The sequence below is a fragment of the Columba livia genome, chromosome 2 (genome assembly GCF_036013475.1).
Source record: "Columba livia isolate bColLiv1 breed racing homer chromosome 2, bColLiv1.pat.W.v2, whole genome shotgun sequence".
NCBI classification, from domain to species: Eukaryota; Metazoa; Chordata; class Aves; order Columbiformes; family Columbidae; genus Columba; species Columba livia.
This window is the reverse complement of record NC_088603.1, coordinates 114844596-115132953: the sequence shown is the minus strand read 5'-3', so window position 1 is coordinate 115132953 and position 288358 is coordinate 114844596. Positions and strand designations below refer to the sequence as shown.

The window sequence follows — 288358 nt, the reverse complement described above, 5'->3', positions numbered from 1 at the left end:
ATGATGCAGCTGCACATCTTCGAAACCAGACAGCTAAGAGAGCTATCAGACCAGTTCTCCTTTGTTTTTCTTGGCTCTTATATGCAGTTCCTGCTTGGACTGAAAGTGGTTTTATTTACTTTTAAATCCTTGAACTGCATAGATCCTGGTTATGTCGTGTCCACCTGTTTACCTGTGGACTGTGGTGTCAGTGACGAGCAGCGAGACTGGATTCACTGATTCTCAATGTCTGCGGATGAATCTGAATTTGTCTTTAAAGACTGAAATTGACAGTTAACACTAGGGGCAGAATTTGGCATTCATCTCTTTATGTCAGCATCAGTTCACCAACATGTATGCCAATGACTTTAAATTAAAATCACCTATTTAACTCCTATGTAAGGTAGTGTAAAATAACTAGAGGAGTTCAATGAGGTTGTAAATTTAGGGCAAGCATAGACAGTTTGAGTTATGCACAGTGCCTGAGCAGCCTGCATGCAGCTTGTATGCCTTGTCCTATGGCAAACAACAAACTATTCTGGTCCAGGAGCTCAAGACCCTTCACCAGATTCATTGCCCTTCTCTAAACTCTCTCCAGCACCTCAGTGTCTTTCTTGTAGTGAGTGGCCCAAAACTGAACACAGGATTTGATGTGTGGCCTCATCAGTGCCAAGTATCACTTCCCTTAGTCCTGCTGGCCACACTATTTCTGATACATGCCAGGATGCTGTTGGCCTTTTTGGCCACCTGGGCACACTGCTGGCTCATATTCAGTCAGCTGTCAATCAAAGCCTACAGGTCCTTTTCCTCCAGGAAGCTTTCCAGCCACTCTTCCCCAAGCTTGTAAGAGTTGCATGGGGTTGTTGTGACACAAGTGCAGGACCCGGCACTTGGCCTTGTTGACAATTGGCCTCAGTCCAATGATCCAGCTGGTCCAGATGCATCCATAGACCCTTCCTACCCTTGAGCAGATTAACACTCCCATCCAGCTTGGTGTTGTCTGCAAACTTATGAAGGAAACAAGGCACTAGTGAGTCACCTGCATCATCCCAGCCCACCCCATCCTGGAAGGGCACTGCAGAACTGCAGGCAGCCAGCAAAATTTTCTTGTCTAAGAGCCACTGCTGGTTCTTCCCCACCCTACTGTTCTGCAAATCCTGGTGTCTTAGGAGAAACTGCAGGGAGATGGCAAGAACCCCGTCATCCCTGTGCATATTTATAAAGCCAGAGTCCCTGCCTGGAGAACCCTGAAAGATGATAGAAAAGATCTGACAGATGCTTTCCATTAACACCACCTTTAATAACATTTCCAACAATTGTAACAGCAATTCATTGAAATGAATGTGTGCAAATACTGACTGCAGCCTTCAAAATTTATAATTAATTGGCTGAAATGTTTGCTTTTGGCCAAATCTGAAGACTTGGATTCAGATTTTTTTTTTTCCTCATTATAGTGTGCTTGTGTTTCCTTTGTGGTTTAGAAATCCCATCTGAACATCTTCTGTTACAACTCCTCATGGGCAGGGATTTCACAGAGGAAAATACGACATATGATCACAGGTGTAGTTCCAATAAGAAGTTAGTTGTATAAAGGAAAGCAGCTAGCTGACTCTGTCTATGAAGCTTCATTGCAAGACTCCTGGATAAAAATGTCTGAGTTCTTTATGACCTTTTTTAGACCAAAATCTGACTTGCTGGCAGATCATGCATCATAAACACGTTTTGTTAAGAGGTGGGAAAACATTTTCCAGACAGTTAACATTTTCCAGACCTTTGCTGCTTTGGGTGAAGAGTGACAAATAACACTGCACATCAAAAGACTACTGTCATTTCAGTCCCCATTCTTTCTGGCTTTTTTCTCTCTCTGTCCAAAAAATAAAATACCTGAAAAAAAAGAAAACCCAAGTGCTATCCCAAACACTAGACAGTGGAAGAAGAAAGGCTATCAAACAAAGTCTTTATAAGGAGACAGTTTCAGAGGCAGGCTATAGCAGTGGTATAGAAAATACTTTTCCTTATGAAAGATTCATTCTTTGCATCCATGGGCTCCTCACTGTATTAGCCACAGTACCTGCCTGTTCTCAGGCATTAATGAGTGCTGTAAAGTTGTGAGGAGCTCAGACCTTGAACTACAGAGAGGGAGCAAGTCCTACGTCCACGCTCACATTCTGTCAGTGCCATTCTTCACTATGAACATAGATGTTTTCAGTTTCTACCTGATTAGTCCACAGAGGGATACTATTTCTACGCACAGAATTTTCTTGTTTTGTAAGAAAATAGTAGGAATTCTCCATGTGAGTAACAGTGTATTTTGTTGTGCAATCTTCTAGGCCATCCATGAGGAATCTTTCTTTCATATACTGTTCTTCAGTGTTGTTATTCTTCAGAGGAAAGAAGGAAATACCAAATTTGAAAACACAGTACTGAAATTGTGATTTGATAGGACAGAAAACATCATTTTTTGGTTTTTGGTTGGTTGGTTTTGTTTTGGTGGTTTTGGTTTTTGTGTTTGTTTTTTTTGGGGGGGGGACGGGTGTTTGTTTTAGTTTGATTTGGTTTGGTTTGGAGTTTTGTTTTGTTTCATTTTAAATGCATATTTTAAATATATTCATTTAGCGTTACTTCTTTTTAGCACTTGAGAGAGTTAACCTTAGCTGTCAGTTTCATTGTAAAGAGACCATTTTTCTTCTGACAAGCTTGTGAGCATCCTAACCTACAATTCACCCAAATTTGTGAGGCATTAATTCTCTCTGGTATCTCAATCCATTAAAGACAGTAAAGAATTTGGATCAATTAATACATTATTTTGACAGATGCAGTAATGAAATTGCTACTTCCATTTTCTGTGCCCTTTGACGTATGAGCCCGGATTAATCCCAAACAGTTATGAGGGACCATTTTTATGTCTGATATCCAGCAGTGACTAGCTATTCACTGTGCATTTTTTAATTATGTCCCTGGGACTATTTATATAATATATATCACAGTAACATTTTAATATTTCCAGAACTGTTCCTTATTTTTACTTTCAAAAATGTAACATTTCACATCTCCTGGATATGAAAATGGTACCAGCCTCAAGGCAGGGAGCGCTGCATTGTAGAACTGTCCACTCTTGGTGTCAATCAGAGATCTTCTCTGTACTCTCTGGGGTACAAGACTGTGACAGGAACTGCTTACTCATGTCTGAGTAACCCACGTGTTCCCCCAATACTCAGTACCCATCAACTGATTTTCTTAGAATGGAGAAATAGAGAAGTCCAGCAGGCAGGATGTAGAAACATTTGGCATTGCAGCTGGCTTGCTGGACCTCCCTGGCCTCCACCTCTGCTCCTTTGTTTTCACAGCCATTGGTCATAGTCGGATGCAACAGCAGAACAGATCCCCAATAGCACTCAGATGCATTTTTTACAGTTAATCGACACATATGAACATTTTTAGTGCTGTATTTTTACCTCTTTCATAATCTCTTATAACCATAGGTTTTATAGAGCTGAATTAAAATGGCCTTTAAACTCAAGTCATAGGGGACCAGGGGTGTTGTAGACCTTGCTAATGATTTATAAACATGTACATTTGGCTTTGCTGAGATACACAGCATGTTTATTATGTTTCTCTCCTTCCCAAACCCCCTGAACTTCTGCATCTCATATGCTGTAATTTGATTTTAGAAGAGTGCAGGGGTTTTTTCTGTTTTGTTTTGTTTTCTTTTGTTTTGTTTTATTATAGATATAAAGTATTGAATGCCTTGTTTTGTCTTGGATTTTTGTCAAGCCCAATGAAAGTTTATGGCTAAATTGGTTGTTGAGAAGAAGAAAGGGTTCAAGTGAATACATATTCTTTTCAACTAATGTCATTACCAGCAATTTGGAAGTTCCTCAATTTTTCTTTTAATTTAAGTAGTTATCCTGTTCAGTTCATCCTGATACTGATGTAGTGACACACTGCCTGTATAGAAACGGCCATCATGGTAACTAAATGTAGGATGGCTTTTTAACTTCTACAGTTACACTGGCAAACACTCTGAAAGGGAAATTATCATGAAGAAGTCATTTGTGGTCTACCTCAAAGCTAGATTTCAGTAGCTTGAAGCAGGAAAAGGTAAATGTACTGGTATTGAGTACATATGTGGATGACACAATGCAGGGAGCCACAGGCATCAACAGCACTGCATTGGGGGATCAGAATCATATGCACAAAACCAAAAAAAAAACTCGAGAAATAAAGTAACATAAGTAAAATAAGGAGATCATAGGTAACAGTAAAGAATGCACAACTAATGGTTGCAACAACATCTAAGCTCAAAGTCTTATCAGGTAGTGATGACAGATGAGAATCTGCTATGGAGATATAGCTGTGAAGAGAGCATGCATGAAGTATACGTATTTAGCACATTATTTCTAGCAGAGAGAATACAAAACATGATACTGTTGTGCAAGACATTGTCACGGTTCATCTGAAAAGCTGCATACAGTAGTGGTTTCCTACATAAAGTATGAAAAATAGAACATGTTCAGAGAACAGCTACCAGCATGAGCTAAGATCTCGATCCTATTTCACACGACCTTATTTTGCAAGAGGACCATGTCAGATACAGGCAAAGCTGAAAAGGGGTATCACTATTGATGTACCACAGAAGTGAACTGAGAAGAAAGAAAAGTTATTTAAGCTAGCAGAGAATTTGGGCACAGTTTCTCAGAGACAGAGAAATCAGAATGGAAACTAGAATCAGCTGTCTTCTGGTAAGAGAAATAAGGTCTGGTATGGTCTTGCATTAAGTATAGGGATTAAAAATAATAGTTTTTCTTAGATTTAGGAAAAGCATATGATGAAAGCAGAGTATTGGATCTAACAGACTAGATCTAGTAAATCCCATTTTCTGTGTTCACAGAAGTTCCTTACATTTAGATAAGTTACTCTGGTTCTTGAATACAATCAATTGACTGATTTACCTCTGCATATATACTAAAAGTGAACTGTAATCATACTTGAAATTAAGGTACAGATGCTTTAAACACAGCAATCACTACTTTGTGGAGCTAACCCTCAGGAATTGTTAAAGATTGTTTAAAGATTTTTTTTCAGCAGCAGAGGTCTCCCATTCTTTTCTGTTTTCTAAGAGTACATAATATTTACTGATCATAGCAGGCGAAAAAAAAACCACACATCTCTACACACATTCTATATTTGCTTTTAGTCTTCAGGCTCATTCAGAATTTTTCTGTAGGTATGTGTGATTTACTCTACATGGAAACCGACAGTTAGAAATGTTGAAGTGAAATCAAAATAAGCTTTTAAAATTCTTATTTATTCTTCCTGGTTTGTATTTTTCTCAAAGCATAAGTGAAATGACATTCTGAATGAGACTGCATAATGCTGCTCTTTGTCTATTGAAAAGACACTCCTCATGTTTTGTACATCGTCTCAGAAAGTCTGATACCTAATGCATTTTCCTCATTTTGATATGGGGATGTGCTTTATAAAGTGGTTATAGCTTCATCTTCAGAATAATTCTATTCAGAAACAGCATTAATGAATTGCCTACCATCTTTATTACTCATTGTTAATCTTTTTCCCACTAAACTCTTAACCTATCTGGCATTTCAGTGTCATAGATATACTTTTCTCTTTATAATCTTGCTTGCATACATTTATGTAAGTTGTGTACTTCAAATAAAAGAATACTTACACTTTCCTCCTGAAAGAGATTTTAATAGGTTACAGAAAGTCTCTCAAAGCTACTGGAGTCCTGACAGCATCTTATAATGAATCAAAGGTGCTATCTCACAGTCTACTGGACTTCTGGAAACATCTGCATTTTTACATTTTACACTCAGCAGAGACAGCTGAGTATGTTAGCAGTGCAGTATTTTCAGTAAGAAATCCCAAATGTGTCAGTATGCTGGTACTGCTAGCTGGATTTAGACAATGGCCCAGTACGAATGGGTTTAAGAGACAGGAGAAGAAATCCTTCATTTTTGTGCATTTGTTAACTGGCTGCTTGACTGCAGTTCAAGGCATGAATTTCAACTTGGAGTGAAAATTTAAAATATCTTGTTTGTGTTTGTCCTGAAAATGCCATTTTCTTTCCTTTCATGCTTCTTTGTTTAGTACCAGTGTAAAACTTGAAACAAGAGTCTTTCCACAGGTGTAAATATATCTCTGGAATGGAAATAAGTGTGGAAATAATCACATACTTTGGAATGTATGGATGAACTTAGCATAAATATTACTTATAGATGTGTGTACATTTGGAAAATTGTCTTATTTCAGTATTAAGAAAAACTGTGAGTGTCTTTTAGGAGAATGTGTAATGAATACGAATGGATAACTGCACTTTCTAGGACTGGGCCTTAAAAACCTCAGCTTGCGATACTAGAATGAGTGATGCTGAAGATGAGATACAGTTTTAATGTTGGTTTTTGTTGTACACCACTGTCTGAAGAGAAAGCACTGTCATTTTTCTCACTGAAAACTGGTGTGCCAGGTAGACAAGCCTTGCCATATTGTACCTCCCGTGGTTTTGTAAGATGAGGCGAGATAGAGAAAACACTTGAGGAACTGGTTAACAAAGGCAAGGGAGTGGATGGTAAAGATGGGATCTTGAGAATGATTTTGACCTGGTATGGGCATGAATTTTGAGTTGTAGGGGAAAGGAGATCAATTAAGGGAAAAATACCTGGGGAAAAATCAGCCTCTGAAGAAGCAGGCACTTCTGCTGGAGTATCAGAGCAGCAGGCTCTGGTGGGACCCAGCCTGCAGCTCTGACCTGACTGGGAACTGAATAAACTGATTGACCAGGCTGGTCTGACAGTTTTATGAAGTGTGTGGTGGCCTCTGCTGGTGAATCGAAATGTTACAGGGACATTTGCGCCTTCTCAGAGTCCTTAAAAACTCTGGATATTCACAAGGTAAAGCTAAGAGAAGTTTAATATTCGCAGACCAGCCAGTTTGGGGTTCTGTCATGGCTGGTATTTCTCCCGTAATGTAAATGTGGTGGTCCATTAGGTTATGTCATCTAGTCTCTCCACAATTTGATACACCTTTCCCATGTATTTGAGCAAGAAGATGCGTGCTCTCTTTTTGGATAGTACAAGGAAGAATCCTTGAATTGTTGCTGATCACATTTGACATGCTCATGCTTAGCACTGAATATCACACTGCTGCATTTTTATGTCTTTTGATGGATCATGAAGATAATGCAGTAGAAACTGATTTCAGATTGTTTTCTGTATCATTATTTTATTGCAAATGCTTTGTGTCTTGCGAGTATGAATTCATTTTGTTCTTACCTGTGCACCCCCCAAAAGATCACTTGATATTCAGGTAGTTCTTACATGGTCTATCATAAATGAAGCAATAGTTAATGGGTGTTTAAGAGGAGGTTACTGCTTTGTGTTCAAACTCTGCCAACACTTTATTTGCTCCTTCCTTGCTAATGAATTTGCTATATCTTCACAGAAATCTACTGTACTACAATAGAAGTTCAGTCATAACATTTGATTTAAATAATGGGAGCCTAAATAAGCTGTTGATTTTTTCTTCTCTGATGTGGCTAACTTGCCATGAAATAGTAGCTTTTCATTTCATTCTAGAATAACAAAGGAAACAGTATAACTGAAGGGCTTGCAAAATGAATGAAGACTGGGACATGAGACAGGGAAACAGGACTAGAGCTTGTTAACTCCAGGATCTACCCTTGCAGAACTGGTTGAAGTAAGGGAGTTTTCTAAGAGATTTCCTTCAGTCTTTCAAGTGCTCAGATTTCAGAGTTCATTCTCTGTTAGCACTAGTCTCAGGAAAGACATAGATGTCTGGGTCACGGTTTCTTCTTAAGCAAAACAAAAAGTGGAGCTAATAATAAATACTTCTTTGTAAAACTTTTTGATATTTATGAATAACATTCCAATATAACAGACTATTATTAGATGAAAATTGACCCATATTCTATCATCTACATTTACACTTAAAAACACCTTTTGTTATCAACTTTAGCATATAAGCCTGTCTCTATATTCTCATTGCTCTTACTTTCTATCATGCGTATGTTTATTTGTTTACCTGCATACTGTGTTCACATTATTTTGAATTGCCCTTATCTGTAGAAGTGTGAGAGCCTCAATTCAGTTATTAACTTTTCAGAGTTGTGGGAGGAAGAGAAAGCGTAGAGGAAGACTTGACTTGGTTTTCACTGAAAGCTTAACAGGAACACTGAGCGTCAGCCACTTCTTTAATTGGAACTGCTTGGGTATGTGGGAGTTCTGATAAACCAGTTGAAGGCCATTTTTTGAATTCCAGTTATTTGCATTAATGGGTTTGGCTTCAAGGTTGGCTAATATATGAGGTGGGGAAGGGATGTCCAGCTGGCTGTCCATCGACACCCCCAGATCCTTTTCCCCCAGGCAGCTTTCCAGCCACTCTTCCCAAGCCTGTAGCGCTGCCTGGGGTTGTTGTGTCCCAAGTACAGGAACTGGCACTTGGACTTGTTAAACCTCATATAGTTGACCTCAGTCCAATGATCCAGCCAGTCCAGATCCCTCTGTAGAACATTCCTACCCTCCAGCAGATCAGCACTCCTGCCCAACTTGGTCATGTCTGCAAACTTACTGAAAAAGCACTTCAAAGAAACTTCAAACATTTATTTCACATTCTACAGCCTGTGTGATTTCTAAGGATAATGGAGGTTTCTGTTGCAACCTGGCCTATGTTTCAGCATGAGGAATAACAGGTAGCAATCAAACAACTCTATTATTTCATGCAGGAAAAGCCTGGTAAGCCCTGCAGAGCTGAATTTCTCCTCCATTTTTTTTGTATTCCTACATTGCTCCTTCTCAAGAGGATGTGATAGAAAACAATGTTTAGCTCGATTTCCTCTGAAGAAAATGAAACCGAACCTGTCACAGAAGAATAACTCAGTGCAAAACTGATAATAATGAGGATGGTCTGATGAGCAGAAGTCTCTCAATCATAACATGCTCCCCACAGGACAGCATTTTAACAGATACTGCATTGTGAATTGTCTTGAGAAAAGGCTTCTGGCCAAAACATTGACATTCACAAGCAGCTACTGCACTCAGAGAATGTAGGTTTTAATTATCTTGGGTAAAACAATCAATTTGGAGTGCAAGACAAGTTAGACTCCTGAATATTACTGATCACCTGGAAAATCACAATGAATGTATGCTTTTTCTCCTCAATCTACCTTTCAACCTGCGGCTGATTCCCTGGGCTGTAACAAACGCATTAGGTTTTGCTTAGCAAAGCAGTACCACTGAAGAAAATCCATGAAATCAAACTTGAAAGAAAGTGGATTACCTAAATTTAAAACGGTATACTGTTGTTAGTAACTTTCTCCTCATTCATTTCATGGGGATTAAATATACTTGTATGCGATTCCCAATTAAATAAAATAGCCTGTCTACTGATACCTTCTCATCAACAACAATTGAACAACCAGAGTTATTTCCTTTTGTTTCCTGTGATTTTTTGAATACCAACACGAATCCTTCGAACACTGTAGTCATACACGGTAACACTAAATATGTACACACATTGATTTTTTCTCTCTTGCTAGAAACCACAAACACCTTTCCTGAAACTCCTAGTGTTGCATGCAAAGTCCAGTGCCTGCTCCCAGTAAACGCAGACTGATGCTGGCACAGCAACACCGGGTGGCAGCAGCGGGTTTTCAGCCAACAAGTTGAGCCGTAGCGAGGCTGTTGACAGGAGTAATGAAGACAATAGAAATTAATTTTGCTTTGATTTCCGAGTAGAGTGTTTTGCATGTTATCCAACCCCAGATTTCTTCAGTTTGTCATTTGTTCATGCCTCACAGTCCTAGATTCCTTCTTTTAACTTAACCTAACATTGTAATTGCTGTAAGAATGACAGACAGGTTGGGTTTTAGGATACAAGAGGATGTGTCACACTTGTATCATCTGCTGAGAATTTGGAATTGTTGCCAGTGCTTTGCAGCTGGAGGAAAATTGGGCAATGATTTGTCTTTAGGGTACACGTCATGTTTGTCCTGTTTTTGTCCCTACTTAACATGTCAGAGTTGTCACAAGCATAATAGAAGAAACCCTTTCCGAAACATATTTTGCAATTACTGCAAACTTTGCTGGTCAGACGACAGACCTGGGGAGCAAGCTGCCCATTAACTGTAGTCTAATGACATGGGGTTTCCTTCACTTGACAGGTCCTGTCTGAGTAGGAATCACCTGGTACTTGGGAGCACATCCCTGGGCAAAGACAAATTGTTGAGTTGTTTTCTTCCTTCTTGGGGAGATCAGGGTGAGGTCAGGCTCCAAAGCCAACATCCTCTAACTTTATCAGACATACACTATGCCTGTTGCTCTGATAAGTCCCAGATGCAGCTGGTTTATGGCAATATAGAGACTGAAATATACTTCTTGTGGGGAGACATATGGGGGTTATAGAGTTTTGAGACCCTACACCTCAGAATACATCTTGCCATTGGCTTTGGCCATTAGTAAAATGCTCTCACCACAAAGTTGAGGTACAAACAGGACTAACTTTGTTTCGTAACATCAGTGGTGCAGTAGCATAACTCAAGATAGTATTTTGGTTTTTTTTTACATTCCCAGGAGTAGGCAAAGGTTTTCCAAGTGTCTCACACTCCTCTAGTTGCCCAGACTTCCCTATTTTAGTGATTTAGCTGAGCTGGCTTGAAGGAGTAGCACGTTATGTCTTGCTTGCTTTCACTGCTGATTAATGTCCAAAACCCACCAGTCCCAGAAAGCAGTTATGACAAAGACATCTACAAAACCAAAATATTTTCATTGCAGCAGAATCCTGTTCATGCTATCACTTTCTCTTTCAAATTCTGGTCTTTTAATGTGGCTAGACCATAGTTCAAAATCCAATTAATACTTTTTTACAAAGGTTGGTAATGTGGCTGTCTGCAGTGAAAAACTCATTTGTTCAACAGCTAATGTCTTGAAAGTCATATACTGCCTTCCAATTATTTCTTCTTCACTTTTCTTTCTTCCCAAAAGTCACTGGAACAAAATCTAGGAGAGCTGAGTTCATGGCAGGGCTGATAATCCTAAATCATACATGCCTTGAAGCTACACATAATGAGGTGCAATATGCATAAGGGTACCATTGGTAAACTCAGTGATTTGGCTACTTGTGTTCAAGTGACCAGTGGTCACAAGCACAAACACCCAATTTCCTGCATCATTTGTTGGGTCTTAATGAATAAAAATGAAGATGAACTCTGTTGTTTGTTTTGTCAAGTGGAGAGTATGTTTAGAAGACCAAACTAGACATGAATAAATTGAATTTACTTATGTTTTACTGCCAGCTACACTGCAAGTACATGTACTGTGAAAGCCGGATGCAGCATTGCATGGGTAAACTGATCCTGCAGATCATGGCAAAACAAGATATGAGGATGGATTTCCATTCCTAAAATAACATGAATATAAATATTATGTATAATATAATAGGATATATGACATACATATAAGATATATGTCAGCTATATAGCTGACAATAAATGAGAGACAAGATTTCTCCCAAGAAACAATTGCAAACCTTACAAAATGCATGCTAGACTGTGCTAAAACAGGGCAAAAGGGGCTCAGAAATGTCCCCTCTTTTCCACAGTGTTTTCTGCCCCATTTGCAACCCTTAATAGCAGATGCACACTGTTCTTCTATGCCACTTCCATCCCACCACCATGCCACATGCTTCTGCTATCACATAAATCCTCCCTTTTGAGTCCCCCAGGAGGACCCCAGAAGCATCCTCCAGTGCTCCAGACTGGTACCTGGTCCATTTTTCTGGCAGTACCACCAACCCTAGCCATCTCTCCCAGAATCTTCTTTCTTTTTAATATGTCTCTGGATTTCCTTACTTGGGTTTTGCCCTACTCTACCTTACTCCTAAGGTGCTTTCCTGCCTGTCCCTACACATGGTGACATCTGTAGTGTGAGTTATTCTGTGGCCACAGGTCCAGGCACCACTGGTGCCAGGGTCATCATTGCCATAAGAGGTGGGGGGGGACGTTCAGAGACTTGTCATGGAGGCACCCCAAGGTTAGTTTAAGGGACAACAGGGTCCAAAACAGCTTTTATCAAACCAGTGAGAAATGGGGTTTTAGCACTCCAAAAGTGACTTAAATACAGGTTCGGATATCAGTTGAGGAAAATTATTAAGGGGCAGCAACTAACACAACAGGCGGTCCACAGAGTGCATGCACATGGCTTCAGTCAAAACAACACCGGAGCCATCCCTGAGTCCCGGAGGAGTACACACTTGCCTGAACACGGCGCGGGATTATTTTAAAGAGATACACGTACCCGTAATGAGTATGGGAAGTGTACACTCGCAATTCTGTGAGGGTAAATTTGTAATACACTCGCAATCCTGTGAGGGTTAATACACGTGCAAATGTGCACGGAATATTACACGTGCTTATGTAGAAGCACAGGAGGAAAATACACTCACGATTGTGCGAGGAAATAATTTATACACGTGCTCGTATTGAGCACGGAAAGTTACACGTGCAAATGTGCATGGAAAACACACGTGCTTGTATTAAGCACGGAAAGTAATCGTGCAAATGTGGACGGAAAGTTACACGTGCTTACGTGGGAGCACGGGAGGAAAATACACCTGCGATTACGTGAGGATTAATTTTGCACGTGCTCATATTGAGCACGGAAAGTTACACGTGCATATGTGCACGGAAAGTATAAATATACTCGCAATCCTGCGAGAAGTTTTACTCACACATGTGGCGGCAAGGCAAGCGGAGTCTCCATCCCGGAGGGGCTCTCGGCGGCAGCATCTTGCTCGTGCTCCAAGAGACCCACGACAATGGGCAGAGTCTCGACGAGAGTCCCGTTTTTTATAGGCTGATCAGATCTGACTGTAGGCATTCTAGAAGCTTCTTTGCACCCCCACACTGGCTGTGGGTGCCCCTGAAGCCTCCAAACATCCCCCACACTGGCCACAGGTGCCCAGCAGCTCAGTGGCGCCTCAGCACTCCCTTCTCCTAATGGCCCCGGCCAGGGTGCTCTGGGGCCAAACAAAAGGAGCTGTTAGCCTCAAACAGCAGAGAGAGAGGGAGATGTGCCTACTCCTTCTGTACTGAAGGAGAGAGGGGGGTTTGCATCCTGCCACAGCCTCACTGGTGGCTGAAGAGAGAAGGAGGTGATAAAGGATAGCTGGAGGGATGGGAAGAGCAGGTCTGTAGCAAGCCAAGCTTAAATCAATACAAACTGCTTCAGAATCTGCTCTAAATCTCTGTCTTCTTACAACACCCTCAAGCACATCATGCAGTCAAAACTGCTGACTGTTTTCAGCACTGGGGAAGCCACATTGATCATCCGTAATGCATGTTTACACAAAAGTTATTTACACAGATGCAAAATGCAGCAGCTCATTAAATATTTTTTCATCACATGTCACTTACGAAGCAGAAGAAAATTTGGCTGCTGCATAGCAGTTTCTACTGAACTGACTAGTACATAATGCATTGACATTCAGCTGAAGCAATCAGCTTGAGAAATTCTGTATTGAATGTATTCTGAAGAGTAATTAAGCTTCCTACAGTAAGCGATTCTTGTAAATTGGGTGTTACTACTCGTTACTTAAAGCAGATAATGCTACATTGTTTTAAACAGCCTGTCTTATCTTCTCTGAAGAATGAGATTATCTCCTCGGTCTTGTTCTTCCCAATCTCTCATGAAATACACTTGTGTGTGTGTCCCTCAATCTGTTTCTCACATGGCCTTCCATAGTAGTGCTTGGATCTGTAGTTGTCAGAGCAGCAGCATGCCAATAAGCTGTAATGATATTCTTCCATTACTCATGGACCATTCTGCCATTCTTGCTCACATAGAATAGTATGTCTTGTTATTGCAAATTATGGGACTGCTGGCTTGCCAGGGACTACTCAAAGGAGAAAAGAAGCAGAGGCACTGAGACAAGGATAAGATATCGCCGCTGCTATAAAAGTAAGAGGACAGAGTCCTGCATAATTTACATTACTAACTTGGCTAGTAAGGGCAGAGAGAATAAAAACTCCAGTCCCTTGATTTAGCAGCAACTTGCTGTAACCTCCAAATCTCTTGATTTATTTATATAACTGCAATGTCCCAGACTTATTCTCATGGTTCAGGACCAGAGCGTGTATAAACACCAAACAAAATGATGTTCACTGCTTCTCCTCTAAAACAGTTACTGCTTTGGTATAATGCTATGTTAATATGATTAGAATTTTCTCCATAATGAGAGTCTACGTTATGGAACACCTCAAAGCATAAATGACACTGTTCTTGATACCATGCAAATACGTATCACTGAAACATGCATTATTTGCAAGTCCTGAAGGAGCAATTGAGTCAAGTAAGCTAATTCTTCTGAGCAGGATTAGTATATCCCATGAGAAGCCATGTCACATTACAAGTGATCTCTTATTTTTTTTCTGAAAATGCTGTCGCTGTGGTTTCTAGGTACCGTATATGATCCATTTTCCTACATTTCAGCTCTGGGATAACAGTCACTAGGGAGGATTTTTAATCTCATGGCTTTTATTAGAACACAAGAGCAGAAGCATAAACCGCATTATTGCTGAAGGAAGTTGGTCTGAGAAGCTGTATTCCCACATGCATCGGTAAGTGAATTACAAGTTAATCTATGTGCAAAGGAGTTTTAGTGATGTCTGTCTGCCTTCTGTGATTTCAGCTCTCCCTGGAAAAATGAACCAAACATCACTACAAACACATATTTTTCGACTGTCAAATATTCCTCATTTCTACACAGAGTCCCTTGGCACCTCAGTAACTTCTTTTTCATTCTTGAAGTGGATTACTGGTCACTTAGGCAACAGGCACAATTTCCAATGAGTGAGCAGCCTTGCCATGAAAACCTGCCAGTTAGTCAGTGAACAAGTAACATCTCCATGACTGGTAGAAGAAATCTCCACATGATCTCCTTTGTTTACAGCTTGACAGAAGCCACTAAACCAGGGAAGATCTGAAAAGTAATCCAAGATTATCATCAGATTAAGGCAGGCACCGTGTGCAGCAGTTCTTGGTTTGAGTGTTCATCATTATGCCAAGCTTTTCCAAAGTGTAAAAGCGACTGGAGGTCAAACTGACATCCTCTTTTGGCAATTTGTGTGCTTGTCCCAGAAAACATGCATAATGCTTGTTTTTCTATAAACCATTTGAGCAAATAACACAGCATATCCCCTATTTCTGCACTCTTGTGCAGTCACTGATATTTTGGTCACAATGACATGTTTGCATATGACGTAGGATTTTCTCTGCAGGTTCCCCATTTTCAAAGGAAAGACTAAACTATTTAAGACAGTGTGAGCAAAAGCTCCTTGAGGGAGAAAGTGGTTTCAATTTTTTCTGGTTGGGTTTTCAGCACGATTTCCTACCTGATGGTATAATCTGTTCCCTGTTGGAAAGTGGAGTATTCCAGACTCTCGTGACATAACTTTGGTGAATGAACTGGGAGTACAGCTTCAGCACACTCTTACACTTTCTCACTGTGTTTACCAGCAAATATTCATTTCATAACATTTAAACTACAGTTCTACAAATGGCCAAGATGTTTCAGCAAAATGTCTGTTTCTGGAACTCTGAAATTTAGCTATGGTCTGTGCAAAACTGAGTCTTGTAAACTTTTGTACAGTTGCCTGTTACATACCTTCACCTGTTACTGCTGCTTTCAGGAGAAAACATTTGATATCAAAGTGGTGTTTGGTCTGCAAGGATCACAATATTTCTTGTACTTGTCTTTCCTTCTGTCAACAAATAGGGTCAATACTATCAGTGACTGTTCCAGATGATCTGCAGCCTAGCTTTTGCTTTTTCTGTGACCTTTCACCTGTTCCTTGGACACAATGTCGACACTGTGACTGCAAATGTCCCCAGTCTGAAAATTTAGAAGTGGTCATGAAGAATGCACAGCCACTGTTTTGTTTGTTGTTGATTTTGTTTGTTTGTTATCATTTTTAAGCTGTGTAACTATGGCCAAATTTTTTCATTGATTTTTTTGTTTGTTTTTCTTCCTATCCTTTACTGTGAAGGCAGTGAATGAGATTTTCATTTCTCTTTAGAAGAAAAATGATACACAGTCAGTTGTTTTGCAGCCCTTGTAAGACTCACACTTGTGTGGATTGGATGAATTTAAGTCAAATGTTCAGAGGGAGGAGGATGGTCTCCAGCCATTTCCACAGAGGAGCCTGAGACACTGGCTGTAAACCTAATGCAAAGGCTGTGGTCTTGGCTAGCTGTGTTGCTTAGTAAGTAAATTGTCTCTCTTTAAGCTATTATTAGTATCAATGGTTTCCTTTCAATGTTTTAAAACATGTAACCATTTGAATACATGGATTCATGTAACCCAGTCAGAGTTCTGAGCTCAGAGAAAAGATTTTATTAAATGAGAGGTCATCAAGAACTATTAAGAAGCCAGTGGCAGCTGCTAAAGCTTTGAGCCATCTCAATTTATGAGGTTCCAAAACTACAAATGTTGAGACCTCCCTGTAGAAATTCCCATCGTCTACAGCCTCGGGGTAATTGTCTGAGTTCTGTTTTGTCTTTAAGAATCTCTCCTCATACTGAAATATGTTTCTTCTTAACCTTCACTGGAAGCCAATGTGCAGCAAACACCTCTGAAAGCACCAACATTTGATCCAAGATTCTCGAAACAACTAAATGCCTAAATTCACTTTAATTCTTTGAGAGAGATATAGATTCCCAAATACCTTTAAAAAATTGTTCCTTATACTGAGGAAAGGCTGAGAGAGCTGGGTCTCTTTAGCCCGGAGGAGACTGAGGGGTGACCTCATTAATGTTTACAGATATATAAAGGGTGAGTGTCACGAGGATGGAGCCAGGCTCTTCTCGGTGACAACCAATGATAGGGCAAGGGGCAATTGGTACAAACTGGAACACAAAAGGTTCCACTTAAATTTGAGAAGAAACAACTTCTCATTGAGGGTGACAGAACACTGGAACAGGCTGCCCAGGGGGGTTGTGGAGTCTCCTACTCCGGAGGCATTCAAGACCTGCCTGAACACCTTCCTTTGTAACCTCACCTAGGTGATCCTGCTCTGACAGGGGTATTGGACTAGATGATCTTTCGAGGTCCCTTCCAATCCCTAACATTCTGTGATTCTGTGATTCTGTGATTTTTGACAAGGCTAGAGAAGTCCTGTATAGGACTGGTCCATGCAGATGATAGCTTTATGTATTTTTGCAGGAGTCAGGAAAAAAATTACAGGAAATCTTTGAGGAATATTGGGCAGGAGTTCAGAAAATGTGAAGTGCAATAAGAAAAGTCAAAAACGTATTATTACATGAGTAAAGGCTTGTGATGTCTGAGCCATAACTTATATAGACAGACATAAAAACCTCTTAAGTATTTTCCATCCATATATTCCAGTGGCTTTGCACCAAGACCTGCCCAAATATCTAAAAAAATGAGGTTATAATTGCTCCTAGGGTCCCTTACAGTCCTCAGGGCCTGACAGAAATATTTCAAAAACTGGAATTCTGTAAGAAAAAAAGAAAAAAAAAACCACCACAGAAAATGTGATGTGAAAGTTTTACATTAAAAGGATAATAATTATGTTGAGTAATAACAACTATGTACTAAACACTTCACTAGATACTTCATAAGGAGGAAAGCCTTTGCTCCAAGGAGCTCACAATATCATGAGTGCATATTCAACCTTAATGTTTTATTTATGTCCTTTGTTTTGAGTCTTACTGTGACTTTAAATGTTTTCACAGCATACTTGGAGGTTTGGGGTTTGGGGATTGAAGTATATAAATATGCATTTGAACGATAACAGTGCTTTTAGTCTAAAGGCTTTTATCTCAGACATTTGATAATAATTACTTTATAAATAAATATCACAGTGCTAGATAGATACAACCAATTTAATCTGAATGATTAATTTGTGAGCTTAGCTAATTAAGCTTCCCTGGCCAAACTATGCCTTGCATATATTCAAATCTGGAAAAGAAAAGGATATCAGGACAGAATAACAATAATTTTGGTGCCTGTTTTCTCAAGACAGTGACTCAGAGCAGCTGACCATACTGGAAAATCAGGGCCAGAATGGACTTATAAGGAACTCTGTAATGCTAAAGGGGAAAAGCATCTGTTATGCTGGTATTTCTTAGTGTTGAACGTAAAACTGTCCTCTGGGACATTGGTAAGTTGAAGACAAACACATCCACATCCTTGCTATATCTCTCATAAAGCAGGAAGCATACATTTTGGTTCAGGACTGTCTGCCTTTTTGTGTTTGCTGTTTAGACCAGGGATGACAGCATGTGTTGAAGTATTAAAATAATTTGGATCGTGCTGTCTCCTTCTGCTAATGTAAGTCTTATTTCTTGCTTTACCTGCTTTCAAGTCTGCATGTGAGAATCAGGTCAGTGCACACAGCCCATGATGAGAAAGGTGTGCCACCATAATGAGGGAGGAGGACCACAATGTTGAGCACTGTCAGTCAACAGCAGCTACAGCTGTGCTTTTAACACAGTGGCTGGAAGTGTACAAAGTAAGCTCTTGGGAATGACAACCTTGTCACTGTTTGTGGCACTCCACACAAAGTGTGGTCCCCAGCTCTGATGGGTTTTTTTGTCCCCTAACAAGGACTTTACAATAGATTGAGATGGTTCTGGCATCGATTCTGAACAAGTTCCCCAGTTGAGAGTTTTCTTCTTGTGTGTGTATTCTGGTCAAATCCACAGATTTAAAAGGTATGTCTGAACTGCAGGTGTGGCATTAGGCTTCAGGAGAATGGCAAAAAATCTCAGCAAATCCTCATGCAAAGCCCCACATTGCCTTAGCCAGACTGCAAGTCAGATTCATGTTGCCAGTTTGGGTGCTGCCCAGTTGCACTGTAGCGGAGAGACCTGTCAGGCCAGGAGCTGAGTTAGGCAGTAAATAAAAAATCGAATGCATCAAGTTTCAATATTGGCACTGTCACATTTCAGAGTCATGATGCAGCTAAAAAGCTTTCTTTGGAGACTTTATTATCTGAATTGTAGCTGAGAGTAGGAGAACCGATTTTTGTCCAGCACTCAAGTAGGTGCTGTTCCTCTGCACAGTTCATCTCGTGCTCGTGGTGCAGGTTTCTCCTCTGCCAGCCAGAGTGAAACATTCTGAACTCTGGAGTGCATCAGAAAAGCCCTTACCATTCCCTGGAGAGTAGGAGACCCAATGGCAGCAGATAGAGAGCACTTGAAACTCTGCTAATTGTTTTTGCCTAGTTCTATCTTCCTGTTCTATGGGTTTCAAGTATAAAAAGCAAGTTCTGTTTTACATATTCCTTTGTTTTGTAAGTAAAACCAGGCAGCTGGCTCTTCCATCTTTCCAGGGCTAACTCCCCAGTTCCCTCTGATGCACCTGTTGGTGAGTGGCACAGCTTTGCAGTTCTGGTATCAGAGCTCTGCTTTCTGGTCTGTATATGGGACAGGCACTGAACATCCAATTGCTGCACTTTGACTTTTGTGCCTTAGATTCATTTGAACTAATGAGAGGGCTAGGAGATCTTTGAATGCAGGGTTTTGAGTGCAGTCTTGCTTGCATTAGTATGGTCCCTCTTTCAAAAACTTTTTTATTCCTTTGTATGCTCTGTCTAACAAACTTAATACCAAAGCACAATATCAACCTGAATCCACCTTGTAAAAGGAACAATTTCAAAGGTGGAAATGATCAAGTAATTGTCAGGCTCTGAAATACATCATCTGACATTTAAACAGTTAAGGAAGAAGAAACCCCTAGTTGCTGACCATTAGGTCAGGGGTGTTTGCCAAAGGGCAGGAAATTTCTGGAAAAGGTGATGCAACTCCCTGGGAGGTTCCCAAAAATACCTCCTTGATTGTTGATATTAATGACTAAAAATGTAGGTTACTGAGAAGCTATGGCAGAACCAGAAATAGGCTGCTGAATATTTGGGTTATCATAACACAACCCAGAATACAACATACTACAGAACTATATTAGAAAGAGCTCAGAAAAATACTATTCAGGTTCCCTTGGACTAACAAATTTCATAGTTCATTATTTCTATTGCAGCCCTTTTTCTGGTAAGATTAACTGCCTTTTAATTTAACTTAATTTGCCTTAGTGCAGTGTTCTCTCTTCCATGCTTAGCTGATTTAGAAGGTAGATTGCCTCCTGCCTTAAATGATACTCCTCTTACACAGTGTTTAAACAAATCAGCTTACCGTAGCTGAAAAATAGGGATAAGCATTCTTTCCTGTATTGACAAGTAACATACTTTGAACAAGATGATGGAAAAGATTCCATAGGAGGTGAAAAGCTCCTGCCTTCAAGAAATTGTGACTCAGAGAGTTGTATAATGCTTGGGATATTGAACTTGTAGATGTGTGACAACTGTTTTATTTGTTTGTTTGTTTGTTTGTTGTGCAGTATATTTCCAAATGTTACATTGCAAACTGTATTTAACACATAGCATATTTTAAGTTAATTACATTTCCTCCAAAATTCATGATTTAAAGGATGACAAAAACCTCACAAATGCTAAAATAGAAAAATATTGGACAAAAATAAGCCTGAGAACTGATGTGATTTGTCTGATACATTTGCCATAAAATAAAAAAAATAATAAAAGCATGGGACTGAAAAGTACAGGATATCATAAATCATACCTGCCTACATAATAAACAGTGGTCTCTAATACTGCATATCTTTGTCACAGCATGACCCTGTTAATCTGGGCCAGAGTACAATCTTGGGAGCTTAATACACAGTGTATAGAGAAATTGATATGCTTATCAACCTTGCACAAAGATCTGTGTAGGATCTCATTTTTTCCAGAAACTGATAGAGCACATCTTCTTTCTGAGGTGTTTAAAGTAGTATTTGAATATGTTTTTATACGAATTGTGCTGTCAGTTGAGGAATTAGTTACTACATATTCCCGAACCAAAGTGCATTACGAGGGATTATTTTGTGTCCTACGCTGAAAAAAAGCATCACAGTATTTCAGTACAGTATTTTAAGAATCACATCTATGTTGTACATGTATCAAAAAATTCAATAACAATAGATGATAATTTATAACAATTTGTTTAACTGTTCATTTCATTGCTATTAATTGCTCAAATGTTGCATATTATGTCAGGAAATGTCTTAAAAACAAGTTATATTCACTAACTGTAGGTTTTTGAAAGAGTACACTATATTCTCATGCTGATTCAATGCTGTTTCATGAAGGAAATGTGACTGCACTGGGAGCAAAGCTTGTGTTTTTTTATAAGGGAAACTAATATTTAAATTAGTTCATAAGCTCAGCATCAAAGAAAAAAATGTTGAATATAATTAATTGCACACTATCCTGCGTATGCATGCTAGCAATTGGAAGAACACTTCAAACAAAGTAACTGTAAAATACAGGGATGTAGGGTATAATCTCTTGATATAGGTGTTTAAAGGAAAGGGGGGGTTTTCAAAACCTACCACTGATTTATAAAACCAACACTAGAAAACAGAATGTGAGTGGGTGACAAGCATTACAGAGACTGAGAAACATAAAGCTGCTTTAAACAGAAAATGATACTTGTGGGGATGCTGTTGTCTAAAATAGAGCCCCATAGTTTCGTTAAATTCTTTTGTTTATTTGAAGATTCCCCAGTGTTATGTATGTTGCAATTTAGGAACTATTGAAGAATTTACACACAACCCAATGAGAAAAATCTGCTAAGAACTCATATGTGCATGTCAGTTTAGACTGAAGATGTAAATTGATATTTGCTGTCTCATTTTGTTAAGACTATTATGATAACTTATTTAAAATAGGGAAAACATTATTAGAGATTATATTATGAAGGCTAAAATTATTTATATTACATCATATTGCATGTCAAAAGTTGCCTAGGAGGATTTAATTAAATACTTACCAATATTAAATTAAAGAAAAATTCAGTTCATAACAATCTAAAATTTGTCTCATAAGGGTGTCAAAAATATTTAGAATATGTTTTATTTTTAGGATTCCAGAATATCTCATCAGAGAAATCTCTTGGTTTTGCTTGTGTGACTCCTGTCTCATGGGATGCATCCGGTATCCAGTGAGACCATGAAATATCCTCTTTCTTTCATCCCACGGGCAAACAGATCGAGATTGTAAAAGGAAAACCTGGCAACAGAGAGCCAAGTTTACTTCCTTCTCCATATTGACTACCTTAAGGCTGCCACTGCAATCTTTTACTAGTCTCAGAATTCAGCTTTATTACATACCCTTTCTTACCCATGTAACTCAGCTGTTTTGTGCCAGTCCCTCAGCTGAAAACACTGGACATTTAGAAGCCTTTGCTAGTGCTTGTGGCATTGCAAGCTACAGGCTGGCATTAATCCCTTTCACATTTTTAGTGTAATTTACTGAAGAGATAACTGGAGCCAGTAAGTGAATATATTTTAAAAGATTAATTGAGCCAGAAATAGCAATTTTCTAACTTGTGATGTGAGCCCCAACATGGGGTGATCTGGGCTCTGCCCCCACTCCTGGGGGCAATTTCTGGTGGATAAAACACACAAGCAATCTGAAAAATACATGGGTCTATTGAGTGAAGGCAACTAACTTTCATATCAGTCTCTTTTGGGTGGATATTCTTTTGTAGGTAAGATCCCTAGGACTAAGTCTTGTCTCAGCTGACACACTGATTTAGTAATACTGTATAAAAAATAAAGTAGCTCACAGTTCGGGCTATGATACCCATTCATTCATTTGCACAGATAGGAAAACACCAGTAGTTTCCCACTGGCCATTGGAGATGCTGGTTTTTGTGTTCCAGCAGTGACAGTTTTGGTCAGTTTGAGGAGGAGGGAAAAGAGGAGGGATATTGGTTTTATTGATGATATTTTTTCTTATTGAAGGAAATCCTTAATATTTCTGGTAATATTTTTCCTCTTTCAGGCTTTTACTTACCATATACAAAAAGCAACGTTCTGGACAAATAGTGGGGTCTATATTTGCATTGTTTTAATTAGTATAACTTTTACGGAAATTAAGTATAAACTGGCAAATACCAAATGGTTCGACTTTCTTAAAGAGGAGCATAGGCATTTTTGGTTAATGGGAGGATAGAAGATTTCATTGTCATACATTTCATATTTAATATAATATTTTAGATATCTTACTTTATATGATAAAATTTTCATAATTATCCAGAGTACAATAAAATATATTTCCATTGGTCTGAAAAGTATGATTATTCTCTAAGCCATCCTTGTCCTAGGTACACATGTGCACAATTCCTGAAATTAATGTCAGTGTATCTCCAGTGGCATCACAGGAAATTTGAAAGCATCATCCCTATGGAGAAGTTTACTTTCTTACTTTTTGTTGACAATGAGTTTGTGCAGTCTAGCTTATTGAAACCTAGAAGAGCAGAAAGGTATTTCAAATCCCAGGCACTCGATGAATGAGATGTGAAATGAATTTCATGTGGATCAGCCCCCCGGAGGCTTGTCACAATAGATAAGGCAAAGTGGATAGATGCTGCATTAGTTCATGTATGCTTCTGAGTAGCAGAGCTAATAACTGAATCATAATTTCACTTCAGGACACAAGGCAACTATATACTGTCCTCCTTTGATCTCTTCACCCATTGCAGCAAACTAGAAAATATAATAATAAATCTTTCTAAATACATGCAGGAAGAAAACCAGTAAAACCTCGTAAAACATCCAAAATATTCCACAACCAGTACCTATTATTAACCCCTTGAAAGAAAAAGGTGCCAGACATACTTTTTATTTCTAGTCCTCAAGATATGTATGCTTATTTTCAATTATTTGTCCATGGGACAGCAGTAAAAACTTCATGCGTGACAGACTATGCTTATGTTTTACAGATCCTTCCATTTTACTTTTGTCGAGAAGATGACATGGCTACACTTGAGCTGATACTGCAGTAGAAGAGTGTGTTTTGCTCAAGCTACGTTGACTCGTTTACTCTTCCTCCATGAGAGATTAAGGACATACTAAATAGTATAGCACTGAGGTGTTGATTTTCCCCAGCTCTCAGTAGCTGAGTACTACAGAAGTCTTGTGGGAACAAGAAGGACAAGATATACTATGCTAAGACATTAATTTGGGAGTCTGAGTGTGGAAAGGTGAATTAGTGTGGGTCTTGTTAGCAGTTGTGCCAATATCAGCTCTTCCAAGCATCCACCTCCTGCCCACCAAGTCACCAGGGAGGACATACCACTACTGGGAGCAAAGACTAGCTCTGTGCTGACCAAAACACTTGGTTTAATACAGGAGAATGCTGGGGAGTACCAGATGGTTTGGTTACTTCTTCTCCTCCCTTTACTCCAGAAGTTGTCTCCAAATTGTGCTGACTTACTGTAACCCCAGGAAACAACCAGGAGTAGATCTACCTGAGGGATGATGCTCCCCCAGGTTTCTTGGGCTATTACTGCTACTTTTGTGTAAGTCATGCACTGTATGGCTACACAGAGAGACCCATCACCTTTTTGAAGGGAAAAATATACAACTGCTTATTCCTGTAGTTTTGGATTTAAAAAGCCTGGTGCTTTTATTTTCTGAGGTATGCATATGCAAGAATTTCCTACATTATTAATTTTCCACATGTTCTATGTGAATTATGGACTGAAACATTTCATTTTATGACTCTGTGATTTTTCTAAAGTTCTTTGTTTTTGTGTTTATTCCAGTTGTTTTGGTACACTTCTGTATCACATAGAAAAGGTTGGCACAGAGTACATTGACAGTGATTTTAGATTGTGGGGCATTTCTTAGCTCAGCATTTGGATGAGCAAAAAACAGAGACATAGTGCATCTGTTATTATTGCCTCTAATCTGAACTCCTAACAAGTGACTACTACTGTCTTTGCAGTTAAATATAAAATTGTAAGCTATTACCACTTTGGACTGCCTTCCTGCTCTGGTTAAGTAAGTAAGGGAGGGACAACAAGAAAGCTTAGAATCTCAATGTAATTTTTATTTAATATAAAATTTACAACGAGTGGATTCTGAAATAACCATGATCTATGAATCACAATGTAGATACAAATAAAATTACTTTTCAAACTATTTGCATCCAGACGAGTTAATGGAGTTGTACTTGAACCTCTTTTCGTGAACACTCCGTGAAAGAGGTATAGCGTATTCCTTAACTTTGAATAAAAGCACAATGAAAGATGATTAAACATTGATTTTTAGGTAAAAGAAAATAATACGTAAATGAAATCCTCATTGCTCTTAAGGGAAATGAGGTCTGAAATGCTTTTGAAATCAAGTTTTGAAATCAGGATGCTGCAGTAAGTCATAATTTGAAAGATGAACAAATTGTTCCCTATCATCAGCCCATTTTATTGATAATAAGATGATGACATTACAGTAGCTATTGCTTGCAATGGTTCTTCACTATTACAATGTTCTCTTTACAACAGGATGAGAATTCTTGTTTCAGAAGCAATCCTCAAATCTATCTCAATTCTTGTTCTGTTAATCATTATTTGTTTTCTGTTTTGTGTTAAAGGACAAATTTCTTCTGCTACTAACTCAATTTTTGAGTTTTTTCTCTGAGATTTCATACCTCTGATTTTCACTGAGTCAGAGAACAGGCAGGTTTTTGCTTGTCAGTTTCACAAGTCATATGAGTTTGTTTGTTCTAGCACAAAAACACAATTCTGGCTCCCATACCTGTTTCTCATATAATTAGATAACTTCAATGAACTATTTCTCTGGGTAATTAACTGCTGCATGGAGAATCCATACACGTCTCAGATGACACAGTTTCTACAGTGTTCTGTTTTAACAGTGCATAAAAAAAACCCGAAGACTTGTGAGTGACAGCTGTAAGAGAGGCTTTTGTCTGTGGTTATGCAAATAGAATTTTAATATATATGAAATTTGCTATAAAGTTGCTGTTTTCATTTCTTTAATCATTACTTAGGCTCTACAAAGTGGGCGTGCAGATTGGTGGCAGAAGAGTCATTCCTGCTTGGAGAGCAGTGTGGCCATTACTTCATTTTTTTGCACCCCAACATTGATAGTCCATTACACACAGAGCCACAGGAAACTCTGTTCTGTTAATCCCACAGGTGTTTAGCACCCCCAGACTAGTGCCATTCATGATGGAGGAACCCTAAGGTTGAAGAACAGTGTTATTCCCTTTTGTTCAAGGAGCAGTCCCACCCAATGGGCAGTGACAGGCCTCTGCTAGCCCATTGTCCCTCAGGAAGACGAACACTGTGATGAGGATTTGGTCCTCTATTTTTAAAATGTAGATTTTTTTGCCCTATTATCAGAAGTCCTGGCTTCATAGGCCACAACTGTACAAGCTTGCTTACCCATTTTTTACTGATCTAGTAGACACATTGAAATTAGCTCACCAATAACTGTCTGTCAGTTCTCTGGTGGCTTTGCGTGTCAACAGTGACTATCTTAAGATGCTGACATGGCTCAGCTTGATAGGTTGAAGAAATTTAACTGCTTTGATAAGGTTAAAGGGGAAATCCAGGCAAGAATATAAAGCAAAACAAGACTCTATAAACAGCCTTTAACTAATATGCACACTAACAGGAAGGCATATAAACACATAAACACAGACCCTTTGGAAAACAAAGTGATTCTTTGTTCTAAGAGAATTTTCTTCTGTTTCACTGCTTAGGAGATAGGAATAGCATTGAGGAATGAAGAAGAAGTAGTTAAGATTGTTGTCCTAGGGCTGAGCTCACTTCGTGACCTTGGTGACTTGGTTCTGAAGTCCTTTGTTTTTCAAAATCCAGGCTTTTTGTGCTCACGTATTAAGGACAGGATTCTTGTGATTCGTGGATTACTGTCACTGTGTGTGTCTGCTAATGGAAAACATACAAGATACAAGCAAATGTGCAGTAACTTAAGTGCCTAACAGCTTGGAAAATAGCCATTCACTTGTCAAGTTCTTCATGGAGAGAAGCTGAAAGCCTTATCAGCCACACTTTGTTCTCTAATGTAACTAATCTTGTTTTATTGCTGCTTTCTCAAATAGACAGGTGCAGCTCAACTTTAATCATGTTTTTGTTGTTGTTGTTTTTTTCAGGTTGTTTTTGTTGTTGGTGGTGGTGTTTTGCCTTTAGTGCAAACAAACACGTCATCACTGTCGCCCTGTTCCATGTCCAGCATGCAGTCTAAGGTTATCAGGATAGCATTTGTGGCAACAGAAAGATCTTAAATAACATTGGTGGTACAAAGCATTTTACCTTGCCAACAAGGAGTTAGAAAGGTCTGGACTTTAAATCAGGCATGTGGTGGTAGTACAGAGCACACATGCTGTGCAGGATGACCTGAGGGCTGTAAGATCAACTCAGCTTTGCGTGTCAGCAGTGACTATCTTAAGATGCTGACATGGCTCAGCTTGATAGGTTGAAGAAATTTAACTGCTTTGATAAGGTTAAAGGGGGAATCCAGGCAAGAATATAAAGCAAAACAAAACACTGCTTAGAAGCTTGACTGCACACCATAGCAACCCATTGATAACTGACAACACAACCAGTGCAAATTACCTTTCCTCGAGAAAAAAAAAATAAAAAAATAACAAGCCCTTTGTTAAAACAGAATCAGTTGGTCTCTACAATCTTTCCTTCTCTATCTAGTGTCAGGCAATGACACCAACAAAACCAATTACATTGCTGTTCCTTTCTGTATCATAAGGCCTGTCAGCGTTACGGGGCTGAGAGCTTCAGAAGAAGAGACTGCTGCAAAAGTGCAGAATTGTATCCTGAATTTAAGCCTTTCTACTGGACAAGAACTCAGCAAGTAGATACAAAGGCTTTAAAAATGTTTTTGTGGAGGAAACAAGACAGTAACTTGTTTAAAAAAAGTTAGTAGAGCCTTAGGGTAAAATTGGAAGCCCAATTAAATCAGTGCAAAGGTGTTCATGATAAGCCCTTAGACAAATTGGTTTCAAATACCTTATAGTATGCAAAGAGTTCAAGTCTGCTCTTAAATGTTTTGAAGACTGTATCAGTTTGTCAGTCTATTTACTCTTGTTTTCTACATGAAAGCTAGTTATTTTCTGAATAACTTATTAATAAAATATTGCTCTTGAAATGACTTTTGTCTACTTTACTACCTTAAGCAAACAAACAAACAATAAAACCTTCCAAATTTGTAATCAGTTGCCATCCACCACACAATGCAACATATAACCAACAGGCACAGGCTTTATTAGGCATCTGCAATTACCAGTGATGGGAACAAAACCTGTCCGGGATGTTTCCTTACTTTCTGTTTTCACCAAAGCTTGTGTCCTTTGGGTTATTTCTAGGTTTTGTGGTCAGCAAAAAATCACAAAGAAACCTTGAAGTATTTGATCCCTGGCACAGGCCAAGTTGATCTTTGTGAGACCTGACCCTTATTCCTTGTCTGACGAAATACAGTACATGGAGAAATTATAACCAAAAGTACATTGCTGAGAATTACAAACTTCCTGATTATGTGGGAAACAAAGTCAGGCATCTAATCAGTTTTAAAGAATAATTGAATGTTTAATGGTGTGGGATTTGGAGAAAAAGTATGCAGAAGGGCTAGGAGTACCTCAAGATAGACAAGAAGTCATTTTTAGGTAGCTGCAGGTAAGGTCAAGCGGGTATAATCTGGCTTGGAATAACTAATACAGAGCTGTGGGCAATGCAATATCTTCTGGAGACCAAAGTGTTGAAAACCTGCAATCTTAGGACTGGACTGGACAAAATTATGTGGAAGAATTATTGTATTGGCAGAGAATGAGGGATACATATTAACCTATTTCAAATATGTCTACGATGTGAAAATCCTTATGAATCTAATGACCCTAAGGAACTAAAAATGTAGGTGATTAAGTCCTATAAAAAAATGCATGTCAGAAACATAAGTAAAAACTAGGGATCGGTCCTAAAAGGCATGGGATCGTACAGTACTCTATTCTGTTTGGTATTATGTTTCTAGAAGCAGCCAAATCACTGACATTTCAGAGTTATGATAAGATGTCATTAGTCTTGCTGATGTATAATTTAGGAAAGCAGTTCTTATTCTAATATAAGAATTTCATGCAGTGTTTTGATACTGAACTATCAGACTAAATTCAGAAGAAATGATGCATACAGCCAACCTGTTCAGGTTAACTTTGATGAAAAGGTTTGTGGGTTTGGTTGGTTGTTTTCTGGTTTTTGTTTGTCTGTTTTCTTAAAAAATACTGTTTATTTTCTTCTTCCAGTAGGCATTGTGGTGCAGGAGAGAATGCAAAGATTAGTCTTTTTACTTAAATTTGATAAATCTTAATTTTGGCTTTTTTTTTTCTGCTGGAAACTCTGAAGCAAAACAGGTGGCATTGTACTCCAGAGATCCAAGAGAACCACAAACTACAGCAGAGTAGGAATTAGATTTGTTATAACAAGTCTGGGGGAACATGATCCAGAAGGAAATTACTCTTGTTTAGGCTTCAGTCTAAAAGTTACAATAATTCATTTATTACATTAAATAATTCTATCTCTCAAATTCAATAACTTTTTTTTTTTTTTTTTTTAATTTGCTGACAGCCAGAGCATCATGCTGGCATTCATAAAGCAGATAAGGCATTTAGAAACAGGTGCCTTGATAATTTGAATGTCAACCTTGTCACTACCTCAAGCAAAGAAAGAATAAAGCCTACACCAATGTTTTGGGGTTTATAGCCATTTCAGGGAGAGCATCCTATAGGAAAGCCTGGCTGAGATGCCACATCTAATTTTGTCAGGTAATGTTCTAGGCAGCAGGAGAGTTACAAGACAAGACAGAATGATGTGACCTTGTCCACTGAGGTTCTTAAACTGGTTTTCTAGCATTTTCCTATAATGCAATGGCTCTTCTAATGTTATGTTTAAATGCCCTGAAGATCGGTCAGTTTTCTCACTCAATAAAATGCTGTTGGGGCCTACATAATTTTTATTAAAATGCTTAAGTTTCATGTGGTCTTTAATTTCTTGCTCTTGATTGAGAAAGTGGTCATTAGTTCAAGTTTAATTTGTTTCTTTTGTTGAAGTTCTTACTTTTTCAATGCCAAAACACTGTGTTTATATATTGGTGTCATTATTTTTTTTTGTTATTGTTTCTTATTCTCATGTTGACTTCCTATAATGTTAACTATTAAAATAACCATATAATTATGATTAAGTGTGAACTCTCCAAAAATGTTTCAGTACGGAAATTTTGTACAGGCCAGTGTTACCCAGCACTCCTGGATTCCATTACAATGTTGCCACTGTTTTTGTGAATAAACCTGGTTAAATAACTTAATTGCCCTGCATGTGTTTTTTCTCTTGCAAAATGCAGGTCATTATATTTGTTCCTTTTGCTGATGCAAAGCCCTATATTGGAGCAGGATAGTGTATATACATATATACACAATGGTAAAGGCTTGACATTTTCACAGTTGAGGGATTCAAGGAGAAAGTAAATTTTAAAATGAAAAAATGAATGTGGAAATATGGATAGTAACTTATATAAACACCCTTATCAAAAATATGAGACACAAAAATGCCATGTTTTATTATATGAGAATTTTACCTGGGACTCTGGAGATATGCAATGGGAATTCCTGTTTCTGAAAAGAATTACATTCTAGAAGTAATAAAAATTTCCTTGTCTTGATTTGTGTAATTTTATAGATGCATAAATACAGATACAGACATCAAACTTTACAAAAGTAACTGTCAGGAGAAGGGGGTGCTAGTCACACCAATACATTTTTATTTGTTTTTATAATCCTTTAGACATTCCTGATTTATTTTCCCAGTCCTGTGCCTTGTAGGACTTGTATAGCACCTCTTGCTGTAGCAGAACTGCAGTATCACTGCACTTACACTTGCCAGTAATTTTAATGGAGCAGATGTATTAGCGTTTTTGAAAATTTGTTCAATTTGCAGAAACCTAGCTTGGGCTTCTTTTCAATTTCATTTATTTAGCCAGGATGAAGAGGTTTCTGTACCTCTTGCTTTTAAAATCTGCCAACATTTTTTGTCTAAGTCCAGATTTGTTTATTTTAAATTTATCAGTTTCTAGGTTCCTGTTGATTTGATATATAACCAAATCGATTGTGTATTTTCGGAATTAAGTCCAGAGTATTTAATTTGACATTGCACTTTGCCTAGATTCTAGCTCTCCTCCCAAGTTATGTCACTGTTTTGAATAGATGATTTTAAGAGTGTCTTGATCTTTCTGTTGCAGCAATTGTTCTTTCAGATGATGCAGCATACCACCGAAGGCTGTGAAACTGCCATTTAAACAGGCGTCAGCTACATGTGTACCCACAGGCACCAAAGAGCTCTATGAAAACTGTGGTTGTTACATGTCAGATAATATATCCAGGAGGAAAACAACATTAAAAGATTGCTTAAATGATCAAAACAGAAACGATGAATAATGACATGACACTGAGAATTTCTGAGCATTGAACCAGTAACAAAGCACACTTCATAGTTCTCCTCAAACAGAACCTGTCAGGAAAACAAAGCAAGTCAAAACCAAGTATCACAGACAGGTCTTCTTCCTCACAGTTTGGATCCTCTGCCTGCTTCTTTGAAGAGCGAGTTGCATAATAGCTTGCATGAAGAGTTTGCATTTTAATTATGTAAAAGGTCATCAATGGGTGGGGAACCACACTAAAAGCTAGAAAAGATTTTTGAAATCTAATAGAAAAGACAGGAACAAACCACAAGGCAAACCTATAAAGTGCAGCTGAAGTGGAGGAACACACCTTACAGGAAAGACTGCAGGGAGACCATTGCCTTTGGCTCATTTACTCGCCTGTAGCATTGAAGAACTAAATTGGATCTAACCAGGTTTTCAGGCTCATCACTCCCATCTCCTCATTTAATTGAATATCACTTGTTTTTATTTTGTCTATCCATCTGCTGAGCCATTGATTATTAAATCCAGTTACCTCTGGTAATTTTAGAAGCCATATCGTAAAGTTTTTTTCTGATGAGGGATGTTGACCCACAATTTTGACTTGTGAGAAAGCAAGTGCCACTTTGCATCAGAAATTGGGACTTAATTCTGAAACCAAAGTATTTTGTGCTTTCAACAAAAAAATAAAATGAATATAAACAAAATAGTCATTTTTTTGTAACTAAATGGTTTGGGACTAGTGCTGGCACAAAAAAGTTCAATAGCTGTAGAACTGATTTTTCATATTGCCATATAGTACAAGGCATTCCTTTTCTGTAACTAGGCTGTCTCCAAGAACAAGATACTGTTTTATGATAAAAGTAGTGCAACCTGATACCCTGAAATAATTTAAGACTACAAAGAGACGGAAATGTATGTAGTGCTTGAAAGGGCTTGCTGAACACAGCACAAGCAGAGAAATATTAGAAACTCCCTTAAAATATTCAAATAGAAGTGTGGTATGACAGACACAGTATCAGAGCACTGGTAGCTGAGTATGCATATCTTTGGGACTCCAAGATTTTCCTTTCTTACCAATCCCTGGAAACTAAGTTTGAAAGTTTGCTTGGTTTCCCCAAACATCCTTTTACTGGAAAAGATGCACAAAACTTACCTATATTTTCCTAAAGTTTTCATTCCCTTGTAGACATTTAAGCAGCCAGTATCAGGCTGAACTAATTCCTGGAGCTCTTTCAGAAACCTGAATGTTTAGTGCCATTGCTTTGGGTCTGGCCCATCTAACAGCCACTTTCGGTTTTGTTTCAAGGATATGTTTCTGAAAAAGGCAATGGCTAGTGGAGAAATGTTTCCCATAAGAATTAATGTACTAGCCAGGCGGGTGCATAGAGGTACTTGAAAATGCATATTGTTTAAGGTAATCAGCTGGAGGCAATGCTGGCTTCACATTACTTCTCTGGAAGATCTCAGGTGCTTCAGCTGTAAGACTGAACACACAGTGTAACTCTTTCAGTAGGGGAATTCTTGGTGTCTCCAACTGCATGGATGCATTTCCAGAGTTGTCATCATCTTCTTTAGACAAACCATAAGTAAGGGTGGAGGACAGAAAAACAGGGTAATGATGCAGAGCACAGCATTAAACAATTAGTAGAAAACTCTACAACAACACCAAGAGAGGTAACTGGCAGTGGAATGCTCTTGTAATGCAATCACTTGTCTGTGCTCCTCTCTTCAGATGAAAGCATATTTAAAGTAGTATTTTCTATTGTGTTTGCATTGCAGAAAACTAACTATATCTTCTCAGAGAAGAAAAACAGTTTTCCATCCTTTAAAGTCAGAGAACTACACACAAGTAGCTTTTGTAGTCTTTCCATGTAGATTCTTCAGAATGATATACTACCATGTCTTCCCTAGGGTTTTGTTTTGAAGAAGTACCCGGATCCTTCCTTTGCAGACATGCAGGTCACTAGAGAATCTTTGTAATGGGTCTGGACACACAGATCCTACCAAGTCTTTCAGGGAGTGAGTTGACTTCTCCAGCTGTTAGGTCCTGGATAGTACCTCAGGTAGAGGTTTCATGGGAGGTAATCACAGTATTTGCACAAGAATTTTTGGACGTAGGGTTGAAGAGCAGGTTGGTGTGAGTATTGTAGAGAAACAAAGTGGTATGTGGTAAATGGAGAGGGTAAGGAAAGGCTGCATATGTCACCAGAATGGAAGTATGAGGTGTGAAGTGCTGGAATTTGGGGGAGACTTGAGAGAGATATAAGAAGAAAATAGGTTTGTTTGTTACATACCTTTGGGTTGATACTATGTTGATCATCCACATCTAATACTCCAAAAACCTGTCTTGCTATTTAACTAAAAAAATGCATAGAAGGCCAAAGAGATTTTGCTCTTTCACTCTTACTGTTTCCCATTAAGTGGCTCATTGAAAGCTACAAGAGGAGTAAAGAGGCATTTATCTCCTTACAACTCATATATGTCTTGATCCTTCTGTCATAGACTATTGTAGCTAGGGCCTTATGAATTTCTTTTTCAAGGTAAAGCTGCCTTTCTTACAATGAAATTTAAAAATAGTCATGAACTCCTTCCATTTCCCCTCTGCTAAGCAATCTTACACAGCTCAACAGGGTCAGTGTGGTCATATTCTACAGGCTGTAAAAGGAAGCTTACTGTGCATAGATTTGCTGCTGTCAAAGTAAAAAACCTTACCCCTACATCTAGATTGTGGAGTGAGCACTTTACGCAGCTCAACCTGTACCCTCCCCAGCACCCCGTCAATGTATAAAGAGGGAGTGAACCACAACTCCTTCCCAGCTGCTGCATTCTTCCCCAGGGATATCAGGGCAGGGAAAACAGTGCACACCTGGGATTCTTCCTGACGTGGGGACAGCATGTGGCCAGCATATACCACACATCCCGTGGAACAGACACAGCAGAGAGTGAGTGCATCCTGCTCTCTGGTTGTGCCCCTGTGGCTTTGGAAGATTCCAGACTTCTGCTGATGCAGATCAATGAACTTGATCTTCAGCTGAAGCAACTGTCCCAACAGTTAAATCAGAAATCCCCTATTATAGCCTGTGATCCATGCCCTATGCCTGCACAGAGTTGTGTGTATAATATCTTGCCCACAACTGCCTTCCATCCCTGGAAGCTGAGCCATCTCTGCTGTCAGGCACACAGCTCGTTTACCTCCTTACGCTCCAACCTAATGCTACTTATAGACAAGGGTAGTCCCCACAAGCACTTTGTCTCCTGCAACTCACAGCCCACCAGCATCAGATAATAAATAAAGGATAGGACATGCATCCTAGCATGTACTGATAACAACAGGATTTAGGGCAGAAACACACATTGGAATAGGAAGACTTGCCCATTTGCAAAGTACCAGAGCAGAACAATGCCTGCGTGTGCCATTTGACCCCTGCTGCCACTGCACAGTTTTGTGATAAACATTTCTGCCAGAAAAATATTCTCTTCACTAGCTTTGCTTTTCAGACTTAAAAAAGGAACAGGAACATTTGAATCTGTGTTTTCCCCTGATTGTCTCCATGTAACTGAATTTTTACAGGAAAAGCTACCAGGTCTGGAAAAAGGTATTCGTTTCTTGAAATTTCTGTCAACACTTGAATCCATGCTGGACTGTATATGGCCAGTATTTCTCATGGGAACAGAGGTTAACTATTGTCTAGAAGAGTTCAGAAATGGAATATGCTGCACCAAAGGGGATGCTGAGAGATGGAATGACATTGAATAATTGCACATATGTTGTACTTTTGCAAAAAGCAATAAAAAGTAGGCATACTCACCAAGGATCATGCCTTGCAGACCTTCTATGTAATGGAGATAATTAGGAAAACCTATGAAGCAAGAAAATTAATGACTGATCAATTAACCTACACATTGTTACCAATATGAATTATTTAAACCAAAGTAATACTCAGTGCAGAAGCTGCTGGTAATAACTATTTCATGCTCAGTGTGCTGAAGACCTGGGAGGGCTGGGAGGTTCAGAGGCATCTCTGGAGCTCTGACCAGCCAGAGGAGTGTGGTGGAAAGGCCAGGAGCTGTGTGGCAGAGGCAGAGATGACCCTGGCCAGCAGCTTGGGACATGGTGCTCACTGCTGCGTCACCTGGCTTCTAGAACACAGTGTGCTGCAGCTCTGTTTGCTGCCCGTGAACTAACTCTGCTGTCATACTTCAGGGAAAACATGTTCTCAAGGCACTGTTTTGGTTTCCGAGTCACCTTGGGAGGGAAATTTAGGGACCTTTGGTTTTTGTTTTTGTTTCTAAGCGATGCCTTTGTCCACAAAGCACTTCAGTACTTCACAGGCTGGGAAGGTCTGAGAGCTAAAAAACTATTTGTACCCCCATCATACATAAAATAAACTGGAAAAACAGGGGTTTGCTTAAGAACATGAGAAATTTAGGGGAGAAATCAAAATTTTCAGGATTCCAACATTCTTATATTATCACAGAACCTTTTCCTTAAAAGTTATATCTGGGTGCATATTTTAACAATTCACATCTTGGTGCAGTAGGAGCTGAACCAATCAGTATAAAATGGGGGTGTTGTAGCTTTGGGAGGATTTCTGGTGAACAAGACACTGGGTTCTGCTCCTCGTGGCTTAGCCATGTACTGGCAGGGCTGGGAGACTTTGTTTTCCACCTTTATGAATAACCAGGATTTCAGAGACATTTTGCTGTTTAATAATGCTTTGAGTCCTACTGATGAAATGTTACAAAGCCATGGTACATTCGTACAAAACTTCCTTTAACCTTGTAGTTTTAGCAGCACAACATATTTATGAAGGCAGATTTACACATTGTACTTAGAAACTTTTGATGTACAAAGCTTGGGTCTCTGGAGAGAAGAAATGCAGACCACAAGTATGTACACAACTGAGGGTCAAAGACACCATCTCTAGTTGTCGGCTGTCCTAGGGGTCAGCTCCTTTGTCTGTCCTGGGACATGTCTGCTCGTAAATTTGATAAAAAATATGGTACAGAGAGACCTATAATTCTCTTTTGGACTATTTTTCACCTTTCCCCTTGGTTAAAATAATTTTCTTTGACTAACAGAGCAGGCAATGACTCATACAGTGCAAGTGAATAATACACTGTGCAGTCAGCCTTCTGGTATGTATGCCAGAGAGGAAAGTCAGCTTTTCTTTACCTTCAGCAAGTACAGGAGCCTAAAGGGTTTATACTACACACACACCATCTCTAGAGTAAGAGAGAAAGAAATATAGATCAGTTTGCTTCTTTCCCCCAACCGCCTTAATTTAATTTTCCTTATTTTTCAGCTGCTCCAGGAAAATTTTCTCTCTCTTCTTATTCAAAAGACTCCAGGGTGCTCTCACATATGTCTCTGTGAATGATTCAGGCCAGTAAGAGAAATTAAATTTAAACATAGAAAACTGACCTTTGGTAATGCCCGCCAAATGTGGTAGTGACTGTTTAGCTGACACCTCCTGCATAGTGTGAAGGGGTGTAGAAGGACCATTCCTTTACATCAACCATCACCTGTCACAGTGGGAGCCAGCATGCCCTTTCTTATCTGGAATTTCATGCAATAACCAAGATTTTAAGAAACCTCTTTATTTCAGCTCTCCAAATTTATTCCAAACTTTTATAAATAAATAACTGTGCAAACGTGGTCAAAATTGAGCCATTTCTGCCAAGCACTTTTATTTTGCCAGATTCCAGGGGAAGAAATGTGTCATCACAGTTTTCCCAGCCAGTTCTGTTCCCTAGTGGTGTGTTTCTGCTCTTTCAAAAGCAATGTGACAAGAGTCCTGAAAAATACTTCTCAGGATGGAACCATTGATAAACATGGCAATGTGTGTGGAAGAGGTGATCTGAGGATACTGTAAGCTTGAAAACTTAAACTACACTATTCATTCCAGTGCTGCACTCAGAGCGCAGAGCTAAATTATGGGCACATACTTGGTCATTTCTAAACACAGCATCACTAATGGGCTGATGCCCCTGACATTTCTGTCTGTAAGCATTGCTGACATGGCTAGTCTGCAGCAATCTGTAACAGCAGAGGGTTTTTGGCCTGTCTTCAGTTCATAAACCTTTTGCTATATGTCGCTTGTCACTAGAGTTCCATTAATTTAGTCTGCTGTTAGTAACGTGTGATTTGTTTTTCCTCCTTTTCCACTGGTAGCTGGAGTACCTAGTACAGAAGGGTTACTTTCATCTCTATTCTGTAACTTTATAGCTGTTCATTTTAGAGAAGACTGGTGATATGTTAAGCTAACCATAGTGTCGGCTTTTAGAGACCTGTAGACAAAATCCATCACAAGCCACTCTTAAAAGAAATCTTCAAGCATGAAAATTCACTGCAACACTGTTTAGCCTGTAGCCAGAAGAAGCTTACACTTTAACAGTCCTAATTTGATTTTGCCCTAACATGCTTATCCCTGTCTGCCTTTCTCAATAAATTCCTAACTGCTTCAAGTACACAAATTTATCTTCCAGTGATGGACACAGGTTACCCTGGCCAAGGAAAATGTTTCTAAAAAGAGTACAGAAAAGTGCTGCTATTCAGATAGATACTTATTACCGATGGAAGTGGCTTGGGTAAAATAAGAATCTGCCTGATTTTTTTCCCCAGGTACTTTCATTGCAAGTACTTAATCCTGAACCTACCTTCAGGCATATAGGAAGTCTTGCTGGAGTCTGGCTCATTTGAGACTTCTGTTTCCTGTTCAATCTTGCAGAATGTAATTAATTTCTCTTATGCTATTTTTTCATTTCCCCTTTATCTGAAAACTCTGAATCCATTTATGATTCCTTATGTCTCTCTGCCTCCCTGATAACTACCTCCTTTAGCTTTCTATATAATTGATAGCCTTCCTGTTGACCTTATACGTATACTTCTTTTTGTTATCAGTTAATTTAGACTTCGAGAAAGATCTGAGTCTGCTGCCACCTAGTTGACTCACTTCAGTTGAGCTAATATGTTGGAAATCATTCCAAATAAGAGTTTAACTGACCTTAACTTCAGCAAGTAAAGGAGCCTAAAAGGATTTACACATACACACACAAACACACACCCATCTCCAGGGTAAGAAAGAAGGAAATGTAGAGCAGTTTAAGTAGTGTTTCTTAAATAGTTACCTAAGCAAACAAACAAATGTTTTAGCCTATTGAAAGGATTTCTACCGAGGTTTCCAAAGTCAAATACTTTAAAGAAACATCAGACTTGATGACTATACAGGAAACTTCTGTATACATGTTGTCACGACCACAATTGTCTGATGATACAGGTAATATATAAACTATACAATCCAAGGCTTGGCTCAATGAATGGGTGGACTATGTTCAGGTACATCTACTGGAACACCTACTGAAAATAGCTCTTATCTATATAAGATGTCTGCTGATGTATAGGGTCTACCAGAAGTCCCAGAGTGATGAGGAGCAAATCACACCAAACTTCCCACAACTGTCTGAAATCCAGAGCCCAAATTCTCTGTGCAGTCAGTGGAGAGGGGTGATGACTGACAGCTCAAAGGCAGATGTCTGAATGTATGAATAATTGTCAGTATGTGTTTCTCACTTCCTGGGTGCACAAATTTAGCCTTTGAGACTATTCCTGGCCCCAAATAAAAACTTTAGAGAATTTTTATCTGAAAGCATAATGTGCTACATAAAGCCAAATCCTGTGAATAATCAGACTTACACATTTTAAACATAACTTGAAATCGGCAGAGACAAATTCCACATCAGAACAGTTCCACATCCACCACCTTACCTCTCCTGGAGGCTACAGAGATTAAAGCATTGTTACTCGCATGTGACAGAAATGAGCTCCACATAAAAGCCTATGCTGAAAAACTCAGATCTCTAATCAACAAAAGTGAATAGAATACAATAAATGACCCACAAGACCGCGTACTGCACAATTAAAAAAAAAAAAATGTTTATTTGCTATGAGAAAGGCCATGCAGCACAAGTGAGGAACAGTGCTGGTGTTCATAAGTGAGCCACAGGCAGGAGGCATTCTGGCAGGCTTTTAGTCTTGCAGGAAGGGATGCCGTGGAGAGGGGCACTCATCCAGTAGTGGCAAATGCCTTTGACCAGCATCCATTTGCTGTGAAGCTGGTGATGGCAGCATCCACAGGCCATTATGAGTTCACAACTAGATGGCTAAAATCTTGTTGTAGGATGAGTCATACAAGGTAGGTTCTAACAGATTCTCTCTACTGGTGTGCCTATAACTATTAGAGTATTGTAGGGATCTATCCTGTGAATCTTTATTGATGTTCTAGAGGATATGACTAAGTGTGCTCTCCTCAAGTTTGCAGATCACACCAGATTGGAAGTGCCTTGTTGACACACTTAAGGGCAGAGCTGCCATCCATAGGGACCTAAATAGGCTGACAGGAATCTGATAAAATTCAGCTAGAACAAAATGCAAAGCTCTTCACCTGTGAAGGAAGAACCCTGTGCAGCCTGGGGACTGACTCCCTGAGAAACATCTCTGCAGGAAAGGACCTGGGAGTCCTGGGGGACAGTAGGCTGAGTATGAGCCAGCAGTGTGCACTGGCAGCAAAGAAGGGCAAAAGTATCCTCGGTTGTATTCACCAGATCATAGGCAGTAGATCCAGGGAAGTGATTATCCATCTCTACTGAACAGTCATTAAACCATTTTACATTTAGAGTATTGTGTCCTTTTCTCCTCCCTTCCACCCTACACCCTGAGTACAGGAAAGACAATAAAGTGGAAGGATTTCAGCAGAGGGTCACCAGGACACTTGGGACTTGAGCACTCACCCTATGAGAAGAAGCTGAGGAACCAGGACTGGCTCAGCCTGCAGAAGGGGCAGCTCCAGGAGCACCTAACAGCACCCTTCCAGCACCTTTGGGGAGATTACAAAAGAGCCAGTGCCAGGCTCTTCACAGCATGATGGAAAGGGAAGAGCCAATGGGGAATCAGGAGAGGTTGAGACTGGTTTTAGGGAAAACCTGTTTTACAAAGAGTATAACCAGGCAGTGGAACAGGTTGCCCAGAGAGATTTTGAGCAACCACATCATATCTTGCAGCTGACCCTGCTTTCAGTTGGATGGGAGACCTCCTGCGGTCCCTTCCAGCCAGATTTATCCCACCAACTTATGACATGACATAAGAGTGCTACTATGAAGTAGCACTGAATAACATGTACATAAGTATGTGAACAAAAAAATAAAAGCTCACTGAATAATGAGGGTAAACCAAAATACTGAATAGTTTCTCATTCACTGAGCAGCAACAATGCTCTGGTCTGTGGAAGGCCTGAGTCTTATGCAAAGATACAGCATGCAGTTGTCTAATTACTACGTGAAAATTAATATTCCCAAAAGAACAAAATTTTGGTTTCACAGGCAGTCTGACTTCCATTATTTCCTGACTTGAGAAGCTTGACTTTTCAGCCTTAATGTCCTTTTAACACAATTTTCATGTAATACTCTATAAACAACACAAGAGATTTTACACTGAAAATGTGTTTAGATGTTTGTTTTATCATTGTGTAAAAGATTCCTCTCCTTGACAGACTGTCGCACCGATATGACTTGCTTTCTTTGCACTTAATCATGCATGAAGCATAAACAGGGTGAAGGGTGTTTCATTTCAAAATCTATGAATGGTAATCTTGCTGGCTGCTGCACTGGCCAAGTACATTAGGATGTCATGCAGCCTGTTGGTTCAAGTGGCAGGCTTGTAAGTCCCAGGAGACAAATGCCCATATTTTTGTATCCTCATGTTGGTCTCTGCCAACTGAACCTGTGTCAGACTGTTTCTGGACAGATCAACAGATCAATGCATCTGTATTCATACTCACATCAATCATCTTTTCTATTATGAGCTGACTCCTGAAATCTCTGTCTACACAAAACTCTCATTGACATCAACAGGAGCTCTCAGGTCTGCAGAATTTGATAAAACAGTAACTGTTAAAAACAGGGGACACTTCAAAAAGTCATGAAATACAACTCTATATTTAAAAATATAAAGTCTCCCAGGACACTAGTAGGAAACTGACCTGGCCTATATCTCTTCGATACTTCTGCAAAGTCCATGCCGCTGGTAACCCCTGCTCATCTGGGCCAAATGTTGTGCATGGAACTGACATAACACATTCCTTTGGTGAAGAAGGTAGATAAACAGCATGGCTGTGAATTTTACATTTCATATGACTACTTCTTAATACAGTAAATAAGGGTTATTTGTGTGTGTGTGTGTGTGTACATATATGTAAAATTTAGGAGGAAGAAAATTTTGACTCATAAAAGGATGAAGATGCTAATGTAATCCATTTTCTGGTGTGCAATATGCTCCCAACCTTCCGGTATACATCTACTAAAATGAAACTACTGCATCTTTACTGTCATTACCATTTTTTGTCTGCTATCACAAAGCAACAGCAATGACAGGACCAAGATATGCAGAGCTGATTATTATACATTATTTTCCTTTTAGAGGGCAGAATTTTTTTACCAATAATTATGTACCCCAGAAAATATTATTTGTATCATGTCCATTCATCTATCCTCTTACTTTACCATGCCAGAAAGATACAGCTATCACAATAAAACCTTTTTGTCTTTTAAAGAGATTTTTTCATAATGAAAGCATTAGAATTTTGTCACAGTCTGCTGCCACTGATATTGGACAGAAACACTGACAGGGAACCAGCCTGCACTTGGGGGGCCTAAAGCAGCAGAATATGTCTCATGCAACTGGTGTCAGAAGTCACAGAACTGTTGTCACTGAAACTGCTGATGTTCTGGTTCAAATCGAACTTAAAAATAATGTACAGAAGGCTTTTTCTATCTGCTTGTTTGTTTTCAATTGCTAAGATTTTCAAAATCATAGTATCAAAAGAATTGCAGTAGGTCCTTCTTATCCAGTATCTGTCTGCTTTTTGACAAGGCCAGAAGAAGGAAGAAAGTTGGAATTTAAGAACTGAGTTGCATTTTTCTAATCTAATTGCTAATGACAGTAGATTTCTCTCATTGGTAGAAAAGTTTGGTGCAGTAGTTGTTCAGTATCATTAACAATGAACCCTTTTCACTTTAGACTACATTTTAAAATATGACATACTTTTGCCAGCTGGGACCAGTGGTTGAGGAGGTTTAAGTGTTGCAGTGATATGACCATACATTTTAATGGTTTAAGTCATATGCAGGTGTAACAACTGACATCTTAACTGCTAGAAGGAAGTGAAGCAGCCATTTCCAACCCTAAAAATATAAGTCTCTGTAGCTTGAGCAGAAGGGCTGCATTTGGAGGCTGGAGAATGTAGCAGCCATATAATCTAGAGATCAAGAAAAGAACAGGAATTAAAAATCCATTAGATGGTATGTAATATATGGACCCTTTAGTAGTCGTGCTTAGAATACTGGAATTGAATTATGACTTAGCAACATTATTTTTAAGACACATGCAATTTATTATAAAAATATTGCAGCAGAATACAAAATTATAATTCAGGAATTAAACATCTTCTTGACTTGTTCTGAACACAAGACACATTATTTATTGGGTTTGCTCAGAAGTATAGATATTTTACTGCTTATCCCTCTTGAATAACATGTCTCATTTAGTACTTAAAGAGCCTACATGCATGCAAAATAGATAACTACAACTGGGCTCATAAGCTGCTCAGAATGCAAAGATACTCATTTTTCATGTTCAAATGCCAAGTAGAAGCCAAAAAGATGCATTTTATGTATAACAGGTTCTCACACTCAGATTTTACAGATGCACCTAAGGTATCCTGCTTTCAATAATTCGGCATCTTTTCTGCAGTAGATACAAAACAGATCAAAGCATCAAAGGTATCAAATATTGCAGGGCACTGAAATACTATCTAGTAGTTTCCAGTGCTATAAATACTCTCTTGATGTATGTGTACATCCTGTAAAAGAAGTTGTTTGCCTTGACATGAGTTCAGTTGACACCACCACTTTACGTCAAAGGTATGACTTAAGTGCAACACTATTTCTTCTCATAATGCTTTTAATGATTTTTAAATGTCCTTGGACTGTTAGGTATTTTACAAAGCTACAATATACATAACACGATCTTCTGTGATGAGTGAGAAAGCATGTTTTTCAGTATTAGATCAAAAAGCACCTTCAGAGCTTTGGTGTAAGATCACTTATTCTATTGTTAGTGTTTCTTGCTATTTGTATGTCATCAGGGATTCATGTCAAAGAATAAAGGAAAACCGTTTCTGACGCTGGGTGTTCTTTTTGGTTTTCTTTACCAATAGGAAAGCTCAGGTAAATCCCTGGCAGTGCAGTAGTCCCAGCACCATCCAGGAGTTCTTAAGGCAGGTCAGGTTGGTTGCAGCAGGATCTGGATCCATCAGGTAGTCCTCTCCTACTAAGTTCAGTCACTCCAAACTTCAAGATTTCATGGAGAAATAAGATAATTTCTGAGCTGTGCAGGTGTATGAAAGAGCCTATGAATAATGCTTCATTAGTTTGTTTTGCTACATGAGGATTTACAGTTCCTCAATTTAAAAAAAGAAAAAGCTGAATGAAAGCAAGTCAGGCACACCTTGACCAAAAACATCTCTGGCTCCTTTTCCTATGTTGAATGGCAATGGTAGGGACAGAGTGGGAAGGCCCAGTCTGCACAGAGGTGGAAAGCAGTAAGAGGTCCTATATTTTGTATTCCACACCAGACAAAGTCATAGTAACACTGTACCCTCCTAATCAGGTGACTTATTTTGGTGAATTCTCTCCAGGTAAATGGACCAAATAAGCCTCAATATTCTCATACTGCCCTGCACAGTCCTCTGCAAGGTGGCACTGAGCAGAGTTGCATGCAAGACATTTTAACCCTTAGAGCAATTGCTTCATATTCTCTGCACTCTCAGGTGAGCGACAGCATTACAGTGCATTGGTCCCATTTCCTAGTTGTCCTTTGTTCTCTTTTTTTCAAACAGAAACATGGATTGTTGGATCAATCTACATCATAGTTATATCACTCCAGAGCCTTGGTGTTGATGTTAAATTCTGCATACTCTATCTGGCACTGATCACACACTCTGCCCAGGAATAAATAAGTCTCAAATGTGGTGTTTTCATTATAATACTATTTCGAAGGGGAAGTGTTTTTCTGACTGATAATAATAAAGGTCAGAAGTTGTGTGAAAATATGGTAGATTCCAAATGTGGGACTCAGCTAAATCTGGGCCAGACGTATAATACTAAATTCACTCTATAGACTTCTGTTTCATATCATGAGTTGAACTTGCAGATTGCATTTCCCTCTTTACTTCAGGGCTTGTTTTTTAAGGTCTTTTAAAAATAAAGTGAAAAAGCTACCAGGTTTATTGGAGAATTTTCTGTGCAAACCTCTCTGTTGTGCAGGAGGTCAAGCCAGATGAATGCAATGGTTCTTTTTGGCTTTAAAATCAATAACTCTTTGGAATTACTGCAAAAACTTGGTGTGCTACTGCCAAGTCCTCAAAAGAAAAAAATCTGTTTTCTGTGTCCTTATACTCACCCTGTCCACTTTGAAATTATACTGCTCATTGACAGAATTAATACAAGTGCAGTTTCCGATTTAATTGATTCAGCATATTTTCAGCATAGAAAACGCAGTTCTTTGTAGTAACTGATTTGTTACAAGTAAATAAAGGGTAATTATGTAGCCTGCTGTTCATTATATTACACAATCCATTTAAACTCCTGCTCTACAGATGTTTAAGTCTATACAGATGCTTGGCAGCAGACTAAGGGCATATTTACTGCATATCTGCAGCGAGCAGAGACCCAAGTCACTAAATCTGCAAAATGTTGTAAGAGATCATACAGATTTTCTAGCAGCTGTCCAGCATTGCATAGATACTTTGTCATGGAGCTGCACACGTTACTTAGTCCTGCTTGTAAAAGCATTAATTTGTTGAGAGCAAGTAACCCACCAAGGCAGCAAGTCTTGCTTTCAGAGGTACACTGTGTGTCTGCAGCTTGTTTGTGTGCCCCAGCATTACTGTCCCCTGCAGTTTCATTTTTAAGGCTAGTCTTTTTGTTAAACAAGTGTCAACTGTTTGAAGGTCAGATTTAGAAAAGCAAGCAAGCAATATAAAAGAAAATTCACTTTTTTAAAGTTTATCCTGCATTAAAAGCAAGGCTACATACAATGAACTGTGAAAATATGGCAAGAAATGACAGTGTCTCAACTGATAATATCTACAGGAAATACAACCCTGCAGAAATCTCAACTTGCTGTCAAAACCAGCTCAAACATTATACACATGGCTCATAGTGCTAAGAACCTGGAACTAGAGTGTACTGAAGTGCTAAACTGGCTTTTGACAGCACTAGCCTCTTGCAGGACAGAAAGGATGATTTTTTTGCATTTCACTGAATTTCCTTAGTTCCATTCAGTGATTAATTCAAACCTGAGAAACCAACTGGGAGTTGAACAAGCAAAGATGCTGTTATTGCTTCTCAGACCTCTCAAAAAGATGGGAGGGGAAGAGGTGGAGATCTGCTACCACTTAGAGAGAAGAAACAGATGCTGTTCAATTCACTAGCAGATATTGTTCGCCTTCTTTGAAAAGTCAGCTTGTTTTAAATGTGAGGCTATATTTCCTTGTTTGAAAAATGTTCTCAGTACATTTCAGGTGTTTTTTTCTTTCTGTGAATGGTAATTGCACTCCAGTTGCTGCCCATAAGCAGCTTGGTCCAAATCATAAGTAAGAAACAACCTAGTACCTGGTAAATAAGCAATGAAGCGACTTCGTAGTTTATAAGATGATAGAGGATAAGAATAAATGAAATTTATTGTTTCATGGTTCGAATCGGGAGTGTTCGACTTGTGACCTGCAGGGTTTGTGCAGTCTGCCAAGACACTTCCTCTGGCTCACAACCCATTCCTCATTGCTGTCTTTCCTAGTGATTTCTCGGGAGTAAATTGTGATGCAGATGAAACGCTCTGTCGGCAGAATCCTCATCCAAGCTGCTCTCTTTCTTAGGGATGCTGCCACCAGGCAGGTGCATGTGCAGGTATGTGGCAGGATAAGGACCGAAGGAACTGTCAGAGATCCTGCACTGCCCAGGCACTGTGAGTGTGGTCACATATTAATGGATCAGCCTTCCTCTGACACTAGAAGAAGGTCTGGGGCCCCGTGTATATAACTTGCTCAAACAAATGTGAGGAGATTACAATGTGCAGTAGCAAAAGGAATCAATATTTCCTATGCAAAAAGGCTTATGCAAAACAAGAAGAAAAAAAAACATCTTTTTAAGCCGAGTTATTCAAATTGCTGGTTTAAAATGATTATATTTAAATCTCTTCTCTTTAACCAATGCACTAGCAGTAACTATATGAGTATTTAGAAGTTATCTGTAGCCTCATGTTTAGGTCAGCAAACCAGCCCATTCCCGAGCAGAGAATAAATTAATTCAAAATTGTTGAGTTCCTTTAGGGTGGTTTTGTGTGTGTGTGTGTGTGTGTGTGTGTGTGTGTGAAAAGATTCATTAGGAGGTTGTGTTACTTTTAGCATATCTGAATGAAAATTTAGATTCTTGCAGCTGAAGTGTCAGCCATGAAGTGGAATGAGACATGTTGATTAAAAGGAAGAAAAAGAAAAAAGAGAATTGCTTTCTCAGAGGTGCAAATTGGAAGCCAGGCCATGGCGAAAAGCTGCTTGTCTGCACTGTTTGTCTCATAACCTTTAGCTATGAAAGTTCTTTGAAGAAAACTGACATGTTACTGGAGCTCTGCTAATACTTTGGATTTCTCAGTTCTTATTCATTTCTAGCTGTTTCTTCTCCCTATTAAAAAGGTTTTCTGTATTCCAAGAACATAGCAATAGTATGACTATATTGACAACACTTCTTACACAATAGACAATACAGTGTTTCCACTGGAAAAATACAATCTTCTGAATTTTAGTAGACCCAAGTAGGGTTTTTCTGTATAAGACTAACAAGAAAGTTTTGAAAAACGTTTCTTGCTGTGGGACAAATTAAAAACAAACAAACAAACAAACAAAAACAACAGCAAACAGAGTTTGATGTGTAAGAACAAAAATATAATACTGATTATATGTAGTTTCTCATTATGATTGTATAAAAGCTTCTTTTACAATGTATGATGGGCAACTTATCTGTAAATTAGACAGGCTGGCTTAAGAATCATGGCTTTATATCCTCACATTTCCTTAGTCACACAAAAATAGGCTTTTGGGCTGAGTGAAAGGGAAATGCCTCTGTCGGCATGATAAAATAAGCAGCCAGTTACTGGTGAAGTGGAACAGTGATCTGCAGCTGCAGAAATGCTTCTATTTCCTAGTAGCAAACCAGCACCAAATGAGGGAAATTGCTAGAAAAATAACATTAAGTGTTCACTGAATATTGATGAGTTAGGGCTGAGTTTTGCCAAGCTGTTGGTCATCTTCAGCAAACTTTGTAGATTTTCATTATGGCTTTAAACTGAAAGAGGCTAGATTTAGATTAGATATAAGGAAGAAATTTTTCACCATGAGGGTGGCAAGGCACTGCACCAGGCTGCCCAGAGAAGCTGTGGATACCTCATCCCTGGAAGTGTTCCAGGTCAGGTTGGATGGGGCTTTGAGCAACCTGGTCTAGTAGAAGGTGTCCCTGTCCATGTCAGGGGGGTTGGAACCAGAGGACCTTTAAGGTCCCTTCCAACCCAAACAATTCTATTATTATATTATGGTGAAGGTAGTTTAGTCGTCCATCACCCCGTCATTAAAAACATCTTCATGTTGTATACAAGATAGATAACTCCTGCTAACTTCGATTTCTGAAAGTTCAGGAGACTCTCTTCCTTTTTAAACAAACAAACAAACAAACAAAAAAGCCCAACCAACCAACCAAAAAAAAGACACCATAAACAATCCTCTTGCGTCAGGAAACCTAACTTGTCCCAGGGTTGTTTAGTGCCATGTGTCTTGTGGTCCTTCCATGACTGTTCATATTTCATCCGTATTCTGTTGCATTTATTTGAAATGTTGCTAAAGCAACAAAGATTTGCCGCAGAGCACTCTTTCTGTGTCAGGAACTTCTTTTGGGATTCTGTGGGATCAAGGAACAGTTGTTTTCTCTTGCACATATGAACTTCCACAACCCAAACTTTGGAGCAGGCTCTGAATGGCAGCTGGAAGACAGTAACAGTGAAAGCTACAGCAGTGCCTGCACCTGGCCGGCGTATACTGTGTGCTGTGCCCCCTGAAACTGCTGGATGTTTCCTGCTATTTTTGATTTACAAGTGAATTACCAAAAGGATGTATATACTCTCTAACTAACTGCATTGCTCCATTTTTCTTTCCAAACTTTGGCAAGTTTTGCTGACATAGTGGAGTTTTTACATTTCAGTGAAAAAAGTATTGGTTCCTCCTGACATCAAAAAGAGGTACAGATTTCCTCCGTGAGGTAGGGAATGGTTATATAATAAGGTTGCAAAGACACATATAATAGTGATAAAGACATGATCAGAAATTTCAGCTGATGGCTTAAGAAGATGTGACTCACAAATAATATGACAGAAGCAGTGCTGCTGTGAACAAATCCACAAGAATAAGACACATGGAAAAAAGACTTGAGATAATGGATAATGTCAACATATGGGCAGAAGAAAAGTAAAAGGATCAATTTATCTAAGAAACTTATATATATTTAGGCACAGACATCCACTTCTGATTTCAGACAGACATGAATATTGATAGTTTCTGCCTTATGTTTTTTTCTTTGTCAATTTTTGGCATCAGTCACTAATACTACAAGAATTACACCATTCAGCTACTATTATTCTGACCCCATACTATCTACAGCAACCTGATTTATTTTTATGCCAAATTTAACACTTACTTAATTGACATTTTTTAATATGTACTTTCAACTGGTCGTTACAAACACAGAAAAGGTATCAAGTGAGTTATGGATTGCACCAGTGGATGACTTGACATTGCAATATTTCAAGAACATCAAGTTATTAATTTTTTTTTTTAAATGATGAGAAAAAAATCAATATTTATTACTTCAGAACTTAGGTATAATAACTGAACTACATGAAGGGTTTTGTAATTAGGCAATGACTAAGGAATAGAAAGACTTCCCATATAGAAATATTTTCCCAACTTTTGCAAACCAAATAATAGAATGGCAGATGCTATTATTGTCTGAGGTGTTCAGAGCACTGAGGTAATCTTTTTGGGGTATGACACCACTGCAGTGGAAGGGTTGGCACATCCTCTCTCTTTGTCACAGCAGAGGCTGTTAGAGTGTGAGAGTAAGCAACCTCGTTCTTAATTTCCTCCTAACTCAAACTAACTGATCCAAGAACCATTCCTCACATGAAATTCTAAGTATACATACTGTTTGCTAGCTCATGGCCATGCCAACGGTAACAGAAAGTAGAAGCAAAAGGCAGAGCACCTGTGGGATGTTGCTCTACCACCCAGCCCTGTTGCAGGACCTGGAGGTGCTCCCAGGGAGGTTGAGCTCTGGAGAACACAGGATAAGTCACTGCCTTGTCATCTGTGGTGAACACCACACCTGTGTAGCAGATGGAGTTAAAACAGGAGTAAACCTCTTGCATGCCTTGTCTGGGCATGCATGTCATCTCCCAGTACTCACTGGAGAAGAAAGAGATGGCAGCTGTGGGAGAACAGCACCATCAATCTCTTTATCTGTCTGTGTTTGCAGTCACTTATCTATTAGAGGATGAAGTTTATGGTGGCTATAAAACCCCACCCAGAGCTAAAAGGCAGAGCACTTATGGTAGGCTGGAAGCTGTTCATGGAGCTGTGTACCACACGCATAAATCGTTACTCAAAATTGAAATTCTCTTTCCAGATGCGTCTGCTTTTTTGTGGCAAGAATGTGCAATTTTTATAGACAACTATGCTATGACCTTGTCAGAAAAAGGGGCATTATGTAAGTAGGATGTTTCATAAACAGTCATTAAGTTCCAGCATTCACTAAAAAAAGTACCAATATTGACAAGGATATGAACAACTTCAAAAATTAAATGTAGATGATGATAGCCTTAGAACACAATAATATACAGCTCTTCCAAAAGCCATATGATGGAATAATTCTCTCAAATGTGTTACCCAGTCATCTGGACATGCTGCTAAGTATAAAATACAACACAATTACAGATCTTCATCTCTCAAATCAAGATCATTCCCCTTATGATTTTTCCCCAGCTATATAACAAAGTAATTATTTTGCTTATATTAATATTTCTTGCTGAAAATTGTCTTCTCACACTGCAACTATTTCAAATCACATGGTGAGATTTAATCTTCTCTTTAAAATAATTCAAGGAGGATAGAAATTACTTATAAATTAGTTTCCAAGTTTGTTTTTATTTTTTTCTGAGGTGTAAACAAAGATTTGTTCAGCAAAAAACATGGTCTGAAAGTTGCATTTACCTGGGAGAGGAAAACACTTTAAATAAAAGAGAAAATATAATTCTGATTTCAGCACATTCTTGAAAAATGAAACTAAGGAAAACACATTTCCTTATTTTTCTTGAATTTTTGATCCCTATTTTACAGAAATAGAACTTATTTCTAAAAATGTGAAGGTAAAAAATAATCAATGGGGAAGGCAGCAAGACCCTGACAAAGAAGAAGTGAAAAGAGTTTTCCAAAAATAGATTCTGCAGCCTTTTCAGATCAATTTTCCAGTTTCCAGAATGTTTGCAGATGGGAATATGCAATAGTTTCCCTGGAATTTTATTTTCTGTAGTTATGGCATTTTGTGAGTGAGTACCTATTTCTATTTTTCATGAAAGCCTTTGTGAACGATGTATTTTGAGATCCAAGGGGCTGTATATGCCTCACTGCACTGTCAACTACCTCCCCGACAAAAGAGAATTCTGGTATATTGTAGTGGCCCATTGTCCTCTAGAATTAAGAGCTAAGAAAAATGGTTTTCACTCTATCAACTGTGCTAAACCTACATCCATATTGGTATACCAGACATGACTCACAAGCCCTGGCCCATGAGGGGCCTTGTTCATGTACTCTTGATGTATATTTTTGAGCAGTTCTAACTAGTGCTTTCCCAGGCAATGGCCATCCAGGGTGAGAAGATAGCGTGGGCTGGGGACTGTCACAGTGGTTTTCAATGGGGTCCAAGCAGTGTAGTGGAAGACAATTTAACTATCGAGGCACAAATTATGCAGTGACGCTGCCTGAAAGGCTAGAGAACAGGTCCCAGCCCATTTTCTTTACTGGCACTTCCTACTAGGTTACCATAGCTTAGGTGTTTAACAGTATATTAACCAGGATGTGCTAGGATCTTTCTGTCACAAAAAGGTATGTGAGCCAACAGGTTTTGAAGGACATGTTTAAACTTGCACTGCTGAGAAAGTTGTTCTTTATCATGGCTTGGCCTGTTGACGTGCCCAAGGCTGAAGTATACCTACCCCATGTACACAGGGGCTTGACAATGCAGTAATTATTTGTAAAACATAGTTACTGTTTTGGGGTGTGGTTTATGAGAATGTCATTGATGTTTATTAGAGAAAAATGCTTATTTTTTTATAACTTCCTTTGCTTTTGATTTTTCCCATCTGTTCTAACATACAGTCTACATGCTATCTGCTGTGTCAGAAAGTAATTAGCATTTGGGGTTGTTAACACAAGGGCAGAGCAGGATAAAACTTACTCCAAGACATCACTGCTCCTCAGCTTCCTGTTCAGGTCTCTGTGTACCCTCCCATTCAAGACTTTTTGGTCAGAATTTCCAAACTCTATTATCCCTTTGTTACCCTCCCCATTTTAAAAGCCCTCCTTTAAATGTGGCTATTACGTGGCTCCATGACACATGGCCCAAATCATCTGCCCCCAGAACCTCTCAGAGTGATGTTTCTCTCTTTCCCCACAGGGAGACCTTCAGTGTTTTAAACCCCAAAATACATGTATGCGGTCGACTGGAACCCAGATTCCTCCAAAGAGCCACCCAGAGGAACACAAGGTGGCAAGGAGAAGGAAAGACAACCATCATCCCCTTTCTCAACGTGGCGTGGAGCAGCATCCTGCCAGGCAGGCATCAAGCTGCCATCAGCCGCCCATTCTCCCCTTCTCGCTGCTGCTGCGGAGACCTCGTGCCAAATGTCTGCAAATCAAAAAACATTTGTTTTGCACTATAAAAACCAGTGGCTAACAGCTGCACATGTTGTCTTCAGTGTTGTAAACCTGTCATCGGCACAGTATTGTTTACGTATGGCTACAAGGTCCCCACAGCTGAGAATCCCTGCACGGTGGCAGCTAACGCTTTCCTGACAGCTGTGTCAACTGGAAGCAGCACAGCCAGATTATTTGTTTCAACAGAAGCCTCAGTAACCCCCACGCCAAAGACACAAATCACATTCTTTCATTTTTTTAATGAGCTCAATGTTAATAATAGATCAACTGCAATGCAGATGCTGGAATGGAAATAGCTGGCGTTTTCCTAACAAGGCACGTAATTCTCCTAGAAATAATGGATCTCAACTGAAATAGTTACAGCCAGCCAGGCAGCACTTACAATGCATGACCAAGTGTCCTAAATGAAATCAAAATCTGGGAAACATGCAATGGTGCTAATTTTCTACATCAGTGGGATTTATCAAGTTCCTACTGATTAATATGAAAAGTTGTTTGGTTGTTCAGTTGATAGGGCTTTGTTTTGCTTGCACAGATATTTGAAAGGCATTAATTTAGATATTACAGGAACTTCAAGATTGGCAGAATGCTTTTAAACCAGTAAATCAATTCTCTCTGCATTATAAATGACAGTTATTAAATAGGGGAATTTTTTTTTAATCTCTATCTTGGTGGCAAGGTTCCTATCTATTGAGAGAAATAGTTACAATTTTTTTAAATATACACGTACCAAGGCTTTTCTTGACAAATCAGAGTTTAATTCATTGTTTCTCCCACCATCTTCTACAACTTTAAAAATATTTATTAACTTCTGCCGTTCAAAAGGGGTCATATACCCATGATTCTTCACTTAGTACGGTCTGAAGTCACTTGGCAAGATGGAAAGATAAAAGAGAAATCCATAAATCAGCATTTGCTTTAGAACACATACTATCTCACAGAACACTGTCCCCAGATCATTAAAACTGATGTTAACTTGCTTACCTTCATGATGGGGATTATTCCATAGTTACTCCTTAGTTGTGAAAAAGAGAAGTGCAGGAACACATTCTCCAACTTGGACAGTGTACCTTTGCTGCAAATTTCAACCTAAAAAAAAAAGTCTCCATTACTCTTATGACAGAGTAGATGGAGCCCTGTCACATAGCAACCCAGTTTCAGACTGAGAGTAACTATCCTCACTAGTTTTTGGACTGAGATAATCTCTCTCTACTTTCCACAGGATTTTATTTAGTACACCTTTAGGACTTTGAGACATGTTGACAACCTCTAATAAAATGCTGCAGAATTCTGGAGTCCTTGTCAAGAAGAGCTAGTGCCAGCACTCAGCACAGAACAGCACAGCATGGTGGGTGCACAACTGGGTTTTGAAAGGGTTGTATTCTTCTAATGATTTGCCAATGTGATTATTTTTGAGTTGGTTTCTGGAACAGATTTGGCCAGCAGGTACAGGTTTGCTCTGCTGCATAGTGTGGATATTATCCCTGAGCACTGGTCTTTGGGAAAGGTAAGACTTGATCCTACAGTGTGCTAGAAACCTCTGAGTGAAACACAAACTATTCCACACCTCAGAGGTTTGCGGCATTTTACAGCATTATCTCTTACATTTCAGTTCCCCAGGCATTGCTAATCTTACCCTTCAGCATTACTAATGCTACAGTTATTAGGGGAGGAACACTTAATCATGACAATAATAGTCCTGTTTTGCTGGTCTCTGTCAATATGGGCTGTAAAAACGACAACATGTCAAGGCTCTTAGAGTCTTATCAGAAAAACATAGACTGAAATGTTGTAATGGTGCTAGAGAACTTCACTGATAGGAATAACTGGGAGTGTGGTCTGCATCCAGAGTCACTGCATGACATTACTCTGTTCAAAAAGGGTGTCCAGAGCCAGTCCTTCTGCTCTAAGGACACACCTTGGAGGATGTCAAATCCTTGTTGAGACACCTCTCCCCTGCAGCAGACATTCCACCAGTGAACATCCATACCCTGTGGCTGGGGGCTCGTTGTCCTGGTGGCCAGTCAGTGCTCATGGTCATCCTGGTGACACACTCCTCATACTTAACGATCGTAATTTTGGGGGCTGCTTTGATTAGCAGTCCCTGGTTCGATGGGTGGTCACCAAGCTACTAACTACTCATTAGTCTTTGTTCTACCCAAAGGGCATTGATCCTAGTTTATCTAAAATATTTTCTTTAAAAGTTTTTTCTTTGAACAAAGATTGAAAGCACCAGCCTGAAGTAACTTTTAATCTTATGTATTATAGATTTTTCTAAATTAGATAGGATTTGAAAAATTACCTCTACATGTCTTGTAATTATTAATCATCATCCAGAGTCTGCCAGCCCCCACAGGATGATGAAAGAACATTTTTTGTCTTTGTGGTGTTTTGCTACACGCTGGTAAAGGTTATGACATTCTCATTCAATACTTCTTACTTCCTTAACATTAATGACAAAAACAGACAGTGGAAATGTAACACTCTTAGAATAGATTAATTTCAGCCCCCTATTTATATTCATTGTTTTTATTACCAACATCACATGTTATCTGATAGGGTCTGGCATTTTAAAAGGGAGGATGACTTTATGCAGTAAGGGCAATAACTAATAAAATAGTAAAATAGCATTATATTCCAGATGATAAATACATATTAGCCTTTATTAGAACTAGCCTTACTGGCCAGCCAACAAAAAAAGAATTAATCTGATTTACAGTTTTATCATTTTTATCTAGAAATGTGTACATTAGCCTTTATGTGATTAATATACATGAGTGCTAGAGCACCCTTTTCATGCCCTTAGTAATAATCTGTTGCTTGATGTGAGGCCATAACACTGTCTACTTAAAAGCAATTATAATTTATCATGTATTGGTCTATTCAGACTTTTAAGTTTGGGGCTTTTTCTCAAGAGGACTATAGGTTTTTTTATTTGATCGTACTGTGGCTGTTCCATATGGGAAGCCTAAAAATTTTCATGAATACCTGTGGTTGGAAGAAGAGCATGAAATCTGCATTAACAACAACAATAGTTGTGAAAAAGACATTCGGTTTGATTGAAGTTTTGGATACTGTTGAAATAACATCAATATTTTTTCTCCAGAAAGAACATATGGATTGCAATATATGTCACCTATTTCAGATGTTAAGTTTAACACGTAGGGAACTGTGTTTTAAGATGTCTTCTACACTTGAATTTTTTACTATTCCTCTAATTCTTTATTTCTTTCCTTGTCCAAACCATTTTTATTGAGAATCTGAAGGTGCCCTTCAATAACACGCTACATTGCATGTTTAGCAGTTATAATAGTTGTATGTAACTCTGAAGCCTCAAAATTTGAACCAGAGTTCCAAATTCTGAAATGTTATTAAAACTTTTTATATTCAGATAAGGTGAAATAGATAAATTTTTGCAAAAATGATTACATATACTTTTTGTGCATCTGTGTTTGAAGCATAAGTATACATTAAGCTAAGTACATTCGTTGCTTTAACCAAATTCAGTCTTCACGAAATTGCAAAAGGAAGGTGAGCAGTGGAAAATTAAAGATAAAACCTAATGTGTCCTAAAAGGGATGTGAATAAATCGATGAATCAGGAGTAGCTGAGGATGATTTCTAAACAGTTTTGCCTATTTTCAGATGGCAGAGCTGCAAAATACAGATAGCTTTTTTTTTTTTTTTAAGGTTTTGCATAATTAAAAGATCTTATAGCAAAACTGGGACCCTCTAAAGCCAAAGTGCTACCATGGCTGAGCTAGTGAGCAGAAACCTGTTGAAATGCTGCAGTGATTTACTTGCCCCTGGTCCAGTGCTAAAGTGATACGTATCTCTCTACTACCAAGAAGTTACTGTTACAGTCACTGAAAGAAATCTTGATACTCATGCACCTTTTCTGGTGAAGAAAGGAGAATAAGCTGCCCAGGTATGAAATATCATTCTACTGTTACCACTAGGGTTCGAACTACAGCTGCATCTGTCGGACTATTTATTTTAAAATAATGCATCTTTTAATGTCAGTGGTACAAAGTTCCACATAGTCCAGCTTTCTGCCTTCTGTGTGAATTGTATGAGCTAACTCCTGATTTGCTCTGTTGCTTTGGCTTGAGTGGGTGCTGCTCTGAAAAAGGACCGCTTGTGATTGCTCACCTTAAAACCACTGAAAAATCATGTAGGGTTTTTGTTCTCCAATTAAGCCAGGCTCTCATGAATCAGAGAAAGTAGAGCTTTTGATTTTTCATTTTTTAGTAGATACAGCCTTGTTTCTGACATCTGCATCTTCTGTGGCCTGCTGATCTTGTTTTATCTTTCTCGTCTGAATTGCACCATTGCTTTTGTTGTAACTTAACTGACTTAAGGATCTGATTTGCTGGACATGATGAAACTGACTGAAGTCTCCAGTTCCCAGGGAATGCAGTTGTGCCGTACAAAGATCCTATGTCTATATTGGTAATTCTAACAACAGAGTATTTTCCCAGACCAGTGATGCTAGAGATGACAAAAAATTTGGTATAGTCAAATCCATAATAGGTACAATCTAGTGGATTCTTTGAATATTATGATTTCTGTTTTTCTGAAATTTGCCACTAATATTAGTGCAACTGATTTCTTAACTTATGGAGACAGGGCTGGAATTTAGGAAGGTCAAGTAAATTATATGCATGGTACTTCTGTTAGCCTTCATGGCAGCATACATATTTTAAAAGCATTGCACAATAGTGTCAGAAACACTAGTCTTGAAATGGCTCTCCATCTTGAGAAGTCTTGTTACAGGAGCTGTCTACTGCCTATACCAACAGATGTGTGAAATCGTGTTATGCTTGGCTGTGGTTACAAGCTGTGTGTTGCTTTTCTTGGCATGCTGAAAATCTCCCCTCTGGAATGTCACTGCTTGCCTGCACACCATTCTCTGCTAATCTCTTGTGGGTCCCCTGGAGATCTACTGGCTTAAAACACAGCAGGGGAAAAGATGGAGCAAGCACAGAAGATTTAGGCAAAATAAACCTAAAATCTTAAGAGTCTAAAATCAGCACAACACTTATGAGAGTCCAGCACTGTCTGAAACCTGCACTCATAGAGCTGGGTATCTCAGAAAGCTGAGAACTGATAATACACAGATGTCCTGTTATGGCACAAAATTGTGGCTTTGACAGTAAAGAAAATTCAACTCTCTCTTAAAAGGCTGTGCAGGTGCAGGTTTCATGGGAAGGCTTACTCAGAGTAAATTTTAGTTCAAGTTTCTCTCTCAGCTGATCAATCATATATGAATACCTGTATGAAAAGATCTTCTAAACCATAATGGAAAAACATCTGCTTAATATGTCATCACAAGCACAAGTAAACTGAGAAGGAATGTATTCAGAGCAGAAATGAGAAGGTTTCTAAAGGGCAGAGAACTGAACTTCACATGTAGCCTTCTAGGAGGGGCACTGCAGATGAAAAAGTTGAACAAGTTTTATGATGAGGCTCGTGAAAAGTATTTAAGGCAAACAATGTCCATGATAACAAGGACATACAGACACAATGACCAGAATGTCCCATCCCTCGAGTTTTCAAACCACATTTTTAAATATGTATTCTCACCTTGAAGTAGTTCTGGAGCAGAGACTGGGAAGCCTGGCAGACTCCTTTGTTTAAAACTGATAATATTCTGTGTGCCCATAGGCATAACCAAAAAAAAGTTATGAATACACATTTTCAGAGGTCTTAAGTAAGAAGAATGGCAGCTGAAAAGGATGTGATAAAGTCCTTTACTCTTTGTGTAAATCTCAGCAACACTGTTTGTGGTAATTTATTTAGGTTGTGTCGTTATGGGATCCAAGTTAAACACAGAACTTTTGACAAGGCTGAGCAGCTCTTATGCTCCCCAGGATGTCTGCTGTTTCTAATCCAGCTGCTGCCATCTGGGCACGAACAAACAAATGCACAGGCTGAGGCAGGTGGGTCTTACTCAATTTCCACCAACAAAACACCTCTAAAGTGAAACTTGGTAAAATATACAGTTTCTTTTTCGTTAAATTTGGATGGATGCATACAGCTATGGGCCATACCCTGAAGTCTTATAATAGCAAAATCGCCTTTGAAGTTGTCCAGCAGCAATTTACACTGTCAGAATTTTTCGCAGATTCTTAGTCACTCTTTCCTCAGGTCTTGGCTTAGATGAGAGCTTGCCTGAGGAGACATCTGAATGTGGTCTTTGCTCATTAGATGAGAGGTCAATATTACTGTAAGCCATGAAGTGAACAGTTCTCACCAGCCTGATTTCCTTAGAACTTACACAGCCGTTCCCTCTCCACATATTTTTATATACGTACATATAAAAATAAGCATTTGTCAGAGTCCTGCTCTATAGCAAGGAGCTGACAAAGCAAGACTCCATGATGTTTAGAGTACTACTGGCTTTCATAATGGGATCTCCCTGAGTCCTAAGGAAAACTGTTATGGACCAGTTCATCTCACCCTTGAAAACCACGCCTTATATTCTGGTCAAGATTGGGGACATGTTGATAAAAGGGACACCAAGGTGAACACATTTGGGAAAGATGTGATGATTCTGCTTTTATTTAACCTCATCTGTGTTTTGGATGTCTTTCTGTCCTGCTTTTTTTTTTCATTTACTTGATGGCTTATAAGATACACTCAAGATTATAGCTTGATATAATTCCTCTGTGTAATTTACAGTAAAGTAATTACATGTTTTTATTGTGTCCTGTAAAAAAAAATCAATAACAAAATGTTTTCAATGTATCATTAATCCAGTTTATTATAACTGTAAAATGTATGGACTAGGAGTAGCATTAAGTCTGTGTTTTCAACCCATTTTTCTTGTTACTGCAATAATACTTCAGCAAAACTACTTCTTTTTCTACTTCATGCTGCATACTTCCTAAACATTAATTCTTCTGTTAATATAAGGGGGGGAGTTATGATGCTGAAAGGAAAACTTTAGCCCTCTGATTTTTCATACTGAAAAGATTGTGTGATTTAGTTGCTGTCTTTATTAGTGTAACTGAAAAAGGATTAAAAATGTGCAAGTTGCTAGCAAAGGGCAAAAGCAAGAACGATCCATAAATCAGTAAAGGCTTGAAGACCTTTAAATTATTTAATTTTAATTATTATAGTTAATAATAATTTAATGTGGCCTAGAATAAATGAATTGATTATCATTGATTTTTGTGATGACTTCAGAACAGAGAACTCTCACCCTGGCTTAACAAATTGACTGATAAACTGACTACATTGTTAACCATTAGCCTGGAAATAAAAGATAAGAAAGCACATGCTTTGTCCTTTGATCAAGAAAATTGTCAGTCAAAGCTGCAGAAATATAGCTAAGGATTTTAATAAGTGAAGGAACATAAGTTCAAGACCCAGGAGGGGAAACATAAGACCAGACAATATGCCAATTAATGGAATTAAACCAAAAAGATTTAAAAGGGGCTTCCCTCAGGAGACAGCATGAAAGAAAAGACAACAGTTAATTCAATAAGGACAAATGCACGAATGAGCTAACTATGAAAGGATCGGAATATTTACAGATTATGGTGTCTGAAGAATCAAGGAACACTAGTTTGCAATTACTGTGAATTTATTATGCCCCAGTAGCATGTTCTAATTTGGTCATGTCTATCCTCTGAACAAATATGCTCATCCTTAAATTCCAGAGCAAAAGAAATAATCCCTTTCTTGTTGCAGTCATACTATGAAACTGATTATGATCAGCAAAAATTCAAAGACTATAACAAACAAAGGCAACTTCACTGAAGTTTCCTGTCCATCATCGGTATCAGTGCTTGCAGACTTCACAGAAGTTTAAGGTTTATTTTAGCAATTCTGTGATCATAAAGTCCGTGAGTGGTATAGGTCGTCATGTTCCCCTTCCCATGCAATGCAAGGCAGAGAAGGATAAGATGGAGAGAACAGCACAGAAAGTCCCCTTTCACATGCTGGACTTGATCAGGTGTGGGCATGTAGGTGTCTGTGCAGACAGTTGTCCCTTGTGCTGGATCTCTTGCTGAGAAAGCCAGGACCTCTCCTGGAAAGGACACCTTGCCACCCAACAAGAGGTGTCTTTCAGAGGAGCTTCACAAACTTTGTGAGGATCATCCCTGCTTTTAATAAATATATGAGACTCACAAATCATATTTTATCCTACACTACTATAGAGATCTTTTAAACTAGAAGAGAGATAATAAAAGGAAAGTAGGAGAAATTTTTAGAATCTCTCTGACTGAGATTTAAAGGGCTTCAAGTCTTACAACTTTACAGAACTGTGTGTTCAGAAACCTGCATGAACCAGCATCCTTCCCAAGGTGAAAAATGATGATGAGGTACTCAGAAGGTCCCACAAATATAACACCTTGGTGAGCAGCCACATCGCCATTCCCATAGGAGGGAAAGTGTTAGTGGGCAGGACTGTCAGCTCCAGTGAAGCCTGTGTGTCCCATTTTGAAGGGAAGAACAGGGGAGTTTGATACAGGGGAGTTTGATACCACAGAGATGACTTTCTGCTCTCTACTGCCGCAGCCTTGTCCCAGCTACCAACAAAGACCAGGGGACCAGCAACTGAGTGTTTCCAAGCCTGTCTTTGTTTTGTGAGCTCCTGTTGTCATTCAGTTTTCAGTTTTGTAATACAGAGCTTCTCCCTTTTCTTGTTGGAATGCAGCTTGTTTTGTATACAATGTTTGAAGAAAAGGCAGGAAAATGTAAGCTGCCTGAGGTAATTCTGCTCCTCTGAAGTTAACAAATCCAAATATGCTGGAACAGCAAATTCTGACAAGTTTGTAAATGCAAGGAGTGGGAAATTCCACATTGTTGGGGTCAGTTTGCTACCATGACATTCAAAGGACCTGGGGAGAATTTCCCTGGCAGTAATTAATCTGTACCTCTCTGTACAGGGACAAGCAAACTGGAGATCACGCAATTTTAGGAAACTCTGTCCTGTTATAAGCAGGTATTCTGCCCTCATATTAAGTATTTCTCTTTTCTAACAACTATACTTTTACCACTTCCCCAAAAAGAATTGCAAAGCCATTACTCTATGTTATGAACTAATCATTTGCCAAATTAATTCCAATAAATCAAACCCCTACTGAGTCATGTGCAGACCAGTGTGGATGGATGGTAGAAGAGGGGAACAGGAAATATTGGCACTCATAAATTTTAAAAAGAGCAAATTGATATTTTTTAATTTGTTTAAACAAAAACTGCTCCCTAGATGGAACACTGTGTGCTGTGTTTTGCCTGGAGCAAATGTTTATGGCTGAGTTATAAAACAGAAGTTTGTGACATCTTATAGCACTGCACATGCACACACAGACACACGCACAATCCAGTTTCTGTTAAATTACTTTACGTCAGATTAAATCCCTGCTGTCTCATCTATTAGTGAGTGCCTTGGGAAGCATCAGGTTTAGAAAGGTCCTTCATCTAATGATATCTTGTGTCAGCTTGTTATGATGATGTGGGGTCTGCTTTTGTTATGCCCTCCATGGTATTCATCAGTACTGCAGGTAACAGTACAGGGAACCAAAACCACAGTAGTCATGTCCAGAGGAGGTATTTTAATGGCAACTCTAAAAGCAGAAAGAGTGTTTTGTTTTATCAGAAGAAGATTCAAACAAGTGCTGAAACTTATTTTAGCTGTGTATTTTTATAGGCAATGCTAACTGAAAGAATTCAATGATCACTAGTATCATTCTGCAGAAACATGAAAGGTATAAGCATCACCAAATATTCACCTTATTTATTTTTCCTTTTTTACATCACCTATGGAGAAAATGAAGACTTCCTGCTTTTGCAATTTTTTCCTACTGTATACTGTATAGTAAACGATCATTACATGGAGCAGTGCCAGCTTGTGGTTCTGCAAATTGCAAATGTTGCAGAAGAGTAGTTCATCAGTTGTCTTGGTCAGTGTTGCAAAACTAATTTTCTTTTTACATTGAGGGAAGTGCTAGCTGCTTTGACACAGTATAAGCTGTTTTGCCTGCACTGTATAATAATGACTTTAGTCACTAAGGTATAATCTTAATAAGCAAAACAGTCGGAATAATAATTCAGAGATTGTGCTGACTGTGGTCTCCATATAGATTTTGAAGTGCCTTTAAGGCTGTTGTGTACATAAAAACCTATGCTATAAAAGTATGTAGGGTGGAGATTGTGTCTTGCTCTAAAATTGTCTCCTGGAGGTCACAAAATTCACCTTTTGCTCAGGGCTGTCCCCTCATGGTAAGTGGAATCTGGTTCCATTCTGCCTAAAGTCACATGTGACAACTGGATGCCAAGAAATGAGTGAGAGCCTAGCAGTGGGGAAAGGCTCTTCCAAGAGTTTTGAGGTCACAAAGTGGGCTGAATGCAAAGTGCCTCTGACTGGAAGATCCAGGAGGTCAATAAAAATTCTCAAGTTAGAGCACTGAAAGGTATTTATTTCCCTTTACCTTTCCCTCTCATACTCATGCACACACATTCTGTTAATAACCAGAATCAGCAAGGCACCCCTCTGCAGTTGTGTCTTTGAGAGTGAGAATCAAAACATCTTGTTTCTTCTCTTTTTTTTTTTTTTTTAATTTTCTTTCTTTTAACACCATAATGACATTATTTACTTAATATTGATAGGATAACATAGGCAGCATCAGACAAGACAAACCTAGAAAAATCCCTGGTGCAAATGAATGCTGCCAAAAAGATGAAAAGGCACTGCGTGAGTGATGAAAGTGGATGTCCTTTATGTCCTTTATGTGTAGGACATAAGTTTCACTCTGTGAGAATTTTGAAAATGTGATTTTTCCCCTGAAAGCAGAAAACTTCAAAATACTTTACGAAGGAGATGCTCTTTTTTGAAGTGAAGTGTATGAGTCACATGAGACTGAAAATAAAAGTTTCTCCCATCCATTACTGCTTCTTAGGGGGAACCCACAAAGCCATCCCTCCCCTTGAACAATATAAACAGCATGTGAAATTTCCTCAAGCTGCTACTTTACAGAACTCCCCTCTGGCTCAAATAGCTGTACTCTTCCTCCTGCTCACCAAAGGCAGTGATTGATGTTCTCCAAAATGCAATGGCTGGAGACTGAGAAACCTCGCAAATAGGTTCCAGCACAAGGCATGCCCAAGAAACCATGTTTCCTGGAAGCATTTCTCTGCAGTGGCAACAAGTAACCTGAGGTAGGAGGCTAGTTCTTGTAAACAGTCTTCAAGGTACATTAGTCAAACTCATTCTGCTGAGTTCAGAAGGTAATGGTCTTTTGCATACTGAACTATTTGTTCGGTTGCTGTAGGTCACTATATAGAGTGACTTTCTTAACTGGGTCTTCAAGGATTCAGATCATTACCTGATACAGGTCTGATTCTCAATTGTCTTCCATTTTATGTTAGAATAAGTCACAATTAAGTCTAAACTCCTTGGTGTGGTAAAAAGCAAAGCAAGTTCAGCATCTGAAGCATTCTGCAAGCATTGTCCCAACTGCAAATCAGTTCTGGTTCATGAAGGTCTCTCTGGAATAGTAGCTGAATTACAAATCTTTGTATGTAGAATAGTGATCAGCACATGCTCACAGGCATAGCAGTTGCCAATGGAGTCTTTCTGTTCTACAAATCACAATGCATACTCATAAATGCATTTTCTCCTCTCCCTGTTGTTGAAGGCAATGAGAAAATGAAAAGCAGTGAATTTCCATCAGTCACTTCCATTTCGATGTCTGTTGCCAAATGTTTGCCAGTCAGTTCTGGGGTAAAGGCAAGAAAGAGAAGCCATCTGGCAGATGGGGGAGAGTGGGAGAGGAGCTACCCACTCCACCAAACTGCAGGCAGCAGCCACAGCCGCAGCAGGACTGCTGCCTTCTGGAGGCAGGATGGTTTGTTGTGCTTTTTAGGGTTTTGGATTTTTTTAACAGATACTGGCCTCATCGCCTCCGGCACAGTTTGGCCTGTATTTTTTGATGCTGGATTTCCCAGAGTATCCTTCAGTGCATGGTAACTGAAGTCATGGCTTTCAGCTGCCACTTCAGGAGACCAGAAAGAAATAGGACATGCATGGAGTCAGGACTTTGAGAAAGATCACCTAATTGCTTTCCTTCCTACAGCCTCATTTATCTGGCCACAGCAAAATTGTCTCTCCTCTGTCAGGTTAAACCCTTCAAAAGCCTTTCTCTAATTATCATTATTTTGAGTTAAAGGGGACAGTAAGACTGATGGATAGCTGACAAATCAGAAGACAAAACAGTGAACAAATTTAACACAAGCCTTTAAAATCCAGTGTTCATTTCTGCATCAAACAGATCATGAGAAGATTGTAGCTACCTTCCATATCTGGACCCAGATATGGGTCCCTTCATGAAGAACCCAGAGGTTCTTCATGAAGCTTGTTCATGCCTTGTGATCAGAAGTAGCAGTCTCAAACCCTAGGCATTTTATTCTCTGAAAGGATGAGGTTGTCGTATGATTCAGACTTCTAGTGTAAATTGCATTTCTTGTGAATTTTTCTCTTCACTCTGAAGGTGTATTTGTGCGTAACAGCTTTAAAGTGTTTTCTCAGCACTTGTGGTTAATAGAATTTGATCACAGCAATCTGTAAAAATCAAATCAAACACAGAAGAGAGTGTCAACACAGCAATGTTTTAAAATGTGCATGCATACTCAGCGAGATTTGGGGAGGGAATTACTTTGCGGATGGTTGAGGGGAAGAGGGGGAGGAGTGCTGTTCATCTGCTTTTCCAGTGTCTCTTTAGCTCCAGTGTTTTGTAACCAGACTCATAAATGATAGAACACATTCCAGAAGGGAACTCAGATGATCTTCATCTCCAGCTCTTAATTTCAAAGAGTAATCTAATCCAGACAGATGTTCTTCTGTTCTGCTTTTAAGATACTCCAAGAGATTCTGCAACCTAGAATCTATTTCAGTCGCATATTCCTTTAGACCCTTACTTCCTTAATTAGAATGTATTTCCTAATGTCTAAACTAAATCTCTTCAATTAAATGACTGCAATTAAATTGCTGCAAGTTAAGCTTATTCCATTTTATCCTACCCACAGTGAACCCAGAGGACAGTTATTAACTTTTGCTTTGTTGACACATCCTTGTCCCTCTATTTTCTGTTCTGTAGACTAACCAACCCCAAATCTTTTCTAAATACACCATGTTTCTTAGTCATCTGGTCAATACCTCTTTTATCTCACGAACAGTTCCACTTGTGTCTTTATCCCTTGTAATCGTGGTACTCAAACTGGATATAGTGCTCTAGCTGAAGCCTTGCCAAAAAATTTATGTCGTAATTTGTTTAGGAGAAATTACATCTCTAATCTTAATCATTCTCATCTAATGGGATTTATTTCCATCATTACTAGTGAGCTACTGAAACATTGCAAAACCACTTGAAACCCTTAAGAAACCAAATATTTTGAGTAAGTTTTATATCATATCTTCCATGTGAGGTGGTCATAATGCATTAAAACCAGTCAGGATCATGTACACCATTGTACTTGTATTAGTAACACTATGGCAGTTGAGAAAGAGCTTCGTATTAAGTTTCCTTTAAGACCTTGTTTCAAATTACACATCAAGAGGGCAGTCTTGGACTCTCTGAAGTCAAATTTACGTGAATTTAATTCTAAGTAAAGAAGAAATCACAAGTTACTTCAGTCTCTGTCCTGTGCTTTGACTCAGTATATATACTTGCAGGTTTCTGACTGTGGATTGTATCTGTCTATATGTTAATGCTATTCCAGAAATAGGCACTTTGAGCAGTTCTTAAGAGGCTGTGCATCAAAACCAAATATTTCTTGAAGGTAGGCCAGTGCTGTATATACAAAACAAAACCAAAAACAAACAAAATCCCACAGCACAGAAATAAATCACAGTGTCGTATTATCATGGCTTCACAACAAAAGATTTCATTATTTTACTTTTAAAATAACTCTTTTTTTTTTCCATTACAGAATAATGCTAAAACTAGATGAAATGTTTAATATGTGAAAATAAAATAAAATAACATCTCTTTAATGGTGATCTGCAATTATTTTTCTTCAAAGTAGATATAAAATGAGACTTATTTCTGAAATGCTTCATGGCATGAGACTGTCATCCCAATAACTCTATTGACTACTCATGCAAAGATAACAGCTCAAATCAGCCTACCTTCATAATTAAATTTGTAGCCAGTAATGTAGTGTGGTGGGTTTCTTTATCAACTGCATCCTAATAAATGTGATGTATGTATACAGTAATGACAGCAGTAAATGCTAATATGCAGGACCATCTTAATCTGATGGTCAAAGTTACCAAAGCTGGTACCTTCTTGAACTACACCGTTTACCTCTCCAGTTTGCAGTCTGGCATTCCAGTTTACACCTATCTACTGAACTGTTTATTTTGGCTAAGACATGAGCATTTGGGAGCATCTGAGGTGTTGGCAGCAGCTCGTTTCTTCCAGACTCATCCCTCTGGTGGTATCCTTCATCAGAAAAGTGACATCAGTATCTAGGGAGGTATATACTGCAGCAAAATTTGTCAAGGGATATCTGTCAAAGCCCATTAGAAACATGCTTTAATACCTCACCAAACTACATTCAGAATAATAAGTGAACATGAACTACTATAAAATTGCTGCCTCTGTAGAGTTCTGTTGTTTCTTACTTTTGCTTGTCAAAAAAAAGATCAGGAACATCCTAAGGCTTCATACAGTATTTATATTTTTCTGCCCTCAGCCCAAGGCTGGAACATAAAATGAAAGACCAACAGCAAGAAACAACTGTTCTTGAATGGCTGAAGAGATCCATGTTGAATATACGGCTTTCAACTTATCTTCTTTTACAGATTGGTTCATCTCTGTCTCTATTCTGTATAACAAAAAAATGTGCATGCATGCACATGTATAAGTAATTATATAAAATTATACATAATTACAATGTTAGTGTTGCCTGGAAATCAGAAGCCTGTAATGACCATCTTGTTTCACTCTCTCTGTTTTTCCTTCCCAAATGTTAAATGTTTTCCAAAATAAGGATAAGAACAACTTGATTTTCTACATTATTGCTGCACCATTAATTCTGATGTTGACACCTTTCTACATTTATCACCTTCTTTCCACATTTTCCATTTAACAGTTCACATCATAAGACTTCGTACAAAAGCACAAGGACAAATAAATGTTTTAAATTTAGTGCTCTCCTGAGTGAGCTTTATGATAGCATTTTTGAATGACTTTTTCTATTAAAAGTCTTTCTAGCACCCCATCTTATTCATTACAGATGTAAATTCAGATATCATTTTTTTTTTTACATTAATTCTGTTATGATTACAAATATGTCTATTTGGATATGGGAAAAACCCTCTGTTTTTTGTTATAGCACAGTTCCATACTAGCAAACACAATACCAGAATACACAGTGCTACACGGTTAGTACTGTAGCTACAGGCTGGTTCTGAGTACCTCAGAGATCTATGCTGGGACCTCTCCTGTTTGATATCTTTATCAATGACCCAGAGGAGGAGATGGAGTGCACCCTCACCAAGTTTCTAGATGACAGTAAACAGGATCTGAAGAGGATCTGGAGGTGCTGGTGGATAGTGGGCTAAACTGGAGCCAGCAGTATGCCCTGACAGCAAGGCAGGCTAGCAGCATCCTAGGCTGTGTTAAGAGGACCATAGCAAGGGTTTTACTAAAAGCACTCAGCACTTGGTTAGACCATATCAGGAACACTGTAACCAATTTTGTCCCCCTCCCAAGAAAAAAAGGTTGTTAATAAGTGAAGTTCAATGGAAAGCCATGGGGGTGGGCAGGGACTCGAGTACTTGCCCTCTGAGGAAAGCCTAAGGGATCAAGTATTGTTCAGCTTGGAGTCAGGATGCCTTTGGGGGCACTTAGCAGTTTCTTCCCAGTACCTGCAGGGAGGTTACAAAAATAACAGAGTGGTAGTTCATCATGGGAGGATGAGAGGCAATGCACATAAATTAAGAGACTTTGAGAGCTGATTTAAGGAAAAAAAAAAAAACTTAATGAGCAAAGTCAGGAAACAGAATAGGTTGTGTAGGGAGACTGTGCAGTCTCCACCTTTGGAGATCTTCAAGATCCACCATGCTAAAGCCCTGAGCAACCTGGTCTGACCTCACAGCTGATCCTACTTTGAGCAGGAGACTGGGGTTAGAGACCTCTCAGGGCCTTTCCAGACTCCATAATTAAATATTTCTAGTACATGTACATACTGATCCCTGCATCATATTCCCATTAAGGTAGAAGGTATGTCTTGAAGTCGCATTTTAAGTGATCAAAACAGGTCAGCATGTGATAGTGTGCCATACCAATAATTTTCAGAATATTGAATGTGTATCAGCACTTTCAGAAATGATAGCAAATATGAACACAACTCAGGCCATTAGTAGATAAGCTATTATTTATCAATAATGTGTCCTAGATTATTCTTGTTTGGCTGTTATTCACCCACTCCATGCCAAACACAATGCCACAGCAAATAATACATCCAGCCGAAAATCAACATGCATGAGAGGGATAGAAGGGGCTTTAGCACACCTGGTCAGATACATAGAATCATGGACTGGGTTACAATCTAGAGTAAGATAATGAGAAACATCTACTCTGTTTCTACTTCTATTTTTAGGTCTTGTGTACAACGCACGTAAAAATAGCTGCTACTTATGAAAGTTTCGAAGTAGGACAGGTTTAAGGTACTCAGACAATGTGTCATTAGTGACATGGATCAACATGCTGTGAGAGAACAAAAAGACTAGCCCAACAGAGTTAATGTGAAGTTGTCAGACTAACAGCTGAAACTGTCATATTTGAGTATGACTCATAGCCTAAACAATTTTAATTCCAAGAGGGTTAGGAGATAAAACTGACTCACCCATCAAAAGAGTCTGCTTTTCAGGAGTTATGTGTTATCTTGAGGTGAGTATTGGAGTACCATCTCAAATTCAATCTATTTACAAATAACATTGAAAACAGAGTGATCAGTGAAGTATAAAGTTGGCTGATGCTAAGAAGTTATTCAGTGTCATAGGGAGAGAAGTTATTGGGGGACTGTCCACATTAGCATTTCAGTTTTTATTGGGACCATGATGTTGAAGCAAATTTCGTCATTGTCAATTACTGCACTTTATTTCACATTGTCAAAAAGTCTTTGAGTGCACAGTCTGGACAGCAGCTTAGGAGACACCAACCTGAAAAATATATTCTGACTAATAAACATTAATACTTCTTAGTCTGTGTGCTCCATCTAATCCCAATTGACCTCCACACACAAACCCTTAAAACACATATATTGTGGATGTTCACTTCTTAGCATCAAGTGTTTCCCTCTAAAACTGGTTGACTTTAACATCTGTTTTTACTGAGCTGTAATACTTGCTAACAACAAAATAGAGCTGAAATTCACTTTAGGTAAATATAAAACAGCACACCTGGGGGGAGGTGGGGAGAACTGTCAGCCAAAAAACTTGTCAGAGCCAGGTCCAAAACCAAAAAAGTGATTCTTTGATCATAGCATGTTTTATTTAAGTTTTTGTTTGTTTTGTTTGTTTTGATGGTCTTTGTTGTTGCTTTAACCATGTATTCTTGTTTGATTTGCTGTGAGTCAGCAAAAGACAAGTTAAATTTAAGGCAGTAAACCTTTTAGAGCAATATTTCCCAACCTGTATTCCAAGTTCAAGAAAGCCTGATATTAGCAGAAGCTTAAATCACTGGACAGGAATGTCCTCACCTTTACTGGAATGCTTTTAGGGTACCTTGGTTTGAAAATTACCCTCTCCAAGTTTAAAAGGGAGATCTGTTTCTTTTCATTTGGGGCCCTTGAGTGCAGCTGTTGAGTAGTAATAGCCAGCTTCAAGAATAGCTGTCAGTCTATCAGATCAAACTGGGAGCTGGAGGTGATGAGAAAACAAGAAAAATCTGTGTAACTCGGAAAGAGACAGAATTATATTTAAAGACACCTTCCCCTGAGCAAAGCGGTGTCCCTTCCTGAGCACTATTTTGGATACGCTGTTGGGATTTGTCTTGGAGGGTGTGTCAGACAGGCAAGGCAAATTTAAAAGAATTAGTATAATTGGAAGATGCATTTTGCCAGACACAAAGAACTGGGGTTTGTGCTGGCTGAGAGCACCAATTCTCTGCTTGTTTCTTTACTACATTGTTCTTTCTGCTGCTTGTTACAATTTTGAATATATGCTTCCTGGCCTTGGAATTAATGTACCATCTGAGGCATGGCAGCTCTTTAAAGTGGAGGACCTCCAACTACTGTGACAGCATAACTAATTGTCTTGGTTCCTATCATCCTGATGGGAGACAATCAAACATAATTGAGCTACCCCAGGGAAGAATCTGGCCTATTAAGTCTAGCAAGACCTTATGGTCCATCAAACACAGCCTTATAAACCTAAAAGATAAAAATTTACCTATATTTTATCTTCCCTTTTTAAGTCTTATAATACAGGTAGCTGTCATTTTCCAGCTGCCTATTCAGTTGATTTATACTGCTTATATTGATGACTTTAGCACTTTGTTCCTTTTGTGTGAGGAATTGGTCTGAAACGCTTATTGTCTACAGACTGTTTTAACAACTTCAGTGCCATAGATAAAGTATGTGCAGGGGCTTTGCAGAGAGCCTGGCATTTTATTTGCTTCCAACTGAGTGCCGCAACTTGTGCTGCATTTTCTCAGCAGTTTGAACAGCCTTGACACCTAATACACGGACACAGAGAGATTCAAAAGGGTCCTGAATGGAGAAGTTGGGACTCTGGCAGCTTCTGAACAAGAGCCATGGCAGATTGAGCTCCACTGCAGTGACCATAAGAGCAGTGACAATGTGACAGACATGATTCTAGACTGACAACTTTATAACTGCAAACAGATGTACCTGTTGAAATAGAAGACAAAATAAGTAAGCTGGGAATGTTCTCAGTACTTATCAGGTTCCAAGCAATATTTTTGAAAATCCACTAGTTGCTTTTTTTCTGAAGTGATTATGAATTCTGTGGTCATATTGTTGCATATAGACTGTCTTCTTATTTATATTTTTTGCAAGTGCTTGTGCCATACCAAATTCAGAAAAATTGTCATGTTATAAAATGGAGGATTGCTTGCACACATCCAAATGGAAATTTAGAAGCTCCAGTATAAGGATTACTTGTATGAGTGTGTGTGATGTTCAGAAACGTGCTGAGATAACAACTACTATATAGTGACTATCCAGCCACCACTGTAGAGAATTAGCTGGACTTTGTCATTTTACTCAGTACTGCAATGACAAATTTCTGTGAGAACCTGGACTTGTGCAAAAGATAAAGACTGAGCTATGTGAAGGTAATTTATTGCAGGGGGTGATCTGGAGTCTGACAGATGGTCTCCTTTCTTCCTCACATCTGCTCTGTAAATTCTAATGGTGAATCAATCAGTTAACTGCTAGATATGACTTGAAACTATACCTTGTCCCCATACCAAGGACATTGCAGTAGCATGTTTTCTCATTACTCAGAGAAATCTGCAGAGAAATAGGTACTACATAAAAGTTGCAAGGGGCCCTGAGGTCACTGCCATGGCACAGTGAGGGCCATTAGCTCCTGTGAGAAGGATTCGTCATGGAGGATCTGCCTATAGGGCATCTGGGGGTGCTTCCTCACTGCTCTGCACAGTCTGAGAGCCAGCACCAATGCCCAAAGTGGGATGGTCTCAGGGCCTTGATAACAGGAGTGTTCGCATAATTGTATAATTTATTTTAGGAGCTATTTTTCTCCTGATGACTCAAATTTGGATATTGCAGTAGCACAAAGATATCAGCCACATAAAAAACCCTCCCTCTGCAGTGAGGCATAAAAACACAGAGATTATGTGAGATAATGTGCTAACAATAAAGCTCATATTGGTCAGTTTTCTGCTGGAAGCTGACACATAAGAAAAGCTTCTTACCATGTAAAAACAGTCTTTTTGTTAAGGTTAGTAATGACTTCAAATTGATATCTGGCTATGTAGTTGTACAAATTTATGGCAAGAATGTGTGGTTCCATTATGAGAAATGAATATTGATGTCTGTAGTATATAGAGACAAATTGAGCTTTAATGATTTCCTAATAAAGTAATTTGTTCATAGATCCCAAGGGTACACAAGCAAAAAATTTTTAATGGTAAGGCCAAGGTAATTATTTTTCAGCATCTAATTACACCTATACAACTGATCTGGGCTACATTTTCTGAACTAAATGATGATATACAATGTCCCACCGAGGTTCACATTCATCATTAAAAACCAGTTCCCAGCCTTTGATAAGAGGGCAGAGCAGCTCCTGAGAGGTAATTTAATATAATTAGGAGGATATTATGTTTACTATCTGCACACTGTGCTTGCTTTAGATTAAATCCGACAACTGGAGAAGTAGAGGGACATTTTTCCCAAAATTAGCCTTGTCATCTCAGATCAAACTTTGCCTGTTGTTTATTCTCTTCCCATCTCTAAATTGCAGCTAATGAGATGAAAAAAGCCCATCACAAAAGTCACAATAACAGTATATGCTTGATGTTGTCAGAGCTATAAAGAGACTTGTATAAGATCTATAGAGACACCCAGAGAAGGACCAGGCAAGGACTTTACTTCACTGGGCACTGCATGTAAGACATCAATATATTTAAGCACCGGGTTGGTACTTTTTAGTACACACTGCATGTTTCACAGAAAACTTACAGAGTTTAAATTTTTGTGCTATGTTTTCATTTTACAGGATATTGACTGACAGATTTTTTTCTGTAAATTTGTTCATGCAAATTAATCCTACTTATGTTTTGCAGTAAAAACACTTTTTTAAGACTTGTTGGATGTTTTCGCTGCCTTGGCAGTCTACGCACTCCCGTGGAGCAGGTTTTCTTTTCCATGAAGGAGCTCCTACACCTGCCAAAGTGATGGGGAAGTTGTTGTGCACATGAGGGTAAGAGTAGTTTAACAATACTGAGTTTATCTACTTGTTGCTCTCCAGCCTGGAACACCAGTGTGACAAATTCAGTCACACTCTTCTTTACTGCAATGGACAGAATGTGGGACAGAATGGAACTTTACTTTGGAGTGGAACTTTTCCAGAAAAAATTAACATCAAGAGATGGAAAATTCAAGATAGTTTAATGACACTCATTAAAAGGATTTTCAGTAGACATTTGTGTAGATTTTCACAGCATCTTAAACACATGAAACTTTCTAGAAGCCAAGGCAGCAAGACTCCCACAGGCCAAGAAACTAACACAGAAGATTAAAAGGCTGAGGTGTGGTGGGAAATTATTTAAAGGAAAATAATTCTTATTTCAGTAAACCATCACTTGTTGTGTTCCCTCCTTCCACTCTTGAGGGAACTATTTCCCACAAGGCTCCCTGGTCATTTTCTAGATGCAGACGTCCTCTGTGCAGGAAACAGATCCAGACTCCTGCCATAGATTGGAGTAATGGGACTGGTGCTTCAGGGATGAGGTCCTGCAGGTGAAGATCTGCAAGTCTTCTCTCCCCTGCTGCTCTTCTTCTTCAGAACCCCATCGCAGTTGTTGGCCAGGAGAAGAAAGGGGTGTTTTTCTTTCAGGTATTCCATTCAGCGAGTGGGTAGGATAGTCCAGGCTTGTTTTGGCACATGTGCTCTTTTACCTTCCACCTACTCTGGTGGAAGCTCGATGCAGGTATAGAGCAGATCTTCCTCTTAGCACAATGTACAAGTAGGTCTTCCTCCCAGTGTGTTGCACAAATCTCTGTCTTCTCCTCAGACCCACCAGTTCATCTCTTCATTCCAGACAGTGCAGAATATTCCCAAATAGTTCCTGCTCTGCTGCTTCTTCACAATCAAATTCAGCTCCAGCCTGTCAGTCTTGTTTCCCTCAACTAACTCTGTGAACCTTATCTGAAGAAATGTGTTCAGCATCCGTTAGAAATTTGATTTATAATTTACTTAGATTTTTAAAACACTTCTTTCCATTACTAAGTTGAGTGTAATAAGAAAGGTCTATCAACAACGAGGGACAATTATAAGTTAGATATTAAAAAGATAGGGATCTTTTTCTGTTCTTTATATAACTGGTGCTGCAGTGCTGCATAGGACATTGTCACTCTGTGAAACATTTTATCCCTGTAATGCTATTAAGAACAGTATCAAAATACCTTATTTGCTTTGCCAGTAGCAGTCACATAAATTAAAGGTGCCCAGAAGCAGCTTACATTTATTTCTAGCAGCTTTGAAAAATGATCTAATTTTGATTGCAAGTAATACAACAATCTCCTTTGTGATATAACTCTTTCTTTTTTTCTTTTCTTTATTCTCTAGCCTCAACTTTTGTCAGCTGCAAACAGTAACAATCAGTTTCTATTTACCACCCAGATCGTCTCCAGCAAATCAGAGCACGGAAATCTTTATTTTCCTGTATTTTCAATGAAATTCTGGATCTGTTCACTTAAAGGGAACGTGGAATTGACTTCACTTGATGTTAACATCTCTCTCCATACAAGACAATCTCTTCCTGTTTTTAAAGACAAAATTCCCACTCCATATTTGCAAACTGTGACTAGATATATTACTTCGGTGATGAGTCTGCTATGAGTTTTTCAGTGAGGTGATCATCTTTGCAAGTGACCTGAAAGAAAGAATTCTTTTTTTCTCCTTCATGTTAATTAGACTCTCTGGTCAGGTCTTTTTAATTTTTTTTTTTGCATGCTCTTTTTCCCTGAGTAGCAGGAAGAAGTTTGCACGTGTCTCCAAATTCTCTGGTTAAACAGGTGTAAATCTATGACATATTACTGATATGAAATCTGTATAAATATATGAGGCATCTCAAAATTAAAATAAACAAACAAACCAAGAATCTACAAAGAGTAATATATTTCAGTCATCATTGAAATGTTGAGTCAAGGGCCAGAATATTTCTCTTTGTCAGAGAATCCATACGATTTAGTGCTACAGCAGTTATCAGACTTCTTAGAATTCTGATTTATTTGCTGCATAAAATAAGAATTTTCTATTTTGACTTTGAAAATGCTTTTACTGGATATATTTTTTGAGCAGTACACCACAAACTTGCCATGCAGATGGTATTCAGTCGTTCATCCAGGACACATCCAAACAATTGCTCCTGCCTTGTCCTGCTCACAGTGGAGGGTACCTGTAGTGGCTCTTTTGGTTCATCAGGTGGATTTAGTAGTACACTGGAAGATGACTGTCCTACATGATGGCGCATTCCAAAGAGTCAAAATGAGTCTGTATTTCATGTCAACCACTAGAACTGAGTAGTCTGTGCTGTGGGTAACTTAAATACAAGGCTGTTAGCAAAACACAATCCCGTAGCCAGTTAATTAGTTCAACAAACAGAAGCTCTGGGCCAAATCTCCATCCACCCCCCGTCTTTCCACAACCTCACTCCTCCTCTCTGTTCACAGGAGCAGCATTGGGCCAGTGGCCACCACCTTCCCACCACAGCTGCAGGCTGACAGGACTGACCCCCATTGTGGACAGAAATCTGCTGTTCTTCTCTCAAGCCCTTTTCCCTGGCACTGACAAACCACGGGAGCAAGCATACATTGGTGGTTCCCAGATGCATCTTTAAAGCAGACAAAACAAAAGGCTCAGACACGCTGCTCAGAGAACAACTGATATAAATCGATGCACTTTGATTTATAGTAGCTGGGGATTTGGCTCAGGAAGGCAAGCAGTCTGATGGCATTGTAGAGGTGAAAATGCAGACAGAGTGAGGATCACCATGTTTATTATGTACAGTTCTGGGATGCAAGAACTGCTCTCCTGAGAGGGAAGCATCCTGGTCTGCCAGGTGCAAGTGCTGTCTGGAATTCATCAGCATCTGAGTGCTTACAGCCCCCTACTCCAGTGCTGTAAATCAAAGAGATGCACAGTAATGCTGAAGAACATTGTGTGTGTCAATTCATTAGTCAATGGAGTGGGACAGATCAACATATCAGTCATGAAGATATATGAAGTTTGCCTCTTAATGGTGTTAGCTCGTAGGCAGATTGTGATGGAACCTTTGTGGCCTGATGACTGTTTTTAATATGGATAATCCATACCCCAATAAATCTGTGGCTGGCAAGAGAGCACAGCTGCTTTGTTCATTTTATGGAGGGAAGCACAGCAAGCATTGTAGGCAGCATTAATGTTTAACAATGTTAAGGCAGAATGCAGAGAAGCTATATATTGGATCCAAATTAAAAAAAAAAAAAAAAAAAACTCATGAAAACAGGTAGCGTGGGGTATGATACTTTTCAGGGCAGGATGGACACCCAGCAGATCCTACTATTTTTGCAGTCACGTAGGTGTCCATAGGAATTGGATGTTCCATGGACTGTGTACAGCATTAGTCAGTCTAGAATTTGTCCCCATTCAAGGTGCATCAGCTCCAAGTGCAGGCAAGAACTGACTTGCATCAAAAATGTCATACTGACACATTGATGAACACAAGAACAAAACAACAAACAAAGAAAATAATAAGGATTTGAAACAGTGTTCATTCTTGAAATATATGCTAGAGAAAAAAATCCTCATCAAAAGGAAAAGAGCTTGCAGCAAATCTACTTATTTATAAAGAACTAATCTTCAAAACTGTAAGGACCTGACAAGGGCCACATCCTCAGCTCAAGTGAATGGACTCTTCCAAAGTAAATGAAGCAACATGAATGTGTATCAAAGAAAGACCTATCCCTACATAGTTCTCCGGTTTCTTTCTGCTATGGTTTGCCATTGTTACAATGTGGGAAGTTCTGATTTACCTCTGTTTCATTCTGCTCCCACATGAAAAAAAATGGGAAGCTTGTTCCAGTTTGTAGAAGGCATTAGTTTTCAGACATGCCTCTCTGATAGAGCAGCGGTAGCAGGTGGTAGCAGTGTTTCCACCCATACAAACTCTCTTCAGTGACTGCAGAGCCACACCAGCTACAGCACAGCTAGGACAACAGTGGCAGGTATAGAAGTAACACTGGATGCAGCAATGAATTGCAAGTGTTCTTTTAATCACTGTATCATAAACTGTGAACCCTGGTTCTGCTTTGCAAACAAACACCGGTGAGGTAGCTGGAGTAGCTGGACCTCAGAATGAATGGTCTATTGAGATCAACTGAGAAGACCATATACCTCTGAAAAGACCTTGTGAATTGCTTGTAGCCTTGACATTTGTTTCATATTTATTAAAAAAAAAAAAAAAAAATCAAATCCTTATAGATGTGAGCTTTTTTTCAAAAAATAGAGATTAAAGCAATCAGACCACCAGAAAGACTAATTCAGTGCACTACTGAGCACTGGCTTAATCCTGCCCCAGGACACACATCGATTCTGAAAGATTTTTCTTGGTCGAACTGCAGAAAATGTTGAAATATCTCTGTGAATGTGAAGTAAGCAGTCACTGAACTTCATACCATATGAAAACTCCAGATAAAGGTATAGGGACTTAGCTGACAGCACTGAAACAAGCTTATCAGCTTCTGAAGGTGTTAGCAGTGATTTTAAATGCTGCCATCTGAGTGACATAGAACATAGAGCTGTACTTTAAAATCTGGATAAGAAATTCAGTAAGCAAACATGCTTATAGAACAGGACTTTTAAAATTTGTCTTGTGTGTCCTGTATGACATTCAAATACTATAATTTTTCCTGTACATTTTTTTATATATATCCATGACAAAGAAAAGTGAATCCCAAAACTTCTCAAATGTTTAACAGTATGCATAGAAAAATTAATCCCCTCTGGAAAAAATACCTGCTCTTTATCAATATTTTGCCTGGTAGTTGCCATTTATGATTCTTACCCTTTATTTCCTGATATAAACTGCAAGACAGATAACATTCATCCAGCATTTGACACATTTCATTTTACAAGTATTTACCTTTATTCAGGTGACTTAAGTCCTTTAAATCACATATATATCAGTGTGAGGAATTAAGCTTACAGATAACTGTATGTCTTCTTTATGTCCAAGCAGTCTTGTTGATCATCCATTCGGAGGAAAGCACTGTCAGAGAGAAGAGTGGCCACTGCTGATTTTATGTCTGGTCTTCAGGATGGGTGGATTAGAAGAAAACTGACCCATGGCTGTACGACTTCATTCGGCTTACATTGATGTGGTGTTGAAGAGGAAGGTTTCATCCTGGCAAAAGACTAAGGTATATACAAAGAAGCCTCTCTTAGCTACCATTTTGAGAAGAAAAAGGCAGAAAGCTTAGACAAAATCAATCCTTCTTCTTTCTCTGCAACAGAGAAGATATTTGCATCTGGGAAGAAACAAAGACACTCATTTACATAGATGTATTTATTATTTTCTAGGTCTTTATGTTACTAGTGTTGTTTGAAGCAGAAAAAAATGTTTTAAATACTTCTCTGCAAAATCCCTGCTGTCTTATACCATAAGTACATAGTTATTCTCTGTCAGAATGAAAGACAACCCAGCCCAGCATCCTGCTTTGACAGATGACAATACTGGATACTCAGGAAAAAGTTTCAGAGCATACAGTGATGCTTATTATGACAATGTCCAACGATCTGAAACTCAGAGACTGCATCAACCACGGTTTTCTGCTTGTTTTTGAAGACCATGGAGCCCTCACTCTTCTATTCAAAGAGAGCCAAAATCACATTAATTTGGTGTCTGCACCAACTGTTCAAATGTAGAGCATGCTTGGGAGGTGGGAGTTTGACCAGGGCTGTGATAAATGGTGACAGCACTTTGGAAGACTTCCAAGGGAAATATAAGTACAGGATTAATATATACTTATTTAAGATGTACTCCCAGGTTTTGGGCAAAACTCTTTTTGCTGCAGGTGCATGGTTGGTGATCAGAAAGTTAATGCAGCAAAGCACCTCATATTATCTTTGGCTCTCTTATTCTAACTGGCTGTCATTCAGAGAATAGGAAGCTCAACACTGCGTGGAGAATTGTCCTCTCCATTTGTCAGTGATTAATTTCACACATTCAGCCATCAGGGACTCTGTAGGAGATTCTAGTTATTTTTCTTTCCTGTCTCAAAGCTGAATTCACTGTCTGTACTTTTTATTCATTTCTAAATGAATTTTCATAGTTTGGGGAAAAAAGCTTCATTATTTTTCTACTGTTTTAATAATGCTTTGGAATTAAAACAATATTTGCATTTGTTGCATTTGAACCAGTTTATAGACATAATTTTTCAAATGTATTATTAATCATATTAAAACAAATAATCCTTGAGCAAGGTAATGAGTCTTTTTTTTTTTTTTTTCCTAAATGAAAAATAATAAATGGGGTTTTTTTTGCTTCCCTCCCCAGTGCTCCAAATCCGTGTTCTCTGTTATTTGACTGGCCAAGGGAAGACAGGTTTAAGGCTCAAATTGATGATGTCCTTCCTCTTACTCACTGTATAAGATGCCCGGAACACTTCTTCTGACAAATCTCAGATGTCCCAGGCACCAAGGGGAACAACGGTTGACCTTAGTACAACTTCAGTCATCAGGACATCCCACTTTTGAGAAACCATGAGGCCTTCCAGCCACTGTGTGCTGCAGGTAAACAAATCTTTCTGCTACTTCCAGCCCCTCCTGAAATTGTATTTGTCAAGCAGAGGTTTAGTTTAACTTGTTTTCTGAGAGACTGTGGCTCCAGTGGGATCTGTAACACATCAAGGTAAAGGGGAACAAGGGAACATGGAAATGTGACAAAGGTTGCTGAGATCCAAATGAAAGGGACAATGTTAGTGGTGAGAAAGTAGCTGGAGAGGCAGAGCAAGAGGTAAGTCACATGCTAATTGTGAGCTGAGCAGGAGGAGGGAAGAGTAGGAATTTTGATGGGGAAACTGGTGGGAGAAACAGCATCTAAATAGTGTATGAGGAAGAAGAAGTGGAGGTGACGAAACATGAGGGACTCAGTATTTCGAAAGTAGATTTATTGCTAGTGCATCAGGGACTTGGATGAACAATGTGGAGTGTGAGTAGGAGTGGACAAAGGGCAGAAAGGAGCAGAGAAGGGTGTGAAAAGGAAAGTCTGTCTTTGAAGGAACAAGGAAGAAAAGCAAGGAAATGTAACATCCAGGAACGGGTGGTAGAAGATGCAGAAATGCAGAGACTTTGACATTTTATGCAGAGCCGAAGTTTAATTGGAAGGGGGATGGTGCTCAAAGCTTTGGCAACATAAAAGCCAAATGCCCATGAATGTATTGGTGCCCTAACAGAAAAAGCTCAAGACAACGTCTGCCACAGACAACGTAATTGATATCTTAAATGCCTATTTATAAAGTGTGGAAAAAGCAGTGGTTTATCTTGGGAAACTTCCATCTGAGTATCTTGTACTTCTAGTCTTATTCTGCCAATAATAAAATGTCCTTGGAATTTTTAAATGTTCTAGATGACAGTTTCTTAAATCAAAAAGTGCTGTGTCCAGCTCAGGGGACTTCCATGTTAAACTTCATCTTGAAATATAAAAAGGAAGTCATTGGTAGACCAAGTTTGGTGTTAAAAATAAGAGCAAAGTGATCTCTAACTTTTTAAAATTTGTTGCAAAAAACACAACAAAGCTCATGCTGGTAATAAACAATTTTGAACTTTAGACTTTCAAAAAAAGATGAAAATGAAATTAAAAGTTACAAAATGTTCAGAGAAAAACATTATTATTAACTCAGAACATTCAAGTACATTCTAATACACATAGAAAAAACACAGTCCTGTAAGTAAGGAAGGAGAGAATGCTGTTTAGAAGGAAGAAAATAAAATAAAGCAATGCAACACTGTCAAAATTGTCTTTTCTATTTACGTAGAATTCTGGACACACCAGAAATGGGGTAATATAGAAAACTGGTAAGGAAAGTTAAATGAAAAAATCACAGCAACAGAATGAAGAAGAAGAAATTCCTCTACATGATTGTTCGTGAGCTTTGTGATAAAGGCATGATCTCATTACCAGAAGCATTTGTTAAAATTTGAACAGTGTAAAAAAAACTAAAAATAATTACATTTCTCTGCATTTGGGGATATATCCTGTTAATGTAATCACATATGACCAGGAAAACCTTTCCATTCCAACAGGAACTAAGATTCAACAGCAGATCGAAATAATTAATCAACAGGATTAAGTATCTTGTACCTGACAGTGTAAAAAGAGATGGTCAGGAAATCCTCTGAGCCTCTAGAGTTGAATTGTCAATATTTTTCCATGTGGAAAGCTCTGGAAATTTTGGTGGAAGCTTTAGGAAATACTATATTAAATAATTTACCATTTAATTTTGCACTTTGTAACTTCTCTTCAAGCAGTTAACTGCGTGATACAGTATTGTTCAGGTTTTCATCTGTTCCGTACTTCCAGTAAGAAGCTCTGAAAAGAAATTGAGGGAAAGAATTATCAGGAACCAACTGAAGATGTCTGCGAATGTGATAGTAGCCCTATGCTAATGAATGCTGGAGCAAAAGACTTGATTTTACCCATGAGGCTGGTAAACTGGCTATCTGAAGAGCAGTTTTGATGACCTAACAGTCTGTAGAGGCCACCCAGGATAGGTGACAACCTGAAAGGAGTTCTCCACTGGTTCCAGCGGCCATTTCCATTGATCACAGAGTTTGGAAATTTTGTATGAGCCAGAAAACAAACCATACATGGGTCAAGGGAGAGACTGGATTTGTAAAAACATATTCACCAATTCTTTTGAAAGTATTCATGTAAAAAGGAAATTAAGTGAGGGAATAATGTCAGTATCTTTCCAGGAAAAATTACTTATTTAAGTATTAGAATCCCAGTGGAGAGCCATAAGTTGTTTCTGTCCACAGAAACAGGACTCTCAGCATGTTTATGTAATACTGGAAGGTTTTGGGGTCCTGGTACTTAAATTTCAGTACCAGTGACATGGATAGAGTGTGAGTGGGGAAAGATCTGGCTTTTGGTACCTTGCAACCTATGTTAGAAAATGGTGTCTGTGACCAGTCAGTCGTGGTTTCCACAAGCAAAGAAAGATTTTGAAAAAAATGGGAGAAGGTTCTGAGGATTATTAAAGGTCTGGAAAGCATGACAGTCAGTTTAGTGTTCTCAGCCGATTTATTTTAATGAAAGACCAATGTGAGATTTGTTCTGCTTGGAGGACAGAAGGTTATTTGCTCTCCAGCAAAAAGCATGACAAGGTCCAGTGGATGAAAACTGGAAGTAAAGCTCTGGAAAATTTGGTGGAAGCTTTAGGAAATACTATATTAAATAATTTACCTATTTAATTTTGCACTTCGTAGCTTCTCTTCAAGCAGTTAACTGGAAGTAAAAACACTCCCAAAGTTACAGTGAATCAATTTATCAATATTTAGTTGTGGATCATCAATAGAAAGATTTAAAACTAAACCTGGATCTACTTCTAATGGATCTGTTCTGAAATACAAGCATATTTCATGGTCTTTTCACGTACCAGAGGTTACAGTAGGTACACATTGTGGCCCCTTTTGTCTTGCAACTGGTGAAAGCAAGTTCTTAGAAACTGGAATGCTGTGACTGAAGAAGCAGAACAGGAAGACATCACCCCTCCTTTCCAGTGGATGGATTTTATTTACCCAAAAAGATTATTTGAAAGAATGGAAAAGCACGTGTTTTGCAGGTTAAGAAAGAAGAAACATGATTTGAAGAAGGCAGAAAAGGGTGTGAGGTTAAGGACAGAGAGAAGCAACACTAAGCTTTTGGGCTCATATGGTAAACAGAAGTGTGAAGTGTTTGACTGGGTATAGAAAATGAAATCTTGATAAAGCCAATGTTTGTTATTAAATTCTAAAAAGCAAGTAGGACAGAAGACATTATGGCAGCTCTGGACAGGACACCAAGCAAAGGGCTGTAGACTGAAAGTTAAGGGAAAGAGATTTGGCAGTTTCCACATTCACAGGCCAGGAGTGGTATTTAAATGGGTATGAGCAGATCTGACTGACCACCTGAAAGTAACAGGAGAAGGAGGCAGTGCCCTGTGAGCTCAGAGCTGAGCACTTGCCTGGAGCACTGGGAACAAGAAGAGAGGGATTCCCCAGAGAAGAGAGACTTTGGACACGAAGGCGATGTGACTCTTTCTGCAGCAGATTAGAGGTTCTAAAAAAGATGTCAGAGATAATGGCAAGAAGAAAGACAGATCTACAGTTTGAAAAGGTTGCTATTTTTAGGGCAAGTAATGCAAAACCTTGTCTGAGGCTGATGGGAAATGGCTAGATCGAAGAGAGGAGTTGAGAAGAAGTGAAAGTGAGGAAATGTGACAAGGAACGGGGGAAATCAGATCTCTCTGAGGGAATGAGAGTTGTGGATGTGTTTCTCCTAGGTGGTGATTAATGAGGACTTTGGGTTTGAGTTTGAAACTATTACAAGTGACTAAGAAACAGCAGAGGTAAGAGTTTGAAAGGGAGGATGATTTGTGTCTCAGGCAGGCGAGCTGATAGCACATTTTTACAAATGATACCTGCTTGAGCAAGAAGGTTCCAGGGGGGTTACATTTCAGCCCAAACCATTTTTTAAAAATACATAATTTATTCCTATAAAGGGGACACACTGATCTAATTTAATTAGGCTAATTAGAGGTCTGTGTCAAATACAGGAGTGAAGTATGTGGAGGTGAGTAGAAGGCGTAAGTGTGGAAAGATACTGAAAAAAGTCCTCATAGGGTGCATCAGTTTTCACTCAGAATAAAGTGACAGGAATCCAGGCAGTACAGAATCAGAAAATGCTACAGAAGTCTTGCATGGCTGGATGCTAAGGTGCTCGGTATTGAAGCCTGAGGTAGACTGAACCATGGAAGAATAATGGTTTTGCTCCAATTTAAGACTGCAGGTGTACATGGGAGCAGATGGATTTTCAGATAGGGGCATTTCTTTGTATTATTCAAAGTCTTTTGGAATTTTTTTTCAATGTTTTTTGGAGTTGAGGACAGCGGAGCAAGGAAAGGGAAATGATGGTACAGAAATTGGAAGGGGAAGCCAAAAAAGGATTCAGGGGCACTGGCCATGTGACAGGGATGATGGAGTTGTAAACCAAGGTGAAATTAAATGAAGTGTAAGAATGCAGATTGAGAGACTGAAAGCCATGAGGAGATGGTAAAACAGAAATTACTGGATTATCTGTGGAGTATGACGGACGAGACCAATGCTAGGGAAACAGAAGACCAAAGGAGATCTGGCAGGAAGGCAACAAAGCAGGATTTCTTATTCTCAGTGGCTCCAAACAGGGGATATGTCCTTTGGAGAAGGGAGAGGGAGACAGTGGAACAAGCTGAGTGTCTCAAGTACATGACAGAAGTGATTTAAGTTAAGTTCCTATCACAACTGAAAATAACAATTGAACTAGATCCAAGAAACTGACCTCTGCAAAGGTATTTACTGCATCCTGATGAAGACTGATATTGTAGCCATAAATATAGCAAGTAGCTGGAAATTCACAGTTGAGAAATACCAAGAGCCCTTGAGGTTTTTCCTCCCCTCACAGTGTGTAACATATTTCAATGAAATGTGAGACAAAAAGATGATAGCCCAGAAAAGATTTATCTTCTTACTAAGGCTCTGGATTCACTTCAGCCAATGTTTTTGTGATCTAGTGCTGTTTTATCAAATAGCTTCAAATAGCAAGGAGCTTTACCAAGGAGATTCAAATAGAAAATAATGCAATCGATATATTTTACTTTAAAATGCAATTAAATAGTTAACTTGCTTATAACAAATGATATTTTGTATCTGTCCTGGAGAATAAAGGGAAAGGAAAATCTGTATCATTTGCATGACATAATTTCCAAACTAAAAGAGTGGAAGCTGGTACCTGATGTGAACACTTCGCTGTTGTGAGAAATGCAAGATTTTGTCACATTTAACAAGCAGGGAAGCTCAGTTAACACTAAGTCCTGAGAGGGACCGAAAAAAGGGAGATGGGTTTGGAGCACAAGACATTTTGCACACGGAAAATACTGTTTGTGCCTAGGACATTGTAACTGGAATACAAGATAACTGTGAAATGCCACCAGTCGCTCCCTTTCATTTCGTGGAAGACTTGAATAAGCAGCCACAGAAATGTGTCCTGGATCCTATTGCACCACAACCCTTTTTTACACACTTCCCAAGAGTATTTAGGCACTTGGACTTTCTTCAAGAAAAAGGTCATCTGAAACATATTTTTAACATTAAAAAAAAAAAAAAAAAACTTAACAGAAATGTATTTTGAGTTATATTATTTTCCTGAAAGGTGTTAATAGCCATAGTCAAGTGGGACTTTGATCTGCAGCTGGTCAACAGATTTGAAGCAGATGGATGTGCTAATCACACAGGCTGACACACCACACAGATGAGTCTGCTAAGAACCTGGGCTGTAAGGACTATGAAATAAGTTTTGTAGTTTAGTAACTGGAAATAATAGAAGCCTTTGTCTACTAGCTTGCATGATGAAGAAACTAAATCATCTCAGCTGCTATAAATGTGAAGGCTAAAAGATTTACTTTGCAGGTGATGGGAAGGACATAAAAAGCTGCAATACCTTCCAGAGAACCAACATGAAAAATTTTGATTAAGGAATTTTATTAAAGGAGTAGCATTATCCTTGGCCCACAGAAAGAAAGGGAGAGAGATTAAATGCTGGTTTTGTTAAAATCAGTTGTATAGTTCCTAGTGATTTCAGTGGAACCAAGATTTAATGGATAATGTTGAAGTATATCAAGTCAAATAAAATAATGGTTAATTGTTTTTCATAATTTGTCTTTGCACTTCAGCTGAAACTTCAAAGTTGAAATATTCAGGACAAAAATAATTATGTGCTTACTAGAGTTAATATAAAAACAATGCTAACAGTATTCTTCTGATTTTGCAACTTCTAAAACTGAACATTTGAAAGCTCTTGAATCAAATTTAAGGCAATATGAGGACACGGAATTAGGAAAGATATTCATACTTTGAAACTTTTTTGCCATTGGGAATTTAATGGAAATTTTCTCTCCGCCAATTTAGGCTAATATCTCTTTCTTGTGTAAGAAGGACATCAGTGTTGCTGAGTGTGTGTGGCACAGTGCCATGAGGACCAGATAAGCTCTTCAAGACAAGTAAACAAATGGTTTTCTGATGTATGTACACATGAGCATTAGCATCCTTGGAAGCTGAATTAGATTTTCAAATGTATGACTTTGGTAGCTATATCAGTGTTTGTCAGTCTGAAAAAGCTACTAGTGAGAATCTCTACACTAGGAAGGAGAAACAAAGAGATTGGCAAAACTTTGAATAACAGTGTATTCCCTTTGATCAGAAAGACGAGCTGCTTCTGGGGAAAAAAAAATAAAATAAAATAAATAAAAAATAAAAAAAACAACCCACAAACCTTAGTTTGCTTTCTGTATGAAACATATTTTTGAATATACAAAATTGATTTAATTTGTAGAAAATAAATTGTCTATACCAATCCACTATATGAATGTGTTAAATGTATTAAATATGCAATTTTATTTGGTTGATTGCTATGTAAATCAACTCTGCTTTTTATATGGAATCTTTATTCACAATGAAAGGATAAAAGAAGAGTGAACTATTAAAAAATAGGGCTTCATTACAGATTTCATCCTTCAATGGCTTTATCTGGAATGGCATCATTTGTTTTTTACTCATTTTCATTTCATGCCTAGCCAGTATAAGACAGCTTGGGCTCTGCCTTTATGCTTTTACTGACAGTCCCAAGTCTGCAACAGAGACAGACTGCTGGTCCCTGGGTAACGAGTATTTACGTTGGGGCCACAGGTGGTGGGTCTCTAGAGCATAACACAAAACCCAGCTCTGTACTCAGAATTTGAAGTGCAGAGCAGGTGGAGACAGAGTAAACAGGAGACGTGGATGTATTTTTATTTCTGGAAGGAAGTAATTCTTGAGTTTTTAATTATTGCCGTCCAGAATAATTGTCTCTGATCCTTACTGAGATTCTAGTTGTGCTGCTTAAGGTAAAGGAGTTGGTGATGCTTTAAGAGATTATATTCAAATTATTTCTTTCCTGCCCTGCTTCAGATCTCCAAAATTATCTTGAATGATCAGGAAACTTCCACCGGATGACTGTGTGAGGATGAAGAGGAGCCTCAAGGCTTTATGTCTGCATAGAAGTTTCTTGTGGAGATGGACTTGGGACATGTCTTGAATCAAAGCCGGGTGTGGTCAGCTCTGTACAGGCCTAAAGAGCACCTTAGTGCTGATCTTAGCATTTAAAATTGCTTTTCAGACTTTCCAAGGTCATTAAATTAGTTAATCATTAGCACAATATATGTTACCTAACTCACATACAGTAAGTCAGACCTCTGAGCTCAGACATTTGCCCACCTTTTTGTACACTTTGAAAAACTGGGGGCAACTCTCCATCTGTCTGGTCACAAAAGAAAACAGCAGGCAGAGAATGTCTTTGCCAGTTCTTAGCTCGGTTGTCATCTGTGCCAGGCCACTTTCAGCTCTCCTTGACATTTGGACAGAGGGACGGCTGCTGTGCTCCCTGTAGCCAGTCTGTACTTCACCCTGCACATTTTCCTGTGCCTAAGAAAAGGATGCCTCAATTATTTCCAAAAACTATCACAAAAGCTGAAAGGTACCTTCCAGTGTGCCATCAGTCACTGTGTTTCCCTCGCCCATGCCAAGACTCCTCGCTGCTGTTACCTGACACAGACTTGCTGAAGACCAGGTAAAAAACTGTGCAGAAGTTGAACTTGCATCATGACACAGGAGTGTGTTGTATAAACTTTGGAACAAAGAACTTGTTAAAATATGCCCAAAGGATGGAAAAATAACCAAGATCATTTATTCAGACATTATTTCCCGATCAAGGTAATTTCTGTTGTAAACCTCTGGCAATATTTGAATTTGATTACACTAGAGCAAAATGTCATTCGTGTTTATGGCTCTTCCAAAGCAAAATTCTGCTTTGTGCTGTCCACAGCATGGATAAACGGGTATCACCTGATGACTGTGCTGGATAGCCATTCTCCTTCAGAGAAGGCCCAGGACAGTGTGTATTAGTCTTTTCCCTAATGCTGTGATAGCTGGTACTTAATTCTTTTTCCCTGGGTAAGCAATATTGTTTTCTGTAATCATGTGGTTGCCTGAAACCAAGGAGAATACACAAAAGCGGCAAAAATTATGTTTGTGAAAGTATTTTATCTTGCTGCTTCCCACGTAAATACTTTGGGCAGTAACCCTACACTGTGGGTGTTCTGTAAACACCTTCATACCTGAACCAAGTAGGATTTGTGGGGTTTCTGCCAGCAAAGTGCAGGCACTGAAGAAAGCCACCTGCACTTGGATACCGGGCTGAACAGCACCTTGCAGCCAAAATTCAACAGACTGCGTTAAGAGTATGCTAGTGACACCTAGTGTTTAATATAAAAATGCTATAAAACTCGGTGGATTTGCTTTGTAAAGCTGTTTGCAGCAGCTAGTGAGGCAGGTGCTGTCGAGGTGCCTGCTGCAAGGCACCCTTGGCAGGGCTCAAAGAGATCTGGGGCTATTGTGCTGTGGCCAAGAAGTCTCACAGCCCTTCTTCAAGAGCAGTTTGTTCAAGAGTTAATCACCCTCAATAGCAAATGAGCAATGTTGCAGGGGTGCTCCCAAGGTGACAGTAACAACGTGGCCTGTCCTTTACGTCCTCCACATTCTTCTATGCAACATACACCTTCCTATCTAATAAACTGGCAGAATGCTAGACTTAGTTTTATTTCATATGTGCTGGAACGTGTTCTGGTCACTGATACGCTTTCCGAGCAATATATATATATACAAAACTTGCAGTGGGAACTGCTGAACTACCTACAAGTTGTGGAGTATCATAGTCTAATTTTAAAAGGAAAAAAGACTGTCTCAAATCAGGATTGCAATAACTTCTGAAATAAAATTCCAGCACAGCAGGGAGCTCAAAGCTGGTGACACATCGCCTAGATTACAGGCAAAGGAGAATAATATTCCAAGGACATTTGATTTCACATAGCAACAACAGTTATAAGTTGCTGAATTCAATATTCCTACAAGTAACACTCACAGTCAAGGAGCTCTTGAAGCTTTTTTTGATATTTGGTTTTTTAAAATTACTGTTTCTAAAAATAAGGACAAAATGGGTTGTGAGATCATAAACTGTATAAAAACAGATGTATGCTTAATGTTGTACAACACAGTTAAAGAAGTTAGCATATGAATAACTAATCATCATTGCAAGTATCTCAAGCCATGATTAATGTAAAAATACTATAATGTTGCTAGTAGAAATAGAATATCAGCTTGAACTATATACAGATGTATGACATTTTTATCCCTTTTGATATCTACTATATACAAGAAAAATGTAGTAATAAAATTAGATCAAGTGAAAAAGTTACTGTAAAAGTAATGAAAAAGACAAGATCACAGGCTGATTCATCATGAAGAATCCAGACCAAAGTTTAAGATCATTGTGGCTCCTACAGACTTGCACACATCCATACATGATTAAATTACTTGAAGGGCTTCAAAGATGCAAAGCATTTCTTAATCAGAGGCAAGCTGTAGGTCTGGTGTCTTACATTAGGTCTAGTCTAGTATGTTTGGAGCTTTGAAAGTCATATAAAGTCACTAGAGACTTCCTGAATACCATTTGGAATGAATTCAGCTTCTGTGTTGTTTGATAGAAGTGTGGCACAGATATCTGAACCTTCTGAAGGTGGGAAGCATCAGTGGGAGTCATTTGAAGAAGATCGTGGGACACACAGAATCACAGAAAAGGACTAAAGTGATCCTAAGCCATACACTGGGACTGGAGGAGAACTTTGTTGTTGGGGCGTAATTTGCCGTATTCTGTTCCTGAACTAGAGTCATGTTACTGTATGAGTGTAGTATTTTAGTTTAGACTGCTGCTGGAAAAGCATTCATCATGAACTAAGACAAGTTTAATGCAGGAGTGTACGTGACATTGGAAGAGGGCATAAGTAAAACACATTCCAGCAATACTGTTCAGTCAGATGGAGAGGAAAGCAAGCTGCTACTGGAATTTACTTATAGTATGGAGACACAATTAACTAATGTTATCTGTTCTGAATGGGTGAAGGCACTTAGTGTGGCTGAGTGTTATGCGCTGAACTTCTGCAACAGCATAAGGAAAGACAAAATACATCCATAAATCCAGGCCATAAAACCAAGTGATATTTTTTAAAACTCTTATTTTTTAATGACTCTGTATTCTGTGGATGAGGTTAGGTACTCCCAGGTGAGTGAAAGACTTCAAATAAGTAAAAAGTCTCACACAGACTGTGCTTGATACTTGTAGTGGATTCTTATTCAGTACCCTCTTCTTTAGGATCAACTGGAGGAGGGGAAAAGATGCTGACAGCTCTATAGTCATTGCATTTCTGTAGGGTTCATTCATTTTGATTACTGCTGTTACTCTGATAATTTTCTTGATATCTGAAACAAAACTGCAGTTCTCTACAGTTCAGCTCACTTTAAGACACCATCAAACTGGTGTAACTCTCACAAGCTTTTGCTAAAATGATGGTGACAGCTACTGAGTTCTAACTAGCACTGTTTTTATGCTCGCTATAAATAATTACTTTCATCAGGCACTTTCTCGACCATATATCACTGGAGAAAGATGCAGCACATTCCAGATCTCCACATGTACTAGCGCTGATTTATTGTCTCCCATTCTTCATCTGAATATAACAATAGTACAGGAAGAGTTATCCATCCAGACTCTGATTTTCTAACATTTTCTATGTAGTTTCAGAGTTTGACTCTAGTGACTTTGAGGATGGCTTTTTTGTTGTCTTCATGTGAGTGACATTTTATTAAGGGTCCCTTGTGCAGCATAGCTTTTTGCACTACTAAGGCAGCAACAAGAAGCTCTAATAGGGCCAAAAAGTGCTAGAAGAGAATCCCCTAGGATGAGAAACTGCACAGCTTGAGTCTACGAGTGCATATCTGCCTGCCTCCATGTGAGCAGGGGAGAGAATACACTTCAATGACAAGGGAGGACATGATGGAGATGTGGTAGAGAAGGCTGCTTCTCTTAAGAAACTCCGCTGAGGGTGATGCAATAGAACAATTTTCCAGCAAAGGGAATAATGCAGTTTTTAAGAGTTAGATAGCTGAGAGAGCTTTAACTGCATCAGACTTCATCTTGGAGTTATTCTTGTCCTTGCACATATGTTGTGGAGCCACATCTTAAGTTGAGCATGCTGTTCTAGGCAACATACTGTCCCAATTGCCATGCAGTGGGACTGGTGCTTATCTGACCAGGTTCAGGAAGAAAATGAAAGCAGTCAGTATTGCTCCTTCACATCACTGGGAGATCCAATTTGTACCTATGGCAGTGGAAGGGAGCAAGCAGGGATGCAGCTGAAGAGAGGATGGCAAGAGAGAGCAAGCAGGGACATAGGACCTCTAATGATGCTGTAAAACCACACCCTTGGAGAAGCTACTGACAAGTCTCCTGACTATTTGAGGTAGAGTGTAGAACAAGTATGGCATAATGTGCCATAATGGTGCTGTCGTGCCATATAAAAAGGTTGGCATTCAGACCTAGACGGAGTCTATTGCTCCTATGCAAGGACTAGAAAAGAACCCAAGAAAAGTATAATGAAGCATTTCTATTAAATGCACTTGTAAAGCCACTTGTAATCCATTGTATATAAGTCATACGAAAGCATAGACTCCACATAGCTTTTTCTTGGTTTGTGTATTCATGGAATAGCTTCCGTCTTTAATTTTTTCCAAAAAGATGAATGCAAATAGGATTCTTAAGAATTAAAAATATTTTGGGATTATTTTTTTTTTTGTGAAACGGGTAAGAAATTAAATTCTAACATGTGCCAATTTTGACAATGTCATTTTCTTTTGCTCTTAATTGGTTGGCTGAATGACCGTTTCCATGACAGCACAGCAAATGTACAGCATGGATACTTGTAAACAGTGATGAATAACAGATCATTAGAATTTACGGAGAATTCTTCGCTAGTCTGTTGCTGCTTTTTACACTCATCAGGTGGAGGCAACATATTTCAGCATCATCCATGACAGCAAGATAAAAGCTGTCCAACTTCTGAAGGCCCTGTGTGCTAAAAAACAAGTTACTACCTTTGAAGGCAAACCAAATACCTGCTTTAAACATTTTTCAAGTACCTCTTCTAGCAATTAACTTCTTAACCACAATGACGCACAATACTGAATGTCTTTACTATCCTTGTCAGACTATTCGTAAACTCTTACCAAGCAAGAGTGCTTTCAGGATGGAAGTGGCTTCTCCTGACCTACTGTCTCAGATTTTTCCAGCTGTGATCTCTGACAGAAGGAAACTCTTACAGAAAGTAAATTTGTCCTCTACTTCACTGCTCTGGGGTTCACTGTGCAATCTGTGTGGAAAGGTGTTGGGATAACTCATTATACTGAAAGCCATCAAAGAGGACAGTCTCAGAGGGAGATGAATGTGGAGGTGAGAGCTGTTGCATGTGAGGTAACCCTGATGCCACAAATGGTGTTTAACCAAGATGTACTTTATTTCAGCCTGAAAACATACACAGATGTCAGAAACAAGCCTGGAATAATAGCAGCTGAAATACTGCTGTTTCGAAGGAGACTTGATAGTCTTAGACTTATCCTAGTGCAAAATTTAAAAACTTCTGTTTTGCAAGGATTCAGATAAGCACTGCAGAAAAAGATCAAATCACTTTCCTCTTGAAACCAATGACAGTTTTGTCAAGAACTTAAGGGGAATCAGAGTTTTTTTCCTTTTTCTCTTGATTTTAATGATAATTCCCTGTTTTAATGAAACCAGAAGAGGTAGTATTGAATAAAATATTAAAAGAAGAATAATTATCTGCTTCTTTAGACAATCTGCAGGTTTAAATAGTAAGGTCATCTGCATCCTCCCAACTTTTGTGGAAAGTTTTTCTAAACTTCCCTGTATTCAAACTATAAACAATACATTTAAATTTGCTAAAAAGCAAGTTCTCACTGCAAAGACAGATTAGTACCCAATCTGAGGCAGCCAAAGCTTTGCTATAGCTCTTCCTGAAACAAAATAACTGATCTTAAATGAGTCCTCTGGTTTACCTAGATTGCGTCCATCAGATTTTAAGGGTGTAATTTAACAAACGTTTATTTTGGTTGCAGTCCTGGCTCAAGCAACCTTCACAGTTTTGCACCTGTTACCAATCCCTATTCCTCCTTCTCTTACCTATTCCCCAAAGCACAAGTTCTGCGGTTAGTGAGACTGCATGGTTAACAAAATCAGAGATGTAAACATAGCTTTTTTTTTTTTAATTTATTTTTTTCTTTTTAAATACACATAGTTTCTCATCTCAGCAACTGCTAGCCATTGCAAATCACAAAAATTTCAAAACATGTCTAGTCATCATTTAAGAAACTTGTTTCCTTTAAAGATAACTTAAGTTGGACTAAAGGTATAAGCGCAACTGAACACTATTCACTTTTTCAGGTCAGGCTATTGTTCAACCCAGTGCCTTCAGAGTTCACTGTTAATTTTTCTGCTTCCTTAGAAAGAATTTTTTTCTAATAGTAATGCTCAGTAAGAACTTCTGCTTGGCTTCATATGGTTTTGGGGCAACCTGTGACTCCCAGATCAAGGATCACTTCTGTCTTGTTATAAACTACTCAGCAGTTGTTATAAATCAACAAGGCTTTTCCTCTGCAGTTGAAATGTGAATGATAACTCTGGCACTAGAACTTTAGTGGTACACTGTGGTGGCACCCAGGATAATATTGTGTAATAGAGATGTGTGGCATTTCTCAATCATTCCCATTACATAAGGCAGAGTGGAGCACCACTATGGTGAGCCATCTGTGCTAATGCCAGTGATGTTATTAAATCATTCATTAGATTCCACAATTTCATATTAGATCATTTAAATTCTTATTTTGGCACAGTGCATAGATTTCTTCCTCTAGAAATACGAACTCACTATGCAAATGTGTTTGCCCTGTTTTCTAATAAATTCATGTCTGGGTTGAACACCCTTACAAGCGCTGCGGCTCATGTAATTATGCCCTCAGATCTTGACAGCAGAAATAGAGGCCTGGTTCATGCCAGATTAATTGACCAGTTTTAGCACAAGTAAATTTGATGCATTCTTTTCTGCCAACTTGTTCTGTCTACTATATATTGCCATCCAGATCTGTACCCCACCCCACCTTGCTGCCTTTCTTTCCCAGCAAGGAAAAGTACTTTCCTCTCACATTTGATGTTGCTTAATAGTAGGAATATTGCCCTAAAATCAGATTATAGCACTAAAATAACATCGCAGTTTCACTGGTCACTATCCTGGTATGCATATAACATGCTAACTAACCTATTTATTCTAAGTGAGAACTAAGATATTGAAAAGTAGATATTGCACTAGGCAGTGTGCACACACAGAGTCTGCCCTAGAGACCTCACAGCTCAGGTGAGAGTGTACCCCAGCAGGGCAGACTGGACAAATGAACGGACAAATAGGCAAAGAATATTATAAACTCACAGGAAAATTATTTTAGTGGAAATTTTCGTTGACTACTGCTTACATATCGGAGAATTGCCATGGAGATACAAATTATCACTATGAGACTGTTATTATGGTTTTCATTTAACACAGAACAAAAAATCCTTTCCCATGCAATTTAGTAATGAGGTCCTAAAATAGTACAGTAAATCACCACAGGATAATCAAAATTTTCTTGTTTTTAAAGACTGAATAACCTTGCAGATGAGACAGGAAAGAATATATGTGTGTAACTCCCTTATGGAAGGATATAATATTCAACATGAAGACATGACATTTAGCTATCTAATGAAGAAAAATACTTCACTGTCACAAACAATTTGCTAGAAGAAATACTAACTGTAGGTGTTTTACATGATTGAACCTTTCATGAAAGAACTTTATATGACCTGCAAGTGCACAAACCTTTATTCTGTTTTGCTTTCATGCAGTCACCTTCAGTCTTTTGTAGTGTCTATAAATAACAAACGTAACCATGAAGTGGGACGGGATGGGATGGGATGGGATGGGATGGGATGGGATGGGATGGGATGGGATGGGACGGAGAATCTTCACTATGTAGATTTTACACTTGTTTTCCAAAGAATACGTGTGCTAAAAGACAAGGGACTGTAAGATGCCCTAAGTCTGGTAGCTTCCTGATGGACAGTAGGCCACAAATCCCATAGGAGCAAATATTCAGACATTCTAATCTCTGGACAGAGGTGATTTTTCCAACCAATCATCTTTGCACTTTTTACTCTTATTTTACAGATTAACTTCCTACTTCTCAGATCCATAGCCATCTCATGGAGTCCACTTTCAGGACGAGCTCTGTTTCCAGAAATAAGGAGGGGAAAGAGAGAAGGGATGTCAGAAAGGCAGGAGGACAAGGGGACCTTCAGTGAGATGGGACACAATCTGTGTGTGATTGTTCTCCACACCATGATGTGAACAATGTCAGCTTCTGGGGTTTGCCTTGACATCACCTCCTCAGTGAGAGGAGCTGTGCAGCTATGGATGCCTCAGCTCAGCAAAATGAATTCAACTCTTACATGGAAGCATTTTCTTGTCTTCCAGCTAGGAAATCGTCAGTAAGCTTCTGGGGTAATTTTTGCTTTTCAACACCTCTGTTCTGAAAGGCTCCTGTTGTGCATGCTTGGAGATACAGAAAAGCTAGAGAGTGTATTTTTTTCATCTTGCATAAACTGAAACATCTGGAAGCATACAATACAGCTGAGAAGACAATGCTGTTTGAAAAGCATTATTCTTTTGACCCATTTTCATCCGGATATTGCCAAGCACAGAAAATTCTTCATTTTCACTTTGTCCACTATCGTTAACAATGCCTCATGATGTTAATTAATACTGCAAGAGGCTAAACCTCAGGCTGACTGTCTCACATGTGGGAATTAGTTGTGTGGGTTTGCAGAGCAACATCTGCCTGTGAATAGTTTTCTTAAAAATAATAATTAAATCAAACAAAAGAGAAGCTCTAAGCTGAATCTGTGGCTAAATGATTAATATTGCTTTATGTTTAAGATTTTTTTTCCCAGCCTATTTTGTTTAATGATTTTCAGCTATGAATATTACATGTTCTTCTGCAGTTAATTATTTATGCTGATGAAACATGGCACTCTCTGTACCCTTTTTGGATTCTAAACGGAAAGGAACATATTTTCTAGACAGTTCTTTCTGAATAGTGATGGCTCAGAGTGGCTTCTTTCATCAAAGGCAGAATCATCCACAAGCCAGTTTAAGAAGGCTTGGAGTTCACTGGGAGAAATTGTTTTTGGAGTAGAGTCCTCACCGCTGGCCACCAGCTGTGCACACCAGGCTGGCAGCTCTGGGCTTCAAAAAGCGTGGCCTTAGAAATCCTTTCCTTCCTGGTGGGAAAACATTTCACATGAAAGATTAATTAATCAGCAGGGTTTATATTTAAGAATTTTTGGTGCTTCAGGAAGAGTTTGCATCTGCCCAGGATTTTAAACTGAGCTTGGAGTCTGGCTAAGCAGAACTCTGACATTTTGAGCTTTCATTTTAAATCGGCATGAAAGCAGTCATCAAATATTGAAATCCTCCCGGAGCTGGAATTATCTTTTTCCACCCAGCTCTGATAATTACTGTTTATGGATCTCTTTGCAGCCAGATATCCCTCATTCTGTGAGCTGATCTAGGCAAGAGATTTGGCTGAAAAAAAAATCTGCAGATATTATCTCTGCTATTGTGTCATTTTGGTCATAGAAATGTGTGGCTTTCCTGCTTCATAAGTCCCTGTGAATTACTAAATCCCTAACACCACTTTTGGATGAGTCAGGTCTTCAGAATTTGACCTTCATAATAAATTGATGGCACTCAAATAGCCTGCATGGTGAGGAATCCAATGAAATATAAGCCCCAAAGAAATTAAGCCTGTATTAACCAGCGTGACCACAAGATATTGTGGTAAGCCAATCCCACTTAGAAAATCAGTGTACCTTGGCATTCAGGGAAGCAGAGCAAGGTGTTACAAGCTTTACAAACCCCAGCTATTAACTACACATGTACTGTTATTAAGTTAAGGAGGATTCTTCTCTGGGGATAACAAAGCGCTGTTATAAGGATCAAGAGGAAAATGTCTTTTACTCAACTCAGCAGTAGGCTGTAAAAATAACATTTGGTGGGACTTCTCTAAATTACTATGGCTGGTGCATCAACTGTGTTTTATACCTCTTCAATTAATCCTTTCTGGTGGTGAATTTGGAAACTCTCCTGAGCAGCCACAGAACCCAGGTGCTGCAAAACTCGCACTGTTACTGTCAGCACAGGCAGCTGGGAGCAGACCCGGAATAGCATCAGGATCTTAAACACCCCTTTGCCCTCCAGACACAGAGATAATGGAAATGATTCAGCCATGGCAGGGCTCCATCGCTGCTCCTGCCCTTTCAGGGTCCCCACTGCCATGTTTGGCTCTCTCTCTTCGCTTTCCTTGTCCCATCAACCTTCCATCAAGAGAAAAATGAGACTGATCTGGCACCTGTTTCTGGGAATCTGGATCTCAGTGCTGTGCCCATCATGAGGAGCTTCTGCTGCAATATAGGGAAGATTCTTGTCTATCTGAGAAGAGTGAAGGAGTTCACAACTGCATTCATGTGGCAACTAGATTTTCAGGTACTTGTTCCCTAAACAACTCATTCAGTGCTACCTGATATAAGCACAAGCTATTGATAGGAGCATCTTAGATGTCCATTTAGGATATGGGCTGAGAGAAGTGAGAGAGAAAGAAAGAGAGAGGCTTCTCAAGTTGAGGTCCTGCACTCTACCTATAACCGCCTTGCATGTATTCAGGCTTGAACTCCCAAGGATTCAGCTAAAATAGTGCCTGTAAAACAAACTCCAAAACTTATGTTATTCTACAGACATCAGCTGTTCATAAATAAGTTTTCTGATGTTTTTGGCAATGTTGTTTGATCTTTTTATCCTGTACAAAAATTGTCACTATTAAACAATTAAAGAAAGAAACTACGACAGCTCATGACAATGGATCCTGCTCAGATGAAATTCTCAAAAGCACCTTAGAGTGTTTTCAAATAGCACTTTATAACCCACTGCTTTGTAACAGGACTGCTCAGGCTGTGAAAGTCTATGCTAATGCAAGCTGTACCATTGCCAGTACACCAAGCTAGACCATCCTCAGTTAACTCCAACAGCAGCTAGTGCCATGTAAACATATTTTCAGTTGCTTTTATACATTTCCCCAAAGTCCCTTTTGCCTTGAAATCGTGTTCTTCTCAGGATCATCTACATTTAAAAAAAAAAATACATTTCCTGACTCTTAACAATGACATCTTAAATAAAATAACTTACTATAATTCTAATAGAAGCTACCATCCTTATTTCCATAGCTTTCATCATTCACCTCTAATCCTCTTTCTTTCTTGCTTGTCATTATTTGTCTTTGCCTTTATTCTTTCAGATCACTATTGTTATCCAATTTCCTTCCTTCTTTCATCTTTCCCTAACTCCCACTGCATTCGTGTCCTGTCATTTTATGATTCTGTTTTCACTCCCCATGTAGCTTTCTATCAAATACACAACTTTGTAACTGAATTTACCTTCATCTTCCTACCTTTTTTCCCTTTTTCTTAGTCATGCTCTGGGGATCAGACAAAGGCCAGCAACGCAGGCAGTCACAGACTCTTCTCACACAAAATGTACCGAACACAACCACTTAGTCTGCTTCCTTGATGAATGGCAGAAAAACCTTTGGCTTTGTTTGTTATTCATATTAGTCTGAAGGCTCTGGGTGATAACAAATATCTCTTACCATGTAGTGTGCAGCACCTGGAACATGGGGGCTCTTATCCTAATTGGGGTAGATGCTACTGGAGTCATAATAATAATCTCAGGGACTGAGATCTGACCTCACTATCAGGCTTTGGCTCACTTGAGTGATGCAGGAAGAGCTCAGAGGAGCCCCTCTGTCGCATGGGCGACATGGGCTAATCAAACTTTTATTTACTCATTTGCTTAGACTGTGGAAAAGAAAAAAAAGAAAAAGAAAAAAGAAAAAAGAAAAAAGAAAAAAAAAAGAAAAAAGAAAAAAGAAAAAGAAAGAAAAAGAAAAAGAAAAAGAAAAAGAAAAAGAAAAAGAAAAATAAAAAGAAAAAGAAAAAGAAAAAGAAAAAGAAAAAGAAAAAGAAAAAGAAAAAGAAAAAGAAAAAGAAAAAGAAAAGAAGAAAAAGAAAAAGAAGGAAAAAAGAAAGAAAAAAAGAAAGAGAAACAAAGAAAAAGAAAAGAAAAAGAAAAAGAAAAAGAAAAAGAAAAAGAAAAAGAAAAAGAAAAAGAAAAAGAAAAAGAAAAAGAAAAAGAAAAAGAAAAAGAAAAAGAAAAAGAAAAAGAAAAAGAAAAAGAAAAAGAAAAAGAAAAAGAAAAAGAAAAAGAAAAAGAAAAAGAAACCATTAATGTATTCAAAATTCTTTGCCATGTATTTCATTAGTAGCAAAGTAATGATCAGTAGTAAATGTTTCCACCACCACCACAGTTAAAACAGAACCAAGGAAAATCAAAATCTCTTCAGAGATTATTGCATCCCAATAACCAGTGTTAGCCTGACATGAGGTTCATTGCATGGCTCCATGTCATGTAAGATTAAAGGGGCAGATGTGAACAAGCAGATGTTTCATCAGTTTCTCCCACAAAATTTCCATGCCTAGGCCATATCTGTCTTGCTCAGTTGAATTTAGTATTTTAGACCTCTTGGCTACATATGACATGAAGCCGTTTCTGAGGGGAAGGATTGCTCCCATGCCAGCAATCACACAAAACAGTATAAATCTTCTTCTGAATATATGAGGGAATTCCCCTTTCTCCTTTTTCTTCTCTCCAAAAGGAATGGTCTTCATAGTTCAGAGATACACTTTCAAACAGATAGAAAATAAATATTTAATGTGCCTTATTTGGGATTTAAGAGAATGGAAAATGGTTCATCAGTTTCAACCGCATGCCTAAAAATTTCTGCAATACTGAGATACTTAAACGAAGTTCTCAAATACAGCTGTATTTGTTTTAGTTGTCAAAAATGGCCATACTGAATGATTTCTTATGTGGTTCCAGGAGAAATATATTACATCCTTCTCTTGAGAAAAACATGTCCTGACAGAGGTGTCACAAACAATCTACTTCACTCAGTTCAAGATTCAGCTCTTTGTCCCTGAAGCCGTTTGCTCAGCAGAGACAGACAACTCCAAGATGTTTCTTTAAAAAAGATGAGCTCACAGACTATGAGATTGGCAACAGACCTGTCCTAGAGTAGTTACATTTGGGATGAAAACCTGCTCACCTTTACATGAATAGTTTTGGGGGTTTAAAATAGGTAATGTGAGCAAGGCTTAGACCTAGAAGTTATTGCCTGAATGAAGGGCCCATGCTGGATTGTTTTTGCAGACCGAGTGTGTTTTCCAAACACATGGGAGCAGAGGATCCCACATACTTGTAATCACCAGTCGTGATTCTGTCATCTTCGTTCTTGCTCTTGCTGCAACTCTATCTCTTTCCTCCATGTCACTGTCTTAAAAGGAAAGAGGAGTGTTTGCTTTCAGGCAGATCAAGTTTCAGAGGTTCAGGTTGTTTAATTGTTCTGGATATTACACCGTCTGCAGAAATTCTCTCTTCCTGCCAGCAAACATTCTGCTGTGTAACACTCACTGGTGTATTTTCATGAGTTATACAAGAACTGAAAGACTATGGATAACTACATGTGCATATGGTTGTATGGGTGTATAAATCCACCACCCAAAGGCAGGTACTCACCTAATGCCAGGGCTGAGCAGGTAAGACCTTGAAAGTTATGGTTTGATTCTGACCCAATAGTCATCTTGAAACATTTAAAGAGTTTCAGGATAACAACTTCAAGCACCTGACTTAACTGAGTCAGCTAGGCAGTATCCTTCTGTAGCCACTGAAAATGAGAAGCCGTGCCCATGAGAAGCCATCGTCGTCCTTAACATCACTGTTTGCAATAACCCTACAGACAAGAACTATCCTTACACTACCTTCCCTACATTAAAAAAGATTTATGGAGACCAGCTCTACAGGCTGGTGGGGGAGTAACACAGAGTGATTACCCCCAACAGCGAGGAGGAGCAGCCAGTGCCACACTACGGAGGGCTCAGCGCAAACACGCCATGGCCCCTGGTGTCCCTGGGTCAGAGCTGGTGAGCTCTTGTCTTGGAAAAGGGCAGGTTGCAAGCGCAGCGAGGACGGTGAGGCTGTGAAGTGAAACAGATGCTCGCCTGTCATTTGACCCAGAGAACACGCTTCACTTTACAGTGCTCATTAGAGGGAACTACAGTTTCCTCTGCCAGCTTGGTAAATATACTTTCACTCGGACTGCCCGCTTGATAAAGTTATTTGTCCTGTAATGAATACCAATTCAAACTTCTCATGCAAACTTTTGTATTGTGAACACATCCTGCTGCATGGCTTTTTTTGTGTGTCTGCATGAAAAACAACTCTTTGCATTTGTGTTTGTGCAGCACCAAGAGCAAAAGTGTTCTCAGGCTGGAAGCAGGGTTCTTGGCCTTGCAATATTGAAAACAAAATTGACATTATTTCCGTTGTGGTAGTGCCTCTAGGCCTCAGTCAAAAATGACACAAGGCAACAGATGGATGCAAGTATATGGGGGAAACACAAGACAAAACATTTATTCATTTAGTAAGCATCAGTCACAGTGCACCAGCTGCTTAGGTATTAAATATTTTGTAGGCAGCATTGTATAGATAGAAAAATCATTAAAATTGTTGTTATAACCTAGCACATACAAGAGAAAGAAATATTTTTTTTAGACTTGTATCACGGGATTGGAAAATGTGGCTATTAAAAGCAAACACCTCTATAAGTGTAAGCATTCAGTCATTCTTCAGCTGTAAACATTACATTATCCTAGATTGTGTCTAAGCTAATAGTTGTGTTCTCATTTAAAAGCTGACAAATGTCATATCAGAATTTTCTGACAAGTGTGACTGCAGTATACAACTGCTTATACTGTGCAGCATTGGCTAATTTTACATCTGTTCAGATATTTAAACCATTCTGAAAAGAAAACTAACCCCTTCCAAAAATGCCCCAAAGCACATTAAAGTTGCACTGGTACATGAAACACTAAAAAGGAAAAAGTGGATAATGAATTTCATTGTAGACATTAGAACAATATTTTAAATATAAGCTTATGGAAATATAGAAATCATAACCCTAGATTTTATGCTTTCAAGAAATATATTTATTGACTGGTTTTGAAGCCCGACTCAAATAGGAAAATATTTCTGTCATCTACTTTTTGAATGGCTTGGTTGTTTTGCTGAATACATGGAACCACTGGGAAATTTCCAATAAAATATTTTTTTCAATTAGAAAAATCAAAACTTCAATTTTTCAGGGTAATGTGCCAAGACTGATTAAACTTTGCACAGGATGACTTTCTCAGATTTTAATCTTATTTATGCTACAAGCTGGGGGAAGAATTAGGCTTGCCTAATCTCCCTGTTTCTTTTGGTGTCAAACTTCATGCTTCATGCTGTGGATGGCCTATCAGGCATGACTATCATGTACTATTCCCATGTACAGAAGTTAAGCTGAAAGATGCTTCTCAAGAGTGCATTCTTTAATAGGGAAAGACAGAGAGATTTAGTTCAGGCCAGATTCATTTAGATTTAAAGTAAATACATTTTCCTAGGTGCTTTTACTGCCCAAATACTTTATTTGAAGCTTAAAAGCTCCATTTACCTACTCTTAAATTTTAAAACCAACTTTTTTTCACGTAAGGTAGTTTTGATGTTTTGTTTTTGTTTTTTTGATTTTTTTTCCCCAGTTTTAAGAGATCCAAAATATTCATGGAAATTCTTCCCCTTACTTTTCAAGGACAATCTAAAGCAATTTTACAAGAAGCACACAAAACAAGTAAAAACACATGGAGAAATGAGTTTATGTATATAGTACCCTGTATGCTTAGCCAACGTACATAAAATTTATTCCTGGTTCAAACTGTTCTGTTGGTTTGTTTTTTCATAAGAAGGGGAAGCATGACAGCAATATTGACTAAGTCCATTGAATTGCTTCCATATGTGTTAAATAGGCTGGAACAGATTCTCAACTAAGATAACTAAATACCAGCTCTAGTGAAGGCATGTCAGATAAGGCAGCAGCTTTCTAATTTTTGCAAAACGTAGCATGTTTATGGTGCTGGCTTTTTTTGCCTCTTTTTTTTCTCTCATCAACAAACAATAACTATCTTTCAACTATTCATTATGTGTTCTGACAGCTGACAAAATCTGTAAAGTACAATTCCTAGGTATATTGATTGTGCAATATTTAGATGTACCTTGTCCATGTAAAAATCAAATTGGACCCTTTGCTACACACTCTTTAATATTCCCATTAACTCTTTTTTTCTTCTGCAAGTCGTTCTATTGCTAGGACAAATGGAAGTAGCAAGAACCTTGGCTTGTTCCCAATTGAAGGAATGTTTGTGTAGTGAGTATGCAATTTATAAAGCACATATAAGTACTTGAGAGTGAGAACGTATTATAATTTTTTTTCCTAGTAGATCTTTTTTAAAATTCTTGTCTTACAGTTGAATTTAATATGTATTTTAGAAAAGCTGGAAGTTGTAATATCTGAAACCATCCTCCATATCTTTTCTTGTCTTTCTTCCGGGTGAAATCTAAACTAAATTACTCAACACACTGGTAATGTCCTTGTTTGAGTAGTTGTCCAACTTAGCTCTGAATTTAGTGTGGAAAGACATTTACATAGACAATTGTATTCTCAGCTAGTGCAAACGAAAAGTTACATAAATTAGCCTCTAATTTCATCCTATGTTTTTGGTGCCTGGAGTGAATTAATTGAATTTCAGTGTTACAGTTTAGGATGTCTCTACAACATGTCTTACAGAAACTTATTGCACACCAAGAAGGGTGCACTGGTGCTCATGGACTAAGAGCAACTTTTGAATTTTGGCCATCTTCTGGCCTCTTGACAGCCTGTCATGCTCTTAGGAGGACATTGAGATGGTCACTCAGCTGTTATTTTTCCTGACCATGGTGGACACTACTCCTTCAGTGAATGAAGCCAAAGTCTTCTTTAGCAACACTCTTCAGTTCAGTTTACCACAAGGGGTCAGTAGAAATCAGTGAGAAATATTCCCTTATTCACCCTAGAAACCATGAAATGCTCACAGCCACTGTGCCATTCCCTATTAAATTCAGGAATTCAGTGAGGGGAAAACAGATGTGATTGTTTTTCTTTATAACCAGACAGCTTTTACCTCTAAAATATATGAGTGGTTTCCTAACATTATATAGAAGTTTGCTCTTGATTAAAGCTAGTTGGGGTACAAAGGCTCACGTTAATTTATTTTTCCAGGATAAATTTGTCTCCATATTTCTTCATTATATTTGTTAAAATGAGTGCTTTGAATGTGGCATAGATTTGTGATCAGGGAGTAGAAGTTTCGTTTCTTCCAAACTAGATTTCATAGAATTATTATTCTTTTCAAATTGATAGAATTAAATTTAAAATAATTTTGAAATTAAATTATGTGTCTTACTAAGCTCTGTGCAACTAAGCAAGTAGCTGAGAGCAGTTACATATTTTTTCTCTCCAAGTCCTTATGTAACTCGTCTCTATTTTATTCATGATTGCCCCATGAAGACTATTCATCACACTTGTGCTGTTCTCTCTGTATCACATTCCTTTCATTCCAAAAAGTACTGGGGAAAAGTGAAAAAAAAGATCTCTGGCTTGAAGTTTGATTGTCTGGCACTTTCGTGACAAAGCAGTATGCCTAGGGAGCCTTCCAGACATAAGTTACAGCAAATTAAAAACCTGCATACACCACAGTGGGACTTGGCATCTCATAAACTTTACCAAACGATATCTGTCCATTTTCCATTAGGCAGGTAGGGGATCAAGCTGGCTTTAGTTAATCTTAAACTGCAGTGGAACATTAGGTAGTATTCATGGAGCTCTTGAAATTCCTCTTTTCCTTGCTGTAGCCATTCATCCTGAACAGTTCAGATGTAATGAGAAGGGAATGATGCTGGTAAATAGATTAGGATATTCTGATTCTAATTTATTGAGACTGTTTCAGCAAAAAGGTCAAAATACTGTTAAAAAAAAGTCCAGTGGTTGAAACTGTCAAGGAATTATTGGTTTGTAGATTGAGTCATTTTCTAGAAGTATTATTGTATTTTGGTTCATTTTTATTATACAGACAGCCTAAGTGGTAGAAAATGAAACTAGATGGATTTTTTTTCCCTCCAACCTATCAAATTTCGGCCAATCCTGTCCATGCTTGAGAAAAAAGTTCCATTGGTATCCCTATACAATGACTTCACTGTGCTTTGTTCACAGCTGGTATATAATGAATGTGTGTTCAGCATATTATGCAGAAAGAGTACACTCAGTGAAAAAGGTCTATTTTTCATGTATATTACAAAATCAAAGCAATATTACTCTTTTAACCTAGGCAGTGGCATTCCCTAAGCCTCTTACTGTTAATATGTACAGCAACCAGAAGCTCTGAAATATTTTTTCTCTTGCAACACTCATAATTAGTTATGACTATAAAATGCACACTCAACAAAATTTGTTAAAAGAGCCTGTTTTCAATCATAGAGTTAAAAACCAGTAAACTGAGAGTTGCTCAGACAACCTTAATTCTGCTTCCTTTCAAGTCTGTTCTGTGCACTGAATGTAGCAGGAAATCCTGCTGAAAAGGGAACAGAAACTGGTCCCCTCTGTGTCACAGAATCACAGAATTGACTGGCTTGGAAAAGACCTCAGAGATCATAAGTCCAGCCCTTGGTCCAACTCCAGTCCATTTACTAGATCATGGCACTAAGTGCCACGTCTAATCTCAGTTTAAAATCCTCCAGGGACGGTGAGTCCACCACCTCCCTGGGCAGGCCATTCCAATGCCTGACCATTCTCTCTGTAAAGAATTTCTTTCTAATATCCAGCTTAAATTTCCCCTGGCAGAGTTTAAGCCCATGCCCCCTTGTCCTATTGCTGACTACCTGGGAGAAGAGACCAATCCCCACCTGGCTATAACTTCCCTTCAGGTAGTTATAGAGAGTGATGAGGTCACCTCTAAGCCTTCTCTTCTCTAGACTAAACAACCCCAGCTCCCTCAGCCTCTCTCCATAGGTCTTGTGTTCAAGTCCCTTCACCAGTCTTGTTGCCCTTCTCTGGACCCGCTCCAGCACTTCAATATCTTTCCTGAACTGAGGGGCCCAGAACTGAATACAATACTCCAGGTGTGGCCTCACCAATGCAGAGTACAGGGGAAGGATCACTTCCCTTGTCCTGCTGACCACGCTATTTTTGATACAGGACAGTATACCGTTGGTCTTCTTGGCCACCCGGGCACACTGATGGCTCATGTTGAGCTTCCTGTCAATTAGTACCCCCAGGTCCCTTTCTGCCTGACTGCTCTCCAACCACTCTGTAGCCAGCCTGTAGTGCTGCAGGGGGTTGTTATGGCCAAAGTGCAGGACCCAGCACTTGGTCTTGTTGAACTTCATCCCATTGGAATCAGCCCGTTTTTCCAGTCTATCCAGATCCCTCTGCAGAGCCCTCCTGCCTTCCAGCAGGTCAGAGATGGCACCCGTGGCACAGGGTATGGGCTCCTGCTACATGCACTGCAAGATGCGTATCAGCTGGTGGCAGATGACAGTGGAATTATGGCATGGGGATGTCAGTGACACATGCTGCATTTAACTGAAAGCTGTAAGAAACGTGTTCCTCTCCTGTTCCCTAGGGAACCTGGACAGTCACTGCTATGGATGATGGAAAAGCAAAAATGAAGCCAAGAGGCCCAGTTATTTGTGATGAGGGAGACCAGGGCTACTCCTGCTCCTTGTCACTCAGAGAGGGGTACAGGAAACAGAAGCCATGTCTTGGATTCAGGAGATGAGCAACTCAAGGTACAACTTCTCAAAGTTTCCTGGAATTAAGTGCATAGCGGCAACTGCCACGTCAGCACTAGTGTAAAACTGGAATATTTATGCCTTTTTTTATTCTTCTGACAGGCAGCCAAAACCTGAAGAATAAAAAGTAAAATGTTTAAAACTGTAATACCTTTTTAAAGATGATACCCTATCAAACTCAAACCCAGAATTTTTCAGGTGCCAGAGCTCATTTCCTCCACCATGTGGAGTGTCACTTTGTCACGAAGGTCTGATCAAAGTCATAGGATTCAAACATCTTTTTGAGTTATGGTTATGTCTGGAGGCCTAAAGTGAGATTGGACCCTAGATGTACTGCATGCTGTAAATAAACATTGTGACTGATAGTTCATCCACTATGAACTGAATAAGCAAGGTGGAGATAAACTATTATTATCCCCACACAGGCTTGAAGAGCTGAGATACAGGTAATGACTAAATGACTTGCCTCAAGTCACATCAGAGCTAGAAATTGAACTTCAATGTCCTGAATCTCCTTTCTGCCTTTTAAATATCCTGCTTTTATCTACTTGGTCCCACAGTCATGATCCAAACTGACACATGGGGCCTGACAGATGTACCTTACTGAGGATGGACATTGTGTCGCTGTTCCCAGGAGGAAAGGTGGAAGGGGGCCTCTGGAATGGAGTTTTGACATGTCGAGTGCTCAGAAAAGAGCCCAGGTAGAAAGCTTCCCAGGAGCTGTGAGCTGAAGAAAAGAGGGAAAGTTTATACTCAGTTGGGGGGATGAAAGGAAACTCAGTTGATAAATACAAACTTAAAACATATTTGGAAGCTGTGTATGCAAGCTGAACTTTCCCTGGGGCTAATTGCTGTAATGGCATGTTAAATAAATCCTTGCTAAACTTGGCTGTACCACAGGAACGCTGTTTAAATAATGAAGTGCTCATGGACAAATTCTCAAAAGTACTAGGCAGAAACAAGCTTTTATTTAACTTGAATTGTAATGTATGATTGTTTTTTTCCATCTAGTTATTGTGACTACGACAATTCAAGTAACTTTTTTCCTGTTAATCTTGAGGCTGCCTTCTCCTTTTTCTGTCCTGGGTAACCATGAATATAACATGTTTCTCTTCTTTGCTTTTTTGCTTTATTCCACAACAGACACAGGAATGTTCTTTGTCCTTTATTGTGCAGCTTGTAACTTCTGAGCCTTTTCTTTTCCATTATGCATGTGCTTGAGACAAGGCAAAGCTGCTGGGAAATGGTAGATGTTTATGAAAGAATAGTCTCCATGGCCAAGCCTCTTGTAGAATGGTACTTCAGCTGATGAGTTAGAACAGCCTGTGCCTCAACTAAATATGAATGATGGCAGTCCATTCTGAGGAAAAGACAGAAGAAAAAACAGAGGAGTAAATGATATTTCTAAAATCTAAACCACCTAAATCTGAAAAGCTTCTCTCAGTCTGTGCATATAGAAATAGCTAGATACAGTCATAGATGTCCTGGTATGCTTATCATAATGGACAAATGACTCTGAAAAGAAGTCCAAGGGTTCAAATGATTGATTGCACTTTGAAAAAATATTTCAGAATATTATCTAGGTTTTTAGACAGTTTCTTCATCCAGGGAGGCTGGAAACATGCCAGTGTCATCTTTCTTCTATGGTACTTGGGACACTTCTGCTTCTTGCCTTATTAACTGGGATGAATTACCTCATAGATGACTAAGAGACTGCTAATAAAATTCAGAAAAATTTGTAAAGATTTCCCTTTTCAAGGAAATGCAAGGCATGATCAACCTAATGAAAAGCCCCTAAATGTCAGTTGCAAAACCACTCCAGTAAAAGAAGGTACTTTATACCTTATTCATGCCTATTCCTTATCTCTTCTGTGGTCATTTACGCTGGTGTAAAGCAGTAGAATCACTATTTCAAACAGGTAACATGAATGGTCTTTGCAATAGGTAAGAAGGAGATCCTCTTCAGAAATCCAACCTCATGACCAAACATCATGTAATCAACTAAAACCTTGCAGACCCCTTTTAGTGTTCAGAGATGTCTTTTCTCAGGTAAATATAATGTAAAGGGAGGAATGTACATGTCCACTGTGTGAAAAGGTGCTTTATATATTTGGTGGGTTTTTTTCAGGAAGCGTATACAACATTTTATTATATTCTTTGGATAAAATATTTCCTTCAAGTGTTTTTAGATGAGAGCAGAAATATTATTCTTCTAAGCCTTAGAATAATGTGTTTACATATTAGGGAATTTATTCTGTAGAAATCAATATCTTTTCATTTCATCTGGGGAAGAATAATATTAGACACTTGTTGGTTCTCAGCATTCTGTTCGCAAAGGGAAACAAAGAATTTTACAGCTGCTTCCAAGAGAGAATATTATTAGATCTTAATACTTAACTGCATTTCCTCACAAACATTGATTTGTTGTTGTTATTGTTGTGACTGCATCCAGGTGGTCATATAGTTGGAAAGAAATATGCAATTAAATTGATATAAAAAAAAAATTGTACTTCATATTTTTGTGTCTGCCTTGGTCTCAGACTCAAAAGCAGGTCATTTGATTTTTCTCCAGAAATGGAAAACTCAATTTCCTTTTATGAACTCCTTGACTGTTAACAACCACCAAGAGTGATAGAGAGGCTACTTCCAACTGAGAGGCTTGCTGGGAAGGCGGGGGGCTCTCCTAGTTCTTTGGCAGCTGCTCACAGCATGGGAGACATCCCTTTTTAGACTCCTAGGCACGTCCCAGGAAATTGCCATGATCACCAGGTGTTGTTTGGGCTAGGCAGGGGGCGAGTAGGGAGCCCAAGGCCAAGGAGCTGGAGAAAGGTGCTGTCCCACTCTAAATGTCCTCCTCAAGGTCCTTCCCACTGCAGCCCAGGAGTCCAGGCATTCTTCTCTTATTTAGAGGTTCAGATTCCTTGGCAAAATGAGCCACAACAAGGAGTTGAGCCCCCAGTGGGGGCTGTAGCCAGTGGATAATTAGTTATATATGTACTCTGACCAGAAATTCTTTCCGCACTGAAACTGTATTTAGAGTATCTTTGAGAGCTTTCTTTCACAGAATGATATTTCTGTCTGAAAAATGCCCTCCTCTAAATGTGCCCAGCCACCTCCATTGTGTATTTGCTAAAGACAAGAAAATATATGAATTTTGTTTTATTATTATTGTTTTTTTTCTTTCTGTTGACCTTTGTTCTGTGTCTGTTCTGATGTCAGAATTACAAAGACCATGTGATGTAAATATTAAAGTATCTTACCTAGAACACATCAAAAGAGCCAGATTTTCAGAATGTTTGGTCTATGGTTTCCCAGCATCAACCTTATTTAGAAGTTTTGCGGGCCATTTGAGCTTTTAGGCAACTAATCGCTGCATATATTTTTGCACCTGTTGCAGCAAGGGCATTAATTTTAATTTTCTCTAAATATCCCTGTGTCTTTTTATTGCACAGTAGTAGGAATGTGGCATTCTTATTTCTGAAAGATTTGTTCTTAGTCATTGAAACTGACCACAGTCAGCAGAAGCCTTGTTCAAGAAACAATCATTTAAACCAAGCCTTAGCTCTGTGGTCTCTGAATGACAAGAGTCTGCTCAGGTGTATGGCTGTTGCACCTTGCTAGTGCAGGGGATTTCCACTGACACTGAAGGATGGTGGGAGCAGATTATCTTTTGCAGAATGAAACTCCATGCAAACTCATTTATTTTGTTCTTACTGTGGGATCATGCCTCTGCCTATAGACCGTGCTCTGTAATGCCATGGCTGGACACTTCATGAAGTCATAGGATCATAGAATCATAGGATAGTTTGGCTTGGAAGGGACCTTCAAAGGTTGTCTAGTCCACCCCCCTCTGCAATGAGCAGGGACATCTTCAACTAGATCAGGTTGTTCAGAGCCCTGTCCAGCCTGGCCTTCAATGTTTCCAGGGATGGAGCATCTACCACCTCTCTAGGCAACCTGTGCCAGTGTTCCACCACCCTCATTATAAAAAATTTCTTCCTCTTGTCTTGCCTGAATCTCCCTCCTTTAGTTTGAAACTATTACCCCTTATGCTATCGCCACAGGTTCTGCTAAAAAGCCTTAATAGTTCATGAGCAGGGATGGGTTACACTGAACAGCTGTGTTGGTACTACACTCAACCATCCACCCTGGCAATGGTAAAGGGAAAGTTCAGATGCTCATGAGACAGCTGCTGAATGGCTGCAGTTTGCCACCTGGCCCACTAACGAAAATGGGCTCTATTAACATGGGCAGGTCACATGTGCTATCAATGACTGTTTAGGCAGTTGGGCAAGAAGGTCTATCGCCCTGGCTCATGGGTCTGGGCACGCAGCAACCATGCTTGCAGCTACCTGGAACACTTCATGCTTCCTGGCAGGGCTTCAGCTTGCAGAGTTAACTTGACTCAAGAGAAAACTATGCCAGATCCTGGCCTTTGAAGATTGCGGTAAACTGCTTTTTCACGGAAAAAAAAGTTGCCAACTGGGATTTTTCATGAGTTGACTGCTTTTCAAAGATCTCTGTGAAAGGGGCTTGGTTAATGGCATTGCTGGGGGAAATCAATTATAATTTTCAAATATTTTAGACTTAAATAAACATTTAATTAAAATAAGACCGGCTTTTTCAGCCTGTCTTCTCCTGTTTGTAGAGTTGGAGTATACTGGGAAATTCCTGAAACTACACATTTTTCAACAGCATCAGCAAACTTTTCAAAGTAACCTCCAGTACTTCCTTTCTTTTCTTTCCCCCTCCCAACTCCTTTTTTTAGACACTTTAACCTATTTTTTTATTCTTTTGATTTTCTGCTTTCCCCCATTTCATGCAATTTCCTTCTAACCTTACCCTCCTTGCCCATTACTCCCTAGTCCCATTTCTGTGCTTTTTTTCCCACTCTCTCTTTCCCAGCCCAACTGAACCTCACCACAAACCAGGTTACCTCCACAATAGCCTCTGTCTAATGGTGGAAAGAATAGGCTGAAACATCAGCTTTCAGCAGCTGGTAGTCAGGAGGGCACATGTGACATGGTTTTTCATGCCCTCCCCTGATGTGCATCATTCTTTACATGTCTATCTGCCTGTGGTGGCACCAAAACCCCTAGTGCCTGAGCAGCTCCAAACTGCTGTCAGGCAGCCCAGGAAGATCTGTGAGATGGGGAGAGGGGATAGAGGGCCAGAGCCAGGCCTGTGGGAGGGGGGCACCACCTGACTGACATGCAGCATACAAAAAAATCTGTTTCCGCTAAGGTATCATGCTGTTGGCACTATCAGCATTATAACCACAGCAGGGCATGCGACACTAGATGCTGAGCATAAGTCTTTGCAGTTATTAAAACCTATAAATGTCTTCAATAAAAGCAAAGGGAAAATACAGGCCACACAAAGTTTTTGTTTAAAAAATATCCAACTGATACTAACTTGTCCCAGGTTTAAAGTTCCCCCATCCTCCACTCTAATTTGATTTCAAATTGTTCTGCTTTTTCATTTCTTTTTTTTTGTTCTTCCTCAAGGACTTCCCATGCTTAAGTGTGCTTGCTTGGTAGGACATGATTAAGGAGCACAATACTGCATTGAGATAAAGTAAATGTAAACTATTATCATCCCTATTTTGCAGAGGGACAAAGAAGGTATTGTGCAGTGGCTGGTGGCACTGGCTGATATTAGACACGCATTAATGCAATAAATTGTGACTATTTTTACGTATCTTCAACAATACAAAAAAATGCAGTTTAGCAAACACGGGCAGAAAATACACATGCTTACCAACTACAAACAAATAAAAAAGCATAGTATTACCCATGCCTGTAACTTTATTAGAGTTATGTCATTATTTCTGAAATAAAAAATAGTAGCTGAAATAACCCAGTAAAAGCTTCCATTTCTATTGAAAAAGATGTGTCCATATTCTTATATACAACTCCCACACAGGTTTCTGCTCAGACTTGTCTTTCTTTTGCTCCATATTAAGCATAAAACATTATTTTTCTTTGCTGTTTTAAGGTATGCAAAACGTGCAACTTAATCCTGTAAACGTTGCCTGTCAACATTAACTGCTAGGCTTTTCTGACCTTTAAATGTTTGATCTCATAAATCTATTTTACCATTAATCTCAGCATTCTCTTTCCTTTTACTGTAATTAAAGTTTTGGAGACATTTTACTTAACATCTGCAGGTATGCTGTGAAGAACGATCACTTTTTGCTTGTCAATTCTTTCTCAAAAGCAGATCTTTTTCAATTTCATAATCTAGAAAAGTTACTATAGGAAGATTCAGCAAACCGAGCATACAGTGACAGTCTAAATTAATCTGGATCAGGTGAGGGTGTGTTTTCAGAGTCACACCGTGATAGCCAGCCTGCTTACAAATTCTGGTTCAGCTGTAAACACTTTTCAGGCTAGAAAATGAAGAAAATGTTTAGAACCTACTAAAGATAAATAATTTCTAGACATTAAGAAAAAATACAAAACCACATTCAAAGTAACAGGTATCTCTGCTGGTTAAAGTTCTTGAACAGAACTGGAAAGATAAGCCCAGGTGGAGATCACACTCAGTGTCATGTGTATCATGGATTTGGTAATGGTGTTCTGAATTTGGGAAAACAAATAGTTGTTTGATTGAAAGTTTAGTTAAAAGCACCTTCCTCTTAATTTTCATACAAAGATTCTGTAAAAAAAACCCAATTTGATTATAACCTTTTAGCAGATATGTTTATCTATAATTAAAAAAAAAAAAAAAACACAGAAATCAAAATACAAAAATAACACAATACTTTTCATTAATCTTCTCCACACCATTAGACAACTACCAGTTTCTACATAATTCCTGTCCCTCTGATTAAATTCTGCCATCTATTAAAATACAAAATATAATGTAATTTAAAACCTCATAAAGAACAAGACATGGAGCATAACTCCTCTTTTTCAGTTTTAAAAGTAAATTGATCTATAATCAATGTGGGAATTTTAGTCAGATTCACAGCTTTTCAACTGAATGAAAGCAATAATTTCAATTTTCTGTGCTTTCTAGACACCATTAAAATACAGATTCAGTGTTCTATAAAGGGAATAAAATTATTTATTATACCTATTAATATACATTATCTTGAATTGCACATCTGTTATTACATGTTACAGATAATGTTGCAGATGAATCACTAAATACTTAGGTCAATCACTAAATGCTCAATATATTGTATTACTTTTTCACCTATGGAAAATAATCTATTTCATGACATTTACCAAACTACAGAAATTTGACTACACTAAGCATGTCTGAAAGGGTCTGTCCTGTTGGATCAAATCACTAAATTAATGATGCAATCATGTAAAACCTCTCCTTCTAGTTAAAATTATCATTGTATGTTAATAGACATCTTATATGTCATGTCCATCATTTAGAGGGTATAATTTCCATATAGGTCATAAAAAAAAAGTGCAAATATTTCTTCTGTATTTAGTAATACATGTCACATCATCTACTTCTCGCTACTAGGAATTCATGTATGTGAGTAAAGAATAGCAGCCTTACAGTATTTCTAAAACTCTAAATGTTTTCATCAATGTAAGGAATTAATAGCCAGTGTGATTTGCTATATCTTAAAATATGAATAAAGAAGCTGAACTCTATCTGAGGAATTAGACCTTGTGAGCTGTGTGTTTCTCTGAATTTTGTATCTTGCACTTTTGCCATAAAAGTTCAGATAATATTACACCCACCTCTGTGGATGTGTTTTGTTTAGCTCTTAAGTGTCTGCCTTCATATTTCACTTACAGCACTCCTGAAAAATACTGCCTTCAGCAATCTGAGCGCTGCAGACTCCTTGCGCAGCCACAGCAGAGGGGTGGCTCTGACAGCAGCGATGGGAGTTTCCTTTGACCACCCCACAGCTGAATCTCAGTCCTCATCGGCCAGGAGATACCCACCCCACCCCCCACACAGTGTTTTTGATGGGTCTTGCAAAGTCATAAATGACACTATTATTTGTGAGATGGGGTTTTAGATGGTGAACACTGTGTTAAGAACTACAAGACTATCTTTATCTATTAATGACTCCACTGGTTGCCAAACTGCACTAAATTTGTGCTGAATTCTGACTGCTGGCAGCAAAGCATCACAGCCAATGCTCATGTAACTCTAGGATTTTGTCCTTAAACTAAAAGGTGATGCTGGCTAAGTTTTGTCTTAAGCATGTGCAGTAGTGGCAGATGTTCTTGGCAATTGTTAAATGAGCTCCAGATGGTAGCTTAGAAGTTTGACCTTAAACATTTTCTAACCTTCAGCTGTAATTTTTAAATGAAGAGATGTGTAGATGCATGGCTTGTTCAGTTTTTCTCCTGGATTCACACTGAAGATAAGATGATGAGGTTCATCAAGAAGATGGATGATTATATTATCTTGTCTTGAATTTATCGCAAGTGAAGTTTGAAGGAATCATCTGTTCACCATTATCTATAAAAAGATTTTAAGGGGAAAGAAATAGCCCAGTAATTTTGTTCTTTTTAGTCCTCATAGAAACTAAAGAAAAACAATTTTCTGTTTGAATCTTTTATTCATTGTCTGATAAAATTTCATCTATTTATGCAGATTGTTTTCTATTAGGCTGCTCAAAGTAAACCCTAACTTGATGTGTTTATCCCAACAGAGAACAAACCACTCAGCTTTCAGGTTTAAAGGACTCCTTCAATCTATTTTCTCCTTCCAAAGATGATATACATATTTTTAGATCATTTACTACTCTTCAGAGTAATCACCAGATAGTTTATCAGAGACTGTAAGAAAGTTCATCTCCACAGGAAGCTTTATAATTTAGAAAATAACATCTGAAATCATCAAACTCTCCTGTCTACTGGAATTGTTCCCTATGTGCAGAGTTGGAGGAGGAGAACTCATTCATTTCCTCATTAGAAACAAAAAATAACCTGTCTTTGCAGTAAAATTTCTGTATGTCACTTCCAGAAAGGATATGTGTAGTAAATCGGTGATTTTGAATGCACGATAGGCATGTGCTGTGAAATCATTGCCTGCTTTTAAAGTAATTGGTTTTCTTCATTTCTTTTTTGCTCAAACACACCCACAGTTCTACCATTTAGACTGAAAATTGTATTCTGAAATCACACTCCTTCCAGCAGACAGCAGCTAGAAGTCCGTCTCATTCAGGCAGGAAGTGCAAAGCAGGAGCCTGGTCCCTTCGGGGCAAGGGCAGAGCAATGGGCACACACTGCTCTGCACACCCCGCTTCCCTCCCACAGAAATGGTGGTGGTGGGAGCGGATGGGGTTGTGCCCTTGTCTCACCCCAACATGGGCTTAAAACACAGGGGAGATGCATCCATGAACAGGACTCCAGGGTACTTCTGTGTCTGGTAGTTTAGGTATAGTCGTAATAATAATAATAATTTTAAATATATATATATATAATCTGGATCTGTAGATATCTTACTGCTTCAACCACAGTTAGCACCAGAACTGCTGCACCCAAAAAAATCAACTTTGGAACGAAGAAGATCAAGGTCTGCAAGCAGGGGTTGGGTCTTCAGTTGAAAAACATGTCTAGGTCCTTTTTAATGACAGCTTCTCTGGAAATATTGACTTGGAAATATTTAAAGGCTGCCATTGATCATATCTTTGATCTATAGATAATTCAAGAAAATAAGATCTTATATCTTATTAAAGCTGATGAATATAATCAACATCTTTCAGCCTGACTGAATATTGAATGCTCCTTTATATAGCAATAAGTCAAAAGAGTAGGGAAATAAAAGCATGAAGCCAAAAAAGATTCCCTGAAGTTAATTGTAAGTCTGGCTGATTTGATTGATTTATGCAAATGCCTGTGCCTGGATGTGCATTAGGCAGGCAGGGGGACCCATCATCAAGGGACTGACCCTGGGAGCAGGCAGAGAGTCTGGGGACAGCCCCAGGCAGCTGAACCAGGCACCTTGCTGCCCATCGCCCATGGTCTGTGGCTTCGGGGGGTACAGGTAGACCTGTGATGCCCAAGTGGCACCTGGATATCTAATCCGTGTCTCTTCATCACAGACACACATGCATGGGCTGCAGCCAAGTATCTCCAAAGTGCATAGATCATAACACTGTAAGTAAACTTTTTGCTGTTAACCTTTGTTATGCTTCATGCATTGCCTGCTTGTTGGTGGAGGACTTTGTCCCATACATGAAATACATAACCAGCACCAGTATGACTTGCCTATCCTTTAACTATGTTATTCATATTTTGGAGAGGGCAGAAGGAAGATTTTCCTGACTTTGGTGCTTTATAAGGAAAGTGATTGAATTTTTGTTTGAAAATACGAACTTGTGCACTGAATCTAATCACTTTTTGCTGGAGACGTACTCATCATTGGGTTTAAGCAAACAAAACCAATGGCTATTTTCTGCCTTTTCTCATCAGAGAGATCATGAGCCTGCTCCAGATGAGCACAGTATAAGTTTTGGACAACTTTGGCCTGTGCAGAAGGGAGGAAAAGCAGTTTCTTTCTTTTTCAGGTTGCTGTAGAATGGAAGTTTTTATATCGATAGTCATGACAAATTCATTAAGTGTAATTTGAAACCAGCTTAGTACAAAATTGTCCAGAAGTCTGTTAAAATCAATGTAACTATGGAGTGAGTAATTAGAATTCAATCAGCAGGGAAAGGTGCTGATTCTTAAGACAGAGAGATCAATATACACTTTGGCAGAAATCATAAATTGTAATGGCTACATTCAGAAGGGAACCTGTTTTATATTTTTAAGATTATCAATTAGTTACATCTTTCATTTACACTCCCTCTGTGGGTCTCTACCTAATGCACACAGAGCTCTGTCTAGCCACTTTCGTATTTTTTCCCTTATTCATGGAAATTTGACTCACAATAAGCAATTTTATTGTTCTGATAAGAAAAAATGCCAATTTAAAACAACGATGCAGATAGAGACAGAGACAGCTTTCTTCATGCAAGCAAAAATTTCACCCAGACAGATCACTTTCATACTTATGCTAATCTTTAAGGTAAATATAGAGATTTAGTCTGAAGATGTCATCTCACAAAAATTGTTCTGCTGGTATTTCAGGCATTTGGAGCCCAGTCTATAATAAAGTTGTGTAAGGTTCTATAATGGGCCTAGAGGTGTGGAAACAACAGCTAAAATTATTACTACCTCATGGTAGAAATGGGTGTGTTTTAAGAAAGACATTAGAACTTAAGTACAAAGTGTGAAATTTCCAAAGCTGTTAAAATGGCCTTCTGAGATTTCATGGAGAATGTATTGAGAAACAGAAGTTTACATCAAAGCTTCATAGTGAAGCTTTGACACCAACTTTGTCATCAGCTTCTGTGTCTTTTTTTTGGTTTTTTATAGAAATCCCACTTACAATAAAAGCACAGAAAAACAATGTGAAACTATATGCAAATGTATTGTGCTACCTGTCTTAAGCTAGCTCATCAAAGATGAGCGTTAGTAAATTTCAGAAACTTTCTAAGCAAGGTGCACCACTTTCAGTTGCTGAAGTTCAACTCTGAAACACGAGAGAAAAGCAAGCAAACAACTTTCTGAAATGAAATAGGCAGGGAAGAGATGAGAGAAGAGAGTGACACCAAGTATGTTGACCTATAAAAATGCTAAGTAATAGATTTTATGTTGGTGAACTGTAGGCAATCCGCAGTTCATCTGCACATGGTCTTGCTTATAAAACAAAAAATCCATCTCTCAATCCTGCAAGCTAAGCTTAGCAGCTACTCCATCTGTTGAGCTATAGTAGCAGGCACAGGCTGTGCTCTATTGCTGGGTGTTATTTGTATCCAGGGTACAGTGTAAGGTTGTGACTGCAAGCAGTGACCTCCTTTTCGAGTGCCTGCATGGGGATTTGTACCAGGCACCTCCAGATGTAGCTGGGCATTGCCACCCTTCATTTGTTTCTTGGAGACAGAGGAAAAAAGATCAGTGGGGTACAAATGGGTCCTGTGTTTCTGTCCTGAGCCTGTTAAGTCTTGCTTTCCTTTAGGCCAGAATACAAAGCCTCCTTTTGCAACTCATCAAACTCCTGTTCAGGTCATCTGCGTGACTGGAGGCTGGTCTCTGCAATCACAGGAAGTTATTGCTGATCCCGGGATGCCCTGGTTTGGCATTAAGAGTAAGCCAGTTTAATAATCCAGTGTAAATCTCAGTTTTCTGTGTGTCTTCAGCTCCATCCTGCAGAGAAGCTCTTAAACTCTTTATAAGTCTCTGCCATTTAATATTATGCTAGATAGGCTCAGCTTGCAAAAAGGAAAGTACATTGGTGGCAGACTTTCTTTTTTATTGCTGCTAAATATCAGGCTGACAAGACTGATAATCTTCCCTGATTACTTCCTTCGTGTTTTATTAGAACATGTTCCTGCATTCATTCAGATATTTAATTTCACTATTGATGGCTGCTTCCTAAAACATAAACAACTCTGTCTTGGTTTGAAAAAGGGTTTATATGATATCCAATAATTGCCTTAAGTGACAACAGCCACCACCACTATCTCAATGCATTCTCCAAGGTTACTGGGCTCAAGAGCATTTTCAACTACTAATTGTTTTTCTGCATGCTGCTTTGTTTTTCCCTTGGTCTGATAATTAATTTCTTCATTCCTTCCTCAGGTTTTCATGTTCACACACTAATTTTCTTCCTCAAGCTCCTGAAATGTTTTTGTGTACCTTAACCTTCAGATAGAGCTTCCATCCTCCTGAGCATACACCCGTTTCTTACACGGGGCCCTGCTGAATGAGGTAACTCTAGAGCTGCCCCATCAGCTTCAGAAGAGTCCCTGCAGATTTACACAGGTATGGCTAAATGTGGGGTTAGCTATTTACAGATAAAATACCTTTTCCCTTGCAGTTCCTCCAAGCACATAGCATTTGATTGGGGCTTGCTAATGTGTAGTAGGAAACATGAGACTTTTTGCACCAGTTTCCTGGCTGGCCACTGTCTCCTAGGAGAGAACCCAAGGAGGTGCACTTTCCCTGCTTGGGCAAGGGACTGACAACAGCTAAAAGGAATTTCTAAATAATTATAGCATCACTTGGGCTTACACTACCTCTGATAAACAGTTCTGGAAGAGACAGATGAAGATCTAGATGTGCTTGAAGGGGAAGCAGCAAGGAATCGTGGTGGCTGTCAGACTCTCTGTGGAAATAGTGACTCAGCTTCTATGAATATGAAGGAGATCTGGGGTGAGAAGAGTGAGCCACAGCCACCATTACCTTCAGGCCTCTCAACCCCAAGTTTTTGGTGGCATTGACATGAGAGTTACTCATGCTTATGCAGGAGAGCATGGACATGCCAGAACAAAATGTGTTGCCTGTGCCCAACTAGGAGCTGTTAGATGGCAACAGGATCTCTATCTGCCAGCACTGTAAACTACTACTTCTGCCATGACATGCATTCCCCATAGGCTTTGCCATAGCTGTGTATAAATATTTGCAAATATTTATTCTGATTTACAAGTTCATTGTATGCAGCAAAAATCAGAAATGCCAAATTTGTTGACCTGCTCTGATCAGTGATTAATATCATCTCAAATGAAAAAGTATGCATTCCTGGAATACAGGATATTTCATCATCTCAGTTAGAGGAAATTTTTGTGGTGTGAAGTATCAGTCTTTGTGGGCCTGTTGACTAGAAGAAAGCCATTCTGTCTGAATATTCAACCTGCCTGTGGACTCAAAGCTAATATACATCAAAAGATGGATGGGGAGCTCATTTTATCTATACACTGCATGATATTAAATTGCATGTAGTTGATATTGCAGTTTTTCCTGTCAAATTATCCTGTCTTTTGGTGGTGGTGGTGATAGAGGTAATGATGGTGGTTCTGGTTTTCTAACACTAGGATGGCAGAAAAAAAGACATTGCTGAAGCAGAAAGTGTGATCATAACAATGCAGAAATGAAAAAGGATGCTCGGGGGCATGTGTAATACCTGAAAGGTGTTGTATCTCATTTATTGAAAATGACCAGGTTTCATGCTACCATCATCTCCTTAAAGGATTGCATTCAGTCCTCTTTGATGGCTTAGAAGTCTCTTTCTCCATCTAATGTAATCTTTACAGGCAACTGCTAGAGAATGCAGCGTAACGAAGGCCGGTGTTGAATACAAGATACATTTATGTCATAAGGTGAATTTCATACATTTTATTTGAAATTGATCCATCAATTGCAAACCATGATCTGAAGTAGCTAAATGAGAGGCCCCATTTTGCTGGGAGGGTGGCAGAATGGAAATCATATCTATAGCCTTCAGCCCCAGAATAATATTGCAGCACAATGAATAACCTTGCTGAGGGCAAGGAGACCTAAGCAAATGCTGCTAACTCATTCACTTTGACCTTCTGTAGAGGATACCTTAACCTTATATTAAAAAACATAGTCTAAAAGCGTGCTTGCAGTCACTTGGAAAGAAAAGATGATCTGAAGAAAAACTGCTCCCTATCTAATTTGCTAAATATAATTTAATCCCTTTACTAAACCGTCTCTCCACTCCCCCTGACATATAAATTGGCAGTTGGTGATAGTAGGACCAGTGATTGAGTGGGAGCCTGAATTTTTCCATCTTGTTAGTCCTTGCTGGTGGTTTTGGGGCAACCCTCTGTAAAATCTGTTGTTTCACAGCTGGCAGCTATCACCTGGCTAGTTACTCCACCTGGAAGAAAGGATGTGGCAGTAATTTTCTGCAGGTCCTGGGGTGTGAGAAGAGGAATCACAGGTAAAGACTCTGGAGTGGCCCAGGCTGCAGACTGGAGAGGAGTTTCATGTTGTGGAGCTCTGGACTTCTAGGTTAATAAATCCAAACTGCAGTGAGAGACTGTATTTGGTTCTTTGTGGTATATGGACCTCTAGCAGCAGGGTGTCAATAGGGTTTTTTAATGAAGGTTTCCCTGTGAGCTACCTAACACATAGGACTTTTTTTTTTACAGCAGATGATCCTGAGAACCCTGATTATTTAAATTTATTTGCTTTTGAACACATAGCTTGGCAGTTGGTGTTATTACACTGACACAAGCAGCAACTGTGCATCTAACACCAATTTGATATCTATGAAAGACATTAAGGAAAATAAACAAAAATTCCTGCTACTTTAATTCACTGTTAGAATTTTCTATTGGTTTTGGAAGCTCAGTTCTTTCTAGATGACCTGCAAATTTGAAACAAAGGAACATACAGACATATTTATAAGTTAGAAGAGTATACATCATGTATGTGTGCAGTCTTAAACGTGTTTACCTTAATATATATGATCAATAAATAGAAACAGCTGTAGTTGGAAAATGTGGTCGATGACAACCCACAAATATTACACTAAGGATGCTAGGTGTGTACAGGACCCACATTTCTTGCAGTTTCTCCTTCTGTCTAACATTCAAACAAAAAACCTTAAACCTCTACTGACCAAGAATTCTGCAGTTTATAAACAACACAATAAATCGTTTTATCTGTGTCTTAGTTCTACAAGTACTGTCAAATATTTGCCATGATGACTGTAAAGCTTTCCTAAACAATATATTTTGTACCTAAGCATTTAGATTTAAAGGGGTAATTATGAAGTGGAACATTTATTTGTAAAGCAAACAAAAGAATAACAGGCTGCTTTGTTTATTCTTTAGCTGTTTTCCCATAGTAATTAAGATAATCCCAAAAATTACAAAACAACAAAAACATTCAAGTTTTTCCATTTCCAAAAGTTGATCGAATTCCCAAGCACACTTTAAAAAACAAACAAACAAACAAACAAACAACAACACACTTATAAATAAGTATAAACAATCATTAAATTTTTGAAGCCCAGATCAGTTGTGTACTAAGAAAGGTGCTTGAGACTATGCCACACTTCCAGTGGTTGTTAGCAAGTGCTTAATTGCACACATAAATATTTTCCTACATAAAGATGAACCCTACAATTATTTTATATTCTCTCATGGATGGGGTAATAGATCATATTCTACTCTCCAGATGTGGAAAAACAGTGTCTAGCATTGAAAGTACTGCACAAATGCATTTGCAGAAGTTCATAATCTGTCCCATGTTACTTATCACATATTCTTAAATTTCATTCCCTAGACTGAGAGACAGAAAACTATGATACCATCTGGAAAAGGTGAATTCAGCAGTCACAAATCTAAAGGAAGTCTTGGCCAGGAGAATGAGTCATTTAATGCACCCACCTTTGAGATGCATTGAGAAAACCTTTGAGAAAACCACCTTTGTTGAGTAGGTTACAATGAGACAGAAAGGTGGCTTACACTGGATTCATGAGTGAGATAAATTCATTGCAGAATTCAAACATAGGGTGAAGGATGATTGCTTCTTATTAAGGAAACAATCTGCTCTGGAGAGTGGTTTCCTTAGCAGGAAGCAATGATTTACCATGTAACAGGTTACCACAAAGAAGGTAGTGAGCTATTCTATCTCCTTTGGGAAAAGAACAAGAAGAAAAGGGCACGAAATGAAAGAAGAAAAATTAGATTGGTTATGAGGAAAAGATTCCTAAAATTAAAGAAAAACCTTCCTGGGAAACCTAATTACTAGAGAGAAAGTAAGCCAAATCCTGGAGAGCATCGTTTACATACAGCTGAGTTGAGCTGAACCAAGGGAGCTTAACAGGAAACCTGGTAGATCTGTTAAGATTTTATGATCCTGGGGCTCCATCATGGCATTCACTTGCACTTTCTTCTACAGCATTTTTCAGCAGCAGAGCCTTCAGGCAGTACAAATGGAGGTGGGTATGTCATAGGGGGAAAACCACCTCACCTGGAGAACTTTCTGCCATCATCCTGGTTCCAAGAACAGCTCCACGCCCAGTTCCCAGCCTGAGCTGAAACAGTTCTTCCAGATCTCCTCCTCTGAACAGTCCAGTGTTAGAGACATATTTAGTTTTCTCAGGCTATTCTTCCTTTATATGTAAAGCTATGCACTTTCCTGTTTGGAAAGCTTGATTACACTATTACAAAGACACTGAGTTTAATTGCCCATGTATGCTACTGACTCCCAAATCCATCTCATCTCCCCATCTTAACTAAGAGCTTTTACGATGTGAGGGTGTTCCCAGAGCCAGAAGCACACATAATTCCAAATAATGATCCAGGTAGGAGGAGAGATAAGAGAAAGAGGAGTGCAGCTTTATCCGCCTGCTAGTTCTCAAGTAAAACAGCACCACATGATGGTCAACTTCATCAAATACTGCCAACAGATCTAGCTACATTATTGTAGTAATTAGATCAAAAGAAGATGCCCACCAAGCAATCACCATTGTCTCAGTATAATACTTTTGTCTAAAAACCCAGTCGTGATAAAATTTTTTTATAAAAATAGGCAATAATGGGCCTCTATTGGTTATGTCCCCTCAAAACCTATCTTTTGTTTTATATGTATCCCAACTTCTAGCTAAGTGGACATGTGTGATGAGCAGTGAAATTGCTTCCAAATTTAGGCCAGCCAGCATGCATCCTACAACCAATATAGAGTATTTGACCATGTTTTCGACTGCCCCTGTAATAATACTCAGCAGAGGTGCAAAGTATTAGGATGATAGTAACATTTGGCCAGATGTGAATTATTACACAATGACCAAACACTTGGCACTAATGCCCATACTCTCTTTCTGTCTCTTTCCTACTATATAGTGCCTTGTTGTTAGTCTGCCTAGTTTCTAGTTCCTATTCTGCCTTCCATGCTTGTTTGCCACACAATGTCTCAATATTTTTTTTTTTTTACTGGCACATATGAATACCATAATGTCATAATTTGCTCAGTGTTTGAATCCAGTCTGTCGGAATTGGTTCAAAATATGTCCATTGGTCCTAATAAGCAAAGCAAAAATTCAATACATAATACAATGCTGACACTGGATAAGAGAAGTCTATACAGTTTTATTTAATTCAATCCTCTTTTATGTGTGCTTCAGGGCAGCTGCCAGACTGTCATGTCACTGTACTTCTGCTTTTTATTCCAGGAATTTTAGGATGGAAGAGGAACCACAACACTGGAATTACACATCTAATGGTATGGTGTCTTGTTTCAACAGATTGTGTGTCACTTTGGAGATACACTCAGTTTCATGTATCAGTTCATTTCTCTGTCAATTTATATAGACAGCTTGTCAACAGATGTTGAATCAGTGCAGAACTTTCTACTATCAAGAGTGCTGTTGGGAGTAAGAGAATTTTGTTTGTCTCACACTCAGGGAGTACAGACCAAAGCACAATATTCAGATTTTACTTCTCTGACATTTAGTGGTCATGTAAGAGATAGCAAAACTTCTCTAAAAGGGGTTTTGATGTTTTTTTTTTCCACCTGTGTAATGCCTAACAGCAGTCAGTCACAGCTGCAAAACACCGATTCCACAGTAAGGATGATCTGCTAATGTCCCTTCAGTCAAAACTGAAAGACAAGCATGAAGAACATATCCTTCAAGATCTTTATGAATGTCTTTAAAGCATTTAAATCAAACAGTTAAGAAATTCACTATTAATTTTGTGTGAACACTGTGACGCCGATAACTGAAACACCAAAGAAACTGTCTCCCAGCTAGGCACTCTAATATCAAGCATTATTTGGCAGAATCAAGAACCCCTTCTCTAGAACCAGGTGAACTGGAAATTACAATATTACAAAGCTTTTACAAACACTGTTCAAAAGGCCTGGAAAAACAGACCTATTTTGGAATTTACTAATGAAAGGGATGAAGTCTTTCACAGGAACTTCCTCCTTGCTTTACACACAGCATTGCAACAGAAACCTTTCTGATGCTAGTCGAGGACCTCGTCCATCTGTTTGTGGTCTGTGATTCTGTGTTAGGGTAGCAGTCTTCAATTCTCATTTTAGGAGTGAGATGAGCCATTTTTGTGAAAGTGTGACCTTCTAATGTTTCAATGGGCTATCCAGGAAGACAGCATAGGATATCTCACATAGATTAGGACCATAGGAAGCCTGTAGTCCAACCGCCAGCATGCATCTGGGTAAGCCATGGAGTCAGGCCAGGTTGCTCAGGGCTTTATCCAGTCTTATCTTGAAAACCTCCAAGCACAGAGCCTGAAAACTGGGTATACATCAAACTAAGATGTAAATGCATCATATAATAGTATAAGAACATACATAAAATCATAGTTTGGGTTGAAAGTGACCTTCAAAGGTTATCTAGTCTAACCTGCTGCAATGAGCAGGGACATCTTCAACTAGATCAGGTTGCTCAGAGCCCTGTCCAGCCTGGCCTTGAATGTCTCCAGGGATGGGGCATCTACCGCCTCATACACTGCCCACCCCATGCTAGGGCAGAGGGAATAAGAGAAAGGGAGTTAATCTTAACCTTCCCATTTACATCTGTGACTGGAAGCCCGTAGCAAACTTTTAAATACAGAATGAATTGACTATTTCAGAAAATCAATTTTCAGGATATCCTGAGGCATTCTCCAGCCCTACAGCACTTGACAGACTAGTAGCTGCCATTTGAAGAACATTTTAGAATTGGAGTAAGATAATGCACTAACCTTCAGAAAAAAAGATTGCAGCTGTTTTCTTTTGGCCATCTTTTGAGACCGGAGCCAGTTAGAATAAAATAACTTCACCATTAACTCACTGAAGTGCTTAAGTCAAGTGGGGTTTGTTTTTTAGAGACTTCTTAAAAATGAAACTTTGTAATAGCTGAAGAACAACAGACATTTTGAATTGCCTAATATTTTTTGAGTAAACACACAACTTGCCTAGAAAGGCTTTGATGATTACCCCAGCATGCCTGATACTGAGCAAATGAATTTTATAACAAATTGCTAGCAATATTTTAAAGAAACAATCAAATGTCCCATAGCAATTTTTAGTAGAGGCAAATTTTAGCCTTGTAACTGAGAAAAGGAGCATGTTGTATGTGGTATATTTCTAGCTAATTAACCAAAAATTAAAAAAGCTTGAGGAAATAAAATGAAACTTCTTGCTGAATGATTTATGCTCCGGAGCAAAAGACACCTTCATAATGATAAAATCCTCTTAATCACCAAAGGTTTGTCTAATCATATCTATATTGATATACAACACACAGCACTGAAACTATGCCAGTGAGGCCTGTCCCAAAATTCACTGCAGTAAATGATAACGGCACTCGGAATGAATTTACCTAATCTTAAAAAATCCTCTGAAGGTCTAATCCTCCCCCCTTGGAAAAGGATCAGGCCAAACAAGCACAGTTTTGTCACAGCTGCTTCTTGAGTCATGGTTGTCACATTAAATTTTTCTTTAAATATAAGAATCCCAACTTCTGACTCCTTTCAATGTGTACATGTGTAGATGGCTGAGCTAGCTTTGGTGCAAACTTTTAAAAACTGTCAAATGGAAAGCTGGGCAGCGTGGAAAGTTCAGCAAGAGAGAGGGGTTTCCTAATAGCTTACAGCAATGGTACACGTGGTTTCTGCGCCACCTCTCATGGGGCGATGGTCCCAGGCCCCCACGGGGGATTCACGGGGCTTACACAGTGTGCACTACCAGTCCACAGAGAAGCAGTTGTGAGTGTGGGTAACTGTGACCTACCCTCCACACCAAACTTTCCCCCATGGCTGTCACTGCGAAGCTGAGCCAAAAAACTACAGAGAAAATGTGCTTAAAGAGCGTAAATTGGTCTTTCTGCAGGGTAAATGTGTTTTTATTTCACCAAATTGACCTGTGATTCTTGGCAGGTTTCAGTTTCAATTCATGACCTTTCTTCTCTCACTGTCCTGACTACTGCTGTTACCATGAGGAGGCATTGCCACCAGCTTCTGCCTCACCGCTTGCAGAAGATGACTCTGGTACTTTAACCATTGAGCTGCTTGTCTACCAGAAGATAAAGGAAACATGCAGAAACCTGCCAAGAATAGGGTTTCTGATGCAGGTACTGGCACTGTACCAACCCTGCTGACACAGACAGGCTGCCGCCACCCTTTCGTAGTTCTGTTTTCTTACATGTCAGGCTTCAGAAGGTGATGATTATATTTACGTAGTTGATGAGCTTCCTAATCCAGTGTCTAATTTCACCTGCATGTTGAATTTTTAATCTTGTAATGATTCTTAAATCCATAGTTGGTTTGGAAGAACCTGCAGTGGAACAGGTATTATATAAGCCAAATGCACAGGGCTTTTTTATTAAGTTGTAAAATGAGACTTGGCTTTCTCCCAAAGTCATTAATTTCTTCCTTTAACTGAAAAAAAAGAAAAAAAAAAATCAAGACATCTGATCTTTTCAGTGTTATATATAACTTTAATCAGTTGATGGGTACAGCCTGGGTAGATCAATCTGAAGAAATATGTTTGCGACATGTAGTTATTGAGTGAAGTTAAATCTATAACACTCGGAAGGTTAATCTGTATAGCCTTATTAGAAGTTTCAGTGACCTCCGTTACAATCGCCTGAGTGTATTACCTCAGGAAACCAAAATTCAGTAGACATGTTGTTTTCCCCTAAAATCTCACTGGCCATCAGGGACTAATAGATCTGTAATTTAAATCTGAGGCTGCATTTTTTGTCAGGGCAAATGGTTATCATAGTACTGCACGCCTGCCAGGTTCTCTAAAGGGGGAAATGTTCTCAGCTCTTGTGAAACAGCAAACAACTGGTATGTTCAGCTGTTAAACCTATTTCCCTTCCTCCTCATTTTTTCCTTTTTTTTTTTTCTACTATGGAGCCAGACAAGCAATGGGTGGGAAGGACAGTCTTTCAGTCTTCACTCACCAGAACTTTAAAAGTGGATCCATGATTGTCCTTAAAAAATCTTTGCTCTCCTGTGTCTGCTCTGAGCTGCCAGCCTCTGTAATGAACTGTGACTGGGGAGATCCTTAAATGATATAAAACAGACCAAATTTATAGCACCACAGCAAGGCTATATGTACTCACACTACCCAAACTAAGCAGGAGCAGGATGGCTTAACTCTTGGATTGCAAATCCATAAGGAACACCCTTGCGCACAGGTCTAGGCTGTCCGTGGCTTCTTCAAATCCCGCAGCACTTTTCAATGAACATGTGTTGTCCCCAGCATCTAAGCTCTGGTCGAGATAATTACACTCTGTTAAATTAACCCCCCTGGAAATCAGAGCAGTACAGAGCTCTTTTACTGCTCGCTCTGAATCATCATCTTGAGCTGGATGGTCATGTTCAACTTGTCACCAAAGGTGGTGTTGTGCTTTGCTGGTTGGAGAAGTGATCCCTGTGCACTGGCTGTAACAGTGCATGAGATTATTTAAGACTTGGAAGGGCAAAAAGATGCTGTAAAAGCATGAAGTGTTACATTACCACTTTTTGCAAGAAAGGGCTTATGCCTTAAGTGAGTGATGGGGCAGTGACTCAGGGAGTGTTTCAAAACTAAGTGCTGGGGTAATGCCAAGGACACAGAACTGCAGCAAAATGCCCACAGGGCAGAGAGCTGGATAGAAGTGGTTTGAGCAGAGCTCTGGAAAGTTGAAACTCCTCTGTTCTTACTCCATCTTAGCAAGAACTATTTTTACAAGGACTTCCTTGAAGAAATGTAAGCAAAACAATGTGCCTGTTGAAGAGAGACAATATAATTTATCTACATGGCTGATCTACTGTCACAAGAATTTGATAACGTTTGCAAGGCATATATGAATTGTTAACAAGCACTAATTAAATGTTTTTCTCTATCATCTCGTTTCCAATAGACGAACACAGAATTTTTATACTACCTATTTTAGTAGCTAATTCCAGCTATGATTTGCCTCTACCTGGCAGCTTAGATACACTTATTTGCTAGCACAGATAGAGCCTACCTCTAGATATGTAGCAGCAAACAAAACCTGTTAGCAGAGCGCTTAATTTCAGGGGCGCTCAGAGGCAAGAGCAGAGCGCAGTTCTCCGTGTAATACACGGGCTCTGCAGATAAAGCGGCGGCGGAGCAGGCGAGCAAACATCGGATTTACCTGCCCCCGCATGGACCCACCTGCCTGGTGCCGGAGGGGGCGTGGCGGGGAAATCCCGTTCAGGAGAGGCTCCCCTCTCACAACGCGTCCGGTCCCAAAGTTTTGCGGGGAAAGTTTGTGTCTCGGCGCAGCTGCAGAAGCGGCTCCCGGGAGCGGCGGGCAGGTGAGGAGCTGCCGCGGGGGCGGGCGCGGCGGGGCGGGTGCGGCGAGGGCCCCCACCCGGGGCGTGTGGGTGGGTTTGCGGCGGGATTTCTTCCCCGGCTTCGCAAGCAGCGGCTCCTCCGGCGCGGCTCCCTACCGCCACCGCCCAGCCCCGGGGCGCCGGGAGTTGTACCGGCGGGAGGAAACAGCGCGGCTGTCCCGGTAGGTTTTCGCGGACCGCCCCTGGGGAGCCGGGGTGGCCTGGGGCGAGCGCCTACCTCGTCCACTCCTGGCTTTCCGGCGCGTCCGTGGCAGGGGGCTCCTACTCCTGGGACCGGCTACCAAGGGTCGCCTCCTATCTGAGAGGGGGATTATGGCTCGTTTTGGGGACCTAGGGCTCTGGAGCGTCCCCCAGAAGTTGAGGGGAATGGTGAGACCCCCCCCTGCGGCACCATGCGAGGCTGCACTCCGCCGAAGGACCAACTTTCCTGCTGACTCCTTACCTCTTCCTCCCTTGCCGCGCCCCGCCTCTCCCGCATCGTCCCACAACGGGAATCAGGCATTCAGAGTATGTCTCCAAAATAATAATAATAGTAATAATAATGATAATAAATGGCTAGTATTGTATGTGCGTTTTCAAGCAGTAGAATGAACGATTGGAGAAGACTGCAAGTCTGCTCGGCATGCTGATAATGCTTGGGTTCACTGCAGTCGATAAACAAGATCATGTAATTTCACCAGTTTCAAAAAGGGAAGATCTTGCTTTGACACAGACGTTTTTCTAATCTCCCCCGTCCTAAGAGGGGAAAGTCTACCTCCAATCCTGCTAGAAGACTGAGAGCCATCAAGTTGCTGTCTCATGAGCCCTGTTTCTGTTTAACTTCTCCAAATCCAGGTGATTTTCACAGGACCATTTGCTGACTTCACGCAGTGCTCCAGGCAGGTAAGAGCTAAGCATGCCAAACCTGTCTTTGTCTGCTGAAGTGCAGTAGGGTCCCCCAGTCCTGTCTGGGAAGTGTTATGAATAATAATAATGCTTTTTCCTTTTTGAAGCAACATGTCTTGCAGCTGTAGAATGAAATTCTTAGTATTGAATTTTCTGGTAAACTGATGAAGTTCCAAACCCATTACTTTCAGTGCTGGAGTGTCTTTTCTGTTCTCTTTAAACAGGCAAAACTTTTAATGAGGCTAATGTGTTAACCTGGATACTCATGGGTAGGACAATTCTGCATTTATCTGTTGTTAACACAAGTATAGTTTTTGTTTGTTTCTTTATAAATAATTATTAAAACTGCAGCTTTAAACTCAGGTACAAGAGTGGCTGAGAGTTGCTGTGTGGATTAAACTGCTGTGATCTGAAGTTCAGTAGGATTGATGATTGAGAAGCAGGACCAGGCAAGTGGTTGTATTTGTCATGTTCTTAGAAGCAAGGCAGGTGCTATGGACTGCTTTCAGGCACCTGGTACAATTCCTATGGAAAGATTTAATGGCATCAGAAACAAACAGTTGTTTCTTCTCTAAAATGAGTCTTGTTTACATCCATTGCTTCATTTAGAGGGTTCTTTTCTTTCTAAATGTATTAAAAGGATAATAAGGAACTAGTAAGTTTAATAGATCAAAATGGCCAAATCAAGTGCAAACCATGTTTTGTTTGCCACGTGATTAATTTTGTATAACATGTGGTATGCTATGAAGTGCATTAATAATAACACAATTGCTATGAAAACGTTGCGGTCTGCTATGTAACAAGGGAAAGTGAAGTAGAAAAATGTTAAATATGTGCAACTTGGCTGATTGGGAAATTATTTTGGTGATGTTGATGGTTGGAATTTCCTTGTTGCTCTTGAAATTTTAAATTTTTTAGCTCTGTTTTTTTTGTAAAAAAAGGGCTTTATTGTTTCAGTGTTTTCAGTGGGTGAGTGAAGGACGCGCACTTTGTTTAAACAGCCCTCTCCTTAAAAAGAAATCCCGAAGTATTTAATGCAAAATATTTAATTATTTTTCGTCTTACAGGACTCAAACCACATTCTCTTAACTTGATTTGCAAGGTTGTTAGGTAGTAATCTTCTGTTATTGCCAGTGATAAAAGTTGTGCAGGCCAGATGTTGTCATCAGTTGCACTTCAAAGCAACCTTCTTATAAGCAGCTCTTTAGGTGAAGGAGTTGCTGAAGTGTCAGAAGGACTGATGTACCAGTGGCCCTGCATGCTAGATATCTCCCTCTTTGGCACCAGGTACTAAAATACTGTCACAGAGTGAGAAACTCATCGCCACCTTGTACTCAGCCCCTGTAGTGAGGCCTGCCAGATCATTAACCATTTCCCCCATCCCCCAAGTAGATTTCTAGGGATCAGAGAGACTACATTACTGGAATTTCTCCCCCACATGCTTTTTTTTTCTCCCCTTCTACAAATTTACTCAGCAGCACTGAGGTTGGTTATTTTGATCTGGTTACACACCTAATCTAAATTTCTGTAAGGATTTTGACTTCACCCAACCATAATACTCACTGTAATTTGCTGGAGAGAGAAAATGGCAAATATTAGAATAAACCAGAATGAAAAGTAACACTGCCTGATAGGAGGAACTGTGCAAATATGTTAAGAGCTGGAACTACCACTTGTGAAACCAGAAAGTTGAGATGTGGATGGTGGAAAGGTGATCCTGGAGGATCACATACACATGATGCAGGACAGATGAGAAGTGAGGGAGGGGGGGAGCGTTGAAGTGAGAAGATATCTTTGCCTCCTTCCGCTGACTGAGCTGAAGGTAACCTGGGCTGGTGTCCAGCAGGACATTCCTTGGTGCAAAATTTTCTTGCCATGATACTCTGGTGGAGGCATCAGAAAAAAGTTTTTCTTCTTGGGGTAAGGAAGGAAGGAGGGAAGAAAAAAATATGTGTGGGGTTGCAGTAGCTTCCTGTGGCCTTTTTCTCATTTTGCTTTCATTAATTCAGTTATGTTTAAGGATATGTTGAGTTGGTGGGAATCTGTGGTAGCCCACAGTAATATGAATACTCTGACATCTGTTTTTCTCTCAGTATTCTGCTGGATAACCACTCATCTTGATCATCTTTTTCATCTCTTCTTTTTTTTTTTTTTTTTTTTTTCAGGTGAAGGAAATAAAGGTGCAGGGGAATTAAAATGAAATTTTTCTAAATAGTTTGAGGCAATGTAGTATTTTGCTTTTAAAAATTTTTTTTAATTATTATTTTATTTTGGAACATGGTGCAGGTGAGTGTGATAGTGGCAAGGAAATCTTAAGTTAGCCAAACAATACTGTGACCAGATGCCATTGGTTTTGTGTGGTCTGGAATAGGAAGAAGCCAGAAGCTGGGTGCTTGAGGTGCCTCTTCAGCTGCAGGTGAATTTGCTTGCCAGGAATACAAAGTTGAATGATGTAGTGAAACAAGGAATCATGCCAGAAGCAGGAGATGCAGTCTTCTCCATTTTGGGGTGGCTGTGTGATTTCAATTGCTTGTGTTGGCCTTATACAGGAATGTGCCTCTTTGAACTGGACCCAAAACACAACAAGAAAAATGCAAGGATTTTACATTAGTGGAATGTTGTTTCCTGAAACTCTTAAATTTGACAATGGAATTAAACAATTTGGCATTGGAAATGAATGATTATAAACTTGTCAAGTTTCTAATTTTTTTCTGCAAAACAGTCTATATTTTCATCTAAGGCATGTAGTGTTTTTGTCTGCCAGATGAACTATTTCTCCACGATGGATAAGAAGAATATGTATACATGTCTCTTCAGTACTCAAAAGGACTTGAAATTTTGGGGTGCGTGCATCACTGTGACGTTTTCTGTGAAGGCTTGAGTTGAAACGGATAGCATGTTGGGGTCCACATTTCCAAAAGAGATGGGGGGAAGGTCGGGCTAAAGAAAGTTCAGCATCGGTGAGAAAGACACAGCAGTTTCTTAGGTTGTGTTAGTTTCCCCATAGCAAGGATCCCATCCAGCATTATGGTCACACTATCCCCTAGTAGAGAAGCCATGTTACCCAGGATTTGGGGCAAAGAAACATTTAAAGCTTAACTAGGAATGCTGAACCTCTGTCTGGATACAGCTGATCTCTTTTGGAAATAGGTTGAAAGTAATTGCTTGTTGGCTCTTCCTTCACAGCCACAAGAGAGCATTCATCTTGATTAAATAATATTTGCAGGTATTTCCTCTTTGCCAGGACACTGGAGAGTGTTATCCATGACTGTTGCTTTTTAATACTAAAGGAGCAAATTTGTAAGTGTTGTGTGACCATTTTTCAAGTTCTACTGAAGACACATAGGCACAGACATTTTTTAATGCCACTATCATTTTTTCATATGTGGCTTACAGATCACTATGTTAAATGAATTAAACTACTTATTCAAGCTGAAAACCTTTAAAAAATCTCATAAGGTAGCAGTATAGATTCAGATTTTGGATTAATTTGATGTATTTAGAGTTTAACCTGTGCTAAAATAGGTAGCCTTAATTAAAACTAACGTAACTATTGTTTAAAACTAATCTTAAAACTTAGCCAACACATAAACAAAGAATATTGTTTTATATAAATTAAATTTAAATAAACGGAACTAGTTGCAAGCAGCATGAAAACTCTTGATACCAATATAATTCTAGTGACTGTAATAGTGGATTAAATTTGCCTTAGGATGTGTTTGACAGTTTAATAAAAATGCACCTTGAACTGCTCTTTCTTTTTAGAACTACTATCCACTCAAATCTGAAACTACTCTAGTAGAAAAACATGTTTTCTTACTCACAGGTTAAAATGCTTGGAAGTGCTCAGGATTTTACTGTGCATCTGAAAGGCGATGATGCAGGGCTTGTAGATGGTTCTGCCTGCAACCACTATGGTGCTTGGGCAAGGTCAGCTGTATCTCTTTTGCCATCATGCATCAGGGATGCATGTGATGGTCAGCATTGCTGAAGGAAAAACCATCAGCACCATTCCTTGGGTAAATCCTTTGGGGCTATAGTATGAATAAACCAGTGTTTCCTGACTTCCTTTGGCACTAAGGTCCTCATTCTTTTTTTTCTGGAGCAGTTTTTAGCTGGATGAGCTTTCTGAGTGTTACTGTGCAGGTGTGTATGCCCTCATGATGGTAGCAAGGGCTGGGCAGGCAGGGATGATGAGAACAAGTGGCTGCAGAGAACAGCAGTGTCAGCTTACACATGTCAGAAATCTTCATGATACTTTGAAATAATTTGCTTTCAACATCATCCACATGGCCTAAGAAAGCTTTTCTTGCCCACTCAAGGACACTGGTTTTCAAAAAGGAGGGCTGAGGGTGCAAGTTCTGTGTAGTCAGATGGAGACAAGTGACAAAACCACACAAGTGGGCTTAATTGGCAGTGTGTCACCATTCATTTTGTGTGTCTGCGTTGCTCACTTTTTATTATAAGGGAGAAAGTTACAAATCCCAAACAACTTTTCCGAAATAAACTGATTCCTGCTTTCTGGTACCTGCATTTTAATTAATTTCTTTCAAAGATATTCATCCAGACTGTCATGTCTTATTTATTTGGCTTTTTTTTTTTTTTAATCCGAATCCAGATGCTGTTGATGTCCTGTTACATGAACAACGCAGCTTTTGTCTGGCAGAAAACAGAAGAGGTTTGTATTTGTTGCTCCTTTGATTAATGGTTCTTGAGGAATTGCTTACACTGGGAAGCTTTTGTCTCATCAGCAGAGTGATTTCTGAAGACATGCAACCAGTGTATTTGCTGCAGGATTGAAGTTAGGTGCAAAGAGTGGGAGCAAAGACCTAAGTAAACATTTAAGGGTAGATTAGGAAGACTGGAAGTCTGCAAATGCTGAGGGTGCTGTAGGGAAAAGTATGAGTGATAACAGCTAGTGAAGAGTTGGCTGGAAGGAGGCTCCACTACCCACACTCTTGGAAAAGGCATTTCACAGAGAACTCCCCAAGTGTTTTAATTGCTTTGTCCAGCCTTCACTGCTTCCTTCTGAACCTGTGCATCATCACAATAGCTTCAAACAGGTACATGTATACATGTAAGAAATTCCATTTTTGCAGAATCAAGGCAAAAAGAACTAGATGGAATTAAGCACCTACTTGCCTTTCTTCCGTGTTCCAGATTCAGAGCAAATACTTATGACTCATGCAACAAAGACTTCAGACAGAACTTTTACATTCTGTTAATGTCTAGCTATCTGTCTTCTGCAGGACAATTACATATAAAATGATTAATATTTAAACTCTGGTTTACATTTTCTGCAGGCAAGTTTGTGCTTCACAGAGAACTGTGTAATTTTAATGTCACAGAATTGGAAAAAAAAAAAATCCTTAAAGTTCCTGAACACAGTTTTGTTGTTCTTGAAGTTTTTTGTCTCTTAGAAAATGTAGTTACTTTTTTTATTCAACAGCTATTTTAAATGGGAGTTCCTGCTAAGCCTTGTGTGTGTGTGTATTTTTAGAAACTCAGCAGTTATAGATGTAACAGTGCTGAGTTATTTAAAAATACAAATGTGGAACAGGCAGTACATGTACATTTCAGAATAGCTGTTAAATACCTGAATTTTATTTTTCTGTTTATATGGATGCACATGTAGCTTTAGCTATGTTCTTTTAATTGATTTCTCTTTCAGTATTTTTTCAGTAAGCTGTATTCCTTTAAAAGCTTGAGTTTTTCTTTGCATTCTTTGCAGTCGTTTACCAGACACTTCTATCAGATGCTCACTTACAAGGGTGTCCATTGTGTTGAATTTCAACCCTTCTTCTTTTGCTTTGTGGGCCAGTTTCAACAGCTGCTCTTCAGCTGCTAGTAATGCTCTTTCAAAGAGAACATGTTCTGATTCAGGTTAAGGAGTTGGCTTTTTCTATGATCCACAGTGCCTTCTATGTTCTGTTGTTATAAACTGAATTTTATGGCCCCTTTGTGGCAGGTGCAGAGTATCGGGTAAGTCACTTCCTTTTTCTGAGTCCTCTGCTGTGCAAGAAAGTAATATTTTTGGTAAGGCTTTACATTTTATCTCATTTCCATTGGAATTAGTAGCAGGAACTGAGCTCTTAACAAGTCTTTCCCGTGTTGCAAAATAGCTGGGTGAAAATGATCCCTTAAGTCCCTTTCTGCTGCATTACTGATATCCTCTTATGTTGGCGTTCCCTGGGCCTGCAAAACTTGGATTCGTGTTTGAGGGTAAACATCAGAATATGACTCCCCAAAGTGTAAGCTGAACCAATGCAGAGGCATTGACAGCAGAACCATGTTGTGGGGGTGACAGAGGGCATCCTTCCTTGGGCACAAAGGGCTGTGTGATACAGAAGCAGAGATACTGGTTTGCTCATCACAGGGGGCTGGTACCACTGAGGTGCAACCCGGCCACCTGAGGGGGTCTCCAGCTGTTGCTGTAGCTTCTCGGCTGTGAGGATTGGTGGGCAGTGATGTACTGTTGTGACGCTTAGGTGTCTCATCTGGCATATCACCTCCCTCTGTTACGGCACTTGGTGATGGTTGGTGGTATGGAGGTGAAATGGTTTCTGCAGCCACTTTGAGAAACCTTTCAGCCTGGAACTCATCCAGGGATAGAAAGATCATTGAGATCGTGAACAGAAACCTAAGCATTGAAAGTAATAACTTGTAAGAGTGCCAGCTTGTATATGGTATGCTGTTTACACAGTCTCTTGTGAAGAATAAAAACGTAACATGAGAACTAGCTCCACCTCCTGTTCTTCCAGGTTGGTGTCTCAGGGGAAGATACAGAAGATGCAGGCATGCTGAAAACTTCAGAAAAGTGAGCCATGCATCTGTCTGAAAGCTGAAAAGTAGCCCTCTGACAGGGTCATGAACCTACAACAAGTCTTTGTGTCTGTACTGGTGTTTGGAGTAGCTGGTCTACTCCTCTTCATGTATCTGCAAGCTTGGATTGAAGAACAACATACAGGTACAGTAGATTTTCTTTCTTTTTTAATGTAATTTCATCTATTACTTAAAAAATAATTGTAAAATCAGTTGAATACACGTTGGCACTTGGGGGAGTCCCCCTGTTTGGTGGTAAATGGCACTGAAAATGGCCGCATTTTAGTTGCTACACTTCATAAGCATTAAGAAATTTCTTGAGTCGCATGAAAGGATGCTCCCAGCTACTTAATTGTATCATATGAGCTTCATTTCCAAAAGCAAGAGTTGCAAAAGCATTTTGTGCATGCCTGAAGGCAAGCAAGTCCAGTTTAAGAGTAGTTCTGTATGCTGATTTTCTGTGGGTTTTGTACATTTTATTTTGTCCAGCAAAGCAATTTTTGGAGAATTATTGCTATGTCTTGTTTGTTGTTTGTTTGAGACGTAGTTATATAGCGGACTTACAAGACTTTTTTTAATATATAATATCAGAGTCATATTGCAACTTTGTTTAAATCCATGTTAGCATTGGCTCAGGTTGTATTTCTGTTGTTCTCCATTTACCATATTTTGATTTGCACAACAGGTTGATCTAGATTCCTTTATGGATGAAACTAAACCAGGATATTTACCTTAACCTGTAGTGGGTGCTCAGTTCACAGAACCAGTCTAGGGTTGGTCTGAAGTGAACCCCCTTCCCACCCCCCCCAAAAATGTGTATAGGGTGGATGTCAGTAAGGCTCTTAACACCCACTATTTTGCTCTGCAGAGCCACTCCTGTTGCACAGTGTTGCTTGGTGACATAGCCTTGATTTTTAGTTGTATACTTGATATGTTGGGGGGGTAGGGGGTGTGTGTTTGTTAGGTTTTTCTCCCCATTAACAACAGCGAATGTTCCCAACTTAAGAAAACCTGACTTCTATGTCCTCGCCTCTATTGCTCACCTTCCATTTCCTCTGTAAAACTCTTGTGTTATAATATGCTGATACACATTTACATGTGTAAAACCACATTAGTCTTCTGGCTTTAGTGATCTGTGCTTTGATTCCGTATGAGCTGCTTAACTCCGTTTCGTTTTGGAGAGCAGTGATGAGGTGGGACCTAGTGCATTATTCCTGAAGTAGTTTGACAATGACCTTGTGGGTTTGTTTTGTTGTTGTTGTTTTTTTTTTTTTTTTCAACTAAGTGCAATGGTCACAACATTAATTTCAGCTTGTTAATGTTTCTAGGCTGCTCCACGGTATTTACAGACTTGCATTAGCAAAACTGTTGAAAGAAGTAGCACAGGGTCCCTTTGGAAAAGTCGCCCTGTGATCAACTGTTGACATGAGGGTGCTGGTGGAAACAGAGAGTTGGGGGGGCCAAATTTCCTTGAAAATCTTTGCTGTTTTCAGGAAAGTTAAGGGCAGATACCCTTGCTTTCAAGGTAGTTCAGGAATGTAGATGATGACTGTAGATTATTGATTTATTTACTTGCAGACATTCTTCACATGCCTTACATCTTTTCTTGTGTTGTAATTAACCTTTCTTTCCTTGCACTGCTCCTTGTTGTTATTTCTTGCTGTCCTTTTTCCACTCCTTTCTGTTGTCTGTATGTATCTACCATTAAAAAGAAACAGGAAAAATAAAATAAAGGGGGAATTGGAACATTTTGTGTTCTTCAGGGCAATGAGATGCTTTCTTTGTGGTTTTCTCTTTTATGTATTGCCATAATCTTCTTCGGGAGAAAGACTTCTTCTTGTACACGTAAGTCATTTCCGTGTGAGAACATTTCTATAATAAAGTGGAAACTACCAGAGAATAACGGAATGGTTAGTGAGCTTAAAGTGTGACTGAAGTTTTGAGTGTCGTTTTATCTCACTGGACTATTGTTGTGACAGCACTTGAGCAAGATCCAAAATAATGATTTTTGGTATTCTCTACAGCTGTGAGGTCATGCATGTCAGAAAGAGCATTCTTTGGTTTCTGTTCCTACCTCTTCTTCTTCCAATTTAACATGTAGAGAGTCTTTTTTATTTATTCCAAACACCTGTATTTCTTCTAAACCTTCTGCAGTTCAATTTTCTAATGTTCCCCCCATACACTGCTTAAGAGTTGATACAAAATAAAACTTATTTGCATATATTTTTCATTACAAAATAAAACATATTTGCATATTCATAATATACATTAGTTTAGTTATGGGCATTTTGTACTCTTTGCCTGTTTACTTATTTCCCTTTTCTGCTGTGGCTTTCATATTGCCCTGTGCTGTGCACTGTGGCTTTTTGGGGATGAGCTGTGTCTGGAGAATCCCAAACTGATAAGTATCTTTACAGGGATTTTGTGTGCTCCTTTAATCATATCAGTAGTCACACAGATGTAAGACAGCTAGTTTCAATCTGGAAGTGGCTGAGCATGTGATTTTATGTTCTATTAGGAAATGGAAAGTGTGCCTCATGCTTTTCAACTGCTGTGCTATGAGCCTATAGAGACAAGTGTTTGTTCTAGGAAGAACTATTTTTATCTGCCACGGTGCCCTGCTCGAGACCTACAACATTCTTGTTTCCATTTGGTTGGTTAAGGATGGAAAGTTGGCTGTGTTTGAGTTTAGGAAAGTATCTGTTTCTCACCAGTGAGGTACTGCTGCCTACCACCCCGTTCCTCTAAATATCTGACTTAAAGCCTTTATAAATCACAGTCATTGGAAGAGATATTATGTTTTACTTGTTTCTGGTGTTCATACTTATTTCTCAGGCTCTCCTAGCTGTGTTGGGAATGATTACCAGTCAGCTGTCGATTTCGTGGTGAATTGGAAAATTGTATGGTAATACACAATTTCCTTACTAGTGTTTGTCGTATTATATTAAATTCAGACTGTTTGCTTTCACCCTTGCCATTCTTTAGCCACCTTTTCTCTTTCTAGATGTTCATAATTTTTCACACTAGACCTAATGTCACTTTTCTTTCATAGTTTGACTCCTTTCTCTCTTTTTGGCTCTCTTCTTTCTACTTGAGGTCTCAAGTGTGATTTGATTGCCCTGTTTCTTATTTTCCTCTAGACCTGATCTTATCTAAGCATGTTTTCTTCTGATTTACTTTTGCAAACTTCCCTCATCATTCAAATTTATCCAGCCAGAAACACCTTCCCTGATCTTTCATCCTGTCAGTCTACTTCAGATGCACCTGCAGGCTTGGCAGCTGGATGCATCTCTCAGCACAGCCATGTCTTCTGCTTCCGCCCACTCTGCTTGGACTCTTCAGAGTATTTCTCATCACATTCATCATCCCTATACCTTAAACTGAAAATTTTTCATTTAGAGATGTCTAAGAAACAGCTGCTAGCTACATGGTGGTCCTCTCTGGTGGCTTTTCAGAGACATTAGCAGAGTAACAGAACAGGCTTGTTTCTTGGTTTAATTCTATGCATGCAGCGTATCAAGACAAGATGATATATCCTTCCTTAGATGTAGCAGAGCTCTTCTGTCAGGTGTCTTCTGTTCACCTCAGTGCAGTAGTGGGGAACAGACTTGTCAAGAATAGTCTGACGTGAGTGTCAACACTTACAGACCATCTGGCTGAAAACTTCGTTGACATCAACACTGATATTGTCATATATATGGAGCACTTCAAGTTCTCCATATATAAATAAATTCATATACATAAATGAAGCTGGATATGAATTCAACTAAATCCTGTAGTTTTTCTTGACAGTTCTTTGTACCATCTTGCATTCTTCATTGAAATAATCAAATATTGTGGCACTGATTACATGCTTAGTAATTTCTAGCACTGTTAATCTTATACAGGAGAAGTAAACTTCTGAGACTTTGAGCTGATGTTGAGTTTTATAACATGAATCACCTGAATTAGGGGGATGTGGGGTGCGAAGGACACTTGCATTTTAATCCTGCTGTGTTATAGATGTAAATTGTAATTTTAAGTTAGTGATTCTAATTTTGTACTTTAAAATTCTTCTTTGGGGGGGGCGGCACTCATATGATTTAGTGTGGCTGATTACTACAAAATAATATGAGAATATCTTTGCGAATAGATCTGTGTGCAGGGCTTATGTAGGGTTTTTGGGTGTTGTTGGTTTTTGTTGTTGTTGTGTTGTTTGTTTGTTTTTCTGCTCCTAAAGTATTTTTTGTGTGTGAAATATGCCTAGTAAATTAATAATTATGAAGGGACTGATTCAGTGTTTCATGGGATGCAATATGACCGCTAATTAATATGAAGAAGGCTGCACTGCCTCTGTCTTCCAATAGATCTCTGGCTCCTGAGAGTGGGAAAGTCTGCCTCTTTCGCAGCAGCTTTATATCTCACTGTATGGAGATTCCTGCCATGCTGCTTTCTTGAGGGTATTGTGGAGGTGTCTTTCTCAGATGATGATATGTTTGAATCCTTTGATATTTAGCTGTCATGTACCAGTAGCATGAAAGAAACTAAATAATGTGAGTTTTTTGAGGCTTCTCTCAACTATAAAATCAGTAATATGTTTGAGCAGAAGCTGACGACATCTCCTTATTGTGTATAAGCTTTTGACAACACACCCAACCTTGTTCTTGTGTAGATGACAGAGGTCTACTTAGTAGAAAGTAGAGTAGAAAGGTGTACCATATATCTTAACTGTATTGAAGATACCTTAACATACTCTTTCTTGCATATTTTCGAACAAGACTTTCAAAAGAGGCTACTGTATCTTTTTTATGTCTGTAGGTATATAAATGAACTCGCTTCAGAATTTGTATTGTAACTACTGCTGGAAGGTTTTTTGGCCTGGTGTTGGAACAATTGTGAAGTGGGGTGTCCTTTCTTGGAAGGATGAATGTCAGTCATGCTGTCTTCAAAATGCTCTTTTGAATTTGATATGAAACATGTATAGGTAGTCTTCACACTCTTTTCTAGTTATTCATATCCTTGGAACAGAGCATCTAAATGATGTTTGTAAATGTGATTTTTACATGTAGCCATTATCAATCATGCTTTCTGTTAAGTAGCTATGCTGTTTTTATACAATATGAGCTATTCAGCTTTTGTATAATATAATTTTCTAACAGATGTGCTATCATTGAGTGAAGTGGTCAGTTTACAGTTATTGTCTACCATTGTTGTTACTTTTAATAACTCAGTTCATAGCACCTCTTCAGTTCTGGAAAGCACTTTCCTTAAAAGTTCATCATTCAGGCAATGAAGCTCTGTAGTTTTGTCTCTACAGTGCACAATTATATCATGCAGTACCATTTAAGCCATACATATGGCCTTATAAAACAAGAAGTCTGGAGAGGTAATTTTTACTGGCAGGTCCTCACTTAGAAGTAATAGTAGAAAAACACTGAGATAAAAGTTTCTTTGTTCCTGACTTCTTCTGGCTTCCTTAAGAGTGCTGCACATTTTCAGAATAGCAAGTGGCTATTCTCTCTGGCAACCAATGACAGAACCCAGGGGAATGGCAGGAAGGTGTGTTCAGGGAGGTTTAGGTTGGATGTTAGGAAAAGGTTCTTCACTTGGAGGGGGGTGGAGCACTGGAACAGGCTCCCCAGGGGCATGTCATGGCCCCAAGCCTGACAGTGTTCAAGAAGAGAACGAACAACACTCTCAGACACATGGTGTGAATTCTGCAGTTGTCCTGTGCAGAAACAGGAGTTGAACTCAATGATCCTTGTGGGTCCTTTCCAACTCGGGACATTCTATGATTCTGTGGTTGTTGCTGGAGTATATCTAAGGCTGCTTACCTCTGTGTCTGGTGTTGAACTTCTTTGATATGTTGCTTGATTACAAACAGTCCTGTTAGAACATGTGATGTGGTCTCTGCAAAATTCTAAGGGAAGTCTTTGGTTTCTTATTAGAATTAAATTAAAAATCCTGGTGGTTTTACTGTATATGCATATACATAGATGTATACATGTATATATACTTTTAGTATCCTCTTTATTTCCCCTCTTTGTGTGGGAGTAGGGGCTGCTGGTAGGAGAAATGTTTTAGACATAAACCTATCTTCTCACTTCAGTCAGATATTTGGATACATGGTGGTCAGTTTATATGGAAGAGCTGTTGCGGTGTTCAGTCACAAGGTTCTCTGTTTCTGTCTTTTTGCTTCCATTTTACTCATTTGATGTTACTGTAAACAGGTGATTGCTATGAATTAAGGATAATTTTTGTTAATGCAATGTCTGTGAAAAAAAAAAAATTAAAGATCAGGAGACTGACAGGTTACAAGTAATGGAAGCCATTTCATTGTATGAGGAATAAATGTCCTATGGATGACGTGCATGTTTTACCGGGGAAAAACATGATGTATATCTGGGAGCAAAAAGTTCAAGAAAGAAGAAAACTTCCATATTTATTATTTAAAAAAAAAAAAAAACATGGAAAGACTGGATTTATTTTTGGTTCCTTTATATTTTTTAAAGGAAATCATTGTTGTGTGGCAGCATGGAGATTGGCTGGGCTTTCAAGTTTGGGTCCCTGCTGCCACAGGCAACTGCCCTGTTTCTCCAAAATAAGATGGTGTACCTCAAAAATAAGCCCTAGTTGTGGTTCATTTAAAAAAAAAAAAAAAAGTCAATTTAAATATTGTCCAGGAAGCTATACATGTAAACAAATAATAGGTTTCAGAACAAAAATTAATGTAAGACCCTGTCTTATTTTCAGGGAAACAGGGTGTCTGACTTTCTGTCTTTTTTGTTGTTGTTGTATTGATGTTAATGGTGTACTCAAAGAAAAAGAATGTTCCTACATTTTTACCGTATCTCTCTGTGGAAGGCATTTCTTAACTGTCAGTACGAAATTGGGAAGATTCATGTCACATCATCATGTAGTGTTTTCCTTCCCAGCTCCTCCAACCTTGATCCCTGTGGCTGTATCTGTGGGTGTGGACATTGTCTTCAGCCACAAAGGAAAGTTAATTGGGTGCTATCAAATGTTATGTTAAAAAAACAGACAAAACCGACCAAACAACAACAGCAACAAACAAAACCCAAACCAACCAAACAAAAAAACACACCAAAAAACCTCCAAAGTTTGTTCATTTCTATCCAAAGTCAGGACGAATGACCAAATCAGCTTAAAGGTTCTTTATGTAAAATTGTAAATACTACCAAAGAAAACTGAAAAACGTGCTGTATTTTAAGCATTACCTTGCATATAGCTGAAACTGTTCCCAGGAGCGTATGAACCTCACTTGATGGAAAGTGATGGGGAATAAAAATACCACGTGCATCTATTTGCTTTGGATTTTGATTGGTTTGATCTTGATTTAGTTGACAGCAAGTGGCAGCAGTATTTTGCAACTTGGAAAATATTATCCCCCACAGTAGTTCTTTAGGAACTCCTACTCTTTGCATTCCTGCTCATATCCACCAAAACCAATTGTTTCCTTACCACACTAAGAACCTCCCCATGGTAACAATATCATTGACCTCTATTAAACCTATGTGATACTTGCTAGCAAATACAATTTGTCCCTCACAGCTTTGTTTCGAATGATTTTGTTTGTTGACCATACAGCTTTCTATCGCACAATCCTGGCAGAAATACACAGTGCATAGCTTTAGAAATATCAGACTGAGTAGGTAGAGTTTTTGTCTCTTAAACCTCTGGCTTCCTATGAGCTACATTTAGCAGCATCTGCAAGGTACAATGGCATGAGTTGTTGTTATAATTGGAATATCTGAGGAATTATAGAAATCTTCCTTCTATTTTTTTTTTGGGGGGGACAAAGGATGCTAAGCAAAAAATAGGTGATACGAAGTCATGAATCTTTAGTAATCATTTTCCTGTTTACAGTTGTGTAACATTCTAAGAAAAAAAATTAAAAAAAGACACGGTCAAAGCAAGCCCTTTCCAAATAATAGATGAAAAGGATGTAGAGTTGATTTTTATTTATTTATTTTTTTCCCCTCATGGATGCTGCAGCACAAAACTCCTGGAAAGGGAGGGTTGAGGTACAGGTTAACAGGGGTTGTAAGGACTTTGGTCCACAAGCACAAAAACAGCCAAGCAGACAATGGGAAGGGAGAGAAATTCAAAGTTGTGGGCTTTGGAAAATCGAGTTTCTTGAGAAACAGAGGTAGCAAGGCAATACTTGTCTCCTGGCAAAGAATTTCATTGGCCTAGAACATAATGGATGTTGGCCTAAAAGCCACAAAATTTGACAGACACCTCAGGGGACAGATTCTACATGTCATGGACACTGGTTAGCATCCAGAAAAGTAACTGAAGATCAGCAGCCTACAGTTAAGAATAATCAGAATCAATATTAAATTTCACTGTGAGCAAACACCAGGTGGAAGAATAGGAGATGTTAATTGATTTTAATGTGATTGGAATTGAGCAGGTCATTTCAATACCAATTATAGTCTAGCACAACTTGCCCAGCTGTACGTATGTGTGTAAGAGCATAGATGGAGGAAGAAGCTGTTAAATGTTTGTAACACGTTCTGCTACAGATATATTCTAGGCTTAATAAAAGCATGAACTGAGAAACAGCTCAAGTGAATTTGAGGTTCTGTGGAGTCATGCAGTTGTGCCCTAGGCATGTGCATATTGGCTGTCAGTAAATTATTTGCAAGAGAAAAGGGGGTCTGGAGAATTTTGGGTTTGATTATGATCAACTGGGGAGATGTGGTGCGTGAGTTTTGTTAGCTGCAGCTGGAACCACTCAGTTGTATTAAATAGAAATAGCAAAATATCAGTCTGATGCTTCACCATTCATTCACAAAATAGCTCTGTTAAGGAAAAAAAAATCTAAAAGGAAATAATAAATATAGTAAGCATTGTGTACAAAGACAGTTTTCTCTCTGACTTTTGATCATACTAGATATTCTTGCTTAAACTTTTAAAAAGAGCAGAGAGACCCCAAGGAAGAGAAAGAAACACAATTGCTCCTGAATTCTTTTATTTGTTACCAAAACTTCATAGTTTTTTCCTGTTGTTCAGAGCTGTGTGCTATGAGAGGTTGCTTTGACTCTGCATAATCATACCGTGTTTTCAGAGAATGATATAGATGGCAGATAATGTTCTCTTTAGAAGAAAAGTGTGTTCCTGCTCTCATGCAGCAGCTGCTGACTCCCAAACAAGTTTCTGAGCAAGTCTTAATGGGGATGAGGGTCTGGCTTTCTTGGGTTAGGATGAGGCCATGGATCTCCAGTGAAGAAACCCATTTGCTGTGATGTGCAAACAGTGTTTGCTCTGCAGAGCTGTGGGTAGCAGTGTGATTCCCACCATTCTCATTTGATGGGGAAGCTGCTCTGGCTGCTCGTGACAGCATTTCAGTAGGAATTAAAATAGAGTAGCGTGTGCGCTGTACAAACTTTGTGGGAGGGTCAGCTACTCCACTGGAGGGGGCACAACGTCAAGTACATGCTCTTGAGTGATGCAAACAGTCAGTAGAGTGCCAAAAACCTGTTACTGATGGAGACTGGCAGTGGAAAGGCCACCAGCTTTATCCTTTGTAGAGGGCTTGGAGAGAACAGTGGAGTAAGAAAAGCTGTAGCTCTTTTGTTAAAGGATGGCTCTCACTCATGGAAGCTTTTGGTTTCTTCCACCAAATATCATTCAGCCCTGTTACTTTTAAAATTTATTCTTCCTGACTTTGGCCTTACAAAAGTGGCAGTTGAAGCAGAGGCTTTAGTTAGCAAAAGCTTAATAAAGCTGGTTCAATAGAATTTCACTTTTTGCTCTACTAATCTGTGTTAAATTATTTTTTTATTCCTCAAAAAAACATTTAGTGGCCAGATAATGTGGTGGTATCTGTGTTGCAATACTGTTATTGTACTAAAAAAATCCCCCATACTACAGTACATTAGAGTATTACAGAACACTTTTCAACTGAAGCATAACAAGATAAATGAAGAAAACACATGTAGATGCATTAATTCAATTTTTGTACAATGATCTGTGATAAAAGGGAAAGAAACAGGGCAGGCAGGTTGGTAGATAGATTGGAGTTTACTTGGATGTGTTTTTCTCCTTTTTATTGTTTTGCTGCTGGAGTTGGTGAATTATTAATGCAATAATAAAGTCCATTTGATATGAATAAACTCCTAATCACTAAAGAAATTACATCTAGGAGTGAAATCATTAGAGTGAGAGTTGGCTGACTGGCCTCTGATTAAATGATATCCAATAAAGGAAAAAAAAAAAAAGCAAAACAAATGTATTTTTACAAGAAATATTTTATTACTTGTCTTCCTCTGATCTTTTGTCAAAGTTTTGTTGTCACAGTCTCAAGACTGTTGGTAGAAAGTTGATGATAAACGTGTCTCAGAAAAAATGGTTTTGATCATGACTTCCAAATTAGTTTCATTGGATTAGGGGGGGAGCAACACAAAGTAAATATTAAAAATAAGAAATAATATGGACATGATTATTGTACTTTTTGCATATTTTTAAAAATTTGTTTTATCCTCTTACGGATGGCAAAATTAATTTCACCCTACTTCTGTTTCAATTTTTCACTTCAGAGTACCTATTTTTGATGATGAACAGGTAGATGAAACTGACCTTATGTAGGCTGAGGTGGTTGTAGCTGATGTATAAATACTTCATGACTTATTTAACCTTCAAGCAGAAATTCCTTTCTAGTAGAATTAATCTGCAAATATCTGAGATGTGCTACCTCTTAAGCTATGACTGATCATGCAATATAACAAAGCTCTGTTGGCATCAGTTTTAGGACTGATATACATATTTATATAACCCAGATATAACTACCAGATGCTGTGACTGGCAGGTGGGTTCAAGTAAAAATATCTTCCTCGTGTTAATATCACCATGTGCCAAAAAGGTTTGCACTTCAGAGAATGATGATTCTTCTACGGATCATATGAGTTATTAGTAGAACTAACGAGGAGGTTTTTTGTGCTAGGAACACCAAAGTTTGACCAGTTGAAAATACTTAAGTATCTGTTACTGCAAAGTCATTAGCCTTCTTTCTAGATGTCCTTTTTGTTGTTTTCTTCTGTTGTTTCTTTTGTCGTTTTCTTCTTTTATGATAATAACCTTGTGCAACAAGTATTTGTGGCATAGCAATAATATTTCAGGTAGTTATATCGATACAGACAGTCACATTTTGTTCTTAAATAAATAGCAATAAAGCTGAGCAAATAAATATGTTTGCATTTCATGTATTGTCAAATACCCTACCATCAAAAATGTTTGCTTGAAACTATACCTATCAAGGAATGCTTTCCAGCTACTAATAAAACAAAATATTTGTTGTGGGGGAAGGATGCCTAATCTGATGTCTAAACATCTAATGGAAAGTAACAATAAGCACTTGTATGTGGAAGCACTGCCTTGTAATGCTGATGTGAGCTGGGAAGAGGAATGGTGAGAGGGAAGGCAGAGCCTGAAAGGGAGTTAGAATAGGTTTGATAGCATGACATTCAGCCCATGAAGGAAAAATATCCCTGGGTCTGAGAAACAAGGTGGGCCCAGGAAAAGCAAAAAGCCCAAATCAGACTCCTATGGGTTTTCTTTCTTTCCACAGTTTAATCAAGTGGATCATAAAAAGCCTTTAAATGAGGAATGTTTATAGGACATAATAACTTAGCCTTAAAATACTGGACTGCCATGAATGCCAGTGAGGGGAGGCATTCAGACTCCTACAAACCTGAAAACATGAGTTTCAAAGAGAAATGCTACTTGAGCCAAGTAGAGGGAAGTACAGTAGAGGGGTGATCACCCTCTGCCATGTAAGACATATCAGATCAACTCTAACTTCAAGTACCTCAAGCAGAGACTTATGAAGCCAATTTTCTTTGGCAGAGAAGAAGAAAAATTAAACCAGGTCAGGTCCAAAAGTCTCTTGAGCTTAGCATATTGTCTCTGCAACAGTACCTAGAGTAGACTGTAAAAATAAGGCAGATTTCTAATAATAATGATGATCCAGGGAGTTTTATTTATCCTTTGTGATTTATAATTTAGAGGTTTCTTTGAATTTCCTTCTTTCATGCAATTTGTACAATGCCATCTTGAATTATGCCTTTCCTCTGGGTTTACTCTGTTGAGGAGTGCCCAGTTGGAGCATACTGAATAATTCTAGTAACATTTTTCCTATGATGCTGTTTAATTCTAAGGAAATATTCAGCAGAGCATGATAAAGTTGGATCACTAAAACAGTTTTTTCTGTCCCAGTAAGAATGTCATTTTCTCATCATAAAATAAAAAAGTGACTAATGGGTGATTAACTCAGCAGAACATACTGGCTACTTTTTTACATTATTGATACTTGTGTGTGAGTTTTGTCTAGCAAAAACTAAGTAAGGAGTGACTAATTGTATCATTTCAGCTTTGTACCTATCAAAGAATTGATAGTATCCTGGAGAATGTTGTTTTCCAATTACTTTTTAAAAGAGGGGAAAGATCTATTTAACTATACTCATGACTGTTCTGGGATTTGCTTCCCACATGTGTAAATAAACTGTCTTTCGAGGAGAAGGATTTTGATGGGAGCAGGTCAGAGATCTGATAGATGTTTGAGGGGAGAGGAGGTTTGGTATGGAGCACTTTCTTCATAAGAGGAAGATCAGCATTTTTGAAAATGAGTGGCAGGTAGAACTCTTCTCTGACAATGATGTCAGTAACATGACTGAAATAATGATTAGTTTTTTATTAGATAGATGTTTTTTACATGCTTTTGGCAAAACATGCACCTCTAAGTGCCTAAGGTTGAGAGGGAGAGAAATAAGTGAAGATTTCTGTGGGATTTTTTATACAAAACTTCAATTGTTCTGAATGCCACATTTGCTTAATGTTGCTTGTACAGTGATTAGAAATAGAGCTGACAGTCTGAGTTGGGCAAAACATTTGCTGGGTATAGATAGCAAACAGAATAGTAGCATAGCTTAGTTTTTTTGTCCCCATCTAGAAATAAATTTTAGTGTATCAGTCAGCTGCAACACCTTTGGGAACAGAATAATGATTAAACATTGTTTGTGAGCCTATTGCCATCGCCCTTTCGGCTACTTAGAGGAAATGACCTGCTGCCATTTCATCTCAGAAGAGCTGTCAGTCATTAGTGGGTGTAGGTACGTCAATTCACTTCTTCAGCTTAGGGAAACTGAGCATCTGACAGCAACTGAGGGGTGTTCTAGCTATGAAACTGCTGCCTAAACTTTAGCAGACAAATATTAAATTTTCTGGTCTTAGCTGATAATACATGAGGGTGATGACAATAGTGTCAAATGGTCGCTGTTGAATGAAATTTTCAGGTGTGAGGGATGTATGAAAGGAAAGCAGTAACTTGACTAATTTGAAGCAATTTAGCTAAACACCAATAAACCCAAAATTTTTGAGGGGAAAAAGCCAATAAGCCTAGGTGGGTCAAAGAAAGGCTCTTAAGAGGAATTTTGTTTACCACTAAATAGATGTAAGTAACTTCATTAGCTTTCATTAAAAAATTAACTTTTTTCCTGAGAAGAGCTTAAACTATGGAGAAGAAAAAAAAAATGTAAAGACTTTTTTAGAATTTTGTAAGGATGTGTTGTTCTTTGCATTCCAGAAGAATGATTAAGTAAATTAAGGTTAAGGTTATCTGAAAATCTTTCAGAATGACTTTTACTGGAAAATACTATACAATATACTAAAAAATACTATGCAACAAAAACAGATCCTCTTTCTTGTTTATTTAAAAGAAAGATGTGACAAAAATAAAACTTACGTTATTTAATCTCTGGGTTTACTTTTTAAGGAACTGTTTGATTCAAAGACATATATGATGTGTAGCTTAAATCCACTGTCCTGATAAAAATGGAAAAGAATTAGGATGTCAGACTTCCCTTCAGAAGAGTAATTGAGGTTTTTACTAACTGTAGCAAAGGCCCCTTAAACTCATGCTGATATATTGGAGATGCATAATAGATGACGGGATTTGAATTTAAGAGTGAGAACACACATGATAATGTATCGCTTAATTTATTTGACAAATGTACTTTGTGTAATTAGCTACAGTACTTCGTAGACTATTAGCAAATGTTTTGCGGTCTGTCCTCTAAAGAATGATTTCTCATGAAGAGACCTTGCAACAGCAATCGATTAACTTTTGAGATGAAGAGACCTCATAATTTTGTCAGCAAAGTCTGCCTGTTCAGTTTATTGAAGCATGAGTTGGAGAGTGTGATAGAGAAATCAGTTTTGTCTGTATTCATTGAACTTGTGGGGTATTTTTAATTCTACTATTACATTTTCTGATAGGAACTGTGCTGCCTTTTGTTAGAACTGTTAGATAAAGGTTGCATTTGTTTTCAATTCAGTCCTGAAAGTAAGAAAAAAGGCAACATTCAGTCACAAATGAAATAATCTCCAATGCAAAGTTTATCAAACATTTTAAAGCTTTCAGAAAGTAATCTAAGTAATCTCACTCTATTTTTCCTTTCTTTTATGCATTTGTTGTTTAGAGAAGCCTTGTGTTTGCAACAAAATATATCTTCCTGAAAGAGTAAATTTTATTGAGGAAGAAATCCTCAATAAGTCTATTTTTAGTAACTGTCCAGTTAAAGAGATGCAAGAATATATATTTCAGATTGATGACTCTCTGCTGAAGTAATTCAAACAATTTATTCAGTTAAAAAGAAGTTTAGCTGCTGCCTAAGCACATGGCAACACTTTTGAAGATGATTTCTAACCTGATAGTTTCTGTTGAACATTCGTCCCAGTGAGTACTGTACTGCAACAGTAAAGGCTCACTGTTGAATATAAAACAGCATTGGAGAAGATACAGAGCATTGTGCCTTTTTCTATGTGTAATGCAAATGGAGAGGAGAAAGTGACATATGCATTTGCTTTTCATTGATACAGTGACAAGCAGTAGATGGGAGTGCAGGTTTATTCATGCTTCATACATTTTGCCTGACAGTAGAAATGCCAGTATAAATTTGAGTCCCCTCTTGCTTAAATTGCAAAATGTCAGTCAGTAGTTGCAGTGATTTATGGAAATGGGGGTAATGTCAGTTTACTTCAGTGTTATGCTTTTCATGCTTTAAGCAAATAAGACCACGTTCATAGCTCACTTTTAGTCTGAAAAGTTTAAGGTATTTTGGATTTGAGTAATAATGTGTTGTAACATGTTTCCCACATGCTGTTGAACATGACATGGCTGTTGCCACTGAGGCACCTGAATGCTTTCAACCCTTGACTGTAGAATCCCAAAATAAGTGTCTCTGGATGCCCTTGGGTATAAATAGTGCTGTAGTGGATGGCACTGCTCTCCTGTCCCTACTCAGGTATGTGCTGTTCCTCTTGCAGGCCTTAAGTTAAAAAAAAAAAAAAAAAAAAAAAAAGAGATTTTCTGTAGTATTTTAGTCTGGGACATTAGTAGATTATGGTTGTAGAATCATTTGACCCCCAATTTAGTGGCAGATCAAGATAAGATTTTCCATGCTCTGTTAAACCATGGTGGTGACACATGAATATGAGAGAAGTTTGGTATTGGTTTAAGGAGGCTTAAGGAAGGATTTGTAAATTGTGTATGGAGATTCATCAAGGAAGACGTAAAGGTATTTCAAATTATTATTTGCATCTTAAGCCTAGGCACGTGTGTCATGAAATACAGAAGAAAGAAAGAGACAAGATGTGTAGGAGGGAGTTTGGAAAAGAAACATTAAGGTGAGTAGGCCAGTCTTTCTGACCACTGCAGTTAGTGGAGATGGGGACACTGCCTTTTGCCCTCCAAGGTAAATTCGGGTCTCAGTCTCTGCTATGGTGTAGTGTCAGTGAGGGTGGTGTCACACAGTGGTTTGGACTAAGATTGGGCCAGAGAGCTGGTCGTATTTGTTGTTTGGAGTGTGAGCAGACTGGGGCAATAGGAACATTTGTCAGGGTGAAGCTGAAAGTGGGTTGAGAGCCAGCAGTACAGATGCAGGGATTGATTTTTTTTTTTTTTTTTTTTTTTTTTTTTTTTTGGCTAGTTGCACTTACAAATCCAGTTTAATTATCCTTTTCTGAACATCTCTTATGGAGCTGCTGTCTTTCCAGGGGTTTAAGAGAGAGTCTAGAAAGAGGCTGATTTACTCTGCCTAAAATTAGCATTGTGAATACCCCCTGGAGGTACTACAGTTTGTTTGCTCTATATAAACATTTTAAAGAGGGTGTGCAAAGGAAATCTAGCCAGGAATAGAAAGGGGTTTCATGTTGCTATGTTATATAAAACTGCAGAGGTTTGCCAGGTTCTTCCATAGTTACTCAGCTTAGTTAACCCTTTGTATGTTATATAGTTCAAGTGAACATTTTTAAGATCCTTTCGAAATACTGGTTCAGGTGCTAATCCATGTGAAAACAGAAGGGGAAAAATAATGTCAAATAGATCTGCAACATGAAATGCTGTGAGGATAAGGGTTGTATAGTTTGCTGTATCCTCTTTCAGCCGTTATCCATTCAGGAAGCTTCTTTCTGTTTCATGAAGGTAGGTGGATTTCACTTGACCTGTGATGTGCTCATTTGGTAAACAGCAAATTCAGAGATTTATGGCATCAAACTCTTTTGTCTCCCCTTCCTGTGGAAGAGTGATTTCTTAATCAAGGTCCTACATAAGATAGAACACAGTGCATCCTGTCTGATTTTGCTATAGATTTCTTAAGAAACCTTCAACAATGCAGAAAACTTATGCCCACATTCCTCATCTACAAAGCAGGGCTAATGCCAGGGCTAATGCCAGGGCTAATGCTCCTACTTTACAAGTTTCCTCTGGTATTCAGATCCCTTACTAACAGGGACATTCCATCATAGGTTCAATTGAGGGTTGTTTTGTTTTGTGTTTTTTTTTTTTTTTTTCATGTTTAATGTACTTTGAGCCCCTTCCTTACAAAGCCAAGAGAATATTCCTCACAGAAAGGTGAAATTCCATTTATTCCATTTCTTTCTTAGTTACTCTGAAAACCTGGGTCATTATGAATTAAATCCTGAGATAGGATTTTGCCATTCCTCAAGATTTATGCCATGGGTTTCATTTCTTGCAAAGTTCTTATAACCAATTCATTTATCTTAACCAAATGTATTATCTGGTCAGATAAAATGATTTCTTGTAAATGGTAATGGCCACTGTATACAGGCTCAGTATCTGGGGTTGCAAAGTGGACAGGTGGTGCATACAGTGTGAATTGTGTAAATAGTTCCTTATTTATCCTAATTTAAGAACTGTCAGTAACTGGTATGTCAGTATGAATATTTAGTTTACTGCATTTAGGAGCCTTCTGTTTAAAGAAAAACAAAACTCCAGACCTCAGCAAACTATTTGTGCATTGCGTCATTCAAAATGCTAAATAACATTAAATATTTAATTAAAACAGTAAATAATAAAAGTTGCTAAATTTAAACAAAATCTAATAATTTTCTAGTTAGACTTTCAATAAATATTATGTCAGCATCTGTAGGACAGTGGTGTATAACTTGAGTATTCACACATTTAAGAACCAAACAAAAGGGAAAAATACAAGTTATAGTTCACTAACCATTTAAACTAGAAATGTGTACAAAACTTACTGCCTTGAATTGCAGCACCCACTCCCTCCAAAGGAGTGGCAGTGGAAGGTGTTTCAGTGCTGTTTCTATTGAAGATATTAATGTTGATCACAGTGATCTTACCAAGAGTTCTTTCAGGAGCCTGATATGTTCTTCTCTACATGTCATAGATCTGTATTGCATGTTTATATTTTTATGGGGTAATGTCAATATTTAAACATTTTGAATCAGGTAGATTAAGTCCTGACAGAGTCAAAATGTTACTGAATATTAAAACTTTTTACCATGTTCTATTCCCCTTTTTGTTGCCTCTCATTACCAAAAGCAAAATAGATGTATTTTTGATGTTTGTGTCTAATATATAAAATATATACGCATTTGTTTATGTTTTCCACACACTTGAGCTGTAAGCCTTGAATGAAGGATTGTTCTAAAAGAGTGGAGCAAAGATGGTGGACAATGCACCTTGCAGTGGCAGAGATAATTTGTGGTGTTTAACACACCTCAACTGGAGCTGGCTACAAGGCTCAAAGATACACCTTCTCAAGACAAAGTTGTTAAATTTTCTGTGCAATATCCAAACCATTACCCATAGTTCTGTGAGTATTCTTTTACCTGAACTTGGCAGATGCACTGTTTCTCTTTGTTCTCCCCTTTCTTTTTAATTTCTTCAGGCAGAATGCTCTTTTCTTATAATTTTATTTCCAGCAGCTATATATAAGGTATGTTAAAGTAGGAGAAGAAAAATATTCGGAACCAGTAGGTGCCAATAAATAAAGAAGAGTAAGTTAGCTTAAGAGCCTTAACTTCCTTTGCTTTTCTTATCTGCACCCAAGAGCCTCAAACTATCTCCTCCTTTTACATAAGTGTTACAGTGTTTTATTGCTAGGATGTTCTTTTGTACCAGAAATACTTGAAAAGAAAATGTTTACAATATACACTGAAGTGAAAATGGAGTTCAGTTATACCAATAAATCAGAGTGGGGAAAACTGTTCTTACTTGTGGTCAAAATTACAAAGCATGGCGGCTGTGCTGTGTAAAGAACTGTTGTCATAAAGACCTTATTTGTTGCAACAAAAAAATGTTTTGAACAGGACAACTGATTCTGTCCTTAAATTAAAAATATATGATATTTGAACTCTGAAGCAGATTTCCTATTATTTATTGCCTTGGATGCTATTTCTGTATCTGGTTAAATTGGTGATGTAAGGTGGAAAGTCTTCAATGTTTTTGGGTTCTTGCTAGCTGAAACAGTGGACTTTAATGCTTCAGTGCTCATGGGGGAACTGAAGTTCCAAAGAAATTTGTACCTAGAAATCATTGCAATGGCATCCTGGGGTATATTAGAAAGGGTGTGGTTAGTAGGTAAGACTGCATCTGGAATATTGTGTCCAGTTCTGGGCCCCTCAGTTCAAGAAGGATGGGGAACTGCTGGAGAGAGTCCAGCGCAGGGCAACAAAGATGATTAAGGGAGTGGAGCATCTCCCTTATGAGGAAAGGCTGAGGGAGCTGGGGCTCTTTAGCTTGGAGGAGACTGAGGGGTGACCTCATTAATGTTTATAGATATATAAAGGGTGAGTGTCACAAGAATGGAGCCAGGCTATTCTCAGTGACAACCAATGATAGGACAAGGGGCAATGGATAAAAACTGGAACCCAGGAGGTTCCACTTAAATATGAGAAGAAACTTCTTCTCAGTGAGGGTGACAGAACACTGGAACAGGCTGCCCGGGGAGGTTGTAGACTCTCCTACTCCAGAGACATTCAAAACACGCCTGGACGCCTTCCTGTGTAACATCATCTACGTGATCCCACTCTGGCGGGAGGGATTGAACTAGATGATCTTTCGAGGTCCCTTCAAATCCCTAACATTCCATGACTCTTTGATTACCAGGATAAATTTACTTGTTAAGTTACAGAGCATTAGATGATACTGAGGAGTTACATGCACAGACCTTCATTAGAAGTAGAGTGGGGTTTTGCTTTGAGTATTGTTCTACCTTTTTCTAATACTAGCCATTTGATGCCCAGCTTGAGGTATCTGAGAGATGTACAGCTATTTTATAGTTTTGAAAGTCTCTATTGTCCTCACAAATAAGCAAGAGTACAGAAAGGCACTAGGAGCCCAGCAAATGGCTCCATCTCATACAGACAAAGCAGAGATGTCAATCCTACAAAACCAGCTTTTTTTGCTTGTTCAGGGAGACCTCAATAGCTTAGCATTCTCATTTTGGAAAGAAACGTGGTGAGAGATGGACAGGGTCACTGAATAGAACAATGTGTCCAAAGTCTTGCAGATGTTGAGTCCACAGTGAGAAATAAAAGGAAAACTGACCGTCCTAATTCAGAAAATGGGCAAACAGCAGGTGCATTTAATTCTGGGTAAAAGAATAATTCCATTAGCTGTTTGAAACATAAGAAGGTAAAAATATCTGGGCTGTTTTCTTTCTCTTGCATTTGGTACCAGGATTTTTTAATGTATATATACTGTTATTTTAAACACTATTTCTTGTCCTTTTAACCTGTATATACAGTAGGAACTTGGGGTGCTGCGAAGAGAGTATCTTTTTCTAAGTAGATGAGATATGGTTAACTTTTCTCCTTTTCCAGCTTTTTTTTTGGACTTTTCTTTCCAGATGGACATGGGTTTAACATAAAATGTTTATGGTTTATTTTCTCTGTTCTGGTGCATCCATAACTGAAAGATGTTCAATGATTTATTTTATTTTTAGGTACAACTGAGTATAGTTCATTATCTTGTCATCCTTACTGAAGGAAAGTGTTTATTCCTTATAAAGAGTTAGATAGCTTCAGCCATGCTTTTAACTTTTCACAAAAAATAGAACTTAAGTAGTATTGCAAGTGATGAAAGAGAGGTTGGCAGACAGAAGTATGCTTTGTTCCTTTTGCCTAGTAATTGCAGAGTTTGTTCTCCCACACTCTTGCTTTCTACATGGAGCAGGAGGAACTGAATGTAAGAAGACACTTTGAATATTCAAAGATTAAAGTTCTGGTAGTTTAGTGGTTGGTTGGCTGACATAAAATACAGGGTACACTTTGCTCATAGATGCTATGAAAATAATGAAGTGTAAAGTATTTTTGTGACTCCTTATAAAACCAAAGAGCAAAAAATGGGGACGAAGTTATCCACAGATGCTTTTTTATATTTGTTATATATTCATGGATTACTGAGCTTCTCTGCAACTTCACAGGAGCATGAGTGTGAGGGTATATAGAAACAAAGCAATTAAACTGCTGTTCTTACTCTTTTTTTTGTCTTCAAATGTAAATAGTTTATGCACTCACTATATTGGCATCTTAAAAATATAAAATCTGGGTAAAAAAATCTTAGTAGTGATTCAAGCTTTCCTTGTCATTTGAAATCTAAATAATCTTAAAAATCATCCCCATGTTTAAAAGAAACCTGAAAGACAAAAACCGACAAAGCTGATATTTTCCTATACATAGAATATAAAGTTGTTAGATTTATTAAATTCCTCACTCAATGTTGAAACCTCAGAAAACAAATGGGGTTTTAATTCTCCCCCTTTCTTTCCTTTGTAAGATTGTGGCACACCTCTTTCCCTTTCTGGGGAATAGCTAAGCCATAATACAAAAGGTGACTTTCTTGATGTTCAGTTAGTTGTTTTTCTTGTTTTGTTGTTTCCCCATCCCCATCTTACCTATTGGCGCAACACTGATAGCCTTATAGGGGAACACCTCTATTGGGAAGCTTGCTTCTTATTTATGTGTACTTTTTTTTTTTAGTTGTCTTTTTGCAGTACTTTTGGGTTTTTTTGTTTTGTTTTTTTGTTTTTTCCAGAGATTTTTTTTTTCCTTCTAGAACTTTGGATTTTTTTCTATAGCATCAGTAAAAACTCTTTGCTTGAAAGAATCTGCAGGATACTGTAGGAGTTTGATAATATCTACCTACAACTGGTATATTTAATTTTCAACAGTTTCGAACACTATCTTAAGGCAGGTGTTAACAACACAATGATTCTTGAAATTTGCTTAAAAAGGTAAGCAGAGCCCTATTTTTATATTTCTCACTTAATAGGTGCATTGATGGTTGGTTGTTATTATAGCCCAGTACAGCAAAGGAAACCCTTTGCTCTTTCTACATTGTCATTTCTCCTAACAAACTATAGAATTGCTATGGAGAAATGCTGAAAAAGAAATGTCCTGTGCACCTGAAAAGCTGTAGAGAGAAGTAAAGTACCAGAAGAAAACCAGCACTGCAGATATGACTAAGTTAGTGATCAGTGCTGCATTAATAAACATTTTGAAGATATATAGTCCAAACTATGACCTTCATGTTTTGCAATTAACAATGATTGAATATAAAACGTCTTTCAAATCATGTCCTAAAACATGTTTCAAAGCATGTCCTAAAACTTGTATGCTTGTAGATTACTCCAGAGATAAAATTTTTTAGCATTTGTTTTACTATGTGGAAGAGAACTGTTACAGTCCTCTGCCTCTGAGTAGCAAGTATTTGTGGCTTAAATTATAATCATCCATTCAGACTGCAATTATTCTGGTATGAACAGTAGTACATGGCCATCAAAGCTCAAATGAAGTGTCTTGAGGCCAGATCTCTAGAGCTAGTGGAACAGGGATTGTTTGGATGGAAAGTGCAAAGGGATGCCCTCAGGTGGAACCATAATGGAATTCAACTGGGATGAGTTTTCCAGATGAGAAGACATATTTCATAAGAAATGAAGATAAAGTTTAAGAAGGACAAACTGTATTTGAGGGAATTAATTTTCAGTTAAGGCAGAAGAACCACTTCACAAATTTAGAGCATGCTAAGACATCTGGATGTTACTGTAAGATGGACATCAACTGTAGCTCTGGAAAATATACTTGAGGTATTAGCTTAAATCTTACTCCTCTGCAGGAACATGGAACCTTTTGAGATGTTGAGCTCCATGCACAGAGCTAGCAAGACAGGAGACAATGAGGCTTTTCTGTGCATCTGAGGAAAAAGTGAAGGGAATAGGCATGAAGTGTACTATAGGAGAAATGAGACTCTTTTAGACAAAACCTACACACAAAGAAAGGCCTTCACTGAATGTGTTGTTATAAGAAGCAGATTTTGTTTGATTGGTTAAATAAGAAGTATGAAGAAAGGCAAAGTCAGAAAGATGTCTTGCTGATGTCTGTGAAACAGAAGCTGTTCTTGGCCCTTAGAAAACGGCAAGTCAGCACTTTTAACTGAACCGCAAGAAGTTGAATATAAGTTTTAAGATGAGATGTGTGTCATGAAAATAAGGCATCATTACTTTTGTGAATAACCTCAATGCATTAGGTGTTACCACAAAATTGAGTACTTGCAGGAAGGACATTCAGTTGTAGAAGTGAGCAATAAACATTGATGCTCAGCATGGTAGTATAAGGAGGTTCATACTGCACAGCTGAGTCTGTAGAAATTCAAGTCTGGCCATTCAAAATAACAGCAGTAGGGGGATTACTCACTAAGCATTTCATTAGGTGAAGTAGTAGGTGTGGTGTGTTTAGATTCTTGAAGAAATAGCTGCTCATTAGGAGAGAAAGTAATTTCAATTAGCTTTAAATCATTCTCACAGGCATTTGATTGTGTGATACTTTTTTGAGGAACCCCTGGCCATAAATTGAGCAGTTTTGAAGGGCTTATAAGTTACTGTAGTGTTCATGGGCTACAGAAGACTCCATGTGACACAGCCTACAGTAGCGCTTCACTGGTGTGGTCCCTATGTCAAGGACTGAGGGATGGGAGGGTGTTGTCCTCTGGCTGAGGAGGAAACTCTCCACTGCTTTCTCTCTATTGTATTTGGGTTGCTGAGGCTGCAAAATTTGCCCTGCATGCTTTAGTTAGGGTTCCGTACAAGAGGATGCTATCTATTTAAAATACTGCCACTGTTCCAAACACTGCCATGCAAATAATAGAAGAAAGAGATGACAATTTCTTTTTTTATTATTTTTCTTCAAGCACTTAAAGCAGAGCAGCTACTGAACAGAACAGGATCAGGTCTCTTGTCTACTCCAATGCCTCACCTGTTTGACAGTGCTGTCTCTTGACAAACTGGTGCTTCTTGGGTAAACAACTTGGGTATCACTGCAGCTACCGTTTGAAGTGCTCATGTCTGTGCCATCCTGACGTCTTATTGCTGAGACAACTACCAACACCTATAGGAGAGTATGGTAGCAGGAAGCCTAAATTTAGTGAATGAGATAAAAATCTGCACGCAAAGTCTTAGGGTTCCTTTATACAAACCAGTAAATCCTTTCCAAAAAAGCCATGTTTAGCTGTTACCACCCATTAAGAACAGTGTTACTGTGTGGAGAGCAGCCACTAACTTAGCATTGTAAAACTTTACAAAGTTTTAGCCTGGATCCAGGCTCGTTGTCCTCTGGCAAGAAGACAGGATTGTTCTTTGGCTTTTTAAACTATCCAGCACAGTCTGGTGGGGAAAAATGGATGAGACAATTCAGGATAGGAAGGACAGGTGAAAAAAAAGAGGTTTTCTCAGAAGTAGTTTTCTCTGAAGACAAAGTTGGAGTGGAAATGCGGGAATGGAGTGTGAAATTAAACAGTGTACTTGTTATCTGTACTATAAGGGTTTCCCTGTGCTGTACAGAAGCATGCAATACTTGTTTGTGTTACATGCTACCAGACTAGATGTGAGATAGTATCTCAGTTCTCATATTTCTAAGTGGTAGTCTCATGAAAGTGTCTTTTTTCTTTTTTCAGCATAATGTCAGACTATATTAGTACATTACTCCATCATTATGTTGATTTCCTGGAACTTGAATGCAGCTTTTGCCATGCTCTAGCATAATCTTTATTTATGCTCTTGACTGAGGCATCAGAACTTGTGAAGAGGTATGTTTCATATGATGAGTCTGGCAGCTCTGTTTATCAGACCACCAGGCACAGCAAGATTGTTTTGTTTTGTTTTTTATTTTTTATTTTTCCTTCTGGTGAGATCTAATTACAATAATGTATTTGTTGCCAGCTTCAAAGCAAAAACTTGATTATATATACACAGCTATTCTTTTTAAGTCTGGTAAGTGGGATGTTTTGGTATGCTTTTTGTGTGTTAAAACTGACTGTGATAGGTTTCAAAGGACGGTTTTATCTAAATGTATATCATATAAAGAAAAGGTGCTCCGTTGTGTGTAGATTTGTCGGTTTGGGGTTGGTTGTTGTGTGGTTGTTTGGGTTGTTTGGTTGGTTTTGTTTTGTTGGGTTTATTTGTTTGGTTTTGTTTGTGTTCTTCCACCCTCCCCGCCCCCTGAAATCTGAAGTACAAGGGAAAAATAACCTGGGTAGCAATGTGGAGTTAGTACTGCTACAAAGCATTATTAAAGCAGAACTACCAAACCAAAAGCATAGTCCCGTGAACTTGAAGTAGTGCCACATTTGTTCTACTGTTTTTCTCTCTAAAGAAATGCTTGATCTAATAAATGAAACTGAATCTCTTCTCCCTTGAATGAATTTCAGAAAAATGCTGTAGTGTCAGAAAAAATTATTTGCAAGATTTTAAACTGAATATGTCTTCATTGATGAAACAACTATCTGGTACACTTACCATAGAAACAATGCTAGTGGTACAGGTCTTCATCAGTATGACTTCTAGTGTATTGTCAACAATGATACATGTGAAAGTGTAAATAAATAAGTAAATAAAGTAAATAAATAAAGCATTTTGAGGTTGGCATGTTCCACTTTTAAAAAATATAACTAGTGATGCCTTTATATAATTGTATGTAAAATAGTTTTTATATGGGACAAGTCATTTATATTATTTGTATACATTTGTGTTATTCAGGCTGTAAAACTTATTAAAATACATAGAGTGCAAAGCAACAACCAGGTTGTTTGGAACTAGATACTTGGCAACTACACTGTGCTCTAACCTGCATCTACAAATAGCAGCTTCACTGTATTGGTGATACTTTGGTCTAGTTTCAAACTAGGTAATTTATGTCTAAGTAGCAGTCTTGCTGCAACATGAAATAATTCAGGGCTCATTACTTTACCCTATTTCCCTAACTATGTGGTAGGCATGATTCAACTTGAGTGTAATCTTTCCGTCTTTTGAAATTGCTGCTCTCTGTGTATGCCAAGCAGAAAGAGTTTTGAGCTGCCAGAACCTTTTCCCGTGTTCAAGACAACCAACGTGTCGTAAGTTACGGAGCCTGTATTGCACCCTCTTCGTCTTTTCCTTTTAACAGGACATCATTTGGTCTCCTTCCCTAAACTGACATGGCTTTTGTCCTTCTGGCCACTTCTGTGGTGTGGAAGAGAAGCAGTTTCCTCACTATTTGTGTCAGGTAGCCAGTCTTACCTTTGTGCAAATATTTCACTCAGCATTTTTGACTGTTGATATCCAAAGTAAAAAGTATTACTGCTTTCTATGTTTTTCATGCTATATGCGTCTGAGACTTTGACCATGGAATGATGTGAATACCTCTCCAACATTAGGCACTAAACATAGCCTAAGACAATTGATGAGGTTCTATGAACAAGACAGCAGCCTCATGCTTTTGATGCTCAATTTGGGTATCTATAAACTGGCCAAAGTTTCTAAAGCTTTCTTCCCCTTAGACTAGAGAACTTATGCTGCCATGTCATAACATACTCTTCCTAGCTTTGTTCACTATGGTTCTGCTTTTTCTTCAAGAGCAGCTGCAGTCATGTTTTGGATCTCTCCAAACACAAGTGGGAGAACACTTCTGCTATGAAAATTTCTCAGCTGACTTTTGTCCTCATATTTCCTACTATTAAAGTAATTTGTCCTTGATCAAGCAATCAATTCTTATGATGACATCACCAGCACTAGCTTAGTCCTCAGCATTGCCTATTTGGCTTCATCTCAGCTTTCTTAAAGGCAAACGTGACTTAAACTGGGAATCTTAAACCAAAAGAATGCTGGAGACCTGCCTTCAGGCTTTTAGATTTATTTTGGACAACAAAATGTCTTGTTTGTTTCTTGTCTTTTTCAATGCAGAATAAATAGAATTGAATATTGATTGAAACAAACACTACTTGCAGTTTAAGCTAACCAGCAGATGATTAGTACTTCTGAAAATGCTGAATGCAAACTTCTTTACACCTATAAAATTACGGCAGAAATGAAAGGAACTTTGAAGTAATATCTTTAAAAAGGAAACTCTGAAAAATCACTCTTCCATACTACAGACATTTTTGTACTGCTTTTTGGCAAGACATGAATGGACTGCAGTAATGTCTTCCAGGAGTATTTTCTTAGAATAGAATCATAGAATCATTTTGGTTGGAAAAGACCTGTAAGATCAAGTCTGACCATTAACCTAACACTGTCACTAAACCATGTCCCTAAGAACCATTTGCATCCATTTTTCGTATACAGAATCAGGAAGAGAACTGTTTGTAGCTGTTATTTGAAAGGCACCAAAACATTATGTGGCAGGAGTTAAAAAGGGGGTCCAATGTCACTGCTGGTTTCAGAAGGTCATTTTTGAGTTCTTAATTGTGAAAAGGGTAAAGACTACTTTCACGATGGTGTTGATAGTACTGTCTGTACCTATGTGTGTTTGCTGTGCCAGCCAGTATCCAAGCCAGGAATCTGCATTAGAAACTCTGGTTACTGTCACTCTGTCAGAGTTCTGTGTTCACTTTTGGGGCAAAACTTCACAGGAAAATAGCTTACTTTCCCCAGAAACAGAAAATATTTGCCAGTCTACAGTGATATTCAGAATTTTCATGTTTCAGCAGACCAGGTGAATTATGATGTTATGAGTACCCACAGCACTGAGTGTGTGCAACTGCTTTTATGTTTTTGAGGGCTACAACCCAAATTTGCAGATGACCATATTATACCAAGTATTAACACTCTCAAAGCAAATCCTTTCTGTCTTCAGTGATGGAAAGGGCTCCTGCAGAGACGGGATTTATTCTCATCCACTTGAGTTACAATGGGTGTCAGTGCTCCAAAATTCTTGAAAAGTCATTCAAGTCTTACCTCCCTCCCCCTTTTTCTTTTAAAGCCAGTGTCCTGAGTAGGAGTGGCACATTTCAGCTATGTACACCAGCTTCACAGTGTAAATTAATTTGCTTTTAATTCTGTGTAGACAAACTGGGGCAGAGTGAAAGGGAAATAAAGTGACATCTTGCTTCAGTTCACTAATGTGGTTTAAGCTGAAACATAAAGGCCTTTTGCAGATTTTTTTAAATGAGGGAGCAGGTTGTATTAAAGACATTGAGACAGTCAGAAAACTTCATCCTTCTGTCTTAGAGTAAAATTATGCATCACTTTGTCTGTATTGAGATTTTGCTTCATGTTTTCCAATTCAGCTGAGTGGCTGCTACTCACTAGATAAAAATAGCCATTTAAGTCGCATCCCACTCTTGTGCTCCTTCAGCTCTTCTGTTACATAGAACTTTGTGACATGTAACTTAAACCCATTTCAAGTCACTGGTTACTCTTTCTAGAGGTGACAGATCTGTGAGTAGGATGTCTGCAGGAACAAGTGGCTACATTTACATGGTATCCCTCAGTGGATCAATATGGACTGGTCGGTATGGCTGGTGACATTTCATCAAGTTGTTTTACTGATGAAATGTGTTTGTGAAATGAGTATCTTGTGTTATGATGTAATAAAAGTATAGAATGGATACAAACTCATACAGAGAGGTGCAAGTCCTCACGCTGGGTTGTACCAATAAAATTATAAACAGTATGTTAATTTACTTAGGCATATGTGGTATTTCTCTTCAAATTATATGTAGTAAATATGTTTCTGTTAATTTCACTGAATATTAGATAATGCTCTCACTGCTGAACTATTTCTATTAAAGACATTGTAGTCTTTTTAAAGCTCTTCCAGCAGCTATGAGGCTGAACATTGAACCATGATTTTAATTCTTATTATGCATCTCGGTTATCCAAAAGGTCCACGTTCCAAATGAAGCTGTACTATGCAAACTGCAGACTATGCTAGGTTTTTTAAATTATTTTTCTTGTTAATGCATATTCTATTGTGACACTCTTGATTTTATTTCTTTTTGGGTTTTTTTAGGCAGCTTCTGCAAGGTAGTTTTCTTGTCTCAAATCTATGTGTTCCTCATGGCACTTTTTAACAAAGAGAAACATTAAGCTTAAATGGATATCTCCAGGTAACCTAGCAACAGGATATGATTAATAATACCTTTCACCTAACTGTATGCAGATAAATGTCTGAAGTGAAAGCAAATTCAGAGTTGGTTGGACAGAGCCTGCAGTGCAGTGAGTGAGAAAAGGTAATATGATAATATCTTGTGATCTTTGTTAAAAAAAAAAAAGGAGAGAAAATAAAAGATATACTTAATGGGCTGGATCTGCCTTACAGAGTAATATACAGAGCATAATGGAATTTTTAATAACAATTAAATGGTGTACTAAGAGAAAGCATAAATGCCCTTGCTTCTCATTATTGGTTATCATCACTAATTTACCAGCTATACTTTTTCATATGTGAGAGATGAGAAACACTCAGTAGTAATTACTGGGCCATCACAGCTAAAATGAAATGTAGTATCAATGAAATGTAGTACAATCTAATATACAGTTAATGGCCTTATGGTACCATACCAGTGTTTTTAGGCCTGAAATTAACTTTTGTACTGAGTGCTCTGCTTAAAAAATACACAAAACATTGGGTATGGCACTAAGTTTATACTTAGAGTTTTCTAGCAGAGAAAAAAAAGGGGAAGTTTCTATAGACATTTGATGTTAAATGACACTGCATTATTTAGCTTTTCCTTAAAATTTGTACATGTATAGAGAAATACATATAAATAAAAGGAATCTGGATTTTATCTATTTATAAAAGACTGGAGATATTTATTTTTCAGGCACTCAAAATGTGTTGGAATATGAGTTGGCCACACAAGCTTAATTCTTTCCCATTTTGTATCCATTCTGTATAAAGAAGAGGCACTGTGGGAGTAGGGTGAATATGGGATTCATTGTATGCTCATTTTGTAATAGTGGGAAATTACTGTTTGCATAGGAATAAAATGGAGTAATGTATTTGTGTGCTGAATGTAGAAGACCTAGTTATCTTGGGACAATCCCATGGACTGGCATAAAATCATAAACATTTGCCTTTAGAGAAGAAATAACCTATTATAATGCAGAAGCACAGATTTCTGTTCTGCACTTCAAAACCTGCAGAACCTGCTTTTTCCTATTTTCAAATTACTTAATTATACTGATCATGCACTATCTGCTGTGTGAAATCAGTAGAGAAGTTTTTACCAGTTTATCAAATGTTATATATTTGTGTTTGCTCCTTAATGGCAAAGTGAAACTTCCAGTGTATTACAAAAGTTGTAGGGGAAATACTGTCAAAGTTTAACGGTTTCAGTGCTCCTTGTAACTTCCTCAATGCATTTTCATGGGCTAACATCCACCAGCATTTATTTCAGTCTTCACTTATTTTTTTCTTGATGCAGTTTAATTCTTTAGTGCCTGGTGGTATTGCAGGTTGCTGAAGAAAACATTTCCTGCTTTTAGTAAGAAACTTCCCTTTTTTGTTCATATTTGGTAGCCTACTGTCAAAGCATGAATGTTCTTCTGAATTAACAAATAGGTCTATGTAAGTCCTGACTTCTTTTTAAGTACAGTTAGTGCTTGTTTCTGTAACAGCTGCTATCCCCCCAGTAATTATGCAAGGCTGTTGGTGTAGGTGTGTTATGGTGTTTAAGAGGTGTAGTGGGGGATCTCCGCCCCATACCTCAGAGAGTTGCCCCTCATTAGCTGAAACAACCTCCTGCAATGTCATACTTCAGTATTTGGCTGCTGCTAGAGCTGATAGTCTTCTCTGCTGGAAAACTCCCCTGTAAGATTTCTCGGGCCAAAACTGGCCATGGCCTTATCTTGAACTTCTTCCTTGATTAACTGATGTTCCCTCTTTCACCTTTAAGTCTTTCACCTTTAAGTCTTCGTGAGCAGGTCACTCGGTGGCTCTGCAGCTCCTTAGCCGTGACAGCTGGAGTGGGCAGCAGGAGGCATAGCAAGACCATCATAGAAGAGTAAGTCCGTACACCTTTGGTTTGTCACCAACAGGCTTGCAGCTGGTAACTGTCAATTTACATCAGAGCACTAAATGATGGGGCAAAACACTATTAGTGCTGACTAGTATTACTCCTTGTGCCTTCTTGCATATGAAACTGAAAACCATCAAAACTTTTATCCATCACCTACAGTTACCTACTGCATGGCAAGCCTTAATTTTGTTGCTCAGTATTCAATGTAGTGCACATGAGAATGTGGGCTGACCGCATGGTGATGACACAAACATACAGGCAGGTGCTTAGTTCTGCTTTCTTCATTTGTAAAAACAACAAACTCATTGTTTTTGAGGGATTTCTCTAACACGGTCTCTAGAATATCTCTAGTATTACTAGAGAGTGAAGAATTCCTGATTAGGAAACAAATACCATCCTTACTCTTGAGGTCTGCAACTCCTTCGACATTATTATAAGTTGTGCCACTAAATTACCTGAGATAAGATGGTGCTCTTATTTCTGTAGTATTGTTGAATGAAATCTCTTTAGATCTCTGCTTGTAACCTACCATAACTAATCGGTAATGCAAACAACTTTTGCTGCTTTTACTTCTTTAAAACAGCATTTAGCAAGGACTGTTCACAAAACCAGTTTGATTTGTATCTCAGTTAATTATTTATTTTCTGAGAATTACAGCTTCTAGTCAGCGTTAGGAGTTCATGCAGCTGTTTGCCAGCTTTATTGACCTTCTAGTGTGAGACAGCTGCATTTGCCTGGGTCTTCTGCCCTTAAATGTATTTGTATATTTTTATTTGAAAACCACGGAACATGAAAAGAATGAAACTGGAATCCCCCTTTCTTTCTGGACTGCAGTTTCAGGGCAGCATTTTTTTTTCTGGTAAGTCACATTTTCAGCTCAAAGAAGAGAAACTTTCATAGGGAGTTTGGTAAACTTAGATGAGATGAGAAGTTATTTTTTTTCAGACAAACTTCATTTTCCAACTGGACAATTTTAAGATGGAGTACAAAACAGCTGTGCACTACTATTTTTCAAATGCATAAGATTTTGTTTTATAATGTAGCTTGGAGATATAGTATGCCTATGCAAGCAAAAGAGTTCTGAAATTTTAAATTACTAATGTTTAAAAAGAACTATATGTGGCTTCACATTGACTAAAGCCAGCTATGAAAGTGTTTGTGTGATTCTTCTCCACAATCCGTTGTATTTGAATATGTACCTGCAATAATTGTCAATTAAATAGACTGTAATTAAGTTCTATGTCTCCTAAGTGGTTACGAATGGAAGAATACTTACATATTTACTACACATTACCTAGTCTAAATTTTCAGAAGTCATGTGCAGCCTGGAATGTCTCAGTCTCTTTTGTAACTCAACTGAGACACCTCATAGGAACCTCTTCTTGAAACTGCTGTAAATCTTACCTGAATTTTGAGGCAAAGTGCGTGAAGCTGCACCCTTTCTGCCTTTTTGTGTGTATCATAGTTGAGGGTCTTTTTTCTTACAAAACTGAAAAGGGTGAGGACACTCATTTGGCTGAGAAATGCAGAGGGAATTATGAGCGGGATTTCTTGAATTCTCAGAGCGCATCTATGTGTGCGCTTTGCCCTCCTCTGCCCTCAACCTCAGCTGCCAAAACATGTTGGCGTGTATCTTTTTGACTAGCACTGAAGTGCTCTGTACTTCCATCAGTGAAACAGATGTGCCTGTGTTTCAACTGGCAACTTCTGTGTTGTAAAATGCCCTCAAGATCCCCATGCTGTTGAGAAGGTGTTGCACCAGCCAGGAGATCCACTTCTTAAATAGCTTGTTACTAGTTAGCATGATCCCACACTCCATATGGCTTAAGTAGCAGGAGGAATAATGAGAGCTGCTCATTTCCTTATATCAGTTTGAGGGTCTACTGGATCTGCTTGATGGTGTAACAATCATTAATCTTAGTATTTTCATTCTTGTGGAGGTTGATGACATTCACAAAAGTCTGAACAAATCTGTTTGTTCACTGACTCCTCTTCAACATATTCACAGTGTTTCTGGATGGCCTTGCAGAGTTTTCAGTTTCACAGATATCTGAAATGTTGAATGTTTGGTTTTTGTTTTGTTTTGTTTTTCTTTTCCTTGGAGTAAGCAGAAGTGGTTTATTTAATGAAAGAAAAAAGAAGGGGGCACGGAGAAAAAAGAGAAAAAAGGTAAATACAGTGGTTCAAATTTCTTCTGTACCCAATTCCGGCTGAACACTGCTGTTCCTCTTTCATCTCTGCTTGTTCATCAGCATTTGCTTTAGTATTCCTTGATTTCAACTCTTCCTGCACTGTATTCCTTTTTATTTGGGTATATTTTCTTCTAGATCAATTTTTATCCTGATTATTTTTAATATTTTTTTTTATGTCTTAATATTCAAAGTCAGATCTCTCTTGACTTTATCTCTTCGGTCTTCTTTCTCCTCCCCAACTATGTTCACACGTTTATTTTGCTGAACACTTTCAATCATTTGCCCTTGGTGCTGAAAATCCAGCTCTTGGTCAGAGATTGTGTAGTTGGTATATAACAACATCATCCTTCCACTGCTAAGAAAAGAAGTGCTTTTTTTTCCATGTAAAACTGAATTGGCAAAAAATGTTTCCTTTTTAGTTTATAACAGTTTATTTTATTTCTTTTTCCTTGGCCATTTGAGAAGTGACATCATATTACTATGGTGTGGTAGTGGTGGGTAGGCATTGTCCTAGACTATTGGGCTGGGTTTGGGGTTTTTAGCAGGGTTTTTTTGGGGAGGTGGCTTGTTTTTTGCTGGGAAGACTTATTTTTACTCAAGGAAAAAAATCCTTAAAAAAAATGCTCTAGTTGTACTCAGTAAATCTTAAAGCCTAATGGGACTTACAAAATGGTATTAAAAATACATTCATTAACTACCAACCTATTTGATTGACTATACGTTCTGTGAACAATGTTGACATACCTATTTAAAGCAGATGAGGCTACCAATTCCTTTACTTTTGGGTTTAGTTTTCTGTTGGTTGGTTGGTTTGATTTGGTTTGGTTTGTTGTGTTTTTTTGTGTGTGTGTTTGGTTGGTTGGTTTGGGTTTTGTTTTTCCTGAAGAACCTCTACTGCCATTTGCAGATGCGGAGCAGGATTGTGTGCATGTGAACTTAGTAGCCAGGGAAGAGTATAACAGGGTGGTCACACAACAGGTCCTAGCAGGGAATTATGAAAACTAAGCTGAAAAATCCAACAGCAAATAACAAAGAGAATGAGAAATATGAATGAACACTGGTCAAGAGGCATCACAGAAAAAGGCATGAGAAAAACTTGCTTGTGCAGATCCAAGCGTGGACCTCACAGCACCTCAGCAGCACCAGCATCCATGCTTTCTATTCTTTCTTGCTTCTTCCATCTGCAGGAGGTAGGCCCTCAGAGCTAATAAATGAGGCTTGTTCTTGACTGTAGTTGATGTTTTCCTTCTGTGAGGCTTGTGCTTAGCTTGTGACACTTGAGTAGACCCTGAAGTCAAGAGGGATTTTTCATGTGGTTAAAATTAAGTGAGAGATGAAGTGCTCAGACTGGTTGATTTGTGTTCCTTGCTGCAGAACTAAATTTCAGCACATGCAGCTTATTAGGGTCAGAAGAGGCAGATCTAGGAAGAAAATTTGCTACACCTTGGCTTCTATTTCTGGGCCTTCTATTTGCACAAACCTTATCCCCATTGTGCAGACATTTCTTTTCCCATGGCAAGGTCCATATTTGTGCGTGTTTTGTGACTAACCAGAAGAGCTAGTGAAATTAGAACCATAAAAAGCAGTCAAATGATAGATGCATTGAGGGGTGGAGTAAAGAAGATTATTTTCCTGAGCTTTAGTAATGGAGCCATAAGCAATAAGACAAATAGGCTTAGAAAGCATAAATCTAGCCAGATTGCTTTTTTACCTTTCTGATAAGATTACAAAATAAGCAGATGAAAGGCAAGTGATATAATACGTGTATTTTAGTAAATCTTTTGATACCATCTCATCAAAAGTGTACACGAATAACTAATACATGTTGGCTTAGATAGAAACATGGTCATACAGACTGTAGACGAGTTGAAGGACTGTAAACAATCAGTGATGAATTGAGACAGGGTGAATTGTACTAATGAGGCTCTGCCAAAATCAGGATTTAAACTCAAGTTTTTAATCCTTAGCATCTTCATTATAGCATCTTTTCAGCATGCTGTTGATTTTCCTTCTTGTCAAAAATGTCAGTGAGACAGATAAGTGGTACCTACTGGGATTAGCTCTGGGCAGAAGGCAAAATCAAGTATTTATTAGAAATGCTCAGACCTTAGAAGTAAGGACATCTTTCATTTTGTTTTGTTTGATTTCAAGAGAAGGGATTGAACTTGCTGCTAATGCTGATAGCCACGGAAAGATATAGTGAATAGTGAATTAAACAAATGGGTGACTGTGGAGTAGCAGCAGTGTTCAGCTGGAATACTTAAATTAAAGGGTGTTTAGTTTTCTGTCAGGGATGTGCAGCAAGTTAGTGAACACCTACCCAAAGAAGGTTACTTAAAGCTTTGCTGCTTGAGACATCCCATTCTGCACTGGAAAAAAGCAATAAAATGTGCTGAGTGAAGGAGGATGCTGTAAATAACTTTTGTCTCTACAGTCTTTGTCTACAGGTCTAAACCCCACACAGCTGGCCAACAGCGTCCTATATAACAAGTGTAGCCCCACGCAGCTCCCATACCTGAATGCTCCTGTCTTTATATTGACTCTGATGCCACTGGGTTTGATAACCTATAGCAAAACCAGATATGTGGTGGTCTTCCACTGGTGTTTACAACTCCTTTCTTGAACATGTGGAATGAAACTCAAAGTGTCAGTCATACACTCTCTCTGCAGCAAAGCGAAAGTGTGTTCAGCTGTGTTATGAAGAATGACCAGGAAATAGCTTAGACTGAATAACCAGTTTTGCAGTGCTGTTGCTCAAAGATGTTAACACCAACAATATAGCAGAATGTCTACAAAATGATCTTGTATTAAATACCATCAAAGGAGGCAGGAATGGATTAGGCCTGGTCTGAATTCTTTTTTCAGGCTATTTTCAGTGAAAAGTGGTTTTTTTTTGTTAAAATCAGCACTGCTGGTAAAATATTTTTTTGGACAAACTGACACTGAGTGTTGAAATAACAATTTCATTTTTTTCTGGAAGTTGTTTGTATCTTCAAAATATTACTAGGCAATAGCTAATAATTCCATTGAAAGTCACATAATGCATAACATAAGGTGAACACATAATGGTGTGTTAAAAGTAGTATAGAAAAAAGCCTGTGTGAATCTGTCGATGATACAATAATCAATACAGTACTGGCTTTTTTTCATCTAAATCTGTCCCTCCTGGGTTGTAATGAAAGGTTATCACTTGCACCTAAACAAAAGTGTACAACTGCAATTGATGTATCATGAAAGAATGGAAAATTGAAGTTAGCAATAAAATAAAAAAATTCTCAAAATTGTTGTACAGGATACTGTGGATTTTTTTTTTATTTTATTTTTTTTTTTTTTTAATTTTATTTCTCCTTAGTTTCCATGCCCAGAAACCACCTTGTTTAAAGTTTCCTCTGTGGATGAAATTGTATTTCAACCAGTTATGATACAACTGTTTTACTTAAGTTGGCATACAGAATATCTTGTCTATGCATAGGGAATTAAACAAGGGTATCAAAGGACGCAAGAATAGCAGTATTTCATCTTGAATTGAAGAAGAATAAAGGGTAAACCAGTTGCTGCAGAAATCCAAACTTGTAAATGCAGGCTTTCAATTCCCTAAGCATCTTGCAGAGATTCTAGGTTTATTACTACACAATTAATCAAACTATTTTTGCTATACATTTCTTATGGCAGTTGTGATATGTATACGAGCCTGAATCACAAGTATGAATCCTGTATGCAGGAAGTAAGCAATTAATAGCACTTCTATACTAAAAGTTTGGGAAACATGGTTGGTAATTTTTCTCTGTTGATGAAATGTTGCAGGTTCTTTCTGCCACTTCTTGTAATTAAGCCTGTATGAGATGTAATTAAACCCTATTATATGTGTCTCACGCTGCTGCTGCTGCTTGTCTTCTTAAATCTAAATCTAAGCTAAAAGAAAAACAAAACTGTTTTCCACCACATATTCTAGGTTGTATTGGAGCAGGCTTATCACAAATGATTATAAAATTAATGAGATGTGAAAATAGAGCTTTATTTTTGTGTATAGTTTGAATTTAGAAAAAAATAAAAAAAGAAAATACAATTAGAATAGTAAAATATGTGAATTACATACAGATTGTGCATCACTATAATGCCACAAGGAAACTGAATAATTACATTGAAAGGCTGGCAGACAGTGACAACTATTTTATATTTGAAGTATATCTGGTAGTACTGTACATTTCCACAATTTCAGTTGTGAAACAAATTATTTGTTTTGTGATAATTTACGTTGGCACCATTAGTAGCAGTTGTTTGAAGATTTTAGAATGCAAACAACTTGGTGTCTTATCCAATAAATTGGCACGAACATTTTGCTTTATTTTTTCATGGCTGTTAAGCCAATTATCATCCACTGTCATACCAACGGCAGAGTGTAACTGATGTGGTCCTGCTCTACGTCCAACCCTTGCATCCTTTTCAATTCAGGAAGAAACTACTGTCTCTTACTACTTTGGTACTGTGGCATGTTGTCTGATGCTGTTCAGCAAAAGAATCCCCATATTTATAGTTTCTGAAGAAAGTGAAGCATATGTTAATGCATAGGCTAGTTATTTACCTCTTTAAGGCTAGAGAGGCTAGTGAATGACATGCCATTTGAGATCAGCCGGAGTTGTGGTGTATAGCCGCTGGTGGTTAGTGTGGACTGCCTGCTTTCTTGAGAGTGCTTTGGAAAAATTCCTCTATTTCAGTGTTATGTAAAAGGAACTGGTTATGTTCCTTTTGGTCTTGGCTGTTAAATGAGAGGTCAGAACGTCTAACAGAAGAACAATGCTATTTCTTGAACTAAAGCTATGAGAGAAAATGGAATTTTTTTTTTAATGTTAGTGCAGAGCCAAGCCCAGCAGAGGGCCACAGCCTTGGTGAGTATCGTGATGAGTGTACACCTTTCACCTGATCTGCTTTTGGTCACCTGGAAGATGTCTTATTCTCTGCACATCCTTGGAGTATTTCCTTCCTTGCAGAACATGCTACAGAGCCCTGGCCAGAAACAGCCTCTCCCATTCAGCTCCACAAACTGTGCTGTCCCAGATAAATCTAGATGCCTTGTGACATGGATCACATGGCAGTAATCAACCCATTTGCCTGTCCTGACCCATCTTCCCTTACATTAAAGCAGTTTTAGAAATTACAGGTATATGGGGTGACCGGTAGGCAAAAAAAGAGTTGATTCATAGAAGAGAAAAGTTCTTATGTATATAGCTTTGTGTATGCTTAATCAATAGCAGGTCACCTGTCTCCTACAGTGGGAGAATTAGTTTAAATATATATTAAATAATGCATGTCCATATTGTAGACTACCCTGGGTATGGTGTAAAATCTGCTTTTTCTGATATTAGTATCCCCAACCTCTGCTGATCACTTGTTTCTACAGTAACTCGTCTACTCAAACCACTTAGGCAGTAATGCAATTGCTAACAAGCCCATGTGGATATGTATAACACTTCTTATAAAATTAATTCAGTAATTGTTAAATGTTCGGTGATTCCATAGCATCTGTCACATAGTGCCCCTAGCCATACTGTATTGTAAATGCTTAAAAATAATATTGGAAAAATGTGTTTTATCAGGAAGCCACTAGATGTGCAGATTTACCATAATTCATTCCAACCTATGAAATGAGGATATAGGATAAATAATGCAGTAAAATGAGAATAATCAGATAAGATTGGACCCTTGATACATAGAAGCATGAAGCTAAAAAATTAAGTATGATACTAAAAGATTATTTGAGGGTAATACTAAATACTGTTTTATATACAGAGAATATCTGCTTTACCAATGGGAAATGAGTTTAAATTGCTCAGATGAATTAATACTTTAGATTAGAATTGTGCTTTCATTGCAGTCAGTTTAATTGTCTATTTTGTGCATTTTGAATACTTTTAGAATACTCATTAGTTCAGGAAATCAGAGAACAGAAAGAAGCAGATAAGGTGCTATATTTTTCTTGCACCCTCCTAAGTACTTTATACCTTTTCATGTCAGTGTTTTTCCTCTTGAATCCCATGGCAGTGTCTGTTCCCAGCTCAATAGCCGTATCTTTGTCTGCAGTTTTGCCATTCTTATCTTGCCAGCTCTAGCCCACGTGCTTTCTCACATCCCTGCATCACAACTTAGCAATTTTCTCAGAAATCTAAGCCAAAGTAGCACAGCTGTGCTGTACAGGCCTTGGGCCTGGGATCACAGGCAGCTGAACCCCAAGGAGGAGGGTTACAGTACTTATGGTAGAAAAATGTCTTTTCAGGCCTTGATTCTCCTGTTGCTAAAGTACAAGTAAGCACAGAGCCCTAGAGCAAGTCAGGGATCCTTCTGACAGAATATTCTCCTTTAGAAAGGAATGCTGATTCAGTGCAACTGTGAAATAGTGTATCGGAAATAAAGTTTCAAATGACTTTTCTATTTAAATCCATTTCTTTGGAGAACTGTGTTGACATTATTGTTTTGACATCTTCTGAAGAAAAGGATCCTTTCTTAGTTATTCTGTGTTTGTCATAGTCCACAGCCTAAGAAAAAGGACAAAATATTTTGAAATTTTTTTGAAGTTTCAGCTAGTCAAAAGTGCTTTTTTATTATAAGGTCATTGTAATCTTATAGTCTTTTTTCATTATTTGGAGCAGAAAAGTTTTTTAAAAACCCAAAATATTTATCCCAGAATAGGAAGACTGTTTCTCAGCTTTCAAGGTAACTGACAATTAGGAACATTCTTGTTAATAATGCACTTTTTTTTTTTTCCCCATAAATGAAGACGTTGAATCTAGATTTTTATCTAGCAGATGAGAAGGAGATTCGAGACAAAAATCTTCCGCTGCCTTAAAGAGGATGGAGGAAGATACAACACATATATGCAAACTCCACAGCTAGGAGATTCAGAAAGAGAGAGATCTTTCTTATGGTGATGGCATTTGAGGCCTTTCAGTACTTAAAAGGGACCAGAATTTTTAGCATGACCTGTTATGATAGGACAAGAGATAATGATTCTGAACTACAGGAGGAGAGATTCAGATTAGACATGAGGAAGAAATTTTTTACAGTAAGAGTGGTAAAATATTTGGAACAGGTTGCTCAGAGAGGTCATAGATGCCCCGTCCCTGGAGACATTCCAGGCCAGGCTGGATGGGGCTCTGAGCAACCTGACCTAAGTTGAAGATGTCCCTGCTTGTTGCAGGGGGGGTTGGACTAGATGACCTTCGAAGGTCCCTTCCAACCCAAACTCTTCTATGTTTATATGGAAAAGTGAAAAGCCATCCATGGCTGTTCTTATTTTCATATTATAGCTTCATCCCAGAGCTTTTCTGTCCAGCATCCTGTCTTTTTCATGGGTTTGAATATTTGTTCTCTTTTTGCAAATTAAATTATACTTTCAGGTTTACTTACATAAGAAAGAAGAATAATGCAGGGAAAACTGGGTCACCATGAGCCTGTTTGTGATACAGAGACTGAAAATTGGGAAGACAGAAGTTGACAAAAAGAAAGATTAGCAGATTTAGGTCTGGAGTTGCACCAGACATTTCCCATCCAGGGGTGTGGGATTGCCTGGGCTTTTCTGCACTGGGCTGACACAGGAAGACCAATGGCCAGTGGGGTGCAAATTGGTATTTTGCAAAAGGAAGTGGATTGTCTGTGAGTGGGTTTGTTGATGTGCAGGTAAAATTGCTTAGCATGATGTCTAAAGCTGCTATCCTTTCAGGAAAAAAGTAAACCTCTTGTGCCAACATAAATGTTATGGGACCTGTTTTAGATTATGAACTAAGTCTGTATAGACTGCAGGTGAGATTTTAGGCAGGGCTGTGGTTTGTGTGCAATATGCCTGCATAGAGAGCTTTACATTTGCACATACTAATTTATTGAAAGGATATCCTGTTACTACATTTTCCAAATAAACCAAAATGGATTATTTTTCCAGAGGCATTCAAAAATCAGTGAATTTCACTTTTAGTCTCCAAAAGCTGAAAAGGTGTATACCTTCAGTGGAAAAATACACCCATTTTACTGCTTTTCTGAGTTATCAACCCAGCTGCAATTCAGGCAAGTTTGGAAAATGGTCTTTAAAGCCATCCTCATATATTTGTGATCTATGTGCCTTGAGAACTACCTATGAAGGAGTCTGCTTCTTGAGATGCATTTATGCTAATGGAATTTACTTATCTTATTTAAAATAAATCTAAAGGAATTTTCATTGTGATTTAATAGGAATATTTTCTTTCAAAAGTGTGTTAAACCTCAAGTGTTAGAGTCTATTTAGAAGAAAAGAGGAACATTTGCGTTAACAGCAAGACAGTTTCTTAGAATAGCTTCTGTGTTCTCTGCACCCTTTTTGAGCTTGGTTACTTGGAAAAGGCACTTATTCCTGATATTAAGACACCAATTTTCTCATATTCTTTCTACTTTTGGCCCAAAAATTATGCCCCAAGGAGTGATATCCTCAGTGCCTGAGAACATTGGTCAGACTGCTTATACCCACAGAGTGGTACAAGCTCTTCTTGGTGGAGGGCACTTCATGCTGAGGTTTCCCTCCTGCCTCTGTCATGCAAGTCCTGAGGTTGGATGCCAGCTCATTTTTCTTTGCTGGTTTTCTGCTAGGTAAGAGGATTAGGTGTAACTGCATTTGGGGTTGGTTCTAATGAAGGGAAGGGTAAAAAAGGAGGGCAACATCTGCATTGGAGCACTGCTGGGGGAGACCCATGACTCTTCTTCATGGCTCATGTCCCGTTAACAGGGTTTAGGAGGACACAGGCTGACTTGACGCGGTGAGCAGACCTTCAGACTCCTTTGCCCACACATTCCTTCATCTGGTCTTGGCAATTCATACACAGTCTTAGCTAAACAGCCACTCGGCCAGAAAAGTCTGTCTGTCTGGGTAGCTGAAAACCTGTGCTGGGAGGCTCTGGGTAAAACATGTAGCCTCTCCTGACTCAGCTGCAGTTTTTCAAGGATGGATGTCACCCTGAGTCCCACATCTTTTCCCGTAGTGAAAAACAAGAAACTGTCCAAGCCGGGCCTGTGGTTGACCCTATCAACATCCACTTACAAAGTCAAAGTTAGGAAATTTGCTGAGACCATTGTTCAGAAACATTAAGAAATCATTTGGAAATTGCAGAGACCATCTGGGGGGCTTTATTTAATATTTGCATTACTTTTTGTCAGAAGGAAGGAAGAGTTCAAATTGCTTAATTGTAACAATTGTACCCTGGGCTTATAACATGCAGATCTCTGTCTGTCTCTAATGACTGACACAGCAGTCTATACGTGTCCTTCTAAGGTAACAAAGGTGGATTTCTTTTGTTAAAAGCTTGGTTCTGGGACACCAGTTCTTGGATTAGATGCCTTCTTATTGATGGCTTGTTCTGCTGGCATCACATTGGAGAAGCAACACTGGGTGAAGAATTTCTCTACCAGGTTAGTAAAAATTACAGCATTTTTTCCCCCCTCATCAAATTGACCTCTTTCTTCTGTATCCAAATATAACTCCTCTTGCATTTTTGAGTTAAATTATGCACAATTACAGGAAAACACTATTCTGAGTTTTGTCATGCATAGTAATTTCATGATTAGTACTTAGGATGTCTTCACACTTGGGTATTTACAAGTTGATGCAATATTTTTGTTCCCTGCTTGGGTAGCAGTTTTTGCAGCATTTTGGAGGGACGGTGTTCTTGTGTCTTTCTAAAAATCTCACAGTGATATGAGAGAGGTATGAATGTGGGAACCTTGGCTGCAGTGATGAACCAGGTACAGGCAGCAACTTTTTTTCTCAGCTTTCCTCCTCTAATGCATCATTTCCCTGCTTGTGACTTGAGGTCTGCAGAGGCTGGACTGTAGTTGTGTTGGGCAATGCCACTGCTCAGAGGTATCTATACTTTACAGTAATATAGGATTCAAAGGGAAGAGTGGTCATAGTACAGCAAAGAGGCAGCGAGCATCTAAAAGGCGAGTCTGCTGGTGGTTACACAGAATCACAGAATGTTAGGGATTGGAAAGGACCTCAAAAGATCATCCAGTCCAATCCCCCTGCTGGGTCAGAAACACCTAGATGAGGTTACACAGGAATGTGTCCAGGCAGGTCTTGAATGCCTCCAGAGTAGGAGACTCCACAACCTCCCTGGGCAGCCTGTTCCAGTGCTCTGTCACCCTCACTGAGAAGAAGTTCTCAAATTTAAGTGGAACCTTTTGTGTTCCAGCTTGTTGTCATAAAATATACTTTTCTATCAAAGCGCCAGCTCAGTTATTTGTCACTGACTAAGAAATTCAGAAGTTAAAGCCTGCTTTAAGAAATTTTGCTACCTGCTTTCCTTAGTAGGGGTTCCAATTCAGACTTGAGAATGTCTCAGCCCTCCTACCTACCACCTCCAGTGGTGCCACATGTTTATTTTCTTAGGAAGCTAGAAAGTGTCTCTCCTTCCCATATAAATATGTAGTCACTGCTGTTTAAAAGGAAAAAATGTATTAGAAATAAGTCTCAGATTTCAGAGGGGTTCATGTTGAGTGGCATGTTAGGCTGATCTAAGACTGTTCATGTGTGATTCCATCTTCTTTTCAAAAATAGCCTTGCGAGATGCAGATTTTTTTTAATTTCAGTAGGATAAATGTTCTTTCCACTGTACAACCACCCCAGCATCAATATTCTATACGTGATTACATTTATGGATAGTTTACTGTTGCTGGAGACAGATCTCGAAGTGTTACTGCTCCCCTTGCTGGTGCATCATAGTCATGACACTTAGATATTTATCCAGCTTTCCAGTGGTAAATTGCTTGCTGTTTGAATTACGAGGATGATTTTATGGAGAAACAGAACAAAATTTAAGAGTATAGATATTTGACTACATTCTTCACTATGTGAATATTAAATGACTAGAATTACTTTCACTTATTTTCTTGATTTATGCAGTCGTGGGCCTTGGACATGTGTAGACTTGTCAGCATATTTTTATTGGTGGCTGGTGCTATTCAAACAATGGCATGGTAACTATTTTAGCTGTTCTGTTTTTCAAAATGATTTATTCTTCTGAATGAAGAATCAGAATGGCTTGTAGACATTTTGGCAAAGATTTACTTATATTGCTGTATTAAGGGATCATGCTAATTAATTTTCCAAAACTTAAAAGCTGGAGTTTTTCAACATTGTAACTGTTCTTTTTTCTGGCCCCCATGTGAGTGCAGATCAAAATCACTTTCAGACAAAATTAATTCTTTATCATTAAAATAGAAAAGTGTGTACAGCACTTTTGCCTCACTCTACAAGTCATGCAAATGTTTATTTAAAGAGAAGAGGTGATACAGAAGGCAGACCAGGCTTTTAAGGAAAACTGGATCTTCATAAGGAACTTGCTGGGGGTTTTGTTTTGTTTTGTTTTGTTTGTTGTTTGTTTGTTTGTTTTCCTTTTAGTACTTTGAGGAAACATTACAGAAAAAAGTTTGAGCTACATTTCAGGAATATACCAGCTGTAGACCAGAATAATGCTCTCCTCCTGCATCTGGTGTTGTTCTGGAATAGCTTTCACATGATTTTATGTAAGCAGGACATAATTTGTTTGCTTGTTTGCCCAATGATAACTGGTCGAGTGAGGCCAGACAGAAAATCTGCTGAGTAGTTATCTGGTCTCCAGCAGGTAGCCAAAAGCAGATTGCAATGGAAGAATGCAGAAATAAAGCAAATAGTTGTGATCTCTTCCCCCACAGCTCTCTCAGTTTCACTTAAGTAATACTCTAATGAGATTTCAGAATAACTTAGGAAAAAAAAACAAACCAAACCTAACAAACAAAAAAATCAAACACATATACACTCACAAAAACAAAACAAAACAAAAACCCACATCACTTTTATGGTTGTTCTTTGGAGGGAAAAGCATGGAAGAAAGTTGGTTTTGTTTCAGGAGATGGCACTAAATGTAGCAGGGCTTTAGGAAAGGTGTGGGCAGTTCTACCTACAAAGCAGCCATGCCCTGGGCATGATCTGTGTCTGCAAAGGTTTCTGTTTGAGTAGACTACGTTGCCTCTTTAAAGAAAAAAAAAAAACACAACTTTTTTTTTTTTAATTAAACCCCCTGAGGCTAAATGTGGCTTGTTGAAGTCACTATGGGATTGTAATCCAGAAACACAGAACTAATTTCCATGTTTTACTTTTAAATTAGTTTTTTTTTTTCTTGTTAACTAAAATTGAAATGTTTCAATTATGAATAATGCCAGGAAGAACTAGCACACTTGAGTGGGTTTAATGAATTGCGTGTGTTCTTGCTGCTTTGTGAACGTGTGCGTGGTGGTGGGGTTTCTGAGACCTGTCACTTAATATATACTGAAATGCATGTTTTATTTATGATGTATTCATTTTAACTATCCCAGCTTTTTTTCATTTTATGAGTAGGGTTTCTGTAGAGCCCTAAGATCATTTTAATATGTTCAGAAGAAATTTCCACAGACACTGAACTGCAGAGTTTTATGTCTCATGAAAGTGTAAGAGTAGCATGTTTCTTGTCTACTTTTATTAGCCTTAAGAAGGCACAGGATTTTTCTGTCATCAGAAAATACTAAAGGGCAGTTTATTCCTTCCTCTGAGTAGATAGTTAGTCTGCATTTACAGTCCTTGGTACTATATGTTGATTTTAACCAATATTAGCCAATATTGAATATGAACAAAGAGACAGCAATGTAAGTGCTCTGCTAAAACTTGCAAGCAGTTACTGACAGTAAAACTGTACCTTTTATTTGACAATAATCTGAAGGGTAAAATTGCAATTCAGAACATCTTACTGGTGTCTCTTGTTTTTAAGGAAGCAAATTTTTCTTAGGAGATTTGAACTTGCTTTGGTGTTTTTTATATGTTGTCTGCATTTGAACAGTTTGTCTCTTTTGCCATATCTTTTTGTTCTATGAGCTGTTCTTTATATTCTGTAAGAAATTGCTTACTGAAAAGCTGTATTTTAAGCCTTTAATTTAATGTTCCAGAGGAATATAGGAGTATTTTTTACTAAAAGCCCAGGTTTACAGTAACTTGTGAGCACACAGAAGAACTGCTTTTCTAGCTAACATAATTGATCATAATAGTGCAAAGGCAGTGAGTGCAGCAAACAAAATTAATGTGATAAGGTTATTACTTCATTAGAGAAACTGGAAAATATAATTCATGCTCATTAAGTGTGGAAACAAAAAAAAAAATTTATTTTCATGGAAGTGACAGCCTATTTAAAAAAAATCATGGCAGACAACAGTATTGCTTAAATTAGTTACTGTTGATCTTCTAAAAAATGACACAGAGCTGCTTTATAAACTGAAGTATAATTGTCAGTGTGAGATTCTCCAAAGCCAAAGACAAGTAGCATGTGTGTGTATATGTATCTATACACACAGAGTTTTCTTCTATATTAAGTATAGTTCGTGAATCTTCAGCTTTCACCTTAAGGAACTGCAGTACAAAGTAAAGACTTTGGTGTCTTTTCTGGGATTTCTCTAATTTCCCAATTTCAAAAATTATGGGAGCCAAAGCAAACAAACAAAAAAAAATAGAATTTTTGCTTTTGGAGGTGTTTTTTTGTTTTCTAAGAGCTCAACTGGTAAGCCAAGCTTCTCTAGGGACGCATTTTCCACTTGTCTTTGGAGGAGACAACTGAGCAGATGAAGCTTCATGCCTTTTAGAGATGTGTGCACCAGCACATGGGTGAGCTGATTTGAGGTGAGCTTCAGTGTGGGGTGAGGGGTTTGTAGCAAGAGGCAAGGGCTGCAGGGCCAGCCCAGGGTTAATCCTCTCTTCCACTTTTGCAGCATCACCACTCAGTGGCAGACAGCTCTTACAAGCAACACAGGTGTATCAGTTCATTGGTGTTGTATAACTTAAACAACTCACTGACTATGCATCTCTGAGTTATATGAGTATTCACATTGACTTCGATGCTACTTATGCTAGAAAAAACCAAAGCATTTGAAATTATCATATTTCAATAAATTCGGCTGATTTTAGGCTAACACAGTGATTTTTAAAATTTTATTATTTTTTATTTTATTTTATTTTATTTAGGTAGAGTCTGGTAGGATGTTTTGCTACGTTTTCTTTAAATACACACACATGAGGAGGGGGTGGAATGAAAAGGTGTTTATGATGCTGAGAACCAAAACTGTGTAAGGCTTGGAAGTGGCTATGAAAGTTATTTGCAGTGAACTTTGTCACTAGGGGGCACTTAGTCACACAAAATTAGCTGTGTTAGGGTTGAGGTTTTTCTTTTGCAAAAGCTTCTTTCTTTAAAATATCTTCTAAAAATATTGTTGATTTTTTTTTTTTAATTTATTCAAGAGTATCCATGTATGGCCATAAATATCTGCAAACACAGAAGAGTTTCAGGGTAATGATCTGCAGTGAAACATTTCCTCTGGGACAGGGGATAAAGGGTAAGTGCTAAGGAGAGGCTACAATGTACAGGATTTAGCAGAAAAAAAAACACCCAGGCTAAAAATATACTAAAAGGCTGCTCAGTTAGTACTAATTTAATTAATAAAACCCAAAGTGGAACAAATGATCAAATTTAGCAGCAGGGTGGGAATAATCACAAACACAGATACATTTCTTGAGTACCAAAATCTCTCTGCTGTAATTTTATAAATGCAAAAACTCCTGTGGTTAAAAGCAAAGAAAGACAGAGCCCTCGTATACACCAAACAGTCATGAAGCACCTAAGATACTGGCTGGAGTGTATTTTCCTAAAAAGTTTTAAGATACTTGGCACTTTATGTTGTATACCATCTAGATTCCTTATGCTCTGGTGGCTTGTTTTACTGGACCCCACTGTACCCCAGTGATCTTCTGATGGGATGCTAAGGTTTGCTGGCAGCCCTGGCCACACACAGGCATATTGGCAGCTCCCGGTACACCTGTAATGCTGTATTTGTGTCAAGAAAATGTACATTTGACTTGCTGGCTGCATGCATGTGAGAATTTGCCATGGGACCCCTTTTTTCTATATCCCTCTGATGGATAAACAATCACAGCAGGCTGGAGAATGAACCAAGGGGTGTCCCAAGCATGTGAGGTTGGCTGTATCTTTCTTCTGGCTGTTACTGCCAATCACAGAGAGTAAAGGCAGGATTCGGGGATGGTGTCTGCCAGGACAGCTTAATGCTGAGGCGAGCAGAATGTAAGTATTAGTTTACACATACTTTGAGCAAGCATGGCATGCAGTTGTAGTGCGTCTGTTTGTCAATGTTGTCCTCAGCCTCTGGGGAAGGTCGTGGAACAGATCATCCCAAGTGCCATCATGCGGCACATACAGGACAACCAAGTGATCAAGCCCAGTCAGCATGGGTTTGTGAAAGGCAGGTCCTGCTTGACCAACCTGATCTCCTTCTATGACCAGGTGACCTGCATAGTGGACGAGGGAAAGGCTGCGAATGTCATGTACTGAGACTTCAGTAAAGCTTTGACACTGTTTTCCACAGCATTCTCCTGGTGAAACTGGCAGCTCTTGGCTTGGACAAGCATACTCTTCACTGGGTAAAGAACTGGCTGGATGGCCGGGCCCAAAGAGTTGTGGTGAATGGGAGTCAAATTCAGTTGCTAGCTGGTCATAAGTGATGTTCCCCAGGGATCAGCATTTGGGCCATTTCTGTTTAATCTCTTTATCAATAAAGAGATAAGGGGATCAAGTGTACCCTTAGTAAGTTTACAGATTACACCAAGTTGGGCTGGGAGCGTTAAGCTGCTGGAGCATAGGAAGGATATACAGAGGGATCTGGACCAGCTGGATTGATGATCTGAGGCCAGTTGTATGAGGTTCAACAAGGCCAAGTGCCGGGTCCTGCATTTGCGTCACTACAAGCTCAGGCAGCACTACAGGCTCAGGGAAGAGTGGCTGTAAGGCTGCCTGGCAGAAAAGGATCTGGGGGTGTTGATTGACAGCCAGCTGAACATGAGCCAGTGGTGTGCCCAGGTGGCCAAAAATGCCAACAGCACTCTGGCTTGTATCAGGAATAGTGTGGCCAGCAGGTTTAGGGAAATGATTGTCCCTCTGTACTCTGTGTTGGTGAGGCCCCACCTTGAATCCTGTGTTCAGTTTTGGGGCCCTCACTACAAGAAAGACATTGAAGTGCTGGAGAGAATTCAGAGCAGGGCAACAAAGCTGGTGAGGGGCCTGGAACACAAGCTGAGGAGCAGCTGGGGGACCTAGGGTTGTTTAGCCTAGAGAAAAGGAGACTGAAGGGAGACCTTCTCACTCCCTACGACTACCTGAAAGGAGATTGTAGCATGGAGGATGTTGGTCTCTTTTTCCAAGTAGCAAGTGATGGAATGAGAGGAAATGGCCTCAAGTTGTGCCAGGGAAGGTTCAGATTGGATATGAGGAAAAATTCCTTCATAGAAAGGGTTGTCAATGTTGGAACAGGCTGCCCAGGGAAGTAGTGGACTCACCATCCCTGGATGTGTTTCAAAGAGGTATAGGTGAGGTTCTCAGGGACATGATTTAGTGTCAGACTTAGGTTATGGTTGGACTCAATGATCTTGAGGGTCTCTTCCAACCAAAGTGATTCTATATTTCTTTGATTCTATTATTCTGATCAAAGCTTGCCATAGACGTCCTCAGTCTAGTGTTACTTGGGGTTATTTTAGCTGCTATGGGCATTCTTACAAGTTAGTTATCAAATCAATCAGCTGTAGTGAGAGGGTGGACCCAGAGGTGAATACTCCAAGTGTGAACCTGAATGGGTCTAGGAATGGGAAGTGATGGTAACTGCCAGACCAGAGGTGACAGAGCTGGGGAAGAAGAAGAAGCAGTAGCAAGGACCTAACATGCTGGAGGCATATGTTGATGTTTGCTGGTTTTGTTGTTTGTTTGTTTTCAGATTAAATCTTTACTGGAAGCATACTGAAGCTCAGAAATTTAAATAGTTTCAAAAACAGAGGTTCTAGTAGCTACGTATTTAAGTGTGCATTTATATTTCCCCGTATCTCCTGCCTCGCATGGAGGGAATGCTACTGTGGTGCATTTTGGAAGACCTGCAGGTGGGATAATAAAATTGTAACAGCTTGCCATTATTTCCTTTATCTTTTCTGGTTTAGAACTGTTGCTCATGATTAGTGGATATGTATACCCACTGCTACAGCATTGCCTTTGCATTCATGGACTTGAGGCCAGGTCTGGCTCTCTGAGTACCCTCTGCATGGCTTTTGCACCTCCATAAATGGACATGGCAATATTTTGTATTCTGTAGGTCAGAGGGAAAAAGCATTCAAGTCCAGATGTCAAAGCATATGTGTACCCTCTAACAAAAAAAAATCCAAGATAATAGATAATAGATTTTCTGTCAATTGTCTATAGGTAAGGAATTTCAAACAATTCTCTTGGGCATAACTGAGAATTTAAAACGCAAGTCAGACATGATAACTGCGAATTACAGTAGCATCGCTTAGGCTGGATGGTGGGTCAAGACTACAGAGACAAACTTTTTCTGGGTCACCACTCATGGTACTGGCTATCTGCTATGGCTTATAGGAACTTTGTCCTTTATGGTGAAGTCTTATCTGTGCAGACATCAAAGTCTGTCCTTCTGCAGTATGTGCCAGGTGCTCAGATGGCCTGTATAAGTGTTTCAGTGCACAGATCATATTGCAGGACAGAGATTTACAAGCTGAAATTCTTTTTTCTCTATCTGTCATGATGGAACTTCACTGCAGTGCAGCTCCTACCACATTTCCTGGAAAGATAAGGTGGACATCAGAATTCACAGTCCCACTGAATGTTGTTAAGGGAAATCTAAAAGCAGGATTTATAAAAACAGGATAAAATTATACAAGAAATAAATATCTGCACGTTTCATAATGGCATTCCCTCGTGTAGCTTGTAGAGAGGATTAAAAGTTCTTTCTCTTGTAATTGAAATATATATATATGTATATTAGAAATCTGTTGTAGTCAGCTATGTATTAAGACTTAGAATTTAAAAAATTGATGAGTGAAGTTTTCTCTGGTTTTGCTTCTGCATTTTAAGTGAAGAAGGTAGAGGGCAGTAGGTGCTAACATTCAGGATAACTTCTTCATTGTACTGGTACTGGGCAAATCACTTGGCTGGTCTTCAGCTGTGATTATAAGTAACCTGCTTTTACCTCAAAATAGAGTCAAAGTACTCACACAATCCATTAAGACAACTCAGCAGTTGGAGTTCTAACACCTAAAGCTGCTAAAAGTGGGCCTTCTGGTAGGACTTAAGAATCAGCAATTAAAGTAGTACAGGCATTGACTTAGGGGTGTTCCATGCAGGTGAACTTTAAAGCTGACAGCTGATTTTGCCTAACACAACTGAGATGTTCAGTGTTCTGTGCAGATTTTGGTTTTCATTTTTTAAATAAATAAAGTGATAAGCATTATATGCCATGAAAATGAATCCCTAGAAGAAGAGATTCATTTCCTCCTCTAGAAGGAGAAAAACCATAAGAGGTCTACTGTATGAACAAAGCTTAATTAAAATATAACTGTGTTTAATCCATGCAGTATAATTAGAAATTGTGCTTAAGAGTTCATTTTAATGGCTGTCGGGCTATTTGTATTCTTTAAATTAATATCTGCTTTATGAACAAAAATCCAACACAGCTTAGTTCTTTAAAAGCCTCATTTGTTTTTTGCTAGTGATTTTTGCACAGTTCCAAGGGAGCAAAAACAGAAAAACAGCAAATTGACAGGTGGTAAAAAATTCCTGTAATACTTCCTAAACACTTGGCATTTCCAGCCTGTGGCATGGACGCATGGTCTGGTGTTAGCATGTGGCTTCGAGTACTGCAGGTCAATCCCTTGTTCTCAATACACTTTCTAGGTAACTTTGAAAGTCACTGAGATAATTGTGTTTATTTATCCCAATGCAATGCGCACATAACCTAATACTTTTAATATTCAGCAAGTCCCTTCTTTTTCCTTCAGAATTTGTCTAAACACTGGTCAGTCTCCTGTGGTTGGAGGTGTGTGTTTCAGCTCAATGGGAGAAGTCAACAGCATCCTAAGTGAGGACACCCTGGAATGTAAGGCATCCCCACAGAGCAGGACACCACTATGCCCTTTCAGCAAAGGAGGGAAACATGCCTTACCATGTTTAAGGTCTCCCACATATGCTCTGACAACAAAACTGTAGGATCAGAAAAAAGCATTGCTCTGAGATCTCACTCTAACATGACCTCTGAAAACACAACAAGAAAAGGGGAAACGCTTTATCTGTGACACCTGGAGGTGCTCGGGTCTATAAACAGGCTAATTCACCGCTCAGCACTGTTGGGGTGTAGGGGTCGTTAGCATGACTTGAAGACAGCTTTTACATGTGCAGAGGATCTGAGTGGTGGAGAGCACTATAGTAAACACTTTGTACGCCTGGGCACCAAGAACTGAGAATTATTTCACTGTTTGTCTGATGCATCCCTTCTGTTCAGAGCAGTGCAAAATAAAGAACACAGTTTTACTCTTCCCTTGCCTGCCTGCCACCAGTGGGCTGTGTCATTAAGCTGTGCTTGACCTACCTATTGAGAGTGTCCAGACTCCGAAGTATTTTAAACTGGGATCTGTTTTTTTGGTGTCTTGTGTTGCATATAGCAGCAGCAATACTGGGTCAGGCCAGAGCTCCCTCTTGCTCAGTATCATAGCAGCAAAATGAAGCCTCCTCACATGACTTTCCTAAACTCCAGCAGTTTGTGTTTCAGGGACTTCCTGCTCCAGAGGTAGTTTCTGTTTGCTTATCAACCCCCGAAGGATTTCCCGTCTCTCAGCTTGTTCAGTTGTCCCCTGAATCCATGTGAAGTTTTAGCAGCCGTAACATCCCCTGGCGAAGAGTTCCCGAATTTCCTTTCCCACTTGTGTGAAGAGCTGCTTCCTCATGTTTGTTTTGAACCTGCCATCTGCCTGCTTCATCTGATGCCCCTGGCCTCGTGTTAGAAGAGGCAGCGAACAGTCAGTTCTGATTCACCCTTTCCATGTCACTTATGATTTTACAGATCTCTATCACATCTCCTCTGGATCATTGCTTTGCCAGGTTCCGTAGCTGTTGCTCCTTGTAAGCCAGTCTATACTTTCAGTCCACCACCTTACCCACCTTTGTTCTCCTCCAGTTCTCCACATGAGTGGCAGGATCAGAACTACATGTAATATTTAAGATGCAAGTATGTGTATATACACAACCACAATTGTTTATTTTTGTTTCCCCTCTAGTCCTCAACTTGCTTTTTCCTGCTTATGAGCACAGAGACGATATTCACAGTGGAGTTTTACCATCCCAAGATCTCATTCCTGAGTAGCAATGAGCTCAGATCTGAGTCTACCACTTTTGAGTTTAAATTTAAAGTCTTCCCCTAAAAGTTTTTTGGCACCACTTAGCATAAATTGCACTTCACATGTCATTTTATTACCAGCTTACTCTTATAAAAAGCTCTTTAACCTCCATCATTTCTACCCCAAATAAATTAATATCATCAGCAAATGTTGTCATCTCCCTGCTTGATCCCTTTAGAAGAGCATGGTCCTCAACATGAGGGAGCAGGACTCCACTGGTGACTTTCTTCCACAGTGAGAATCGACTGTTCTTTCTCACATTACAATGCTCCATTTCCTATATTTTAAACATTTTATTTGATAAATCCATGCAAAGGTGTTCCCTCTAATTCTCTGCCTGTTAAGTTTCCTTAAGAAATCTTGTATTTGATAATATCTCTTCCACCTTTTGGAAAGCCAAATAGAGAATGTATCTGAGTATTTAAAAAAAAAAAAAATCCTATACAATGCAAGCCCAGCAAGAAAATAGCAGGCAGTCAGGAGACTTGTTATTGTGGCTCATCTGAATTATTCAGTCATTTGTGACAAATCTTGGTATTCTGGTGCTGACGGTTCAGAAGCAGCTGAGCAGGTGAGGGCTCTGAGGATGTGGATTTACAGCAGGTTTATGCTGATCTGCATGTGAGCTTCCCCAGAAGGGGACTTCTTGCCCCCAGCCACCTGTCTCCACCTGCGCAGATGATTTGTCTGAGCTGAGCTGATATGGTTGAAAATGAGACTAGTAAGCAAGATGAGAATTTTTAGCTGAATCAGGACTCTGATGTGTCTTGACGCTGCGATACAGCTGTGCTGGTTCTGGTGGAAGGGAGGAGGAAGAGCAGATCGCTACCGCTGCCAGAAGAGCTGGTCCATCCATTTTTTGCCAGGCACTGAGCACCTTATGCCAATCGTGAAACCAAACCCTAAAAAGAGTTGTGTATCTGTAGCTTGTCCGAAGTGGTATTTTTAGCTGAGATTATTTGGGTGTTGAGTGTGAGTAGGTGGTTGTGTGACGCCATTTGTTTTCCAGCACAGAAATACGAGTCCACGTTTTATTAATAGGATTGGTCTAACCTCTTCTCAGAAATGAGAATTTAAAAATGAGGGATTTCTTTATGACTTATTTTCTTTCTGTCTGCATGGCTTTCTACTGTGAGCTATAAACCTAGCTTCCATTATTCCACTGGCTTTGTTACTATGTTTAACTTTGGTGTTACACAGTAGCAACCAGCTCTGTTTCCATTTTTTTTTTTCTGGGATCCTGGGAGCTAGTTACCCTTAATCAATGGGGACAAAGGGTATTGCTGAAAGTGAGGATATTACTGCTAAGTTTGTGTGAATGGAAGAAATCTGAAACTTTGAGCTTTTTGCAGTTCTGCTATTCCAGAGTCTCTGGTTGTACATCTAATTAACCACCCATTTGAAAAGGCTGGCCACTACTTTCACTCCTTGCCAGAAACATCAAGATGTAAAATTAATTTTTCTGAATATTTGCTTCTTATATGCTTGCAATAATTAGACATAGCCTGTATATTATAAACAATCCAAAGTACACAAATCACTTCAGTTATAGCAATAGGTCAATATGTTAGTGATGCCTAAAAGTTGCAGGGGAGTGGATGCTCAATTATCACATTCGCCTTTTAAGGTCCCTCAGAAGGCAGGAAATTCAGTCCTGTCAAATTGGGTTTTTACTCTTCACTAATTATTTAAGTAATAGCAATTGGTGTGGCTTTATTCCAAAATATTTTCTAATCAGAAGAGAGTTTTCCTTTGTGTTTCTTTTCACATTCTTTAATTAGATTTTATATAAAGGACTGTGTCCATTATGAATAAATAGTAATAATAAGTGAAATAGAAATATGCCGCTTCTTCTTAATCTGTGGAAATAGGTGAATATCTTGATCCTGCAGTTAGCAAAAATCCAATAAAGTTTCGTTGACAGTCAGATACAATACTGACTATATTCTCCTGTCAGAAGAAAAATGTTTCATCTTGAGTGCTCAATCTAGTAGAACTTACATGTGAATAAAGGTATCATATTATGGCTATGTCACTTGGTACTTGCTGAAGCTAACTTGGTCAGTAATTCACATGCTGATTCATGTCAGGCACACGGGATTGTTTTTTAATGTCTAAAAAAGGATACAATTCACTGGGGAAAAATAAACAAGGGAGGGTTTTTTTCAGTCATTAAAAAATATTTTGCATCACTTGGTGCTAAGGACTCTCTCAGAACTCCATTTTCACCTTTGCAGAAGACATGTTAATCTTACTCTCAGTTTGGGGTATTGTCGTTGCTGCCAGTATTAGAACACACCCATGGTTTGTAAACTGGGACTGGGTAGGCTTGTCTCTTAAATCAGGCTGCTAGTCATGAACATGGCTACAATTTCAGCTGTAAATTCTGCCTCCCCTTGCTGTGCCTAGCTTGACACATCCTACAGGAGGGTTACTTAGCTTGTTGTCTGAAGGCTGCTATGTAAATAGTAGTTGTGTACTCTATGGTCACATTCTTCTCATAGGTCTCCATAAAACTGCATCTACACATTTTATGGATGCAAATTGTACCTACCTACCAGCTTTTGGTACACACACATGGTCCTTTGGAAGCAGCAGCAGTATATTTTGTGGGCAGAAAATGTTTGTGTGTACAAAACCTGCAGGTGTGGCTTTAAAGCCCATTTGACATGTGCATGAAGAAGATGCACTGTACCTGAGAACATCTCCTTAGTCTCTGCCCAAGTGATCAGATTGATGCAGCGCATTATTTATGCTTTTGGCAATGGGGTACTTTGCCGTTTCTGGGTACTGGATACCACATCACTGCTGTTATTTTCAGTCTCTCTTTAATTAAAAATAATCATTTAACTATGTATTCAGTGACATATGTGAGTTCAGTTCTCATAATGATTTCTGCAGCTGAACTTGCTTTGTCACCCCTGCCGCTTTCCACTTTAAAGCACTGCCAGTATCCAAGTTGTCATGGCAAGGATGGCACACGGAGGGGGGCACAACGGGCATTTCTAAAGCAAAAGGCTCCTGCCAAAGCATAGTGTGGTGCTGTTTGTGAGGCTTGAAGCATCAGGGTGTTCCGCCTGCAGGAAAGGAGGTGGTTACAATTAACCACAGTATGTACAATATACACTCCATTGCTAGTCGTCTAGCCAAAGCTAGTGGTAGGGCAGATTACAAGCTCAAGCTGCAGGTTTGGCTTTAAAGATGTTATGTATACAAGAATTCTTTTTGCAAAAGCTTAAATGTGACTTCATATAATAGTGGTGAATCATTTGGAGGCTGGCCTACAAAGCTGAATTTTATTTTTGGAAGATGGTCTTATAAGATCTTTATTGAATAACTACTCTCTTAAATGAATTTTCTTTTACTTCTACCCATAAATTGTTGTATCTTTTTTTTTCCTTGTCATACATAAAGATGGGTATAGATGTTTAATATGGCTATAAACTCCCATCTTTACCTGAGAACCTTAACAATTTGTAACAGTAAAAGCTCAATGTCCATAATCTTTTCTTAGAATGGAGGAACATCTGTCCCTGGGAAAGTAATGGAACAGCTATCCTTGGTGCCATCTCAAGGCATATCAAGGATAAGAGGGTTATTAGGGGCAGTCAGCATGGCTTTACCAAGGGTAAGTCATGCTTGACCAACCTCATAGCCTTTTATGAGAATGTAACAAGGTGGATGGATGATGGCAGAGCGGTGGATGTGGTCTACCTTGACTTAAGTAAAGCCTTTGACACAGTCTCCCACAGCATCCTCACTGCTAAGTTGAGGAGGTGTGGTCTAGACAATAGAGTAGTGAGGTGGGTTGCAAACTGGCTTAAGGAGAGAAGCCAGAGAGTGGTAGTCAATGGTGCGGAGTCTAGTTGGAGGCCAGTATCTAGTGGAGTGCTTCAGGGGTCAGTACTGGGGCCAATATTATTCAATATATTCATTAACGATTTGGGCGAGAGAATAGAGTGTACTATCAGCAAGTTTGCTGATGACACTAAGCTGGGAGGGGTGGCTGACACGCCAGAAGGCTGTGCTGCCATCCAGCGGGATCTGGACAGGCTGGAGAGTTGGGCGGGGAATAACCTAATGAAATTTAACAAGGGAAAGTGTAGAGTCCTGCATCTGGGCAGGAACAGCCCCAGGTTCCAGTATAGGTTGGGAAATTACATATTAGAGAGCAGTGTAGGGGAAAGGGACCTGGGGGTCCTGGTGGACAACAGGATGACCATGAGCCAGCACTGTGCCCTTGTGGCCAGGAAGGCCAGTGGCATCCTGGGGTGTATTAGAAGGGGGGTGGTTAGTAGGTAGAGAGAGGTCCTCCTTCCCCTCTACTCCGCCCTGGTGAGACCACATCTGGAATATTGTGTCCAGTTCTGGGCCCCTCAGTTCAAGAAGGACAGGGAACTGCTGGAGAGGGTCCAGCGTAGGGCAACAAAGATGATTAAGCGAGTGGAGCACCTCCCTTATGAAGAAAGGCTGAGGGAGTTGGGTCTCTTTAATTTGGAGAAGAGGAGACTAAGGGAGGACCTTATCAATGTTTATAAATATATAAAGGGTGAGTGCCATGAGGATGGAGCCAGGCTCTTCTCAGTGGCAAACAATGATAGGACAAGGGGTAATGGGATCAAGCTGGAACACAAGAGGTTCCGCTTAAATTTGAGAAAAAACTTCTTCTCAGTGAGGGTGACAGAACACTGGAACAGGCTGCCCAGGGAGGTTGTGGAGTCTCCTTCTCTGGAGACATTCAAAACCCGCCTGGACATGTTCCTGTGCGACCTCACCTAGGCGTTCCTGCTCCATCAGGGGGATTGGACTAGATGATCTTTTGAGGTCCCTTCCAATCCCAAACATACTGTGATACTGTGAACAGTGGGAAGAAGAGGTTTTATGGTGCTCTAGACATCAAAAATTGACTCAAATTACAATAAGCAAATAAGTAGCCCTATTTGGTACTATAATATAACCTCTTTTGGTAACATTTCAGTAACATATCAATCAGTGGCAAACATTAAAACTGTGTATTCTCTAATAATTCACATATTGAGAACTGACTACTTAGATTAAATACTCTTGTCAAACTAACCAAGTCCATTTCAGAACCAAATCTGTAGCAGTGGTTGAGCTTTCAACCCCTCTTCTCTCTCACCAATTTCTTTTTTGTGTAGCACAAACCTGAACTCTTGTGCATTCTCATTCATGAATGACCTTTTACAAATGGTTTCCAATAACTACAGCTGAATTCAAGCACGAGTTGATCGTGAAAGGTCACGATCTAGTTATACAAAACATAGATAATTTTGTATTCCCTGCAGCAACTGATTGCTGTAGGTTTTTGTTTTGTATCTGACCAATCTTAGTTCAGAACCCTGCATTAGGAAAGGTTATGTTCTAGCTTTGTTTCTTTTTGCCTTTCTCCTATGATTCTTTCACTATAAAATTATCCTATTTTGAGAATTCTTTTAGTTTTCCAGCTGCTAAGTTTCTGTTTCAAAGGGCTCCTGTTTCACCTTTTCTTTTTCTCCTCTTTATTCCTCAGTTTACTGGTGAATTAATTGCAGATTCTGGTGTATGTAATCTTCCTTGTAAATGTGAGTGGTGTCATTCTGTGAGTGTCACATTCTCATTGGGGAATGTTTTACTTCCAAATGGAATAATTTCAGGGAAGTTATTTGAGGCCAGTGTGCTCAGAGCAAGTCTTAGAGTGGCACATTTAGACCTTAAACAAAGAAACGTGGCAGATTCAAGGGAGTAAAGTTTATTTATGTAGGCATAACTCAGAATGAGCAGTAAATTGAAAGAATATTTGCTCTCATCACCTCTGATCACTTCCTGGCCCTATGCTGTGTAGATAATTCATCTCCTTTTTATTTCTGAAATACAGAAACTGTAGACTAAGGCTTCCCATGGAGACTTTACTGTTTGACTCTACTCTGGAATTAGTGCCAAGAAGCTGAATTTTTTCACTGCTGTTTGGGCTTGCTGCATAGACATCTTGCACACCACTGCTTCTGATGCACACCAGAGGAGCTTTATAGCTCAGCTGTTTGTGATGTAGTTGTCCTAGCAGGTGAGTCAAAATCAGGTTCTGTGGGCATAACCCTTAGCAGCTTATGTGCTGCTTCCCATTTCTACTGGTGCCTTCATCTTCATATGCCATTTCCAGAGTATTCTAATAAAAAATATATGGGGATGGTGTACTTCAGAGCTGGATAGAATATAAACTCATCTTCACTACAAGTGGAAGACCAACATCTGGCCTTCTTTAGGATATGCCAGATTGGATGGTCATGACTCCATGTGGCTTTGCCATGGTTAATCTGACCTCAAATTTCAACTGCAGTCACATTCCTTGTCTGTATGAGGGCAACCATGTGTTGTTAATATGGACAGAAACCAAAGCCAAACTACTGCAATGTTTGAGCCCTACTGTGAGTGTAGTCAAAAGCTTCAGCTGCCTAAACCATTTCAGGGTATATTAAAGAGGTAGCTGTATGTCCATGGCATTATTTCTGTGTGGGGTTGGAGTATGTAAATTCAAGCTCTCATTTCTCTCCATGTTTGTTTTTTTTTTTTTTTCCATCATGACAGCTCTTACCATGCTGTTCTTAAAGCAAACACCAGATAGGTTTCCTTCAGGGTCAACCACCCCTCATTTAGCACATACTAAGAACTCTGATATAGGAAACTGCAATGGACGAGCTGATGGGTGGAAACAGCTTCTTCTGTGTCAAAGCTCAGAAACCTATTTTGTGGAAGACAACTACCTAAGCAATTGAGCTCAACACTGTAGTTGACCTTTCCTCTAGTTGATCATAATATAAAGCAACATGAAAGTGGAGACTGGTGGTCCATGTGATTTCAAATGAAAAAGCAATGACCCCTGCAGTATGAGAACTGAGGGAATTTCTACCTTAGGATTTGGATCACATTGTGATAGAGTTTGAGGAAATGCATCTGCTAAGCCATAATTAACTGATGTTTGCCTGCCTAATTGCAGATGGGCAGGAATCCACAATTTTCTGTATTCAGTTCCTTAAGAAAGCAGGAATCTGAAAAGGTCATGAAGTAGTTGGATATAAGGAAAAAGCATTCCAAAGCAGTTGCATAGTGGGCTGTAAAACAAAATTGAAACAAGCTATTCTTCTTGTTAGATACAGGATGAATGCCAACTAGGCATTGAAAATATACACGACGTTCAACTGGAAACCATCCAAACCATGATATCAATATTGTGTTGATGTTAAAATGAAACATGATGTCTGGCACATTTCCATTATCTCAAATCTTTCATCCTTAAAGGAAAAAGGTGACAAACTTTCACTTTCCTTTTTCCCAAATGTAGTGGTTTAACCTGAGCTAGCAATACAACCATGATAACCACTCACTCACCCCCTTCCCTACCCCCTAAATAGGAGAGAGAATCAAAAGGGAAGGGAGAAACTTGGATTGAAATAAACACAGTTTAATAAAATAACAAAATACTAATACACTACTAGTAAATATACATATATAAATATCGAAATAGTATTTTAAATAGAAGTTATTCAATGCAATTTCTCACACACTCTGTCCGCACTGAGCAGTCAGTCCCAGGAAGCAGCACCTGGTCGCAACAACTGAACCCGGAGAGAGGAAAAAAAGAAGAAAAAGGCAGAAAGGCCCAAAGGCCTCTGCAAAATGGCAAAAGGCCAAACTAATGAAAGTCCTGAACAGAACTACCCCGGCTCTGTCAAAAAGAGCGAAATCAAGAGAGAGACCAGAAGATCCTGACTTCCTTTTAATATGAAACATGACACTAATGGGATGGAATGCTCTTATTGATCAGTCTGGTTGTCAGTCAAGCTCCATCCATGCCCCCCTTCCTGGCTGCCTCACACCTGTGGGCAGAGCACTCAGAAGGTCCTTGGCTCTCAGACCAGAGCAAATAAAAACTCATCCTGGAGTTTTATCTCCTTGTTCTCAAACTAAGTCAAAATAATGACCATATTATGATTATGAAAAAGAAAGGTTTCTAACTGCATGAAGAAAAATAACTCATTTTCAGTCAAACCAGCACACCACATAAATAAAGTACAACCTTCTAGAAGAAAACTGGCAAACAAGCCTGCCCACTAACTGTGTTAGTGAGCATTCTGGCAATTCTGTTTCATTTGAAAATATTTATCGATGCTGATGAAGCAGAGGGCGGGTAAAACTTAAAATTTTTAATTAACTTATATTCTAATGTCTCCTTGTCTAAGTACACAATGTTAGTCAATGCAGAATTTCATCCAGGAATGAATCTGAATTGCACCTCCCCCTTTTTACACAGAAGAGAATTAATGAATGAAGGCCCTCAGTCTTATTAAGACTAATGTTTCTTTGTCAGTTCAATTTTTTTTTTTCCTTTGGGGTTTCTCCTCGTTATGACTTTGTTAGATGGAAACTGAACGGTGTATGTTAATCAACACAAGGCATTTGGCTACTTGAGCTTTCGTAAATGTTTAGTTTCCCAGGGTCCTTTGAACCTCCCAGGGAACAGTTCTGCACCCTTATTAGAGACTGACAATTAAAGGTCTGTTTTTGTATCAAAAGTAATCACAAAAAATTAGCTAGGGAAGCCTTGGAATGCTGTGAGAGTTTTGGTGTTTTGAGATGGCCAACTTTCCTTCATTTGCTTCAATCAATATCAACTTGGGTTTCTTTTTGTGTTTTCTGCTGCCAGGGCAACTTACAAGTTGGCATTGTGACAACTGAAAAGGATTATACAATACTGTAAAGATGTGGTTAATATGTTTTAGGCCACTGTAATCATATTCAGTTTCATAATTGTCACAAAGGTGCAAAAGTAAGCTAAACTAGGTTTTGAAGGCAGTGCTATAAATAAGCAGTTTCAGTTTTCTGAATTCCTTGTAAGAAGGAAGAAGAAAATGGTATGCACATCTGCAGGAGCTGGGTAGCCTATAGATCTCAGAGATTCTGTGGATAATTTATATAAAATGTATGGTTCTGTTCTAAATATTTTAGTCTTTGTGTGCCAAGTTACAGGCTTTCATGGAAGTTTATCTGTTAGTGTAACACCTTCTTATTTATAAGTCTGAAAAACAAATCTGTGTATTTCTTCCTCACACTCTGGTGCCATGGGAAATTGCTGCATAAGTGCTTTGGTTTACTTACACTTCTAAGAATCTGCTCCGATATTTTAGGAGACCAGTAATGAAAGTGAGGTGGATCATAACCGAATAGGTCTCATATGTGTTTATTTAGCCCTATAAAAATAAAGTAAAATCCAAAGCTGTTAGTCTTTCTGTCGTGAAATGGAAAAACAAAATTAAACTGATATTAGAATATCAAATTTCCTTTTCAAAACTGATTTCCTAGTAGTGCCATTCCCATTTGTAGTTACATGAATATAGTTGTTTCAGAGCAAGGCTGAGGGTCCTGTTTGCCCCCAGGAGTTCTCCGCACTTTGCTCAGTCTGCTTGGAAACCCTCAGACACTTGGGAACAGGGAGATAGATCCAGAATCTCTGTTTGTCCCCTGTCTTGCTGCCATGCCACAAATATTAGTGAGCTTATCTGAAGACTGAAGGAAACAAACTTTTTATTCCAAAGCCTTCATTTTATTGATGTTGATGGTGATTGCTTGAAGTATAAATTAGGATTTGATTTTTAGGAGGAAAAAAAAAAATCCTGTGTTGCTAGGACTTGTAGCAGTCACGTCACATAAATTGGCAGATCTGTGTATTTAAGGGATTTTACACCCTAATTAAATGCAGTAGTAGTCTTTTGCCTTTTGAAATGAAACCTTTTTGTTTTTGCTACATACTTAGGGAACAAACATGCTGTCAAAATCCTTAATGTATCCAACTATTTGAACATAAGAAACAGCATCAAGCTGTTATTTGTTCTGTTGCAGTGTACCCATATTTCCAATCTGAATTTTTTGTACCTGGTGATCTTAATTATATTTGAGCTGAAAGTAGTTTAACATTAAAAGGAATTACAGCAGTTTAATCTGTAAACCTGCACAAATATCACATTCCTATGCATGGGGGTAAGCAGGGCATAGTGTGCATAATTACATGTTGTTCTCTGTGTAGGTTGCGCACGTAAAGCTGAGGGGTGGGTGTTGCAGTTCCTCATGACAGCATCAATAATGGCATGCACTTATGTCCTGCAGTGGTCACTTATATATTGTGTGATTCTGTGAAAACATATGTTATTCTTCTCAGTAAGGTAATTCTCCTTATAATAAGAACAAGTAAGCAAAAAAATTTTTAAAACCCAACTTGCCCTGGAAACAGGAATTAGTATACTTATTAGCATAGGAAAATAAGGAGAATTCTCTTCAAGAAAGTTTGCTGAATTTTTTTTTTTTAATAAAGCGATATAACTTGAGGTCAGCCCAAGAAGGCCATTTATCTCAACCATCCTAGACCATATAAAGGTATTGATTTACTCTTTTTGCATCTAGAGAGACAAAAGAATATCATAAAAAATTAATTGGGAGAGGCCTGTTTCTCCAGTCCTGATGCAAAACCATCATTGGAATCCAGTTGCACCAGTTTAGCCTCAAAGCAGCAGCAGAGCAGAGCCTCAGAAAAGAAGAATTATAGTTTGTACCGATAAATACATCTCTTAACTCAAAGTATCAGTAAAGTGCAGTTTTATATGATTAAAGCCTTCTGTTTTGCTTGTGTTTTAAAGGCTGGTAAGACGGCACCATTGAGCCCATTTAGGAACATTTTGCCAGGCGACAGGTAGAAAAAGGAAGTTTCAGGAAAAATGTAGAAGAGCAAGCCATTCACCTGCAGTCTGAGTCACAGAAGATACGTCTCTTGGACTATACCAGCTACCTGCTGGGCAGCTTCCATATAAATTTCTGAATGGCAGGTTAAATTTCCCAATTAGTTTGATGTTCACGCTTCATGTGTCCATTCATCTTGCATAAGCTGCTACCTCATTGCAGTGGCTATGGAAAAACTGTCATAAATTTTGAATTTAGCATGTGTAGGTCTACCAGCAATTAAACTTCTTATAAGTCTCAAGAATTACCTGTATTCCATGGGACTAATATGGGTGTTGCCTGTGGGACTGGCTGACGTGTTCTCACATTCCTGCATTTATCAGTGTCCTGTTGCCTTATGTTCTTTAAATTTGCAGTGGTCTCTCTAATGGTGCTACTTGAATCCCTCTAGTGAACATTGCTGGTCACCACAAGTGATCACAAGGCACCTAAGCAGAAACATCCTTCTTGAAATTAAGAATGCCATAAATAAAATACAGTTTAGGGACTAATCACTGTAAGAGAACTTGAGGGATTTAAAGGGGAAAAAAAAAAAAAAAAAAGGCAGGACAAAAAAAGAAATCTGGTTACTTTAAATGATGAAGCCTTCTACTGCTATGCTGTTAGCCATCAGATGGAAATGGAACCTTCTTTCAGTGCTGTAGGTGTTGTCATGGTGTAACATTCTAGTGCCTTTTAAAACAATTTCTTTCTTTAAGCCCAATTCTGGAGATACACTTGTATTTCATAATTGTTGTTTTTGAAATAACTTCCCTTTTTAACTTAATGATGATCTACTAGTAGAGGGGAAGAGGGAATTTCGAGTGACTATTCTATTTAGGCTAAGAAAGAAGGTGGTGGTTCATGTGTTCATGTTTTTCACTACTTTTTGTAGCTTTTCTGCTTGAAACAAAAGTACAGTACATACTAGGATTTTGCAGGCTTCCCCATATAATGGTGCCAATATATTTTCACCCTAATTTGCAACATCTCTGTTATTACAGACCTTGGCCTTTTCTGAGCACAACTGCTGACTGTGCCAAATTCATGTAGTTATTCTGTGATGAGGACAAGGATCATCTAGCGAATAAATGGAGAACACAGTATTCAATTTTCTGGTGACCTTGAATTTGATCTCTCATCTATCCTTAACAGCCTAGTCAATCTCTGTCCTGTTTAACCCGTGTCATCATTACTGGTATATCATACAGGCACTTCTGCAACTGGCTTTCTTTTTGGTACTACAGTATTTAAATCACTGAAAGCATGAACTAGGAGTGAATGAGGAAAGAAGTACCATAAATTTTTCTTCACCTTTTCCTTAACAGTGTCAGGAATGGCCACAAAGGTCTTTCTGTTCGTTTTTATGTTTGTCTGAGGTAGAAACCACAACTTTGATTGATAATGCAATTTGCATCTTGAGGCGTCACTGGAAATACAATGGCATGAAAGGCTACTCTGGTGGAGCACACTTTTCCCCCTGGGCTGACTTTAGAAACTCATTGATGTCACTTCCTTCCTCAGTCAGCAAGTGAATTTTCACCAATTCTCAAGACCAGCTGTCCATGCTGTCAACAGAAAGTTATTAAAATTCCTTTAAAGTGAATCAAAATAGCCTAAAAACAAATGTACTGGGAAACAGGAAACCATCAGTATTCAAAGTCCACAAACCTTTGAGCAAAACAGTGTTGATCTAACCAGAGATTTCAAACACTCTGCTTTCCTAGCAAGTTGTATATCATTAGAGAATGCTAAAAACACTTACTCCTTTAATCTTCTATTACCAACACTCTATTTGGTTAAAATATTTGTTACAAGAATAAATTCTATTTGTCCCAAAGATGAACTCAGTGAACAAGGTAATACATTTTGAGAAGTCTCCCCTAAATGATAGTTGGGGTTTTTTTAATCAAAAAAAGCATTATTTTTATATTTAGCAAACAAAAACACAACATAAACATGCAGGAAATAATTATCATAAGATACAATCTTATACTCTAGCCTACAGTGATTATCTTTGTTTGAATTATCTATAGTGCTTTCCTTGAGAAGATGAGTATTCTCAGAGACAAACAGGGAAGATCATTTTCAGTTAGTTGATAGTGTCTTTATACTGTATTTTAACCCTTAAAATATTTTCACTTCATTAAAAAAAATTCTATCTTGCGCCACACGTATCAGTATGAAAAAATTCTGTTGAAATGGAGTATCATTTTCAGTGTTGGAGGTGGCAGCCAGCCATGCTCAGAAGAGTCCCCTGACAGTTAGTAGTGATACTGACAGTTGTAAACAGTGTCACTTAAAAAAAAACCTCTGGGTGCATGTAGCCTGGCTGCATAGGCAAGTGTGAAATTCCTGACTTTCCCCGATATAGTGACTGGTCTCCAGTAGCAAAGGGAGGCTAATTGATACCAGCTGCCCTTTTGACAACTAGTGCATGGGAACAGTAAAAAAGGCAAAATCACTGTCCCTTTTGATCTAAAAGGGAATAATAGGTTTGAGGTGTCATTGCTGCTAGGGTCCCACATGGCTGTAGAAAAGCAGTGTTCTGTCTAGGCTTTGATCCTTCAGGAGCACACTGAAGGACACTGCAGAAGGCAGCCAGAATAGAGAAGCAAGACCATAATTCAACTTGCCATTTTGTGGATATTATCAGGATAGAATTTCTCCCTCGAGCCAACTGGTTCCTAACCTCAGTCATGACATAGGCATGTAATTTTATTTTAGGTTAGCGGCAGAAGCTGCTTTTCTACTCCAATGGTCAAATCCTGAGCTGGATGCTACCAGCCTCTCAGGCATCTAAGTGCAGCAGTACATCCCACAACATTAAGGTGCTTCATAGTGCTTGAAATTTGTTGTCTTCACTCGAATGTTATAGTTCCTTGTGGGGTTCCAGGTTAGCAAGACTGGTTACCTGTCTCAGTCTGCTTTTTATGACACCTTGATTAAGAGGAACTTGCATTTTCTTTCACTTTAGGTGGATTTTCATTTCGATGTTTCATGTTGTTTTTATATGTTAAACTCTATTTCTTAATCATAAGATTTGTGGGGTTTTGCCAAATTAACTGGTTTATGTTCTGTATGTACATGATGATACTCATTAAAATATGTACAAACCAATTATTGTATTTCTCTTTCAGAGTCTGAAGAAAAATTGCAACAACAGGTAATTCATCACATATTTTGACACTTTCATATTTTCATTACTTAATTTTTCCTATAGAAGGATTTTCATAATTACAAAGAAGAGAACTTCACATGATAAGCTAATATTAACTATATAGACACATTAAGGACCGCTTATCAGACAACTGCCTGGCTCTGCAGATGTGTCGAATTCACAAGAGTAGCCATCATTTTGATTTAAATCTAAGATTTGCCATTTAAGCAATTTCATGCATCTATTTCTCAATATGTTGATGGTGAGGACCAAGCCTAGAGGTAATTTGTTCACTGGTATCAAATTTCATAGCACAGAATAGTAATATTTCTCCTGTTTGCTAGTATTCCTTTTATAAAACAGAAAACTATTGGTATATACATTGGAAATAAGTGCACAGTGTATGTAAACAGGGTTTTTCAATGTTGTTTAGGTTTTCATTTGTGCCATGAGTTTGCATTGCTTGTAGAGACATTTTCTATCTTGTGTTTGTTATTGTAATTAGGAGCAACTATTTAGAAAATAACCTTTATATATTGCTATTTAGCATTGCAGCATCAGGAAAAGGATATAGGTGCTATACTGAAATAGAAATTTCCTCTAAACAGACAGAGAGGAGGAAGCTCAGGGTTCATTTTCATAAATTATCTGCTCTTCTAAATTGGAAGGACTTGACTTGTACAGAACTGTTGTGCTGCTCTCCATTCTCAGATTATTGTCTTCTTACCGAATTCTGTTATACAGATGGTACATAAATGAGTAGTTGGATGATTTGTGAGATTTATTTTGAAAAGTCACTTAAAAAGCAGGTATGAAAGTGTTTGTATTCCATCAATTACCCTCCCTTAAGAAGTGCTCCTTCGAAGCTATAAATTGAAGCATCAGTGTCTTTACATAGCTGTTGTCTGTGAACTAGTCGTCTAGATGGAGGACTAACCCACCAAGTGACTGACCACCTAAGGCAGCTGTGCACAACCTGTTTTGGGTCTGACAGCATTTCCCCTGCCATGGCAGAGCACGGCATGGATGTCACAGTGTCACTTTCCAGTGGCCTGAGCTGGCACCACTCCTGACCAAGTAAGCTCTTGTGAGTCTGAAAGCTTATGGGAAGCCTGTTCCTGAGACACTGAATAAGAGACACAATTTTTTTCCATCAGAGTTGTCACAACCTTCCCATCATCTTCTGTAATTGATGGGTGAACATATATAGCCCAGAATATGGCATTACATAAGCAAAGGAAAATCTTCACTTTTTCTAAAAAAGTGTAGAAATGTTTTCAAGCTTAATGGAAGTTCTGTGCTTTGACTGAGAGTTTATATCCTAAAACAAGCCTAGTTAACTTTTAAAAACAAAACTGTATTTGAAAATTAGCATCGAATGTCTTGTAAAACCACTTTTGGGAATCCTTATTGGCCAGAAGGGGGGGCAGTTGTATTTTTAAAACACCACTTGAGGCTATGTTGACAGGGCTATGAATTGTTTATTTGAGACCTAATTCTACACATTTTCTATGTGACAAAATCAGCTCTGTGGATGATATTACCTTTTTCTGAGGAATAGTGTATTGTGATAAAAAGGACATTTGTCACAGTTGCAAAAGGTGGATTAGATGGTGTGTATCCAGTCTTGGTCTTTTCCCACATGCCACTGTTTTGCCCTCCTCGAATTGCTCACCTGCTCTGCCTCTGTGCAGTTAAGAGTTTTGCAGGAAAATTCCATTGTCTTGATATATGGAGGGTGTATCTAAATAAAGCTCTAAAAAATTGATTTGGGGACAATTTGCAGACACTCACTTTTAAATGGATACTAGTGGAGCTGGTGATGTCCCATTCCGTCCTAACTTCCTTTGGACTTCCAAGAAAATGAGGGGAGTTTTAAATTAGAAATCAATTTCATTTTCAAGTCTATACTTCGGGGCAGAATTGCAGAGGCACTGTGTATTTGATTTGTAGTAATATTACTTCAATAAAAATATTTAAACTGGGATTGCTCCTAATGGAATATCTCCCTTAGAAGGATTCTGTTTATTTTTGATACTGAACTTGAAATTTTATATGCAGGATAAGATACTTATCTGGCTTAAGATCCTCTAGTCCCCTTTAAGTCAGTTCAACAACACCCAGTTAAAATGGCTGCCAGAAATTTAAGTGAGCGAGAAGTGACTCTAGAGCGGATGAATGATGTTACAACTTGACAGAGGCAGGAAATGTCTTGTTGAGAGGTGAGTGAAACAGATAGGGGATGGATAAATGATAAAGTTGCTGTCCTGGTGATCTCCTGCTAGGTAAATGCCTCACTCTCTGAGGAGATTTGGGACCTCTCACATGTTGAAGACCACATTTGTTTCTGTGTGGTTCTTGGCTCTTTCTAAAGCCTAAGGAAAGTTTGGTGAAATATGACATAGATAAGACACCAGGGTAGTATCTGCTTCCAAAAACCTTTGACTACAATTATCATCTCCACTGGCTCTTGTTCCCTTTGATCATAAAGCATTTGCTGGTTTTCCTTCAGCACATTTTTTGTCATTTATGTATATAGATATGCCTGTTCCCTTAAGAACAACAGTTTTCTCTCAGTCTGAGCAGAGAGATCCAGAAATGGTTTGCACTCTGCTTTTCAACGTCTGTTTTTAACTACCTTTGCAAACTCAGGGTAAATCTTGGCACCAATGTACAGCCTGATTAGCTGTAGCGTGTTAACTACTGCTAAGGGAAACGCAAGGAAACAAGAACAAAATTTGTGCTTCTAACTGTGTAACAGTCTTCGCTAAAAAACACATTGCAGACCAGCAATCTAAATGTGTCTGAAGGCAATCCTTTGTGGTTCTTCCATACCACTCAGATCTGTCTGTGTTGTGGTATCAATGTATATTCCTACATGAGGTTTTGTCCAATGCCTCTCAGAAGCTCTGAAGGACTATCAGTTTTGAAGCTGAAGTTGTTTTTTTTACAGTCAGACTTGACCATATCCCTTCTGCAATGAAACTGTAGGTTGCATCACGAGGCTGGTGAGAGTACTCCACAATATCTTTCCCATTGTTTTGTTCCTGAGGAGTTCTTTGCTCAAGGCAGACTCTCTTGCAGTGGCATATCCATCTCTTAGTCTGCTAACAACTCTAGTAGGGACTATTTCCCTTTCTGCACATGGAATTGGGGAAACAGTAGCACAGAAAGAACTGTCATGAAGCAATGTATTTGCTAAAGCTAGGCTTCGACCAGGAGTAACTGCAGCTCCAGTGTACTGTGTCATGGTTCAGCCCCATCCTGTGACTAAGCACCACGCAGCCACTTGCTCACTCCTCCACAGTGGGCTGGGAAAGAGAATCGGAAGAGGAAACGTGAGAAAACTCGTGAGTTGAGATAAAGACAGTTTAATAGCTAAAGCAAAAGCTGTGCACACAAGCAAAGAGTCTAGGACCACCGTTGTGAAATGTCTGTAAAATGTACATTAATGTCTACAAATGTCCAAGAAATGTCCATTGATTTAATTTAGTCCATGATTTTGAGCTCCATCTGTTATGGTGGCCACTCAGAACAGGAGAGGTGGTGTGTTGTGTGGTGTTATTTGACACCAAGGCCAGCTAAGGTCAGGTCACTGCTGCACTTGCACTAGTTCCTGTAAGGCTTGTCCTCCATTAGTTCCGGTGATTCCTGCTATGGCAATTCTTTTAACAGGCAACTCAAATCATGAGTTGCAGTAATTTAAGGGTATTTCTATTATAGTCTCCACTCCTGGTCCCTGTGGGCCAGGTTATAGGGTTTAACATTACAATGAACTCCTCCTCTTGCTCCTAGCCTGGCTAGCAGCAAGGGCTTCCTGATATAGTAATTCCTATAACATGCAACTCAAATTGTGGGTTTAACTTTACTCCTGTTTTATCTACCTCTTCCCCGCCACCCTGAGCAACGCAGAGGGATGGGAAGTGGAGGTTATGGTCAGTTCATCATAGGTTGTCTCTACTGGTCTTTCCTTCTCAGGGAGAGGACTACTCGCACTCCTCCACTGCTCCAGCAGCTCCTGTGGGGTCCATCCCACAGGAAACAGTCCTCCATGAACTTCTCCAACATGAGTCCTTCCCACAGGCTGCAGTTTTTCCCAAACTGCTCCAGTGTGTGTCTCTTTCATGGGAGGCAGTCCTTCGAACATCCACCTGCTCCAGTGCAGGCTTGCCATGAGGTCACAGCCTCCTTCAAACACTTGCCTGCTCTGGCGTTGGGTCCTCCGTGGACTGCAGGTGGATCTCTGCTCCACCATGGATCTCCATGGGCTGCAGGGCAACAGGTGGCCTCACCATGGTCTTCACCACAAGCTGCAGCGGAATCTCTGGTCTGGTGCCTGAAGCACCTCCTCCTCCTCCTTCTTCACTGACCTTGATGTCTGTAGAGTTGTTTTGACTCGAGTTCACATTGGAGTTCCAGCCTGTCCAGTACAGCAGCACAGAAACAGCAACAATGCCCTGGTCATCTGCCAGCCCAGGTGCATGGCTGTTGCTCTTATCAAAATGTTCCCAGGCACAGCAGAGTGAGATGATAAGCAGTATAGCAAGCAGCAAAAGCAAAAAAGCAGCCACTAACGAGCACAAGACTTCTAATTTACAGTCAGGCAAGCAAGCCCCATGGAAAGTACAGAAGTCTGCTGATTAACAGCTACAAATTTGATCTAGCATATTCCAATCAAATCTGTCATTATCTCAAACCTTTTGGGCCCCATGTTAGACATCAAAAATGAATGTTATGCTTTAACTTCAGCTGACAACTAAACACAACACAGCTACTCACTCACTTTCCCCTGGTGGGATGAGGGAGAGAATCAGAAGAAAAAAAGTGAGAAAACTTGCGGGTTGAGATAAAGGCAGTGTAACAATGTAAATCAAAAGCCACGCAAGCAAGCAAAGCAAAACAAGTGATTCGTTCACCACTTCCCATGGGCAGGCAGGTGTTCGGCCACCTCCAGGACAGCAGGGCTTCATCATGGGGAATGGTTACTTGGGAAGACAAATACCATAACTCAGAAAGTCCCCCCTTCCTTCTTCTTCCTCTAAAATATATAGTGAGCATGATGCCATATGGTATGGAATATCCCTTTGGTCAGTCTGGGTCAGCTGTCCTGGCTGTGCCCCCTCCCACATTCTTGTACACCTGCAGCCTTCTCACTGAAAAGTCTTTGACTTGATATAAACATTGCTTGGTAACGAGAACATAAGTGTTTTATCAACATCCTTCTCACACTAAATCCAAAACATAATACTACACCATCTACTAGGAAGAAAATTAATTCTGTCCCAGATGAAACCAGAACAACTGTCAGTATGTATACATCATTTACCAAAGTAAAGAGGTGAAATAAAACTCAAATGTCTATTAAATGTCAACATAAGTTTGTTGCACACACTTGAAGGATGCTTCAGGTACTCACACGGTGTAACAAACCTAGCTCAATATGAGACTAAACTTCACATTTTAGTCCAATCTCCTTTGTGTGCTGCTGTAGTTTACTTCAGTACCCTCCTCTGCCCCCTTCAGCCTCTCACAAGACCTAGCTAGGAAAAGTCTGGTCCATGTATCCTGGCTTCCCAGTACTGCTACTTTGAGGTTATCTAATGGGTGTGTCACCTGCTCCTGTTTTCCCAGTTTAGGTCATATTCCTCAGTGTTGCTTGTTTTGTTCCCTAAAAATTAGGAGTTTGAAAATCTGAACTATTATTTCACTTTAATGTGCTTTGTGGAATCATACAATGACTGAGATTGGAAGGCATCTCTGGTGATCACTTTGTCTAACCCCCTTACTCAAAGTGGGGTCAGCTAGACCAGGTTGTCCAGGTTCATGTCCAGCTGGATTCTGACTACCTTCAAGAATGGGGACTCCATAACCCCTAGGCAACCTGTGCCAGTGCTCAGTACTTGCACAGTAGAAAAGTATTTTCTTATATTTAGATGGAATTCTTCGTGTTTCAGTTAGTGCCAGCTGCCTCTTGTCCTGTCACTGGACACTGCTGAGAGGAGTCTGACTGTTTTCTTTACTCCTCCCCACTTCCATCAGGTATTTATATATATCAATAAGATCCCCCTGAGTCTTTGCTTCTCCAGGCTGAGCAGTACCAGCTCTCTTAGCCACTCCTTATATGTCAAATACTCCTACCTCTCAAATATCTTTATGGCCCTTAACTGGACTCACTCCAGTGTACCCATGTCCATTTATACATGGAAGCCAAGAACTGGACACAGCACTCACCAGAATCTCATCAGGGCTGAGCAAAGGTTTGCCTCTCCTAACCTGCTCTGCCTAATGCAGTCAAGGATGCTGTTGAACTTCTTTGCCATGAGGGCGCGTTATTGGGTCACAGTCAGCTTGTTCTCCAGGACCCTCAGGTGCTTTCCTATGAAGGTGCTTTCCGGCTGTCCAGCCCCCGGCCTGTACTGATGCCTGGGGCTGTTCTTGCCTAGGTGCAGGATTTTGCATTCCTGTTTGTCAGATTTCATGAAGTTCCAATTTATCCATTTCTCAAGTCTGTTGAGGTCCCTCCAAATGGCAGCACAACCCTCTGATGATGCCACTCCTCCCAGTTTTGTATGGTCTGCAAACTTGGTGAGGGTACACTCTGTCCCATCATCCAGGTCAGTAATGAAGATGTGAAACAGTTTTGGACCCATCATTGACCCTGGGACAGTAGCAATTGGCCTCCAGCTGCATTTTGTGCCCAACCGTTTGAGCCTAAGAAGTTCAGCCACTTTTCAGTACAACCCGCTGTATGTTTATCTAGCCTGTACTTCATGAGAACATTATGGGAGACAGTGCCAAAAGCCTTACTAAATTTGAGATAAACATCCAGTACTCTCCTTTCACCCACTGAGCCAGTCATCTCATCATACAGGACTATCAGACTGGTCAGGCATGATTTCCTCTTCATAAATCTATGCAGCACGAAGTCCAGCTGGAGACCAGTCACCAGTGGAGTACCCCAGGAGCCACTGTTGAATAAAATACTGTTTAACTTCATTATGTACCAGGATGATGGGACAGATTGTACCCTCAGCAAGTTGTCAGAGGATACAAAACTGGAAGCAGTGGTTGAGACACCGGATAGGTGTACCACCATTCAGAGGGACCTCAACAAGGTGGAGAAATTGATCACCAAGAACCTCATGAAGTTCATCAAAGTGCAATGCACCTGGGGAACTGAGGTGAAGCTGGCCAGCCTGTAGTTATCCTGATTCTCCTACTAGCCCTCTTTGAAGATAGGAGCAACATTTGCTTTCTTCCAGTCCTCAGGAACCTTCTGCCATCACCACAACACTTCAGAGATAATCAAGAACAAGCCCACAGTGACATTCTCCAGCTCACTCCTGGGTGCATCCCATCAGGTCCTATAGACTTGTTTACGTCCAGTTTGTTTAAATATTCTCTAATCTGCTCCTCCACCATGGGAAGTCTTCGTTGCTCAACACTTTCCCATAGGTCTCAGAGGCATGGGATTGCTGAAGTCCAGTCTTACTAGTAAGACCAAGGGAATGAAGGCTTAAAGTATCTCAGCCTTTTCCCTGTCATCTATCACCAGGTCCCTACCCCATTTGACTGTGGGCCCATATTTGCCCTAGTCTTCCTTTTGATGTGAATGGACCTGTAGAAGCCTTTTTTGTTGCCTTTTACATCCCTTCCAGGTGGGTTTTGGCTTTCCTAACCTTCATACTCAGACCATGTCTCTATGTTTCTCCAAGTCACCTGTCCCAGTTTCCACCTCTGGTATGCTTCCTTTTTATGTTTATTGTGTTTTTTCAGAAGCTCTTTTTCTACACGTGCAGGTTCCTTTTACCTTTGCTTGATTTCATCCTCATGGGGATGAACCATTCCTAAGTTTGGAGGACCCAGATGTCCTGAACCCCTCTCCTCTCCAGGGTCATACCTTGTGGCTTTCCTCTAAGCAGGTCCCTGAACATCCTGCTCTCCTGAAGCTCAGGGTTGTGATTCTGTTTTTTGCCTTGTTGCCTCTTTTCAGGATCCTTAATTCCACCATCTCGTGGCAACTGCCATCACCCTGACCTTCACATCTTCATCCAGTTCTTCCATGTTTGTAAGTGTGAGATCCAGCAGTCACCCTCTCATCGTTGCCTCTTTTCATTAGGAATTTATCATCAATGCACTCCCCAAACCTGGATTGCTTGTACCCTGCTCTGCTGTTCCTTCAGGAGATATTCCCCTGTAAAGACCAGAGTCTGCAAATGTGAGGCTTCTTTCAGTTGTCCACAGAAGACCTCATCTACTACTTCTTCCTGATCGGGGGATCTGTCACAGCCAGCCACCACGGTATTAGTCACGGTGGTCTGCCCTTAAGTCATGATGCACAAGCTCTCCACTGACTCTCATCTGTCCAAGGGCAGAGCTCCATGTGTCCCCCCTGCTCCCTCACTGAAAGGGTGATTCCCTGCCTTGCCATCCCAGCCTGCTCTTCCTGAGGGTCCTGCATCCATCCATGGCAGCTCTCCAGCCCTGTGAGCTGCCCCACTGTGTCTCTCTGATCCCAGTGAGACTGCACACAGACCTTTAATTCCTCCTGTTTGCTCCCTGTCCAGGATGCAATAGTGTACAGGCACTGCAGAGAGGCACCCAGCCATGCTGGTTTCCCAGAGAAAATATGAGAGCTTCTCTTATCATGCTGTTCTGCAGGTACTCACTTGTTTACATGCATATGCATGAGGTGGGCACCTCTGAGCCCTGTCGGGTTGACTGTGAGATCTCTCCTATTCCCCCTGTATGTTCTGTTTACCAGTAAGCAGAAGTTCTATATTTTTAAATTTTTTAATTCACTATGTGATACCTGATCAAGTAGGAAAATATGACAGGATAAAATGTTCAGGTTTGCCCTACAGAAAACATTTTCTTTCTTCCAGGTGATCAGGGCTGCTCCTGATACCATCCTCTTCCTCCTTCATGTTCAGATAACACAACAGCCCTTCACTGATGAAATAATATATAGTACCAAGACGGTGAATCTCAGAAAAATACAGGAGGAAATGTTATTCAAATCAGACCAGCAGACACTTTTATTTGAGAACATTTTCAATATCCTTTTGGAGGATCACATTTCTCAGGCTGTGTAGACGTGAGTATATTTACAGTGTGTGTAGATAAAAATATCTTCCATTTTATGAAGAATGATTCTTCATGTGAAAAAACAAGGGTTAGAGTACACAACACAACTGGATGTTCAAAAGAAGTATTGAAGGAAATGGCGTGAGGTTTGAGCAATGAAAGGCAGTGCAGGCTGGGAAGTTGGGTTTCAGTCCTGACTCTCAGCTTTCTGGGTGTCCCTTCTCTGTGAAATGACAAGGGGTTTTTACCAGTGTTAATCAGAAATTAGGAATCACAATATTCGCATGGGGTAGGCAATTATTATCTTTCCTTGTTTTGCAGACACGCAAAAATGAAGTGTGAAGGTCAAGGGACTTGCTCAAAGTTACAAAACCAAACACTGTGGTTCTGGCCGGTGTGCCTGCCATTAACCGCAGTGCCATTCTTTCTCATCATCCTCTGCTTCAAGGAGGGATGGTGCTTGAACTTGTGTTTGTATGGTACACTGATCATCTGTGGCACTGCTCACAGATTAATGCATACCAAGTAGACAGTTATTTTAAAACAAACAAACAAAAGCTCCACAACAATGACAACAACAGCAAAAAAAGAGAGCTACAGAATAAAATAAGGTTTTTTCTCTTACCTATAATAAACATGAGTTAGACCCTTTCAGTGAAAACAGTGTAGTACCTTTCAGTCAGTGAGAGGATCGAGTATGCAGTAGGTAATCCTCTTTGTAAATTCCCAGCCTATTTTGTCCCATAGTAATTAATGAATCTAATGCGTTCTCAAGTATTAATATTTTCTTTGCAAAATTCAACTCATGAATTTGTTTAAAAGTGTATGAATGTAGACAAACACAGATTTGAGATATTTGTTAACCTAGAGTGCATTATGAATTTCTATTTATTTTTTATTTACCAATAAAGTCATCTAATTTGAATTAAATGCTAATTGTGATTGAGGGAAAAATGCTTTGAGACCTTTAGAGACCTGACTGTCTCTTTCAAAGCAATTTGGGTGAAATTGAATTCTTCATGCCTGAATATACATTAATATTCTTCATCTGTACCTAGTTTCATTTGACATTTTTCTTACCATTTCTAAAAGAGCAAGATGTCTTGTTTATGCTGGAAGATGTGCGTTTATCTACAGACAAGATCGAAACGGATTTTGTTTACCAGCAAAAAAATCCCTGTGGATCTTACAACAGCCACTAGTGTGGGAAATACTGCTACACAGGCAGAAGCACAGCATTATATTAAGGCCTTTCTCCTCAAAGGGGATGGTGAGTTTTGTGGAGAAGGAGTACAGTTATTATCTTCATTTTTACATTTCACTGTTTGTAAATGCCCTGGGTGCCCTAGGGAGACCTGTCATGCTGCCAGCCCATCTCCTTCTCAGTCCTCCTGCAGTTACATTTGAAGCCAAGGCCAATTTTAGCAAAATTTGACACAGTTATAAGAGCTCAGGAATGTGAAGGGTGGTAGCTAGTCAGAGGGAAAACTTTGTCCTTCCTGGGCAAAAGGCAATTGATGGTATCCTAGCTCTGTATCGATTTCAGAAGAGAGCAGAGGGCTGCCCAGTGAGCATGAACGCAGGTGGTGAGCCACCACTTCGCCCACTGCTGTCATTTGAGTACAGGCAAGAACTGAAAGTGCTGGCCAGGGAGAGATGGGATGGGGAAACATGATGGAAATCCCTCTAAAATTAAGCTACCACTTGTGTCGCCACTTCTAAGAATTTTTGTTGAACAACTTGTTTGTAGCTTGATGTTTGCAGTTGAAATTATTCCTTTAAAGTAATTGGGGAAAGGATTAGGTACCCAACTTGAAGCATTTGGTGTTAGAATCACATCATTTCCTAGTTTTTATTTCAAATATGTTAATAGGCATCCAAACTCCACATTTGGCTACTGTTTCAGTAGCTATTGTAGTTCAGGGGTGGCAGGTCTGGAAGGAAACCAAAGTGCCTAAATTGAACTCAAGTCCAGATCCATGCTCATTCATCATTGCTCATTCATTGCCTCCCAGAGGAGACAGCTGAGCCTCATAAACTTGTTCCTCTGTGGGTACAGATGTGTCCCAGTGTTGGCAGGACTGATCCAGCCCAGACACTTCTTATCTCAGTGTAATGGAAACTAAAAAATAGCCATCTCACTGAGAAATCTCATACCTACCAGGCTAAATTGCATGAGGTACAGGTATGTCAATGGTCTTCTTAACATGATGTTTGGATGTCTGTGAAAACTAAGTAATTGATTGCCTGAGATTGGAAAGTACAAGTTCATTTTCTTCCTGCACCTAAGGTGATTCAGGCCTACATTTTCTGCTGACTGTAAGACCCGTGTTATATCCATCCTGTATATAAAAGTGAACTAGAGAGAGAGGCTTGTCTGATGTCTGGTGGTTACAGCACTCCCTGGAGAAGGAGAACCAGGGTTTCAGCCTCAGCTTCCAGCATGAGTTAACCTCCAGGTTTAATGCGGAGCAGTTAGATCACCCTACCAGGAAATACATCTGCTCATATGGGGCAAGGGGGACCAGGTGTCCCCTGTGCAGTGTGGGTGTTGATCAGCAAGTGTCAGGACATGGTCCCTAATACCTCTGGATAAAAAGATGTTGGTGTCTAGCCTCAGGCATCGGCCCTTATCTTTAGGGAGGAAAACAAATGTTGTTTAAAATATGAAATGTGCCCAAAAATACCTGCCTGGCTTGAGTTGTGATCATGCAAGAGGCATTATTTATTTTCTTCTTCACAAAATGACAATGTGTATGAATCACCACGTGCTTGGAAGTAACGATTTTGAGAATTGCCTTTGTCAGCAGAGCAAACAGTTTAGGTTATTTGACTTGCTTCTGTGCTTTAAGTTATGAAAAAATAGGCACATTAACGTTATTTAATGAAATCAGAGACCACTATGTAATATATGGCGATTACCTGAAAGTGTCATCTTCAGATTTAAAGTCCCTGTATAAATATAGTAAACCTACCAGCCAGTGGAACCCAAGAGTCTTTTTCTAATATTATTATTCATAAAATGAGTATTGGGTGCTTAGTTTGAGTCTATTTTGAATTTCAGGTTGTTTAAGCTGTTGTCTATGACACTTCCGTACAGAAGTAAGAGTGAGTGCTGATGAAGATTTCTGTCCACTGACCTAAGTTTTATTAGCAGAGTATACGCAGTGGAAGAAGATTGAGCTCAAAATTAAGCACTGTTTGAACATACTGGTTTACATGTACCCAAAATGAGTGCAACTGCATAGGAAGGAGGTTGAGCTAAATATGGCCAAGTGTTAAGTGGCCCATGGTCTGAAATTTGCCTTTTATTAACAGTGCGTTTTAGCTACACATCTAGAGACAAGCGCTTTATGCAAACTGGGTATAGACTCTGTCCAAACACAAACTTTCTGGGCTGCAATAGCTTATTTACAAGTCTGGAAGTTACATTGCAAAGAAACAGTTCCATGAAACTGTTGTCAGAAAGTCAGAGAAGTAATATCAGCATTGCACTCTCCAGAAGCCAATTTATCATTACCATCAATTGACCTTGACAATGATTTCTTTATTAGTAATAAGGGAATGGAGTACTTGTTTTTCTTTTCAATACTTGGTTGCAGTTTTCTTCGTAAATCTTTCATCTGTCACACAAACTTGCATGCTATGTAGTTTCTGATAACAACAGCATCTTTATTGCTACTTTTTTCTATAATATTAACTGTTCCTTGATCTTTTTTGTCCTTCCCATTTTGAGCATGTTTTGGAGAAACCAAATGTTTTAACTGTGGGGGTGGAAACAAAAGGAAGTTAATTCCAGATTTGAACAAGAATTGCCAAGTAAAATTAGAGATTAATTTCCTTCATCCAAGTTGCTGACCATGTGAATCAGCTTGTGGAAGTGGCTTGTGCAGATTGTCTTGCCTCATTAGCATGGGTGACTTTGTGTAGATGAAGGCAGAGGGCAGGGAGAGAAGGGGAGTCTTGTGCAAAGCCAACAGTTGTGTATCTGTGAGGGTCCCAGGCAAAAACAAATTAATTCCTCATGTCCTCTCATTAAATGGGTGCAGGGCTACTACTATAATCCTGATAATGTTACTGTTTGTCTTACCCCATTGGGCCTTTCCATTCTTTCTATCACCTGTGAGCCTGGGTCGTTCTCCAAATCCAGCTCAGGTTTGGTGATCTTATTTCAAATATTTTCCCACACCAGCTTATTCCGTGGCATTTGGCCACACTGCATAAAAAATAAAATAAAATAAATAATAATAATAATAATAATCTCTTTTTCTGTCCTTTCCGTCTTCACTCACTTTGTCTGTGCCCTTGCATAGACTCCAGGTCACCCTGCAGTGAGATGCCGAGCTTTCTCCTAACAGATTCAAGGGGCAATAGTCACTGATTCACAAAGCTTGTTTTGAAAAGCAGCATTTCAGATGACTCGTATCTGTTAATTAAAATTTACCTTCAGTATTTTTTTCTCACTATGATCAGGGGTTCTCGTTTGTGTCTGGCTTGATTTTCACAAATACCTCCCTTAAACTCAATTGTATTTCAGCTACAAACTATAAAGTTTGCCTCAGTCTCTGAAGGAAGTTCTGACCACCTTGTATACTCATTTATTTTTTCTGGTTTTTTGCCCGTTTACTAAACTTGCTTGGTACAAATATATGTATTTTAGGGATACATAACTCATAGGAAAACGTGGTATCTGTTATAGTAAGGTTTTGCCTGTCAGGACTGATGGATCCACGTACAAAATACTCCTAGACCTTAATCCAGACAAAGGATAAGCTCGCTGCTATTTTGTGTTCTTTTGAGAACTTCAAGGGCGGAAAGAACTATGAAAGTTCAAAGCACAGTTGTTTCATTCTTTCTCTTCCATTTGGAATTGTGTGTGAACCACAAGGTATCTCTGACAGATGTACCTCCACTAAATCTGTGGTGTTCACAAGGAATACATAGGTTAACTCTGGCTTGTGAGGAATGCAGCCATGGTGTTTTGCCCTGAATAAATTAAATAAGCCAAAAATTCATCACTCCACTGGGAGGTGAGGGGTTAGTGGTGCCTGTCTCTGGAGTAGCTGTTTTAAGCACAAGTGGTGAATCCAGAGGTTTATCTGCACTGCACAGAAGGTGAAGCACTGCATCAGCAAATATTTCCTGTCACTTATGGCCAGCCTGGATTGTCTCTCCATTGGGAGCTCCTGTAGGGATTTGTTCAGCTCACCAACATTAAGCTACACAGCTTCTATGATATAAGAAAGTTGTGAGGATCTTTATGTGTTAGGTCTGTAACATTGCAGGAGAAGAGTCTGGCCATTCTGATTTATGCTTTGCAAACAGTCTTCTAGCACCAAAAAGTTAAGGATAATCCCTCCCTTTGACAGACTTGAGAAAACTTGCACATACACGTGTAAGTATAGTTCTACATGTTTTTACAGCTCAAGTGAGGTCGCAATAGCTTCAGGCTTCACTGTCTTGCTGAAGATAGGAGTCATGCAAACTTTTTCTCATATTTCTACTACATATCAGTTCCAAGCCATCTGCCACAATCATGGACACCCACTGAGGAAATACTTCTAACTGTGTCCAATTATTTTCAATTTTTTGAAAAACTTGATATTTTAAGCAAATTAAGTTTAGGCTGAAACTATGTATTATCTTTTCAAAGACACACATACCTACAAGTAAGAGGATGTTTCTTTTATAGCCCTCCAGTATTCAAGCTGCCTTCATCTAAATACCTAAATTTAGTGGCTGATCTCCATGTGCTCCCTTTATCAATATGGAATCAAATAGTGAATCAGAAAATGAGCCTTGTCTCAGGAAAGCCTTTCTCTGTCTGTTTTCTATAGAGAGATCTTAGGGAAAAAAAGCAAGGTCCTGAATTTATATGGTTGTTATGACAGCATCCCCATGTAAGAAGCAATGTAAAGAAACACATTTACACAGTGATATAAAGTATCTAGTGTGCTCAGTTCATGCTGAACTTTGACACTGCCAAACACGTCTAGTACTAAAGGACTGGGATGTAAGTGAAGATGCAATATACTCCCAGCATGTCTTTCACAGAAAGCCATGATAAAACAGAATATTTCTTTTCTCCGCTATTCTTTCTCCAACATTTTCAGTTGGGTTCACTTACTTTTATTAGTCTTGTTAAGAAAAATGAAGATCCAACACTAAAGCGTTTAGGAAACACAGCACTGTCTGCACTGCAGGCCATTAAATCTTTGTAAATCAGCCCTGGAATATCATCCTTTCCAATATATCATTATCTTTTTGCATGGTGGGTTGCTCTAATTGCAAACTGTCTAGATGAGATCCCACCTGTGTATTGTAAAACCACCACAAAGCCTAATTGGATGAGTCTTAACCATTCTTGGCAGTAGTCAATCTCTTCTACCCCAGTGGCTTCTAAAGGTATTAAAGGAAAGGACAGCTTCCATGTGCATAAAATAAGGTATTGGCTACTTATTTTTATAGTGAGGAGAAATCCTTTTGTCGATGGGGGAGGAGCAGGAAATCTCCGGAAAGAAAAAAAAAAAAAAATCCATGAACCCGTTAATGACTCAAAAATGCTTTTAATTTCAGCAGCTTTACTGAGTTGCCTGCCAGTAGCCGAACACCACACTAACACTCGGTTAAATTCTATTTTTGCTTGTATTTAAACTAATTTTTAAATGTCTCTTCAGTTCTTGCCTAGTTAAAGGGAGACAGGGGCAATGTACATGCTCTTGTAAACTGGACTCAGCACCATTTCTTAACTTCCTTTCAAATATGTTAATGCAAACAAAGAACAAGGCACTCTGCATGTTTACTGGCAAGGGTGCCAGTAACCTCCACTGGATTTTTATTCTCATATGAAATGTATACAAGCTGCTGCATAGGTTGTCAGTATGTCTCAAGGACAGCCTTGTGTCTGTCCAAGGTGACCGTGGAGTTATCTCCCGTGCCATGGGAGAACTATGCAGCTGGTTCGCAGACTTAGCAGCTCTTTGGAAAGCCATGAGTAGCCATCACTGCATGTGGTCACTGGTCTCAAGGAGTTTGGTAGGACTGTTTGCATGGGAAGACCTGGATCCAATGTTAGTGACTGATATGGAATTACTCGTATGCTGCCTGTTGTTTGGTGTATATTCAAGTGTTTTCCAAAATAATGGTGCTCAGCAGCTTTTGGGGTGAACTGTTGGGAGCGTAGATATAATAGACAATTAAAAAAAAAAAAAAAGTTTGTTGCTTTTGCAAGTTTCTTCTTTTCCTTCTCCTACTGTGAAAAAAACAACATAACACATTCAGGTCTTTTAAGTGTCATAAAATGGGCATCGAAGTCACTGACACCAAAAGGAAGCCAAAGAAGATGCCTCACTTTATGTAATACTAGTATCATCAAACATTAAAGCCCTTTCAGAATGGGTGGCTTTCAGCTCTCTCATGCACACAAGAGTGGTAGCAGCTAAATACACCAGACTGTTAAGTAGCTTCACTTAAGAAATACGGCATTATCTATTCAGCAATTTCTGTTAGTTTCCCAGAAAACTTTCACATTGAAAGTTTCTCATCAAATGGAAAGCTTGATTAATCCTTTCATTCATCTCACTTTTTCAAGACACTAACCTAATTACCCGGGCAGGTGTATAGGAGGGTTTGGTCTTTTTTTTTTTTTTCTTTTTTGAGTTGGAAAACTTCCATGGCAATGGAGCAGCCATTTATGCCTTTGAAAATCATCACTATCCATTCCAATTCTTAGATATAGGAAGTTACAGCTAGCATTTAGTGCAAGCATACTATCCTTCATGGAGCTTCTAATAAAATTTATTAACCAATACTGTCATGTTCACTACAGGATATGTGTCTTGATGGCAATAGGAAGTGGAGAGGGGAAGCAACAAATAGTATTTTATGTATTTAGATAGATCTTTTGTCCTCAGAACTTCCCATGTCATTGCTTTTTCCCTAGGTCTTTTGGGTTTTTTTTCCTTTTCCTTTTGTTTGGGGCGCTTTTTTCCCCTGATAGATTCTCTCTTCTTTTGCCTCATCTAACTTGGAGAGAGCCCCTTTCACACGACTCCCAGTGTACATATATTGCTCCTTCAGGGTGTTATTTGAGTTTTGTCTGAGTAGTTCTGCCCATCATTTTCTGTAGTCTTTAATCCCATGAAAAATCCTTCAGTAGTGGTTCCTACAGCTGCACTCAGAGTTTCTGAGACTAAAATGCAATCCTCTTCTGGTGTCTCCTTGGGTTATACCCTGAGGTTGGCCCAGGATCCCAGGCGGACTGTTTGAAATGAAACAAAGCCAAGACCACACATGTTTCAGTCTGTCCTTTTCCCTCCTGCACTCATAGAACTGAAGCATCTTCTACTAGTTCAGGATGGCAGGCTGAGTTCCGAAGGCTGAACTTTCCTCTGAAATGTGGGGCTCATTTTAGTGGCTTTGGTTTGAAATTCAGATGGTTTAAGCATCTTTGCATTGAAATATCTCCTGAAACAGACTGCTAAATTCAGATTACATACCACAGGAAGTCATGAGGTACTCTTGCCCTCTCTTGAATTTTCTCTGCAATGGGGAACACCAGTACAGTCACATATCACTGGAGACTGTCTTCTAAATTATAAAATACTCCAGAGCTGCACCAATGCCTTTGCAGTCTTTGGTTACTTTAGTAACCAAAGGACAGAAAGAATAAATCCCTAGGCACATGTATTTCATTTGCTTTAAAGAATGAAGTATCAGACAATGGAATTTATATATATATATATTTATATATATGTGTGTGTGTGTGTATGTATACATATACACACACACATATATATATATGTATGTAAACTGACTATGTCAAACTGAAAGAATTCAAGTATCTTTTTGCATCACTGAAAACACCAACAGGACCTTTCTCTCAGATACACAAGTCCTGCATGGCTCTGTTCTTTTATTTGCTTTCACCAGTACAAAAATCATTTTACTCAGTTCACTGAAAACAAAGACCTAATCATCAGTGGTTTGCAGCAATACAGAATATCCTGATCACCCAGTTTTGTTTTTGTCATTGGAAATTATTACACTGCAAGATAGGCTAACTTTTCTTGGAACTGTTTGTTTTTCTGTAGGCTTTATTTCACACTGGAATTCAAAATGTGTTCCATGCATTACTGTTTCTTACATTATTCCTCTGAATTGTTAACAGCCTTATTTGAGTCGGCCTATGAACTTTCCCATCCCCCCAAATCCACACTTATGGTCTGCCAGTCCACAAATCAACTTTCCAGTAAATGTTTAATCTGTTTATGGCAGAACAGTCTTTTCATGTAGGTTTCAAAAAAAGTTAGACTTATGAAAGTAGTCAGGCAACCTGTGCATGTGTGTCTGTCTAACTGTTTAGCTATCTGGTATTTGTAACAGGATGTTTAAAAACCTGTTGACCAGCATCCCCCTCTCTCTAGCAGTGTGATAAAAATGGGCAGTTGTATAGATGTCCCAATGCAGCAGGCTTGCCTACAGACAGGAGAAGAAAATCTACAAGCCTTAGTAGACACATGAGAATCCACTCAGGAATGGGAGAGCAGAAATAGTCAAAGTGCAATAAACTCCCCAGTCAACTTGCATGATACGAGGCCCTGAAGAATTTGTTGGCAAACACCAATCCGAGCTTCGCCATTGCTGTAGCTTGTGGATTGCACCATGGCTGGGGACATCAAAAGAGATGTTTGGGAGGAAAGTCTCATCTTTTCACATTCTTTACAGGGTCACTAGTTGATGTTTAGTTAGTTGATGTCGTTAATGTTGATGTTTAAATAACTCAGATGGAATAGGCTCTAAAGGCACACGTTTTGCCTTATGAGCTGTGAAAGCAGCTCACCCAGGTGCAGGCACCTGTGTTGCAAACACCCGTATTTACCTGCAGTCCCATGCATCCCACTTCCATGATCTATCTGTAGGGGGACAGGAACTGGACTTTTTTAGAGGGGGGATTTCATCTATCACTACACCCCACTCAAGCTTGCTGACATCAGCTATTTGGGAGCCCTAGGTTGGTCCCCTGCCTCCAGTACTGGGGAGCCACTGGGGGACAAGGCCTGCTCCAGGTCACAGTGACGGCAGCAGATGTAGCAGCTGTTAGTGCGACCCTGCCAGTGCACTCTGGAGAGCTGTTAGCAGCCATGCAACTCAACCAGTGCTGTCTCAGGGGAAAATGTGTTTGGTGGAGGAAAGCACCTGGCCACCCCTACCAGGACTATCAGCCTACCTGTATGACCTCCTCTTATTTCTTATAAAGTGTGGTTTAAGCTGTTTACTTTTGTAGAAAGACCTACTGTGCACTAGCAGGTCAGTTTCAGAAGCATGTATTTAAGTAATTAGCCTAGCTTCTTGCTAAATTAGATGTATCGATCAAGTGCTTCAGAAGAGATTTTGTAGTATTAACTGGGGCTTGGTCGCAAATGCACACCACAGCCCTTCCTGCTGTTGGGGGCAGGCTGGGCTGAGCTGCCGCTGGGTTGTAAGCTCTGCTCCTTTTCATGTTGGCAGGATTTCACGTTCCCACCTCCAGGGACGCCGAGGAGAGCAGCATGGAGCAGGATTGCCCCTCCTGGCCTCGGTAAGCACGAGATGGCTGTCTCGGGTGTCAAACACTGGCAGGGAAAAGCTGACCCTTTCAGTGTGGTGGCTGCTTCCCTGGCGAGCCAACTGTCCGACCAGCAGAAGATGAGTGAGTCACCTCTCAGCCAGTTCAGAGGAGTGTATTTACCTCCTGAGCTGCGCCCTTTAAACAAGTCGTTAGTCAAGGGTGGCGAGTGGAAGGACGTGGAGAACACCCAGGAAAAGCGCAGGTCGTTCCTGCATGACTTCTGTAAGAAATACAACAGCAGAAAGAAGCTGCGAACCCACCTCGTGCACCTCGTGTCAAGAATTTACGTGGAGGACAGGCACAAGGTCCTGTACTGCGAAGTACCCAAAGCAGGCTGCTCCAATTGGAAAAGGGTCCTCATGGTTCTCAATGGACTCGCTGCTTCAGCGCACAACATTTCCCATGACGATGTGCACTATGGAAAGCATCTAAGGAAACTGGACAGTTATGACCTAAAAGGGATATACACACGCTTGGACACATACACCAAGATTATATTTGTACGTGATCCCATGGAAAGACTGGTATCTGCCTTCAGGGATAAGTTTGAACATCCAAACAGCTATTACCATCCAGTGTTTGGGAAGGCAATAATTAAGAAGTATAGACCCAATGCAAATGAAGAGGCACTGAAAACAGGATCAGGGGTTAAGTTCAAGGAGTTTATCCAATATTTGTTAGATTCCCACCGCCCAGTAGGAATGGACATTCACTGGGAGCAAGTCAGTAAGCTCTGCTATCCCTGCCTCCTCAACTATGATTTTATAGGAAAGTTTGAAACCCTGGAAGAAGATGCTAATTACTTTTTGCGGCTGGTAGGTGCTCCAGCTGAGCTGAAGTTTCCTAAATTCAAAGACAGACATTCCTCTGATGAGAGGACAAGTGCAGAAGTAGTGAGGCAATACTTAAAGGAATTGTCTGAGGAGGAGAGACAGTTGACCTATGACTTCTATTACTTGGATTATTTAATGTTCAATTATACCTCACCAACTGTATAGCACCAGAATAGCTTCAAGCTTCTATTAGATATTTATGATTTTGGAATTCAAAACAACTACTTTGATATTAGCCCTGAAAGGAAACAAAGTTACTGTTAAGTGGAGTTTTCCTGACTTAGAGCGTTATTTTATAAGCTAGAGTGACATCAATTGACATTAAATTATAGGAGAATGCACCAAAAAAAAAAAAAAAAAAGTCCTGTAAACAGCATAAATTGCACTAAAATGCCTGAAAAAGCTGCTTTTACCATTATGGATTATACTGTGGAAGTGGTAGCACAGCCAGCTGTTGCATTAGCTTACCTAATGTTCTTTTAATGGTTTAAGAAAAAAGCGTTCAGAGTAGCATGATTCTTTTTTCTGTGTGTCTGCTTTAGAAATTGTTTTCAAAACTATTTTTGAATGTATTTTTTACTTTCTGTCACTTTTTATTAATAAAGAAGCATTGGTTAATTTTCTAAAACGTTTGCATCATTCTCAGTTGCAAGGTTTGGTTGTTTGATGATTACCATGAGACTGTAGCTGGTTTTAGACCTAATTGGTTTTTATTGAAGGATGCTTTTGAATACAGATGCATAAAAATATGAATAATATACAACTATGAATAATATTCTGTTGAGCAGAGTAAATTTCAGTCTGTGATCTGAAGTCATGATCCACAACCCTGTTTTTTATCATTACACTAGAAATGACAAACATGACCCTCCTTTCAGATAACTGCTTCATACATTAAAATCAGCATTTTAATTTACAGGGAGTCAACCACATAATGCACACTGTGGTCCCAATATTCAAGATAGTCTTCACCTTTCCTGGTGGGCCAAAGTCTTATGGTGGTAGCTACGGCACATTATGAGGTCTGTACTGAGAAGCAACCGCTGTGACCACTCTTGGTCTGCCAGTGTCCAATCATCAGTCCAGCTCCTGGCAGTTTGTTGCACAGGTGGTGTGTATGCCCATCGCATCCCAAATCCATAGACTGGTTTTGTCCCCAGTGCTTCCTGAAGTCACCTGTGTTTTGCTGTCCTTCCTGCCTTGTCAGCAGCCAGAAAACCCCAGGGGTGGGTTGTGTATTGGTGATTCATCCTAAAGGCAGTTGTGTCCACAGACCCAGAGCCCTGGTGACAAAAAGAAAAGGTACCTTCTCTTCTCTGGCCTCCTCCCTCTGGCGCTGTCTGACTAATGCATGCGGTCACTCTTGCAACCACAGTTGCACATGGTGTAGGATGGATAGTCAGAGTGTCCCAGGAGGCAGAGAAACCTCTGCAAAATGGATAGAGAGAAATGCCTGTGCCCTTCCAAAATAAAGATTACACCTATTCTTTGCTTCCTGGAATGGTTTGGGACACCTTGCTCCAGCATCTTGATATAGTAAGTCACAGAATAAAGAAACAGCCTGGTGGGAAACTGATGCAAATGAAATGTCCTTCTCTGTTCTGAACCACTGCTCATGACTAGTGCTGTTGCAATCCTTTTCCTCATCTCAGGCAAATGTACAGCTTCAGTCCTTCCACAGGAGTAATTGTGAGTCCCTGCTGAAAGAGAGGCTGTTTTCTAGGTATCCTTGCTGCTTGTTTCTCCACCAGTTTTCTCCTCAGAAGAGGAAAAATGTCACCTCTAGCCACCACAGTGCTAGTGTGTAACCAAGCAGGTTCTGCATGTCTCTCACTGGGGCAGGGTGAGCTGCTCCAAGGGGGAAAGGTAAGAACGTATCAGGCCAAGTTAGAGGTTGTGCTGTATGTGACTAGAACCACCCATAGCTGAAGTCAGCCTGTTCACTGGGGCCATGGAACAAAGAAGAGGAGGAGGAAAAACCCTACAAGCCATTATCACCATGAGGTGTGGAGAGGTGCAGGTGTTCAGCACTGACAAGGAGATGCAGTGATGTCTTGGACAGGTAAATGCCCGCACTGTTACTTTCATGAGCTGTTGTGCCTAGATAGGCCCATACGTGTTAACATCAGAAGTGTCTGGGACAGGATGTCAAGCCATTGAAATGCCCTGATACGTGCCTTTCCTCAGGTGAACAATGTGTCCCTAAATCTCCCCCTTTAGACTCAAGATGGTGTCCAACTCCCACCTCCCCTGACAGAAATCCCTCCTGATTTTCCTGTGGGCTCCATCCCAGAGCAGGGAGCACCAAAGCTGCACTGCTCTGCCCAGGGTGCCATGGGGAGCACAGGGGCCACACAGATGAGAGTTCAGCCCCAGGGGCACCATGTTGGAGAGGTGGTTGCTGTCATTCTGGACACCAGTACTCTACCACTCCAGAGTTGCGCACCATGTCAGTTAACAGCTAGTTTTGAGTTTCCGTATGTCTTTACTCAACATTATTTTTCTTTTCTGAATCGGCCATGTACTTTCAGGACTGTTGCTCTGAAGTAGGACTATGCATTAGGACATTAAAGAGCAGCCTGTGCCAGAGTTTTGATTTTCTGTCATCCAGCACCTTAAATCATGTGAAAACTGCCTTGGATTTCACTCAGATTTGACGTTGGTGTAAAAAGTATCTTTTTCACATATGCAGTGGTGTTCTCTAGATCCTCTGCTCTTGTACATATTGATTCTTACCTCAAATCCTGAATTAATCTCTCTTGCCTTGTAGGGAAGCCACTGAAGATGTTAAATAAACAGTAAACATACACCAGCCTTTGGATGTCTATATATTTGCTTCGTCTTTTCTGTCGTGAATGTGTATTAATTAATTGTTAATTTACAGACAAAAATATTACTCATGTACCAATATTTTCCAAAAAACACAGGAGGAAAAAAAAATTAACATGCTAATAAAGAATGGAGACCAATTTATATATGGATTTTGTATGAATTCTTTATTTCAGAAAAATAAATAATAATAGATGACAAAACCTCTGAAAAACTTAAGCTTCACCTTGAGCTTGCTTGAGCAGCCCATCTGATCAGGGAATGACAGAGATTCAGAGGTGGGGAATATGTAATTGTATTGAAAAAGCACTACGGTCTCATAAGATTTCATCTACTAAGTGGTGTTAGATAAGGCTATTTTTTGAATCAAGTCGGGGAGCAATGTGGGGGGGGGGGGTGAAAGGAGTTATTAGCAAATGTTTGGCTTCTGCAAATGAGGGGGAAAATGACATTGATTTGCAAATTTTGTGGACACAGACATCAGGTCCCTGGACTGTCATCTCGAAAATCTGGTCTGGTTTGCATTTGTGATTCGAAAGGGGAGGACGCTACTTAAGGCTTTTAAAGCAAGAATGTGCACAAAAGCATAATTGTTTCAGCCATGCTGTTGTTCTATGGTTCTAGTGAAAGTAACTTCTTTGCATGCTCAACTTTAAATTTCATAGCCCCTAACTGCACTTAAAAATTCATTTCTTGAAAATCTAACCCAGACTTTTATAAAGAAGAGCCTCTCCATAGTCATCTTCAGTGACCTAAGGGATTCAGATGATCTCAGTAGCAGAATCTAGATTGTATTTTGCCTCATTAACCACATTTTGAAAATCACCAGCCTGCTTTGCCAGGAATTAAGTTACATGATTTAAAATTAACATAAGAGTTTAGCATAATTGAAGTGGGACTATGATATCTGACTTATGGGATTATAGGAGATAAAGGCATAATTTGCAGCATAAAAGATAACCTCTATTTTTAAAAATAAATTTTAAAAGGTCAAATGTGAGGTTGGGCTGCAACTTGGTTTGTATTTTGTAAGACTGTGAGGCTAAAACAAAAACTGAAGGTCATCCACTATAGCTAGTATAAAATCCCACCTCTGCAACTGAGCACAGATGTTAGTTTTACTCAGAAAATGATATTGAAAATATACAGAAGACGAATGAAAAAACATTCCAAAACATTCTGTGCAATTACACTTATACTAGATATTAGCTGTGGCATGCAGAGCCTCTTTTAAGGGGCTTCATTACAGTAAATGCATTTTAGTTATGAACATTTCTTCATTTGAAAATCTCTAAGCACTTCCCTAATGCAGGTCGGTTGTCAGGGCACGTCAAATGTGCTGTAAAGGCATTACAACAAGTCCATGGGAGCTAGAGAAGAGTGACCCCTTGGCTCATTTCTTTCTTCCAGACACCAGACAGTTGTGCTTCCCTCCTGAAACAAAATCTTGATTTTTAGAAACTAAAGTTCCATATTTGCCTTTCTTCCAAAATGAAACAGTATTAAATAAAATAAAATTATTTTATTTAATAACAAAGTTAAAATAATTTTAATTAATAAATAAATTAAAATAAGAAATAAATTAAACTACATACATGTGCATTCTCAAATTCTGACATACTTGTCAATGTAAGGCAAATTCCTTTTTGCAGGTAGGATTTGGCTTGCAAAGCTCAGACACAGCCATTATGCCCATCTCTTCTAAAATTGCTGGTAAACTGTTGCTTGCTGGAAGTCAGAGGTGTACAGCCACAGTGCAGTCAAATATAGCACATCCTCCTGAAATGTCCTCTTGTGCAACTCCCCCAAAAGGCCAAATTTATTGGAGCTACTCCTGCCTCAGGCTGTTCTATCTTGGTGATGTGTCATTGGAGAACACCACTTTAATTTTAAATGTAGTTTACATTTAAATGAAAATTACAATATGACACTTTGCAAAAGTCTGAGAGGAAAATACTTTACTAGAGCTTTGTATTTCATATGTAGGTTATGTATAAAAGTCTTTGTTGTATGTGCCTTCGGGCTAACAATACATCAGATAAGTCTTTTTAACTGTAATATTAATACCAGTTTATCAGCTCTGTAACCTGCTGTGATGCTTTCAAAACTAAATGAATCTGGCCTTGGAGCCTAATGTCTGAAGTCAGACCATAAATTATTACACTTCATAAAAAATAGAGATGCACTTGTCCTATATAATTTACAGTTCAGAGGGCAGGAACACAGAGTACCAGGGACTGCAAGTGACTGGCTCAGTGAAGGGAATCTGTCCACAGCCCCAGATACCAGGGACTAATTTGCCTTCTAAAATGTGTGTATGTGGGCATCTGGGAGAAACAGCCATACTATTTAGTTTAATGAGAATGCCTTAGATGACATTTGACATTCATAAAAATACCTATTTTGGGAAAGAACTGCTGAGCTCTTGGTGCTGTAGCAAATCACAGTGAGTCTCACAGATTTCTTATATATTAGAGGTAGTTCTCCTTGTCTCTGAAGTAATAGGCTTGGACTTCAGAGAGCTAGATCCTTGTCCAAGTTCTCTAACTTCACAGACTTGTTGGACAAACTTGAACTGCTCTCTGCCTCAGTTTCCCCACTGGTAAAGTGGTCCTGTAAATGGAAGGTAATTATATCACATGGCTTCTGATAAAATCATTGATCTCTGTGGATAAACAGCCACATTTAGAAATTAGGTGTTAGTATGGAATTTAACTCATAGGATAATCACGCCCTTTCTTTATGTTTTATTTCCAACGGCTTGGAGGAAGCCAGGGACTTCCCAGCTTTGTTCCAGCCGAGAAGTGCATCATTCAGCCCCACTCTGGGCAGTTGGCAGCCTTAAGAATGCAAGCTCTGTTTCAAAACACTGTGCATCTGTCAAGCCTGCCCAGGCACTGCCTCAGCAGAAAACCAGTGCCAGGTTGTCTGACCAGACCAAAGTGCCCCTCCGGTTCCTTTTGTACAGAGGAGAGCAGACACACACAAACACACAGGGTGAGAATCTTGTTGTCTCATTTTGTTCTGAGCCCAAATAAAGAGAAACTGTTTTATCTTGGTGCAGTAGCCCTAAATAAAGTAACGCTCAACTGGAGGGTTCTGCAGAAGCAATGGATCCCATCTATATATGCAAACTCCTGCCCTCTCCCAAATACCAGGGCTGCGTAACCCTGTACCCAGGGCCATGTTCCCCCAGCCTTTGCTTCCTGGGGTCCTGCCAGCCCTTGTGGCAGTCTCCAGTTTACCTATCTGGTAGAGACCTTCCTACTGCCATAGCCGCTTTTTCTATGGTTCTAATAACATGGAGAGTGTATTGATACAGACTGTGTTACTTTCTTCTATTTGTGTTCAGAAAGTAGTGTGATTATCAGCCCATTTAAGGGGGGAAAGAGTCACTGTAAGAAGAAAAGAAAAAATCTCAAGGCCACGACAGTATTTTTTACTTTTTAATATATATAATTGTTGCATCCTTTCCTCTCTTTCCTCACATATAATTTCCCACTCTCTTTAAGTATGTCAGCACAAGTGTGTGCGACCAATTGTCGATTCACCCTCAGCTGTCAAACATAACTCAGCTCCAGTCCAGCACATCTATGTTATCATGGCACTGAGGCTGCACTAATAAGCCCGCCTGAGAGTATGGTACTGTCAGTCACCATCTGTGCACACATATCTGTTGTGTCCTTTTCATGTAGAAATTCCTCCTATGTCAGATTTTTTTCCCCTTAAATTCCTTCCAGAAAGCACAGTTTCCAGAGAACCTCCCAATACTGCTCATTTCCCAAGATATGTAAATGTGAAGTGTCCCATACAATTTGCATTCAAGAAACAGCATTCTGAGACATAAGGTGAAGAGCAGGTTTATCTGGGTGTTTCAGCACACAGAGATGTAAATCAACACTCAGTGGATTGTAAATACATGTCAGTAGGATATTAAATGCTAAAGGTTTCATTTTCTCAAGCTAGTTACTTGGGTATAAAAACTAGATGTAGGCAGACTAGCATCTGCCTATTGAATTATCTCATTTTTGATAAAAGCAGACACACAGAGATTTTTACATTTTCTGAATGATTATGAGTTGTAATTCCTCTGAGAAAAAATGTGTGTTCAGAGAGCTGAGTTCAGCTACATAGAAGTTTTCTCCCTACAAACTTCCACAAATGCATGTATAAATCCATGCATGTTTTATAAATGCACGTGCACACACATAATGTATATATGTGAGTCTCATAACATTCAGCCAAATGTTTCTCAACAATGGTAGTGGAAGCTACTTAGCTTAAGTCCTGCATTTGACTTTAAAGATTTTCAGTGTGTATTCAGATATACGATATACACTCTCTGAAGAAAGAGGGTTCCCATTTGTTGGCTTGGGGTGTATAAACAGAACTTAGATTAACTCTGTTGTCATCTGTGGCCATGGCAGAGAATTAATATGTATACGCATTGTATACGCAAAGGTATCGTATGCTGTATAAACACATGTTTTATTAGTGTGTTGCAGAGCTATGACATTACGCCAAATGAACCTAAGCTGCTCGCAGGGACTGCCAGTTTACCTCTTGCACAGATTTTCTCTTTGCTTCTTCAGCTTGCCTGGCACAGGATGCTGCCAGGTCTATGGGTCTGCAGTTCAGGCAGCTGCACCTGCTTCTGATCATGGGTGCAGCCAAAGGGTTTTGGAGGAAAGTTCCTTGGTGGGGAACTTGAGATGGGGGGAAGTTGGCAAGAATTTGCAGCATCTCTCTGCTTTCAAGGAAGTTATGGTGTTACCACCTATAATGCACTCCAAGCCATAGACACCAGCTGTCACCTCTGCTGTGATTTCTGCTATTTTCTTAAAACAAAACCAAACAAACAAAAAGAAACAAAACAAAACAAAAACAAACAAACAAAAAAGACAGAGGGAAAACCTCTAATGAGATTGGGAAATGTTATTTGTGGCTGGAGGTGACAGTGCCCAATAAGGAATTGCTGCTTTGTGTCTCTGATTGAAATACCCTAAGACTGCAACACACCAAAAGCTCAGCTCTGGGGGAGGATGATGTTTCTTGAAATCCTCATGATCCCTGCAGGTCCTTGTGAATAGCAGGGAAAACACCAACACAGAACCGAAGTTAGATGAAATTGTTCTGTGCCTCAGCCATGCTGCCAACAAATTCCTTTCTCCCATTTCTCCCTGAATCTTTTCAGCTCTCTCCAGACAAGTTGCTACAGTGGGTCCAGGACACTGTGTCGCCTCTTCACACAGAAACTCCCCTAAAGGGAGTGCTGTTACCAAGCAGAATCAGGCTCACAATTTGTTTTCTGCCTTGCTTTACTTAAAAGTAATGCTAAGACTGAAATTCCCAGATGTTAGACTACTCAATATGCAAGCCAGCAGTGAGAGAAAGCATGCAAAACATTCAGGCAAAACTTTCCAGCAAAACTTTCCAAATGGGCTGAGCAACCACTGCTGCCAGAAACATCAACAGGAGCTGCAGAAGAGCCACCTCTGAAAAGTAGGTGGCCCTGAGGGAGACTCCTAAGTGTGGCTGAAGAAACCAATTCTTATGAAATTGTGCCTAACAGCATTTTAGTGTAAAGAGATATCCCTAAACATACTTTAAAGGGAAACAGCAGAGGCTACTTTGCTAAACTGATACCTTTCTGAGCAAGCCATGGAGAAGAAGGAATATTTCAGGACATTTTAAGATATTCTTTTTAGCGTTTTCACTTCTGATTTCCATCCCCCATTCCTGCAAGCACTGAGGCGTTTCTTTAATTTATTGCAATTTACCAAGGGAAAACAAGCTTTCCCACTGACATCTCTACAAGCAAAATCTGCTCTCTGTGCTGTCTTGGTTGCAGAACCAGGCACAGACTGAATGAGAGAAGTTGGGAACTTGTTATGTAAAATCTACAGCAAGTGAGCTTTCCTAGTGCTATTATGCCCTGACCTCTTATTTTGGCGCACTAACAAAACACTGAGACTGGACAGTTAGAGGGTTTCCCAGGCTCCTTTTTTTTTTTTTTTCTTTTTCTTTTTCTTTTTCTTTTTGGCCTCATCACAAAACCCAAGAGAATCAATGGTGTGCCCAAACTTCTGAAATGGTCTAGAACTTTCAGCATCTCCAACATACAAAGAAACAGTGGGGAAATATGTGCATTTTATTTATTCATTATTTAATCAGGACAGCCTCCTGTCTAAAAATTCCTTGCTTTGGATCATGTTAGAAATCTCTGGCGCATTTTCCAATTGTTTGATATTTGGGCTACACTATGGTCCCTATTGCTTTACATTCGCTTTGTTTTCTGTATATGGCTTAAATTCTCAATTTTTCCAATAAATTACACTTGCCTATGAACCGGGTGATTGTTTTACCCTCCAAGACTCACTAGAGCATCCTCACTTGAGTAAAAGAGAAAAGAAAAATAATAAAGTGAATAGAATAGAATAGAATAGAATAGAATAGAATAGAATAGAATAGAATAGAATAGAATAGAATAGAATAGAATAGAAAGAATAGAATAGAGTAGAATAGAATAATAAAAAATTAAAAGTGTTTTTCTGGCTGCAGACTGCTACACTTCATATGCATTTTATGCCTCTTCACAGTCTTGGAAACTTGGAAATATCTACGATTTCTCAGGTACACTGTCAGCTCTTTGAGACAAAGCAGTTGGCATCAGAGTGAATCACAAAGTTTCTGAAACTGGACAGCAAAAATTGCATTGTGAGGCTGCATGGAAGTACCCTTCTGTGCCTTTCACACCAAACAGGTTCAGTTTACAAGTCAGAAATCATTTCCAAAGAGCCCATTCTGCAAATGCCACCCTGCAACACTGAGAGCCAGGCTGGGTGGTTTTCTGCCTCCTCCCACACCCCAAGGACCAGCCACGTTGCAGCGGGAGCCTCACCGATAACAGTGCCAGTGAGGCGTGTAGCTGAAAAGAATCCCTTTCACTGGCGTGTTGGTTCTGTCGCGCTGCTGGTAAGAAAAATGTGCTCATGTCAGTCAAGTGTGCAGGGTGAATCTGAAAATCAGATGGGTATTGTAGATGTTTTACTTATACAAAAGGGGACATATGAAACCATGGATCTCTCAGAAATCTCCCTTTCTCTGTGTGCATTCTTACCAAGGCAGATTTATTTTTAACATGGATCAGACATTTTTGGCTCGTATCCCTGAAGAGGCATGATTAGCCACATCTGCCTCCTTTTTAAACACTAATTTAATACAATACCTGTCCTCACAAAAATAGTTCCCTCCATGAAACTCACAAAATCCACTGTAAACAGCAACTTACAGTAGGGCTGTCTACAGACTGTCCAAAGCATGGATGCAGGAAAAGAAGACTGATGAGTCTAAAGACTTAAGCCATGAAGGTTTCAGACTAGTTGCTGTGCATAAATAAGTCTGCAAACAAGTAAAAACAATATTTATTATCTCCAAAGTCTTCTGGAATAAATGTCTTTTGGTATTGTTTTTAATTATTCATACATCTTGCATCTTTTTTTCTCTCAGTTGGCTTTGCAAAAGAGCAGCTTGCCAATCTATAAGTGCCCATGGAAGGTAGTTGTGGAGGTTAGATTAGAAAACATTGTTTAGAAAGAAACAGGAGATGCGAAAGTAGCCTAAAGCAGGGGACCTCTCTGGCCCTGCTCTTGATTTCATCTAGTCTTTGCAGATTGCATCTGCCACTCACTCTTCAATCCTGTGGGGTGCCAGTACATACAAATATTGAACAAGAGCTATGGGCCTCGAAAGAGTGTTTTCTGCAGCTGCATATGCTCCCAGAACATGGTCACTGGTGTTCAGTAGCTGAAGACAAAACATTATGAACTGATCAGTTCTCTTATGTTCACCAATCAACCACCCCTCCATCCATGCAGTAGCTATAAGCTGGTATCAGTAAAGCTGAAGATGACAGCAAGTGGTGCTTGTTTCTTTGTATTAACCTCCACTATCTCTGTTGACTATTGAACAAGCACAAGAATCTCCAAAGCAGTAGAGCTTCTACCATAAAAGAGACTGAATAGCTCCAATTGCCTTTCCCCTAGTCCAGTAAAAATGTGGCACCTGTATCACAATTTATTAGGCTTCATCTATTTTTTTTCAAGCTGTTAACACAGAAAACTGTCAGAAATGAAAATAATGTTCTACAAAGGATGTCAAGAAAAACATGCTGTCAGATTTTCTTTAGAACCTTATGGACGGAAGAGGTTGAACTTGTAAATATTCATAGTCAGACCTTGCTTTTCAGTTCAATGAAAGATGAACCTTCGCATAGAAAAAAAGATCAACAACTTCACTTCTGTGGCCTGAGGTTTTAGCTTTTATAAGGTATTAATGTTGAGAGGGAAGAATAACCCTACAAAATACATAGCATTAAGAAGACAGTTACTATTGTAATCTGCAAAGATAGCCTGAATGATCTGAAGCAAAACTGTCTGTCTCAGAACATGCTGCATAAGCACATTCATGGCATACATTTCCACTAGGTGTATAAATCCTATGGTTAGGAAGCTATCTAAGTATTATATATCTTATCATTATATTACATACAGCAGATGGCTTGAACTGGGGCACATGTCAAATATACTATGCCACTGAGCCTCAGCCTTGCCAAAAACAAACAAAGAAAAAAACCAAAAACCAAAAACCAACCAACCAAAAAAAACCACACACACACACAAAAAAAAAAAAAAAAAAAAAGGAAAAAGAAAAAAAAAACCAACAACACAGGACAGATTTCATTTTTAAAATGACACATTGGCTGACAGAGGTAGTGGCATAGAGCAATGCGTTTAAGTGTTTCTAGAGACTTTACCACAATACCAAGTGACATTTCTTTAAAGCATTACCATCATCCGTTAGCCATGGAGCCGTAAAGGGATTCAGACCTGGCTGACAGATCTCTGAAAGTGGTTAAGGGAGTAGTAATGGCAGCAGCTGGCAGGCATCTGAAGGGACCGCTGTGAGGGCTTTAGGACTTTCCTCAGTAAGCAAATCTGGAAGTAAATATAGCATCATTGCCAGTATAGTTTGAATGTGACTTAAATCAGAAGGCTGAGAAAAGAATGGTCAAATACAGAATACTGGATCGTTCTCCAGCATGACCCCTATCAGGCAGAATGACTGCAAAATTTCATGTCTCAGAGTGAAACAAGACTTCACAGAATCACAGAATGTTAGGGATTGGAAGGGACCTCAAAAGATCATCTAGTCCAATCCCCCCGCCAGAGCAGGAACACCTGGATGAGGTTACACAGGAATGTGTCCAAGCGAGTTTTGAATGTCTCCAGAGAAGGAGACTCCAGTTTATACCCATTGCCCCTTGTCTTATAATTGGTTGTCACAGAGAAGAGCCTGGCTGCATCCTCATGACACTTACCTATAGAGTGAGGTCTGTATTCCGAGCAGGACTGAGGGATTCTTGTGGAGAGGCAAGGAGGAATGCTTCCTCAGTGCGAAGCTGCAGTGAGAAGGCCTAACTCGATTCCTAGGTGTACAGCAAGAAACGCTTTTACTTCAGAATATGCCTGCTGGAAGTCTTATATTAAAAATGTGTTTTAAAAAGCATTTTGTAAAAGTCGTGAAGGCACAAACAAGAGCTGAAAGAAAATAGAGAAATTTCTTTAGAGAGAGAGTCTTGGAGAGCTCAGTTTGCTTAGCTTATCAAAAGGATGATGAAGAGATTACTTGCTCACATTATATAAGTATCCTCATGGGTAGACAGTAGAAATTCAAGAGGCTTTTTAGTCTTGGAGAGAACAGCATAATAACTACTATATGGCAGATAAATTCATACAAATTCAGTTTAGAAACAAAGAGCATTTTTGGTGATAAAAATGATTAGCCTTGGGAATTAGCTGCCAAGGGGATGGGTGGATTTTCTATCCCATGAGTTTTCAAATCAAGCAAGAATGCTTTTTGTAAAATATATTTAACAAAATATAAGTTATTGAACTCATGTAATGTGTCATGAGGTAGAGTGTAATGGTCTACAATATATAAAGTTAACTAGAAAATGTTGCGTTGCCATCTAGTCTAAAACTCCATCATTCTTTGACTGAGCTTTGTTTCTGTAGGAAGTGGTGACAAGGGAAGAGGCTGAGCATTTGGAGCCGAGGAGCTTAAAAACAGCAGCAGCACCATAAGGGACAGCGAGTTAGTTCAGTAAGGAAAGCATGGCTGGGTGTTAAAGAGTGTACAACAGTGGTATATATGAAGTGGAGTACTGCATTTTCTGTGGATGATAAAACCTGTGAGTGCTCAACCAAATTTCAGTGTCTCACCTAACAAAGTCAGACAAATGTCTTTGACCCCACTGGCTAAGACTACACGGCACATGCCTCCTGCACCCTGCCCTGTGCTGCTGCATGTCATTGCCCCCCTCCACAAGCGAGATGCTTCTCTCCCCTATTTGCAGTTGACCTGGGATTCTTCCCCTGACTCTCCTGTACCCACCATGAGTGCCCAGCACTGCTCTCCTGCTCCCCGCCTCCAGTTCATCAAATCCTGGCCATCTCTGCCACTGATGCAGCTTTTTGCAACAGGAGCTGCAGCAGTTTGTGGCAGGAAGGGTATGTCCATGGCATGTTGAAATTACACTATTTCTAAAAGATGAAAAGAATCCACGTGGTTCCTGTACTACCCAGATCTTGATTCTGCTTTTCCAACCATAATTGCTGCCTTTTGAGGAGGAGGGAGAGAGCAAAGAAAAAGCAGTCAATCCAAGTTGTCTCATGAGAGAGGTAATAGAGCAGGGCTAAGGAAGCTCAGCAGTCATCTAAGTACACAGCTTCTTGTAAAACCTTTCTGAAAAGCCTAAATGAATCCCCCAAATGAATGGCCATTTTGTTCCTTTCAGTTCTCCCTCTCTAGCATGGAACTCAATGTGCAGCTTGTGGACAGACAGATTCCACAATAGAGAAGGAGAGTAAAACTAAACCCGCTGGAGCTTGGCCAGCAGCAATGTCAAATCTCTTGACTGATTTCCCAGGGAATTCTTGCCCTAAATGTCAGGAGAACATAGCCCTGCAGCCTAACCTGGACCAGACTGATACCAAGCCGTGACAAAATGAATGACCTGTGTAACAAGATTACACCGCAGGAAAATTAAAACTTCAGAAATGTGCAAAGATCACATTTCAGTAAGCGGTATTTTATGTAAGATCCTTTTAGTAGACAAAGCTTAAACCAAACTTATAAACCATAAATTGGTGAGGGGAGGGGGATTTATGAGTGGCAACAGAATGAAACTTTCAGTCAGTCAGAAAAGAAAGTCTGAGAGTTTCTGCAAGCATCAATGGTTTCTGAAAGTCTTACAGCCTGATCTCAAATGCTCTCGTTGACAGGTCCCAAAGAAGGTGAAAGGAATTTAGTCTCCTAGGAGTCCGCACAGCTTTGAAAACAGCAGCTAAGTGACTCCATCACTCAGGCTCTTCTGAAAATCCTCGTGGAGCTTCTCCTGCCAGCAGCAGCAAGCATCACTTTCACTGTGCTTACCTGCAGCCGCTCACACTCATGGGGCTGGCAGGAGCCTGAAGAGCTTTGGGCTTTCTGATTCACCATCAGCTGCACTTGAAACAGGCTGGTGGATTCAAGATTTGTTTGAAAGGGCAGGAACAGCCAGAGAAAGACAGGGGAAGGGAGAGAGCACATGCATGTAGGTCTCATTGCTTTGTTGTTTTTTTTTTCAATCTGAAAGCCTGAAGTGGTGCTGAGAGAGGAGCTGAGCAAGCTGAGGAGCTTAACAACAGCAGCATAAGAGAGAACCATTCAGATCTGCTGGGTATGAGTGGGAAAGGACTAAGGCACTGAGAAAATACACAGTGCTTCTAAATTATGTGATTATTCTGGATTTTGGTCTTTCCACTACAGTCTTGTCTGACAAACCCCACGATATGACAGAGCTGCCCAGGATGGATCTCCATGATGCAGCCAAGGGACTCTTCCCACACTGCTACTCAGTGAGGTGACAGAATCTAGTGCTGGGAGTTTTTCTGCCTCTCTCCCTCATATTATTTTAGCTTGAATTAGTTGTTTGCACATTCCTTCCTTATTTTGGCAGTGTGCCCTCTCCTCTATAACAGACCAAACTGAAATCGCAGATCTAGCATGCTTCAACTGTCTGGGAAGTCCTTGTCCAGAACAGGGATGTCCTACATGTTGCAGCATCTTCTCATCATGGCTCACATTCCTACAGAGATCTTTAATTCATGATGCCCTAAAAATGACTGTAGAAACTCAGATTTAGTGTTCAGTGAAGGAGAAGCAGAGGCACAGCAAGATTCCACTGCACATTTTCCCCCTCTCAGACATGGATTGAGCTTTAACATAATTTTAAAATTTTTCATATGTATTCTTTTGTAAGTTATTTCCTCAGCACTGTTGAGCATAGACTCTATGTGGGCTCGACTTCTCCCAATGTTGTCAGATTTATGCCTGGACAAACTGGGGCAGCTTTCACCTGTTTTTCAGTGGGTGTCTTCCTTGCCTTCTGTGCTTTCAACAGAACATTGTTTGATTAGAGCTGGCACAGAGCAGTTTGCTCAAGGTTTGTGCCTGAAGCATTGCCTTTCTCTGTTTATGTGGCTACAGCCTTTGTCTAATCCTCCAGAAGATCTATCGCAATAAGAATGGTAGCAGTGACAGAAGCTATTAATGTTCTGGCTTCTCCATTTGGCAGTGATCTGCTCTGCAGATCAAAAAGAGCAGATATATGCTATCTGAAAAAAAAAAAAAAAAGGAAAAGCAATTATTAGTTTTGCTAAGGGTGTTTGTGAACAAACAAATGGGCTGCAGGAGCAGAGTCTTCAAGGTGCCAAAGAACAAATACATTGTCAAGGCAAAGCTATGAAAGCAAACTCAGCCCTGACTTGAAACAGCCAGCTCCAAAACTGGAAAGAAATTTGAGGTTTCTACAAATGACTTTTGTAGCTCCTAGAACAACAGCAGAAAGGATTTGTATGATAGAAGTAGCTGTGGAGTAAAGGGCTGAAATAATCAGATAATGACTTCACCAAATGCAGGTGGGAAAAAGGTGTGGCACGTTCAAGCCACATCAAGGGAAGCCACAGGTGCTTGAAACAGAGCACTAAAAAGGAGCTTTTCATACAGCAATTCTTAGCATGGGGGAAAAGGGTAAAAAAAACTTATGCAGAAGAATATACTAATTGAAATCCTTTCACTGTGAGGAATTCCTCCTACAGCATTGACAGAAAAAGTTGGTCTGTGAGTATATGAAGTACATGATGGGCTTATGTGTCAATAAGACAGTGTTGGGACTTGAAGTTTCTGGAATTACTGCAGTGGGTTGTGGAGGGCATAGACTGAAAAAAACAAATGCATCAATTGAAAGAGCAGAGTTGTATAATAATGACTGTATCCTCACTTAACTAAGCTCAAGACATAAGAAAGTGAAGCGAAGCTTGAAAACAAGGAAGGCAAACATCCAACCCATTGTTTTTCTTTTGCCATAAATTGTTTATGTCTCTCGGTATACTTTATGGCATGACTTGAGGAGAAGAGTGGGCAAACATGAGAGAAACACCTACATCTTTTCTTTATGATCACCTGCATTTACCATAAACCATGGTCAGTAAGTATTTAACACACAGGTATGACTTTATCGCTGTGTGCACCAGCTTGCCCAGGGCATCCTGAATTGATGGTGTTATATTTGCTTTTCACTGGTGTAAAATATTACTTACAATCTCTCAGCAGAAGTTAAGAGAAGAGTTTCTGTCTATGGTTTCGATACCCAAAGTAGTTAGTCAGATCTTGCACTGTTTTCTAATATTTAGAAAAATTATCTGTTACAGTGTGTCCTGTACAGGCTGGCTGATCATTATGCCAAATTATTCTTTCCCTATTGCTGCATGGATGCATTACAGTAGATGTAGTTTCTTTGTGCATGATATTTTAACTGTGTTCTACACTTGAACACATCCCTTAAAATATTTCCTATATTGCTTATGCACATATTTTTTTACTGCATGCAAAGGTGTAAGCCACTGGAAAAAAAGGATTTTCTAGATACTTAGTTCCAGTTTCACCCCTGTCTTCTTCAAGCAACAGTTTTTATGCATTCTCTAACAAAAGAATTGTGCCTGGAAACTTAGGCAACTTTTTTATCATTATTATGTGAGTGGCTGTTTTTTCATTGGAGCTTTTTCATGCTGTGGAGTCATTGCGCTCTTCTGAAGGTGGCAACTACCTGAATTTCCTCAACAGCATCTTAGTCTAAACTCAGCAGCTATTTTCAGTGGCCTTCATTGGCATTCCACACTAGGTTAACTTTGTTGAATGTAGCAACTTCCAATAAAAAAAGCTTTGCCTCTCTTGTAACAAGGAGAATCCTAGTAAGGTACTAATAGGCGTTTTAGATGGACTGCAAAGTTGCTTAGACTTTTTTTTTTGCTTCAGTGCAGCGTGTGGCAGAGCAGAAAACCTTTGAGTCCTCCCCAATGCTGTGCACTCCCCGCTGCAGAAGCACAGTGGGCTCGCTTCGGCCCTGGCTTCTTTTTTAACAAGTAGTCGCAAACCCCCCTGAATTCATCTGCATATTCACATGATCGCAAATGCCCGGCAGCCGGTGCTCCGGCGGCGCTTTCTGCAGCACCCTTGGCCCGCAGGCAGCAGCAGGTAGGGGAGCGCGGCGCTGGCCAGCCGCATGGTTTGGGAGCGGTGCCACCCCCCGGCCCCCCGCCCCGAGCCCACCCCGCCGAGCGCCGCTCACCCGCGCTGCCGCGGCTCCGCGCCCGCCGGGGAGGCATGAGCGACGGAGCGGCCGCTCCGCGCCGCGGGTGAGTGCGCGGTGGCGCTCCGCGGGGCGCGGACGGAGGGAGGGAAGGGAAGAGGAAGGGGGCGGCCCACCCAAACCGAAGATAACTTTTTGGGAAAACTTCGAGAGGAGGGGAGAGGGGTGCGCGGCTGCGGGAGGGGCGACCCTGCTCCGCGCTCGGGGGGATCCCCGCAGGTGCGCAGCCGGGACGCCCTTGCAGCGCCGGCGGGAGGCTCAGGGGTGCTGCGAGTTGATTTCCCCGGTGTTTTGCACCCAGGGGTGGCTCCCAGGGCATCTGGCAGCCTCACCGGTCCCCCTGCCCATGGGCACTAACGAAGCCTTTCAGTTGTCCTTGGGTTTTAACATTGCAGGTGCCAAGAGGGCTAAGAGGTCTCAGACCTCTCTCCTTTTCCACACCCTAAAACTTTGTTTTATTTGTCACTTGTGAGAGGCATCTGTGCAGAAATCCCAGCTCCACACAGCCAAAAAGCTGCAGTACTGGGCTCCCAAGCCTCCCCTTCCCACCTCCTTTAGAGATCCATCTCATTAGCTCATTCAACATCGTATTGGAAGATGAGGCAAAATGGTTATAAGCAAAGCCCTGTGATCGTGCATTTGTTTTGTAACAGTAGCCTGTACCCTTCTTGCCCCAAGCTGGCAAGTGGGTCCATTTGAGCTCCAGCCCCCTGTGCAAGCACAGGTTGGGGAGTGAGTTTGCTGCAAAGATGCCACTGTAAATAGCTGCCGCATGCACGAAGCTTCTGTGTGACAGCGGTGTTGTGTGGAGTGTCGGGCTACAAGTCCATGTCCAGGCTGGTTTATCCTTCAAATGAGATTAGCTAGAAAAAGAAGAATTTTAAAAATACTGTTTGACTTTTGCACTGAAGCTTTTGTTATTATCTATATCATTACGGCTTTGAAGTTATAATCATGCCTGCAGCTCTGATGGCAATGTGACCTGTTAAAAGCCACCTTACATTTTATCAGGCACAGTCTACTGTGTAATCTTGTAGTCCAGACCAGAAAATTTAAAGTGTGGCCACATGAAATTAATGTGTGACCATAACATGAGAGTGTCTTTCTGTTGTAGGTTGTATTTTGTGTTTACCTAAGGCAATGATGAACTGCAAATACTCCAAAAATTTGTTTTGAAACTTTGATGACAAACCTTAGCTGCTGGAAAGTCACATTTTGGTTTCAGACTTGGCACAGCCGTCATTCTCATCTCAGGACTTTGAATTAACTGCATGCTGAAAAAATAGTGAACATTGGCGATGGTGTTCATTTCTAAGTTTCCGATGGTGTTTGTAAAGTAAAAAGTAAAAACCTGGACTCAGGGCTTGAACACCGTGTTAGGCTTTTATTAACATTTGTAGAGGCTTTTTTTTTTTTTTGCTGTGGGGAAGAAAGGTTTGCAGTTTGAAAGAAAAATTTGGCCGTGGTAGTTGGGCATTTTGCTGGGTGTTGAAATTATAGAAACAGACTGCTTCAGAAAAACATGTGTGCATTAAAAATAGATGTCTAGATCACTAACTATCAAAGTGTGGCTGACAGTGTAGTTCTACCATTTTGATTTTTTTTTCCGTGTAGTATGCTGTTTTAGAAGAACAGAAACTTTCTTTATGTTGATGAGCAAGCTTCTGTGTTTGATTTATGATGCTTCAGGCTTGCATGCAGCAATTCAGGGTTTTCAGGGCTGTAAATAAAATTGACAGAATTGATGGCCCGTAGTCTCAGCTGGAGAAGCAGTATGAGATCTGCCCTTCAGAAGTGGTAACCTCTTTCTAGACAGGCCCATCAGCAGTTCAGTAGAAGGTGTGATCTTTCATATCCTCCCTGTGTCTCTCTTGCATATGTGTGCACACACACACAATCACTCTTAATATGTTCTTCCACGATATTCCAAAACTAGGAGCAGGCTAACTGCACAGTTTTGATATCCAATGCAAACACCCTTTTTCTGTCCACTTCTATGGAATGAAGGAATGTAGTTAATTTGTAGATCTCATTATTCTTTGGATATAGAAAGAGATAGTCATGCACACTCGAAAAAATAAGTCAGGAGTCATCATACCCCTCTTTCCCATGCTTCAAAAACCTAGATTCCCTTGATGGTTGTAAATTTTGCAGAAGTCTGGAATATAACACCAGGGCTTGCATTTTGCTTAGCTGCCTGTGTCTGCATCTAGGTTTATTTTTCGTGGCCTTCAGGATATGCTTCATCCCTATATTAAATGTTCATCTGGGACACGCCCTGGGAAAATGAGCTTTTCTTATTACGGCTAAAGCACCTGTGTCCTACCCAGGGCACTAAAATAACTATTAGTGAGGAAGTATCAAGGGTGTTAGAGGTAAGCCTTTAGGTTTTGGTGAGAATCTGGGCACAGGGTTCAAGTGTAAGGACAATCAAATACCTGTGAGCTTCAGCATTGGCAGAGGCAATGATTTTGGAGTAATTTTGAACAAAAAGTCTAGTCTAGATAGTTGGTCGTTAACTGGCAGTTAATATGAGATCTTACAAAAACATCTTTATGTTTGTCTGGAGTTTGACCCAAAATCAGAAGATTTTGGGGATGACTTAATTCGCTTTTGAGGTTCTGGCTTCAGTTCTCTAGAAGAAGTCCAGCTGAAGTCTCTCAGATCACTTCATGAGAACTTTACAGCAGCCATTTGCCAGAAATAAAGTAATTCTTATTCTCATCTGAGAGTGCAGAGAACTGAGAGTTCAGATGACCTATCCAAAATACACAGTAAATTAGCATAAGAAATGAGACAGGGGAACAAATTATTTGCTCCAGTCACAGGATTAAATTGCCTTTCCCTAATTCACTGCAACTGTTAAGAAATTCATGGGCCATTCCGCTTGCAATAACTTGAAAAGGGCAGACATGCCTTTTATGCTTCTTTCTGATGTAAGTGGTATTAAATATGCATTGTAGCTCAGTTACCTTAGATAACTGAGCATAAATTCATCCATCTTCCACTTGAAATTCTGTTCCCAAATGTAGCAGCTTCATATTCTTTCTTTTGTTTTCTACTTTTTGGAGGGGTTGGAGGTTTTTTGCTTTTGTTTTTAGAGAAGAATCTTGTTAGCATTCCTTAGAAACTCATTAAAATGCTTCCCTTTTGGCTTGTTCTCCTAATTTATTAATACCACAAATAACTTTTCTTTGGTGACCCACTTTCATAGGTATCTGAACATCTAGCAAAATTGTAACTCATCAGGAAGGCAGTGTAGACTAACAAATAGCATCTCCAGACAGAGAGGAAAATCAAGACACTTCTTTCTTTGTCGCACAGAGTTCTACACACCACACATACAGAAAATACTGCTCTATTCCACAGCTTACTCAGCACCCTTAGCCCAAAAGAAAGAACTTTATTGATTGCATGATTGATTTAAAGGTCAGAATTTAGGATTGCATCTATTCTCCTGGCTGAATTAAATTTTTACCCTGCATCCGCAGTGAAGAAACTGCTCTGTGCATAAACATAAATTGAAATACTGGTCTGTGTGAGTGTTCAAACAGACTTTCTGTTACAGCACCCAGGGCAATCTCTCAATACTACACTTATCAAAACCATTAGGGTTTGACTAAGCTACTGCTTTTTATTGAATTATGGTACCTGCTTTGTCAAAAGTACAGATTTGCTTAGAAAAAGAGGATACCCACTGGTTTAATGAGCATGACTGTCAACAGGCCACTGGAAGTAGTAGGGCTGTACAGACTCTAAGTCAGGCAGAAGTCAGCTAGTGCAGAGAAATACACTCATTTCCATAGTCATTTGTGTCAAAAGATAACAAGGTTGCTTTTTGTGAACTCAGGCCATACAGACAGACTTAGCGCAGGGGGTGACTGATCACCTTGTTTCCTGCAGGCACTCAAGCGCTGGTCATGTTTTAAGGGCAGCCTGCTCTGACAGTGCACACGTCCGTGGTTGTCCCAGTCCAAGGATACTCAGCATTGCCACTTTCTCTCCAAAGTCTGTTGGGTAGCAACGCCCTAACAGGAGAGCATAAGGCTTATTTGGTGACTTCTGATGGAGCTTTGTTTTCCTTTTCAGTAAGTGTGGACGTCTGTGTAAGTGCAAGAGCATCATGGTGGCGTTCAAAGGAGTCTGGACTCAGCCCTTCTGGAAAGCTGTTTCAGCAGAATTCTTGGCCATGCTCATTTTTGTTCTCCTCAGCCTTGGCTCCACAATCAACTGGGGTGGAGCAGAGAAGCCCCTGCCTGTAGACATGGTCCTTATCTCCCTCTGCTTCGGACTCAGCATTGCAACCATGGTGCAGTGCTTTGGACACATCAGCGGAGGCCACATTAACCCTGCTGTGACCGTGGCAATGGTCTGCACCAGAAAGATCAGCCTTGCCAAGTCCGTCTTCTACATTCTTGCTCAGTGTCTGGGAGCCATCGTGGGCGCAGGCATCCTCTACCTCGTCACACCACCAAGTGTGGTGGGAGGCCTGGGAGTCACTGCGGTAATCTCTCCTTCTCCAGCTCTTGAATGAGACTAGCTTAGAGCCTAAGAAAATATAATCATTGTCACAGAGAATACAGAGAGCTCAAGTAGAGATTTTTAGGAGCTTGCTGATTTATTTATAAAATCTAGATGGGGCTTAAAGCTCACCTTAGGATAGGTTTATGAAGCATAATATCTATAGCAGTTCTTTTTATAGGAGTTCTCTTTCCTAGAACTTTCCCAAATCTGATGACAGCAGGTAATGTTCATTTGCATATAGAATTTAAATAATATATGCGAGAAATGCCATTTTCATGTGGGCTGGGAAAGGGGAAATTAATTCTATGCCATTATGATGAGGATTGAAAAAACATCAGTTTAAAATGACATACTTTTGAAATAGATTGTGCCTTAGATTTCAGCTTTGTTCTAGACTAATAAGGAATGCCATCAGTTAGCCCTGTTGCAGGACTTATTAAAAATGCACTTGAGCTGCACACTGCTTAATTTTTAATTGAAATTTAAATTAATTAAGTCAGGGCTAATTAATGAATTTATAATTGAATAGTAAATTACAGTGCTCCCAAGAAAAAAAATGGTGAAGGGGAAGTGCAGCATTTGCAAATCCCTGTGTAAAAATAAACTATACTTCTGGGGTCTAACTTTGAAGTTCTTGTTGGGTGTTACTGTTAAGCCTTCTGTTCTCAGTCCAACAGTAATTTTCCATGGCCCTTAAAATAAAAATAAAAATTAATAAAACGAGAAGCGGAGAAAAGCGTTTGTAGGGGGCAGAATGTGTATCCTAAAAGTTCATTGCTTTCTTTCATTGTGTACTATTTAGAAACTTCTTTCATTGAAATACAATTAATGTATGTGGTGGCTTTCTGATTTACAAAATCACCTTTGCTTCATCTCTGGTGTTTCTTTCCCTTGTTCCAGGTACATGGGGATCTTTCCGCTGGCCATGGACTCCTGGTGGAGCTGATAATTACATTCCAGCTGGTTTTTACTATTTTTGCCAGCTGTGATTCAAAACGAAGTGATGTCACTGGTTCAGTAGCTTTAGCAATTGGATTTTCTGTTGCAATTGGACATTTATTTGCTGTAAGTTAATGGCTTCTCTTTAAAAAAAATAGACTCCTTGTCCCTTTATGCCTACTTCAGAGGTAAATAGAAACTGCTCTATAGCTATATAACTGCTATATTCTTTATGGATCCGTGCAAAAACCCCCTGGAGTAGGAGGAGGGACCCGCTTGGTAGGGTGTTGCATCAAAGTTTTTCTGCCTGTTTATGTGATGACTTAGTTAATTTTGTGATAAGACTCAGGAGAGTGATAATACTTGCTATCAAGCTTAGAAGCTCTGCAAAACCAGGGTATCCCCATAGTACAGGGGCTAGCAGAAATTTAATAACCTTTGTCAAAATTTTAACAACAGATAACATTTTGTTTTTGCTTTAGATCAATTACACTGGTGCCAGTATGAACCCAGCTCGATCATTTGGACCTGCTGTCATCATGGGGAGATGGGAAAACCAATGGGTAACTCTGCTTTCATGCTTCATTCACCATAGTGGCAAACAGCTATCAGGATTTTTCATATATCACTTGCTTTTAATTATTTTTGCCAGTACATCCCATAGACACCATCACTGAGGAAGACAGGCGCTGACCTGCCACAAGCTTTGGTATAATTCTGCTCCTCGCCTAGGACTGAGGTGCAGTATGCAGAACTTTGGAATAGCTTCTCTCTATTTAGGGTCTGTTTTGTGGAGGTAGTAGCTGGGGTAGAAAGGAAATCGTACAAAAATTTTAAAACAAAAAGAGCAATCCAGCGAGACTGAAAGAATTGAACTGCTAGTAAGAAAAATCCTCTGAGGCAGATTGCAAACCTCCTGGTCACGCTGGTGAGAAGTTATGGGAATAATTCTGTTGGCTTCACGTTTCACCAGGTTCTGCTGCAAACCGGGGCAGATGTACAAAATGAGAGCGGGGACCCTCTGTAACGTGGTTCCTGGAGGAGAACCTGCCTGGCAAATGCCCACAGTGAGAGATGAAGGGGTCACAGTCTAGTCTTTGCAGACCACACCAAATGTTACCTGCTTCGGTTTGAAAATATCAGCTTAACTAGGAGTATTTGCGCAGGAAACAATTTGATAAACAGATTGTGAATGATGCAGTCATTTTCTATAGCATCCCACTGTTAAACTTATTAAAACTCAATTCACATTTTGTAAGGGAGAGATGGATTGCAGCTTAGCCTTACCTAAATAAAGACAGGGAAAGCACTTGTAGGGACAGTTTCCAATGCTAACTGTAAGAAATGCATGTTACAGTGCATGTAAGGATTTTCTTGTTTTTTAAAGTATGAAGCCCACATAGCTCCCACTGCAGCTAATAACAGAAATAGCATTGTCTTCAGGCCCTAAGGCTCCAATTCTGCAAGCACAATACCATGTGTAACTTTGTTCCCAAGAGTTATCCTATTGAGGCAGATTTACCCAGTTATTAGTGAATGACTTGTTCCTCTGAAAAAATGCAGTAGTTTTTCACGAGATTAATTATCCATACTTTGATAGAGCCTGTAATTTATAACTAAAGCTGTAAATAATAAACAAATGTGCCATGGAGCAACTTCTAGGGAAAGCTTAGCTACTGCCCTGGTCACTTGGAAATATGGTCATTTCTTCTCCTTCAATGCAGTGACATTGGCATGCCGTTGACAGAAGTCCATGGGCTTCTGCACCTACTAATGTTACAGAATTGCTGCTTGTTGTGCTGAAATAGATATGTACTCTCCAAAGTTGTATCTGTTGGTTGTATTTGCTTATTAAAATTAAATACTCAAGTAGCTTGTTGGATTCTGCTGGATCAAAAGCCAAATTTGGTTTATTTTCAAAATGTGAGTCTGAGATACTGAATAGAACTGTTTGTGTGTACACTAGGAAAGGTTTTGTTTCCTAAAAAGTTCATTGTCACCTTGGGTGAGAACGTAGAAAGAAAACCAGTCTTCTGTCTTGGTGTTTATTTTGTGTGTCATCTTACAAATAGTCCATATATGTTGTCTACAGCTGACAAGAAGTTACGAAAAATGAGAGGAGTCCTCTTGTAAAGAGATGGATCACTAAAACTTGACAAAACTGTTTCTTTTCAAAGATGTGGGCCTGCTTCTCAGTTACCTTATTCCTGCTAGTTTAAAAACAAAGTTATGCCAGGGCAGCTATATGTTGTATGGGACTACAGAACTCTATTTGACAAAGCTTATGTGACTCTACCTAGATCTGTGGCCTTTTTTTTTTTTTTTTCCAAGAAATGTTATGGTTATGATCTAACTAAGGATGATGAAGAACCTGTGCTTTTTTGTTATGGGACTAAGTGTAAAAAAATTAGTTAAATCTCCCATAAAGAAGGGGGAGACAAAAAAAAACAAACCACCACACCAGCTTCTTTCTGTTAACAGAAGGTAGGGCTAGGGCAGCCAGAAAGGATGTCTGTGTGTCTATCCATGGGAGGTGTCTCTGGCTTTTTCTGCCATTCAGCTGGCCTTCTTGAGAAGGTTGTTAAAAAGACAAATAGGCTGTAATAATTTTCGGGCATAAGGGAGGTAGTAACCGTACCACTCTGACATGTCAGCATAGGTCCCTCTGCTCAGCGGGATCCACTACCTGGCAACTCACCAAACACTTTGATGAGAGGAGTTTTTAGGGGACAGCTGCACCCACAAATGTGAGGTGCTTTAGATGACTAGATTCACGGTGACTAGGGAGAACTTCTGAAGGGGCTTAAATATGTGTGTGAGAGAGAGACTGGGAATAGGCAGAAATAAAATAAATTAAAAAGTGGCAAAGGACTGTTGCCATTAAATGCCTAAGATACTGCCTTCTGACCAACTTCATATGTGATTTTAAAGCAGTCACTTAATTGCTGAGTTCCAGGTCACTGCATGTGAAACCTAGTGTAGTTACATGTCTCTGCATCATAACCTGGTATGACAGTAGATTTCATCCCAGTTCATGAAAACAATGTGACCATGCATTTCTGGAAAGCAGAATTGGCTTGAACAATTGGGCCAGGGTATTTTCAGATAGTTTTCTGGGTGAAGTTTGTAGCAACATGTTTTTCCCTGAGACTCTGGCTTCTTTATGTGCTTTAGAGCTCAGTGCCTATATTTTTTCAACCTTTTTTTACAGGTGTATTGGGTGGGACCAATCATAGGAGCAGTCCTTGCTGGTGCTCTTTATGAGTATGTCTATTGCCCAGATGTTGAACTCAAACGCCGGTTTAAAGATGTCTTCAGTAAGGCCACCCAGCCATCCAAAGGGAAGTACGTCGAGGTGGATGATAACAGGAGCCACGTAGAGACCGATGACCTGATCCTGAAGCCTGGCATAGTTCACGTGATTGATATCGACAGGGGTGAGGACAAGAAGGGAAGAGATCCATCCAGTGAGGTGTTGTCTTCTGTATGACTAGCAAGAAGCACTGAAAGCAGAGAGCAGCCTGCTAACCTGTCCACAGATATCCTTCCACCTATTAAGGAAACAGATCTCCTCTAAACTGAGCTTCTACCGTTTCTTAACAGGTATGGTATGAGCAGCTGCATGGCAGTGGTATCACCAAGCCATACACCTGCTCAGTTGGCATATTAGGACTTTGCTATAATTAGGATTCCCCATCTATTATTCCAAATTAAGAGTTGTTCCTACTATTTTCTTCTCTTTCTCTCTGGAACAATCCCAAAGTCAAAAAAAGAGATGAAAGCACTTTAATAAATCAGTCAATAATGAAATGAAGAAAGAGATGTTTAACATTCAGATTGACAGTTAAGACATATCAGGAAATGCCTATAGACATGAAGACCTACTTATCAGATTGTTCTTCTGACACTTAATTGGCTGTTGTCAGCTCCAATTAGAACATCTTATCCATTAAGCATTCTCTGCAAGGTTCAGGAATAACACCAATAGTATTTTAGAGTTTTATCCACAGTCAAGCAAAGGAGCATTGTTTCCACTCATGTACATCACTGTTGCCTTGCAAACTACCTCTGAAAAAATGATACTTTAATAGGTTTAAAAAATAATAATTCTATCAACCCATCAGATTTCACTCATGTGATTTCCAGTATAAATATATTAACTTCATTCCTTCCTGGGAGTAAATATGCTGAAATTGAATGTGGAAGCCTACTGCAATAAGGCTGCAAACTGTTTGACTGTACTTCATGCTTCCTCTTGTCATTCTCTATCTGGTGAAACATTCTCCTGGGGTTTGACTATTGACCATTTAGTGTTAGCAGACTCTCAAGGTCATGCAAAGAATATAAAGGCTTTCCTGTTACTTAATAACTCAAATAAGAGATATCAGAAGAAAAGAAGGCATATCTGTTTTCAGTGCACTTGTTCAAATACACATTTCTGTGCTAATTTATGTAAACTAAAGGTTTAATTTACTTACCTACTTTCTTAAAAGATGGTTGGTGATATGGGTTTTTTAATTTATTAGTAATGTAGAGGGATTTTACCTTTTAACTGTATTGAAACGTGGATTGGGAAGTATTTTTTTATAACAGATGATAAAAATTTGACTGCTTCTGGCTTTTTGTTGCAACTGATGCCTAACTATTTGAACAGGATCAATGCTTGTTCCAATGTTTATATAGTCTTAATTACGCCTCTGGCAAAGGTTTCTTTATCTGTTGTTAGGAAAAGATGCAAGCACTTGCAGGTTTTTTTAGGGAGAAATGGACATGAAATATGTTCAGTAATCAGTCTTTCCCTTACAGAAGTACTTAGACATAAACACCACAGCAGAACATTTCTGTAAAACTCTTACTGATTTACTGCTTTTGTTTCTGATCAGTGGCTTTGGGTTTTGCAATATGCAGCTGCAGAGCAGTCAGGAGCATGGTATTATTATGGTAATTGTATAGTTTTTATTTTGAAATTGAAAAGCTACTCCTGCCTATTTAGCAATAACAGGGAAAAAAGTATTAGTACTGAGTGTGGGCTGTAATAGCCTTGTCCGCTCTTTGACATACTCCACATGCAATCTTTATTACAGGGAATTAGACATTTCTAATGAGATAATAAACCACTGCTATACTCAAATCTGTGCACTATGATCCAACATCAATTCTACTATCCCAACTCGCACCACTGTATAGTCCCAGCATGTCCTGCCATACTCATTCTCTTAGTTTCAGGCTTTCCTTGTCTTAAAGCCTGTTGGAGTGTGGCGTAAGCTCTCTGCATTGAGCATGAGATTCACAGCTCCTCCATGCATTTGCAGTTGGACCACAATCTCTCCCCTGCAGCCCCAGGCACAGCACATGGCACACTCAGGTGCAGGACAGGGCTTTCTTGGGTGAACTAGCAACAACCCCATTCCCGACACATGGATCTTCCTTGCAGACATGCTCCCCATCACGTACCTGCTGCAGCATCACAGCAGAGGCTACCTGGACAGCGTGGTTAAATAGCTGATATTTATCCTTAGCTGGGCTCTGACACGGTGACAGCATCAGGGCTCAAGGGCATGAGCATGATTAGGGACCTGCAAGGGACAATGTCAAATGGCAGGGACAAGCTCTTTCCCACAGCAAGGATTAAGTCTCCCAGGGAAGGGCAACACAGGTGTGGTGTTCAGACCCCTGCATACCTCTGCTCAGATGGGTAAATACTATGCTAAATACGTTCAGTGAGAAAGAGCCAAACTTGTGGGGTTTGTTGGTTGGCTTATTTGTTTGTTTGACTAGGCATTAGTTCTGGTTTATTTTTTTTTCTTTTTTCTTTTAAATGCTGGATTTGTTAAAGGGACACTTTGACTAAACCTTTTCCCTATCTTAAACAGGTTAAGTAAGGAGTAATATACATAACACTGGTAGATTTTTAAGTGAAGGTTTGCATTTTTTTTTTAATTTAAAGACACTCCTTAGAAGCTCTTAAATTGTGAATTTTGCATGGTACTGTATTATTTAAATAAGAACCTATGATTTGTTTTATGCTTAAGGGTCCTTTATGCAAATGGCTTGGTGCATACTTTCCTCAGCCAGCCTGATTCTGCTGCTGATGTGAGCATAACACAAGCAGAGCACCAACCACCTCAGTTAGGAGGATTTATTTCCTTGAAACATATCATAGGTGGTTCTGCCCCACCACAAGAGGTCACCGTTCATGTAAGGGATGTCACTCTTCAGCATCCCTTAGGACTCAATTTAGTTTTGACCTGCAGGGATTTGTGCTTCTCCAAGTCATTTTGCAGTGGTATCATCACTGTAACAATAGTCATATTTGGTTAAATAATAGACTAGTGTGACCTTTTTATGGATTGAAAATACTTTTGCCTTAATATGATTTAAAAATCTGTACTTTAATATTGAGTGAGATTTATGTTCTAAAGGCCTTCAGATCTAAATTGCACCTCTAATATAACTTTGTGTCATCTTAAAGTACTTACGTGTTGGGATGGGACGTGGTAAATGTCTTTTGTTTATGATGGTGGTTGGATATCACAGGAAGTCTGCCAGGCACATCATCATACTGGGTTACTAAAAAAACATGGATGAGTTTCTCATTCCTCCATGATGGCGTGATTGTTTGTAATGCTATATTTGCACTTTAATCAACACAATCAAAATATTTAATCACTGGATTTGGGGAAAAAAAGGTTGGAAGCTAAGGGTGGTTACACTGAGGCACACAAAAACCTTTAGGACTGCATGAACTCTGAGGACTTAATCAGCCCAATTCTAACTGTCCTCAAAAAAAAAAAAAGGCGGGGGGGGGAAGAAACCCTGCTGCATTTGAGTTGTCATCATAACCCTTCTCCTGTTGAAGCATTTGGGACCTTTATCTTTCATTTGTTCAGTGGAAGCAGGAGCAAGACTCATCTCATGCAGTGTTTAGTTTTGTCATTTGTATTTGCATGTGATCTTTTCAAAATGTGTTTGATTTCTGATTATTAATAATTGCCACAGTACTTGCTTAGAAAATTAGATGGCCTTCACATTTCCACCTTTCTAGTGCTCAGTGGCAGAGCAGTTGTTGCTGTGCTCTGCAGCATTTTATCTGTAGTCTGTGTTACACATTCAGGATATTATACACCATCCAATATTTTAAATCTAAATAAAATATGTGAGAATTTACATTGTGAACCTTTCTTTCCAAGGTGAGAGACGAAATCACCATGCATGGATTTTTGTATCTCAAAACAACCTCTATGTATCTGAGTTTCTCAAGGACTTACTAAATAGACAGGATGCAATATAAACTGAACTATTTGTTACCCACTGATACTGATGCGGTCTCTAATTTAGAACAAATGAGGTAAAGCAAACTATGTACATGGATTTTTCCACAAGACTGCTTATTGTTGAAATGCTTAGTCACCATGATATCAGAACTAATGTTATAGGAATTGAAATTTCCATTTGTAACATTTGGAATAATTTACTGAAATGTACACTATGAAATAATACATGATTATCTGGTTCCCACTTGTGTTCTACTGTATCTCACACTACTGTTGCAAATAAATTGTCTGTTTAAAAAAAAAAAAAAAAAAAAAAGGCAAGGTGGTCAATGGAGATATTTAATGATCCTAAAGATCAGGATGGAAATACAAGGAAAAAATCCAATCCAGGGGGGTATGGAAGTGTGTGCTGCTGAAAATGAATGATTTACTGTGGAAGAATATTCATCAGTGAAAAGAGTTGAGTGTGACAGAGATTTAATATCTTTTGGGAAACAAGCTAAATCAATTAGAGCAGAAGTTATGCTGATACACGTACATCACCAATTTTGCTAGATGTTTTTAAAACTCATAGGACTGGTGGAGAGCTAACATTTTGCAAAAATCATAAAAATGACACTGGCACTTCAGAGTCCTTTCGTTAAAGCATGGCTTGTGAGACCAAGCTCCCATGTGGAACCCCAGCAATTATTATACATTTCTGGTTGGAATGCCAATTTTAGCTCCTAAGACATGTATGGCATTCATGGAGGAAATCTGGATTCTGAAAATGATTAATAAAATATGAAAACCCATCACCTGGGATAGCATCTAATCAGCAAGGAGGGCTGAGGACAGACTTGTACCCAAAACTCACCCCTCTCAGAGGTTCAGCTCTTGCCTTCAGTTTCTTCATATCCAAGCTCCAAGGGCACCTCCCAAAAGGCTTAGGGGTTTGTGTGTCTGTGTGCGTGGTATATACCTTACATGATCTGTACTTTACAAAAAGAGCTTCCCACGGGAATTTAGGCAGTACTAGTTAAATTATTTTGGAGTCACAAACATAGGAGCAATTCAACACTTCGGGAGACTCACAAACAGGGATCTAGGTGTCTGGAGAGTTAGAATGGCAAACAAATAGTGATGTAGCCATCTCCATGGTTAAGATGCAGTAGGGTCCTGTGAGGAACAGGAAAGCAACAAATGTGCAAGGAAGAGCTTTGTCGTGTACCTCTTACCCTATGTTTGCTGGCATGGTGACATTACTTATGGGATAAAAACACGGTCCCTGTTGTATGAGGACACGCACACAGGCTCGTGGATCATATCTGAGCCACCAAATGGGAGAGGCTGGGCTGTGCTGGGTGAGTGATGTCCTTACTCTAAGCTCCAGTGGCGACACCAGTTTCAGCAGCAACAACTGCAAAGAGAAACTGTGGTTCAGTTATCTGTTTAAAAACAGAACTTATAGTGTAGATATTCCCAATATCAGCTTCCTTTTGAACCCTCTTTTGGCTTTGGACTCTTTTATCTGTTGCAGATTGTGGCATTTGCAAGTATTATAAGCTGCTTTGTTTATATCAAACTGATAACTGTTATCTTGGCTATTAATTTCTTTTGATCTTTCTTACCTCATTAGAAAAGCTACACTTGCAAGTACAAAGACTGTAAAGTAATCTATCTAAAAAAAACTATACCAATGTTCTTTTGAAAGGCAAAAGGACCTTATCTTATCAATATTTGTCTCTCACCTTGCCATGTGTGATAGGCAGAGGCTTTCTGCAGCTGTGCCTGGCAAACAGAGTTCCCAACTGCTTTTCTCCATTCATGCAAAGCAATGACCTTCCTACAATGTTTCATCTCAATTTTCCTTTTGATATGAACCTTCATAAAAAGCTCTGGAACTCACAATATGTCCAAAAGTTTGTATTAATAGACTCCATGTATGCACACGTGGATGCGAAAGATGCAGAGAGATGCACAACTTTGCACAGCCACTGGATTTACTCCTTCCTGTCAGTGGACAACAGCAGTGGGTAAAACCATGGAAGATGGGCTCCTATGTGAGATTGCTGCATGCCTCACTGGGATCCTAGTTATTTCTGAGCCATATGACTTCAGCTTGAAGAAGGGTCATGGCTGTCTTCTACTGCCATGGAGCCAATTGGGTTCTGCTGCTCTTCCTCTCAAGGTTCATTTGCCATAAGGCCTTTTCTTCCACACACAAACCGTTTAAAAATATATTACCTTACACATTTTAGAATCTTCTAACATGAGAAATATTCTACCATTTTCCCACTGTACCATAGGGTCAGCTCCATTTATTCTGGGGGATTGTTGCTTTACTTTGGAACAGCAAATCTCAGGGCATTGGTGATTCATTGTTTGTTCCTTAAAAAGATCCTTTGATAATTCCAGTGATATCTCCACTATTCTGTTCCAGTGCCTAATTATTTCCATTTGCTCAGTGTCTAGCTGCCTAGTGGTCCCATCTTCAGAGAGGAATGCATGCTTGTTTTGTTTTGTTTTGCTTTATTCCCTGCCTTTCCCTCTGAATGAGCTCATTGGAGCTGGAATGAGATGGTTTAGTCTCTGGACCCTTCTTCTCAGAGGATTTTCAAGATGCTACTGCCACTTTGGACTTGGGGCTGCTACTGCCACTTTCTCTAGACAGCAGTAGAGTTGCCCCAGAGGGGAGCATCTCATCTGCCTTGACTTGCCAGAGCAGTACAGTAGACAGGCTAAATCCTGCTTTGGTTTCACAGAAGAGATGAAGTCAGTTTGCACCAGCTGAACCCAGTCTTAGACAATTTCAGTAGAGTAAACAGTCTCCCAGCAAAGAAGTAATCAATTTTGAAAAGATGGGATTTGGGCTTGTGGCAAATCCCTGGGCTCTAATCTGCAAGAAAAACATCAATAGGAAAACTGGAACAATGGTCGATTGGCCCTGTAAGTTCTGAACATATGCACATGAACATCCAGTAAGAAAAAGCCTAATGTTTCATGATTAAAGATGACAGAGCAGGGACAAAAAGAACTCTGGAGATCAGGAAGATGTACATAGATGTTGGACTCTTCTGCTCTTTGCCCACAGGTATTGCTCCAGAGAAACAGCTGCACAGTATCTTCTCAGAGCTGAGTCAGACCAGCTGTACAGGGTAGGATGCACACAAACATAAATGTTTCAGACACAAAGCTTTTTTGTTTTTCTCCCTCCTTCCACAGCTGCCCAGCACACTTCAGATTTACTGGAAGCAAATATTCCTAGGGCATAACTGCAGAAGCTTCTCTAGCCTCAGGACTAAAATGTGAGAATAAAGCTTTGTGTTCTCCAACATTTTAGCTTTGAAAAAGCCAAGCAAACACCATGGAGGGAGCTTTAACAAAGGAGGTCAAAAAGTCCATCTGGATCCCTCTGCACCCTAGTCATTCCTAGAGCTACCCTTAGAGAAGCAATCCATAGGTTAATTTATCACTGTGTAAATAAAATATGCCCCAACTTCTTTTACCACTAGCCTTTCTGAGGAAAAATAAATAATCTTTGGTTGAGCATAGCTGAAGAGCATCTAAGGTTTATATATAGCTGCTATTGCTATTGTGTCTGAGTAGTTGTGAGAAGGTCAAAGCAAAATTATTTTATTCTCTCCCCAGTTAGAAAAATAGCTTTATGTTTTTGGTTTTGGGGGCAGGAGGTGATTTTGTCTTTTTTACTCTTACAAACCTCTGTTTCTTTCAGGATGTCTGCACTGTATTTTGTCTTTTCTACAGGTTAAATCCTCAAATGTTTTATGAAATTAAGTAGAACAATTAGTTTTCCCATCTAGAGAAATCTTTCGTTATAGTTTGGGGTTTTTTTTACCTTTGTCAGAGAATGTCACTTGAGGATGCTTTAACTTTTCTAGATGTTTGATGTCATTACTCTGCAGGATCTGATGGCACCCTTCATCACATGTTCTCCATTTTCTATATTTCCCACATAGACAGCTGTCCCTTCAGTGGGTTTGGGGCCCTATGGGGACTGCTGAGGTTTTTACGACAAAGCTTGACATATCTCATTTTCTGATTCAGATTCTTCTTTTTCACTTCAGATGGTATTTTTTTACAATAAAAGACATGCAGCTTCTGTGAATTTTATTTCATGAAAAATCTAATTTTTTCTTCCAAGTTCAGACCTTTTTTAATCATTGTTCTCAACATTTTGATAATTATTTAGAATTTATCATTAAAGCCTCCATATTTGAGACAATTACCAAAGTAATGTTTGTGTTTCTTGTATTTCCTTTGTTTATCATTTGCAGTGTCTGAAGGGTCAGTGGTTTTTGTGTAAAAACAAAGGAAGAAAACTCACATTCTAGCAGTTAGTTATATGTGGCATAGATAGAGCCTCATGTGCTGGAATGAGCCTGAAATGTTGTCATTTCATACTCCTGGAAATAAAAACTTTAGTCAACAGGGAAACATCTCATAGGTTTCAGAGTTAACTGGGAAATACATAATCCTAAAAACATGAGGTGAAAACCTGAATACTAAACTCCAGCTTTGCAATCAGAGGATGGGAAATCCACATTGTATCCCTCAGCCCTGAATATGGCTCCTAAATGATTTGTTATGTGCAAAAAAATTGCCTTGTACAATTTAGGGCTAAATCAGCTCAGAGGATACCTCTACCCTAACATTTAAAGGTCCCTTTGCCATTACCCAGACCAGAGGTACTCTCCCTTCAGAGTGTCTCCATCAGCAGAAGACTTGGAGCAAGTGGGACTCCAAGTGTCTGAACTCATTTGTGGGTTCAATACAACAGTGGAAAAACAGATACAGGGTCATGTATGGCCAGAGTTGACGAGGAGGCAAGCTGAGGGCAGGCAGACAAGGGGACAAGCACTTGACAAATCAAGAAATGAGCTGTGTTGCTTTGGGCTGCTCCCCAGACAGTCTCTGTAAAGCCATGCAAACAGAGTTCTTACCTCCATCTCCAAGAAAGGATGTGATAGAAGGATGTAAACAACAACAAACTTTCCACTTCTCAGAACGCAGTCTTATAACAAAAGCAACTTTCAAATACTGAGCCCTGAAGTTCCAGGAAATGGTTAAAACTGTTTTTACAATTACACTTCTATATGTTTATATTTGTTTATTTATTTTACATTTACATATATGTATATATAATATACATATTATTTTTATATGTTTATAGTTATATACACACATATGTGTTTATAAATAAATTATATATACCCTGTTTCCCTGAAAATAAGACCCATCCCGCTAGCATGATTTTTCAGAATTTTTAAGTATGCTCGAAATAATAAGTTCTACTCCAAAAATAAGCCCTAGTTACAGTTCATTTTAAAAAGTTAATTTAAATAGTGTCCAGGCAGCTATACATGTAAAAAAAGTAAGTATCTTTGGGAGCAAAAATTTTATAAGACCCTATCATATTTTCAGGGAAACAGGGTATGCATATATCAGAAAAGGTTAAGCAATCTTGAAGAGCTCTGGTCACCTCACAGATTTAATAGTAAACTCTAACTGGGAAGATAATACAGGCATTCTGTAATAATTCATTCTTCCTCTCTAAACATTGATATTTTCTCTCTTATGAATATTAACATTTCCCCAACTAACATAAACTGTTTATTCTGCAGATAAGTCTGCAAAGGAGAAGCCTTGTCTGCTCTCATGGTTGTTACACAGGCAGCATTTTTCTTGTGGTTTAATTTAGCATGAAGCTACAAAAGCCCTCTGTAAGTATCAAATTGTTACACCTACACAGAGTAAACATAACACAACTCACTTTTGCTTGAAACATGATGGTTTTCTCTTGCCTGCTTGGTAACTTCTTGAAGGCACACCAGGTCAGGAAGTCCTGAAGATCCACCAGTTCATTTCCAGAACAACTGCACTATCTTATACAGACACTTTTTTTCTTTTCTTTTTGCATGTACATCCTTCTGTCTGCTTGGAGTGCCTCTAATAGTGACAATCCATTGACAAAAATAACAATAGGGGTATTTTGAATTCCCTTTTTTACAGAACAAACCTTACTAGTAAGGCTGCTGCCTGAAACATATCTGTATAACCCAGGCATGTAATTTCTGTAGGTCAGGTATTTTAATTCTGCAGACCTACATATGAACCTAAAGGAAGGGTAGTGCCCAATGTACTATATTGATCATAAAAATTCACACTGTGGCTGTGCCTCCCCTGGCCCTCAGTAGCAGTAGCAGGGCTATAAAAAGTGGCCAGAGGCATTGTGGCTTTTTGGTTGATGAAACAGAACTCCCTTCCCCTTCCTCGCTGCTGCCAGCTCTTCTGAGGGCTGCAATGGGTGGCCTGATATTCTTCAGCTGTTCCAGACACACAGATTTTCATTTGGGACTCAATGAGATCGTTAATGAGTACTTGGGAACATACAGTTGTTGTTGTTAAATAGTGAGAAGATTAGGTTTAGCTGTGTTTGGTTTGGTTTGTGTTGTCTGTTTGGTGAAAACGAGAAGATCAGATCTGCAATAACATTGAGAAAGATTTACAGTAGCAGGTGTGCTGATTCCAAAATATTACCATTTGTGTGGTAGGACTCAGAATCACAACCTTCTCTTTTTAAAATCAGACGAGTTTTAAATTAAAAACGTTTTATTTGTCTGGTTATGTAAACCTCCTGTGATCACCTGTTACAACTGTGAGAGCTGGAAATGTCATGATCTGAGACTCCAGGGCTTAAAGAATACACCCAGACTGATAATGAAACAACATACGAGTAGCAAGTTGCAATACACTTGCATTAGCACTTTCTTTTTAGTGACGCTGTGGTTCTGTAACAAACGAAGCAGGCGAAGAATCTCCACTGGGAATGACTCAGGGATTAAATGCTGTCAGGGGATTAGGGCGGTTACACCTCCCACAGCAATGCATTGGAGCTCAAAAAGCCTCTGGAAGGGGCTAGATATGTTGATATCTGAAGTCTTGGTTTGCACAACAGGAGGTAGCCTCACATAGCTTGGAAGCTGTCTCAAACAACGGTTAACATAAACTGCCAGAGATGCTGCAGTAGTGGTGGTGGTGTGTTCTGTGCAGTGTGACCCTGTTAACATAAATTCAAAGAGACTATGGGAAAAATGCTTGTGTTGAGAATAGAATCTGTTTTAAAAATAGAGGGTAAAATAAAGAGCTTGAGAGCAAGCACTTCAAAAGACATTTCACAGCAAGCAATATCTCACATGAAGTGTTTCACATTAGGAATTGCACTATATTTTAGTACTTTTTCTTCAGCTTATCATCTCAAGTAGTTCCTTGTAACATTCCTTACATGACTCTCAGAGCTTCCGTCAAAATCCTGTTGCAAACCAATCTCAAAGGGAAGAAGAAGTTTATGTTGCTAATTAGTAAGGCCAATACAAAGATGAGCTCGCAGTCCCAGAGGCAGCAATAAATTGTTCTAATCTCTGTTAAGAAATGAGATGTCCTTTTTCTGCTGCTTCTACTCAGTCAAACTAATGTATGGAGAAAAAGCTGTAATGTGCTGCTGCAAGGATAAGTTCGTATTCTGTCCAGTGACAGCAAAAATAAATTATTCAAATTACAAGATGATGTGCCTTAAGTCCTTGTTACCATAAAGGAGGTTAGCCAATTGAAGTGTGCTCTGGGAAGCAGATGAGCTCTGTGGAAGAAGCAAACCTCTTGGATCTAAGTGTCAGGGCTCTGGACCCAAAGATCTTCAAGTCCTTTCCTCTATCACTGACACAGGCAAAGGCTGTGGGATCTTAAGAAATTGTCAATGTGTGTTTTCAATGTCTGACCTTCTCACAAGCATAAGCACAGTCTGTGCTCACCTGCATGGGTTTCAGGCAACTGGTTTTAAGCCATTTCCCTTTGTGGATGCTGTTGTTGAGTGTACTTGCTGTAACAAAGATTGAAACAGTTCCAGTGTTCACAGGAGTGGCAATTGCTACTGAGAGACTTAGGCAGATGGTTGGACATGTTTGCAGAGACCTGTTGAGAGCAGATTTGGGTGTCACTGTCCTGTTCCTTCACTTTACTCCGGATTACCCATCACCCACAGAACCTGGAAAAGGGCAAGTGAGTGTTCCTCAGTGGAAAGCAACCTTGGTTAAGCAGTCTATGACAATTATCTATACCAAGCTGACAGAGTTTGCACTGGTGCATTTGAAAACCATTCATGTAATCAGTCCTAGGAGATTTACTCAGGAGGTAGCAAAGGAACAAAATGTGAGTGATGTCCAATAATTCTTAGACTCTTCTTCAAGAGGATGTCTGAGCATTGCCACTGTCAACTGCATAGAAAAAAAAACATGCAGTGTGTGCTAATAGCATGAGATGTCTGCAAGCAGCAAGTGTTATCCAAGTATTTTTAGGGGAGCCCTGGTATAGAACACTAGTACCATCATACCTGAAAGTAGATAGTTTCATCTTTTTGACAACAGCCAGGCTGACAGCAATATACAGGAGCTGTGGCTTTACCAGCAATCATAGGTGAGGTAATAGCCTTGTCAACTTATTTAGGAAGGCTGTGAGATTTGCTCCTTGACATAGAGGTTTATAACTTTTTATTACATGCAATTCTGTACCAGCAGGTCATATTATTATTATTAGGAGTTAACTGTAGCATGGTAACCAGGAGGTCAGGGCTTCAATGTGCTAGAAAGTGTGGCAGTATAACAAAGAATGATCTCTGTCCCAGAGGCTTGGCACTCAAACTAGAGGGCTATTGGCTAGAAAGGTGATAAAACAAACAGCCCTGGGGAGTGGAGGGAACATGAAACAGTGCAGAGGCAGCTAGGAAAACAAGGATCACATCAAACCAGATGTGAGCTGCAGGAGATTCTCTTCAAGTTTCTGAAATGCTCCACTGCTGTAAGATATCTTCCAACAGATCAAACTTCTACTGTGAGTTCAATGTGCATGTTACAGACACACATGAGAATTTGGTATGTCTCCAGACTTTTTTAAAAAAAGGAAAGGGAATGATACATAGTATGTTCAGGCTTTTAGCTGAGGAAAAAAAAAAAAAAAAGAAAAGAAAAAAAATATTTATCCTTTATCATTATACTAAGTACCATTTGAACACAAAGGTAATTAATTCTTAATCTCTTCACTGTATACTTGTCAAAGTCATTAAGAAGGGAAAAAATGCTGAGTACATGCAAGGTAACCCTCTGTTAGGGATGAATTGTTTCCCACAGTTCATGTATTAACACTTTCCCACTCTACCTGCAAAAGAACTTTGCTGTTCTGGCTCTGAAAGTCAGGAGTAGATTTGTATTACTAATAGCCTCTGCTTATTTCTATTTTCCTCTACCCTGTTCCTATTGAGCTATGTAGTTTCTTTCTATCCAGTAAGTTTATGGCCTTCAAATATCATGGGTTTTTGCTAATATTATTTTAGCCATAGAACATCTGTTCTTGATTTACACATCGATCCTTTCAGCTCATTGATCGTTTTTCTTATTTTTGTCCACGCTCCTGATACTGGTAGTGTCAGAATCTTTTTAGCAATATAAGGCCTGGGACTAATTGCAAAAGTGCTGCTGATGTCTCTCCTCTGATATACTCTGAGAGATCTATGTCTCTTTGCCCCAAAATAGGGCATCTTTGCATGTACCTGCTCTCTTCTGCTCACATGATACAGTACACTCTCCAAAGCAATGTTCTGTGCTCCATGGGTGAGAAAGAGAAATCACAGATTCATTAAAACTGTGTCCAGAAATACTAACATTAAGCCAAACAGCAAAGGTGAGAGGCAGTGTGGGGAGGGAGAAACCAGCAAAGAAATTAGTGAAATATAATAGAAAGCCTCCTGTACTTTCTTCAGTGCACAAACACTGTACAGTCTCAGAGGGGAAGCAACTGGCACTTCTCATTCCTGTGACAAATTTGCTGGGCTGTGTTGAAGCCGCAGCTGCAGTGTGCCCTCTTATGGCAACACTAATTGCTTTCTCAGTTTTGCACGACAGTGTTATGGGGGCAAGAAGGGGTTGTTGTGATTTTTTTGTTCTTTTTCTTTTCCCTGAAAAAGATACATGGAAAAAAGTATTAACTTTGTATGCTGTGGCTTGTTTAAAAAACAAGCTTGAATCTTCATATCCAGAGTATCGAGAGCATCTGCCAAAGAAGATGAAATAGTGAACAAAACTCAAAGAGAAGCTAAATGCCATCAGATTTAGCATTTGCTGTTGACACATACGGCTTTCATGCCAAAGCACACGTAAAGTGAAAGAGGATTGTTGGTTAAAACCACTATATTTAACAGATAACCTCAAGTTTGTTGATTGAATATTTCTGAGCTTGGCTCTGGATATGTGTCTCTGTATTGCTTCAGCATTTCAAGTAAGAGGATAATTAAAGTATTGTCATTATTTTGTAAATATTCTATCATCAGACCTGTTTTGAAGATTACATTCCCATGGCTACCTTTTCCTCTGCTTCTGGTACCTTGTTCTCCTCTGATGTTTTTCCCTTTTTACTTCTCAAACCTCCTCCCTCCACTACCTTGGAATCCCCCATTCCAGTGCAGCACTCTCACAGCTCTCATGCATTCCCAGCAGGATTCTCCTCCTCTGCTCACTGAGAATGTTCCCAGTCTCACGGCATTTTCCAACCCACAAAATCATAGTTGGAGTACTCTGGGACTCATACCACTCATCCTTTCGCATTTTTCATATTAGAACCACCACATCAGTCTTGCTTATTTGATATTGCTCCTCTGCTCACTGAATGTTTAAAAGCACACAGAAATCCCTGAGAGCTCAAGGCAAATTTACAACTGTGGCATTAATGCCGTTTACTGCCATGACTTGGTACTGTCAAAAAAAAAAAGGGTGTGGGGCAAACTCTACCTTTCCCTAATTTCCTGGTCAGCCTTGGAGATCCAATATACTGCGACCACTTCAAGTTTCCAGTTCCAAAGCCGACCTAACCTCATGTGTGTGAGGAAAATAAATGCATTCCCCTGCCAGGCTCCTGGTTTCTCCATCAGAACAAAATGTGGCACCACATGGCAGTACACACGAGTCCTTGCTGATGACACCGCATGCTCAGAGCACAGACTATTCCTGGGATGACCTGTTGTCCTGGGGTGCAGGTTCATAACGGTGCCCAGGAGCCACACGTGCACACCCTGGTATTTCTGACTGCAATGTTTTTGTGCTTCTACTTTCCCTCTGGCTCATTGCCTTTTTTATTTACTTCAGCGTGCTCATTCACCTTAACATTAACAAAAACAAATAAGAAAACAGTCTAAATGGTATTTTTTCTGTCACTCAGGCAGCTTCTGCTGCAGTTCATTCTGCTGTGGTTAATCTTCCTAAAGTCTGTCCTTTATTATAGTAATAATCAGGTAGCTGTGATTATGGACACTAAGATCAAAGATGTTTATTACAAAAAGTGAGGTGGTCTTTAGAAGCTAGTAACCAACCTATAGGCTCACTTTGGATTTCAACTGAACTAAAACCCCAGAATGCTGCTAAAAAACTATGATAAAGTTATCCAAAATGTGACAACTATCTTGGCCCCGCTTGCCTTAGATATGAGGAGTGTAAGGTGATGCTGTATAGAGTAACGCTGCATCTGCCCAGCCCTTGGGAACACAGTTCAATGACCCTCAAACATTCCTTTTGTACTCTCTGTTTGATGATTTGACAGGAATTTTGTAATTAAGTCAGCTTCTATCACCAAGTTACAGTTTTCTATGTCAGAAGAAATGCTTTTCTGGTAGACAAGGAACAAGGATGTCAGAATGCAGCCCTTTTCATTAACCTGCACAGAAGTAGCTGAGAGTTTCACTGTTTAACACCATTCCCCTGGTGCGTGCTTGTTTGTTCTTCAAGCCTTGCATTTATTTTACTGTTTACAGTAAGGTTTGTGCTGTGGAGGAGCCTGCTGGTGGGGAAGCTCTAAGCAGAACAGAAAGGTTTCTGTGCCTTTGAGGTGCTTGTTCATATACCTCCAGCTTGATACACAGCAAACAAATTCTTCATTTAATTAGGAAGACAGACCAGGAAAGGACCTTGTAGGTTACAGAGCCCAGTTCTTTACTGTCTCTAGTAACCATAACACTTAATGCTTTCTACCCAACACTTCGACCTTTCTTAATATTATGATAAGCATTTTTGCTATAGCTGCTCTAATTGGAAGGTTGCTCCAGAGCTTACAAGTCTCAAATTTGGAAAATGTCTCTCAGTTTCCAGCTTGAATCTATTCATGGCTAGCTTACACTCAACTGTCCTTTACCAACAGACCTTGGCTTACAAGACCCCTTCTTCTTTCTGTTTTGCCATACCCTCCTCATCCTTCTCAATGAAACTCCTCCTTCATCCTTGAGTCCTCCTCTCCATTGCCTTCCCCCACAACCTGCCCGTACAGCTGCTGCCTGGGGGGAGCATCCTTCATTCACAAAGCACAGCCCTTCACCTCTCTTGTCCCCTGGGATCGCACCTGTGTGGCAACCACTGGTGACCCCAGTGATTAAAGGAAGAGGCTGTGTCTCAGCCAGGAACCTCATGACCCCTCTCTGGCCTCTGCTGCCAGCAGCTCTCAGTGAGCACTTACTAATTTCCCTAGCTGCATTTGCCTGAATTCATTCTTCCCTTCTTGTTTTAACACACATAGAAAATAAAGGCGTGAATACTCTTACTTGAGTCATTACCTTAAGGCTTCTGGTTTTCTTCCTTAGCTTCCCCTCCAGCGGTCCCTAAAATAAAAGAATGAATTCTGAAGGGATAAAAATAATATAGACCCATGCAATGAACAGGAAAAACTCTCACCCAAATGAGTGCCAATAGCTGCCAATTCCAGTCTCTTGATTTTTGCTTTCAAGGCTGGGAAACTCTCCATATATCTGCAGGGATATAAATGAGCTGATAGTGGATAACACTCAAATGAATATGTTCTGTGAGAGTTGAAGTACATTTTGCAGAATGTGCATACATTCTACTAAAGCACTTTATCCAAAATCGAAACCAAGCACCTATCTCTTCTTAAAAATAAAATGGAGAAAACCATCCTTTGCATTTCTCAAATTAAGCAGAAGAAAGCAGTGAAAATTTAGGGCCAAGTGTTGTTTGAAAATATACCAAGGTAGGGAGTACACAGTGGGGATACTTGAGTATCGTGGTTGACCTGGAGAATTGCATTTGCTCCACTTCCTCAACTATTCACACCACTGACAAGTTCCCAGAGAGCTCATGTTTGTGTCAATATTCACAGAGCATCCTTCTCTCTAGAAAACATCACAATTACTCAGAATCCCAGCCCAGAGAGATGATGTCTCCTGTACTTGAACCTGTGTGGTGGTACAATGCCTCACAAACTTCACCAAATTTTGCACATTAATCATCATCTAATTTTTAATTTTTACTAGAAGCAGTCTGTGTGCTTTCACAACCAATAAAGGTTGGAGTGTGCCTCTCTGTGTGTGTTCCACTTGTGCATGCTTGTTTCAAGCAAGGATCTGCTTTTCCCCAAAGACATTTTACTGTGAAAATCATATCATAATGGATCCGTGTTAATTCATGATGCTGACTATGATAATTTATCTGAGGTTACCTACAATTTCGCTTTCTTTTAGTAATGAAGTCTATGGACTTCAGCAAATATCATCTGCAATGACATGTTAATAAAAAATGGAAATCCCAAAGTTTATTTCAGTAGGGGAAAGTATTTATTAATTTTGTAGAGGAGGGAAGGGGAGGAAGGGGGGCAAAGGAGGCAAAGGGAGGGAGGGAGGGAGGGAGGGAGGGAAGAAAGGAAGGAAGGAAGGAAGGAAGGAAGGAAGGAAGGAAGGAAGGAAGGGAAGGAAGGGAAGGAAGGGAAGGAAGGGAAGGAAGGGAAGGAAGGGAAGGAAGGGAAGGAAGGGAAGGAAGGAAGGGAAGGAAAGAAGGGAAGGAAGGAAGGGAAGGAAGGAAGGGAAGGAAGGAAGGGAAGGAAGGAAGGGAAGGAAGGAAGGGAAGGAAGGAAGGGAAGGAAGGGAAGGAAGGAAGGGAAGGAAGGGAAGGAAGGGAAGGAAGGGAAGGAAGGAAGGAAGGAAGGAAGGAAGGAAGGAAGGAAGGGAAGGAAGGGAAGGAAGGGAAGGAAGGGAAGGAAGGAAGGGAAGGAAGGAAGGGAAGGAAGGAAGGGAAGGAAGGAAGGAAGGAAGGAAGGAAGGAAGGAAGGAAGGAAGGAAGGAAGGAAGGAAGGAAGGAAGGAAGGATTTTAAACCGTATTCAAAATTTTCTAGATTTCTAAATGGGCTTAACATAAAGAAGATTTCTCAGATAAGAAACCTTGCTATGATGGACAGATGAATTTTATTATGCCCATAAAGCAAAGCTGTGGAATGTCTAGTAACTGATTTTTTTAAAATAGGGGAATTTGAGGCAAGAGTGGATTGCAATATTCAGGTTCTGGAACTATCATTCTAAGCAAGTTCTCTGATTTGTACCACAAACCAGGAGTCATATCATAATCTGTGAGCCATCAGAGCAGCTGTTTGTCAGATATTTAAAGCCCCCTACCTGAACTGGTTCAGCACTTAAAAGCAAGAATAGAGCTAAATTTTAAGAAAGTGTGTGGGACAGATTTTCTATGGGTAAATAAGAGACTGTGGAGGCTTCACAGCATCCCGTTAGCATTGCTAGGTGCAACAGTCTCCCTTGATGAGGGAGAGATGATGCCACACACAGTCCCTCCACCTCTCCTCCACCTCTGTCGTGTCTGTTCCTGTGGAGGGACACGGCAACAAGTTTTAAACGAGCTAACTCAGGTGATGAGGATGATCTAGCAGCAGCATCGTTGTGAATTAATTCCACTACAAAGAGCTGATCCTGATGTCTGAACCAAGTTATTTAAAGCTTGCTCTTATATCTTTACATAATGTTTCCAGGTGCAGTATAGACACTGTTTGCTTTAGGTACATCAAGGGGTAGATTAAGCATGAGGTGCAATACCGATGATGACTGGCAGCACAGCCCCCAGCTGGCTAGTCATTAGGGTGTGTGGATCGTGCCGTGCATTTCCCTTCCTTTGAATGCAGTCCTGGGCAAGGAAAGTCATCCTTCCCCTGTTTTCAGATGTGACCTGCTGCCTGCCTGTCACCACCCACACCTTTCTCAGTAGCTTTGAGCAACACATGTCCGCAGTGGTATGATGGTTGGTGCTGTGGGTTTGCTCTCTGGAAGCACACACTTTGGAGGAGCTGCATCTGCATAACCTTTGGCAGAACACAAAGGGAGTGGAGTTACAACTATAGGTACTTTCCAGTGGTAGAAAGGGAGCAGAAAAGTATCATCTGGATACAACAGTACCAGTTATTCCACAGGGGGCTGGCTAGGGTGTGTGGGATTTCAGTGTTTCTGTGACTGTGCTTCTAATGGCTATGAATCTCCATTTAATTGCTCATTACACCATGAGGCAGATATTCAAAATAATTATATTAATTGAATAGTATTAGTTTAAAAAGTACTACACAAAGGGAGACTGGAAGCTTAGACCACCTTGAGATCACAAGAAAACTTCACCTGACTTCTGCCAATCACGTGGTAAGTTTAACTAGAGGTGCAGAGGCAAGTGGAGTTTCACAGAGTGGCCTCTGTGTGGTTCTCCACCCACCCAGCTGCTGGCAGAGTGGGCTCTCTCCTGGACTTCTCCCTACAGTCTGGTGCTCAGTGTATCTCTTTAGTTGCTCTGTGGGAAACCCCAAGAGCTTATGCAGAGATTTCAAGGGAACTGGGGTCCCCAAGCCCACACCAGCCTGCATGATGGTGGAGGATGGAAAGTCATTTCTCCCCTCTCCTGCCATCCTGAATTATTGTCTGTGCCATCCTTTTGCTTTCTCACAGGGGATAAAGACCACCAGGAAACACATTTAAAAATCATCTGTGGCACACAGAAGGAGAAGAGAGAAAGTTGTTGGTACATTTCAGCAAGCCTCGTTAAAAACATCTCTAGGCACTACAAAGTGCATGTTATCAATATGCATATGCGATGTCTCTGAGGCAGAGTTGCCTTTAAGGTACATATTCAGCAGGACAACATTTTCCCATGTGAGGCAAGGAACAACAGTGAATCATATGTGTGGGAGGGAAAGGCCTTCCGGCTATGTACAGTATTTATTCCCTTTTGTGTCTTGCTTCCCCCCCTCCCCTCTTTTATTAATGGCTTTTGCAATTACTGGTAGCAGGGTATTACTAGCTGGCAGAAAGTGGTGGCTTCTGCAGTCAATTGTTTGCAGGAAGCTGGATGTATAGGGGAAGGAAACGATGCTCATGTGCTGGCTTTGCTCAGCCCTCCAACCCCCAAGCCAGAGCCAGCTGACATGCTGCTTGTGTTTGGCACTTGCCTCCCCAGCTGAATGTCACATTACTTGACCTCATAAATACACATACAGATGTAGAAATACAGAAGGTGAGGCATGCAATGCACACATTAAAAATTCTTACTGAAGATGTCAGCAGGGGGCCCAGAGAAGCTGATGTAGATTTAGAGGGAGTCTAAAAGAAAAGTATAGCACCCTGCTCTGCCTACAACCACAGCGGTTGCGTACAGCACTTGAGTTTTTATTTCTCATCCTGCTAAAGAGGGGTTCTACCCCAAGAGCATTGGCACTGGAAAGCATTGCAAAAAAGCAGGGAGATGCACTGTCATGGGTGATGAATGCTATGCTATCTTGGGATGTTAGCTGAGCTCCTGGTGAGCTGACAGGACAGCACTAGATTTCAGCATCTCGCAAAGTGCTGATCAATAATTGTCAATGGATGTGACCAGTGACATGCACCCAGTAGACAGCCGGTTGCCCATAGCTTTGGCAATAAATTGCAGCCAAGCAAGATTGAGTTCTTAGGAGGGTATAGATGTGACGGAAGACCACTAAGCATGTTCTGGCAGTGGGGAGGTTATCCAGGAACTGTATCTCCAACAGGTCTAGGGGCTGGCAATGTGCTTCCCAGGGAATGGGGCAAAGTGCAGGCCATTTCAGAAAAATAGCTGCTAGGTTGCTTTCAACAGAATTATGTCGTCTAAGAGCAGCAAGATCCAGTACCAATATGCATTTATGAAGATCTTGTGCAGCTGTGACTGTGTAAGCCCTGTGAACACATATACCACTGGATCAGAAGTTGTGGAGAGCTACAACTTCCTTACAGTTCTCTCTTCTCATTGCCTTCCTTCCTCCGTTTCCCTTTGTTTGGCTATGTGTGGCTTTAGAGACTCCTGCTGAAGGCAAAACATCAAAATGCAAGGCACTGTATAAATATGGGAATATGTGACCTAACAGATTTTAACTCTAAATGGAGCAAAAGAGTTAAGAAAGAAACCTGAAAACTGGCATCACTGAGCTAGCAGTGCTAACACCTGCAAGCACTAGTATCAAGATCTCTGATTAGTAAGTTCTGATGTTTTCTCCCTTTTTTTCTCTTGCTGGAAAACCAGAGGTCCAGTGGTGAGAGGGGAAAGCGTAGCAGGGAAAAAGGGGAGATGGAGTGAGCAGGGTGAGGCTATAGGAGAGGCTGTGATAGGGACAACAGCTCATTGATGAGAAAAGAGAATCTGGAAAAGAACTGGAAAGTTTTGAGACACCAGCAAGTAGAAATGGTTGGCAGTTTCCTGTCAGAATGGAAAGGATGTTGGTTTTTTTCCTGAAAAATGCCCTTTTAATAACTGTCCATCAGATAATATTTCTTTGAAAATTTCCAATTTTACTTGACTCTTATTTTAAATTTGTGTTGGGTAGGAATTTTCACGCAGCTGGGAGCTGACATTTCAGGCAGGCTGTTATCATTCACGTTTTTCTACCTAGAGGCAAAGAGCGTGAGATAATTCCAATCTGGGAGCTATAACTGGGCTGGCAGGGAGGTGCTGAGCCTGGCAGTTGCTCCCAGCCATCTGCCTGGAAGCCTCACACCATGGCAATTCTCTCCCCCTAGGCAAAAGTCAGACTGACAAGAGCATTTCAAGACAGCAACCAGCAAATCAAATAAAGTCTTTGTTCCTTCAGATTGTAAGGTTTCCCTTTTCTGCCCAAATGAGACATGGATGTACAAACAATTTTGTGAGAAAAGTCTGACTCTACTGATGACCTTAGAGAGTACAAAGGTTCTTTGGTAGCTGCTTGCCTGTGCTTCCACTGGCTAAATTTCTTGACAGACCAGTAATTTTGTCACTGAATTTCACATGGTTGAAAGCAGGACCAGCTGCCCTGAGGAAAAGGCTCCCCTGTATGCAATTCTGTCCCTGGGAGCACTCGGAAACAAGGGATATGCTTGGCTTCCCCTCTCCTCTGCCTCCTCACAGAGCCCATCATGGGCATTTGCTCTGTTGTTACTGTGATGTCTCTCTGGCTAGCACAATTAAGCAGGGCACTGTAAAATGAGTATAGCCTGGCATCAGTGCTGATGTAGATATATAACAGACTGCAAATTTCACTGGCTATGTTAGGGACCATTAGGCAGCCTACCTGACTCCTGCAGGGTCTGTTAGTTTCTGCAGAGGGCCCCACAGACCAAGTTCAGGTGGAGCACCCTCTAGGAAAAAAGGATTTTTAACAACCAGGAGAAATTTTCCTAATCATACCACTGAAAAATAAAACTTGATGGAGATTTGTTTCTCTGTTTTACTCAGAGTACTATGAGGTTTAGGCAAGAAGGTAGGATAAGTGGAGACAGACCCCAGGAGAGCAACAAAATGATCAGAGGTCTAGAGAACTGGATGCTGGAAAGAATTACCTGATAGCTGACTGACCTAGTCTCTAGAAGAGAGGCCTGACAGATATGTAAAGCAAGGTCCTCTGTGATGGAAAGGTTAAGAAATAATGGATTTCATGTCAACCAAAACATTCATATGAAATGCTAGGAAAAGCTTGGAAATTATAAGGATAAAGAATATATTGATTAGAGAGTTTACCGAGTAGATATCCTTGGAGATGTTCAGGAACAAGTTAGAGTAAGATCTGTCAGAAATGGCAGTTGTTGATTTCTTATGGGAAAGAACCAGATGACTTTCTGATGTCCGAGCATGATGCTTTTCTGTTCTATGCTTTTGGATAGAAAACCAAGGGTTGAGTTTGCATGCTTTTTCTAGATGCTTAAGTTGGTCAGGAAGCAGATATATAGAGGGAATACAAATGCGTATGGAAAAAAAAGGAATGAGTAGAGGAAGTCTGGGAAGCTTCAGACAAATTAAACAGCCTGTCTGAATCTTTAGCAAGGGATACTCCAGGCAGCTACTCCCTGGTTATGCTAAGGCCCGGGTGTATGCCTGAGAGTGCTATGAAAAATGTTCTGCAGGTGGGATTGATGTATCTGCTATTTTGGCTTTGCCTGCACTGCATTTACCTGTGTTAAACAAACAAAGAAAGTGCTCTAAGTATTGCTCTAAGATTGAATAATAAGTGGAACATTTCTTCTTTTGTTAGTAGCTTGTGTCCTTGCTTATTAAGTCTCAGGCTGAGCAGCCAAAGGGAGTGTTTGAGACATAAATGCCGGAGGGAACTGCCACTGCTGAAAGCAACTGGCGAGCAGCTTGAAATGTGCTACTTCTATTCCTGGAAGACCAGGATGATCAGAAGTACAAGCTCTATGTCCTTTACTCCCTGCCCTCTCCTCTCTTCCCCCTGTTCCACCTCCATCCCCTCGAATAGCGTTCAGGAATTTCAAAACACATCCTTAATTGCAAACCAGCGACCAATAAAGCGAAATTGTTCTTTTGTCTTTTGCTAATTAAATTAGTAGAGAACAGTTCTGGGTAAATTCCTCATTTTAGTTATCAGTAAGAGGAATACTAAGACTTCTCCTGCTTCTCTGTCTCTTTGTCTTCAGATTCAGTTTTTAAATCACCTCACCAAGGCTTCTACTCCTTGGAAAAATCTACAAAATGAGAATATAAGAGAAGTATCAAGACTATCAAGATTCATTTTCCCTTTCAAAACCAAACCTATCTCTCATAAAAAAAAAGAAAGGGCATGCTTATTCAACACTCTGAAAAGTAACAACTGCTTACACCAGACCATCATGTGTCTTTTAAGTCACTTCCTCTTCATGAAAGCTTCCTCTGCCTTACCAAAGTTAAGTCCCGCAGACAAAGCCAAGCTCTGTTAGTCCTAGCAAGAAACAGGAGCTTCAGTGCTAAGAACAATGCAGGTAAAATTTTCTACCCCCTTTTCACATGTCTATTAAGATTTTTAGCCCTAGCACAGCTGCTGATCACAACTGCTTGCTATCACCCAGAGAGCAAGACAGAATCTTTCAATCTATACCTGACACTTCCCAATAAACTAAATGAAGCCAATGCAGATTTTGTAGAGTGCTCCCTTTGCAAAGCAACTGTATGATAGAGAGCTGATCTAATGTGGAGTGAGCAGCGCTGTGCTTCACTTTATAACAACTCTCTCCAGCAATTATTGCCAGATGTTTGCAAATGTTCTGTAAGTCTCCCATCTAACATTAACTGCTTTCCAAATTTCTTACAGCATTCAAAGACTGAGAGTGCTGTTTAGCTAGTGCTGGCAAGAAAGAAAAGGAGAAACAAATAGCCCTTTTTCTTTTGTTCTTCCTGCTCATAGTAACAGAGATGAAACCACTGGAGTGACAGGGAAGTCCACAGTGCTACTAAGACATATTATAAGAATTCTATTTTCAGGTCTCTTATCTAAATTATATATCCCAGCCTCAGTAATGTGAGCTGTACTTCTATTTAGTCATGTAATTGAAAAGACTGATACTTTGTTACTGGTGTTTGCCATAATTTTGCAAAGAAAGAGCATCTACCTATTCAGATAATATTTATAAATACATAAAGTGGCTCAGATCAAAGCCTGTTGACACTATTCCTTAATATACCCCTATTTGCAGGTTGCAGAATTTAATGTATGGGCTGCTTCTTCCTGCTTTGGAAGAGTTGCTGGAGAATTTACCTGCCATTACCTACTGAAAATGAAATAAAAGATCAGCAGAAATAAGATGTCACTTTGTGCTTACATCTCCTGTTGCTAGGGAAACCTTAGAGTTAGCATCTTGATTAGGGCAAAAAATTGCTGTAATCTAGCTGAACCTTTGTCAGCAGCAGTGTTCTGCAGAGCCACAGATAGTCTGTTTGTCTGGCCAGGGACAGTGATTGTCCACTGTGGTCTCCTGGTTGACCAAATAGCTCTTTCTGATTGTGCTTCCTCCAGACACCAGCTCACAGAGATACATAGCAGGGACTGTGTAACTGAATTACACAAACACAACACCAGTGTGATTAGAAGGGTAAAAGGGAAAGGCTGATGAAGAAAGAGAGATTAATTATGCTTAGTACCCACTGCTTCTAGTATCAAACAATTCAGAGCTATCCAGGCACCTAGTGCCTGCCAACCACTCCTACAAGAACATATTTCATACAGGAAGAACAATAATGGAGAGACATCAGTCAAGTGAGAACTTGGCAATAAAACCTGCAAAAGGACTTGAAGTAGTGGAGCAAGGCCAAAGAAAATGAAAAGTATTCTTATATGCTTGTGTCAGGGCCTCCGGAGAGGAAAAACAGGTGATTATTCAGAAAGCAGTAGAGGTGGGAAGGGAAAAAGAGTGTCACACCTCCTTACAGAAGGACGTGCCACTGCCTTACACTGTCCTGAGGAAAGGGCTGCTTTGCATTTCCGGAGTGTCAAGGGAACTAATTTCAGGAAATTCTGACTCTTCCACTTTCCTGCATATTGGGGAACCCCCATACTGGGGAAGTCTCTTTGAAGACCTCAGTGACTGCAGCTACACTTAGGGGGCAAAGAGTGGGTCCAGCAGAGTACTCCTGACACTGTAAGACATCTGGGAGGGCCCTCACTTGAGTAATGGCAAGAGAACAGGTTTCAGACAAGTTCAGAGGCTTCAGAAGACAAGTTAATGCTTTTTCATTGCAGAGTTTGAAAGCTGTCAGATCAGTCTGTCAGTGTAAGTGAATTAACTGCATTCAGTACTTGGCTGGAGTCAATGAAATAGATGCTGTTGTGGTTTTGTACTTAAAGGTAACTTCTGCTTCAACTCTATTAGAGGTATGACTTTTAAAAATTTCCCAGTTCTCAGAAACACTGTAAGAGAGCTACTGTAGGACATGAGAAAGATAGAGGGCCTTTTTATTTTTCAAAGCTTTTGCTAATAAAGTGCATTACCCATCATTTCAGCCAACACAAATACTGAACTTGAGTTACATGTAAATTAGAGTGTAAATCTATAAAATTATCTCATATTTAAATGATTTCATTACTTTGTCTCTGCCCTTTGTAGAAGAATCACCATCCTTAAGAGAAGAAACGCAAACACTGTATTAGTTCATGACCAAAACCACAAAAACCAAACCACTTCATTACTTCTTTCTTCTTAGATGTTACCTAAGTGATGACTTTTTAAAATAATCTGGGATTAATATCTTAAATATGCACAGACGTTCTAATGTTCTTCTGTCCACAACTTCAGTACCAAAAGAAACATTCTAAATGCCAGGACTGTAGGAGTGTTGAAAGGAAAATTACATTCACAGCTCAGGAAATACTGCTTGTCTGTGTGCTTGTGACACTTATTTCTTAGAGACTTGCAAACTTCAGCACTGAGATTTAATGGGTGTTAATAGTTGATCTCAGGCCTTTATAGCTGCATTGACTTAACTTCTGCTTCCAGCAGCCTGCTAAATCTTTCTGCAGTAGACTACACCATGTTGTATAAGATGTGGAAAGAGGAGGGTAGGACCATTCCATAGACATCACAGGTCACAGCTAAATGAGTCGTTACACTGAAATTCCCCAAAACTGTTCCAGGTTGTAAACAGTGAAGTGCAGTTCAGCACTTGATGTTATGGAATGCTGTGTTTCTAAAGAGAGACCTTAAATATTCAGCTTTTGTTCAGGTGAAAAACTGCTTTCTGGTCTCAGTAATTCTAAGCAACTGTATTCTAACTACTAAGTATGATGAAAGCAATTTATTTTATTGTCTCACAACTCTGCTTAATTCATGAAAATTTTCTTCTCTTTTTTTTTTTTTTTTTCTCCCATCAGTTGCAGGGAAGAGACCTTCCATTAGAAAATCGCATGTGTTTATATACATACATATATCATTATTTCAGTTTCACGTAGTGATTTAGCTAGTTTATAGTGGTTTAACAGCAGAAACTTTGCTACTTTTGAGCACATCAAAACATTTCATGAAAGCAAGTAATCAAAATATTCTGGTTTGTAATGTATTGCAGTATATTCTACTCATAGATGTGTATTTATTCTGTCCTAAGAACTAAAAGTTCAGTAGTAACAAAATTACTGAACCTTATTATGTATGGAAGCACAGTTGAAGTGTTGTTCTTCCAGATATAAGAAAACTATTTCATTTGTTCTCTTCCCATGAGCTTTTGCAACTCATTAATATGTTCAGTCAGAAGACAGTCCAAGGCATAAAAACTTCTCCTTAGCTGAAACAAGTGAAAACATAAAGTGGTTTTTATTACCTACACATCATACAATAGCACCAAGGTGCTATTTGCATCACCATTTTGCCTGGACAACAGCTGAACACCCACATAGCTGCTCACTCAGTCCCTTCTTTAATTTGATCTCTCCCCTGACACTATGCTCTGGGAAATTTGCAGTCATTTTTGCTCCAGGTGGCCCTCCTGCTGTGTTCCTTGGCTATCACTTCAGTAAGGACTGTTCAATAGAGGCCCTCTCAGATTTGGAGAGTGTGTACAGCAGTCTGCCACATACCTACTGCCTTGAACTGGTACCCAACCAGAAGCTGCTCACTCTGCTAAGGGACATGGAGAAAATAGGAGGAACCCAAGAAGACACATGAAAGATCCTCAGTTCCTCTAACAGTGTTGGGCAAGCTGTCCCAGAGGAGAAGAGGAAGGTGGGCCACTACCTTTGAGGATACCATGCCTGAGACAGAGATCCAACTCCCAACTCCAGTGACCACTGGAAGCAAAGGTTGACAGGTCCATACCAGCACTCCTAATTAAGAGAAAGGGGAGACTTGTGGCTGCATTTTTCACATCTGGAGTAGTCAAACGCCCTTTTCATGGCAAATATTCACCATTGAGAAGCTGGGAAATAGTATCAGTCTTAGTAGTATGTGTAGTGTGTGGATAAAGGGTATATCAGCAGAAGACAAACATAGCATTTTTAACTCCAGACACAGAGGAAGTTCAGCATTATGTGCCTATCCATCCGCGGTGCCTCATGGCATTCAGAGCTGCATTCCAAGCTGGGACAGGCCTGAAATAAATGCACCATGTTAGCCATGGTGTTCATGATACTTCCTATAGTCTACAACAAGAAGTAGTTCTGGAATTTTTGCTCCTGGGCTGGCCTTGAACTCGAGGCTGCCCTTATTAGCTAGTGATATTAGAGGAACTTCCACTGTAAGAACAGTAAGGAAATCCTGAAACAGTGAAAGAAAAGGCATCGGCAAAACTAGGAAAAGGGAGGAAGGAGGTCACAGAAAGGCACAGAATAGACTATATATGTCTAGTAAAGAAAATGCTTCAGCATCTGCAATTTAGTAAGGAGTAGTCAAAACAAGAGTGTGATTCCACCAGAGTATTTTAGCAACAGGACGTTTTCTTTTCTAGACTAAATTTATAGATTACTAGAACTCCTTAAAAAATAATGATCAGAGACAGGTGCTGTTTGAATTAAATGAGCAACCATTGCACACAGAAGCAGCAACCGTGAGGAAAAACACATTTGAAAAATATTCCTCCCAAGCATTCATCAAGGTAGAATTTTGCAGTTCTTTTCATGTTCCTTCTGTCCAAAGGATAGCTCCTGGTAATGTCTGTCCTGGTGATGAAGGTAAAAGGGAAATTTATGCTGTGCAACAGAAAGGAAAAAGACATCTTCAGACTACTTTGAGATTTTGTAGTCTTGCACCAAAGGCAAGACAAAAACTACAAGTTAAATCCTGATTCCATCAAAATCAATGGCAAGAATCCATTTAATTCAGTTATTTTGGAATTTTATACCAGAAGGGCATTAAAAGACTGAGGATACAGAATATGGGTGCCGGTAGCCATCCCATCACAGCAATCCTAAATTTAGTATATGGGCTGTAATATAGGTGGATAATCCTGCTCAGATCCTACTATGACTATCTAATTAGTTCAGGCTAGTGCACTGAGTGTAAGTGTAAGCATAACCAAAGACACACATAGCAACAATTAATATGACTTAAATAAAGACTACTTCAAAAAGAAAGCAAAGTAAGGGCTTTGGTGAAAATTTCCACTTGTCCATGGGAAGATTCTTTCCTTAAAATCTGCTCTATTTCTAATAGACTCAATCTTCCAAACAGTGGAATTTGAAGCCGAACATCTGTGAAATGAATATTTTCAGTACATGCTAATTCAGAATGTGCTGCGGGCAAAAAAAGGTGCAGCAGCTGTGAGCACCACAGGTTCTGGTTGGGCGCCAGTATGAGGCAGTAAGTATGCAGCAGACCTTGACTGCTGTACACACTCTCCAGATCTGAGAGGAGCTCTGCAGAACAACCCTTTCTGGAGTGATAGTCATGGGCACAGCAGGAAGACCACTCAGAGCAAACGTTACTGCAAGTTTTGTGGAATCTGTCAGGGGAGAGATACAGTTAAAGGATCAGAATTAGAAAGTCTAAGAAAGTTTGTGATGATTAATCCAATGACTTGAAAGAGATCCTGGAAAATAATAAGTTTAAGAAACATCCACGGAAGCCAAGAATAAGCTTTGATCACTAGCAGGATTGATTTTCTACTCAGCGAAGAGGCTGCACCTGGAAAAAAAGTGTGGCCATGGGATCCCTGTATGTGTGTAAATACAAGGAGCGGGGGAAAATGTTGATAAAATTATTCCAGTGTCAAAAGTGCTCAATAATTATCAAATGCTTCCTTATAATAAAGAGGCAGCAACAGATCACATCTTACTTTGAGGATTTTAGATGCTCTACATGGGTTAGAACTGATGGTATGTGTTATACAGAATACTGAGTAGCCCTCTTTGAAAAGATTACATCAACTGAAAGACAAATGCTAGACAAAAGGAAATGCTACCTTCACTTCTCTATCTATACAGCTAACAATACTTTGGAACAGAAATGTAGAAGAGGAGAGGAGGGACTGGGGAAAGGGAGGTCTGGGAACAGAAGAAATGGATAAAGGGACAGTGTGGGGGGACCTGCTGATGATTAACAACACCAGCTAGAGTCAACAAGAAAGAGGGAGCAGCCAAGGAGCAGCAACAGGAACATAAGAATGAGTCTGATGATTGCAGCAGGAAGCAAGGTGGTACAGGTCACCACTATTCTGAAGAGCTGGAAAGACTGCTGATCACATCCAGTGCAAGCATGGGCAGGGTATCCTGCAGAGCACATCTCAGCACACAGTAAAATATGGCAAATATATCTATATCTGAGTCCTGGCTGTTAGTGCTGCCTTGGTCATGGAATGAGCCCAGGGAGACAGAAAAAAGTAAAACAAGATACTGCAATTTCCAAGTATCTAGTGAATTAAAACCTTCCAGAAAAGATGAGAATGAAGAGTAGGTTGCAAGGCTCCTTTCTTTTCTCCAGTGGGACAACACGAGCTTTCACCTCCATCTGTTCTCAGTCTAGGTTGGACTCCTGAACATATGAACTTGAGAAGTACACTCCAGTAATGTTAAGTTCTTTTGACCTTGTTCTTGATTCCCTGAGGATGGAGGGAGAGTCCTTTACCTTTCCAGCTCCCTATATTTCTGATGGTTTACATTACAATGCTATTTGAGCATAAGAAAGTTGTGGAGAGGTGACAAAAATGGCCAGAGAGACTATCACATGATCATGAGGTTAGTCGCTTCCATGCTTACTCCTGAAGCTGTGGCCCCATCTCCTATCTCAGGCTTACCTGTGCTGACCACCCACTCCTTCAGAGAGTGGGGTGTACAGGAGCTCTGCTTTCTGTTGCACTCCTGGAAAGACCCTGGTGCAGAGACTGCAGTTCTGCTGCTAATTACCTTATATTTCAGTCTCCTCACTGACAGTGGCCGCCCACCTCTACTGTCTTTGAGAGGATTTTTGACTACAGGAGTGAATGTTGGAATAAAGAGATGCTGCAATAGAGTTGCTGAAAAGAGTACTATTTTCCTGGGTTAAAAAGCACCAGGTGCACAGGAGGCATGCTGGGGATCTGACCCTTCAAGATGTACATACATACAGTAGGTATGCATATTCCCCCTCTATTTCTCAACATTCTTTAGGCCACATCCTCCAAGCAGTTTAGGGTGCTGCTGTCTTACAATAAGTAGTGGTAGGACTAACAGAGGGAAGAAGGGAGAACACTTTTTCTTGACCAAGTTAAAACCAGTCCTACGCAATCCTGGGTAAAATGGGTGAATATGTATTTGCTAGTTTGAATATGTGGTTTGTCAGCTATTTGCCTACGTGTATTTAACACCCACAGAAGGCCTAAGGCAGCAGCCATAGACTTTCTTCCACCTGATTTTTGCAGAGATCTTACAGAAACCCCAAAGGAGTTAAATTACTGCCATTATGATGCTATGAATGACTGATAGAAGTATATTACTCTCCAAAGCATTGGTTGGCTAAATGTAAGCAAAAGTGTGGCTGGGGCATAATGGCTTGGGATTAATTCTGCTGAATCCTCAGCTACAACCTTTAGGATCTCAGGAAAGTTGACTTCTGTTTGTTATATAGTCATTTTCTTGTCTTTTTTTCTCTGTTATGTGCCTCGAAGAGTGATATAAGCTGGGTTTTGGGACTAACTATGGTGTTTCAGTACCTATATGTAGGTGAAGGTAACTGACAAATTAGGGAAGAAAATTATTTCTGATTCCTCCATTTTCTTGCCCCACCTTTTTAAGCTGGGTGGCAAATGAGTTTAATTTGGATTTGGCTACTCAGCAATAGTATCATGCGTATTTGTAAGCTGAAACATCCTCTGATTTTTCAGGTTCTTAACAGAATAAAAAATATTTCTTTCTAGAACACCGTGTTCTACTATTTTAAAATAAAGTTATTTTACTCTGACTTTAGTGAAACCATTTAGTGAATGGTTAATTGTAAGTAGCAATTCGGATACAATCTTGATTCTGTTGAAATTAGGGGTAAAAGCAACTGTCACATGAAATTAATTTGAGGAGAAAGAGAGCATGAAATCCCATTTATATACACCATTTCAATCGCGGCTACTGTAAATGTATAAAGTTCTACAGCCATAATGGAGAGGTGCCTGGGTAGCAAAACACATCTTCTTAGAAATATGAAGAAACCTTTGTCAAAAGCGTACATCTCATAGAAATCTTTGTCCTCCCTCCACCACCCACTTCAGGCCACAGCATGTATCTGCATGGCTTTGTGAGAGGGATCTTTTCACTTATAGCTCCGGGGAAAGAATATTACTGAAGCAAGAAATGGAGAGAAATGGGGATGATGCAGCACCCAGACCATGGAGAGCTCTGAGTTCCGCTGGGTGCCATGGTAGCATCAGCAGCCTGTTTTGGCAGACCCTAAAGTCCAGTGTAGGCATGAGCTGCTCCTGTTGATTAAAAAGAAATATTGTCTTCACATCAGTGTTTTAGAGGAAATTTCAAAAGCATTCTAGAATCTCCCACATGGATGAGGTGTTCCTCTTCACTAAATAACAAAATTCCTCTGTCGTTGGGGAAAAACTGATATTTTACAAGACTCTTAATGTCACGTTACAGGCTGGAGCAAAACTTTGTTACCTGAATTCCTAGACATTGTATGTTCTCAATTGAACAGTTGATTTAGAAACTAGTATTATAAATTGAACTACCTTAAAAACAAAACAAAACTAAACAAAACTTTTAAGTTCACAAGTTTTGAGTCCTGTACTGTTACACTAGACTTCATCAGCTAAGATGACAATTTGACTGGCCACTTTTCTTCATCCCACTCTCTCAATAAAATGCCAGTGTATCCTCAGAATCAGTTGCAGTATTTAGAGTAAATCGCTCAATATCGTATATTTTAACTCATTTTTGGCCTTTTTTTCACTTTTGTAGTAAAATGAAACTGGGTTTTCATGCTATTTGGGTTTGTTTGGTTTCTTTAATTTAAATAAAATTTAAATTAAATATTTTTAACTCCATTCTGCCAACTTTTAACCCGGAAGAATCATGAAACTTCTGCAGAAACCCAAATATTAGCCAAACTGATCCGCTCTGTACAAGGCAAATGAGCATTCCATAAATACAAATCCTGTTTGTTGATTTCCCTTGCACTGGACACAACTTTGAGAAAATTTCACTTTTTTGTGCATAAACACAAGCCTCGCCTTGGGGACTGCAGAAACAGAATTGTAATGTATGAGAAAGTGCTGTAGATGAGGACAGACGATGAAATGGTTTGCAGATACTAATGCTGGGGAAAGCCTCTTCCAAGGTCCTTGCTGACATCTTACAGTGAGTGTCCCTTTCCTCCTCCCGTGGGTCTCTCACAGAGCAACACAAGTGGAAACCATGCTCAGAAATCCTCTGTTATGTACCTGCTCTTCATTCCACTTTTTTCATCGAGGCCAATTAGAGACCACGGTTTTATTTGACTCGTTCATCACTTCATTAAACTGCTCTAAATACTTGTTTTATACTTTTAAATCCAGGTTCTTGGCTGTTCTCAGGCTCTTCTCAGATCATCTTTAAACTCTCTATAAATATGAAGTTGCATAACCCCAGTTGTTGCTATCTCTCCTTTTATGCGTATCGAGAAGGTAGTTTCTACATTTCAGATGAAACAACAGATGCAAAGATTTAGATATAATTGCAGTATGTCACGCTTAGTTAATGAAACATTTTGAGTAATTAAGAAGCAGTAATACAATAGATTAGGAGCACATGTCAGCTTTATTATGTACAGCTATTACACTTGTATCTCAACTAAATTTTGCTGAGTTCTGTATTTTGAGAGCATAACACAAAACAAAATGTCAGGGCCACTGTTTGAAAAAATCTTGGTGAGCGGATATTACTATCTTTATTAACTATAGCAAGGGTGTTAAACTCATTTTCACCAGGGTCCACATCAGCCTTGCGTTTGTGACTGCTGCTACATTTATACACTCCTAAAATTACATTTGTCCCTTTGAAGGTAAACGCGATGCTGATGCAGCCCCCAGTGAAAATGAGTTTGACACTCCTGATCTATATTATCTATATCGTCTGTATCATCTATTTCTATGATATGGGTATTATTATTGCCAAATAAGGCTAGGAAACCTAGCACATAAAGTTGTGGTGCTATGTTTTAAACAAGCATTTCATTTACACAAAGGTCTTCTTTTTTTTTAAATAAAAGTCCTCAGGGAGTAACTCTGGTGTTCATTTTGTAAGACACACTCCCCGGCATGCAGAAACCAGGGAACTCTGCCCATGGCAAAATGCCTCAGCTTCAGAAACAGCTGCTGAGCTCTGCAACACATTTCCAGGCCCTCCTGCCCAGAAGCTCCCCAGTCTCTCCTGCTTTGGCTGAGAAGTACCAAATGGAGCATGCAGAACAGAGAAACCAGGTCTCTGCCGTGCATCTGATCTCCAGATGGGACCTTCCAGCCTGTTTCCTGGAAACCCTTTCAGGAAGTGAGGGGTTGAAAGGAGCAGGGAAGCATCCGTACCAGGGCTTGGGAATGAGGCACAAAGTTGTTTTAGTGGCAGTCGCTGTTTCTCCACCTTCTGACACTGTTCTTTGATCAGCGTAGAAGAAAATGGCTTTCCATGTGCTTATTTGATGATAGCTTCGTCCTGAAGCTTTGCTGCTGTATTTTGAAAAAATCTCATCTCAGCAACAAAGGAAAAGATGACGATGCCACAGCCTGCAGCAACCACCACCTCATTTCCTGAATCAGCTTAGCTTTGTCTGCCATTAGATTTCCACCTGAGGAGCTCTGAGGTCTAGCATTATTAGTGGTAGCATTGGAAAATGGTTGCATTGGCTTGGTAGAATACACAGGGATATTATTATTTCCTGAATCATGGTGCATCATGAGGCATTGACTGACAAATGGGGCACACTACATGTTAACTGCGAGCAAAGCACTTACTGTTACCTTCTTCAGTCTCCATTTAAATGTTTTAGCTCTGAGATATTCACACAAAGTCTTAACTGTGCCTCTCTTCCACTGCACTCCTCCATTCAGGAGAAATTAAACCAGGATAAGGATATCATTTACCTCACCAAAACCATGTGTGCTTTCTGAGGTACTCCAGAGAATTTGGACATTGATTAGTTGAGAGTGAGCAGCTAGAAAGCTTAGAGATCTGCTAATGGAATATCAATACTGCAAAGCTTGCAGGTTGAAAATTCAGGATATCCATTCAAACGATCCTGTGGGATTATTGCACTTTCTTTTGAAACCTCGTTATATTTTGGTCATCTGAATAACTATTATTTTTTAACTCCTTCATTACCGTTTTCTGAGGGGGGAAAATTATCAGTAAAATGCAGGGGAAACAAAGTGAAGAGATCCTCTGATTCCTGATGGAGGGCTGGGTTGTTTTCCCTGTTTGGACACTGCCACTTAACACTGTTCAAATCAAGAAGTTTCATAGTACCTCTGTCTCCAGTCCCACCAAACTGCATCTTCTCTACTACCTTTGCACTAGCAAGACAGGCTGGCAGAAGGAAGTGCAATAGGCTGTAAACTGTGACAAGGCATGGGCCACATCTTCCTTTTCATTGTTACCCTTGCTGGCCTCCAAGAGCTGAAGGGAAATGAGTAGGACCTTCCACTTTGACACCGCATCTAGCATCCTTCTGGTCTGTATAGTACTAAGAGAGCTGATAGTAGTTTGAGTAGCGCTGTCTTGACTGATGGCGACCAATAACAACATCTAGAGGCTCAAGCATTGTTTCAAATCAAGAAGATTTTGTTCTGAAATCTTCAGACATGAGGAATTTGTTTGCGCATTACAATGAAGTGTAGTTTCTCCAAAGTCATGACACTTGTGAAAGTATGCTGTTTGGCAGCCTTGGTGCATAGGGAGGTTTTACAGCTGGGTGAGCAGTTTGAATGCATCATCTCTTGTGTGCAGATCTGACGGCCTCCATGGAATGACTCGAGGTCAAACTGATAGTGAGCGTCTGAATACTGAGAGATGGGAAGAACAAAAGAAGAAGCTGAACAATATGGCAGTGAAGCAGAGCATGTGGCAGCCATGCTTGTAGAACCAGAGTGATGAGTATCTTCCTCCAGCACTGCCGGGCCACCCATCAGTTTTAGGCTTGTCTGAGAACAGAGAGACACAGAGGTCATTGGTTGCGTATGCACTTGGTGAGCACCTCTGTTCAGTGTGCT

General features: G+C 39.5%; 2 protein-coding genes and 2 long non-coding RNA genes across 18 annotated transcripts; 2 read left to right on the top strand and 2 right to left on the bottom strand.

Annotated features, from left to right (window-relative positions):
- Nucleotides 1–73155: 73155 nt before the first annotated feature.
- On the bottom strand, nt 73156–108307 carry LOC135578600 (uncharacterized). The gene is made up of 4 exons (XR_010470533.1): nt 108025–108307; nt 81737–81834; nt 79889–80139; nt 73156–78772 (listed from the first exon to the last, which is right to left on the bottom strand). It is a non-coding gene; the product is annotated as an uncharacterized LOC135578600 (long non-coding RNA).
- A 64-nt stretch (nt 108308–108371) lies between these two features.
- On the bottom strand, nt 108372–130488 carry LOC110365724 (uncharacterized). Of its 3 annotated transcripts, none has more exons than XR_010470532.1 (4): nt 130354–130488; nt 129131–129233; nt 128365–128600; nt 108372–108785 (listed from the first exon to the last, which is right to left on the bottom strand). It is a non-coding gene; the product is annotated as an uncharacterized LOC110365724 (long non-coding RNA). The 3 variants fall into 3 exon arrangements; XR_010470531.1 differs by lacking the exon at nt 108372–108785 and adding an exon at nt 125287–126475; XR_002425453.2 differs by lacking the exon at nt 108372–108785 and having other exon boundaries at nt 125287–128600.
- CHST9 (carbohydrate sulfotransferase 9) lies at nt 130333–226415 on the top strand. Of its 12 annotated transcripts, none has more exons than XM_065053393.1 (7): nt 130333–130496; nt 131370–131417; nt 136039–136098; nt 138182–138387; nt 180349–180455; nt 205239–205264; nt 224855–226415. In XM_065053393.1, exon 7 carries the CDS (start codon nt 224936–224938, stop codon nt 225950–225952), a length of 1017 nt encoding a protein of 338 aa, XP_064909465.1. In that variant the 5' UTR covers nt 130333–130496; nt 131370–131417; nt 136039–136098; nt 138182–138387; nt 180349–180455; nt 205239–205264; nt 224855–224935; the 3' UTR covers nt 225953–226415. The 12 variants fall into 12 exon arrangements, with proteins under 12 accessions (XP_064909465.1, XP_064909456.1, XP_064909461.1 ...); XM_065053387.1 differs by lacking the exons at nt 130333–130496; nt 180349–180455 and adding exons at nt 130597–130696; nt 130870–131042; XM_065053384.1 differs by lacking the exon at nt 180349–180455.
- Nucleotides 226416–243067: 16652 nt separating this feature from the next.
- On the top strand, nt 243068–252957 carry AQP4 (aquaporin 4). Of its 2 annotated transcripts, none has more exons than XM_065053382.1 (5): nt 243068–243253; nt 247458–247872; nt 248793–248957; nt 249314–249394; nt 252043–252957. In XM_065053382.1, exons 1-5 carry the CDS (start codon nt 243180–243182, stop codon nt 252319–252321), a joined length of 1014 nt encoding a protein of 337 aa, XP_064909454.1. In that variant the 5' UTR covers nt 243068–243179; the 3' UTR covers nt 252322–252957. The 2 variants fall into 2 exon arrangements, with proteins under 2 accessions (XP_064909454.1, XP_064909455.1); XM_065053383.1 differs by lacking the exon at nt 243068–243253 and adding an exon at nt 243260–243414.
- Nucleotides 252958–288358: the final 35401 nt, after the last annotated feature.

Coding starts and splice junctions, on each gene's coding strand:
- CHST9 (XM_065053384.1), top strand. CDS start 138,288: ATGAACCTACAACAAGTCTTTGTGTCTGTACTGGTGTTTGGAGTAGCT. Junction 138,388..205,238: donor GATTGAAGAACAACATACAG/GTACAGTAGATT, acceptor TTTCTCTTTCAG/AGTCTGAAGAAAAATTGCAA. Junction 205,265..224,854: donor AAGAAAAATTGCAACAACAG/GTAATTCATCAC, acceptor TCATGTTGGCAG/GATTTCACGTTCCCACCTCC.
- AQP4 (XM_065053382.1), top strand. CDS start 243,180: ATGATCGCAAATGCCCGGCAGCCGGTGCTCCGGCGGCGCTTTCTGCAG. Junction 248,958..249,313: donor CAATTGGACATTTATTTGCT/GTAAGTTAATGG, acceptor TTTTTGCTTTAG/ATCAATTACACTGGTGCCAG. Junction 249,395..252,042: donor GGAGATGGGAAAACCAATGG/GTAACTCTGCTT, acceptor CTTTTTTTACAG/GTGTATTGGGTGGGACCAAT.